A 288,358-nucleotide genomic window follows, 5' to 3' on the forward strand; every position below is an offset into this window, starting at 1 on the left:
CATTGAGTGATTAACCCGCACCTGTTCATTGAGTGATTAACCCACGTCTGTTCATTGAGTGATTAACCCACGCCTGTTCATTGAGTGATTAACTCACACCTGTTCATTGAGTGATTAACCCGCACCTGTTCATTGAGTGATTAACCCACGTCTGTTCATTGAGTGATTAACCCACACCTGTTCATTGAGTGATTAGCCCACGCCTGTTCATTGAGTGATTAACGCACACCTGTTCATGGAGTGATTAACCCACACCTGTTCATTTAGTGATTAACCCACGTCTGTTCAATGAGTAATTATCCCATGCCTGTTCATTGAGTGATTAAACCACGCCTGGCCATTGAGTGATTAACCCACACCTGTTCATTGAGTGATTATCCCACGCCTGTTCATTGAGTGATTAACCTACGTCTGGTCTTTGAGTGATTAACCCACACCTGTTCATTGAGTGATTAACCCAGGTCTGTTCATTGAGTGATTAACTCACATCTGTTTATTGAGTGATTAACCCACGTCTGTTCATTGAGTGATTAACCCACATCTGTTCATTGAGTGATTAACCCACGTCTGTTCAATGAGTGATTAACCCATACCTGTTCATTGAGTGATTAACCGACGCCTGTTCATTGAGTGATTAACCCACGTCTGTTCATTGAGTGATTATCCCACTCCTCTTCATTGAGTGATTAACCCATGCATGGTCATGGAGTGATTAACCCACACCTGTTCATTGAGTGATTAACCCATGTCTGTTCAATGAGTAATTATGCCATGCCTGTTCATTGAGTGATTAAACCACGCCTGGTCATTGAGTGATTAACTCACACCTGTTCATTGAGTGATTGACCCACACCTGTTCATTGAGTGATTAACCCACGTTTGTTCATTGATTGTTTAAACCACACCTGTTCATTGAGTGATTAACTCACACCTGTTCATTGAGTGATTAAGTCACAACTTTTCGTTGAGTGATTAACCCCACACCTGTTCATTGACTGATTAACCCACACCTGTTCATTCAGTGATTAACCCACATCTGTTCAATGAGTAATTATGCCATGCCTGTTCATTGAGTGATTAAACCACGCCTGGTCATTGAGTGATTAACTCACACCTGTTCATTGAGTGATTAAGTCACAACTTTTCGTTGAGTGATTAACCCCACACCTGTTCATTGACTGATTAACCCACACCTGTTCATTCAGTGATTAACCCACATCTGTTCAATGAGTAATTATGCCATGCCTGTTCATTGAGTGATTAAACCACGCCTGGTCATTGAGTGATTAACTCACACCTGTTCATTGAGTGATTGACCCACACCTGTTCATTGAGTGATTAACCCACGTTTGTTCATTGATTGTTTAAACCACACCTGTTCATTGAGTGATTAACCCACACATGTTATTTGAGTAATTAACCCACACCTGTTCATTGAGTGATTAACCCACATCCGTTCGTTGAGTGATTAACTCCACACCTGTTCATTGATTGATTAACCTACGTCTGTACATTGACTGATTAACCCACGTCTGTTCATTGATTGATTAACTCACACCTGTTCATTGAGTGATTAACCCACACCTGTTCATTGAGTGATTATCCCACTCCTGTTCATTGAGTGAGTAACCCACGCCTGATCATTCAGTGATTAACCCACACCTTTCATTGATTGACTAACCCAGATCTGTTCATTGAGTGATTAAGTCACACCTGTTCATTGAGTGATTAACTCACGCCTGTTCATTGACTGATTAAACCAGGCCTGTTCATTGAGTGATTAACGCACACCTGTTCATTGAGTGATTAACCCACATCTGTTCATTGAGTGATTAACCATCGCCTGGTCATTGAGTGATTAACCCACACCTGTTCATTGAGTGATTATCCCATGCCTGGTAATTGAGCGATTAACCCACACCTTTCATTTACTGATTAACCCAGGTCTGTTCATTGAGTGATTAAGTCACAATTATTCTTTGAGTGATTAACTCACACTTGTTCATTGACTGATTAGCCCACGCCTGTTCATTGAGTGATTAACGCACACCTGTTCATGGAGTGATTAACCCACACCTGTTCATTTAGTGATTAACCCACGTCTGTTCAACGAGTAATTATCCCATGCCTGTTCATTGAGTGATTAAACCACGCCTGTTCATTGAGTGATTATCCCACGCCTGTTCATTGAGGGATTAACCTAGGCCTATTCATTGAGTGATTAACCCACACCTGTTCATTGAGTGATTAACCCACGTCTGTTCATTGAGGGATTATCCCACGCCTGTTCATTGAGTGATTAACCTAGGCCTATTCATTGAAAGATTAACCCACGCCTGTTCATTGAGTGATTAACCCACGTCTGTTCATTGAGTGATTAACCCACATCTGTTCATTGAGTGATTAACCCACACCTGTTCATTGAGTGATTAACCTAGGCCTATTCATTGAGTGATTAACCCAGACCTGTTCATTGAGTGATTAACCCACGTCTGTTCATTGAGTGATTAACCCACACCTGTTCATTGAGTGATTAACCCACGTCTGTTCATTGAGTGATTAACCCACATCTGTTCATTTAGTGATTAACCCACGTCTGTTCATTGAGTGATTAACCCACATCTGTTCATTGATTGATTAATCCTTGCCTGTTCATTGAGTAATTAACCCACGTCTGTTCATTGAGTGATTAACCCACATCTGTTCATTTAGTGATTAACCCACGTCTGTTCATTGAGTGATTAACCCACATCTGTTCATTGATTGATTAATCCTTGCCTGTTCATTGAGTAATTAACCCACGTCTGTTCATTGAGTGATTAACCCACATCTGTTCATTGAGTGATTAACTCACATCTGTTCATTGAGTGATTAACCCACATCTGTTCATTGATTGATTAATCCTTGCCTGTTCATTGAGTAATTAACCCACGCCTAGTCATTGAGTGATTAACCCACACATGTTATTTGAGTAATTAACCCACACCTGTTCATTGAGTGATTAACCCACATCCGTTCGTTGAGTGATTAACTCCACACCTGTTCATTGATTGATTAACCTACGTCTGTACATTGACTGATTAACCCACGTCTGTTCATTGATTGATTAACTCACACCTGTTCATTGAGTGATTAACCCACACCTGTTCATTGAGTGATTATCCCACTCCTGTTCATTGAGTGAGTAACCCACGCCTGATCATTGAGTGATTAACCCACACCTTTCATTGATTGACTAACCCAGATCTGTTCATTGAGTGATTAAGTCACACCTGTTCATTGAGTGATTAACTCACGCCTGTTCATTGACTGATTAAACCAGGCCTGTTCATTGAGTGATTAACGCACACCTGTTCATTGAGTGATTAACCCACATCTGTTCATTGAGTGATTAACCATCGCCTGGTCATTGAGTGATTAACCCACACCTGTTCATTGAGTGATTATCCCATGCCTGGTAATTGAGCGATTAAGCCACACCTTTCATTTACTGATTAACCCAGGTCTGTTCATTGAGTGATTAAGTCACAATTATTCTTTGAGTGATTAACTCACACTTGTTCATTGACTGATTAGCCCACGCCTGTTCATTGAGTGATTAACGCACACCTGTTCATGGAGTGATTAACCCACACCTGTTCATTTAGTGATTAACCCACGTCTGTTCAACGAGTAACTATCCCATGCCTGTTCATTGAGTGATTAAACCACGCCTGTTCATTGAGTGATTATCCCACACCTGTTCATTGAGGGATTAACCTAGGCCTATTCATTGAGTGATTAACCCACACCTGTTCATTGAGTGATTAACCCACGTCTGTTCATTGAGTGATTATCCCACGCCTGTTCATTGAGTGATTAACCTAGGCCTATTCATTGAAAGATTAACCCACGCCTGTTCATTGAGTGATTAACCCACGTCTGTTCATTGAGTGATTAACCCACATCTGTTCATTGAGTGATTAACCCACACCTGTTCATTGAGTGATTAACCTAGGCCTATTCATTGAGTGATTAACCCAGACCTGTTCATTGAGTGATTAACCCACGTCTGTTCATTGAGTGATTAACCCACACCTGTTCATTGAGTGATTAACCCACGTCTGTTCATTGAGTGATTAACCCACATCTATTCATTTAGTGATTAACCCACGTCTGTTCATTGAGTGATTAACCCACATCTGTTCATTGAGTGATTAACCCACACCTGTTCATTGAGTGATTAACCCACGTCTGTTCATTGAGTGATTAACCCACATCTGTTCATTTAGTGATTAACCCACGTCTGTTCATTGAGTGATTAACCCACATCTGTTCATTGATTGATTAATCCTTGCCTGTTCATTGAGTAATTAACCCACGTCTGTTCATTGAGTGATTAACCCACACCTGTTCATTGAGTGATTAACCCACGTCTGTTCATTGAGTGATTAACCCACATCTGTTCATTTAGTGATTAACCCACGTCTGTTCATTGAGTGATTAACCCACATCTGTTCATTGATTGATTAATCCTTGCCTGTTCATTGAGTAATTAACCCACGTCTGTTCATTGAGTGATTAACCCACATCTGTTCATTGAGTGATTAACCCACATCTGTTCATTGAGTGATTAACCCACATCTGTTCATTGATTGATTAATCCTTGCCTGTTCATTGAGTAATTAACCCACGCCTGGTCATTGAGTGATTAACCCACATCTGTTCATTGAGTGATTAATCCACACCTGTTCATTGATTGATTAATCCTTGCCTGTTCATTGAGTAATTAACCCACGCCTGGTCATTGAGTGATTAACCCACATCTGTTCATTGAGTGATTAACCCATGTCTGTTCATTGAGTGATTAACCCACATCTGTTCATTGAGTGATTAACTCACGTCTGTTCATTGAGTGATTAATCCACACCTGTTCATTGATTGTTTAATCCTTGCCTGTTCATTGAGTAATTAACCCGTTCATTGAGTAATTAAGTCACGCCTGGTCATTGAGTGATAAATCCACACCTGTTCATTGAGTGATTATCCCACTCCTCTTCATTGAGTGATTAACCCATGCATGGTCATGGAATGATTAGCCCACACCTGTTCATTGAGTGATTAACCCACGTCTGTTCAATGAGTGATTAACCCACACCTGTTCATTGAGTGATTAGCCGACGTCTATTCATTGAATGATTAACCAACATCTGTTCATTGAGTGATTAACTCACACCTGTTCATTGAATGATTAACCCAGGTCTGTTCATTGAATGATTAACTCACCCCTGTTCATTGAGTGATTAACTCACACCTGTTCATTGACTGATTAACCCACGCCTGTTCATTGAGTGATTAACGCACAGTTGTTCATTGAGTGATTAACCCACACCTGTTCATTGAGTGACTAAATCACACCTGCTCATTGACTGATTAACGCAGGTCTGTTCATTGAGTGATTAACCCACGCCTGGTCATTGAGTGATTAAGCCACAATTTTCATTGACTGATTAACCCAAGTCTGTTCATTGAGTGATTAAGTGACACCTGTTCCTTGTGTGACTAACTCACACCTGTTCATTGACTGATTAAAGCACGTCTGTTCATTGAGTGATTACCCCACATCTGTTCATTGAGTGATTAACTCACACCTGTTCATTGAGTAATTAACCCACACCTGTTCATTGAGTGATTAACCCAGGTCTGTTCATTGAGTGATTAACTCACACATGTTCATTGAGTGATTAACCCACACCTGTTCATTGAATGATTAAACCACGCCTCTGCATTGAGTGATTAACCCGCACCTGTTCATTGAGTGATTAACCCACGTCTGTTCATTGAGTGATTAACCCACGCCTGTTCATTGAGTGATTAACTCATGCCTGTTCATTGAGTGATTAGCCACGCCTGTTCATTGAGTGATTAACGCACACCTGTTCATGGAGTGATTAACCCACACCTGTTCATTTAGTGATTAACCCACGTCTGTTCAATGAGTAATTATCCCATGCCTGTTCATTGAGTGATTAAACCACGCCTGGCCATTGAGTGATTAACCCACACCTGTTCATTGAGTGATTAACCCACGCCTGGTCATTGAGTGATTAACTCACACCTGTTCATTGAGTGATTAACCCACGTCTGTTCATTGAGTGATTAACCCACATCTGTTCATTGACTGATTAAACCACGCCTGTTCAATGAGTGATTAACCCACACCTGTTCATTGAGTGATTAACCGACGTCTGTTCATTGAGTGATTAACCAACATCTGTTCATTGAGTGATTAACCCATGTCTGTTCATTGAGTGATTAACTCACACCTGTTCATTGAGTGATTAACCCACACCTGTTCATTGAATGATTAAACCACACCTATGCATTGAGTGATTAAACCACGCCTGTTCATTGAGTGATTAAACCACACTTGTTCATTGAGTGATTAAACCACACCTGTTCATTGAGTGATTAACCCACGCCTGTTCATTGAGTGATTAACCCACATCTGTTCATTGAGTGATTAACTCACATCTGTTCATTGAGTTATTAACCCACAACTGTTCATTGAGTGATTAACCCACACTTGTTCATTGAGTGATTAATCCACGTCTGTTCATGAGTGATTAACCCACACCTGTTCATTGAGTAATTAACCCACGTCTGTTCATTAATTGTTTAAAACACACCTGTTCGTTGAGTGATTAACACACACATGTTCATTGAGTGACTAACCCACACCTGTTCATTGAGTGATTAGTCACAACTGTTCGTTGAATGATTAGCCCCACACCTGTTCATTGACTGATTAACCCACACCTGTTCATTCAGTGATTAACCCTCGTCTGTTCAATGAGTAATTATCCCATGCCTGTTCATTGAGTGATTAAACCACGCCCATTCATTGAGTGATTAACGCACACCTGTTCATTGAGTGATTAACCCACACCTGTTCATTGAGTGATTAACCAACGCCAGGGCATTGAGTTATTAATCCACTCCTCTTCATTGAATGATTAACCCACACCTGGTAATTGAGCGATTAACCCACACCTTTCATTTACTGATTAACCCAGGTCTGTTCAATGAGTGATTAAGTCACACCTGTTCATTGAGTGATTAACTCACTCCTGTTCATTGACTGATTATCCCACGCCTGTTCATTGAGTGATTAACGCACACCTGTTCATTGAGTGATTAACCCACACCTGTTCATTCAATGATTAAACCACGCCTATGCATTGAGTGATTAAACCACACCTGTTCATTGAGTGATTAAACCACACCTGTTCATTGAGTGATTAACCCACGCCTGTTCATTGAGTGATTAACCCACATCTGTTCATTGAGTGATTAACTCACATCTGTTCTTTGAGTTATTAACCCACAACTGTTCATTGAGTGATTAACCCACACCTGTTCAATGAGTGATTAATCCACGTCTGTTCATGAGTGATTAACCCATACCTGTTCATTGAGTAATTAACCCACGTCTGTTCATTGATTGTTTAAACCACACCTGTTCGTTGAGTGATTAAGCCACATATGTTCATTGAGTGACGAACCCACACCTGTTAATTGAGTGATTAAGTCACAACTGTTCGTTGAATGATTAACCCCACACCTGTTCATTGACTGATTAACCCACACCTGTTCATTCAGTGATTAACCCTCGTCTGTTCAATGAGTAATTATCCCATGCCTGTTCATTGAGTGATTAAACCACGCCTGGTCATTGAGTTATTAACCCACACCTGTTCATTGAGTGATTATCCCATGCCTGTTAAGTGAGTGATTAACCCACGCCTGGTCATTGACTGATTAACCCACATCTGTTCATTTAGTGACTAACTCACACCTGTTCATTGAGTGATTAACTCACACCTGTTCATTGAGTGATTAACCCACACCTGTTCATTGAGTGATTAACCCACGTCTGTTCATTGAGTGATTAACCCACACCTGTTCATTTATTGTTTAAACCACACCTGTTCATTGAGTGATTCACCCACACATGTTCATTGAGTGATTAACCCACACCTGTTCATTGAGTGATTAAATCACACCTGTTCATTGAGTGATTAACTCACACCTGTTCATTGAGTGATTAACCCACGTATGTTCATTGATTGTTTAAACCACACCTGTTCATTGAGTGATTAACCCACACATGTTCATTGAGTGATTAACCCACACCTGTTCATTGAGTGATTAACCCACGTCCGTTCGTTGAGTGATTAACTCCACACCTGTTCATTGAGTGATTAACCTACGTCTGTTCATTGACTGATTAACCCACGTCTGTTCATTGATTGATTAACTCACACCTGTTCATTGAGTGATTAACCCACACCTGTTCATTGAGTGATTATCCCACACCTGTTCATTGAGTGATTAACCCACGTCCGTTCGTTGAGTGATTAACTCCACACCTGTTCATTGAGTGATTAACCTACGTCTGTTCATTGACTGATTAACCCACGTCTGTTCATTGATTGATTAACTCACACCTGTTCATTGAGTGATTAACCCACACCTGTTCATTGAGTGATTATCCCACTCCTGTTCATTGAGTGAGTAACCCACGCCTGGTCATTCAGTGATTAACCCACACCTTTCATTGACTGATTAACCCAGATCTGTTCATTGAGTGATTAAGTCACACCTGTTCATTCAGTAATTAAACCACGCCTATTCATTGAGTGATTAACGCACACCTGTTCATTGAGTGATTAACCAATGCCAGGGCATTGAGTTATTAACCCACTCCTCTTCATTAAATGATTAACCCACGCCTGGTAATTGAGCGATTAACCCACACCTTACATTTACTGATTAACCCAGGTCTGTTCAATGAGTGATTAACTCACTCCTGTTCATTGACTGATTAGCCCACGCCTGTTCATTGAGTGATTAACCCCACACCTGTTCATTGACTGATTAATCCACACCTGTTCATTCAGTGATTAACCCTCGTCTGTTCAATGAGTAATTATCCCATGCCTGTTCATTGAGTGATTAAACCACGCCTGGTCATTGAGTTATTAACCCACACCTGTTCATTGAGTGATTATCCCATGCCTGTTAAGTGAGTGATTAACCCACGCCTGGTCATTGACTGATTAACCCACATCTGTTCATTTAGTGACTAACTCACACCTGTTCATTGAGTGATTAACCCACGTCTGTTCATTGAGTGATTAACTCCACACCTGTTCATTGACTGATTAACCTACGTCTGTTCATTGACTGATTAACCCACGTCTGTTCATTATTTGTTTAACCCACGTCTGTTAATTGAGTGATTAACCTACGCCTGTTCATTGAGTGACTAACACACGTCTGTTCATTGAGTGATGAAACCATACCTGTTCATTGAGTGATTAACCCACACCTGTTCATTGAGTGATTAATCCACATCCGTTCGTTGAGTGATTAACTCCACACCTGTTCATTGAGTGATTAACCTACGTCTGTTCATTGACTGATTAACCCACGTCTGTTCATTGATTGATTAACTCACGTCTATTCATTGAGTGATTAACCTACGCCTGTTCATTGAGTGACTAACACACGTCTGTTCATTGAGTGATGAAACCATACCTGTTCATTGAGTGATTAACTCGCACCTGTTCATTTAGTGATTAACCCACGTCTGTTCATTGAGTGATTAAGTCACACCTGTTCATTGAGTGATTAACTCACGCCTGTTGATTGACTGATTAAACGATGCCTGGTCATTGAGTGATTAACCCACACCTGTTCATTGAGTGATTATCCCCCTCCTCTTCATTGAGTGATTAACCCACGCCTGGTAATTGAGTGATTAACCCACACCTTTCATTTATTGATTAACCCAGGTCTGTTCATTGAGTGATTAAGTCACACCTCTTCATTGAGTGATTCACTCACACCTGTTCATTGACTGATTAGCCCACGCCTGTTCATTGAGTGATTAACGCACACCTGTTCATGGAGTGATTAACCCACACCTGTTCATTTAGTGATTAACCCACGTCTGTTCAATGAGTAATTATCCCACGCCTGTTCATTGAGTTATTAACCCACAACTGTTCATTGAGTGATTAACCCACACTTGTTCATTGAGTGATTAATCCACGTCTGTTCATGAGTGATTAACCCACACCTGTTCATTGAGTAATTAACCCACGTCTGTTCATTAATTGTTTAAACCACACCTGTTCATTGAGTGATTAACCCACACATGTTCATTGAGTGACTAACCCACACCTGTTCATTGAGTGATTGAGTCACAACTGTTCGTTGAGTGATTAACCACACGCCTGCTCATTGACTGATTAACCCACACCTGTTCATTCAGTGATTAACCCACGTCTGTTCAATGAGTAATTATCCCATGCCTGTTCATTGAGTGATTAAACCATGCCTGGTCATTGAGTGATTAACCCACACCTGTTCATTGAGTGATTATCCCATGCCTGTTAAGTGAGTGATTAATCCACGCCTGGTCATTGAGTGATTAACCCCACACCTGTTCATTGACTGATTAACCCACACCTGTTTATTCAGTGATTAACCCTCGTCTGTTCAATGAGTAATTATCCCATGCCTGTTCATTGAGTGATTAAACCACGCCTGGTCATTGAGTTATTAACCCACACCTGTTCATTGAGTGATTATCCCATGCCTGTTAAGTGAGTGATTAACCCACGCCTGGTCATTGACTGATTAACCCACATCTGTTCATTTAGTGACTAACTCACACCTGTTCATTGAGTGATTAACTCACACCTGTTCATTGAGTGATTAACCCACACCTGTTCATTGAGTGATTAACCCACATCTGTTCATTGAGTGATTAACCCACACCTGTTCATTTATTGTTTAAACCACACCTGTTCATTGAGTGATTAACCCACACATGTTCATTGAGTGATTAACCCACACCTGTTCATTGAGTGATTAAATCACACCTGTTCATTGAGTGATTGAGTCACAAATGTTCGTTGAGTGATTAACCCCACACCTGTTCATTGACTGATTAACCCACACCTGTTCATTCAATGATTAACCCACGTCTGTTCAATGAGTGATTAATCCACGCCTGGTCATTGAGTGATTAACCCACACCTGTTCATTGAGTCATTAACTCACACCTGTTCATTGAGTGATTAACTTACACCTGTTCATTGAGTGATTAACCCACACCTGTTCATTGAGTGATTAACCCACATCCGTTCATTGAGTGATTAGCTCCACACCTGTTCATTGAGTGATTAACCTACGTCTGTTCATTGACTGATTAACCCACGTCTGTTCATTGAGTGATTAACCCACACCTGTTCATTGAGTGATTATCCCACGCCTGTTCATTGAGTGATTAACCCACGCCTGGTCATTGAGTGATTAACCCACACCTGTTCATTGAGTGATTAACCCACGTCTGTTCATTGAGTGATTAACTCCACACCTGTTCATTGACTGATTAACCTACGTCTGTTCATTGACTGATTAACCCACGTCTGTTCATTATTTGTTTAACCCACGTCTGTTAATTGAGTGATTAACCTACGCCTGTTCATTGAGTGACTAACACACGTCTGTTAATTGAGTGATGAAACCATACCTGTTCATTGAGTGATTAACCCACACCTGTTCATTGAGTGATTAATCCACATCCGTTCGTTGAGTGATTAACTCCACACCTGTTCATTGACTGATTAACCTACGTCTGTTCATTGACTGATTAACCCACGTCTGTTCATTGATTGATTAACTCACGTCTATTCATTGAGTGATTAACCTACGCCTGTTCATTGAGTGACTAACACACGTCTGTTCATTGAGTGATGAAACCATACCTGTTCATTGAGTGATTAACTCGCACCTGTTCATTTAGTGATTAACCCACGTCTGTTCATTGAGTGATTAAGTCACACCTGTTCATTGAGTGATTAACTCACGCCTGTTGATTGACTGATTAAACGATGCCTGGTCATTGAGTGATTAACCCACACCTGTTCATTGAGTGATTATCCCCCTCCTCTTCATTGAGTGATTAACCCACGCCTGGTAATTGAGTGATTAACCCACACCTTTCATTTATTGATTAACCCAGGTCTGTTCATTGAGTGATTAAGTCACACCTCTTCATTGAGTGATTCACTCACACCTGTTCATTGACTGATTAGCCCACGCCTGTTCATTGAGTGATTAACGCACACCTGTTCATGGAGTGATTAACCCACACCTGTTCATTTAGTGATTAACCCACGTCTGTTCAATGAGTAATTATCCCACGCCTGTTCATTGAGTTATTAACCCACAACTGTTCATTGAGTGATTAACCCACACTTGTTCATTGAGTGATTAATCCACGTCTGTTCATGAGTGATTAACGCACACCTGTTCATTGAGTAATTAACCCACGTCTGTTCATTAATTGTTTAAACCACACCTGTTCATTGAGTGATTAACCCACACATGTTCATTGAGTGACTAACCCACACCTGTTCATTGAGTGATTGAGTCACAACTGTTCATTGAGTGATTAACCACACGCCTGCTCATTGACTGATTAACCCACACCTGTTCATTCAGTGATTAACCCACGTCTGTTCAATGAGTAATTATCCCATGCCTGTTCATTGAGTGATTAAACCACGCCTGGTCATTGAGTGATTAACCCACACCTGTTCATTGAGTGATTATCCCATGCCTGTTAAGTGAGTGATTAATCCACGCCTGGTCATTGAGTGATTAACACACACCTGTTCATTGAGTGATTAACTCACACCTGTTCATTGAGTGATTAACCCACACCTGTTCATTGAGTGATTATCCCACGCCTGTTCATTGAGTGATTAACCCACGCCTGGTCATTGAGTGATTAACCCACACCTGTTCATTGAGTGATTAACCCACGTCTGTTCATTGAGTGATTAACTCCACACCTGTTCATTGACTGATTAACCTACGTCTGTTCATTGACTGATTAACCCACGTCTGTTCATTGATTGATTAACCCACGTCTGTTCATTGAGTGATTAACCGATGCCTGTTCATTGAGTGACTAACACACGTCTGTTCATTGAGTGATGAAACCATACCTGTTCATTGACTGATTAACCCACACCTGTTCATTGAGTGATTAGCCCACTCCTCTTCATTGAGTGATTAACTCACACCTGTTCATTGACTGATTAAGGCACGTCTGTTCATTGAGTGATTAACCCACACCTGTTCATTGAGTGATTAACCCACATCTGTTCATTGAGTTATTAACCCAAAACTGTTCATTGAGTGATTAACCCACACTTGTTCATTGAGTGATTAATCCACGTCTGTTCATGAGTGATTAACCCACACCTGTTCATTGAGTAATTAACCCACGTCTGTTCATTGATTGTTTAAACCACACCTGTTCATTGAGTGATTAACCCACACATGTTCATTGAGTGACTAACCCACACCTGTTCATTGAATGATTGAGTCACAACTGTTCGTTGAGTGATTAACCCCACACCTGTTCATTGACTGATTAACCCACACCTGTTCATTGAGTGATTAACTCCACACCTTTTCATTGAGTGATTAACCTACGTCTGTTCATTGACTGATTAACCCCACACCTGTTCATTAACTGATTAACCCACACCTGTTCATTCAGTGATTAACCCACGTCTGTTCAATGAGTAATTATCCCATGCCTGTTCATTGAGTGATTAAACCACGCCTGGTCATTGAGTGATTAACCCACACCTGTTCATTGAGTGATTATCCCATGCCTGTTAAGTGAGTGATTAATCCACGCCTGGTCATTGAGTGATTAACCCACACCTGTTCATTGAGAGATTAACCCACGCCTGGTCATTGACTGATTAACCCACACCTGTTCATTGAGTGATTAACTCCACACCTTTTCATTGAGTGATTAACCTACGTCTGTTCATTGACTGATTAACCCCACACCTGTTCATTAACTGATTAACTCACACCTGTTCATTGAATGATTAACCCAGGTCTGTTCATTGAATGATTAACTCACCCCTGTTCATTGAGTGATTAACTCACACCTGTTCATTGACTGATTAACCCACGCCTGTTCATTGAGTGATTAACGCACAGTTGTTCATTGAGTGATTAACCCACACCTGTTCATTGAGTGACTAAATCACACCTGCTCATTGACTGATTAACGCAGGTCTGTTCATTGAGTGATTAACCCACGCCTGGTCATTGAGTGATTAAGCCACAATTTTCATTGACTGATTAACCCAAGTCTGTTCATTGAGTGATTAAGTGACACCTGTTCCTTGTGTGACTAACTCACACCTGTTCATTGACTGATTAAAGCACGTCTGTTCATTGAGTGATTACCCCACATCTGTTCATTGAGTGATTAACTCACACCTGTTCATTGAGTAATTAACCCACACCTGTTCATTGAGTGATTAACCCAGGTCTGTTCATTGAGTGATTAACTCACACATGTTCATTGAGTGATTAACCCACACCTGTTCATTGAATGATTAAACCACGCCTCTGCATTGAGTGATTAACCCGCACCTGTTCATTGAGTGATTAACCCACGTCTGTTCATTGAGTGATTAACCCACGCCTGTTCATTGAGTGATTAACTCATGCCTGTTCATTGAGTGATTAGCCACGCCTGTTCATTGAGTGATTAACGCACACCTGTTCATGGAGTGATTAACCCACACCTGTTCATTTAGTGATTAACCCACGTCTGTTCAATGAGTAATTATCCCATGCCTGTTCATTGAGTGATTAAACCACGCCTGGCCATTGAGTGATTAACCCACACCTGTTCATTGAGTGATTAACCCACGCCTGGTCATTGAGTGATTAACTCACACCTGTTCATTGAGTGATTAACCCACGTCTGTTCATTGAGTGATTAACCCACATCTGTTCATTGACTGATTAAACCACGCCTGTTCAATGAGTGATTAACCCACACCTGTTCATTGAGTGATTAACCGACGTCTGTTCATTGAGTGATTAACCAACATCTGTTCATTGAGTGATTAACCCATGTCTGTTCATTGAGTGATTAACTCACACCTGTTCATTGAGTGATTAACCCACACCTGTTCATTGAATGATTAAACCACACCTATGCATTGAGTGATTAAACCACGCCTGTTCATTGAGTGATTAAACCACACTTGTTCATTGAGTGATTAAACCACACCTGTTCATTGAGTGATTAACCCACGCCTGTTCATTGAGTGATTAACCCACATCTGTTCATTGAGTGATTAACTCACATCTGTTCATTGAGTTATTAACCCACAACTGTTCATTGAGTGATTAACCCACACTTGTTCATTGAGTGATTAATCCACATCTGTTCATGAGTGATTAACCCACACCTGTTCATTGAGTAATTAACCCACGTCTGTTCATTAATTGTTTAAAACACACCTGTTCGTTGAGTGATTAACACACACATGTTCATTGAGTGACTAACCCACACCTGTTCATTGAGTGATTAGTCACAACTGTTCGTTGAATGATTAGCCCCACACCTGTTCATTGACTGATTAACCCACACCTGTTCATTCAGTGATTAACCCTCGTCTGTTCAATGAGTAATTATCCCATGCCTGTTCATTGAGTGATTAAACCACGCCCATTCATTGAGTGATTAACGCACACCTGTTCATTGAGTGATTAACCCACACCTGTTCATTGAGTGATTAACCAACGCCAGGGCATTGAGTTATTAATCCACTCCTCTTCATTGAATGATTAACCCACACCTGGTAATTGAGCGATTAACCCACACCTTTCATTTACTGATTAACCCAGGTCTGTTCAATGAGTGATTAAGTCACACCTGTTCATTGAGTGATTAACTCACTCCTGTTCATTGACTGATTATCCCACGCCTGTTCATTGAGTGATTAACGCACACCTGTTCATTGAGTGATTAACCCACACCTGTTCATTCAATGATTAAACCACGCCTATGCATTGAGTGATTAAACCACACCTGTTCATTGAGTGATTAAACCACACCTGTTCATTGAGTGATTAACCCACGCCTGTTCATTGAGTGATTAACCCACATCTGTTCATTGAGTGATTAACTCACATCTGTTCTTTGAGTTATTAACCCACAACTGTTCATTGAGTGATTAACCCACACCTGTTCAATGAGTGATTAATCCACGTCTGTTCATGAGTGATTAACCCATACCTGTTCATTGAGTAATTAACCCACGTCTGTTCATTGATTGTTTAAACCACACCTGTTCGTTGAGTGATTAAGCCACATATGTTCATTGAGTGACGAACCCACACCTGTTAATTGAGTGATTAAGTCACAACTGTTCGTTGAATGATTAACCCCACACCTGTTCATTGACTGATTAACCCACACCTGTTCATTCAGTGATTAACCCTCGTCTGTTCAATGAGTAATTATCCCATGCCTGTTCATTGAGTGATTAAACCACGCCTGGTCATTGAGTTATTAACCCACACCTGTTCATTGAGTGATTATCCCATGCCTGTTAAGTGAGTGATTAACCCACGCCTGGTCATTGACTGATTAACCCACATCTGTTCATTTAGTGACTAACTCACACCTGTTCATTGAGTGATTAACTCACACCTGTTCATTGAGTGATTAACCCACACCTGTTCATTGAGTGATTAACACACGTCTGTTCATTGAGTGATTAACCCACACCTGTTCATTTATTGTTTAAACCACACCTGTTCATTGAGTGATTCACCCACACATGTTCATTGAGTGATTAACCCACACCTGTTCATTGAGTGATTAAATCACACCTGTTCATTGAGTGATTAACTCACACCTGTTCATTGAGTGATTAACCCACGTATGTTCATTGATTGTTTAAACCACACCTGTTCATTGAGTGATTAACCCACACATGTTCATAGAGTGATTAAACCACACCTGTTCATTGAGTGATTAACCCACGCCTGTTCATTGAGTGATTAACCCACATCTGTTCATTGAGTGATTAACTCACATCTGTTCATTGAGTTATTAACCCACAACTGTTCATTGAGTGATTAACCCACACTTGTTCATTGAGTGATTAATCCACATCTGTTCATGAGTGATTAACCCACACCTGTTCATTGAGTAATTAACCCACGTCTGTTCATTAATTGTTTAAAACACACCTGTTCGTTGAGTGATTAACACACACATGTTCATTGAGTGACTAACCCACACCTGTTCATTGAGTGATTAGTCACAACTGTTCGTTGAATGATTAGCCCCACACCTGTTCATTGACTGATTAACCCACACCTGTTCATTCAGTGATTAACCCTCGTCTGTTCAATGAGTAATTATCCCATGCCTGTTCATTGAGTGATTAAACCACGCCCATTCATTGAGTGATTAACGCACACCTGTTCATTGAGTGATTAACCCACACCTGTTCATTGAGTGATTAACCAACGCCAGGGCATTGAGTTATTAATCCACTCCTCTTCATTGAATGATTAACCCACACCTGGTAATTGAGCGATTAACCCACACCTTTCATTTACTGATTAACCCAGGTCTGTTCAATGAGTGATTAAGTCACACCTGTTCATTGAGTGATTAACTCACTCCTGTTCATTGACTGATTATCCCACGCCTGTTCATTGAGTGATTAACGCACACCTGTTCATTGAGTGATTAACCCACACCTGTTCATTCAATGATTAAACCACGCCTATGCATTGAGTGATTAAACCACACCTGTTCATTGAGTGATTAAACCACACCTGTTCATTGAGTGATTAACCCACGCCTGTTCATTGAGTGATTAACCCACATCTGTTCATTGAGTGATTAACTCACATCTGTTCTTTGAGTTATTAACCCACAACTGTTCATTGAGTGATTAACCCACACCTGTTCAATGAGTGATTAATCCACGTCTGTTCATGAGTGATTAACCCATACCTGTTCATTGAGTAATTAACCCACGTCTGTTCATTGATTGTTTAAACCACACCTGTTCGTTGAGTGATTAAGCCACATATGTTCATTGAGTGACGAACCCACACCTGTTAATTGAGTGATTAAGTCACAACTGTTCGTTGAATGATTAACCCCACACCTGTTCATTGACTGATTAACCCACACCTGTTCATTCAGTGATTAACCCTCGTCTGTTCAATGAGTAATTATCCCATGCCTGTTCATTGAGTGATTAAACCACGCCTGGTCATTGAGTTATTAACCCACACCTGTTCATTGAGTGATTATCCCATGCCTGTTAAGTGAGTGATTAACCCACGCCTGGTCATTGACTGATTAACCCACATCTGTTCATTTAGTGACTAACTCACACCTGTTCATTGAGTGATTAACTCACACCTGTTCATTGAGTGATTAACCCACACCTGTTCATTGAGTGATTAACACACGTCTGTTCATTGAGTGATTAACCCACACCTGTTCATTTATTGTTTAAACCACACCTGTTCATTGAGTGATTCACCCACACATGTTCATTGAGTGATTAACCCACACCTGTTCATTGAGTGATTAAATCACACCTGTTCATTGAGTGATTAACTCACACCTGTTCATTGAGTGATTAACCCACGTATGTTCATTGATTGTTTAAACCACACCTGTTCATTGAGTGATTAACCCACACATGTTCATAGAGTGATTAACCCACACCTGTTCATTGAGTGATTAACCCACGTCCGTTCGTTGAGTGATTAACTCCACACCTGTTCATTGAGTGATTAACCTACGTCTGTTCATTGACTGATTAACCCACGTCTGTTCATTGATTGATTAACTCACACCTGTTCATTGAGTGATTAACCCACACCTGTTCATTGAGTGATTATCCCACACCTGTTCATTGAGTGATTAACCCACGTCCGTTCGTTGAGTGATTAACTCCACACCTGTTCATTGAGTGATTAACCTACGTCTGTTCATTGACTGATTAACCCACGTCTGTTCATTGATTGATTAACTCACACCTGTTCATTGAGTGATTAACCCACACCTGTTCATTGAGTGATTATCCCACTCCTGTTCATTGAGTGAGTAACCCACGCCTGGTCATTCAGTGATTAACCCACACCTTTCATTGACTGATTAACCCAGATCTGTTCATTGAGTGATTAAGTCACACCTGTTCATTCAGTAATTAAACCACGCCTATTCATTGAGTGATTAACGCACACCTGTTCATTGAGTGATTAACCAATGCCAGGGCATTGAGTTATTAACCCACTCCTCTTCATTAAATGATTAACCCACGCCTGGTAATTGAGCGATTAACCCACACCTTACATTTACTGATTAACCCAGGTCTGTTCAATGAGTGATTAACTCACTCCTGTTCATTGACTGATTAGCCCACGCCTGTTCATTGAGTGATTAACCCCACACCTGTTCATTGACTGATTAATCCACACCTGTTCATTCAGTGATTAACCCTCGTCTGTTCAATGAGTAATTATCCCATGCCTGTTCATTGAGTGATTAAACCACGCCTGGTCATTGAGTTATTAACCCACACCTGTTCATTGAGTGATTATCCCATGCCTGTTAAGTGAGTGATTAACCCACGCCTGGTCATTGACTGATTAACCCACATCTGTTCATTTAGTGACTAACTCACACCTGTTCATTGAGTGATTAACCCACGTCTGTTCATTGAGTGATTAACTCCACACCTGTTCATTGACTGATTAACCTACGTCTGTTCATTGACTGATTAACCCACGTCTGTTCATTATTTGTTTAACCCACGTCTGTTAATTGAGTGATTAACCTACGCCTGTTCATTGAGTGACTAACACACGTCTGTTCATTGAGTGATGAAACCATACCTGTTCATTGAGTGATTAACCCACACCTGTTCATTGAGTGATTAATCCACATCCGTTCGTTGAGTGATTAACTCCACACCTGTTCATTGAGTGATTAACCTACGTCTGTTCATTGACTGATTAACCCACGTCTGTTCATTGATTGATTAACTCACGTCTATTCATTGAGTGATTAACCTACGCCTGTTCATTGAGTGACTAACACACGTCTGTTCATTGAGTGATGAAACCATACCTGTTCATTGAGTGATTAACTCGCACCTGTTCATTTAGTGATTAACCCACGTCTGTTCATTGAGTGATTAAGTCACACCTGTTCATTGAGTGATTAACTCACGCCTGTTGATTGACTGATTAAACGATGCCTGGTCATTGAGTGATTAACCCACACCTGTTCATTGAGTGATTATCCCCCTCCTCTTCATTGAGTGATTAACCCACGCCTGGTAATTGAGTGATTAACCCACACCTTTCATTTATTGATTAACCCAGGTCTGTTCATTGAGTGATTAAGTCACACCTCTTCATTGAGTGATTCACTCACACCTGTTCATTGACTGATTAGCCCACGCCTGTTCATTGAGTGATTAACGCACACCTGTTCATGGAGTGATTAACCCACACCTGTTCATTTAGTGATTAACCCACGTCTGTTCAATGAGTAATTATCCCACGCCTGTTCATTGAGTTATTAACCCACAACTGTTCATTGAGTGATTAACCCACACTTGTTCATTGAGTGATTAATCCACGTCTGTTCATGAGTGATTAACCCACACCTGTTCATTGAGTAATTAACCCACGTCTGTTCATTAATTGTTTAAACCACACCTGTTCATTGAGTGATTAACCCACACATGTTCATTGAGTGACTAACCCACACCTGTTCATTGAGTGATTGAGTCACAACTGTTCGTTGAGTGATTAACCACACGCCTGCTCATTGACTGATTAACCCACACCTGTTCATTCAGTGATTAACCCACGTCTGTTCAATGAGTAATTATCCCATGCCTGTTCATTGAGTGATTAAACCATGCCTGGTCATTGAGTGATTAACCCACACCTGTTCATTGAGTGATTATCCCATGCCTGTTAAGTGAGTGATTAATCCACGCCTGGTCATTGAGTGATTAACCCCACACCTGTTCATTGACTGATTAACCCACACCTGTTTATTCAGTGATTAACCCTCGTCTGTTCAATGAGTAATTATCCCATGCCTGTTCATTGAGTGATTAAACCACGCCTGGTCATTGAGTTATTAACCCACACCTGTTCATTGAGTGATTATCCCATGCCTGTTAAGTGAGTGATTAACCCACGCCTGGTCATTGACTGATTAACCCACATCTGTTCATTTAGTGACTAACTCACACCTGTTCATTGAGTGATTAACTCACACCTGTTCATTGAGTGATTAACCCACACCTGTTCATTGAGTGATTAACCCACATCTGTTCATTGAGTGATTAACCCACACCTGTTCATTTATTGTTTAAACCACACCTGTTCATTGAGTGATTAACCCACACATGTTCATTGAGTGATTAACCCACACCTGTTCATTGAGTGATTAAATCACACCTGTTCATTGAGTGATTGAGTCACAAATGTTCGTTGAGTGATTAACCCCACACCTGTTCATTGACTGATTAACCCACACCTGTTCATTCAATGATTAACCCACGTCTGTTCAATGAGTGATTAATCCACGCCTGGTCATTGAGTGATTAACCCACACCTGTTCATTGAGTCATTAACTCACACCTGTTCATTGAGTGATTAACTTACACCTGTTCATTGAGTGATTAACCCACACCTGTTCATTGAGTGATTAACCCACATCCGTTCATTGAGTGATTAGCTCCACACCTGTTCATTGAGTGATTAACCTACGTCTGTTCATTGACTGATTAACCCACGTCTGTTCATTGAGTGATTAACCCACACCTGTTCATTGAGTGATTATCCCACGCCTGTTCATTGAGTGATTAACCCACGCCTGGTCATTGAGTGATTAACCCACACCTGTTCATTGAGTGATTAACCCACGTCTGTTCATTGAGTGATTAACTCCACACCTGTTCATTGACTGATTAACCTACGTCTGTTCATTGACTGATTAACCCACGTCTGTTCATTATTTGTTTAACCCACGTCTGTTAATTGAGTGATTAACCTACGCCTGTTCATTGAGTGACTAACACACGTCTGTTAATTGAGTGATGAAACCATACCTGTTCATTGAGTGATTAACCCACACCTGTTCATTGAGTGATTAATCCACATCCGTTCGTTGAGTGATTAACTCCACACCTGTTCATTGACTGATTAACCTACGTCTGTTCATTGACTGATTAACCCACGTCTGTTCATTGATTGATTAACTCACGTCTATTCATTGAGTGATTAACCTACGCCTGTTCATTGAGTGACTAACACACGTCTGTTCATTGAGTGATGAAACCATACCTGTTCATTGAGTGATTAACTCGCACCTGTTCATTTAGTGATTAACCCACGTCTGTTCATTGAGTGATTAAGTCACACCTGTTCATTGAGTGATTAACTCACGCCTGTTGATTGACTGATTAAACGATGCCTGGTCATTGAGTGATTAACCCACACCTGTTCATTGAGTGATTATCCCCCTCCTCTTCATTGAGTGATTAACCCACGCCTGGTAATTGAGTGATTAACCCACACCTTTCATTTATTGATTAACCCAGGTCTGTTCATTGAGTGATTAAGTCACACCTCTTCATTGAGTGATTCACTCACACCTGTTCATTGACTGATTAGCCCACGCCTGTTCATTGAGTGATTAACGCACACCTGTTCATGGAGTGATTAACCCACACCTGTTCATTTAGTGATTAACCCACGTCTGTTCAATGAGTAATTATCCCACGCCTGTTCATTGAGTTATTAACCCACAACTGTTCATTGAGTGATTAACCCACACTTGTTCATTGAGTGATTAATCCACGTCTGTTCATGAGTGATTAACGCACACCTGTTCATTGAGTAATTAACCCACGTCTGTTCATTAATTGTTTAAACCACACCTGTTCATTGAGTGATTAACCCACACATGTTCATTGAGTGACTAACCCACACCTGTTCATTGAGTGATTGAGTCACAACTGTTCATTGAGTGATTAACCACACGCCTGCTCATTGACTGATTAACCCACACCTGTTCATTCAGTGATTAAACCAAGTCTGTTCAATGAGTAATTATCCCATGCCTGTTCATTGAGTGATTAAACCACGCCTGGTCATTGAGTGATTAACCCACACCTGTTCATTGAGTGATTATCCCATGCCTGTTAAGTGAGTGATTAATCCACGCCTGGTCATTGAGTGATTAACACACACCTGTTCATTGAGTGATTAACTCACACCTGTTCATTGAGTGATTAACCCACACCTGTTCATTGAGTGATTATCCCACGCCTGTTCATTGAGTGATTAACCCACGCCTGGTCATTGAGTGATTAACCCACACCTGTTCATTGAGTGATTAACCCACGTCTGTTCATTGAGTGATTAACTCCACACCTGTTCATTGACTGATTAACCTACGTCTGTTCATTGAATGATTAACCCACGTCTGTTCATTGATTGATTAACCCACGTCTGTTCATTGAGTGATTAACCGATGCCTGTTCATTGAGTGACTAACACACGTCTGTTCATTGAGTGATGAAACCATACCTGTTCATTGACTGATTAACCCACACCTGTTCATTGAGTGATTATCCCACTCCTCTTCATTGAGTGATTAACTCACACCTGTTCATTGACTGATTAAGGCACGTCTGTTCATTGAGTGATTAACCCACACCTGTTCATTGAGTGATTAACCCACATCTGTTCATTGAGTTATTAACCCAAAACTGTTCATTGAGTGATTAACCCACACTTGTTCATTGAGTGATTAATCCACGTCTGTTCATGAGTGATTAACCCACACCTGTTCATTGAGTAATTAACCCACGTCTGTTCATTGATTGTTTAAACCACACCTGTTCATTGAGTGATTAACCCACACATGTTCATTGAGTGACTAACCCACACCTGTTCATTGAATGATTGAGTAACAACTGTTCGTTGAGTGATTAACCCCACACCTGTTCATTGACTGATTAACCCACACCTGTTCATTGAGTGATTAACTCCACACCTTTTCATTGAGTGATTAACCTACGTCTGTTCATTGACTGATTAACCCCACACCTGTTCATTAACTGATTAACCCACACCTGTTCATTCAGTGATTAACCCACGTCTGTTCAATGAGTAATTATCCCATGCCTGTTCATTGAGTGATTAAACCACGCCTGGTCATTGAGTGATTAACCCACACCTGTTCATTGAGTGATTATCCCATGCCTGTTAAGTGAGTGATTAATCCACGCCTGGTCATTGAGTGATTAACCCACACCTGTTCATTGAGAGATTAACCCACGCCTGGTCATTGAGTGATTAACCCACGCCTGGTTATTGAGTGATTAACCCACACCTTTCATTTACTGATTAACCCAGGTCTGTTCATTGAGTGATTAAGTCACACCTGTTCATTGAGTGATTCACTCACACCTGTTCATTGACTGATTAGCCCACGCCTGTTTATTGAGTGATTAACCCACACCTGTTCATTGAGTGATTTACTCACATCTGTTCATTGAGTGATTAACTCACACCTGTTCATTGAGTGATTAACCCACACCTGTTCATTGAATGATTAACCCATGCCTGTGCATTGAGTGATTAACCCGCACCTGTTCATTGAGTGATTAACCCACACCTGTTCATTGAGTGATTAACTCACACCTGTTCATTGAGTGATTAACCCACACCTGTTCATTGAGTGATTAACCCACGCCTGTTCATTGAGTGAGTAACTCACACCTGTTCATTGAGTGATTAACCCACACCTGTTCATTGAGTGATTAACTCACACCTGTTCATTGACTGATTAACCCAGGTCTGTTCATTGAGTGATTAACTCACACCTGTTCATTGAGTGATTAACTCACACGTGTTCATTGACTGATTAACGCACGTCTGTTCATTGAGTGACTAACCCACACCTGTTCATTGAGTGATTAACTCACATCTGTTCATTGAGTTATTAACCCACACCTGTTCATTGAGTGATTAACCCACACCTGTTCATTGAGTGATTAACTCACACCTGTTCATTGACTGATTAACCCAGGTCTGTTCATTGAGTGATTAACTCACACCTGTTCATTGAGTGATTAACTCACACGTGTTCATTGACTGATTAACGCACGTCTGTTCATTGAGTGATTAACCCACACCTGTTCATTGAGTGATTAACTCACATCTGTTCATTGAGTTATTAACCCACAACTGTTCATTGAGTGATTAACCCGCACTTGTTCATTGAGTGATTAACCCACGTCTGTTCATTGAGTGATTAACTCCACACCTTTTCATTGAGTGATTAACCTATGTCTATTCATTGACTGATTAACCCACGTCTGTTCATTGAGTGCTTAAACCACGCCTGGCCATTGAGTGATTAACCCACACCTGTTCATTGAGTGATTATCCCACGCCTGTTCATTGAGTGATTAACCCACGCCTGGTCATTGAGTGATTAACCCACACCTGTTCATTGAGTGATTAACCCACGTCTGTTCATTGAGTGATTATATCCACACCTGTTCATTGACTGATTAACCCACGTCTGTTCATTGACTGATTAACCCACGTCTGTTCATTGATTGATTAACCCACGTCTGTTAATTGAGTGATTAACCTACGCCTGTTCATTGAGTGATTAACACACGTCTGTTCATTGAGTGATGAAACCACACCTGGTCATTGAGTGATTAATCCACATCCGTTCGTTGAGTGATTAACTCCACATCCGTTCGTTGAGTGATTAACTCCACACCTGTTCATTGAGTGATTAACCTACGTCTGTTCATTGACTGATTAACCCACACCTGTTCATTGAGTGATTATCCCAGTCCTCTTCATTGAGTGATTAACTCACACCTGTTCATTGACTGATTAACGCACGTCTGTTCATTGAGTGATTAACCCACACCTGTTCATTGAGTGATTAACCCACATCTGTTCATTGAGTTATTAACCCAAAACTGTTCATTGAGTGATTAACCCACACTTGTTCATTGAGTGATTAATCCACGTCTGTTCATGAGTGATTAACCCACACCTGTTCATTGAGTAATTAACCCACGTCTGTTCATTGATTGTTTAAACCACACCTGTTCATTGAGTGATTAACCCACACATGTTCATTGAGTGACTAACCCACACCTGTTCATTGACTGATTAACCCACACCTGTTCATTCAGTGATTAACCCACGTCTGTTCAATGAGTAATTATCCCATGCCTGTTCATTGAGTCATTAAACCACGACTGGTCATTGAGTGATTAACCCACACCTGTTCATTGAGTGATTATCCCATGCCTGTTAAGTGAGTGATTAAATCACGCCTAGTCATTGAGTAATTAACCCACACCTGTTCATTGAGAGATTAACCCATGCCTGGTCATTGAGTGATTAACCCACACCTGTTCATTGAGTGATTATCCCACTCCACTTCATTGAGTGATTAACCCACGCCTGGTAATTGAGTGATTAACCCACACCTTTCATTTACTGATTAACCCAGGTCTGTTCATTGAGTGATTAAGTCACACCTGTTCATTGAGTGATTCACTCACACCTGTTCATTGACTGATTAGCCCACGCCTGTTCATTGAGTGATTAACCCACACCTGTTCATTGAGTGATTAACTCACATCTGTTCCTTGAGTGATTAACTCACACCTGTTCATTGAGTGATTAACCCACACCTGTTCATTGAATGATTAACCCAAGCCTGTGCATTGAGTGATTAACCCGCACCTGTTCATTGAGTGATTAAGCCAAACCTGTTCATTGAGTGATTAACCCACACCTGTTCATTGAGTGATTAACCCACACCTGTTAATTGAGTGATTAACCCACGCCTGTTCATTGAGTGATTAACTCACACCTGTTCATTGACTGATTAACCCAGGTCTGTTCATTGAGTGATTAACTCACACCTGTTCGTTGAGTGATTAACTCACACCTGTTCATTGACTGATTAACGCACGTCTGTTCATTGAGTGATTAACCCACACCTGTTCATTGAGTGATTAACTCACATCTGTTCATTGAGTTATTAACCCACAACTGTTCTTTGAGTGATTAACCCACACTTGTTCATTGAGTGATTATTCCACGTCTGTTCATGAGTGATTAACCCACACCTGTTCATTGAGTAATTAACCCACGTCTGTTCATTAATTGTTTAAACCACACCTGTTCATTGAGTGATTAACCCACACATGTTCATTGAGTGATTAACCCACAGCTGTTCATTGAGTGATTGAGTCACAACTGTTCGCTGAGTGATTAACCCCACACCTGTTCATTGACTGATTAACCCACACCTGTTCATTCAGTGATTAACCCACGTCTGTTCAATGAGTAATTATCCCATGCCTGTTCATTGAGTGATTAAACCACGCCTGGTCATTGAGTGATTAACCCACACCTGTTCATTGAGTGATTATCCCATGCCTGTTAAGTGAGTGATTAATCCACGTCTGGTCATTGAGTGATTATCCCAGTCCTCTTCATTGAGTGATTAACTCACACCTGTTCATTGACTGATTAACGCACGTCTGTTCATTGAGTGATTAACCCACACCTGTTCATTGAGTGATTAACCCATATCTGTTCATTGAGTTATTAACCCAAAACTGTTCATTGAGTGATTAACCCACACTTGTTCATTGAGTGATTAACCCACACCTGTTCATTGAATGATTGAGTCACAACTGTTCGTTGAGTGATTAACCCCACACCTGTTCATTGACTGATTAACCCACACCTGTTCATTGAGTGATTAACTCACACCTCTTCATTGAGTGATTAACCCACATCCATTCGTTGAGTGATTAACCCACACCTGTTCATTGAGTGATTATCCCAGTCCTCTTCATTGAGTGATTAACTCACACCTGTTCATTGACTGATTAACGCACGTCTGTTCATTGAGTGATTAACCCACACCTGTTCATTGAATGATTAACCCACATCTGTTCATTGAGTTATTAACCCAAAACTGTTCATTGAGTGATTAACCCACACTTGTTCATTGAGTGATTAATCCACGTCTGTTCATGAGTGATTAACCCACACCTGTTCATTGAGTAATTAACCCACGTCTGTTCATTAATTGTTTAAACCACACCTGTTCATTGAGTGATTAATCCACACATGTTCATTGAGTGACTAACCCACACCTGTTCATTGAATGATTGAGTCACAACTGTTCGTTGAGTGATTAACCCCACACCTGTTCATTGACTGATTAACCCACACCTGTTCATTCAGTGATTAACCCACGTCTGTTCAATGAGTAATTATCCCATGCCTGTTCATTGAGTGATTAAACCACGCCTGGTCATTGAGTGATTAACCCACACCTGTTCATTGAGTGATTATCCCATGCCTGTTAAGTGAGTGATTAATCCACGCCTGGTCATTGAGTGATTAACCCACACCTGTTCATTGAGAGATTAACCCACGCCTGGTCATTGAGTGATTAACCCACACCTGTTCATTGAGTGATTATCCCACTCCTCTTCATTGAGTGATTAACCCACGCCTGGTAATTGAGTGATTAACCCACACCTTTCATTTACTGATTAACCCAGGTCAGTTCATTGAGTGATTAAGTCACACCTGTTCATTGAGTGATTCACTCACACCTGTTCATTGACTGATTAGCCCACGCCTGTTCATTGAGTGATTAACCCACACCTGTTCATTGAGTGATTAACTCACATCTGTTCATTGAGTGATTAACTCACACCTGTTCATTGAGTGATTAACCCACACCTGTTCATTGAATGATTAACCCAAGCCTGTGCATTGAGTGATTAACCCGCACCTGTTCATTGAGTGATTAAGCCACACCTGTTCATTGAGTGATTAACTCACACCTATGCATTGAGTGATTAACCCACACCTGTTCATTGAGTGATTAACTCACACCTGTTCATTGAGTGATTAACCCACGCCTGTTCATTGAGTGATGAACTCACACCTGTTCATTGACTGATTAACCCAGGTCTGTTCATTGACTGATTAACCCAGGTCTGTTCATTGAGTGATTAACTCACACCTGTTCATTGAGTGATTAACTCACACCTGTTCATTGACTGATTAACGCACGTCTGTTCATTGAGTGATTAACCCACACCTGTTCATTGAGTGATTAACTCACATCTGTTCATTGAGTTATTAACCCACAACTGTTCATTGAGTAATTAACCCACGTCTGTTCATTAATTGTTTAAACCACACCTGTTCATTGAGTGATTAACCCACACATGTTCATTGAGTGATTAACCCACAGCTGTTCATTGAGTGATGAGTCACAACTGTTCGCTGAGTGATTAACCCCACACCTGTTCATTGACTGATTAACCCACACCTGTTCATTCAGTGATTAACCCACGTCTGTTCAATGAGTAATTATCCCATGCCTGTTCATTGAGTGATTAAACCACGCCTGGTCATTGAGTGATTAACCCACACCTGTTCATTGAGTGATTATCCCATGCCTGTTAAGTGAGTGATTAATCCACGCCTGGTCATTGAGTGATTAACTCACACCTGTTCATTGAGTGATTAACTCACACCTCTTCATTGAGTGATTAACCCACATCCGTTCGTTGAGTGATTAACCCACACCTGTTCATTGAGTGATTATCCCACGGTTGTTCATTGAGTGATTAACCCACGCCTGGTCATTGTGTGATTAACCCACACCTGTTCATTGAGTGATTAACCCACGTCTGTTAATTGAGTGATTAACTCCACACCTGTTCATTGACTGATTAACCTACGTCTGTTCATTGACTGATTAACCCACGTCTGTTCATTGATTGATTAACTCACGTCTGTTCATTGAGTGATTAACATACGCCTGTTCATTGAGTGACTAACACACGTCTGTTCATTGAGTGATGAAACCATACCTGTTCATTGAGTGATTAACCCACACCTGTTCATTGAGTGATTAATCCACATCCGTTCGTTGATTGATTAACTCCACACCTGTTCATTGAGTGATTAACCTACGTCTGTTCATTGACTGATCAACCCACGTCTGTTCATTCATTGATTAACCCACGTCTATTCATTGAGTGATTAACCTACGCCTGTTCATTGAGTGACTAACACACGTCTGTTCATTGAGTGATGAAACCATACCTGTTCATTGAGTGATTAACTCGCACCTGTTCATTGAGTGATTAACCCACGTCTGTTCATTGAGTGATTAAGTCACACCTGTTCATTGAGTGATTAACTCACGCCTGTTGATTGACTGATTAAACCATGCCTGTTCATTGAGTGATTAAGTCACACCTGTTCATTGAGTGATTCACTCACACCTGTTCATTGACTGATTAGCCCACGCCTGTTCATTGAGTGATTAACGCACACCTGTTCATGGAGTGATTAACCCACACCTGTTCATTTAGTGATTAACCCACGTCTGTTCAATGAGTAATTATCCCACGCCTGTTCATTGAGTGATTAACCCACGCCTGGTCATTGAGTGATTAACCCACACCTGTTCATTGAGTGATTAACCCACATCTGTTCATTGAGTGATTAACCTACGCCTGTTCATTGCCTGATTAACCTACGTCTGTTCATTGACTGATTAACCCACGTCTGTTCATTGATTGATTAACTCACGTCTGTTCATTGAGTGATTAACCTACGCCTGTTCATTGAGTGACTAACACACGTCTGTTCATTGAGTGATGAAACCATACCTGTTCATTGAGTGATTAACCCACACCTGTTCATTGAGTGATTAATCCACATCCGTTCGTTGATTGATTAACTCCACACCTGTTCATTGAGTGATTAACCTACGTCTGTTCATTGACTGATCAACCCACGTCTGTTCATTCATTGATTAACCCAAGCCTGTGCATTGAGTGATTAATGCACACCTATTCATTGAGTGATTAACCCACACCTGTTCATTGAGAGATTAACCCACGCCTGGTCATTGAGTGATTAACCCACACCTGTTCATTGAGTGATTATCCCACTCCTCTTCATTGAGTGATTAACCCACGCCTGGTAATTGAGTGATTAACCCACACCTTTCATTTACTGATTAACCCAGGTCTGTTCATTGAGTGATTAAGTCACACCTGTTCATTGAGTGATTCACTCAAACCTGTTCATTGACTGATTAGCCCACGCCTGTTCATTGAGTGATTAACGCACACCTGTTCATGGAGTGATTAACCCACACCTGTTCATTTAGTGATTAACCCACGTCTGTTCAATGAGTAATTATCCCACGCCTGTTCATTGAGTGATTAACCCACGCCTGGTCATTGATGATTAACCCACATCTGTTCATTGAGTGATTAACCTACGCCTGTTCATTGAGTGACTAACACACATCTGTTCATTGAGTGATTAACCTACGCCTGTTCATTGAGTGACTAACACACATCTGTTCATTGAGTTATTAACCCACAACTGTTCATTGAGTGATTAACCCACACTTGTTCATTGAGTGATTAACTCACACCTGTTCATTGACTGATTAACCCAGGTCTGTTCATTGAGTGATTAACTCACACCTGTTCATTGAGTGATTAACTCACACCTGTTCATTGACTGATTAACGCACGTCTGTTCATTGAGTGATTAACCCACACCTGTTCATTGAGTGATTAACTCACATCTGTTCATTGAGTTATTAACCCACAACTGTTCATTGAGTGATTAACCCACACTTGTTCATTGAGTGATTATTCCACGTCTGTTCATGAGTGATTAACCCACACCTGTTCATTGAGTAATTAACCCACGTCTGTTCATTAATTGTTTAAACCACACCTGTTCATTGAGTGATTAACCCACACATGTTCATTGAGTGATTAACCCACAGCTGTTCATTGAGTGATTGAGTCACAACTGTTCGCTGAGTGATTAACCCCACACCTGTTCATTGACTGATTAACCCACACCTGTTCATTCAGTGATTAACCCACGTCTGTTCAATGAGTGATTATCCCATGCCTGTTCATTGAGTGATTAAACCACGCCTGGTCATTGAGTGATTAACCCACACCTGTTCATTGAGTGATTATCCCATGCCTGTTAAGTGAGTGATTAATCCACGCCTGGTCATTGAGTGATTAACCCACACCTGTTCATTGAGTGATTAACTCACACCTGTTCATTGAGTGATTAACTCACACCTCTTCATTGAGTGATTAACCCACATCCGTTCGTTGAGTGATTAACCCACACCTGTTCATTGAGTGATTATCCCAGTCCTCTTCATTGAGTGATTAACTCACACCTGTTCATTGACTGATTAACGCACGTCTGTTCATTGAGTGATTAACCCACACCTGTTCATTGAGTGATTAACCCACATCTGTTCATTGAGTTATTAACCCAAAACTGTTCATTGAGTGATTAACCCACACTTGTTCATTGAGTGATTAACCCACACCTGTTCATTGAATGATTGAGTCACAACTGTTCGTTGAGTGATTAACCCCACACCTGTTCATTGACTGATTAACCCACACCTGTTCATTGAGTGATTAACTCACACCTGTTCATTGAGTGATTATCCCAGTCCTCTTCATTGAGTGATTAACCCACGCCTGTTCATTGAGTGACTAACACACGTCTGTTCATTGAGTGATGAAACCATACCTGTTCATTGAGTGATTAACCCACACCTGTTCATTGAGTGATTAATCCACATCCGTTCGTTGAGTGATTAACTCCACACCTGTTCATTGAGTGATTATCCCAGTCCTCTTCATTGAGTGATTAACTCACACCTGTTCATTGACTGATTAACGCACGTCTGTTCATTGAGTGATTAACCCACACCTGTTCATTGAGTGATTAACCCACATCTGTTCATTGAGTTATTAACCCAAAACTGTTCATTGAGTGATTAACCCACACTTGTTCATTGAGTGATTAATCCACGTCTGTTCATGAGTGATTAACCCACACCTGTTCATTGAGTGATTAACCCACACATGTTCATTGAGTGACCAACCCACACCTGTTCATTGAATGATTGAGTCACAACTGTTCGTTGAGTGATTAACCCCACACCTGTTCATTGACTGATTAACCCACGCCTGTTCATTCAGTGATTAACCCACGTCTGTTCAATGAGTAATTATCCCATGCCTGTTCATTGAGTGATTAAACCACGCCTGGTCATTGAGTGATTAACCCACACCTGTTCATTGAGTGATTATCCCATGCCTGTTAAGTGAGTGATTAATCCACGCCTGGTCATTGAGTGATTAACCCACACCTGTTCATTGAGAGATTAACCCACGCCTGGTCATTGAGTGATTAACCCACACCTGTTCATTGAGTGATTATCCCACTCCTCTTCATTGAGTGATTAACCCACGCCTGGTAATTGAGTGATTAACCCACACCTTTCATTTACTGATTAACCCAGGTCAGTTCATTGAGTGATTAAGTCACACCTGTTCATTGAGTGATTCACTCCCACCTGTTCATTGACTGATTAGCCCACGCCTGTTCATTGAGTGATTAACCCACACCTCTTCATTGAGTGATTAACTCACATCTGTTCATTGAGTGATTAACTCACACCTGTTCATTGAGTGATTAACCCACACCTGTTCATTGAATGATTAACCCAAGCCTGTGCATTGAGTGATTAACCCGCACCTGTTCATTGAGTGATTAAGCCACACCTGTTCATTGAGTGATTAACCCACACCTGTTCATTGAGTGATTAACTCACACCTGTTCATTGAGTGATTAACCCACACCTGTTCATTGAGTGATTAACTCACACCTGTTCATTGATTGATTAACCCACGCCTGTTCATTGAGTGATTAACTCACACCTGTTCATTGACTGATTAACCCAGGTCTGTTCATTGAGTGATTAACTCACACCTGTTCATTGAGTGATTAACTCACACCTGTTCATTGACTGATTAACGCACGTCTGTTCATTGAGTGATTAACCCACACCTGTTCATTGAGTGATTAACTCACATCTGTTCATTGAGTTATTAACCCACAACTGTTCATTGAGTGATTAACCCACACTTGTTCATTGAGTGATTATTCCACGTCTGTTCATGAGTGATTAACCCACACCTGTTCATTGAGTGATTATCCCACTCCTCTTCATTGAGTGATTAACCCACGCCTGGTATTTGAGTGATTAACCCACACCTTTCATTTACTGATTAACCCAGGTCTGTTCATTGAGTGATTAAGTCACACCTGTTCATTGAGTGATTCACTCACACCTGTTCATTGACTGATTAGCCCACGCCTGTTCATTGAGTGATTAACCCACACCTGTTCATTGAGTGATTAACTCACATCTGTTCATTGAGTGATTAACTCACACCTGTTCATTGAGTGATTAACCCACACCTGTTCATTGAATGATTAACCCAAGCCTGTGCATTGAGTGATTAACCCGCACCTGTTCATTGAGTGATTAAGCCACACCTGTTCATTGAGTGATTAACCCACACCTGTTCATTGAGTGATTAACTCACACCTGTTCATTGAGTGATTAACCCACACCTGTTCATTGAGTGATTAACTCACACCTATGCATTGAGTGATTAACCCACGCCTGTTCATTGAGTGATTAACTCACACCTGTTCATTGACTGATTAACCCAGGTCTGTTCATTGAGTGATTAACTCACACCTGTTCATTGAGTGATTAACTCACACCTGTTCATTGACTGATTAACGCACGTCTGTTCATTGAGTGATTAACCCACACCTGTTCATTGAGTGATTAACTCACATCTGTTCATTGAGTTATTAACCCACAACTGTTCATTGAGTGATTAACCCACACTTGTTCATTGAGTGATTATTCCACGTCTGTTCATGAGTGATTAACCCACACCTATTCATTGAGTGATTAACCCACATCTGTTCATTAATTGTTTAAACCACACCTGTTCATTGAGTGATTAACCCACACATGTTCATTGAGTGATTAACCCACAGCTGTTCATTGAGTGATTGAGTCACAACTGTTCGCTGAGTGATTAACCCCACACCTGTTGATTGACTGATTAACCCACACCTGTTCATTCAGTGATTAACCCACGTCTGTTCAATGAGTAATTATCCCATGCCTGTTCATTGAGTGATTAAACCACGCCTGATCATGAGTGATTAACCCACACCTGTTCATTGAGTGATTATCCCATGCCTGTTAAGTGAGTGATTAATCCACGCCTGGTCATTGAGTGATTAACTCACACCTGTTCATTGAGTGATTAACTCACACCTCTTCATTGAGTGATTAACCCACATCCGTTCGTTGAGTGATTAACTCACACCTGTTCATTGAGTGATTAACCCACACCTGTTCATTGAGTGATTAACCTACGTCTGTTCATTGACTGATTAACCCACGTCTGTTCATTGAGTGATTAAACCATGCCTGGCCATTGAGTGATTAACCCACACCTGTTCATTGAGTGATTATCCCACGGTTGTTCATTGAGTGATTAACCCACGCCTGGTCATTGTGTGATTAACCCACACCTGTTCATGGAGTGATTAACCCACACCTGTTCATTTAGTGATTAACCCACGTCTGTTCAATGAGTAATTATCCCACGCCTGGTCATTGAGTGATTAACCCACACCTGTTCATTGATGAATAACCCACATCTGTTCATTGAGTGATTAATCCACATCCGTTCGTTGATTAACTCCACACCTGTTCATTGAGTGATTAACCTACGTCTGTTCATTGACTGATCAACCCACGTCTGTTCATTCATTGATTAACCCACGTCTATTCATTGAGTGATTAACCTATGCCTGTTCATTGAGTGACTAACACACGTCTGTTCATTGAGTGATGAAACCATACCTGTTCATTGAGTGATTAACTCGCACCTGTTCATTGAGTGATTAACCCACGTCTGTTCATTGAGTGATTAAGTCACACCTGTTCATTGAGTGATTAACTCATGCCTGTTGATTGACTGATTAAACCATGCCTGTTCATTGAGTGATTAAGTCACACCTGTTCATTGAGTGATTCACTCACACCTGTTCATTGACTGATTAGCCCACGCCTGTTCATTGAGTGATTAACGCACACCTGTTCATGGAGTGATTAACCCACACCTGTTCATTTAGTGATTAACCCACGTCTGTTCAATGAGTAATTATCCCACGCCTGTTCATTGAGTGATTAACCCACGCCTGGTCATTGAGTGATTAACCCACACCTGTTCATTGAGTGATTAACCCACATCTGTTCATTGAGTGATTAACCTACGCCTGTTCATTGACTGATTAACCTACGTCTGTTCATTGACTGATTAACCCACGTCTGTTCATTGATTGATTAACTCACGTCTGTTCATTGAGGGATTAACCTACGCCTGTTCATTGAGTGACTAACACACGTCTGTTCATTGAGTGATGAAACCATACCTGTTCATTGAGTGATTAACCCACACCTGTTCATTGAGTGATTAATCCACATCCGTTCATTGATTGATTAACTCCACACCTGTTCATTGAGTGATTAACCTACGTCTGTTCATTGACTGATCAACCCACGTCTGTTCATTCATTGATTAACCCAAGCCTGTGCATTGAGTGATTAACGCACACCTGTTCATTGAGTGATTAACCCACACCTGTACATTGAGAGATTAACCCACGCCTGGTCATTGAGTGATTAACCCACACCTGTTCATTGAGTGATTATCCCACTCCTCTTCATTGAGTGATTAACCCACGCCTGGTAATTGAGTGATTAACCCACACCTTTCATTTACTGATTAACCCAGGTCTGCTCATTGAGTGATTAAGTCACACCTGTTCATTGAGTGATTCACTCACACCTGTTCATTGACTGATTAGCCCACGCCTGTTCATTGAGTGATTAACGCACACCTGTTCATTGAGTGATTAACCCACACCTGTTCATTTAGTGATTAACCCACGTCTGTTCAATGAGTAATTATCCCACGCCTGTTCATTGAGTGATTAACCCACGCCTGGTCATTGAGTGATTAACCCACACCTGTTCATTGATGATTAACCCACATCTGTTCATTGAGTGATTAACCTACGCCTGTTCATTGAGTGACTAACACACGTCTGTTCATTGAGTGATGAAACCATACCTATTCATTGAGTGATTAACTCGCATCTGTTCATTGAGTGATTAACCCACGTCTGTTCATTGAGTGATTAACCCACACCTGTTCATTCAGTGATTAACCCACACCTGTTCATTCAGTGATTAACCCACGTCTGTTCAATGAGTAATTATCCCATGCCTGTTCATTGAGTGATTCAACCACGCCTGGTCATTGAGTGATTAACCCACACCTGTTCATTGAGTGATTATCCCATGCCTGTTAAGTGAGTGAGTAATCCACGCCTGGTCATTGAGTGATTAACCCATACCTGTTCATGGAATGATTAACCCACACCTGTTCATTTAGTGATTAATCCACGTCTGTTCAATGAGTAATTATCCCACGCCTGTTCATTGACTGATTAACCCACGCCTGGTCATTGAGTGATTAACCCACACCTGTTCATTGAGTGATTAACCCACATCTGTTCATTGAGTGATTAACCTATGCCTGTTCATTGAGTGACTAACACACGTCTGTTCATTGAGTGATGAAACCATACCTGTTCATTGAGTGATTAACTCGCATCTGTTCATTGAGTGATTAACCCACGTCTGTTCATTGAGTGATTAACCCACGTCTGTTCATTGAGTGATTAACCCACATCTGTTCATTGAGTGATTAACTCACGTCTGTTCATTGAGTGACTAACACACGTCTGTTCATTGAGTGATGAAACCATACCTGTTCATTGAGTGATTAACCCGCACCTGTTCATTGAGTGATTAACCCATGTCTGTTCATTGAGTGATTAACCCACGTCTGTTCTTTGAGTGATTAACCCACAGCTGTTCATTGAGTGATTAACCCACAGCTGTCCATTGAATGATTAACCCAGGTCTGTTCATTGACTCATTAATCCATGCCTATTCATTGAGTGATTAACCCCCGTCTGTTCATTGAGTGATTAACCCACGCCTGTTCATTGAGTGATTAACGCATGCCTGTTCATTGAGTGATTAACCCACACCTGTTCATTGAGTGATTAACCCACGTCTGTTCATTGATTGTTTAAACCCCACCTGTTCATTGAGTGATTAACCCACACCTGTTCATTGAGTGATTAATCCATTCCTGTTCATTGAGTGATTCAACCACGCCTGGTCATTGAGTGATTAACCCACACCTGTTCATTGAGTGATTATCCCATGCCTGTTAAGTGAGTGAGTAATCCACGCCTGGTCATTGAGTGATTAACCCATACCTGTTCATGGAATGATTAACCCACACCTGTTCATTTAGTGATTAACCCACGTCTGTTCAATGAGTAATTATCCCACGCCTGTTCATTGACTGATTAACCCACGCCTGGTCATTGAGTGATTAACCCACACCTGTTCATTGAGTGATTAACCCACATCTGTTCATTGAGTGATTAACCTATGCCTGTTCATTGAGTGACTAACACACGTCTGTTCATTGAGTGATGAAACCATACCTGTTCATTGAGTGATTAACTCGCATCTGTTCATTGAGTGATTAACCCACGTCTGTTCATTGAGTGATTAACCCACGTCTGTTCATTGAGTGATTAACCCACATCTGTTCATTGAGTGATTAACTCACGTCTGTTCATTGAGTGACTAACACACGTCTGTTCATTGAGTGATGAAACCATACCTGTTCATTGAGTGATTAACCCGCACCTGTTCATTGAGTGATTAACCCATGTCTGTTCATTGAGTGATTAACCCACGTCTGTTCTTTGAGTGATTAACCCACAGCTGTTCATTGAGTGATTAACCCACAGCTGTCCATTGAATGATTAACCCAGGTCTGTTCATTGACTCATTAATCCATGCCTATTCATTGAGTGATTAACCCCCGTCTGTTCATTGAGTGATTAACCCACGCCTGTTCATTGAGTGATTAACGCATGCCTGTTCATTGAGTGATTAACCCACACCTGTTCATTGAGTGATTAACCCACGTCTGTTCATTGATTGTTTAAACCCCACCTGTTCATTGAGTGATTAACCCACACCTGTTCATTGAGTGATTAATCCATTCCTGTTCATTGAGTGATTAACCCACACCTGTTCATTGAGTGACTAATCCATTCCTGTTCATTGACTGATTAACCCACACCTGTTTATTGCGTTACAGGCGGCCCGTTAAATTGGGGCTGCCTGCTGCTTTACATGATTGCTGTCCCCAGCCAGAACTGTTCAATGGCTCAATGCATCAGCAGGGGCCCAGTATCGTGGTTGGCTAGCGCTACTTAAAGGCAGCTTGCACCTCTTAAAGGGGTGGTGCATAATGGCTTCAAAAAGTGGTGGGAGTCCTTTGTGAACTGAATCTGTGCTGTAATATATTGAAAAATGGCTGAAGATGCGAGAGATGCAAGTATAGGAATCCTCAAAAAACACAGAGAGTTGCAACTAAGCTGCAAGTACTTCATGATCCTTTTAAATAGCACTGGTGGCGAGAGCGGTTCCTTCATTTAATGTGTTCAGCAATGCGAGTTTGGCTGGAGTGTGGAGTTGCAAAATGGCAGCGGGGGCTTCAAATTAGCGTTGCACATTGATTCGCATCATGATTTTGCAGCTCGTGGTCGTTTGGGGTGCAAGCAAACGCCTTTACCAAGATGGCTTCTTGCGCACTTCCTGTTGGATGTGTGTGGCACGTCAGACGCCATTTGAGAGGTTTAGTTGACTGCATAGCGCCTAAAAAACGGGTGCTACATGGCCCAACGTAGCTCCCAAGAGCTTTATCATTCATCTAAGCCATGCATTTATACCTTACTTTGGATTGCTCAATAAAAGGAAATTCAGGTCTCCAGTATACAACTCCCCACAGCAGGGAACCTATATATTCAAATTTCACATCACTTCAGAATTGCAAGGAAGAAACTAGGAGCGGCTGAGCTGGACTCAATTTTACTGAGTTTGCATAAGTCTCATTAAATTGCATGTTAAGCAAATGCTCTCAGTGGCTCCCAGCATAACAGCTTTCATCAGAGTTAACATTGTTTTCTTCATGTCAAACCTTCGCAGATGCATCTTAACCCTTTCCCTGATGCAGGAGTGTCTGCATACTGCAGACTCGAACGGCAATTTCCTATTTACTGCTTGGTCAGGCTATTTGCAGGCTCTATCCTGCCATACCACCACAATATTTTACTATTATATTTCATTTGTTGCAAAAGAAGGCAGCCCTGAAGTTCCTGGGTCACAGTGGCCTGAAAGTGGCATGAAATTCCAAGCCACACACCATCCTCACTTGGAAATATATTGCCGTTCCTTCATCGCCGGGTCAAAATCCTGGAACTCCCTCCCTAACAGCACTGTGGTGTACCTTCACCATACGGACTGCAGCGGTTCAAGAAGGCGGCTCACCACCAGCTTTTCAAGTGCAATTAGGGATGGGCAATAAATACTGGCCTTGCCAGTGATGCCCACATCCTATGAAATTTAAAAAAAAACACCATTATCTGGGCACAGGATGAGAAATCCACAAAACCAGGTACAACTTACATTGGAGGTGGAGCAAGGCGCAAGAAGCACTCGCCCCCTTCCAACTGCAGGTGATGACGGGTGACATCACCATTGCACAATGCCGTCATTTCTGTCTCCATTGCCCTGGTCACAATGTATGCCTGGGTGTGATTGGCAGGTTCAGCAGAAAAAGACAGAAATGCCTTTTAAAGGGTCAAGCACATTATAGGAAAGATGTGATTGAACTTGTGATGTCTGTAAGTGCTGTAAGCTTGTAATGCTTGTAGCTCCATACTGTGGATGTGGACGTATTGTGTACTGCAGCTGCAGGGTTATAATAAACAGACAGGCAGCTTCCGGTAGCTTCTGGACCTAGCAGCCTCCATGTTAGGAGCTGTGTGTGTGCTCTGTAAAGATATCACAGCACTAGAGAGGGTAGAGAGGAGATTTACAAGGATGTTGCCAGGATTGTAGAATTTTACTAAGAGGAAAGATTGGATAGGCTGGGATTGTTTTCTTTGGAACAGAGGAGGCTGAGGGGAGACTTAATTTCCTACATTATAACAGTGACTACACTCCAAAAGTACTTCATTGGCTGGTGGTCGTGAAAGGCACTATATAAATCCAAGACTTCTTTCTTAATTGAGGTGCGTAAGATTATGAGGGGCCTGAATAGTGGATAGGAAGGACCAATTTCCCTTAACAGAGAGGCCCATAACCAGGTGGCACAGATTTAAAGTCATTGGTAGAAGGATTAGAGGGGAGTTGAGGAGAACCTTCTTCACCCAGAGGGTGGTGGGGGTCTGGAACTCACTGCATGGAAGGGTGGTAGAGCCAGAAACCCTCATCGCATTTAAAAAATACTTGGATTGGCACTTAAAGTGCCGTAAGCTACAAGGCTACAGACTAAGAGCTGGAAAGTGGGATTAGTCTGGATAGCTCTTTGTTGGCTGGCATGGACATGATGGGCCGAAATGGCCTCCTTCCATGCTGTAAATTTATATCATTCTATAACCATTGGATTCAAACTTTTCCTTCTTCCGGCTTCACTTGAGAACTCGATTTGGGAACTTTTTGGGGCGTGGTGGGAAAAGACAGAGCTGGAAAGCTACTGACTGGGCCTTCACCCAACCTCTTTCATATAAATTTTCAGGCAAATCTGCTGGAAAGGCAACATTCCCTATGGAAATCCCTGCATATATTGTCTACATTGAGGAAGAACAAGTGGATTGCAGCGAGCTGAGGCTCGGCCGACACTACAGATCCTCTTGGCATAATACAGCAACCAGAGTATCCAGATCCACCACAGCCACCAACAATTCAGCCAGAGCAGCACATGAGAAGGCAGCACTTCAGCAAAGGAGCCCTCTGCTGCCTGCTGCAATTTGACCTCCACCATTTCTGGCAGAGCCCATCCAACTCAACTCAGCTCTGAAACAAATTGTAATTGGTTCTTTCCAAACCACTACAGGGCTCTTCAGCTACATTAAATAGTTGAGAGGATATACCTGCATACTGATGCCTTATTTGCAAAGGCAGGGCAGTTTATCTGTCGCAAAGTGGCACCCAGCAGCAGAATGGCTTTGGCCATAGACTTTGGTGTGGCTGGCTTCGCTGAGCTGCCAGTGTGTGTACCTCGTGATCCAGGCCCAATGTTTTCCAACCATTAAATGATCCAAACAATAAAATGTTCCTGTTCTCTGAACATGCAGCTGGTTTGTGACCAACACTACCACACGCTGCGAGTGCTCGGCAGCTCTTAAGGCAGTCCACAGTCTCTGCCCTCTTTCGCCCAGCTGGGTGCATCCTGGGGGACAAAGGTTACTTTGGCTTATCACACCTGCTTAGATGTCTGCCATACTTAAAGAAAGGCTTGCGTTTATATGATGCCGATCACGACCTCAGGTCGTATCAAAGCACTTTACAGCCAATGAAGTATTTTTTGAAGTGCAGTCATTGTTGAAATGTCAGAAACTTGGCAGCCAATATGACCACAACAAGGTCCCAAAACCAGGATGAGATCATCTGTTTTAGGTGATGGTTGAGGGATAAATATTGGCCAGGACACCGGGGTGAACTCCGTGCTCTTCGAATAATGGCATGGGATCTTTATGGCCACCTGAGGCCTCAGTTTAATGTCTCCTTCGAAAGACAGCACAGCAGTGCTGCACACTCCCTCAGTACTGTGCTGGAGTGCCAGCCTAGATTTCATGCTCAAGTCCCTAGAGTGGGACTTGCACCCACAACCTTTTGACTCAGAGGCAGTTGATAAATAGCAACCCACTCCCCTAATGTGTCTACGTCATCCTGCTGTCTCCTGCATCTGTCCTCAGTTTGCCATGCCCACTAGTTTGGTGCAGTCAGTAGATTCTGATCATGCACAATACACCCAAGCCCAAATCGAGAGAGAACATGAGATCCTAACACAGATCCCTGGAAATCCCACTAGCTGTATCTTGCCTACCTGAGGAACCTACTCTTTTGTCTTTCAGTTATCCCTCTATCCATCCAGTCACTTAACCTTTACGATATGTCACCAATGATGTCTCCGCAAGATCCTGCAAATCCCCTGGGAGGACAGGCTAACATCCCCAGCACTGAAGCACTGACCACACTCGATCAGCTTCGCTGGGCAGGCCACATAGTTCGCATGCCAGACACGAGATTCCCTAAGCAAATGCTCTATGCGGAGCTCCTTCACGGCAAATGAGCCAAAGGTGGGCAGCGTAAACATTACAAGGACACCCTCAAAGCCTCCCTGGTAAAGTGCGACATCACCACTGATACCTGGGCGTCCCTGGCCGAAGACCGCCCTAAGTGGAGAAAGTGCATCCGGGAGGGCGTTGAACACTTCGAATCTCAACGCCGAGAGCGTGAAGAGGTCAAGCGCAGGCAGCGGAAGGAGCGTGCGGCAAACCAGTCCCACCCACCCCCTCCCCCGACGAATGTCTGTCCCACCTGTGACAGGATCTGTGGCTCATATTGGACTGATCAGCCACCAATGAACTCACTTCAGGAGTGGAAGCAAGTCTTCCTCGATTCCGAGGGACTGCCTATGATGATGGACGAATATAATCTTTGCACTAAGTCTCTTCGGTCACACCTTATCAAATACATTTTGGAACTGAGAATTAAAAATGCTGCGGTCCAACGGATTTATAAGTAGTCTCTGTAGTGCCATTCAAGACGCAGAAACACTAAGGACAGAGGTTACAGGAAAAGCCACACTGGTTCAGTAAGGGATCTGAGCTTAGAGTTAAAGCCGTTTTTGGAGAATCTAAAACAATGCTACACATAAGCTGTGCTCTACCAGAATGGGGAATGTTACACATAAACTGCACTCTACCAAAATGCTGGGATTGCTCAATGCTGACATTGGGATAGAAAGAGACTTGTCAAACACGCATGTACACGTACACTACAATCACAAGAGTAGCTTATCTTTCAACTCACACTATTACAAATTAGATTTCACTATTCATGTAAAGGAGTCGATGTAATTCTACTGTAATTAGAAGTTGTCAACACTTTGTTGATGTCTCCGAGACAAGCTCATACGTGCCTTTCTTAAGTTGTAATTTAGTATCTGATGAGACATCACTGTGTATGTTTGACAGAAGACTTTAGACAACTTTTCACATCAAACATGTTCATTTAGGGAAAAGTGATTTAGCACATCACAAATTGCTGTACATTTGCTGGTTGCAGGGGATATGTTCCTTTCAGTCATGGCCAGTCTCCGCCAGTTTGTCCCCTCACCAGCACTGAAACTCTAAACACCAATGTGTTCTGAAGTTCTGAAGAATGGTGCACACTCCAAAACGCGAACCTGTCTTTTTGCTTCACAGATGTTGATGGATCTGGGTTTTTTTGCATTTACTGTGTGTGTGTGTGTGTGTGTATCTCAAAGTGTTCGATCCCTCCATCCGTCTAACTTTGAAAAAAGTTTCCAAGCTGGTCACTAGCAGTTGCTCTGGACAAGCGCTGATCTCCGTTCACTCAGTTTATAACTGGAATTGAAATGCAATAAGAGCGCTGGTGAGCAGAGAGGGTGGTGCTGAGTCTGTCAGACACCAGCTGGATGTCTGCACCTTTGACCGGTACTTTCATTTAGGCTCTAACTTTACAAAGAGCTAAGAATTGACGTCTGGAAGAGCGCAGTAATTAGCTGGAAACTTCCTTCGACATTTGGTAAGTGCAGACAGACGGAATACTGCACTCTTAACAAAATAAAGAACCTGGGGCGGGGGGGGGGGGGGGGGGGAAGACTGCTGGGAAAGCTGGAGTGTCAGGTAAAATTGCCCCAGCAAACCACTTGTCCTAGTAATTATCACGGCAGGAAAGTGAGGGATTCTCTGTAGCTTTTGTCACCGCTAATGGAGGGAAATACGCCTGCAGTTTCACATATGTTTATGTTTAATGGGGATATAAAACCCAGTAAAAGAGAGGCTTTTTGTAATTTATATTGGTGGGTTAATATTTGCTTTCATCAAATTGAAGGCTGCCCGTTCTGGGGAATGCAAATTTTGAGCTCAGTTTCAGCTTCTTGCATTATCAGGTCAGATATATCTTGGGCAAGATGCAGAGTAAATCCCCACACCCTCTTTCTGGGTAGAAGTAGAATAAAAAGCTATTCAAATACTGTTCACACATCCAGTTCCTTCAAATGTGGGGCTGGTACAAAAAAAATAAAGGGAAATAAATGATGACCAATTTATTGGTTCACTCTGTCACCTGGTGGCGGTTAGAGCTTTGCACAGGTTGAAGTTAGAAAAATGTATTTCTTAATTATACAGTATTTATCTGATCTTGATGAACTTTGATTACAGGCCACCACTACTTTTTTTTTTTAAATAACCATTTATCTCATATTCCAATTCTACTGTGATTGGATTTAAATTTAAATGTTTTTACAACATTGAATCATAGACATTTATGGCACAAGAGGCCTTTGAGGCCCATCGTGTCCGTGCCAGCTGGAAAAAGAGCTATCCAGCCTAACCCTACGTTCCAGATTTAGGTCCGTAGCCTTTTGGTTACAGAACTTTCAAATGCATATCAAAAAAGAGGCAGCTCGTGCAGAGCACAGAGTGCAGCAGCATAGGGTGGCATTTGTGAGTTTGGTAAGTGGGTGAGTTTTAAGGGTTATTCTCTTTAAACCATTTGGAGGCTGGAGTAAATTGTTAGTGGCAATTGCCAGTAGCTTCTAAGTAAGTAGCAGTTTAATTTAAAGGGGAAAAGTTAAATAGTTGGGAATCTTTCAGGTTTAGGCAGAGAAAAACAAGACAACTCTCCAGTAGGAGGCAATTAGCAGCTAGTTAAAACCAGTTCTGTAAACGACTGACCCCCGTAGTGGGTAAGGGAGAGAGAAAATAGGGAATTATAGACTGGTCAGCCTGACATCGGTCGTGGGTAAAATGATGGAATCAATTATTAAGGATGTCAAAGCAGCGCATTTGGAAAGAGGTGACATGACAGATCCAAGTCAGCATGGATTTGTGAAAGGGAAATCATGCTTGACAAATCTTCTGGAATTTTTTGAGGATCTTTCCAGTAGAGTGGACAAGGGAGAATCAGTTGATGTGATGTATTTGGACTTTCAGAAGGCTTTCGACAAGGTCCCACACAAGAGATTAATGTGCAAAGTTAAAGCACATGAGATTGGGGGTAGTGTGCTGACGTGGATTGAGAACTAGTTGCAGACAGGAAGCAAAGAGTAGGAGTAAATGGGTACTTTTCAGAATGGCAGGCAGTGACTAGTGGGGTACCGCAAGGTTCTGTGCTGGGGCCCCAGCTGTTTACATTGTACATTAATAATTTAGACGAGGGGATTGATTAAATGTAGTATCTCCAAATTTGCGGATGACACTACTGCAGAAGATAAAGGTATGCGGAGTCAATGGAAATGTATTAGCATGGATAGAGAATTGGCTGGCTAACAGAAAGCAGAGAGTCGGGATAAATTGGGTCCTTTTCGGGTTGGAAATCGATGGTTAGTGGTGTGCCACAGGGATCGGTGCTGGGACAACTGTTTACAATATACATAGATGACCTGGAAGAGAGGACAGACTGTAGTGTAACAAAATTTGCAGATGACACAAATATTAGTGGGAAAGCGGGTTGTGTAGAGGACACAGAGAGGTTGCAAAGAGATTTAGATAGGTTAAGCGAATGGGCTAACGTTTGGGAGATGGAATACAATGTCGGAAAGTGTGAGGTCATCCACCTTGGGGGAAAAAAAACAGTAAAAGGGAATATTATTTGAATGGGGAGAAATTACAACATGCTGCGGTGCAGAGGGATCTGGGGGTCCTTGTGCATGAAACTCTTTTGAGTGAGTTTGCAGGTGCAACAGGTAATTAGGAAGGCGAATGGAATGTTGGCCTTCATTGCGAGAGGGATGGAGTACAAAAGCAGGTCCTTCTGCAACTGTATAGGGTATTGGTGAGGCCGCACCTGGAGTACTGCATGCAGTTTTGGTCACCTTACTTAAGGAAGGATATACTAGCTTTGGAGGGGGTACAGAGACGATTCACTAGGCTGATTTTGGAGATGAGGGGGTTGCCTTATGATGATAGATTGAGTAGACTGGGTCTTTACTCGTTGGGAGTTCAGAAGGATGAGGGGTGATCTTATAGAAACATTTAAAATAATGAAAGGGATAGACAAGATAGAGGCAGAGGGGTTGTTTCCACAGGTCGGGGAGACTAGAACTAGGGGGCACAGCCTCAAAATACGGGGGAGCCAATTTAAAACCGAGTTGAGAAGGAATTTCTTCTCCCAAAGGGTTGTGAATCTGTGTAATTCTCTGCCCAAGGAAGCAGTTGAGGCTAGCTCATTGAATGTATTCAAGTCACAGATAGATAGATTTTTAACCAATAAGGGAATTAAGGGTTATGGGGAGCAGGCAGATAAGTGGAGCTGAGTCCACGGCCAGATCAGCCATGATCTTGTTAAATGGCGGAGCAGGCTCGAGGGGCTAGATGTTCCTAATTCTTATGTTCTAAGCTGGGTGGCAGTGTGAGCTGCGAGGAGGATGCTATGAGGCTGCAGAGTGACTTGGATAGGTTAGGTGAGTGGGCAAATGCATGGCAGATGAAGTATAATGTGGATAAATGTGAGGTTATCCACTTTGGTGGTAAAAACAGAGAGACAGATTATTATCTGAATGGTGACAGATTAGGAAAAGGGAAGGTGCAACGAGACCTGGGTGTCATGGTACATCAGTCATTGAAGGTTGGCATGCAGGTACAGCAGGCGGTTAAGAAAGCAAATGGCATGTTGGCCTTCATAGCGAGGGGATTTGAGTACAGGGGCAGGGAGGTGTTACTACAGTTGTACAGAGCCTTGGTGAGGCCACACCTGGAGTATTGTGTACAGTTTTGGTCTCCTAACTTGAGGAAGGACATTCATGCTATTGAGGGAGCACAGCGACGGTTCACCAGACTGATTCCCGGGATGACGGGACTGACATATCAAGAAAAACTGGATCAACTGGGCTTGTATTCACTGGAGTTCAGAAGAATGAGAGGGGATCTCATAGAAACGTTTAAAATTCTGACGGGTTTAAACAGGTTCGATGCAGGAAGAATTTTCCCAATGTTGGAGAAGTCCAGAACCAGGGGTCACAGTCTAAGGATAAGGGGTAAGCCACTTAGGACCGAGATGAGGAGAAACTTCTTCACCCAGAGTGGTGAACCTGTGGAATTCACTCCCAGAGTGTTGTTGAGGCCAATTCACTAAATATATTCAAAAATGAGTTAGATGTAGTCCTTACTACTAGGGGGATCAAGGGATATGGCGAGAAAGCAGGAATGGGGTACTGAAGTGGCATGTTCAGCCATGAACTCATTGAATGGCGGTGCAGGCTAGAAGGGCCGAATGGCCTACTCCTGCACCTATTTTCTATGTTTCTACTTTTTGAATGCGTTGTGAGTTTGTGTCGACCACCCTTTGAGACAGCGAGCTGGGTAAAGTCTTTCTCCTCAACTCTCTAATCCTTCTACCAACTACTTTAATCTATGCCCCCTAATTATTGACTTCTCTGCTGAGGGGAATCGGTCCTTCCTATCCACTCTATCCAGGCCCCTCATAATCGTATACACCTCAATTAAGTATCCCTTCAGCTTCCTCTGCACCAAAGAAAACAACCTCAGCCTGTCCAATCTATCCTCATAGCTAAGATTTTCCAGTCCAGGCAACATCCTTGTAAATCTCCATTGTACCCTCTCTAGTGCAATCACATCTTTCTTGTAATGTGGTGAGCAAACTATACACATTACTCTAGCTTGGCCTAATTAGTGTTTTATACAGTTCAAGCATAACCTCCCACATATATTATGTATGTTTTTAAGTTAAAAGATAAAGTGGCTTGTACAGCCAGAGAGTAAACCTATATTCTTTAACCACAGGCTTACTCAAACTGTACAGGAGAAAGTACAGCATTCTTGTATTCCATATGCAAAATATGGTTAGGATTATACCTCGGTGACTCATTTCTGTAAAATATTTTTCATTCAAAAAGATTTACATCCGGATTACTGGATTTTCCGTTGAAATTTATTTTGAAAGTATTGATAGTACAAAGGTTTTAAATCCACATCCCATAAGGAATTGTCCAATCAGCAAACTCACTATTTCCAGCTGCACTCCAAACTAGCTGTTTTCATTTTTCAACCATCATTTTTAAATGCACGAGGAAAGCCAAATACTTTCCAAAGAGCTGTGGGATATGCCTCATGATGGGACCCATAACTCAAATGTTTTTATTCATTCTGGGAGTGTGGGCATCGCTGGCAAGTCTAGCATTTATTGCCTGGTTGCCTTGAGAAGGTGCCGATACAACTGGAGTCACGTATAGGCCAGTCTGGGTAAGGTGGAAGGTTTCATTACATTAGAGAAGCAGTTGGGTTTTTGCAACAATCCGACAGCTTCATGGTCATCACTTTTACTGAGCCCCACTTTTTATTTCCAGATCACTTTTGTTTTTAAATGGAATTCAATTTCTCAAACTGCCATGGTAGGATTTTTGTTATGTTGATTGAGAGATAAATATTGGCCCCAGGGCACCGGGGATAACTCCCATGCTCTTCTTCAAAATAGTGCCGTGGAATCTTTCATGTCCACCTGAGAGAGCAAACGTGGCCTCGGTTTAACGTCTCATTTGGATGATGGCACCTCCAACAGTGCAGCACTCCCTCAGCACTGCACTGGAATGTCAGCCTAGATTTGTGTGATCAAGTCCCTGGAGTGGATCAGTGGCGCAGTGATATTGTCAGTGGCGCAGTGATATTGTTACTGGATGAGTAATCCAGAGGCCTGGATCAATAATCCAGAGATTACCCTATCCTGTGGGTCTCTGTCATGCCTCCATATTTTGTGTCCTTTTTTGGATGTGGGGCAATTTTCTTGTTAACGCTGGCTCAGCGGGTAGCACACTCGCCTCTGAGTCAGAAGATTGTGGGTTCAAGTCCCACTCTGAGGACTTGAGCACATAAATCTAGGCTGACACTCCAGTGCAGTGCTGAGGGAGTGCTGCACTGTTGGAGGTGCCATCTTTCGGATGAGACGTTAAACCGAGGCCACGTCTGTGTTCTCAGGTGGACATAAAAGATCTCATGGCACTATTTTGAAGAAGAGCATGGGAGTTATCCCCAGTGTCCTGAGGCCAATATTTATCCCTCAAACAACATAACAAAAACAGATTACCTGGTCATTATCACATTGCTGTTTGTGGGAGCTTGCTGTGCACAAATTTGCTGCTGCTTTTCCCACATTACAAGTGACTACACTTCAATAGCACTTCATTGGCTGTAAAGCACTTTGAGACATCCGATGGTCGTGAAAGGTGCTATATAAATGCAAGTCTTTCTTCTTTAGATTCCTGCAGGCCAATGGCTATTCTTTGTGAAGGTGGGAAGGCCAGCTATTCCCCATAAATGCCACTCTTGGTTAAGAGGCTTCACTCAGCAGCTCCGCTCAAGGGCAAATTCTACCCAAGGGTTTCTTATTGAAAACCATCAGTGTATAATCCATGTTAAGCATGTGCAGTGGCATCATGCAATTACAAACATATCTTTGCATTTTTCCCATCACACCAGAACCAAGGGAGAAAATTCCGCAGCCACTATGTTTGAAAGTGTAAAAGAGCTGTGGAAATCGACTCGCTTTCCAGTTTTTGTTTTAAAACTCCTGATGTATTGGGTGAATGTTTGGCCACTCCTCGCAATGTCCTCCAGATGGCAATGTACTGCTGCAGGAATTCCGAGAGAATTACAACTGATACCAAGGTTTAGAGGTCGGCCGTCGTATTATTTCTTCACAGCAGAAGAACTGTGCTGCACTCGAAAATACACGCAATTTTACAGGACCATTACCTAAATGTCTAACACGGGCCCAATGTGTAACTGCAACTGGCCTCTAGCCACTGGTATCGGTCACTTTGAACGACATTAGTTCTTCCAAGGTCCTTGAAGCACCACAGAACTCAACTTTCTGAAGATAAGGAGACAACAGGTTGTGCTTTTTCTAGAAATTTTTATTTCACATTGCAGAATACAGAATTAGATTTTGTTACATTGAGTTATCAAAAGCGTTTTTCTTTTTAAGTCCAGACTTCTTTTAAGCATATTGTAATTAAAATTAGAATGTTGACACCCCAGGTACAATCTCAGAATCGATAGGTAAATGGCAGAATAATGTCCAACATTTGGTGCACGTTACAGAGAGTAATGGAACATAGGAACAGGCCATTCAGCCCCTCGTGCCTGTTCCGTCGCTCAATGAAATCATGGCTGATCTGTATGTTAACTCCATCTACCCACCTTGTCTCCATAAGCCTTAATATCCTTGCCTAACCTAGCAACTTCGGTTTTGAGTGTTTATCCTGGTGCTTTGTGCCAGATATTGCTCTCTATCAATGGGGACCATGCGTCTTCTATTGTTGGCTCATCATGACATTCGGGAGAGCGGATTTACAACTGCACATATTACTGTGACTTTATAAAGAAACTATTTGCATTTAATTAGCCTTATTTAAAAAAAAAACACATTTACAATCTGCATATGTGCATGTTTCTATCCTCTGGGGTGCAGTATGCATAACATGGACTGTAACGTAGATCCTGTTAAATTGGATGAATGTTGCATGTTTGATCTCAATTAAGAAGTTGGCTCTTGTTGAGGACCAATAGCTACGCACAACAGTATATTAACCAATTAATCCCCTTCGGCATAGGGTCACTGAGATGCCTCTATTACTGCATGTCTGTGACAATGTGTGCCATTCCATACACTGCAGTACAAGGGCTGTGAACTTCCGTCTTGCATAGAATTTTAATACTTTGAACAAGAAAACCCTTTACAAACCCCATGTTATGCACTGTTGTGACCAAAAGATTAGGAAGCAACCTGCTCTCATCCTCGGCCAAACCTGCTGTGCTGTGAAGGTGGTCCTGGCTTCCATTTGGCACTTTTCCATAGACTGGTACAGGACAGGTGGAGGCCATTCGGCTCATCGTGCCTGTGCCGGCTCTTTGGTAGAGCTGTCCAATTAGTCCCACTCCTCCACTCTTTCCCTCAGAGCCCTATCATTTGTTCCCCTCCCAATATTTATTTAATTCTCTTTTGAATGTTCCTGATGAATCTGCTTACACCACCCTTTCAGATAGTGCATTCCAGAGCACAATAACTCACTGCGCAAACAAACAAAACAAAGCCTTCACCTTAAATCTGTGTCCTTTGGTTACCCACCCTTCTGCCACTCGAAACAGTTTCTCCTTATTTACTTGATCAAAACATAATTTTATACACCTCCTTCCTACATCACTGGACCCAAGATCAAGAACTCTGTGGTTGTGGGTGGGCCCTGGGGGGCATGGGTATTTCCCCACGTCATCATTCTCTGCCACTGGCCATCAGTGTTATAACCCATTTCACCACTACACTGAGGATATCTCATACTGCAATGAAGAGCATGCACCCTTTAACCCGCTCATGGTCTACCTCTGCGACTTGGAAGGCAGAGCAGACAGGAATGCTCTCGAACCACTGATGCCTTGTGCTGGATGACGAGAGGCACACAGCATCTTGGTGGGGTCAACTTCTCTGCTTTTCCTGTACCTCCCTGGATAGTGAGATTGGGAATTCAGGAGAGGGCTGGGGTTTGATCCAGTCTCTCTCTCTGCTGTTTGTAGCCTAACGGCAGTTTCTGCCAGAACAGAGAAATTTAAATGGCCCCCAGAAAACCATTTACTTTTTAAAATGAGATACAAAGTGTAAAATGGAGGAATTTACCTTGGCATTAATTTCATTAACACAAATGTGTGTGATGTTTAGTGGAATGCGTATGCCAATTTGGTTTAAGGTGCAGGTTGGACTATTTCCACTGAACAGGACCTGCACTGACCAAGTGTTTTCTTCACATGGTGACAGTGGACTCCAATACTAACATCATTATAAATTTCACTCCCGATTCGAAGGGGTAGGGTAGAGTAAAGCCACGTAATCATTTTCATTCGCAACCAACGTCCTGGGTCGCACTATCCTGGCGATAGATCTGGCTACACCACCTACCTCTTTTTCATCTTCCATCCCTCCTTGCTTCCTTTCATGATGCCTGCCCTCTGACTCCACATCACCTAAAATGACAGATTTTCAAATGTTGTGAGATTTTACATAATTTTTTTGTCACTATTCACTACATCTAGAAGCCAAAGTCCTGTGCGATTTAAAAAATGATTTTAAGCTATTATCTCCCTTTTCCTACATTCCCTGGGGCATTCAACATAGTGCAACAATGCCCAAAAGAACTTTTTCAATGACCCTCCGACTATTCAATAGAGTAAGTTTACAAAGCTGGTCTGGTTTCTGGCTGGGACGGCAGATGGGAGGAGCTTAAAAGAATCACTAAAGAAAAAGTACTCGGTAAAATAATGGGACTAAAGGTGGACAAGTCCCCATGATCTGATGGCTTGCATCGTAAGGTCTTAAAAGAAGTGGCCGCAGAGATAGTGGATGCTTTGGTTGTAATCTATCAAAGTCCCTGGATTCTGGAGAAGTCCCAGCAGATTGGAAAATCGCAAATGTAACGCCTCTATTTAAAAAAGGAGACAAACAGAAAGCAGAAAACTATAGACCAGTTAGCTTAACATCTGTCATTGGGAAAATGCTGGAGTCCATTATTAAGGAAGGAGTAGCAGGACATTTGGAAAAGCATACTACAGTCAACCTGCTTTTGTGAAAGGGAAATCATGTTTGACAAATTTGCTGGAGTTCTTTGAGGATGTAACGAGCAGGGTGGATAAGGGGGAACCCAGTGGATGTGGTATATTTGGATTTCCAGAAGGCATTCGATAAATTGTCACATAAAAAGGTTACTCTACAAGATAAAAGCTCACGGGGTTGGGGGTAATATATTAGCGTGATTGGCTAACTAACTGAGAACAGAGAGTCGGGATAAATGGGCCATTTTCCGGTTGGCAAACGATAACTAGTGGGGTGCCACAGGGATCGGTGCTGGGGCCTCAACTATTTACAATTTATAATAATGACTTGGATGAAGGGACTGAATGTAATGCAGCCAAGTTTGCTGATGATACAAAGATGGGTGAGAAAGCAAGTTGTGAGGAGGACACAAAAAATCTTCAAAGGGATATAGACAGGCTAATGAATGGGCAAACATTTGGCAGATAGAGTATAATGTGAGAAAGTGTGAGGTTATCCACTTTGGCAGGAAAAATAAAAGAAAAAATTATTACTTAAATTGAGAGAAATTACAGAGGGACCTGGGGATCCTTGTGCATGAAACACAAAAAGTTAGTATGCAGGTTCAGCAAGTAATCAGGAAGGCAAATGGAATATTGGCCTTTATTGCAAAGGGGATGGAGTATAAAAGAATAGAGGTCCTGCTACAACTGTACAGGGTACTGCTGAGGCCACACATAAGAGTATTGTTTTGGGCTCCTTATTTAAGGAAGGATATACTTACATTGGAGGCAGTTCAGAGAAGGTTCACTAGGTTGATTCCTGAGATGATGGGGTTGACTTATGAGGAAAGGTTGAGCCTATACTCATTGGAGTTTAGAAGAATGAGAGGTGATCTTATTGAAACATATAAGATACTGAGGGGGCTTGACAAGGTAGATGCAGAGAGGATGTTTCCCCTCGCAGGGGAGTCTAGAACTAGGGGGCATAGTTTCAAAATAAGGGGTCGCCCATTGAAAACTGAGATGAGGAGAAATTTCTTCTCTCAGAGAGTTGTAAATCTGTGGAAATCTCTGGCTCAGAGAGCTGTGGAGGCTGGGTTATTGAATCATTTAAGGTGGAGATAGACAGATTTTTGAGCGATAAGGGAGTCAAGGATTATGGGGAGTGGGCAGGGATGTGGAGCTGAGCCCAAGATCAGATCAGCCGTGATATTGAATGGCGTAACAGGCTCGAGGAGCCAAATGGCCTAATCCTGCTCCTATTTCTTATGTTTTTACAGGATGTAGGGACAGTATAACATTAAATAGTCTCCTGGACTAGTTTTGATCACCCAAGGGGGTCGGAGAAATTTTCCAATTTTTCCCCCCTAATTGGCCTGGGCTTTTATCTGTTTTTTTCACCTATCCCAGTAGATCACATGGCTTCTGACTGGGGTGGGGGAGTGTCTGTGCTGTGATGCACAAGATATCACAATAATATGCGAGAGGCTGGATGGAGCAGCAGATCTCTTCCTGCCCATCATATTTAGTATGTTTATGCAATGTTGCAGGATAGTTATCCTTCTCCCCTGCAGGGCACTACGTGACCTCCACTGAGCACCTCACCATAATACTAAGGCTAAAAAACAGAAACCGGTGATAAAAATCACACAATTTTACAGCATAGATTTAAATTTTTCCTTTTTAAATATTTATCCACTCCTTTTAAAAGCGATCATAGATTCTGGCTCCACTGTTCTTTTTAGTAGGACATCCCATGCACTAACAACCGTCTGTGTAATAAATTTTCTCCTAATGTCTCTATTCACTCTTTGCCGATTATCTTAAATTTCACTCTCTGGCTACTGAACAGTAGAATTGGTTTTTCCTAATTTACCAAATCACAAATCTTCTTAATTCTGAACATTCTAGTGAAAAGAGTGCCAGTTTCTCTAGCTGCTTCTAACGTCTCGTGCCAGTTATCATCTTAGTAAATCTTTTCTGTACCCTCCCACTTTTAAATATTTGTGTATCTGAACCGTTAAGTCTCTTTGATCTTCTACTCCATTTGAAGTTTTACCATTTAGTGTGTTTTTTGTTCCCTATTCTGCCTCCCAAAATGGATCACCTCATATTTCTGAGCAATATATTTTATCTAACATTTATTTTCACAAATCAACTAGCCCTCTTCAGTTAATCATGTTCCCCAATTTTATATCATCTGCAAAATTTGATATTGTGCCCTCTATGAGATTAGATCAGTAATATGTTGAGACAAGGTCTAATACTGGCGCTTGATGACACCACTTTTTACGTCCTTCCAGTCTCAAAAACATCTAGTAACCACAACTCTGTTGTCTGCCCTTTGGCCAGCTACCTGTCCACGCTGGCACATACCTTCGAATACCGTGCACCATAATTATCAACAAGCCTCTCTTGTGGTGCCATATCGAACACCTTTTCAAATCTACACCTTTCATCAATACACTTCAATATTTCCTCAAACTGAAAATTGTCAGACACGACTTTCCTTTTACATCCCCCCCACCCCCCCGTCTTTCCAAGTGAGTATAAATTTTATCCCGTATTATAACCAATTTAGGGCGACTGGTTTATAGATATCTAGTTTACTCCCTTTTCCCATCTTCAATACAGTTGCTGCATTGATAGTCCTCTGGTTTATCTAATGATGTTTGACAGATTGTGGTCCGAATCACTGCTAATTTCCTTGCTGACCTCCCGCAATATTCTAGGGTGCATGGCATCAGGGCCTCATGCCCCCTCTACTGTGAATGTCCCTTCCACCAACTTCTGATTTTTTACAATTGAAAAAAAACTTGACATTACAGCTTGAAAATCTTTATAAAGAAATATTTAGTTCAGCTCGAGCACCTTCCCCCTCCACAACATAAAAAACTGCTGTTCCCAGCTGCAATGCTCAATTTGTGAAGTGAACACTGATCAATTTCTATTTTTGATGAAATTATATTGTAATTCAGTTTTTTTCAAATGACTTTCACAGCACTGCCATTACTTGCCAGTCCCGTGATTTGCAGCCGCTCTTTTAATGCACGTACTTCACATGGAAAATTCAAGTGTAGAATTCTACATTTAGCTGTCCATTCGAATTGCAAGCATTGAGAAACTTCTGCAAATCGGGCAACGCCTGAATGTTGGCAACGCGGTGAGTTTTTACATAATCTTCTGTTTAAAATTTGAAACTTCAAAATTCACTTTTTGATTGCTCAACTTTTGCATCCACTTTCAAGGTTGCCAGGGTGAGGTACACCAATATAGTTTTGCAAAGGGTTTTTGGAAATTAACACAGCTGGTCTAAGTACTTTGAACAAAAAGCACAAAAAAAATTGCTGCAAATGCTGGAAATCTGAAAGAAAAACAGAAAATCCTGGGCACACTCAACACGTCAGTCAGCACCTGTGGAGAGAACAGACAAGTTACTTTCAGGTGTAGACCGTTGATCAAAATTGGAAAGCATTAGATGAACAGTACTTCAAAAGGAACAGAAAAAGGTGAGGAGGAAGAGAACACACACACTGACGAATTGTAAAGTCCATAAATAGAAAACAGGATATGGTTAAACGGCTGAAATGATACCAACATGAGATGATAGGAAAAAGAATGATAAAAGAAGTTAGAGACACATTTAAGAGACCATGAAGAAATTGTAAATAGCTCAGGCGACTGAGGATAAGGCAGATCTGAAATGGAAATGGGAAAAGATTGCAAAGTGGAACAGAATCCAGCAGCCTACAAGAAGAAAATAGTAGACTGACACCACGGGTTGTAGAGTGCCCCAACAGCGTGATGTCATAGCGCAAGGTCCTCATCCCAAACACCAAAGTACTTCTGTTTTTATTATTCATTTATATTGGATTAATATTACCTCCTTCTGCCAACTGACTCCGCTAAAAAGTTATACATAGACCTGGTGAAGAGTAGATCTAAAGGTTACCGACATACAAACTGAAGTAGAATGATGAACTGTATGAAACAATATGGTTCCAGTCACGTTGGCTCCATGTGAATCTTCATGCTGAATGAATAAGACAAACCTTAACATTACATCCAAGTGATGCTTTCCCACTGCTGCAGCAATGCTCCCACTGTTTTACCCGGGCACTGCCGAGACAAGAAACCGGAACTGCAGTCCAGACCAACTCGATGATAGTCTGCTTCCTCTGATGGCGATATCAATCCGAAGTAAAATAAGTTTGGACCATGTCAATGCAGTTCTGAGTGGACACAGGCGCAGAGTATTAACTGTCACCAATTGCGGCGGGTGTGAGAAATAGTAAAAATAGCACACTGGTCCAGCAGCGGGGTCTTCAGAGGTTGGGACGAAGGAACCGTGCATCTTATCCTTGCCATACCAGATCTTTGCTGACACAACTTGCTCAATATGGTTCGTGCCCTGTTCCCCAACACCTCCATCCCTCAACTTGAGCACCATAAATTACACACAAACAAAACCAAAAAATCAAAAGGGATATCAAAACTGATGTCCATTCTTGGTTGTTTTCCCCCCCCACCCCCCCAAGGGGCTTTGATTATTAGCGAGATCCCCATAACTCTTGTTTGATCTCTGATTTGTTTTAATATATTTTTATTACTTTTGAAATGTTTTAAGATTGTTAAAATTTAGTGCCACTGTGTATCAAAGACATTCATAAGTTCAGCCTATGACAATGGGCTCAATTTTCCCCAATTATCTGTGCCGTTTTCTTGGCCTAAATTAAAATATCCCTAAAGATTGTGCGCCAATGTAACTCAGTTATGATTTTTTTAGGTTTGTTTTTATTTGCGTCATTAGGGGCGTAACCTGCCATCTGCGCCAATTCTGGCTATTTAAACAAGTTTGGCCAGCTCCGGTTTACTCCAATCTTTCTTAGGACGGCGTATGTGACTTCTGTGGAAAAATCTTCTGGGCAGGTAAGAAAATCGGTGCAGGCAAGAAAATCAGCACAGCAGATGCAGTTCCATGGCCCAGACAGCAGCAGCAGCGGGGCCGGGGGGGTGGGAAAGAGGGGAAGCCTTTCGGCCAGGGTTAGGAGCGGCAACCGGCACCCGCGGGGGGGGGGGGGGGGGGGGGAAATGAGACCCTTTCGGCCAGAGTTAGGAGCGGTAACCGGCACTGAGAGGCCCTTCGGCCAGGGCTAGCAGCAGTAACCGGCATCCGGAGGGGCAGGCCTTTCAGCCAGGGCTAGCAGTGGTAACCGGCACCGGCAGGAGAGGGAAGTCTTTCAGCCAGGGTTAGGAGTGGCACTGGGTGGGGAGATAGACTTTCGGCATAAACACTAATAATTTAATGATGGAATGCTGCTGCAATGTGCAGGTTGCTGTGAGCTGGCCAGAATGTGTTGTATGTTTCACTTTCGAGCCTCAGCGCGCAGTGTGTCCCTGGTTACTCTGGCAACCCGATCTTATTGGCGCAGATCTTAGGCTCCACCCCCAAAGCTAAAGGACAGGCTAGGCGTCGCCAAAATCAATTCAAACGGGAAAAGTTGGAAGTACAGCTGTGGGGAAAACTGAGCCCAATGTCCTTGAAGATAGTTCTTTGACAAAAATAAACATGAAAAATCTTTCGCCACTTAATTCTTAGTCCAATGACCTGAAGTTACTGAACTTTATAAAAGTCAAACATAAAAGATACATGCTAACAAATGTACAAACTCCTATAGATGGGTGTGTGTCAAAGGCAGATTCCCGATGCAAGTAATATTGAAAAAATATAAAGGGAGCAAAGAGATTGCGGCTAATGTCATCAAATGAAGAACCGGTTGATTGTGGTGCAATGGCGGTGAGTTGCAGCTTTGTTCTTCAATCTTGTGAGTTCCAATTTCAGTCAAGCTAAGGTAGAAAAGCATCAAATGCTACCCCAAAGGAAGGGGCAGCCATTTCCAGACTATACTCTGGCAACTCTCAATGATTGACTTCACAGCACCACTGGTGGAGACTGGAGTCTAAGACCATTTGCCCAACCTTTCTACTCAAGTTGGTGTATTGGGAAAAATAAATCTTGTTATTTCTTTGTTCTGGAGCCTCCAAGTCTGTGTATCTTGGACCGTGGGGAAAGAGGGCAAATGGGAACATTCCACAACCTGATGCCACTCTGTGATTTAACCCTCCCCTCCCGCTCCATAATCAGACAGCTCCTGATCTGGGGAGGTATGGGTGTGAATGCCAGTGGAGGTGTTGGCAAGTGGCTTATCAGGGGAAATGGAACCCATATCCTCTGACACATTAACACATGACACCACAGTAAAACTCCTTTAACTAATGTGTGATGCAAAGAGCATTATAAAAAGATTGTCGCGTCACTTTCATAGATCACCTTTATCTAGATACAGCTCTCCCATTCCATTCCGGTTAAAGAACAGGGACCTGAGCGCTGTGTTGAAAGCAACCACTTCTATTAGACGAGAGTCTGTAATCGAAAAAAACAATTGCATTTTGGTGAAGCTAAGGTTTTGAATATGGAATTTCTTTTCAGTCCCAGCACTGAAATAAAAAGAAAACTGAAACATAACTTTGGGATACCCATACCAAGCAAGTTAACGTGTACTTACTTACCAGAAGTTTAATTGAAGCAGAAACCACAGGCAACACTTTCATTTTCTTCCTGAAATTATTTTAAGTTATTAAAAAGCTTCCTTCATTTTCACCTAGGATATCAGTCACATGAAATGAGAGTAATAATTTAGTTACAGGAATATTAAAATTTCACATTTAGTGCCAAGGTAGTTAACCTAGTAGATAACGTCAGTGTGCAATACAATGAATGGCTTAAGTCATTATGATTAACTATACAGACAAGTACTCGGGTGATTTCTGCATTAAGAATCAGGCATTTTATGAATTTAAACTTATACATGATACACAAATCTTGACCTACTTCTGACATGGAGCCCCATTGACAAGTCACGCTCAAAGCTTATTTTCTATTAATTAAATCAAAGTAGTTTTAAATGGATTATAAAGCTTAGTTTTATTACACTGGGTAAAACTTTTAATTGTGGTAACTTTTATCCCGATGTATTAAACTGCCTGCTCTTTTCTTTTCCACATCCCACTCTCAAAAATTACAAGACTTTTTTTGTCCTATAAGACTGGAACAAATGGATAATGTACATCCAAGCAGGTCATTTAACTTGGATAGTGAGTGTAGGGCCGAAGGGTGTACAAGCATCCAGTTAACAAGCCTCAAACAAGGTTTGAGATTAGAAGCAACTGCATGGAATAGATTTCTGGTTTATGTTGTGCCAGTCAATGCCAAGAACGGGAACGGGTCAAGTACAAATTAGGTAGGATACAAGGCCAGAGATATTCCGGTGGTTTCCCTGGATTTATTCACCGAAGGCTTTTCCTCAGGATGTCAATTGGATTTATTACAATCAATAACAAAGTGTGTGGAAGGAATGGGCTTGATGGGCCATATGAGGTTTTCCCATTCCATCTTGTCTGAGGGTACTACTGCGATTGAAGTTGCAATTTGAAGCTAGCTGGGTGCTGCATGATGTTGATGTGCCACTGAAGTAAGTAATTTTTATCTGTTCATCTATCTAGTGTCAGCAGTGGCTTAGTGGGTAGCACACTCACCTCTGAGTCAAAAGGTAGTGGAGAGTTGAGCACTCTAGGCTGACACTCCAGTGCAGTGCTGAGGGAATGCTGCACTGTCGGAGGTGCCATCTTTCGGACGAGACATTAAACCGAAGCCCTGTCTGCCCTCTCAGCTGGACGGCACTCTTCTGAAAAAGAGGAGAGTTATCCCCGGTGCCCTGGCCAATATTTATCCTTCAATCAACATAACAAAAACAACAGATTATCTGGCCATTATCACATTGCTGGGAGCTTGCTGTCTGCAAATTGGATGCCGCGTTTCCCACATTACAACAGTGACTACACATCAGAAAGTACTTCATTAGCTGTAAAGTGCTTTGAGACGTCCGGTGGTCGGTGAAAGTCGCTATATAAGTGCAAATCTTTCTTTCTTTAGATGACACCATGAAGTGGTAGGAAGCACGTCTATATTTATAAGCACCCACAAGATCTTAACTGTTTCCCTACAGGAATTGTGGTGGGGAGGGAGGGGTAGTGGAGTGGAAATCAGAATTGGAAGAGTTACCTCAAGGAGTTCTCGTGCATACCTTCTGCAAGTCTACTGAGAAAGTGGTGGCACACCAGGTTACTTGCTTGCTCTGTAGGCCACAATTATGGTGTGGCATAAGGAGAGAAGATAAATTAGGTAGAGCGGAGGAAGGAACAATGAGGAGCCTAGATAGTTTGTAACATAGAACGGGCTAGTTTTTCATAATTTTGTGTTGAGTACCTGTAAGACTTTATTTCTGACTGCAAAGGACATCTACAGAATGCGCACAAATGCACTTACATCTGCATGCAGTAACAACATTGGATGAGAAAAATAAAAGTGTCCCAATGTCTTTTTCCGAAGTAATTTTCTTAATCACAGAATCATGAAAATTTACAGCATGGAAGGAGGCCATTTCGATCCATCATGTCCGTGCCAGCCGACAAAGAGCTATCCAGCCTAATCCCACTATCCAGCTCTTGATCCCTACCCTGTAGGCTATGGCACTTCTATCCAGGTACTTTTAAAATGTGATTAGGGCTTCTGCCTCTATCACCCTTTCAGGCAGTGAGTTCCAGACCCCCAGCATCCTTTGGGTGAAGAAAATTCCCCTCAAATCCCCTCTAAACCTCCTCCAATTACTTTAAATGTCTGCCTCCTGGTAAGGGAAATAGGTCCATCCTATCCACCCTATCTAGGCCCCTCATAATTTTATACACCTCAATAAGGTCTCCCCTCAGCCTCCTCTGTTCCAAAGAAAACTACCCCAGTCTATCCAATCTTTCCTCATAGCTAAAATTAAGTGCGAGAAAACAGTGGAAATTGCCATTGAAACCACTGAAAAGTACATCCCAGCCACCTGATGAGCCTGATCAGAGGGCAGACAATAATGCCAATTGGTTAGGCACTGCTGAGATGATTTGTAACCCACAAAGAAACTTGTAGCACAGAAGGAGGCCATTTGGCCAGTCATGTCACAGAGAGGTTTATAAATTTATGGTGAACTGTGGATCATGTTGATGAGGTGTATGCGTTATTCTTATTTGTGCAGCAATTTACAACAGAGTATGTTTTAAAAAGGGTGGAACGGGGCTAAAGGCATCTTCAGTGGCATGTCGTCAATCTTGCTCTACCCACGCGCTTGAAACATATGAACGAGAACCTCACAGGATTGTCTGTATTAAGCGACATCGAAAACAGAGATAGTATTGCCACACTCAATAGTTTCAATTGGATTTGCAAAGCTTAGCTATTTCAAAAGGAGAATGATTTAGACAAGCAGTCCCTGCACAGAAACTGTGAGCTGTAAGTGATGACAATAACCAACAATTCTTAGCAAGTCAAACAGGAAGCAAATCTAAAAATAAAACAGAAAATGCTGGAATCTCTCAGCAGGTCAGACTACATCTTGTATCTTTTCCCACAGATGCTCAGATGTAAGATCTTCTGGTTCTGACTAAAGGTCACACCCGAGATGTTAACCTCACCATTTTCCTCTCGCCACTTGATTCTTAGCAGGTGATGTACTGACCAGTTGGATGTTAATAGTCAGCACAGATTTATGACCTAGGCAACTCTGTTTTTGTAAATCCTGAATCATATTATAGTACAACACTTCTGCTTTGATGCTGCTGGGAAGAAAGTTGGCATACAAGGTTTACCCTTTTTATATTCGATGAGCCTCACATTAATATAAAAGGTGCAATTTCAATATTACAATAAAATAAAGTCTTGATTCCAAAATTAACTACAGGTAATACGAACAATTAATGTGCATTATTTTTGTGTGAGGCGGGGGAGGGGGAGGGACTCCATACTCAACTGAATGAAACAAAAAATGTGCGGGATTGGAGAACAGAAAAGGAACTGGAGTTTTGTTTTGGTCAGATAGGTGGATGGCTGACTTTCAAAAACCCACCATCCACACAGGCAGATTTTGTTTGCCTGATATATAGGGAGACATCCTACTTACCCAGGTCCAACCAGCTTAAGTGCAGGTTAAGCAAGAACGACGGCACACGGATCCTGAAGTATCTACAGGTACTACTGGAGTTCAACCAGCTAAAACTGCACAACTCACCAGCATGGAACACTGCTTAGCTCGCCAGTGCTTGCCCAGTTAGGGCCACCATACGCATTAGAAGATTGGTTGGTAACTACTGAATCCAAGTGGGAAGAATCCAGTCCCCTCTGATTGGACTACACTTCCAGGTCCCATTACGGAGCCAGACTCGTTAGTTAATGGTCAACAATTCCATGGAGGACTTGTCAGCATCGGGCATCGGATTAGAGTCTGTCGTAAAAGACTGTCTTGGCTCCCGTCAAGCATTACTGGGCACATCATGTTGGATTCAACCGAACTTCACATCAGAGAGATCCTGCTTACCTTCCACCAAAGAGAGTTACTAGTTAAATAATAAATAATTAACGAGCGTGGGTTTCAAGCCTTGCTGTGCAGACTCAAGATACTAGGAATTTCTTACAAGCAGTATAGCGAGAAACTCACAATAAAATATGCCACCATCCTGCGGACCACATATCATACTCAACCAAATGGTAGTCCTATCAGTTTGAGGTGTGAAGCACCAGCAGCAACTGCACGACCCTCCGCAACACAATTATGCAGGTGTCTATCCCCCGGATGCGTGAACATGTGTTCTCAAACTCAGGTAATGCCTCAGGTAACTCAGCAGCTGTGTTCCAAGCCAGAGGTTTCTCATCATTTATATTGGCAGAAGAACTGACTGAGGACATCCTATAATGTGCCAGTCGCATTGATATTCTAGATCTCCAAGTCCAACACCATGTCCTAAGGTTTATTCATCACCAGCTGCTTATCATCGTGTGAAAGGCTTCAGTAGAAATGTGCCTGCTGCTTGCATTCTGGACAAGCCTCAGTACCAGGTTGGTGTAAGTACATCCTCGCAGCAACAGCTTGGACCTGGATCTTGCAGATGGACCAGGAGTGCTTTTGTTGCATGTCTAAGGTTTCCAAACCATGAGGGACAACTGTTTGGGCACTTTTTATATGGCACAAGCTTAACCTGCAACTTGAATATGTCTTCATTGAAGAAAATAGAGAAGCACCAAAGCATCATTTTGAACCTTCTCACATGGCCCCAAAGCTGTGTCCAAGCTAAAACTGGTATCCAGCAGACTTCCAAGGCATCAATATGATGACCCTATGACAGACAATTCTCATGTCCTCCAATTGAGGCCTTCATTGAGAGGCGCAATGCCATAATACGATAATTCGGGACACTCACAAATAGTGCACATTAGGTGCCAGGTGACTGCTACCAACAACGGGTGATCATCTGTGCAAAGGAGCATTGCAATTCCTTCAGAAATGCCTGGAACATACACTCCATTACAATGTCATCCAATACACTAGTGATGATGATGTTCTGAGTGGACACCACTGCCTCTATTCTTGAGAAAAACAGGATCAGCAAATGGTCCTGTCGACCGTTACACAGATCTTTAAGGAGCAGTATAGATCCTTGATAAATTCCAAGATTTAGCCACATAAGTCAGCTTTTTTATGAGGCCTGGGTGAGAGACTAGGCCAAAACGATACAAAAATGGATAAAAGCAATGTAACTGGGTTTTACCAAGTCTCATGTTGTTCTATAATCTTGCATAAAGCCACAATGTGCATGACATATTCCTCATGAGATCATAAAGAGATCGATGGCATATTTGATTAGCAGACTGTCCATCATCCCTATGCCCTTGGATTAAATTCAGCTTCAGACTGAAAATCTCCTCTGGCTATCAACGTATCCTACACAGAATCAGTATAAGGCAGTCTCAATGCAGCTATCAATGGTTGCAGCTTAGCAAATATACCTACCCATAAATGAAACAAATTTACTCTAAGAGGCCACATTCGTGGCTGGTATGCACAATTGAAATGTTGCACAAGTAAAGCAAAAGATGGTAGTCGAGGGTTCAGGGTTAAGCAGATTATTCAGGGAGAGTGAATCTTGCTATGGTAACCGTGGAGCGCTTGACACGGACACTGGAGCCAGAAAGTGTTCTCCATTCCTGAGCAGGTATTATTAACAAGCTTGCTAGATTTTTTTTTAAAAACAAGATATATAGAATTTTGCTAATGTGAAACTAAATTTACAATGTGGATGCTCGTCTTCAGTGCATCAGATTTTAGATTATGCGGATAACATGTTAATTTTGTGTCTACTTTTTGAAATATATTTAAAGGGCATAAGACACAATGTAGGATTAACATTTCAATCAGACACTCCACAATGGAATAAACAATTCCAAACTGACAATTGTATCAAAATAAACAATGATAACACTGCATTAATGTACCATATAACAAAATGTACAATATATCAATGCACTTCACACAATGAATCACTTTTACATACACAAATGCATGACTTATACCATGCCAGCCATGTTCCACAATTAATTAAATGAATGACTAATTATTGTGACTAACATTTTTTTTAGTTAGTGGTGGAGGATGAGGGAGACATTTTGGCAAGAACACAATTCTCTGCCTTTTTTTGAATGCTGCCATGGGATTGTTAGTATCCAAGTGAATCACTGAACCAGGCAGATACAACCTCAAGTTAACTTCTTACCTTAAGGAAGGCACCTCCAACAATGCAGCATCCTCTCAGTACTGCAGTGCAGTGTTAGGCGCAAATTTGCCTTTAATTTCTAGTACGGGACTCAACCCCGCACCTTCTGACCCAGAGACTTAGAGCCAGGAATTAAAATCATATTGATCAGTGGCAGTTCAGGTTACTACAAAGCACGCAGAATTTCTCTACTTCGATACCTTGAATCGAATAATGGATACGGGAGTTTTAATGGACACCTAGAATTCAACAATGTAATTCATGGCAAAATGCGATAAATTGTTAACTAGTGTCAGCATGTGTGTGTTAAGGTTGTGTATTAAATCTTCACATCATAACATGATACAAATCATTTTTAATCAATCAAATTATTAATTTTGTTCAATCATGTAAGAATATATTATAGGAAAAGGGAGAAATTATTGGACACTGTCATAACCTCAAGGAGTATTGAACAAGTTTTTTTTACATTTATTCATTCACGGGTTGTGGGCATTGCTGGCAAGGCCAGCATATATTGCCCATCCCTAATTGCCCTTGAGAAGGTAATCGTGAGCTGCCTTCTTGAACCGCTGCATTTCGTGTGGTGAAGGTACTCACTGTTAGGGAGGGAGTTCCAGGATTTTGACTCAGCAACGATGAAGGAATGGTGATATCTCTCCAAGTCAGGGTGTGAGAGACTTGGAGCGGAACTTGGAGGTGATGGTGTTCCCATGTGCCTGCTGCCCTTGTCCTTCTAGGTTGTAGAGGTCACGGGTTTGGGAGGCGCTGTTGAAGAAGCCTTGGCGAGATGCTGCAGTGCATCTTGTAGATGGTACACACTGCAGCCACGGTACGTCGGTGGTGGAGTGAATGTTTAACGTGGTGCAGGTGTCAATCAAGTTTGTCCTAGATGGTGTCGAGCTTCTTGAATGTTGTTGGAGTTGCACTCATCCAGGCAAATGAAGAGTATTCCATCACACTCCTGACTTGTAGGTGCTGAAAAGGCTTTGGGGAGTCAGGAGGCGAGTCACTCGCCACAGGATACCCAGCCTCTGACCTACTCTTGTAGCCACAGTATTTATGTGGCTGGTCCAGTTAAGTTTCTGGTCAATGGTGACCCCCAGGATATTGATAATGGAGATTCAATGATGGTAATACCACTGAATGTTGAGGGGAAGTGGTTCGACTCTCGCTTGTTGGAGACAGTCATTGCCTGGCACTTGTGTGGCTTGAATGTTACTTGCCACTTATCAGCCCAAGCCTGAATGCTGTCCAGGTCTTGCTCCATGTGGACACGGACTGCTTCCTTATCTGAGGAGTTGCGAATGGAACTGACCGCTGTGCGATCAGCCGAGTTGGGCCAAGGGCACTGCCCTGAGGATATCCGCAGCGATGTCCTGGGGCTGAGATGATAGTAGTTGTTGGAGGCCAACCTTCTTCCTTTGTGCTAGGTATGACTCCAGCCAGTAGAGAGTTTTTCCCCTGATTTCCATTGACTTCAATTTTACTAGGGCTCCTTGATGCCACATTTGATCAAATGCTGCCTTGATGTCAAGGGCAGTCATTCTCACCTCACCTCTGTAATTCAGTTCTTTTGTTCATGTTTGGACTAAGGCTGTAATGAGGTCTGGAGCCAAGTGGTCCTGATAGAACTCAAACTGAGCATCGGTGAGCAGTTTGTTGGTAAGTGCCGCTTGATAGCACTGTCCATTTCCTTTTCCATCACTTTGCTGATGATTGATAGTAGGCTGATGGGGCGGTAATTGGCTGGATTGGATTTGTCCTCCTTTTGTGGACAGGACATACCTTTGAAATTTTCCACTTTGACGGGTAGATGCTATGTTGTAGCTGTACTGGAACAGCTTGGCTGGAGGCACGGCTAGTTTTGGAGCATAAGTTTTCAGCATAACAGCCGGGTTGTCGTCGGGGCCCATATCCTTTGCTGTATCCAGTATGCTCATCCACTTGATATTACATGGATTGAAGACTGGCTTCTGAGATGGTGGGGGACTTCAGGAGGCCTAGATGAATCATGCACTTGGCACTTCTGGCTGATGACTGTTGCAAATGCTTCAGCCGTGTCTTTTGCACTCATGTGCTAGGCTCTGCCATCATTGAGGATGGGGATATTCATGGGAGTCTCCTCCTTCTTTAGTTATTTAATTGTCCACCACCATTCACAACTGGATGTGGTAGGACGGCAGAGCAGCGATCTGATCCATTGGTTGCAGGAGCGCTTAGCTCGGTGTAACAGTATGCTGCTCCCGCTGTTTAGCATGCATGTAAGTCCTGTGTTGTAGGTTCACCACATTGGCACCTCATTTTTAAATACACCTGCAGCTGATCTTGGAATGCTCTTCTATACTCCTCTTTGAACCAGAGTTAGAATCATAGAATGGTTACAGGACAGAGGCCATTCAGCCCGTTGAGCCTGTGGCAGTTTTCGGCAAGAGCACTTCAGCTAGTTCCACTCCCCGTGGTCCTGCAATTTTCTTTTCCTTCAGGTACTTATCCAATTCCATTTTGAAAGGGGAAGTCCGCTAGAAAGATGGTAACGGTAGAGTGAGGGATATGCTGGACCCTGAGGCTACATATTGTGGTGGAATATAATTCTGCTGCTGCTGATGGCCCACAGTGCCTCATGGATGTCTAGTCCTGAGCGGCTAGATCTATTCTGAATCTATCCCACTTAGTGCCACACAACACGACGGAGGGTGTCCTCAGTGTGAAGACATGACTTCGTCTCCACGAGGACTGTGTGGTGGTCATGGCTATCAATGCTGTCATGGACAGATGCATCTGCGACAGGTCGATTGGTGAGGATGAGGTCAAGTAGGATTTTCCTTCGTGTTGGTTCTCTTACTACTTGCCAAACGCCCAGTCTAGTAGCTATGTCCGGTGATGAACTACTCTTGGTGATGAACCAAGAATGATGGTGCTGTAACTCATCGTGAAATGCTACTGCATGCTTGTGTTGTCAGAAAGTAGACTAGGACAGTTTCTACAAGCTGCACGCAGGCCGGGGTAAATATGACCAGAGATGGAAGCCGTGTCATTCCAGATCATTCCCACATAACCAACTGATTCAAAAAGGTGTAAAATCTTTTTCATGTCATCATTTTTCTTTAATCATAGAATCTTATAGCACAGGCAATTCAGCCTATCGTGCCTGCATAGGCTTTTTCATAGAAACATAGAAAATAGGTGGAGTAGGCCATTCGAGCCTGCACCGCCATTCAATAAGATCATGGCTGATCATTCGCTCAATACCCTTTCCTGCTTTCTCTCCATACCCCTTGATCCCCTTAGCCGTAAGGGCCATATCTAACTCCCTCTTGAATATATCCAATGAACTGGCATCAACAACTCTCTGCTGCAGGGAATTCCATAGGTTAACAACTCTCTGCTCCTCATCTCAGTCCTAACTGGCCTATCCCTTATCCTAAGACTATGTCCCCTAGTTCTGGACTTCCCCAACATCAGGAACATTCTTCCTGCATCTAACCTGTCCAGTCCCATCAGAATCTTAGATGTTTTTATGAGATCCCCTCTCATCCTTCTAAACTCCAGTGAATAAAGGCCCAGTTGATCCAGTCTCTCCTCATATGACAGTCCAGCCATTCCTGGAATCAGTTTGGTGAACCTTCGCTGCACTCCCTCAATAGCAAGAACGTCCTTCCTCAGATTAGACCAAAGCTGTACACAATATTCCAAGTGAGGCCTCACTAAGGCCCTGTACAACTGCAGTAAGATCTCCCTGCTCCTATACTCAAATCCCCTAGCTATGAAGGCCATTTGCTTTCTTCACCGCCTGCTGTACCTGCATGCCCACTTTCAATGACTGATGAACCATAACACCCAGGACTCGTTGCACCTACCCTTTTCCTAATCTGCCGCCATCCAGATAATATTCTGCCTTTGTGTTTTTGCCCCCAAAATGGATAACCTCACATTTATCCACATTATACTGCATCTGCCATGCATTTGCCCACTCACCTAACCTGTCCAAGTCACCCTGCAGCCTCTTAGCGTCCTCCTCACAGCTCACACCGCCACCCAGTTTAGTGTCATCCGCAAATTTGGAGATATTACACTCAAATCCTTCATCTAAATCATTAATGTATATTGTAAAGAGCTGGGGTCCCAGCACTGAGCCCTGCGGCACGCCACTAGTCACTGCCTGCCATTCTGAAAAGGACTTGTTTATCCCGACTCTCTGCTTCCTGTCTGCCAACCAGTTCTCTATCCACGTCAGTACATTACCCCCAATACCATGCGCTTTGATTTTGCACACCAATCTCTTGTGCGGGACCTTGTCAAAAGCCTTCTGAAAGTCCAAATACACCACATCCACTGGTTCTCCCTTGTCCACTCTGCTAGTTACATCCTCAAAAAATTCCAGAAGATTCGTCAAGCATGATTTCCCTTTCATAAATCTATGCTGACTTGGTCCGATCCCGTCACTGCTTTCCAAATGAAAGCTACCCCTGCTCTTTTCCCACAGCCCTGCAATTTTTTTTCTTTTCAAGTATATATCCAGCCACATAAACATTGTGACAACAAGAGCAGGTCAGAGGCTGGGTATTCTGTGGTGAGTGTCTCACCTCCTGACTCCCCAAAGCCTTTCCACCATCTACAAGGCACAAGTCAGGAGTGTGATGGAATACTCTCCACGTGCCTGGATGAGTGCAGCTCCAAAACAACACTCAAGAAGCTCAACACCATCCAGGTCAAAGCAGCCCGCTTGACTGGCACCCCATCTACCACCTTAGACATACACTCCCTCCACCGCCAGTGCACTATGGCTGCAGTGTGTACCATCTACAAGATGCACTGCATCAACTCGCCATGGCTTCTTCGACAGCGCCTCCCAAACCCATAACCTCTGCAACCTAGGACAACGGCAGCAGGTGCACCATCTCCTCCAAGTTACGCACCATCCTGACTTGGAAATGTATCGCCATTCCTTCATAGTCGCTGGTTCAAATTCCCTAATAGCACTGTGGGAGTAGCTTCAACGCACAGACTGCAGTGGTTCAAGGCGGCTGCTCACCACCACCTTCTCAAGAGCAATTAGGGATGGGCAATAAATGCTTGCCTTGCCAGTGACGCCCACACCCCAGAAAGGAATAGAAAAAAAAAATCTCAAAGTTATTTCTGAATCTGCTTCCCCCACCCTTTCAGGAAGTGCATTCCATAGCCGCTATGTTAAAAAGATTCTCTGAAATCTGTGTCCTCTGGTTATCGATCCTCCTGCCAGTAGAACGTTTCTCTCTATCTACTTTGTCAAAACCCTTTAGAATTTTTAACACTTTGATTCAATCTCCCCTTAATTTTTTCTGCTCCAAGAACAATCCGAGCTGCTCTAGTCTCTCCACATAACTGAGGTCCCTCATCCTTGGTACCATTCTAGTAAATCTTCTCTGCCCCCTCTCCCAAGGCCTTGATATCCCTTCTTAAAGTGTGGAGGACAAAATTTGACCCAATACTCCAGTTGAGGCCGAACCTGAGATTTATATTAGAATAACTTGAAGAGTTAATAAAAGAGATTAATATTTAAAAGCAATAGAAGAACCATACTTACCCCTATAAAGGGATACACAACATTGTCAGCTTCCAGGGAGCCAAACTGTACCTAGTAGGCACTCTAGACATTGTTGTATAACCATCGTGTCCAGAACTTAAACATTTAGTCAGTTCAATTGCATAACATCCATTTAAAGAACATCTCGGATTTTGTTCTAGAGAAAGGGGGAAGACATTTAATAACTTTTTGTGTGAGAATCCCATGAACCATACAATTGAACACACACAATAGCAAAATTATTTTAAAATAAAAACACAGCAACTTAAAATACACCAGAAGCTTGGGTGTTGTATCAATTCTTTTTATTTTTTTCGAAAGCATATCTACAACATTCTCTTAAAATATTCTCCAGCACACTTTACACAAAACAAACTTATTACACCTGAACGAGTCTTCAAGTTCATTGTAGAAATGCAATAATAATCAAGATTTTACAAAAGTTGTTTTCTGAGTGAAGATACAATCCTAGTCGTAAGCATCTAATCTGTGCCCATCACTGGGTTTTATCCTTTTGAGCTGTTTTCCGCTCAGATGCTTCCACTTCACAGGTAGGCATCTAGCACCAGCTGCAAATTCATCTTTTGCTAGAACAGTTTGTTACGAGGTTGGTTAGAGCTCTTGACTCAACTCAATTTGTATATTGTCCATTTGTCCACTCAAAGTTTGTTCTGTATATGCTAGCAGTAACAGCATGCATTCAGCCAACCTTCTTAACATAGAAAAACATCCGAAGCCTCTTTACAGAGGGGGGAAGAGGAAACTGATGCTGGGTCAATTGGGTGCCGACCATAAATTTCGTCTAAGAAGTATATTAAGAAAGCTCTTAAAGGAGGAGAGGGTGGTGGAAAAGTCTAAGGAGAGAAGTCTATAAAGTGGGACCTCGGCAGCTTGAGGTTCAGCTGCCCCTTAAGATGAAGGGGAGGATACTCAAGCAGCTGGAGTCAGAGGGAGAGTTTGGGGCTGAAGGGATTGGTGCAATGAGGATAGAGAGATGGTAGGGGCGACACCATGGAGAGAGTTTTAAACAGATGAGAATTTTAAATTTGAGGCATGGGGCAACCAGGAACCAATGTAAGTCAGTGAAGATGGGCGTAATAGAATACAGGCAGCAAAATATTGGATGAGTGGAAGTTCATGGAGGCCGGAAGGCTGGCCAGGAGAGCACTGGAGTAATCAACTCTGAAGGTGACAGTCATACACGAGGCTTTAGCGCATAATTTAGGCTCATACTCCAGTGCCAGTACTGAGGGAATGCTACACTATTGGAGGTGCCATCTTTCGAATAAACTGAGGCCATGTCACAAGTGGGCGTAAAAAATCTCATGTCGCTATTTTGAAGAGCAACAGAATTCTCCCTGGTGACCTGGCCAATATTTATGCTTAAACAAACTCCTTAAAACAGATTATCTGGTCATTTATCACACTGCTGTCTGTGGGGCCTTTAAGTGTGCAAATTTGCTGCCACGTTTCCTCCAGTGAACTAGAACAATGTTAGCACTTCAAAAAAGCACATCATTTGCTGAAAAGCACTTTGGGACGCCCCGAGGTCATGAAAGGCACTATATGTCTCTCTTTCTTTCAGTAGCATATGAGATGTGGCTGAGGCAAGTGATGTTACAGAGGAAGAAGTAGGTAGTCTTTCCAATGGAGAAGATTTGGGGTAGAAAGATCAGCTTGTGGTTGAACAAAACACCGAGGCTGCAACAGTCTGGTTTAGCCTAACATTGGGAGTTTGTGGCAGGGGCAGAAGATGGCGATTTTGGTCTTCCCAATGCCAGCAGGAGGAAGTCATGACAATCCAAGACTGGATGTTGGACAAGCAGGATTAGAGCAGGGTGTCATTGGCATACACACAAAGATGCCCCCATGTCTGTAGAATATGTTGTCATGGGGCAATATATAGATGAGGAAGAGCAAAGACCATGGATGGATGGTTGTGGCCATGTGGGATAGGAAGAGAAGTGACTGCTAGATGTTCTGGCTATGATCAGATAATAGAAGCAAAAGTGGACAGTGCCAGATAGCTGAACATCAGAAAAGTGGGGTTGAAGGAGGAGTGTTGAATGCTGTAGAGGGGTAAAGGAAGGAAAATGCACTACTAGTCACAAAGAATATTGTTTGTGACTTTGGTTAGGGCCATTACAATGCTGGGGAAGAGCAACTGAAGGGAGTCTAACAGGGAGCTGTCGGAGTAGTGGTATGGATCTAGAAAAATACATCTTCAAAGACCAGAGAAGGAGATGGGGCTATAGTTAGCAAGGTCAGAGGCGCCAAGGGTGATTTTTTGGGGACTGGTAATAATTAGCAATCCCTTAGCTAATACAGGAGTTGGCAAACTGCAGCATAGTTCATCGATCTTCTCTTGTCCTGGCTCATCCACGCAAAGATGTAACTTCTGCGATTTTAGAAAATAGGTTGATTCCCTCTTTCACCAGACAGCACGACTGTAGTATATATATGCTTCATAAAGAGCATAATCTTGTTATTTTCAAACCTGAGCTATTTCACTATTATATAATTGGAAAAATAAGTCACTCTGCCCAACAGTAATTTGCTTCGGCTATATTTTCGTCTCACTGAACAGAAATAAATTCTTGATTAAAGCAAGCTCATAACAGATTTTATTTTTGCTTTCCACTTCAGTTCCAGCATATACTGCGATGAGGTTAGGATTACTCAGGGCAAAAGTCTTAAAATGATAATTATGTAACAGATGCGATCTGTAGCTTTCACTAGCTACTACACTGCACCTTGCTAGGATTTTTCAGATAACAGCATATAGCAAAACACAATTTACAGGCCACGTGCTTAAGAACCAATGAAAACAAAATTGTCATTTGGCACATTAGACCTGTCCCTTTTGCAGAGCATATATACATATGGAAGATTGTAAAATAACACTACAAGGGTGAAACCCGGATTCAGTGCATTACGCTAGTATAATATATTTCCAATGGTTGAATGGCCTTTTCAGTACTGTAGGATTCTAAGCAGAGGAGGGACACAAGCTCCCATGAAGAGGAGGACTTAAAATACACAGAAGAATCTTGCTGTGCCACTTTTGTGGACCTCAGGAGTTGAATACAGAGCATGATCACCCTGGGAGTTGCATCTGATGTGTCCACACAGAAAGGAAAATTCTCAGTTAATATTAACTCTTAAAGTTAACACAGCACTGGAAGATTTGGTGCCAGCAAATACAAATTTTAGCAGACAAAATGTTGACAAATCATAGAATATCAAGGGCTGAATCAAAAAGCCAAAAAATGTGATGCAAGCACTGTTTGACTTCCCAACTCTTCAGGTTCAGGTTGGTCATAATATAGGAAACTAGGAACTAAAAGGGGCATCAAGCAAGATTTTCCAATTACTTGCAGCAGGCCAATGCCATGAGAATCCACGTCATACAGACTAAGATGTACATCTATAAAGAGAACAAGTTTAGGCTTCTCTGACTGCAGCAGGTAGCTGTCATGAGATTTGAACAGGCCCCCAACACTGCTCAAATTGCTCCCGAACAGAAATAATTTTAAATGTGCATTTAAAATAAAAAACTAATTTTGGATACTAAGGATACCAAGGGGTACGGGGATGGTGCGGAAAGGTGAGGTCAAAGATCAGCAGGCTTGAAGGTCCGAATGGACTACTCCTGCTCCTATTTCTTATGTTCTTAAGGCGTGCTCCTTTAAGAAGCAAACAGAAAGCTAGTTTGACCTTTCCACAAATGTACAAGCACATATTCTAGTAACCAGTGATAGAATTATACTTTTTCTTTAACAGAAGCCTACATCCCCCACACTACCAGCTGCCAGACTCGCTCCTGCCAATGTAATGTGTGCTTATGACTGCCACAATCATTGCCAGGTTGTGTGTCACGTTTCTTCATTCTTGATGCCACGATATCTTTTGAGCCATCCCTGGGCCAGACATTTTTTTTTTATAAAGTGTTCAGCTCCGACTGCATGACTCCAAAAAGGGCCGCCTTATTCGTAGTCTGCCCTCTCCCACTCAAGATCTGTGTTTTCTCATCAAGTACATCTGTTAACGTCTCAACTCAGAGCTGAGCATCCGATCCCATAACCTCTCCATCACAAAACCGCCTACTTCCACCTCTGCAACATTGCCTAGCTCGATCCCTACCTCAGTCCAACTGCTACTGAAACTAGTATCTGTGCCTTTGTTACCTCTAGACTTGATTATCCAGCTCCCTTGGCTGGCCTCACATCCTCCACCCTTCAATGAACTTCAGCTCCAATCACGAGTGTATGCCCCAAACTCAAAACACAAATGACTGAGCGCCATTTCTACCTTATTGCTTATGTATCAACCTATTTGAAAGTGAGGCAACGGCAGCTTCTGAAGGAGGAATGTGTACCTACACCAATACAGGACGTTCAATCTAGACTTCACAGCCAAGTATTAACTGACCATATAAAACATAGCAGTCCTTTCCCATAACAGTGTCCAACGACAACAGAGGTTGTACCTCCAAATTTAGAAGGATTATCAAGTGAGGGAGCTGAATTAACTGATTTATGGAGCTTCCAACTCAAGCAGGTAATATGGATTATCATTTCCATACACCCAACACTTGAGAGGTTTGCATAACAAATTCATCTCTTTGGAAAGCATTAAAAATGGTTTTGATGATTTCAAAAGTCAACATCTTAAATAAACTACAGTAACAGAAATTGATGCCAGAGGCCTTCTTTTCCAAACGAAAAAAATGAGAAGGTAAAGAAAGTTTATGGATTTTAAGTTGAGCATACAAGGGAATAGTAGCATGTTACTGGACTAGTAATCCAGAGACCTGGATTAATGATGCAGAGAAACCGGTTCAAATCCCACCATGGCAGCTGGGGAATTTAAATTCAGTCAATAAAAAGCTAATATCGGTAATGGTGACCATTAAATTATCGGATTATCGTAAAATCCCACCTGGTTCACTAATGTCCTTCAGGTAAGGAAATCTGCCGTCCTTACCCGGTCTAGCTTATGTGTCACTCCAGACCCACAGCAATGTGATTGACTCTTAACTGCCCTCTGAAATGGCCTAGCAAGCCACTCAGTTGTAACAAACCACTATAGAAAACAATAAGGGCTGGAATTTCCAATGGCTTACCGCCCGGTATCGCCCATTGTGGGTGGTATTCAGGCGAGCAAAAATTTCTTTACCCGAGTTATGCCGGTAGTTGAGGTACTGCTGGGGAGCAGGCCGCCGGCGTGCACAATCCTCAGATCGCCCTGGCACGATATTTGGGTCAGCCGTAGGTAAGTTTTAAAAAAACACCCACGAAGATCAGCTGAGCTGAGCAGTAGGTGAGTAGCTCTTCAAGAAAAAGGTTAGTAATTGTTTTTTAACTAATTATTTTTAAAATGTGTTGTGTTGGGAATGTTTCTTTGATTTTTTAAGTTGATGTTTTATGAAAAATTATTTTTATTGCTTTTCTGGTGTTAGGCCCAATAAGGCACCAGGCCTCCGGATAAATTTTTATTGATTTAAAATTTTTTTCCCCCCATTTTGTTTACGAACTGCCCAATCGGTTTCACCCAGAATGGGGGTGCAAGGCCCATGTTTTTCGCTTGGCGGAATTTTTTATTTTTGGTGGGGGGGTTTGGGAGGGGGGGGGAGAATTTTCGCTGGCGATAATCTTCCCAGTCTTAGCGGTCTTTTGGGCAGCGATCGGACGCTGGCGGGCTGATAGGAAATTCTAGCCCAAAGAATAAAACCAGATTGATCACCCGGCATTGACCTCGGCACCAACTTCAGACGTGACAATGGCAGATCCAGACCAGTCAATCCTGCAAAGTTCTCCTCACTAACATCTGGGGACTCGCGTCAAAATTGGGATGCTGTCACACAGACCAGTCAAGCAACAGCCTGACATAATCGTACTCTCAGAATCATTTCAGCCAATGTCCCAGACTCCCCATCACCAGAGGTGGAATTACAATGGTATTCGGGAAGGAGGGAGTGGCCCTGGGAATACTCAACATTGACTCCGGAACCCATGATGTCTCATGGCTTCAGGTCAAGCATGGGCAAGGAAACCTCCTGTTGATTACCACCTACTGCCCTCCCTCAGCTGATGAATCAGTACTCCTGCATGTTGAACACCACTTGAATGAAGCACTGAGGGTAGCAAGGGCACAAAATATACTCTGGGTAGGGGACTTCAATGTCCACCAAGAGCAGCTCGGTAGCACCGCTACTGACCGAGCTGGCCATTGAAGGACAGAGAAGGATATAGCTGCCAGACTGGGCCTGCAGCAGATGGTGAGAAAAGCAACACGAGTAAAATCCTACTTCAACTCGTCCTCACCAATCTACCTGTTGCAGATGCATCTGTCCACGACAGCAATGGTAGCAGTGACCACCGCAGTCCTTGTGAAGATCACACTGAGGACACCATCCGTCGTGTTGTGTAGCACTACCACCATGCTAAATGGGATAGATTCAGAACAGATCTAGCAGCTCAAAGCTGGGCATCCATGAGGCGCTGTGGGCCATCAGCAGCAGAAAAATTGAATTCGAGCACAATCTGTAACCTCATGGCCCGGCATATCCCTCACTCTACCAAAACCATCAAGCCAAGGGACCAACCCTGGTTCAATGACGAGTGCAGAAGAGCATAGCAGGAGCAGCACCAGGCGTACCTAAAAATGAGGCGCCAACCTGGGGAAGCTGCAACACTACATGCGTGCTAAACAGCGAAAGCCACATGCTGTAGATAGATCTAAGAGATCCCACAATCAATGGATCAGATCAAAGCTCTGTAATCCTGCCACATCCAGTCGTGAATGGTGGTGGATAAGTAAGCAACTAAAGGGAGTAGGAGGCTCCATGAATATCCCCATCCTCAATGATGGCAGAGCCCAGCACACGAGTGCAAAAGACAAGGCTGAAGCGTTTGCAACCATCTTCAGCTAGAAGTGCCCAGTGGATAATCCATATCGGCCTCCTCCTGACATCCCCACTATCGCGGAAACCAGACTTCAGCCAATTCGATTCACTTCACATGACATCAAGAAACGGCTGAGTGCACTAAATCCAACAAAGGTCATGGGCCCCAACAACATCCCAGCTGTCGCGCTGAAGACTTGCGCTCCAGAACTAGCCGCACCTCTAGCCAAGCTGTTCCACAGCTACAACACTGGCATCTGCCTGACAATGTGGAAAACTGCCCAGGTATGGCCTGTCCACAAAAAGTAGGACAAATCCAACCCAGCGAATTACTGTCCCTTCAGTCTACTCTCAATCATCAGCAAAGTGATGGAAGATATAGTCGACAGTGCTATCAAGCGGCACTTACTCACCAATAACCTGCTCACTGATGCTTAGTTTGGGTTCCCCTAGGACCACTCGGCTCCAGACCTCATTATAGCCTTGGTCTAAAAATGGACAAAATAACTGAATTCTAGAGGTGGGGTGAGAGTGACCGCCCTTGACATCAAGGCAGCATTTGACCGAGTGTGGCATTAAGGAGCCCTAATACAATTGAAGTCAATGGTAATCAGGGGGGGAAACTCTCCACTGCCACAAAGGAAGATGGTCGTGGTTGTTGGAGATCCATCATCCCAGCCCCAGGACATCACTGCAGGAGTTCCTCAGGGCAGTGTCCTAGGCCCAACCATCTTCAGATGCTTCATCAATGACCTTCCCTCCATCATAAGGTCAGAAATGGGGATGTCCGCTGATGATTGCATAGTGTTCAGTTCCATTCACAACTCCTCAGATAATGAAGCAGTCCATGCCCGCATGCAGCAAGTCCTGGATGACATTAAAGCTTTGGCTGATAAGTGGCAAGTAACATTTGCTCTACACAAGTGCCAGGCAATGACAATCTCCAACGAGAGAGAATCGAACCACGGCGCCCCTTGACCTTCAATGGCATTACCAAATCCCCCATCAACATCCTGGGGGTCACCATTGACCAGAAACTTAACTGAACCAGCCACATAAATACTGTGGCAACAAGAGCAGGTCAGAGGCAGGGTATTCTGCAGTGCCTCACGTCCTGACTCCCTAAAGCTTTCCCACCATCTAAAAGGCACAAGTCAGGAGTGTGATGGAATACTCTCCACTTGCCTGGATGTGTGCAGGTCCAACAAGACTCGAGCTCGACACCATCCAGGACAAAGCAGCCTGCTTGATCGGCTCCCCATCCACCACTTTAAACATTCACTCCCTCCACCACCGGTGCACCAAGGCTGCAGTGTGTACCATCTACAAGATACACTGCAGTAACTGGCCAAGGCTTCAACACCTCCCAAACCCGTAACCTCTACCACCTAGGACAAAGGTAGCAGGTGCATGGAACACGATCACATGCAAGCTCCCCTACAAACCATCCTAACTTGGAAATATATCGCCGTTCCTTCATCGTCACTGCGTCAAAATCTTGGAACTCCCTTCTTAACAGTACCTTGATCACAAGGACTGCAACCTTCTCAAGGGAAATTAGGGATGGGCAATAAATGCTTGGCTTGCCAGTGACGCCCACATCCCATACAAATAAAAATCACAGGAAGTTTGTGGAAAATATTACAGCTGCAAGAGATCTGTGAGGTTTGCAACAAACTGCTTTTCAAACCAGATAACTTATGTATTTTTTTTATAAACGTTACCAATGGCTTTGTGTCCAACAGCCATACAAATCAAAGGGTTCTAGATTTGATCCAGAGTCTGTAGTTAGCTGACAATTGCCATTGTTACTCCAGGATTTTTGTGGTGTGGAAACCAGCCATGGTTTCAGCTCCCAATTGCTTGTGAGCAGGAAATTCAAGCAGGAAAATTCTGGAATCATTCAAGTAGTTAGATGCTGTGAGGAGGGAGATTGTAGATTTCTATTGATGTCTGAGCTAGATGAGCCGAAGAGCCACTCTCATCTGTACTTATTTTGAGAGATGACTCAAGATGCTCTTGGAATGTGGGTAACGCAGGCAAAATGCCACATTTATTGATTATCCCTAGTTGCTCTGAGAGGGTGAGATTGTGGGCCTTCTTGAAGCAAGTGTTACTTGCTAGTGGGCTTTAGGAGTCAATCATGTTGTGTAGGCCAGATGAGACGGGTAGCAAATCCCCTTCCCTAAAGGACCTATGTGAAACAGTTGGGTTTTTATGACAATATGGTCACTTTTTCTGGTGTTACCTCACAAATCACCAGATTCCCCACTAACTGACCATCCAGCTAAATCAAATGTGAAGTATTCAGAAAGAGTGGTGACGTGATTATGTACTTCCACTAGCTTCAGGTTTGATGGACAATGCAGATTTTCCTCTGATTAAATGGAGTAGGCAGAGACCATGATTGGTAGGCATTTATACGGAACTCACTGAATGGAATCAACATTGACATCGTCTTCTCATATGCAACTATGGCTCAATGCCACCTAATTTAGTTACACAATACTCTAATTTACCCAATTCCCCATTTATAAATGCACTCATACTTGCAAGCACTCAGTCCCTCTCTATCGAGTTACACTATCAAACCTCACTTAGGAATTAAGACTGGCTGGCCATCTGCAGAAGTTACTTTCATAAACCAATTACTTTGTTAACGAATATTTGTACCCATCATGGTAAAGAACGTCAGTGCTTGGAACGTTCATCGACCACTACAAGATCAGGTACAGCACAAATTAGATATAGAGTGCTATCACTCTAATCTCATGTGAACTGTCCATTGCATCAATATTACATCTTCAATTCCCCTACTAGCACAGCCATATCTTTAATCTGAATCAAATTGTCAATGTACAATTAAATTTAGAAACTCTTCCTGCTTTGCACCCATGCCTATTACAAAATGGTGGAAAATGTCAAACTTATTTTATATGGGACTCTACAGAAACAGAACAAACCTTCAACCCAATCATCGGGACTGAATTCACAGGCCTCTCCTTCTGCAATCACACCGCCCCCCCACCCACCGCTGCTAAAATAGCGTGCTCGGATTCAGCTCCCTTAAAGTAACATGCCAATGTTGTCTTTGTATATTCTCCAATGTTAATTTTGTAATTATTTCTACAAAGCTACTTTTTCCTGAGAGATTTTTGTGGGCTCATTTTTTTTTTTTAAATAGGGAGCAAGTCTTGTGCTCTCTTTTCAGACCCATTTCCTTTACTGAATATATAGTGAGAAATTAAATATTCAAAAATTCACAAACACGTGTACAGCACTAAGTCAGGGAACGGTGCACATCAGCAGCATGAACAAATACGATTATAGCCTTCACCACTGCTTTCTTCTTTTTGCGCTTGAATCAGAGAAATACATCTGGAGTATAGCTTGGAGAACAGCTGTAAGCAACTTACAATATAGACAGCAGTATCTGCATTAGTGCCATTGGGCAGACTAAGATTCTTCAAGAGTTCTTCTCAGCAGTTTAAAAAGGACTATGATCTTTAATCTTTTCACAAAGTGACCGATTTCTTGAATTTAACAGACTGAAATAACTGCTAATGGGGAGATTTTTCTCAAATTTAATAAATCATATTTCTAATTTTCTTCCATCATTCTTGAAAGCATCAAGAGCTCTACAAATGCTAGCAGCCTTCTGATGCGACAGGGCCATTCTTCAAGTGTGAACGTAGACAGTGAGTTTTGGCAGTCTATCTGTCAAGGGCATCACATGAGCTTGCTTGTGCCCACACTCGATGTTCACACGCGTGCACTTTCCTGCAGGGGCAGTGAAACGGAGTGGGAACTCTGCCAGAATATTCCCCTCTAACCTCAGCGATATTGAGGTCACCCCACTGACTTTCCTGCAAGATCTCAAACGACAAACTAAACCAAAGACCTTCCTGGTCCTTATGATTCAATATCACAGAAAGCAAGCAGCACATACATGATTGTTAAGCAGTGGAATAGCAAAAGAATACAGTAATATACTTTCACTTCATTGAGAAGCACTTGATCCCATTGATTAACATTGAGGGTGCACACATTTCACAATTAGGTGTGCTCTGAAGATGGCAGTAGCCAAAATGCCACATCCTGAGTGTTTAGATCGTGTCATCAATTTTCTATAGGAATTAATACAACACCATGAAGTGGTCATGTTCTCCCGAGTATAAGTTTTACTACTTTTCTACCTTGTACCAACCTTTGTTTGCTGCAAAGGTGCTGATTCAATCATTTAAAGTGTGTACAATTATTCCGGATACTTAGCAAAGTGAAACTGTTTGCTTTCCAATTCTAATCAACTGGGTGCAAATCTAATGTTAACTTCGAAGGACCAATAATTATTGTGGCTAGGATTTTTTTCAAAATCAAATTTTCATACTCTTGCCAAGTGAACACTCTAAACCTTTTAGAGCAAACTCCACAAGTGTTAGTGAAAATGGAAAGAATGTTGTCAAACGTTGGGAATAGGCACGACTGTAGCAGATTTGACACTTTCATCCAGTTCATTACCTCCAGTAAACCCATGACTTCCAAGCTGCCCCTTTCTGCTACAGCAAAATCCAAATGTATGAAAATCCAGCAAGTTTAAAAAAAAATACAGCTTAAATAGTTTTTGAAATCTTCTTGGTCCCTAATTTGTTTCTTCAGTTATTTAGCAATGGTATAAATGCAAATGTGATTCACAAAAATCATGAAAAGCTTACAAGTAACTTAATCCAAGTCCAAAGAGAGTTTGCGTAGAAGTAAAAAATGGCATGCAATACCAGTTTCGTTGTAATGAGCTGTGATCACTACAAAGAAACCAAGATAAATCTGTTGTGTTCTTCAGACAGGGGAGTTAGTTAGTACATTTGTTGTTTCATTCAAATTTTTTTTTTAAATAAATTAATTCATGCTTTATCTTTGCTTACATGTTCAAAGCTCTTATTTAAATTCATGACAAACTGCAACAAAGTTGAAGTACTTTAAAATATTAAGAGATCATGTGCTGTACCAATCTTTTGTATCTTGGGTGCAAACAGTTGATGTAGTTTGCAATTTATTTAATATGGTTAAATCCATTCAAATTATATGCTCTTTCGCTTCTGCTTTTCCAGTTGTAGCTCACAAAATTGGATTGTTACAATCGGTTTTGTACTTTAAAAAAAAAATATAGGAGGGTGACATGCCTTCCAGTGAAGACAGGTCAATGCCATGAAATAAGATACAAGCAAAAAACACTATGGCAGTTTAGTTTAAAGTTAATGATAAAAATGAATTGTAACTCAAGAATTAGCGCTGTTATAGCTGATTAATAAAGACTTGATATTGGCGCCTGTATATGGCAATGAGACAAGCTGGTACATCTCCAGCAAGCTCTATTTTGTTTTACATTCCATACAGGCCATATTCTGTGTAAACCTAATGATCTACCTGCAGCATTAAACCTAATTACTAAAATACCTACAAAAGATACCAGGAACATCACTATCTTTTAACTATCCTAATTCGGTTTTCAATATTCTCAATGTGTACCTCGGAAACCACAGGACAGGAAGAGGCTATTGAAGTCCAACTAGCTGATGTACATAGCATGAAGACATTGGCTATATATAACAAACCTAAGTTGCCAGTGCAGCATGCTTACCGATGTGCAGTCCGATGCACGGATGTTTTCTCAGATGTTTATTTATGAAGGAAGCTCAGAGGCCATGTGAAAATCACATTTCAAAACGAAGATACTCTTTATTTCTCAGCAGTAAAGTCACCAAGTAGAAGCAAGGAGTGTCGTTTTAGGCAATTTGGACAGATTTCCTAGTGGTTGGAATAGGACATTAACATAAGCATGGCAGAGATCTGCCCGCTCTTTAGGTCAGGCATGGTGTGTGGCAAAAGAAACCACAGAAAATAAAAGATCAAAAAAACCAAAAACAAAATGCCTATCGAGGCAATGAACCATTCCATTAGGAGTTGCAAACTGGACACACAGATAGCGTGTTCATTTTGAAAACAAGACTTCCTAAATTATAAAAGGGAACACTAAAAAATGGTATTTTAAAAGTTCTTGTCTGTTATTGCTTCTTACCGACATGTGACTGAAATTTAAACAGTTCCATGCACACTCATTTTAAAAAGAAATGCCAGTTTGTTGAAGGAAGGACACAAACTAAGTTGATTGAAAAGGTGATATATTTTCCAGTTATTGTGGGACAACAGCATAACATAAATGCTTGTCCCTTCTGCTCAGCAGTTTAGTCTGTATAGTATGAAATGAATGCCAACTATAATATTTACGACTACAAATTTCCAAAATGTAATCTTTTTATATTGAAATTTAAATTAATCACTTTGATGTGCTTAGTGCCCAATTAACGTTTAGAAATTTGCTTCTGTAATTTTGAAATCTTAAATATTTCATCAGTAACCAAAAAACTAAAGAACGTAACCAATTACCAAGCTCACAGAATGAGATTACTTGGAGGATTATACTCCCCCCACCACCATAAAGCACAATTTTCGCATCTACACTCCCACAAATAGATTTTAAAACCAGCTTCTTTTAGTAACATTTATCCCCTTCAAGTCAGGGAATTTTTTTTATCTAACATTGAAAAAAATATTGCAGAATTTCCAATATGCATTTGAATTGCAACGTTTCATTCTCACTCCTGCCCCATTTCACAGCTGCATTCAGGCAGTAAATGAGGTACATCTACAGCAGATACAAATGGCCAAAAGGGAACCCCCCAAATAAATACTGCGGCAGTAACATTTCTTAGGAGGAGAAACTCTTCTCATTTACTGAAGCTACATTTGTCTCAAATTATTTAGCAGCAAGAAAGCAGTTCATATAACTGGTGCAATCGCGGAAATGATGATCCAGTAGGTGCTGGAAGTGCACACACTCCAGCAACGTGGTACAGTTTGGAATAGTACACTCCTCTTTCAGCACAACTGTGGTGCACTTCTCCATCCCCCACAGAAATCCTCAACTGTGACTTCTTCCAAGTGTTAAAATAAGTTGGGATGGTCCATTGGCAAGAGAAGAATTCAATGGCCAAAATCAAGGCGGACATGATATTTCAAATGAAAAACAGAAATACTGAACACTTAATAAATACACATTTGTTGGAGCCCATGGCGTGCAGACACATGAACTGTTCCATGGTTTCAAGTTAACTTTATTGCTCCTTAAAATTACAGTTGGCATGGACAGAGCAAGGAACAATACAGCAATACAGTATAAAAAAAATACGAGCTGATGAAGCAAAGCCATGATAGCAGGCTCAGAACACACTGGATTACAATTAGTGTGGTTTCAACTTAGTTTTTAATAACACTATCGATTAACTTTTTAAAAAATATTCTCACAGGCTGCTAATAAGAGAAGTCAACCACCAATAGTCTAGTGCTCGTACATTCAGTGTAACAATAAAATAAAACAAAAAACTCAAAGTCTTGTGAAATTTCTTGTCTGCCCAACCTCTATGAAAGATCTCTTCCCAGCATTCTCCACCGTTATCACGGAGCCTAGAGGAAATGGAAAAAATTATTATAATTAATCCAATTAACACTTAAAACAGTAAAGTAGGCTGAAGAAAAGTTTCATTTTATTAGTTATATTATTAACTAGCTGATTTTACAAGTGTCAGCAGCTATTTGCAATTTAACAAAATCAAACAAGATAGTTTTTTTGTCAGTTGCCCCAATGCAGAAAGTGACAAGAGACGATTATATGGGAGCTTTGAAAAATCTCAGAAAAACTTGGGAGAGGATATTATGCAAGAGACACATCATTAGAGGAACCATACATCTCCCTCCCCGCATTAAATTGAGGTTGTATTTAACGGAGAACGTTGTACAAGTGAGTCAGTAACGTACAAAAAACTTCCCAAGTATGGTCCTGAAAATCCTGAGATTGTGGTGCTAGGACCACAGGAGCACATTGTATATACATCATCCCAAATGTTACTTCCTCTCGACAGCAACTACAGGTTAGGGTATGATGCAATACCAGCAGCTTTGATCACCAAGACCAGCGACTTTTAGGCTTACGTGCAAGTAAGACATGTCCTTAATCCTCACTCACGCGGACTAATTGAAAACAGGATCTCTCTGCGAGATGTCAACCTATCCAAGCAAAGTCTTCAGGGAGGGGTGAAAATTAGCCACAAAGGGTACATTCCAGGAACCATACCATAAAATATCTTGGCAGGAAAAGGTTGTTATCCAGTACATGGTATAAAGACGCTTTGCCAACTTCATATGCAGTGTTCGGCTTCCCCATATGCAAAGTAATTAGAAAATTGTTTGCCTTCTGGGAATTGGCTTACAACTCGAGCATCAGATCTGGACTGGGTTCTAAAATGATTTTAATTTTCAGAATTGATTTTTAAAATTGTCCCAATAGTGATAGTCTGGAGCTTTGATTTTCTGCGCCTATTAATCGCGAAGAAAATATTACGTACAAGTTGGGTATAGGTATAAACGGAGTATCAAAGTTTTCCGTTACCAAATTGAGGGGGAAGGGGGAGCGGCAGGAATAATGTATATGGCCATAGCTTAGAGGCAATGTTCCTGTTAATCTTTTTTTTGGTTCGTGGCCTCTAAGTGTACTAAGCTTAAATAAAGGAGACTACAAAGGTATGAGGACAGAGTTGGCTAAAGTCATTACGGTAGAGGACACTAAAAATATTCCAACAGTGGATAGTCAAGGGGCTATGGGGGGGGTGGGGGGTGAGGGGGAGGGAGAAGGAACAATCACTAAGGAGGTGGTACTCAGTAAGATAATGGGATTAAAGGCGGATAAATACCCTGGACTGGGAAAATAGATTAAAGTGTAGGACGGTTGATGAACAGTGCCGTACATTTAAGGAGCTATTTCATAATTCGCAAGAAAAATATATTCCAGTGAGGAGGAAAGGGTGTAAAAGAAGATAGTCATCCGTGGCTAACTAAAGAAATAAAGGATGGTATCCAATTAAAAACAAGGACAAAGTGGTCAAAACTAATGGTAGAACAGAAGATTGGGAAGCTTTTAAAAGGCAGCAAAGAATGACTAAAAAATGATTAAGAAAGAGAAGATAGACTATATAAAAGTAAACTAGCACAAAATATAAAAATAGATAGCAAGAGTTTCTAAAGGTATATAAAAAGGAAAAAGAGTGGTTAAAGTAAATGTTGGTCCCTTAGAGGACGAGACTGGCGAATTAGTGATGGGAAACTTGAAGATGGCAGAAACTCTGAACAAATATTTTGTATCAGTCCTTACGGTAGAGAACACTAAAAATATCCCAACAGTGGATAGTCAAGTGGCTATGGGGGGTGGGGAAAGAACAATCACTAAGGAGGTGGTACTCAGTAAGATAAAGGGACTAAAGGCGTATAAATCCCCTGGACCTGATGAATTGTGTCCTAGGGTCTTAAGAGAATTAGCGGCAGGGATAGTAGAGACATTGGTTGTAATTTACCAAAATTCCCTGGATTCTGGGGAGGTCCCAGCAGCGTGGAAAACTGCAAATGTAATGCCCCTATTTAAAAAAGGAGGCAGACAAAAAGCAGGAAACAATAGACCAGTTAGCCTAACATCTGCGGTTGGGAAAATTTTGGAGTCCATTATTAAAGAAGCAGTAGCAGGACATTTGGGAAAGCGTAATTCACTCAGGCAGAGTCAACATGGATTTATGATGGGCAAGTTATGTTTGACAAATTTGCTGAAATTCTTTGAGGATGTAACGAACAGGGTAAATAAAGAGGAACCAGTGGGTGTGGTGTATTTGGACTTCCAGAAGGCATTTGACAAGGTGCCACATAAAAGGTTACTGCACAAGATAAAAGTTCATGGGGTGGGGGTAATATATTAGCATGGATAGAGGGTTGGCTAACTAACAGAAAACAGAGAGTCGGGATAAATGGTTCATTCTCAAGTTGGCAATCAGTAACAAGTGGGGTGCCGCAGGGATCAGCACTGGGACCCCAACTATTTACAATCTATATTAACGACTTGGATGAAGGGACTGAGTGTAACATAGCCAAGTTTGCTGATGATACAAAGATGGGAGGAAAAGCAATGTGTGAGGACACAAAAAACCTGCAAAGGGATATAGACAGGCTAAGTGAGTGAGCAGAAATTTGGCAGATGGGGTATAATGTTGGAAAGTGTGAGGTTATGCACTTTGGCAGAAAAAAAATCAAAGAGCAAGCTATTATTTAAAGGGAGAAAGATTGCAAAGTACTGCAGTACAGCGGGACCTGGTGCATGAAACACAAAAGGTTAGTATGCAGGTACAGCAAGTGGATCAGGAAGGCCAATTGAATCTTGGCCATTATTGCAAAGGGGATGGAGTATAAAAGCAGGGAAGTCTTGCTACAGTTATACAGGGTTTTGGTGAGTCCACACCTGGAATACTGCATACAATTTTGGTTTCCATATTTAAGAAAGGATACATTTGCTTTGGAGGCAGTTCAGAAAAGGTTCACTAGGTTGATTCCAGAGATGAGGGGGTTGACTTATAAGGAAAGGTTGAGTAGGTTGGGCCTCTACTCATTGGAATTCAGAAGAATGAGAGGTGATCTTATCGAAACGTATAAGATTATGAGGGGGCTTGACAAGGTGGATAGAGAGAGGATGTTTCCACTGATAAGGGAGACTAGAACTAGGGGGCATAATCTTAGAATAAAGGCTGCCCATTTAAAACTGAGATGAGGAGGAATTTCTTCTCTCAGAGGGCTGCAAATCTGTGGAATTCACTGCCTCAGAGAGCTGTGGAAGCTGGGTCATTGAATAAATTGAAGACAGAGATAGACAGTTTCTTAACCGATAAGAGGATAAGGAGTTATAGGGAGCGGGCAGGGAAGTGGACCTGAATCCAGGATCGGATCAGCCATGATCGTAATAAATGGCGGAGCAGGCTTGAGGGGCCAAATGGCCTACTCCTGCTCCTATTTCTTATGTTCTTAAGGAGCTGCGCAGCCCATTCAAAATACAGTTTTCACCATTGGAAAGCTGGCTGCGCAAAAAGTCCAGAGAGCTGTGTGGCCGTGCAACTTAAAGGGAACACTGGTTAGTGGTGTGAGCAGGTGAGTCAAATTCAGTTTAATGTTAATAAATGTGAAATGTTACATTTTGGAAACAAACAGAATTGGAAATGTATACCAAATGGTAAAATTCTCAATGGAGAGGGGAACCGAGATCTAGGGGTATAGATACGCACACTTAAAAGCAGACTTTCAAGTGAAAAGCCCATAAAAGGGGTAAACTAGATTATGAATATCACAAGGGAGTGATGATGATCCTATAGAAAATATTGGTTAGGCCATTATTGGGGAAGTACTGCATGCAGTCCTAGCAGTCCATTATAAAATGGATTGGAGCCATGAAAAAGGAAATGTATAGATTCAGTAAGTTGATAGCAGGGATGTAATTTGATGAAAGACGTGAAAATGTAGAGCTGTATTCACAGTGTAGCAAGGGATCTAAAGAAACGCTAAAATTCATGAAGTGTTTCAAATAGTAGATTTCCACAGGTTGACAACAAGGGGGTGCAAACTCAGAATTAGTACTCGACGCATAAAGGGGGAAATTCCTACTCCACAAAGGGCCATTATGAAATGTGTACCAAAACTACTGACGCTGAGTAAATAACACGAGCGAATTAAACACTTAAAAAAATATATTAAAAGCTATGGGGAAAGAGCATGAAAATATGATTCGAGTAGAGAGCTCATTTGTGGAGCTAGCATAAGTATGATAGGTCAAAGGAAAATTGCCCGGGTATGTCCTGTTCACAAAATGCAGGGCAAATCCAATCCGGCCAATTACCGACCCATCAGTCTAATCTCAATCATCAGCAGTGATGGAAGGTGTCGATGACAGTGTTATTAAGCAGCACTTACGCACCAATAACCTGCTCATCAGCACCGAATCCCCCGCCATCCTGGGGTTCACCATTGACCGGAAACTTAAAATTGTGGCCAGAGGCTGGGTATTTTGCAGTGAGTATCTCACTTCCTGACTTCCCAAAGCCTCCTCCCACCACCTACAAGGCACAAGTCAGGAGTGTGATGGAATACTCTCCACTTGCCTGAATGAGTGTCGCTACAATAACACTCAAAAAGCTCGACACCATCCAGGACAAAGCAATCTGCTTGATTAGCACCCCATCCAGGTCGATGCCTGGTGGTCCGCCGATTTTATTCCTATTGTTTTTTTGTAGCAGTTTGTTACAACTGTGTGGCTTGGTGGGCCATTTCAGAGGGCAGTTAAGAGTCAACCACATTGCTGTGGGTCTGGAGTCACATATAAGCCAGACCGGGTAAGGACGGAAGATATCCTTCCCTCGAGGACATGAGTGAACCAATCCTGTCGTATCTGAGCCTAGCATTGTAATTCCACATTTATTTAATTAACTGATTAAATAAACTGGATACGGGGCCCAGAAGAGCCGAGGGCCCAGGGGCAACACGGGCCTGCCCACACTGCGATGTGTGCGCGCACTTGGTCCGTGCAGCATAGCAGGTCTCCAGTCGTCCTGGTTAATCCTGGCCACTGGATAAAGGCCTAGCTCTGTCAAACCTGTGTGGTAGCTGATGTGCAACGGTCACCACACGTTAAAAAAATCCACGCACAGGCATCTTCCACCCCTTCAATTGGAGTTCAGGACTGGAATATCATTGAAACATCTGTGAACTCATGTGGAAGCAAGTCATCCTCGTTCAAGGGACCGCCTATGATGATAATGATGATGAGGACAGGTCAAAGGGCTTCCTTCTTCCTGTGTTGAAATTTCTATGCTTCTATACCTAATCCCTACTTCTGGTGCCTTTGTCTCTAGACAGTACAGGTTCGACTTCCGAAATCTGGAAACCACAGGACTAAGGCCGTTCCGGATTTCAGGTATCTCCCGATTTTGGAATGTATTTCCAACATCCTGAATTCGGAAACACCCGGGCTAAGGTTTGGGTATTTCCGGATTTCAGAACACTTCGGTCGGCCGTACTCTGGGTGAAAAACACAGCCCGAGAAAAACCAGCATTGCAGCCCCAAGGACGGTGATTAGATTGTTAAGTGTCTTGTGAATGTTTTGTGATTTTTTTACAGTTTATTTTGGTGTGTGTGTCTGTGCGTGTGGGGATTATTTACTGTTGCAAAAAAAAACTATTTGGCTCAGCTGTGACCTGTAGTTGAAGATCACGCCCTCAAATCTGCCACCATGTTCATGATCTACAGGGCTATTGTGATACCCGCCCTCCTATATGGCTCAGAGACGTGGACCATATACAGTAGACACCTCAAATTGCTGGAGAAATACCACCAACGATGTCTCTGCAAGATCCTGCAAATCCCGAGAGGACAGACGCACCAACGTTAGCGCACCATGTTAGGCCAACATCCCCAGCATCGAAGCACTGACCACACTCGACCAGCTCCGCTGGATGGGCCACATTGTTCGCATGCCTGACACGAGACTCCCAAAGCAAGCACTCTACTCAGAACTCCTACAAGGCAAACGAGCCAAAGGTGGGCAGAGGAAACGTTTCAAAGACAGCCTCAAAGCCTCCTTGATAAAGTGCAACATCCCCACCGGCACCTGGGAATCCCTGGCAAAAGACCGCCATAAGTGGAGAAAGAGCATCTGGGAGGGCGTTGAGCACCTCGAGTCTCATTGCCGAGAGCATGCAGAAAACAAGCGCAGGCAGCGGAAGGAGCGTGCGGCAAACCAGACCCCCCTACCCACCCTTTCCTTCAACCACTGTCTATCTCACCTGTGATAGAGACTGTAATTCCCATATTTGACTATACAGTCACCTGAGAACTCACTTTTAGAGTGGAAGTCTTCCTCGATTTCGAGGGACTGCCTATGATGATGATATGAAGTTATTGAATTCAGAATATCAAAACTGATTTTATTCCTTATTCCAACAAATGCAATGATAAAGGCATGTGTTTTTAAAAGGTGGCTGTTCATTTCAACCAGATGCTGATTAGAACTAAAATTACAAACTTGTCCTGGATGCTTACAACTGGATTCCTGTTCCTACAGTCGACCTACTTGATACCATACACGCAGAAAAGAAATACATTTCACAAAACTTTCAGACACAATTTTTAAAACGAATTTGATTTTGATTATTGCTTACCTCATTGTAAAAAACAATTCAAACTTTTTTTCTTAGAAATATTTAGTGCGGTTCAATGCACGCTGGGCTAATTCGCCCTTTTCATCTGTTATTTTCTCCCAATCTGTTTGTCCAACCACAAATCCTATGGCTCGTTTGCGCTCAGCATCCTTCTCTTCTTCCAAGTCTGCCCATCTCACCTAAAGCATATTGGGGGCAGTTCAGATACATATATTATATTCCTCCCCGCCCACCTGTCTTTCAAAGCAATCTGAAATTATGTGCAGAAGCATTCACATATTGGAATTTATTTTACAAGTTAATTTTCCTAATAGTATATTTTTCATTGGTAGATTTATGATCAAGCAGCATTTTGTCATGGTTTGAGGGAAAGGGCTACAGAAAAGAAAGAGCAGAAATAACTCCCTGGCTAAAAATAACATTAAAAATGATATATCCCATCGCTTAAGAGTTGGCATATTACAAAATGAATACAACACAACAATGGTATTTTAACCAAAGCTGTCAACTTTCACACTTGACCCTAAATAGTACAGAACTCTGGAATTAAGAATATAAGAACATAAGAAATAGGAGCAGGAGTAGGCCATATGGCCCCTTGAGCCTGCTCTGCCATTTAATACGATCATGGCTGATCCGATCATGCCGGTCCACTTCCCTGCCCACTCCCCATAACCCCTTAATCCCTTATCGGTTAATTGCTGATGAGACAAAAAAACTACACATGGAACAAGAATAGTTCAGTCTCAAATTTGCTTACTCCATTCACTCTCTAAATGCTGCAATTTCAACTGTATGTGAATTAGTACTTCAATTGTTGGCAAGCTGCACACAACATTTATGGATGAATTCTCCCTCTTTGAAAATTATTTAATTAAGTGTATAAAGGTAACTTTAGTTTTTGCGCAGATCGCAAATGCAATGTCATTTATCAGCAAATAATGGTTTACTTCGTTGAAGGTGCAAATTTTCCCTATTCACAAAAATTATTGTTTTTTTATTTTTATGGCCGGTAGGACCCTTCTTTTGATTTCATTCACTCCCCTTCACATATACATGAACTGTTTCCTGCTGTTCTGACGTGACTTTATTGCACCTTGGGAACATCACCAGTCAACATAAAAGTTATACTTTAAACTCTAAAGTATTAAGCAATACAAATATCATCTTTTTGGAGTCAGTGTGGCAGCACAACACGTTAGGACACCGATGCATAACGCAATCAGTGAAGAGATACTAGTTTGAACTCTTGCTCTAGTAGTTCCCAGCCCAGTTTTGCTGCAAGCAAGGCCAGACATTTCGCCCTGTTGGAGGGGTGAAGGGAAGACAAGAGCAAGAGCTGGTTGCTGCTGGCTTGCTCTTGCATATGTTTCAGGTTGCTGGTAAGAGGCAACCTGCCTACTATTTGACAATGTGCAACCAAATGAGATCTGGACAGAGGGAAAAGAGGAGAAACAGAGGTACTTCATACCCCCCAAAACATTAATCTATTTTGATATGTTTTGTACTGGAGCATGCTTGATACTCAAGATAAACATATGCAACATTTTATGAAATTTGTTTCATATGATAAATCACTCATCTCTTTTGCCAAACCATAATGCTCAAAGGAAGCATTGGCGATATGTATTTCATATATTAAGTAAAGCAAGCACAGCAAGTACACACATGAGCAATTAAGAATTTAAGTTATTTTCTTTACCCGTTTCTTTCCAGGTTCTGAAGAACGAGAGTTATAGTCATCAGGAAGCTGAAGGTAATCCTCCAATCTGTGCGCAACGCTGTCATGCCAGCCTCGCTTCCGTTTATTGCCGCTCCTCAAACCATCCAGCTTGTCTGAACAACAAAAACATAGGCTCTGCCGTCAGGTTTAGGGTGAATGCACGAGAGGGAAAAATATATATATATGCATACATATATACATACATGTATACGGTGTTACAGTTGGGCTCACAGGTGAACACCCTTGCTGTATCTAATGTACAGCATAGGTTGGTTGGCTGTGAAAGTGGTAAGGAATGGATCACTGATGTAGTCCGTTAACTTATAAGGCAGACTCTTCCTGAAACCCATTAGTGTTTTTATTTTGTGCGCCAACACAATTCTCACTGGTTACAAATTCCACATACAAAATTTAACAAGTGAAGAAAATAGCTTTTTACAGTACAGTCTGTACTGAAACATCACAATTTCAAAAAAATAGATTTAAACTGCATTGGATTTAAAATTGCCCCCTCCCCTGTCGTTTTACAAATAGATGCACTGAGAGGACAGGAAATGAATTCACCGTGCTTCAATGGTTAATGTTTTTATTCTTTCACTGAGGTTCAAGCTGAATGTGTCTTATTTTGAGACTGACAGGCGTGTGAAACAGAAACGTCACGTGTGTCTCACAAATGTGAATTAAATATAGTTTGTGCATGCTACTAATTTTTTAAAGCCATATTTGTAGGGAATCAGATAGACTGCAATGAAAGTTACTGGAATTTCAGAGTGCCTTTTAAAAAAATAATAAATACAATGGCAACATCTACTGGCAAGAAACAGTGTGATCTGAAATGTTGCCACGATCCTGTTTCTGTGGCAAACACTTTTCAATGTGACAACCATTAGCATGTAGTTTGTGAGTACAGGTTGAACCTCCCTTATCCAGAACTCCCTTATCTGGAAGCATCCCCGGCCACCTGGTAGCGCATGCGCAGAACTCCGACATGAACAAATTGAAGTCCTTCCTCGCTGCCGACTCCCGCAATCGCTGACCTGACCCCGCGATCCACCGCTCCCCCCATGATCTCTCTGCCGCACTCCCAGCCCTAAGCCAGCCCGCCCGTTGCTCAGTCCCTGTACCATCCAATTTAACGTGACCACCCCTAGTCCAGAAAAATTCTCTTATCCAGAACAGGCCAGGTCCCGAGGGTTCCGGATAAGGGAGGTTCAACCTGTACCTCATCATCAGCAACACTGCACAGCCACTGCTTCACATTCTTTCCAAAATAACACTGAGTAAATCATGAATTAAAACCCACGTGACAATCACCTTGTGAAAGTCTGTACCAAAGGCATTATATATGCCAAACCTAATCCTGTTGGATTAACACTAAATGTGACAAAGTTAAATTCATACTGTAATTGATATTCAAGATGGTTTATAAATCCTATGTTGTTTTACACAAGGAACACTTGCACATCAATGGCATGGTTTCTCAGGCTCAATTAAAGTAGAAGTTGCTGCTTTTTGAAACAAGATGCCATTGCTGCACTGGATGAATGTTTTTATATTCACAGCTCAACTTAGTTATTTCCAATATTCAACAAAATATTACCGTTACATTACAAAGGATATTTGGGGATCTGTTTTAAGTAAGTACATTTGGGAACTCGGGGACAAACCAATTTTTTTTAAATGCTAGAAACAAGGATGAACTGAAAGTATGGTTGAAGGCCGTAAATCTCAAAGGCCTGATAAATGTATGAATTACTTGAATTTCAATCTCAGAGTTTGCAATGTCATTACTTTTCAGTGCAATTACTAACACACACTGCTCAATATGTCATCCTTTTCTACACATAATACAGAAAATTGTGTTTTTCATTTTTGTTTAAATTAAGTGCACTGAAACTACAAACCAAACAGGAATAAAAATGAATAGTCCAAGGTTGCTGGTATCACATTTGATTTACACAACCTTAAAACTGCTGAAAATATTATCAGTGGAGTTTGAGGTGGTTGACTTATTGAATCTGAATATATGCTGCACTGCATATATTCGATGTAAATGAAGATTGCGTCCATCAAAATTCTCAATCACAAGTTTGCTACCACAAGACAATTACCAAGTCTTACCAGTGACTAAACAAGTTCTGTGATTTTAAGATTTACTGAAATAATTCCATTTTAATTATACACAGGTATAAAGTATAAATAATGAAACAAGTTATCTGTTGTGTAAGTTAATCATTTTTATCTGAGCAATTCTTCTTTTTAGAACTATTATCCACAATTTATTTGTGTTGTATGCAAACCTGATTTTAAAAAAAGTACTTCATTTGTACTACTTAATTTTACTTTTTTTTTGTTAATTTCTTGTTCAGCAGGTATAAGGAAATGAGTTTATCCCAATGTTTTCTATTTTTTTCTCCCCCACCTCCTAATCTTCAAATTGCTCCCAGGCTCAAGGCAGCCAGGTATTCTGCTCCAGTGTTTCCGCGTACACTGCTTGAACTTGTGATTAAGAGGTGGATGACCCTCTTTGTCTCAGTTTCTGGGCAAGTGTAATAGCACATGGCTCAATGGCCAGCTTTGGAACTCATCCATGAGAATTTCAGGCAAAGATCTGTATCGTTCATTGCACTTGGTTAGTCACTTTATAAAATAAAATACAAAAACGAATTGGGACATTTCTGAATCAATGCAGAATTACCCAGTCAATCTGAGGAAATAAGATGAAAGTTTTTTTTCCTGTTTAGAATCATATAGTACAGCATAGAAGGCCGCCATTCAGCCCATCAAGTTTGCGCCAGCTCTTTCGAACAGCAATCCACTCCCCTGCTATTTCCCCATATGCCTGGAATTTTTTCCTCCTTCATGTATGTATCCAATTCCCCTTTGAAGGTTACGATTGAATTTGCATCGACCACCCGATCAGGTAGTGCAACCCAAATCCTAACTACCTGATGTGAAAAAAAGTTTTTATTCATGTCATCTCTGGTTCTTTTACTAATTACCTTAAATCTGTGCCCTCTGGTTAGCGACCCTTCAGCCACTGGAAAGTTTATCTTTATTTACTTTATATAAATTCTTCATGATTTTAAATACCTCTATCAAATCCCCTATTAGCCTTCTCTGCTGTAAGGAGAACAACCCCAGCTTTTCTAGCCTATTCGCGTTATTGTATTCCCTCAACTCTGGAACCAATCTAATAAAACTCTTTTGTACCCTCTCCAAAGCCTTCACATTCTTACTAAAGAATTGGACACAATACTCCACAGCTGGGGCCAAACTAGTGCTTTATATAGGGTTAGCATAACTTACTTTTTACTCTATGCCTGTATTTATAAAGCTCAGCGCTTTATTAACTGCTTATATTTGCTTTAAATATAGCTCAAAATTAAGTTTGATTTGATACAGATCTGGTATTGACCCAAATTAACGGGGAAAAACAGTATTTCACATTTTTTCTTGCATTTAATACTTCCAAAGTAAAATTAATGATAGACTCAAATACATATTCTCCCTAACAAACACCTGGGTTTCATTTGGGATTAACTGTAGCACAAAATCCACAAATACTGGAATAGTAACAGGGTAGCGATTATATTTCTAATACATCACACAAATATATATAATCACAGGACATTTAATTGGATGCAAGGGCACTCATTCTATTGGCTTCAATGGGAGAACAGGTACTCCTGAGAGGGCTGAAAAAAGGATTCTACACCGTCGCCAAAAATACAAAATTAGTAACTACACTAAAATTCATGCATCACTTACCTGCACAAAACATTCAATAGTGTTTGAGAACATAACTAGCAAAAATGTTAATGCCTTCTACAGAAAGGAACAATTTCACTGTATTATAATCCTCCCACTATCTCTCATTTTCCAAGCAGTCAAAAATCTTAAATGCAAAAAAAAAGAGAAAGGGATAATTGGGCCTTCAAATCCATCACCATAGGCAGTCCCTCGAAATCGAGGAAGACTTGCTTCCACTCTAAAAATGAAATCTCAGGTGACTGTACAGTCCAATATGGGAATTAGTCGCTGTTACAGGCAGTCGTCGAAGGAAATAGTGGGTAGGGAGTCTGGTTTGCCGCACGCTCCTTCTGCTTGTTTTCTGCTCTCGGCGACGAGACTCAAGGTGCTCAGTACCCTTGCGAATGCTCTTCCTCCACTTAGGGTGGTCTTTGGCCAGGGATTCCCAGGTGTCAGTGGGGATGTTGCATTTTATCAAGGAGGCTTTGAGGGTGTCCTTGAAATGTTTCCTCTGCCCACCTGAGGCTCGCTTGCCGTGTAGGAGTTCAGAGTAGAGTGCTTGCTTTGGGAGTCGTGTCAGGCATGCGAACCATGTGGCCTGCCCAAAGGAGCTGGTTGACTGTGGTCAGTGCTTCGATGCTGGGGATGTTGGCTTGATTGAGGACACAATGTTGGTGTGTCTGTCCTCCCAGGGGATTTGCAGGATCTTGCGAAGACATCGTTGGTGGTATTTCTCCAGCGATTTGAGGTATCTACTGTATATTGGTCCATGTCTCTGAGCCATACAGGAGGGCGAGTATCACTACAGCCCTGTAGACCATAAGCTTGGTGCCAGATCCAAATCCAATCCTTCCATAGAGCACGTCTTACTCATCCCACTCAATCTCCCGAGGACAGGTTTGAAAAAGTTTCTCCACGCCTCCTAAAGGTAACTAAGCAAAACCTTCAGAATATACATCTGACATTTGTATGGACCCAACATCTCATATTCCACACAGCATTCACTGACTCTAGCTTTACATCCTCTTAATCCAGAGTCCCATTCTTTACCGAAAGTTCATGAAATGGATATTCAACACTCCTAGTTCAAGTTAAATAACCTGCTTGCATCCAGTTACTCTAAGGATAAATAAGTAGCAAGTAGATCTGGATTCAAATTATCATGCCTAAAAAGTTTATACCCAATGCAATAAAGCAATTACTTCACTTTAGTAAATAATATTGCCAGTGTTATGAGATCATGATGAATACAAGATTAGGGCTTCCATTTTTGAATTTACATCAACAAAGTCCAATAAACCACATAAACTTTGGTGTTGTTATTTATTTTGACAATACCAATAAAAGACCCAAAAGGGAAAATAAGCTCTCACCTTTGGCTGAAGATTCACAGTGCATTAGCAGAAATAATTCTCCATAAGCTCATCAATCTCATATAAAGTTTAAACCAACTCCACTCACATAACTGCGTAAATAATCTCCCAACCAATATTTTCATTTTAAATCACTTAAATGTGCATTGCTGCACAAATCTTATGTGCATAACATGAGATTTGTTATTGCTCTGTGATGTTCCAGTTCCTCTACAGAGAAACCATAGAAATCCCAAATTCCAGAAAATTACACGCAGGAACATCCAGATTTCGTTGTTGATTATGAAGAGGTGAGAGTTTTAAGTTCACTGGTTTTGCTGAACAGCACTACCCATCAGTGGAAAGAATGCAACCTGTATATCTGAATACTTGTACTTGGGCACACATCAGACTTAAGAAAATAGGAATGTCCAGGACCAGAAAAATCATTGCACTACATGTGGCTGGCCCTAGTGCCTAGAAAATATAATATCCTACGATATCTGTCATACCACTATCAAATTTCTTATGTTCTTATGTAAATTCTTCACCGTGTATTTATCGAACTCCCTCTTGAATTTACTGATAATCAGCCCTCATTTCCATCCAGGCAAGTCCACTCCATACATTCACCATCTTCTGAGTTGTTATATCTAAATCATCTTTTCACCATCCTTCATCTAAGTTTGAGGCTCTGCCCAGCTAATAGAATCTGTGTATGTTAAACATAGTGATGTTTAGCTTGTCTGTACATTTTTAGAATCTTGAATATTTCCTTACGATCTCTGCGATTTCTTTTCTCCAGTGTAAACATTCCCAGCTTCTGCAGCCTCTCCATAACTCAGATGCTTAATCCCAGCTATCAATTCCATGTCTTCCAACCTGGTGAACAAATTTTCTTGTGCCTCCCGTCCGCAAGGTTTGTTACCTATGAAAGAACTCCCAAGAGATCAATAATGTTTGATCTCCCTCCCATTGAGCCACGCCTGTTTCTTCTTATTACAGTTATGTATTTCTCCAGGTAGTTCATCAATTGTTCCTTCAGAACACGTGCCAATATTTTCCTTAAAGTGTATGTTAGATTGGCTGCAAGGTACTTTCCTGGGTTATTTCTTTGCCCCTCTATATATATATATATATATATATATATATATGAGTTATATCCTTTTTGTTCTCCATTGCTCCAACAGTCACCATTTCCAAGAATTTCATAAAGATGCAAACTAGAACATAGCCAATGTCATTAGCTAAGTTGAGTATCTTGAAAACCCTAAAGTGAAATCTGTGTGGACCGAGGGCATTGGCTTTCTGCAATGTCTTCAGTCTGTCCATTATCTCCAGTTACATATTTTTCTTGGAATCATCATCAGAACTAAAGATGGTCCAAGCCAAAGGCGCCTTGCTGAGAATGTCTACATGTCTACATTCAAATGGAAATGAGAGGATGAAAATGATGCTACACATGCCATGATAATCTCTAATTATTCTGAATCAGAATGATGGTGCTATTCCACCAACAGTACTTCTCCGGCTAAGACTTTGCTGCATGATAAAAATCTGCCTGCAGCATTTTGGATTGATGTCAAATTGATGACAGATCAAGATGCCTAGGTTTCCTTGACAACCAATGCAATCCCAGAGAGGTATGGAAATCCAATAACTGTACTCTTAACATTTAGACAAAAGTAACGAAGGAACCAAATATACCATAATGAAAATAGACAAGATGTTGAATATGTAACATTCTGCAATTCTGCTCTGATCAAATCCAGAAGGTCTGGGTAATTTTGAAGAGCAGTGGAAAGATGATGTGTGTCTTCACAGATACACAGTTATATACTGAAACTGTGTGATGATTTCTTTAAAATAAACGATACAGGTCACTTACTTGATGTTTATAAATCATTTTAAAGTTCTCCAGTGAACAAAATTGTACATTTTATTACTGAGGCACCTTGTGTAAGAATGCAAATGAACTTAAAGAAAAATAGCAATTTACTTGTACTTCTTGAATTTAGTATACTGTATTCGCTGCTCACGATGCGATCTCCTCTACTCCGGGGAGGCCAAACGCAGATTGGGCGACCGCTTTGCGGAACACCTCTGTTCAATCCGTAAGCGCGATCCCGAGCTTCTGGTCACCCGTCCCTTCAAATCTCCGCTCTACTCCCACTTTGACCTCTCTATCCTCTGCCTCTTCAAGTTACAACGAAGCTCAATGTAAGCTCGAGGAACAGCACCCCATCTTTCGATTAAGCACTTTACAGCCTTCTAGACTCAACATCCAAGTTCCACAATTTCAGACTATAACATCTGCCCCTATCTTTTCATATGGCAGCTGTTGATGTTTCTGCCAGTCCCACTTACACCTCTTCTAGGTTCATCTTCTGTTTCTTTTCTTGTCCCATTATCATCTCCTTTTGCTTTCCACCAACGTCCCTTTTTGTCATTCAATCACTGCTGCCTTCCACCTTATCACAGAACTTCTTTCCTCTCCTCCCCCCTTTCCCTCCCTCAGCACCTGCTTAAAATCTGTTACATCTCCAACTTTTTGCAGTTCTGACAAAAGTTCATTGACCTGAAACATTAACTGTTTCTCTCTCCATGCTGTCTGACTTGTTGAGTATTTCCAGCATCCGCAATATTTTGCTTGTATTCCGATAAAGAAAAAGATTTCAATTTGCTGTTAAATGAATGAAAGAGTGATCCGAATGTGATACAGCGCTACTACGGGTTGACATCTCTATTACATAGAAATTTTATTCAGTGCGGAAACAAATTGGAAAATAATGGAAAAGAAAAAGATTGCCATTTATATAGTGCTTCATCGCATTACTCTCAAACAACCCAAAGCACTTCGCATACAATGAATTACTATGAAGTGCAATGATTATGTAGGCAACCCAAAAGCCTTTTTGTGCAAAGCAAGATTACACAACCAGTAATGATAAAAATGACCAATGAATCCAGTTTTACTTAGGTGGTGTTGGTTCAAGATAGAATATGACTTCTTTGGAAGTAATGAAAAGCTTGATACCTGGAAAGACCTATATGCACAAGATATTGAGTATCATTTTGGTTAATGCCAGAATTCTATAAGGGTAAGCTAGGGAAAGAATTCACAAAGTTGGGACACACTACCTGTACACTTGTGCCTGCCAGCAATGAAACTTTGAAGACAACTTAAGCATTGTTTTGGCTCCATGAGGTCACAAAATCTGCCACTTTCAAAGCTTTATCATTCTAGTATGCAGCGTATGTCATACACATGATCCCTATAGACAAGAATTCTCTTTAAACTTGAAATAAAGTTTTCAACGTTTTACTGCCTCCAACATTATGTATGCTGAGTCTTCTGAGTACTTTGCTAAGCCTATCCCTGCAAACAAGAATCTTTTAAGTTCATCAGCTTTGGAAGTGGAACAATCAACTCACCTAACTATTTTAAGCATTGTGACCTTGCCAAAGTCAAATGTCAATGCTTAAATGTGCAATGTGTCAAATGGCAATATATTTCCAAGTCAGGATTGTGTGTGCCTTGGGAGGGGAACTTGGAGGTGATGGTGCTCCCATGTGCCTGCTGCCCTTGTCCTTCTAGGTGGTAGAGGTCGTGGGTTTGAGAGGTGCTGTCGAAGATGCCTTCGCGAGTGGCAGCAGTGCAACTTGTAGATGGTACATACTGCAGCCACAGTGCGCCGGTGGTGGATGGAGTGTTGATCAAGCTGGCTGCTTTGGCCTGGATGGTGTCGAGCTTCTTGAGTGTTGTTGTTGCTGCATTCATCCAGGCTAGTGGAGAGTATTCCATCACACTCTTGACTTACTGCCTTGTAAGTGGTGGAATGGCTTTGGGGAGTGAGGAAATGAGTCACTCAGTGAAAAATACCCAGCCTCTGACCTGCTGATGTAGCCACAGTATTTATGTGGCTGTTCCAGTTAAGTTGCTGGTCAATGGTGAACCCAGGATGTTGATGGTCGGGGATTAGATGATGGTAATGCCATTCACTGTCAAGGGGAGGTGGTTAGATTCTCTCTTGTGGTAATTTCCTGGCACCTAAGTGGCAAGTAATATTCGCGCCATACATCAGCCCAAGACTGAATGTCCTCCAGGTCTTGCTGCATGCAGGCAAAGATTGATTCATTATCTGAGGAATTGTGAATGGAACTAAACATTGTGCAATCATCAGTAAACATTCTGACTTCTGACCTTATGATGAAGGGAAAGTCATTGATGAAGCAGCTGAAGATAGTTGGGCCTAGGGCACTGCCTTGAGGAATTCCTGCTGTAATGTCCTGGGGCTGAGATGATTGGCATCCAATAACCATATTTTGGAGCCAGATGATAGTTTTGGAACATTCGACAATGAGTTGATGAAAACATAAACTGATATCGATGAACAATTGACTTTGATTGATCAATGTTTGTTTTTGCCCAATTCTACTCTCATTAAAGTACTGCAAAACACCGCATTTAATGCACTTGAAAATTTGCTAAAATTACTGCCAAACAAAAATAAGTTGAGTACCGAAAGTCAGAAACCCAGTAAAATGTTCATACACTGCATAACTTTATATTCATAAAAGTTATTTTGATATTGCAGATTCCTCGTAACTTGATAAAAGGCTCCAGCATAAAATCCTGAACAATAAGCATTCAAGTTCGTTTTTATTTTGCCTCAGACACACCCATAAATTAAGTGGCTTTTTTTAAACAACCAAATAGTATCGAGGTGGAGGAATGAATTGACAGTATAAATGAAAAGAAACAGCACACAAGACAACCAAACAACTATGCATGCTTGCTCAATAATGAAAAAGGCCTCAAGGCTGATACAGAAAAAAGGTAAGAAAAATGCAATGGCAGCCTTTCCAACACAACAAAGAACCTTCATCATGTAATCTGAATTCTTTTTTTCAAAAATGAACTGGTGAGGAATGGGTAGAAGCAAATAATATGCCATGCAGCATCTTCCACAGTAGTACTCGAACAAAGGCCGCAGCAGTTCCTATCCTAGTTTTTCCCTGCGAAAATTCAGGATCCTTTAGACACCAAGATGAAAGGATAACATAAAAGAAAACTTCCTCAGAATATTTTTCTATTGTCAGACCTATAAGATCGCAGTTCTTTTTATGATCTGATTTTTTGTTTTCAAAACATAGTTTTAACAGATGACAATAGCCACTTGCCACAACTACATACTCACCGCACCCTATGCTAACAACAATCCATTAAGACACAATTATGACGGATATCTTTAGCCTGATTTACACTGAAGTTATTGACTGGAGATCAATGGTATGTCTGTGTTATTCATATAATTATGGAAATTAATACTCCATTTCAGAAATGAATAAAAATATTTGCACAACAGTTCATTCACACTATTGTCATTACTTAATATACTTTATTGTACTGATTTCTACGTTGGCACACATTTACGCCATTGTCGCAGATTTCACAAGTTCTTTTTGAATTGCATTAAGTCTAATGTTAAACTGAAAGAAATATGATTCTAAGCAGAAAAAAAATATCCCAATAGGATGAATCACACAATCATGATTAAAATAAGTAAAATATATATTCAATTCATTTATGCCATGCAGTTTTTAAACAAGTATCAAACCACTAAACTAGGAAAATACAAAGAGCCCCATCATTATGCATAATTGCCACTGCATACACTCCTATACATCATAGCAACTTCTGTATTAAATGACTACTCACAGAAGCGTATGACTGAACTGAACCACAGAAAAATATACAGGATAACATTTTCCAAAAAAAAGAACGGAAAAATGGTTTTGCCCAAACAATCTGGTAATGATCATTAACTAATATTCTACCTTGAGACACTGGATTAAGAATGCAAAAACGTAGTAGTTCCTTTGGAATGAATGGTGGATTATGCATACACGTTTTACATACTTTTGGGATGCAGACTTTGTTTTGCTCTCCACTGGTAAGGTCAGGGGATGCCCAAGCTTTTGGCTTCAAGCATAGATGTGTAACATGGAGCCTCGAGTACCATTAAGAGAGTTTTAATCAATATTCCCATTAATTTGTAATTATCATAAGTTGCTGATAATAATAGATCTTGGTGTTTTGATTTAGGATTTATTCATTGATGAGACACTAGAAACTGCAACGCTCTAGTTAGTAACAAATATAACTACAAACAGAATTGAGATATCTGCCTTCAGGGACTGAATTCCCATGGTTGTAGGGCAACAGGTTGAACACCTCTGGGTTTGATAGTTAGGATACAGAGGTGACATCAGGATTCTTTGATGATAGATGAATAATGCTGGAGTATACAGATGGGGAGGGTCAATACAGCAAGGGGACAATGTACTATGTGGAAAGTTGATACTTGTCATAATGGGTTTATTCGTACTTAATGTATTCATACAACGGAAACTGTGAAGGTAATCAGCAGGATATTTTCTAGGCATCATTTCCTGGAAGGTTAATTATGTTTGGAGGACATACTGTAAGTGGGAGAGCCTTTGTTTGCAAGTTGATTCTACTATCTTCTGTGATATTTGCTTTATTTTGACATGCAATTACACAAACTGAAAAGAACCATTTGACATCAGAATACAAAAATATATGTCGGACCCTTCACTGACAAGTCAATTTTTTTAATTATTGGACAAAACCCTACCCACTTTCAACCAAACATATTGCCAATAAATGGTCTCTAATTATACCAAGTGTAAATGTTCTCAAATATAAAAATTTGCAGCACAAAAAAAAATCTATTTGGCTGAATTTAGTCACACGTTAAAATCTCAACAGATGGCAATTCATCAGTGTGACAAGCTAGCAAAATACTGTTCCATAGTAAGTTGCTAGGTGAACTCGCATCACTGTACCAACATACAAAATGACAAGTCTGTTATGAATCCACTTCCAAGGTACTGAAGCAATACAAATATAGAAATCTGATCGCCAGCTAAACTGGACTCTTACCCATTTAAATCAAGTTAGACGAATTTGAATATCTTTGGCAGTTTTAAACTTTCACGGTAATGGCAGAATCAACTCAGTTTCTGCTAGAATTTCAAGCCCATCGAGCATTAAGAAAGCTGCCTGTACTGCGCATTCATTATCAATATGAACACTAGGCTCATTACAGGCACGGTTCACACAGTTAAGGAGCAATGTACCCTGTAAGCTGCGCTTTGTTCTGCGCAGCCCGTTTCTTTTAGTGCACAGTCCCTTTAAATTTCCGAACATTCGCACTATTTACAATGGAGAAGCTGGTTAGCGGCCTGCATGGGACCTTTCCCATTAGGGGGAACATTGGTAAGGAGTCTACTGTATCGTAAAAACCATTAAAAGTAACAAGAAGTGTAACATGTCATTACTACAGTGATGTTTAACACTACACAAGTTAAGTACTGCATGTGCACCCACGTGGTTTTGATTGATGTTTTATTGTGCAAAAAGATCTTTTCTAAATGCACATTACGTGTTGTGAAAATTCTGCTAACAGAAAGTTAATATATACGTTTTTTATACTTAAAACAGAAAAAAAATACAATTCTACAATGGATTTTTTTTGCACACAGCAAATTGATTATGTACAAATGTTTACATTTGACCTGAAGTGTGCAACACAAATGACATCTTTACACACTTTAATGCAGACTGATACAGCATCAGTTTGCAAGTTTAACTACGCATTGCATCTGTACATATTGTTCAGTGGTTTATAATGCTGCAGTAAAATTGTTGGAGTTCTCAGCACAGAATCACAGCAAATGGATGAAATACTATACAGCAAAGAATTAGCAGCCATCTAAGTCACATCTGATGGCTTTCATCCAAGATCAATAGTTTATTGCACTGTATAAGTCAGTATCTATTGATTCTAGAGTCTCATAAAAGTACTGTTAAGCATGCCCAGGTCAGTTGACAACTCAAAGGCAGCAATTGCTATGTATTTAGTTAAATGTTCTCATCAAAATTATTAATTTATGTCATGCCATTAGAAAGCACCGTAAGAAAGTTTAAATGGAAACCGAGCGCCTTCAACAACACTGAGGTTTATTTTTAAAACCATGACCTTTCAAGTCAATAAACAAAAAATTTGTACCTACCTAGGCTCTCTTCCGATGTGTCCATTTCCCATTTGCTTTTTGTCACGAAACCCTAAATCATACACACACACATAGAGAGAAGCTCATCTGGTTAGAGTGAAAAGTTTAACAGTAAATAGTATCGAAGATAACGACTCTCGCTTCAGCAGGAAAACGAATGGAACACATGCTTAGAGAAAAACACAATCAAGACACCACAGCACAAAGGAGGTAATGGTGTTTCACTTAAAAAGTCTGTCTTTTTCTCTCCAAAAAAGAACACTGCATGTACAAGAACATATGCGGGTGCTTATTGATAAAGCAATTATGCCAACTTCTTTTCTTATAAACTACGTTTCTAATTTTAAATTTTTCTCAAATTGTATTCATACAATTCAGTAGTTAGAAAATAAATGTACACGTCATCTATGCCACATCAACAGAAAATAATATATATCAAATTAATTTACTATGTACTGTGTAACTCCAAACTCCAGAGATGCTTAAAAGTCATTAAACAGTGGTAAGGTATCAGTGAAGAATTTTATTTTTATGTGGCTAAATGATTTTGGAATTGTATCAGGGGAAAAAACATTTCCTCATATCCAAGAATAGACGTCAATTGGAAAATGAAAGTGATGGCTTTATGTGGCTAGAAATTGGAATTTACCGTGTTGTCGTGTATTATAAGGAATACGTGTAAAAACAAATTTTGAAACTGCATTGTAAAACTTCTCATGCTGAATGGAAAGATTGCCCTTTGGCTAGCAGAATTTAAAGGCTTCAGATTTACTCTGGACTCCCAATAATTCAAAATCTCAAGTCAATTATCTGTAAATGTAAACATACAGCATCAAATGGCTACAACTGCCATTTTAAGGCAGAAAAAATTGCAAATACTTCACTATCTTAAATAGCACTGGAATTATGGATGCCACATGTCTACTGTAAATCTTCCAAGGTAGCATGTAACAATGGGGATTAAACTTCATTTTACTGAAACAGAAAATACACATTCATATTGTTTGATATCTTTCAAAGTAAGCTTCTAGTAAGGTATTCGTGTCAGTAAGAAATATAGGGACATGTTGCATTGGCCATTAAGCATCAACAATTTGTAGAAGCATAATCAAACCAACAAGATTGTGACTACATTGTGTATCTACATAGAAATACAAGTTACAACACAGAAACAGGCCAGTTGGCCCAATTACACTGTGTTGTTATTTACTCTCCACGCAATCAAATAGTTCTAATCATATTTACCCAATGTATTACCATATCCCTTCAACCCCTTTTTCTTCATTCACCTATCCAATCTAATCTTGAATGTTGGCATCGTTTCTGCTTCATCCACTATCCCTGGAAGTGAATTCCACAGCCTCCAAATTACAAATAAGGGTGGAAGCTGCTTTTTCTGAAAAATAAAACCTTGGCTCACTGGTAACACTAATGCCTCTGAGTCAGAAGGTTGTGACTTCAAGTCCCACTCCAGAGACATGAGCAGATAATCAAGGCTGGTACTACAGGAGTGCTGCACTGTCAGAGGTGCTGTCTTTCAGATGAGACATTAAACTGAGATCCTGTCTGCCCTGACACCACATGTGGACATAAAAGATCCTACGTCTCTATTTGAAAAAGAGCTGGGGTGTTCTCCTGGTGTCCTGACCAACATTTATCTCTCAACTAAAACCTAAAACAGAAGATCTGGTCATTTATTTTCTTGCTGTTTGTGGGACTTGGCTGTGCACAATTTTGGCTGCTGTGTTTCCCACATTACAACAGCGACTACACTTCAAAAGTACTTTATTGCATAAAAAGTACTTTGGGACACCGAGATTGTGAAATGCACAAATTTGTTCTAAAGAATTTGATGCTTTATATTTTGAAAGAGTTTGCCAACAACATTCTGCCCATGTACCATAAACCACTGGCACGAGTCAATAATCTTGGATCATTCTCCACTGACTGCTATTTTATAGCTGAGTGGAAGGTCTTTGCTACATAGTTGATCATTTTAAATTTGGATAACTTCAAAAAATACAGCAATAAAGCAGAACTCACATAAAGATCCAACATTGTTAACATTGTGTCCAGCCCGCAAACAATTATCAAATGCCACAATGCAATTATGATCCTGAGCTAACTAATTTAATGAGGGCCAGTTTGCATAGACCTACTGCTGCTGCATATATTGATAATGTATATTTAACTATGATATTGTTAATTGTGATGAGATTTATAATTTTACATAGCAGCAACAGACAGTTTTGCTCAAGACTGATCACATTCATGCCTAACAATTGTGTTCTATTAACTAAACCTACAAGATGAACTGCTGGGTCTAGCCAAAAGGCCAAGGATCTCACAAGTCACGACTAAGATCCCGTAGCTGATAAGTAGGGAAGGCCCCAACAGTTTGCACTGCACCACTGGTCTCATGTGTTGGACAGTGAAACTTAGGTTGCATTTCTTACTGACAGGTACACCAAGTATAAAAGTGTACTAGGAAGCAGTTTCACTTGAAGAAGATGAAGAATTTAGTTTGGCGACGTCATCTCCTACCGTTTCATATTCCTCTTCATCAGTGACTTCCTTCTTAGATTCGTCTTGTTGCTGCTCTTCTTGTTGCTGTGGCTGCTGCTCGGTATTTGGATCAAAATCCTCCATTTCAACCTACAGAACAAGTCACCAATGAAGTTTAAAAAAGGTATTTTGCATTTATTTTACTCCCTTCCCTTTAATGGTTCATTGCACAGAGGTGTGGTGTTGCAAATAATAGCTCCCAAACAGTTGATAATCTTAGATGACCAATAAGAGGTGCTAAAATCCATTTCGGATGGCTTGCCAGCTAATTTCCCTCCATTTTCACGAAGCATTTGCTTTCTATACTGTAGTTCCCAGCACACGATCAAGAACTTATGTTGGAAACAGATATAAACATGCATCATACCACTGTGTGTTTTAAGTGTATTGGCACACGAACATAATACTCAATAGTTTTCAAAGGAGATTATACAGTATTCAGTTTTCTACAAAAGGAGGAGGAAATCCAATTGTCCTAATTGAAAGGTGTCACAGGATGACTGAACATAATAGGAACAGGAGTAGGCCATAAGGCCCCTCGAGCCTGCTCCACCATTCAATAAGATCGTGGCTGATCTGATCATGGACTCAGCTCCATTTCCCTGCCTGCTCACCATAACCCCTTATCGTTTAAGGAACTGTCTATTTCTGTCTTAAATGTATTCAATGTCCCAGCTTCCACAGCTCTCTGAGGCAGTGAATTCCACAGATTTACACCCTCAGAGAAGAAATTTCTCCTCATCTCTGTTTTAGATGGGCGGCCCCTTATTCTAAGATCATGCCGGCTAGTTCTAGTCTCCCCCATCAGTGGAAACATCCTCTCTGCATCCACCTTGTCAAGCCCCCTCATAATCTTACACGTTTTGATAAGATCAGCTCTCATCCTTCTGAATTCCAATGAGTAGAGGCCCAAACTACTCAACCTTTCCTCATAAGTCAACCCCCTCATCTCTGAACTGCCTCCAAAGCAAGTATATCCTTTCGTAAATATGGAAACCAAAACTGCACGCAGTATTCCAGGTGTGGCCTCACCAATACCTTGTACAACTGTAGCAAGACTACCCTGCTTTTATACTCCATCCCCTTTGCAATAAAGGCCAAGATACCATTGGCTTTCCTGATCACCTGCTGCACCTGCATACTATCCATTTGTGTTTCATGCACAAGTACCCCCAGGTCCCGCTGTACTGCGGCACTTTGCAATCTTTGTCCATTTAAATAATAACTTGCTCTTCGATTTTTTTCTGTCAAAGTGCATGACCTCACACTTTCCAACATTATACTCCATCTGCCAAATTTTTACCCACGCACTTAGCCTGTCTGTGTCCTTTTGCAGATTGTTGTGCTCTCCTCACACATTGCTTTTCCTCCCATCTTTGTACGTCAGCAAACTTGGTTACGTTACACTCAGTCCCTTCTTCCAAGTCGTAAATATAGATTGTAAATAGTTGGGGTCCCAGCACTGATCCCTGCAGCACCCCACTAGTTACTGGTTGCCAACCAGAGAATTAACCATTATGTAGCTAAGATTAAAATAAAGGTGGAGGAGAACTCTGGGAGTAGGCTGAAGTAATAACTTCAGTAGCCAGCATAAATCTAGAAGGCAACGATTCTGCTTGTCCAACCTGACTTATTTTGAAAACATTATGATTCTGTTTCTCTCTCTCCAATAATGACTGACAGCTGAGATACAAACGACAACAACCAAGCTGGCAATCTAATGGTATAACTACAAGGCTACATAATGCTACTACAGTCCTAAAATAATAGATAATGGTGAGCTTGAAGGTATTCTGGGACACTTACTTCTTCAATAGCAGCATCTTGGAGCAGTGATCTGATATCTAAACGTAACATGTGGCGTGGAGTTGAATCCCAATGATCAGCCATCTATAAAAGATCATAAAATACATGTTAAGCAACCAGTTAATTAACGATCAGTAACTTTTAATTAGTGTCCAAACTGATGATGGCAGTTGATCAAACCCTTTGCTGCCAGTTAAGCACTGGAGCAATTTTTGGGATCGTGCTTGAGTTGACAAAATGGATTCCAACCTGGATAAGTCTTTAAAGTGAATGATGAAACAGAGATGCCCGTCTTTCTGCATAGCACCACCAAATTACTGAATTAAAAATAATGGGGAAGTGAAATTTTCATGTGACGCATAACTTATGTAGTCTCTTGGAGTTGAGCTGCAAAAAGATCCAATACTTCAGGTCAACTCAGCGCTAATGCAGCAATGACTAGTGTATAGAATGACATAGAATCTACACCACAGAAACAGGTCCTTCGGCCCAATTGGTCTATGCCGGTGTTTATACTTCACAAGAGCCTCCTCCCACTCTAATTACCACTTTCCACTCTAACCATGTAGTCCCCTATTCCTGACTCCCTCGGGTATGCACCAAACCTCCCCTTAAATTCATCAAAGCTATCGACTTCAATCACTCCATGTGGCAGAGAGTTCCACATTCTCACCACACTCTGTGCAAAGAAATTCCTCCGAAATTAGATTTGATCTGTAAGTGGCTATCGCATATTTATATCCCCTTGTTTTAGACTTGCCCACAAGTGGAAGCAGGTTTTGAACATCCAGACTACCAAACCCGTTCATCACTTTGAAGACTCTATCAGGTCTTCTTAGTCTTCTCTTTTCCAGAGAAAAGAGCCCCAATGCTGTTCAATCGTTCCCAATAGTTGCATCCTCTCAATTCTGGCAACATCCTTATAATTCTTTTCTGCATTTTTTTCAGTGCTTCAATATGCTTTTTGTGGTATGGAGACCAGAACTGCACATAGTACTCAAAAGTGTGGTCTAACTAAGGTACGATATAAATTTAACATTACCCCCTGCTTTGTACTTCATTCCTCTAGAAATGAACCCCAATATTTTGTTTGCACTCTGTGACTTTTGTATCTATATTGCAAGATCTCTTTACCTCTCTACCTTCTAAGGATGAACGATCCTCATTATTCCTCCTACCAAAATGAACAAACTTACATTTTGCCATGTTTAATTTAATTTACAATTTATCTGCCCACTCTGTTAGCCTGGTTATGTCTTCCTGTATTTGCGTGCAGTACTCCATTTTACGAGCAATATCATCCCACAGCCCCCCACCCCCCGAGACACAATTAGGCATCATCTGTGAATTTCACCATACTGCCAATTATTGAGTCCGTATCATTTATGCATATGGAGACCAGTGGTTCCAGCACAGATCACTGCAGGACACCAGTTCCCGCTTTCTGCCAGAGCGAGAAACGTCCCTAAACTCTTAACCTGTTTTCTGTTTTCTACCCATCTTTTAATCCATTCTGCTACCTGGGCCCTAATTCCACATGCCAGGACCTTGGTCACAAGTCTCTTATGTGACACCTTACTGAAGGCATTCTGAAAGTCAATGGATACCACATTCACTGCATTGTTCCTTACTCTTTCTGTTACTTCTTAAATAATTCAACAAGGGTGGTTAAACATGATTTTTCTTTTGGAAATCTATGCTGACTATTTTTTATTATACTCTGTCATGTATAGATTATTTTGGGTGGACAAAAGTGTAACTAAAAAGGAGAGTTCAAAAAAATAAACAGGACATCAAAATACAACTATTTTTTATTTACATAAATGATCTAGACTCAAAAACTAATTCTAAAGTGGCCACATTTGTAGTTACCTAACTGGGAGGAGCAGTGAAATTGGAGGAATCTCAAACATTAGAGTGAGCTGGACAAAATATAGTATGTAGGGAGATAAAAGGCAGATGGAATTTAATACAAACAAATGCAAAACACTGCACAGAGAATGGAAAAATAAGCAACTCGTGGAATAGCATTGACAGAGTTGAATATGAAGTGGGACGAGATCTCGGAATCTTAGTTGGCCCCAAGTTAAACATGTCTAAAGTCAATATAATGTTGAACTACTTAGCCAAAACAGTTGAATCCAAGTCGAAGGAAGAGATTATTAAACTGTACAGTGCTCTGGTCAGACTGCACCTTGATTAATGCGCCCAGTTCTGGTCGCCAAGGTACAAGAGATACATTCAAGCGCTGGAAGCAGTGCAGCAAAGAACCATGAGGCTGATTCCTGGTGTCAGGGGTCTACGATGAGGAAGGATTAGAAAGACTCGGGCTTTTCAGCCTGGAAAGAAGGCATCTGTGAGAGGTGAAATTGTAGGTATACAAGATAGTAAATGCTATGGAATAGATAAATCCGGAGTATATAAATTAAATAGGATAAGGGGATGTAGCTTAGGATGTTTGAACCCAAGGACTAGTATCAGAAAGATATTTTACAGGCAGCGAGTGATCAATTCTTGGAATAGACTTCAGAGAAGAGAGATGGAGGTGCATGGGGTAAATTGTAACCTGCAGGAAACCCATGATATCGGGTGGAACGCTCGTTTTATTCCCCCCGCCACCCCCCCACCCTCGAATATTACTCTCCACTGACTTCAAAGTAGAGTAAAATTGAGTGGACTGTAAAACCAGGATTGCACCTGATCCCATCAGTTTCCCAACAGGTGGGTTAGGTTAAAATTGCCCCTGTAATGTCTGGAATTAAGAAACAACTCGATGCAATAATAAGGGGACGACGCTGTAGGGTGCTTCTGGTTGGATGATCTAATATAGGTGAATGGTCTTCCTCATTTATAATATGATCTTGTGAAAACATGCAAACCTGATCAATAAAATTGTATTCATTTCAGGCATTGCATTTTATTTGAACAAAAGTGAATTTCTTGTTCCTGTCGCAGTCTACGGCAAAACATTAGGTCAAAAATTACTGCGTTCAATGCCACAGCATACTCCCCAGAATACAGATTGGTAACTGATACACCACACTCTGTTTGCATACAGAAATTAGCCGGGACTGGATGCAATTTAGTCTCCGCCTAAGTTTCTGGTTCAAGCTGTATTGCAGTTAGGATAAACCAAACAGTAGATAAGAGCTTCCCCACAGGGAGGAAAATAAAAACTCAAATACCATCCTCAGACTGTGCTCATGCACCTCTTCGCAAGCGATTGCAGAGGCACAGGAGCAAACTGGATGCAAGTCCACAGAGAGAAATTCTTAGTATCCAATTTAACGACTGAGGGAAACCCGAGCTGAAATCAGTTCATCAAGTCCCATTCTCCAGCACTGTAAACTGTGAACAAAGATCACTTTCAAGGACTTAAAGAAATGGAAACCCAGATTATTCACCTTATTGATTTCCTTCACTTTGCGCCCATGAATGTTCCTCTTGGCACAGGTCTGATTATCTGCACTCATTTCTGCGATATAAACCTGGAGAGAGAGAGAAAGAAAGAAGGTAGGAATCCTGTTTAGTGCATCCAACTCCATATCACAACAACTTAAAAAGCAGGAATAGTCGCCAGAATAGCAAAATACTGAACTATGCTGAGATTCAAATTATATCCTTTCTGGAAAAGTGCTCAAGTCATTCAATTAATTGCCAATTTAATTCATTCCCTACCTTTTAGAAAACATATAAACACCGTAATCTAAACCATAAATTTAGCAGGTCTTTATAACTTTTTCCCCCCCATCATCTTCCCACTTCCACCAATGCTGCCATGACTATTTGGAATCTATGTGACATAGCTTAAAATTAGGTGACTGTCAAAGTGTAAGAGATTTTTTATCATCTACGAACCAAGAAAAGCAGCTTACGCATCTTACTGCTTGGCAGCTGTGCATTCAGACACCTAGGCTCCATGTTTGAAATTTCCACCCTAAACCCCGCCACCACCTTCCCCTCCTTTGAGAGTCTCCTTAAAGCCCACTGCTTGACCAAGAATGTTGTCACCCCTCCTAAAACCATCTCCTTTGGCTCTGCATCCATTGTTTTCCTGATGGCAGCTCCTTGAAGTACCTTGGGATGTTTATCTATGTTAAGGGTGCTTTATAAATGTAGTTGTTATCTCACCTCAAAGCCTTTAGTTTTGGCTGCACTCCATAACTGCTCAAAGTGTTTGACTCTGTTGTTGATAGCATCTACAATGATGAATGGGAAAAAGCCATCGTCTAGTGTTTTCCGGAATGTTTTGAACATGCTGCTTCTGTATGTGTCCTCCATTTCTGGCTCATATTCATACTCCAAGATCTGAGGGGCAGAGAGGGAGAGATAACAAGAAAAGCAAACAGACATTTGATTATGCATGGGAGACATGATTAGCTTTTTTCTTTCCAAATAATTGGGATTTAGGCAATTCACCGCACTTGATGAGTATATTTTGCAAATCTGAAATTCCAGGGGTCCAACTCCACTGGCACCAGTATAGTAGAACCTCTGCCCATTCATGCACAAGGCATTAAATCTTGTCTCAAATCAGAGATTGGAGTCAGTCCCATGGACACCGGCACCTGCAAGGCCACTTCAGCAGTGTTCACCCCAAGGTGCCTTTGTAAGGCGAGCAGTTCACAGCCACACTGCCATAGGTGCTCCCAAGGGCTAACAATACCATTAACAATCTTCAGCTCAAAGGGACTATTTGCAGGCACAGCTATGGTGATCAATTAACTTTGCCTGTTAAAGGTTTGGGGCCTTTGCCAGGACTTTAGCAGAACTGACACCAGGTCTCAGCTGTTGATATGTTCAGTTGTGGCCTAAGAACAGACTTTACAGCATTCCCACCGCAGTCCAAGAATTTCTCCAGATATTGGGTTGGGGGAGGTGATAGAGGGGTAGGTGGAGAAATTGACCCCACCTTTACTGGAAAATGACTGCTTGCAAAAGACGAGGCAGAATCCCAGCATAACGAGGCTCCACCCCAAATTCCAGCCACACGCAGACTCTTTCTCCTTGGCCTGGGGCTAAATTTCCGTTTCTATATACTTATTACTCTGTGGTTGAGATATTTCTTCTAACCTCTGAGCTGCCTTTGAGGGTAATCACTGCACATTTCAGCTCTTTCCTATGATGAGAAGCAATACTCTAGGGATCATTGCCAAGAAAATTGCTGTCAATGTTTATTAGAACCTAGGCTGAGCAATTTAAGATTATCATGCTCATGCAAGTCATAATCTGTGCATTGTGATATTAGTAGGCCATGATTACAACACAATACAGCTCTTCAACCAATTACATGTACCAAAAGTGTTCCAGTATTCTAGCTGTGGAAATAACCATTTTGATAAACAACTTTTACTTCAATTACACAACGGCCCAGTATTTCCTGCAGTATCGAGATCAGCGTAGTACACAGTAAGTTTAGCCATCTAGCAGGCCAATCTCGCCTTCGATAAGTTCTTCCATATTTTTGTGCATTTCGAATTAGAATATGACACAACGAGGATGGGGCTGAATCAAACAGAGCAGCCATTGTTCCCCCAGCAACTTTTACACATATATCAACAGGGTGACACCGTAAAGTCTTAAATTCGGCTTTTTTGCAAAGCAGAAAGTATGTCACTCATCAAAAGTTGTACAACTCCCACCAGGCTGGTCTCTTCAGTAGAATCGATAGGCCTGCTTTAGCCCATGTTGTTAAAGTGGCACGAATTTGAGTATGAAGATTTCATATGGGTGTGCGGAACCTGTTCTCTAGCTTTTAATCATGCGAGCAATTTTTTAAGTCTATGTGGCAACGATATGAAAATTGATGAGAATCCAGCAAAATTGTAAATGCCATTAATTTCTGTGGCAGGCGAAGCTGTGAAAATGCAAATTAGGTTCCAACTGTCATCAGCAAGGGGTGACTGCGGAACAGCACAAAAGGCCGAAGAAAAATTTGGAGCACCATAAATGATGGCATAATTCACTTATTCCATCATTTTCTTTTTCTGTTGTGCTGTTCAAGGGTCCCGAAGGCATGTTAACAATGGGGCGAGATCCAGAAAAAAAATTTGGGCCCACACCTTAAATGATACCCACTGGAATTGGCAAGATTCATAGCAGGTAAAATTATGCAAATAATAGTTAACTAAAGCATTGGGTTCTGGAATTTCACGAGTGATAGAAATGTTGTGTGCAATGAAAGATTATTTGCTTTGAGTAACTTTTCTTGGGATGCCGAGGTTCTCTTGTGATTCATAGATGTGACTGAGCAAGTACAAGGAAATTCCTAACCAGGAGGATTTCAATCTGCTCAGCTAAGTAAAATAATAGTGAGTGTTACTGAATGGTTCAGTGGTTGTAGTTTCTATGGCCCAAATTTCCCCAACCCCTTTTGTCGGCGCACTCTCCTGAGCTGCGCCGACTTTGTGCGCTGGAAATGGTGCCGAAAAACGTACTCACGATTCTGGCTGCTCTGCTGTGTGATCTGGCGCAGCGCGGAGCTACAGCCCTGCGCCGAAAACAGTGCCGGCAGCTGCACGCATGTGCAGTAGAGCGGTCGCACATGCGTAGTGGCTTCTTCCCATGATTGTAATGATGATGCCTGCAGAATGCATCCCACCCCTACCCCAGACCGAATGGCCTGCCGCACAGGCTGGCCGCTGAGGGCTGCAAGAAACAGGTTGGTGCGACTGAGTTTTGATCGGGGCAAGAGAGAGGGGGAGAGGTTGGTCGTCTTTGGCTGCAGTCTAGTGCTTTGGGCCGAGGATAGATTGTCGTGTAGCGACGTCGCTTGCCATGCTGGGCTGGCTTTGCGTTCGTTTGGTTGGGTGGCGGTTTGCCAAAGAGTCTCTGCAGTGCCGTGTGTTGCGCTGGACCTCTGTGTCCTTCCACATGTGGCCCGTCTGGCTCTAGCACACTTGCCGACTGCTGAGCGTGCGCCCAAGTCAGTCCCCGTACGTCTCGCCTGCTTTTATCTTCCGACACTCCGCACTGCCCAAACACTGCTTCTGGCCTTTCTATTTCTCTCTCCAATGTCGTTTGTCCGTCTGGCGTTCTCTCTCTGAATCGGGATTCCAGAACGGTGAGAGCCGAGCCCGAGCTCCAGCGCACTCGTGCATCCACCCCCGTCCTTCTGCCTGTATTAGCCTGCCTGGGTTGGTCTTGAGGACAGCGATGTGCGTGTCGTGCTAGAGATGCCGGGCGGCGCCGACAAAATACCTTTCTGCCTACGACCCCAGGGCTGAACTTGGGCATGTCGGCCGATCTCCGAACTCTTTTCGGGGCTAAATGGAGTCGTCTGCGGTCCCTCAAGCGAGGGAGCCAAAGCCCCATGCCTCTGCCAGGTTTCAGGCTGCCGTTTTTAAAGCCCGACCAAAAACCCGAAAAATGGGCAAAAAGGGAAAAAATTCCCGCCGAAAAGGGTTGAAAGTCGGTGGGGCGGCAGCCGCGTTCTTCCGCACCTATCCCAGGCCGAAGGGACTCCTGCAAGGCCAGCCGCTGCTGAGTTTAGTTGAAGATAGGATTTACTTCAGTTCTTTATTTGTTAATTTAATTATTTACTTCAGTTCTTTATTTTTTATTGAAGCTTATTACTTTTTGTGCTTTGTTTGATGCTTGGTGGTGCTTTAAATGTAGTTACTTATGCCGATTCCTTAACTCTAGGGAAGGTTTTTCTGTGCGGACAAAAGTGGCAACATACGCTGGCCTAAGTTAGTTTGGAGCAACTATGTGCTGGCCAAACTTGCTTAAATGGCCAAAACAGGCATAAGTGGTTGGGAACGTCCCCTATTGGAAAAAAAAAACAAAACTAAAAAGGACCTAACTAACTCACTTACACTGGCGCAAATTAAATGGCCAGAATTATAACTAAAAAGATACTCCAGAAAAATCAAGTTGCTCCAAAAAAAACGGAGCAACTCCTGGGGAAATTTATGCCCAGTATCTCAAATGAAAATTTACAAGCTACTGTTTTCTAAGTCCTCGAGTAAAAGTCCAGTTCATCTTCCTCAATCTAATCCATCAGTAAATTGTCAGTTTTGTGTGATGGATCCACATCCACTGAAAAACCTGTTTCACTTTTGGCATCATAATGGCCATCTGATTTTTTATCAGATGACCACTATATATTAATATATATATATTTTTAAAAAGAGATTTGAATCTCAAGCCCCAGAAAGGAATGAGACACATCTTGGTGTCAAACATCAATCCTTGTATGGTCATTTCTTTCTGACCTAAACTAACTAGCAATATGATTAATGAGCTTGCAGATGGCAAGAAAATAGGCTGTGTGGTTGATATTGAAGAAGAAAGCTGCATATTTCAGGAAGATATCAATGTACTGGTCAGGTGGGAAAAACAGTGGAATTTAATCCGGATAGGTGTGAGGTAATGCATTTGGGGGAGGTCTAACAAGGCAAGGGAATACACATTAAATGGTAAGTCATTGAAAAGTGTAGAGGAATAAAGGGACCTTGGAGTGCAGGTCCACAGATCCCTAAAGGTAGCAGGCCAGGTGGATAAGGTGGTTAAGGCGGCATATGGAATACTTGCCTTTATTAGTCGAGGCATGGAATACAAGAGCAAAGAAGTTATGCTTGGACTGTATAAAACATTGGTTAGGCCACAGCTGGAGTACTGTGCAGTTCTGGTCACCACATTACAGGAAAGATGTGATTGCACTGGAAAGGGTGCAGAAAAGATTTACAAGAATGTTGCCTGGACTGGAGAATTTTGGATATGAGGAAAGATTGGAGATGCTGGGTCTGTTTTCTTTAGCACAGAGGAGGCTGAGGGAAGACCTGATTGAGGTGTATAAAATTATGAGGGTCCTGGATAGAGTGGATAGGAAGGACGTGTTTCCCTTGGCAGAGGGGTCAACAACCAGAGGACGTAGATTTAAAGTAATTGGGGAAAGGTTTAGTGGAGATAGGAGGGGAAATTTCTTCACCTAGAAGGTAGTGGTGGTCTGGAACTTACTACCTGAAAGGGTGGTAGAGGCAGAAACCCTCACCACATTTAAAAGATATTTGATGTGCACTTAAAGTGCCGTAACCTATAGGGCTATGGATCAAGAGTTGGAAAGTGGGATTAGGCTGGATAGCTCTTGGTCGGCCGGCCGGCGCGGACATGATGGGCCGAAAAGGTCTCCTTCCGTGCTGTAAATTTCTATGATTCGAATATAACCAGTTTTCTCAGCACTTACCTTCTTTTTGACTCGTTTGCCGCTGTCTGGGTCCTTCACCACTTTTTCTACCTCAGTCATGAAGTAATCATCCAAGCTGAGGACCCGTGGTGCAGCTCCTCCGTACTCTACCTCCTTATCCTAAAATAGAAGCACAGAGAAGCAAATACTTCAGCTCATGAGATAAGGAAGAGTCTCTACAGAGAGGTTCCAATTTATTACCTTTGTATCATTAAGCACAAACACAATTTAATCCTATGTTTTTGTATGACAAAATGTTAACACAAGTCAACAAAATAAAAACTCTTCACAGTTTGAAATTATTTTAAATAATTATTGACAACATTTGTATTCTGATGACGTTTCACTCGGGCGATAGCCAGAGCCAAGATTTTGCTCAAATTGACGCATTAATTGGTACATTGTCATTAGTGGGTAAATCCTACATATTCTAAGATATTTTTTAAAAACCCAATTAAGTATACAATCATATTAACGTGAAGTCATTTAGCAACTGTGCAATTAAACAATATGCATATGCAAGCTTCCACTGTGACGCTCATAATTCAGCAGACATCACGCCTTGAAAAATCAAAGCATCAAGACAAACTTCTCGCCACTTTTTCCTCACACCTATCACTCAGGCACTGACTCTTTGCTGAAGTACAGTTCCAAGGGTACTGGTTGCCTTCCAGTAAACCTCAATCAGGAGCCCATACTTTATGCATGCCAAGACAACTTACATTCATAGACTTGGTAAAAGAGGATGCATGCACACATCCTCCAAGCAGGAGCTGGAAAGGAAACAGGAGCAGATACATTGCCCAACATTTCCTTCCCTAACTAGAAGCGCCAAGGTAAATTGTACATTCCCACCTGACATCAGCTAACTAGGCCCTTTCTGGTCTGTATGGCACAGTTATTCACTCTCCTCCTCAGTAGCTGAGTCATCAAGAGGGCTCTGGCCCAATGCTTTCATACTGGACAAAATTCCAACATTTGTGCAGTTTTCCCCAAAAATTTGCAATTCTGAAAATGGTCTGTCAAAAGATTGTACTCACACGAATGAGTTTAGCAACATGTGTCTTCCCACTACCGGGGAGTCCTCGCATAATAACTACAATCTGTAAGAAATCATGGACAAAGAAAGCAATGCTGTAAGTTACTGCAAAATACAAACCATCAGATCCACATACTATATATACACACTAATCAAATGTAAGCAAATTTGTACCAAAGCTCAACTGGCTCCTGGTACAGATAGTCATTACCATTATACCCAAGTCAGACAAATGTTCTACCTGTCCTAACCTATTGCATACAATGGGATTCAACCATGCATTGTAAATAATTCTGTTTTAAAACCAAAAATAGAATACTAATATTACATACAGAAACAGAGATACACTGAATATAAAGCACTAGTTAACAGCTGATGGTCTGTACAAGTAGTTATTTCTTAATGTGAGGAGACTGCATTTAAGGCAAGTGAACGTGTGCAAGAACCAAATTCACCCTTAATAGAAGTTGAATTAAAATTTATTAACTGCAACTAAAATTTTTGGGACAGATTTTGCTGTGAAGGTGATGGTGGGGCTAACAATGCTCACCGTTATTTATGCACAAATTGGACAGTCACTTCTGGCAAGTGCGCATGCGCAGCGAAACACAAAAATCCAGAGGCTGACTGGCAAAATGCGCTGCTCATCCGTACGCTGTGTGAAAATGACATTTCACCGCCTGGCTTCTCATTTAAATGTATTAAACGGCACGAAGTTCATGTACTGACAGCTTAGGTACGGACTAAACTGTTAATTCAATCCTTTCAGTCTGAGTACCCTTTGAATGGCATGGTAGGTCCCAATTACTGCCAAACAACCCCTCTGGCACTGAAACTCTACTTCAAAAAGTGTAGAGTCTCATTTCTTCAGATTTTAATTTTTTTTTAAATGAAATAATTGTTTTTTACTTTTTCTTTGTCTATTTTCTCTCTCTTCGTCCAATCTTTCCTCCTTCTCTCTATTTCGCTTTCTGTACTTGATTTGATATTGAATTCACTACTCTAGCTTGCACTTCCTGGTTCAGATGCTGCGGTGCTCATTAATTATTCTTCAATCTGATTGGTTAAGTAGATACACAGTTGCTTGCTCTGATCACAGGTCCCAGAAACCCTGTAGAGAGCGCCGCAGCATCTGGATGTCCCACTGACAGCAACTTGCCTTGGAAAATCTAAGGGAAAGGGAACGGTGCCAGCAAGATCCAGCCCAATGTGTGTTGTGAAATTTCTACTAAACTTGAACCTGAATACTTAGCCATTCAGTAGACCCCTGGGTCCCAGGATTAAAAAAAATGTAAAGTGCTTATAATTAGTAGGTACTGGGGCTCATGGAACATAAAGCATGAAACAAAAATAATTAATTGGCTCATAAAGCCTGTCTTTTGAACACAGCGTATAATCTTATTAGTTGGGCTGCCTGACATGCACAGAAATCCATCACTGTGCTTCAATTGACAAACCAAGTTACCGAGAAATCCTCAAAGGTAGAGTTTCTGTTTGCCCAAACTTACACCTCACGCTCTTTCCCCTTACTTACACCCCACTTACCTAAATTAACAAGAGTTTAGGCACACATTGGCAATAGTTATCGATTGGGAAACCCCAAGTCCCAGATTGCAACCAGCTAATCCATGCAGTTTACCAACACTAAATACTGATATGCTTCCCACTGCCTCTCTAACCAGGATCACATTATTCAGCTTGCAAGATAATCTGGAGCAAAATGGGAAGAATCCTAGCTCTCAGCAACAGATCTATTCTCAGGTACCAATAATGAGCCAAGCTGGGTGGTCATCCCAGTAGAGAGCTCAAGGGAAGGTGGAAAGTTGTAGGGCTGAAAAAGATAAGAGAAGGATGGGATAATTGGAAAGAATTTTAAATCTGAGGCATTTGGAGACCTCAAGCCAATGCAGATCAGTGAGGGCAAGAAAACCATGCGCAGCATAGGATACAGTCAGCAGTGCTAGGAGATCAGCCAAGAAAATAATGAAGTAAATAAGAATGGAGGGAATAAAGGCATGAATGAGGATTTCAGTGGCAGATGGGCTGAGGTAGGGTAGATGACGTTACGGTGGTGAAAATAGGCGACCTGTGAGAGAATTCAGGGTCAGAATCTCAACTTGGGGCTGAACAGAACACCGAGGCTGCAAACGGTCCGGTTCCTCCTGACACAGTGGTCGGGGGGTGGGGGAGGGGTTGATGTGAGTTGCGAGGGTATGGAGTTTGTGGCTGGTGCTTATGTTGGCATCAATCTTCCCAAAGTTTAGCTGGAGGAAATTGCAGCTTATGCAAGACGATATCAGACAAGCATTCGACAGAAACAGTCGAGAGAGGTGGTGGAGAGGTAAAACTGGGTGTCATCACCATACACGTGGAAGCGGACCCCATGTCTACAGATGATATTGCAAATGGGCAACATGAAAATGGGGGAGGGGTGAAAGGATAGATCCTTCGGAAACCTCTGAAATGATATTGCTGGGTGAGAAGAGAAGCCATTGCTAGATATGCACTTGCTGTGAAGGCATTTGATAAGGTGCCACATAAAAGGTTACTACACAAGATAAAAGTTCACGGGGTTGGGGGTAATATATTAGCATGGATAGAGGATTGGCTAGCTAACAGAGAGTCGGGATAAATGGTTCATTCTCAGGTTGGCAATTCGTAACTAGTGGGATGCCGCAGGGATCAGTGCTGGGACCCCAACTATTTACAATCTATATTAATGGCTTGGAAGAAGGGACCGAGTATAATGAGCCAAGTTTGTTGACGAAACAAAGGTGGGAGGAAAAGCAATGTGTGAGGACACAAAAAATCTGTAAAAGGACAGACAGACTAAGTACTCATTGGAATTCAGAAGAATGAGAGGTGATCTTATAGAAACATATAAGATTATGAGGGGACTTGACAAAGTGGATGCAGAGAGGATGTTTCCACTGATAGGCGAGACTAGAAATAGAGGACATCATCGTAGAATAAGGGGTCGCCCATTTAAAACTGAGATGAGGAGAAATTTCTTCTCTGAGGGTTGTAAATCTGCAGAATTCGCTGTCTCAAGAGAGCTGTGGAAGCTGGGACATTGAATAAATTTAAGACAGAAATAGACAGTTTCTTAAACGATAAGGGAATAAGGGGTTATGGGGAGCAGGCAGGGACGTGGACCTGAGTCCATGATCGGGTCAGCCATGATCATATTAAATGGCGGAGCAGGATCGAGGGGCAGTATGGCCTACTCCTACTTCTTATGTTCTTATGATTCTGCAAAGGAATTATAGATAGGCTAAATGAGTGGGCAAAAATTTGGCAGATGGAATATAATGTGGGAAAATGTGAGGTTATCCATATTGGTAGGAAAAATAAAAAAGCAAATTATTTTTTAAATGGGGAGAGATTACAAAATGCTGCGGTACAGAGGGATCTGGGGGGTCCTTGTGCATGAAACACAAAAAGTTAGCATACAGATACAGCAAGTAATTAGGAAAGCAAATGTAATGTTGGTCTTCATTGCAAAGGTGGTGGAGTATAAAAGTCGGGAAGTCCTGCTATAATTGCACAGTGCGTTGGTGAGACCACACCTGGAGTACTGCGTATAGTCTTGGTCTCCTTATTTAAGGATGGATATACTTGCATTGGAGGCAGTTCAGAGAAGTTCACGGTTGATTCTTGAGATGAAGGAGTTGTCATATGAAGAAAGGTTGAGCAGGTTGGACCTATACTCATTGGAGTTTAAAAGAACGGTAAGTGATCTTATTGAAATGTATAGGATTCTGAGGGGGCTAGACAGGGTAGATGCAGAGAGGATGTTTCCCCCTGTGGGGGAATCTAGAACTAGGGGGCATAGTTTCAGAATAAGGGATCGCCCATTTAAAATGGAAATGAGGAGGAATTTCTTCTCTCAGAGGGTCGTGAATCTTTGGAATTTTCTACCCCAGAGAACTGTGGAGGCTGGGTCATTAAATATATTTAAGTTGGCGATAAGACAGATTTTTGAAAGTTAAGGGAGTCAAAGGTTTATGGGGTGCGGCAGGAAAGTGGAGTTGAGGCCAAGATTAGATCAGCCATGATCTTATTGAATGGTGGAGCAGGCTCGAGGGGCCAGGTGGTCTGCTCCTGCTTCTTATGTTCTTATGATATGTAAAAGTGGAACCAAGCAAGGACAGTGCCACAGAGCTGGACGCAGAGGAGAGATGTTGGAGGAGGATAGTGTGATCAGCTGTAGGGAAGGCTGAAGATGGGTTGTGAAGGATATGACATGAGTCAGCAGGAGACAGAGAACAGGGATAATGGGTTCGTTCTTTGATTGGTAGGATGTGACAAGTGGTGTTCCTCAGGGATCAGTACTGGGGCCTCAGCTTTTCATTATATATCAATGACTAGGATGAAGAAATAGTATTATTTATCCAAGTTTGTAGATGTCAGTAAGTTAGGAGGCACAGTAAGTTGTGTAGATGGGAGCAGGAAGTTACAAAGAGACGTAGACAGACTAAGCGAGTGGGAAAAACTGTGGCAAATGGAGTTAAATGTGCAGAAATTGCAAAAGACAAAGGAATATTTTCCTAATGGTGAAAGACTAAGAGCTATGGAGGAGCAAAGGGATTTACGTGTCCATGTACACAAATCCCTAAAAGGTAATGCTATATTTGGGCTTTATCAAGGGGATTCAAAAGTGAGGAAGTTATGCTTCAGTTGTACAGGTCCTTGGTCAGAGCCCATTTGGAGTACATATTTCAGTTTTGGCCACCGAATCTCAGGAAGATATATTGGCCTTGGAAGTGGTACAGATTCACCAGAAGGTTAAATTAGAAGGACATGTTGCCTAAATTCAGGAAGTCTTGCTCCACAGAATTCATTTCTTCCGATCTCAACTCTTATTTTTTCTCGTCCACTCTCATCCCATCCGTGACCCTTCCGACGCCCTCCACCACTACAGTTTCCAGTTACCTGGCTCCAACCATCTCCTTTTCACCATGGACGTTCAATCCCTCTACACTTCCATCCCCACCAGGATGGCCTGAGGGCGCTCCGCTTCTTCCTCGAGCAGAGGCCCAACCAGACCCCATCCCCCACCACCCTCCTCTGCATGGCTGAACTTGTTCTCACATTAATCAACTACTCCTTTTAACTCCGCTCACTTCCTCCAAATTAAAGGTGTTGCTATGGGAACCCACATGGGTCCTAGCTATGCCTGCCTTTTCATGGGATATGTGGAAAATTCTTTATTCCAGTCGTACTCGGGTCCCCTCCCTCACCTCTTTTTCCGATACATTGATGACTGTATCGGTGCCGTTTCCTGCTCTTGCCCTGAACTTGAAAATTTTATTCACTTTGCATCCAATTTCCAACCTTCCCTCACCTTCACATGCTCCATCTCTTCCCTTCCCTTCCTCAACTTCTCCGTCTCCATCGCTGCGGATAGGCTTTCGACCAGTATCCACTCTTCTTCTTAGACGGTCCCTCGTATCGAGGATGACTTGCTTCCACGCCAAAACAGGATGAGTTCTCAGGTGTTTCAATGACGGACCTGACATTCCAGGTCCCAAACTACATGTTGAAGGGTGGAAGATGTCTGTGCATAGATTTTTTTAACGTGTGGTGGCCATTGCACACCAACCACCACATTGGCTTGACAGAGCTAGGTCTTGTTCCAGTGGCAAGGATTAACCAAGACGACTGGAGATCAGCTCTGCTGCTCGGACCTAGTGCACACACATATCGCAATGTGGGCTGGCCCATGCTGCCCCTGGGCCCACGCCACTTCTGGGCCCCGAACTCACGCCTCTCCTGGACCCCGACCTCACGCTCCTGCTGTACCTGCCCACGCTCCAATCAGCTACCTTGATTTTGGTGACGTCCAATCCAGTCGCCCTTCTCCAAGTCGTCACCCTCCTGCACCAGCTTGCGCTGCTCCCTGAAGTGGCCTCCACGCTGCCCCCGGGCCGCCGCACTTCCGCTCCTTTTATGGCCCCGTCCTGCCAGAAACCAACAGCGGCAGGTCGGGGCCTCCACGCTGCCGAGATTAACAGCAGCAATAACAGCAGAATCCAACCATTGCAGTTAGTTGTGAACTTGCTGGTGTCTGAGCAGCATGCATGACTGAGTGAATCCCTTCCCACACAGAGCAGGTGAACGGCCTCTCCCCAGCGTGAGGACATGGTGCTTCAGCAGATCCTTTGTGCTTTTAAAGCTCGTCGCACAGTCAGAACATTTAAACGATCTCTTGTGAACAAGTCAGTGTGTCAGAAGATATCCACACTCAATGCAGGTGAAGTGTCTCTCTCCAGTGTGAACTCGCTTGTGTGTCAGGAGCTTGGATAACTGAGTGAAACCCTTCCCACACACGGAACAAGTGAACGGCCTCTCCCCGGTGTGAATGCATCAATGAATATCCAGCTTGGATGGGTAATTGAATCCCTTCCCACAGTCCCCATATTTCCACAGTTTCTCCGTGGTACAGGTGTTCTTGTGTCTCTCCAGGTTGGAAGATCAGTTGAAGCCTCGTTTTTTTCAGACTGTGTAACTGGTTAAAGCTCTTTCCACAGTCAGTGCACTGGAACACTCTTGAGTGTGTGTGTCTCGCTACTTTTTCAGTCACACTGATGTTGGAAATCTTTTCCCACAGACAGAACAGGCAAACATTTCTCCTTCCACATTCAAAAGCCGATGATATTCAGGTCCTGAGGAATCGAATGACTATCAGATCTTGATGTAATGTTTGGTTTGATTCGAGCTAATACTATGTCTAATTAATTAGTAGGTTTGAGAGTCTAGTGTCAGCAACTTTAATACCTTAAGAAATGTAAGATGAGCAGATTCTCTGTCCTCCACCATACCTTATACTGGTCCATCAATCAGAGTAAATATGCAAGGGATTGGAGACACCGGAGATCAAGCTCAGGGCGCCCGAGGTTCCATCTAGTGGGCTGACCTCATGTCAGTTACTGTGGACACGCGGGACTTGTACATTAACTCTTATTGAGTATCCACTATAAGCCCATTGACTCCCACAGCTACCTGGACTGCACTTCCTCCCACCCCACATCCTGTAAGGACTCCATTCCATTCTCCCAGTTTCTCCGCCTCCATCGCATCTGCTCTGACACCACCTTTCACACTCGTGCCCCTGACATGTCTTTCTTTTTCCTCAGAGGATCCGCCGTGGTTAATATGGCCCTCAACAGTGTCGGTTCTAATTCCCGCACCTCTGCTCTCATTCTTTCCCCTCTCAGAACCATGACAGGATTTCCCCTTGTCCTCACCTTTCATCCCACCAGCCTCCACATTAAAACGGGTCATCCTCCTCCATTTCTGCCACCTCCAGCGTAATCCCACCACCAATCACATCTTCCCTTCCCCTCCCAGCATTCTGAAGGGACCATCATCATCATCATAGGCAGTAACTCGGAATCGAGGAATACTTGCTTCCACTCCTGAAGCGAGTCCTTAGGTGGCTGAACAGTCCAATACGAGAGCCACAGTCCTCGTCACAGGTGGGACAGATAGTCGTTGAGGGTAAGGGAGGGTGGGAGAGATTTTCCGCACGCTCTTTCCACTGCCTGCGCTGGGTTTCTGCATGCTCTCGGCGATGAGACTAGAGGTGCTCAGCGCCCTCCTGGATGCACTTCCTCCACTTAAGGCGGTCTTTGGCCAGGGACTCCCAGGTGTCAGTGGGGATGTTGCACTTTATCAGGGAGGCTTTGAGGGTGTCCTTGTAATGTTTCCTCTGCCCACCTTTGGCTCGTTTGCTGTGAAGGAGTCTTGCTTTGGGAGTCTTGTGTCTGGCATGCGGACAATGTGACCTGCCCAGCGGAGCTGATCAAGTGTGGTCAGTGCTTCAATACTGGGGATGTTGGGCTGGTCGAGGACGCCAATATTGGTGCGTCTGTCCTCCAGGGGATTTGTCGGATCTTGCGGAGACATCGTTGGTGGTATTTCTCCAGCGACTTGAGGTGTCTATTGTACATGGTCCATGTCTCTGAGCCATACAGGAGGGCGGGTATTATTACAGCCTTGTAGACCATGAGCTTGCTGGCAGATTTGAGGGTCTGGTCTTCGAACACACTTTTCCTCAGGCGGCTGAAGGCTGCACTGGTGCACTGGAGGCGGTGTTGATCCTCGTCATCAATGTCTGCGCTTGTTGATCAGAGGCTCCCGAGGTATGGGAAACGGTCCACGTTGTCCAGGGCTACTCTGTGGATCTTGATAACTGGGGGGCAGTGCTGTGCGGCGAGGACAGGCTGGTGGAGGAACTTTGTCTTACGGATGTTTAGTGTAAGGCCTATGCTTTCGTATGCCTCAGTAAATACGTTGACTATGTCCTGGAGTTCAGACTCTGTATGTGCGCAGACGCAGGCATCGTCCGCGTACTGTAGCTCGACGACAGAGGTTGGGGAGGTCTTGGACCTGGCCTGGAGACGGCAAAGGTTGAACAGGTTCCCACTGGTTCTGTAGTTTAGCTCCACTCCAGTGGGGAGCTTGTTGACTGTGAGGTGGAGCATGGCAGTGAGGAAGATTGAGAAGAGGGTTGGGACAAAGACGCAGCCCTATTTGACCCCGGTCCGGATGTGGATTAGGTCTGTAATGGATCCGTTGGTAAGGATCACGGCCTGCATGTCGTGGAGCAGGCGGAGAATGTTGATGAATTTTCGGAGGCATCCAAAACGGAGGAGGACGCTCCATAGACCCTGTCAAAGGCCCTTGTAAGGTCGAAGAAGACCATGTGTAAGTGCTGCCACTGTTCCCTGCAGCTGTCGCGCCGCAAAAATTAAGAGACCACTCCCTTCACAACACCCTGGTCCATTCCGCAGCCACCCCCAGCACCCGCTCCCCACAGCACCTTTCCATGCAAGCACAGGAGATGCAACACCTGCCCTTTTACCTCCTCCCTTCCCAATATTCAGGGCTCCAAATTCTCCTTCCAGGTGAAACAGCAATTTACTTGTACTTCTTTCAATTTAGTATACAGTATTCGCTGCTCATGATATGGTCTCCTCTACATTAGGGAGACCAAACGTAGATTGGGTAACCGTTTCTGGTCGCCTGTCACTTTAATTCTTCACTCCATTCTCACTCTGATCTCTCCGTCCTCGGTCTCCTACACTGTTCCAACGAAGCTCAACGCAAGCTCGAGGAACAGCACCTCATCTTTCGTTTCAGCACTATGCAGCCTTCTGGACTCAACACTGAGTTCAACAATTTCAGAGTGTAACCACTGCCAATCTTTGCCCCCCCACCCCGCCGCACACACCCCCAAGACTTTCAGCATTTTCTGTTTTTATTCCAAATTCCAGCACTTGCAGTATTTTGCTTTTGCCTAAATTCAGCTAGTATTCCCTTGAGTTTAGAAGGCCGTGGGGTGATCAAATTGAGGTATTTAAAATGATTAAGGGATTCGATCAGATCATTGCAGAGAAACTACTTCCTCTGGTGGGGGAACCCAGAACAAGAGGGCATAATCTTAAAATTAGAGCTACACCATTTAGGAGTGAAATCAGGAAGCACTTTATCCACACACAGGGCAGTGGAAATCTGGAACTCGCTGCCCCAGTAGTTGCTGAGACAATTGAAATTATTAAGATAGATCAACAGATTTTTGTCAGCTAAGGGTATCAAGGGATATGGAACAAAGGCTGGAGTTGAGGTACAGATAAGCTATGATCTAACCGAATGGTAGAACTGGCTCGAGGGGCTGAATCGCTTACACCTGCTCCTGTGCTAAGAAGGAGTAAGTCACAGAAAAAGGCTGTTCGTGACCTTGGTAAGGGCCATTTCAGTGCTGTGGCCAATAACCTGAATGGAGGGATTCATGGAAGGAGTTAAACTTTACTCCAGAATACCTATCTAATCTTGCAGCCTATGTACTAGGTCAGTTGATCTATTTTGCTGTTGTCAATTCCATGATCTAATCAAAATCCTGGATGTATGTTAAGTTTTGGCCCAAACTGAAGCATGTAATTATACCAAGTATTAAGTGAGAAACTACCATTTGGCCCATTGAACCTGCTTCTTACAAATGACCGTGCAAAATTGTTAGTCATCTTTTTCAACTTGATCTTATGATGGAGGTGACTACATGGAATGGCCTTGCAGGTAGAATACCAGAGACAAAATAAACTCAAATTTCACCTAAATTGAGTTTAAAAAAAAAATAATTTGCATTTATATAATGCCTTTGTGACCTTAAGATCTCCAAAGTGATTCACAACCAATGAATTACTTTTTGAAGTATAGGTCACTGCTGTAATGTAGGTAAACACAACAGCCAATTTATGCATAGCAGTCTGTTTTTGTGACGTTGGTTGAGGAATAAATACTAACCAGGACCAATGTTCCCTACTTCAGTATTAAATGTCAGCCTCGATCGTGCGTTTAAAGCTTTGGAGTGAGGCATGAATCATGACCATTTATCTCAGAAGCAAGAATGCTATCACTTAGCCAAGGCCAACACCTAGCTCCAGAATATGTGTTGAACATTACAACTCTGAATGAACCCCACACAAGACACATGCAATCACTTGAATTTTAAAATCAAACTCGATCAATAGAAAAACCCAACAGAGCGCAGAAAACGAGACACAAACAAACATAACTCACCCGGTCAGGCCGGCTTTCCCTGCCAGGCATTTTCAGAATATCGTCAACATTTTTACTCTCTGGTTTCTTTTCAACACGTGGAGGAGCAGGAGGCGGAGGAGGAGGAGGAGGAGGAGGAGGAGGATGTGATGTATGAGAGGCCGAGGCAGGTATCCTCTCATCAGAGTATCCACGTCTCTCACCTGAAATTATTGATAAGTGGAGGGATTTGACCAATGCTGGTATTTGATTATTAATAAATATAAAAAGTTACAAAGATGTGTGTGCAGTTAAGATAAACAATGCAATTTTTCAAAAAGCAAAATAATTTTTATTACAACACTCAAGACTTGACATGAAGAAAACAGTAATGTTCAGCTATCGACTCAAGTACTCAAAATGAACAAAAATTACTGGTTTACAGAATGGCAAAACCATATCTAGAATGTGTGCAAATCGGGTTACCATCTTTGCAAACTGATACTGATATATTGGTAAGAGGTTAGAGAAAACAGAGAAAAGTGAGGATCCTGGAACTTGAAAGTTAAGTTGCAAAAGCAGCTAAATGGAACCAGGCTTGTTCTCATGGCAGAAAAGTTAATGATAGTAAACATAAAAATTTAAAGCAAGAGGAGGCCACACGGCCCCTTGAACCTGCTCCACCATTCAATATCATGGCTGATCTTCAACTTCTTCTCCATTTTCCTGCCCGATCTCCGGATCCCTTAATTCTCGCAGAGGCCAAAAATCTATCTCTCTCAGCCTTGAATATACTTAGCATCTACAGCCTTTTGGGGTAGAGAATTCCAAATATTCACAATCGTCAATGAAGAAATTCCTCCTCATCTCAGTCTTAAATGGCCGACCCCTTATCCTGAGACTATGCCCCCTAGTTCTAGACTCTCCAGCCAGAGGAAACCATCTCCCAGCATCTATCCTGTCAATCCCTCTCAGAATCTTATATGTTTCAATTAGATTACCTCTCATTCCTTGAAACTCCAGAGAAAATAGGCCCAATCTACTCAATCTCGCCTCATAAGACAACCCTCTCACCCCAGTGATCAATATAGTGAATCTTCGTTGCATCATAGGCATATCCTCGGGTAAGGAGATCAAAACTGTATCACCAAAGTCCTGTACAATGGAGTAAGATTTCCTTATTCTTCTACTCCAACCCCCTTGAAATAAAGGCTAATAAAGACACCTAAATCTCTGAACACCAACATTTAATTGTTTCTCACCATTAAAAAAAGATTCTGTTTTTCTATTCTTCCTACCAAAGTGAATAATCTCACATTTCCCCACATTATACTCCATCTGCCATCTTAATGCCCACTCACTTAACTTGTCTATATCCCTTTGCAGGCTTTGATTCCACCTCATAGCTTACTTTCCAACCTAGCTTTTTATCAGCAGCAAACTTGGCTACATTGCACTCGGTCCCCTCATCCAAGTTATTAATAGAGATTGCAAATAACTGAGGCCCAAGCACTGATCCTTGCGGCACCCCACTAGTTACAGCTTGCCAACTGGAAAATGGCCTGTTTATCCCTGTTTCTGTCTTGGTTTCTCTCTGATAACCAATCCTCTATCCATGCTAATATATTACCACCAACCCCATGAGCCCTTACCTTTCATAGCAACCTTTTATGTGGCACCTTATTGAATGCCTTTTAGAAATCTGCTAATTACATCCTCAAAAAACTCTAATAAATTTGTTAAACATGATTTCGCTTTCATAAAGCCATGTTGATTCTGCCTAATCATACTATGATTTTTTTTTTTTTGAAGTGCCATGTTACCACTTCTTTAATAATGGATTTCAGCATTTGGCCTATAGTTCTCTATTTTCTCTCTCCCTCCTTTCTTGAATAGCGGGGTTACATTTGCTATCTTCTAAGCCGCTGGGACCATTCTAGAATCTAGTGAATTTGGAAGAACAATGCAGCCACTATCTCTGCAGTCACCTCTTTTCGAACCCTAGGATATAGGCCATCAGGTCTGGGGGATATGTTTGCTTTTAGTGCAATTAGTTTCTCAAGTACTTTTCTCTATTGATATTAATTACTTTAAGTTACTCACACTTATTAGCCCCTTGGTTCCCCACTATTGGCTTTTGGGGACTGAGTCTATTGTTGGTATACTTGTGTGTCTTCTACTGTGAAGACAGATATAAAATATTTGTTTAAAGTCGCTGCCATTTTCTTATTCCCCATTATAATTTCACCTTGCTCAGCCTCAAAGGGACCAATGCTTATTTTTGCTACTCGCTTCCTTTTTCATTCTTGTAGAAGTTCTTTCAATCTGGTTTTATATTTCTTGCTAGTTTACACTCATTCTATTTTCTCCCTCATCAATCTTTTGGTCATCTTTTGCTGGTTTCTAAAGGTCTCCCAATCCTCAGGCTTAATACTATTCTTCGCAACATTATAAGCCTCTTCTTTTAATCTAATACGATTAACTTCTTTAGTTTGCCACGGATGGATCACTTTTCCCGTGGAGTTACTTCTCAATGGAATGTATATTCATTGAGAATTTTGGAATATTTCTTTAAATGTTTACCACTGCTTCTCTACCATCATAACTTTTAATTTAATTCACCAATATCCCTTAGCCAATTCGCCCTTCATACCTATGCAATTGGTTTTATTTAAGTTTAAGACTTTCATATCAGACTTAAGTATTTCACACTGAAACTCAACATAAAATTCCATCATATTCAGATCACTCTTCCCCAGAGGATCCTGTACTATGAGATTACTAATTACCCTGTCTCATTAGACAATACAAGATCGAAAATAGCCTGTTCCCTAGTTGGTTCCGTGGGGTACTGTTCTCGGAAACTGTCTTGAATGCATTCCATGAATTCGTCCTCAAGACTACCTTTGCGAATTTGATTTGCCCAGTCTATATGAAGTCTCTCCTGATTATTGTATTACTTTTGTTACAAGCTCCTATTATTTGTTGACTAAAAATCATAAACAATACCCCAACAGATTCTATAAAAGCCAGCACATTGATACATGTTGTTAAAAAGCAGTTGGGTAAATACCTGATGGTGAAAAGGACTTATTATTTGAATTGGGATAGATACAGATAATCTCTTCTGAGATTTTATTCCCATACATAGATGTCCCCAACAAAACTAAGTCCACTCACAATACTTAAATTGTCAATCATGCTACTCAGCTCAATTTACCATCAACTGGAAACCTAAGCCACTAAAGTATCTGATGCTAACAGGACTGCCAGTAATGGACATATTATGCAACAGTTTGATGTAGCTTGGATATAGCCATCATCTCAACCATTGGCCAGCAGTCATTTTAATGTTGCAAGGCTTAAATTGGCAATTTCATGAATATGCAATATAACTGACACATACATCATTGTATGCACTATATATATAATTAAGTACCTCCAAAACTACTAGGTGGGTGATCAAATGGTGGTCGATCAGATAAGCGATCAAACTGTGGTCTGTCAAAACCCCCTCGGCTGAAAGGGTCTTTATTGTCTTGATAGTTGTGATATCCACTTGACCGGCCAGATGGGGCGTGAGATATTCTGTAAGTGAACATACAAAAAAGAGTTTGCCTTTTGTAATTACTGGGGAAACAATTTTGTTTACTTACAAAGGACAGAAGAGAACCAGGCTCCTCCATGGCAAGGCAACCGAAAAGTATCTCCCCTCTGAACAGTTCGTTCGGTACAGAAACGTGTAGCTGCTTCACCGTCAGGCTTCAAGTCCAGAGATTGATTTGTCAGAGGCCAATGGGTGTAACACTTAAAACACATCTATAATGTAGGTTTCATTATTTGCATTCAAACAAGATGAACATATACTGCCGATACAGCTTCTCACCGCATAAGCGATGTGGCAAGATGTTGTGTCATTACTATATCGTTTAGATATAGTTTGTATACTTACTTGGTACAAAGTAGAAATGCTTTCTCAGCATGTTAATTCTTCATCTTGAGTAATGACATTTTAAAACAGGTCCAGTGCTTACCTTTCCTCACGCCCAAATCGCTCACGCTCAAATCCTTCCCTCTCGTAATCGCCCATTGGCCTGTCCCTGTAGTGGTCACGCTCTCTATCATAGTCTCTCCGGTCCAAATATGGATCTCCTCTTCGTTCCAAAAATGGATCTCGATCTCCATAACGATCTCGAGGGCCTAGAGAATCTGAATAGGAGAGAAACACTTATACGTGAGGTCTGAAGACTATTTGACTTATTTATTCTCGAGTGAATTTTTCAAATGCTTTTTATTTAAACTTGTGACTGCTGATGACATCATTGGGACAAATGGCAACAATTATTAAGCTTGACTGCATGAAAGAGTTGACCATAAATTGATTGCTTTTTATAGCAATTGCAAGTTTGGTTTATGTTAACAAGCGTCAATGATAGAGTATTCAAACAGGCTCATTTAGACAGGCTTTGAAAATTCACAGACCCCCCAAGTCAAAGCTACTACGTGCTGCTCAGCATGTTGCATTAACTCATCAATCAACTTGACATTTTCGGACCTTGGGTAGCGAGCCAATAAAACGTTAAAAGACTTTCAATTGAGCCAATAAGGTCAAAGGCGGCGAGTTCTTTTCTGTAAATTGATCCAGGTATAAAGTACAGCCATTTTGACCATGTGTCTCAGTAAGACAAAGAAACTGGCAATCAGCCAGCAGTTTGTTACTCTCTGCCGAGATTAAAAAGTTAAAACTACCATCGGAGTTCGTATTTCATTGGAAATTAAGAGATCTAACAATTTTGGCGCTGCAAACAGGATCGCTGAGGAAAGAAACTGAATTTTGGACATCAGAACTACATTTGAGGTAAGGACTCCTCTTTTTAAAAAAAGTCCTCGGTCCAAAGTCTAAATTCGCCTCTCCTTCTACGCGATTCCGAAAGCCTCCGGTTTGCGAACCCTCCGGTTGGTAGTCGGCTCGAGGTCCCATAGACGTCTAAACTTCGGCGGTGTGTTAGTTAATTAATCACTGACCTATTGATCGGCTAGCAGGCCTACGACTCGAGACCCCAGTAAAGAACTCAGTAAAGAAATGGCAGCAGGAGAATAGCGCAAAGAATCGCCTACAACTGTTAAAGGTGGACAGGCACCACCTCAAGTTTCGGTAGATTTAATTCTCGAACAGTTGAAAGAATACATAGAGCAACAATTCAACTTATCTAAAATCTGTATTAAGATTGAACAAAAGTACGGAACCTCCAAAGGACAATGGTCCTTGGACGAAATTAAAAGGGTCTGCAGAAAAACGAGACCCGTATGAAAAATAAAGAGCGAACTAAATGGTCCCTAGCGGTTATGGGCCAGATCCGAAACTGGAATGAAATTATAATGCGTTCCCAACATGATCGAGAACTGACCAGTACAAAGGATCAATAGCAAGCTGTTTGTGCACAACTGCGACAGAAAAAGCTTGAACTTGAAAAGCTGGAAGCGGAAGTTAAAGATCTTAAAGGTGAAATTAAAGAATGGAAAAAATCATTATGTCAAGAGACAGTAATAGGAAAAGGAAAATGTATTGATCAATTCCCAGGGTACCCATGTTTGGATAAATTAAAAGCGCAAACCCGAAGACACGACCGAGGAATAGATACGGTTTCTGAATCCTCCGACAATACAGAATTAGGGGTGCGCTTTGCCCCGTTTAAAAAAAGACGAGCTGTAGTCAAATCAGAAGAGACTGCGGATGAGGGCGGAACCAAAAAAACAAAGAGAAGGGTGTATGGAGAATACTTAGTTCATGATCCGGCAGACCCAGAGAAAATTGATAAATGGTCCAAGGAATTGCCCAATCCAAAGAAAGGGGGAGTAAAAACGTGGGACCAATTGGACCGCTAAAGAAATATATATCAACTTCATCCCTGGGACGGAGTGCAAATTTTGACCATAATGGTGCCAAAAACACAGGGAAGAAAATTGCACGACAAGGTAGATGAAGCTTTGGGGCAGAATGAGCAAGAATTAGACGCAGGATGTGAGGCGATTAAACACTGGCTGCAAGCCTTCAGTCCAGTTAAGACAGACCGGGGAAAAATTGCAGCCTGCCAACAGAAAGGAACAGAGGAGGTCCTGGAGTATGACGAGCGGTTTAGATGCACGTGGCTCGAACATTCGGGTATGAATAATCCGGATGAGGAAATGGATGAACAAGTGTTTGGACCCCTGAAAGCAGCTTTCGTGGCAGGTCTAAAGCCAGAACTGTCCAAAATGCTTAAGGTAGTGTTACCGGACTGGGAAGGTAGAGGAACTACATTTGCAGCATTGGTGGATCGATGTAACCAATTAGATCGGGATATGGGAGCTAAAGTCCGAGCTGTACAGGCTATGGGATGGAAATCCCAGGATTCTGATAAACAGTCATTCGGAAAATTACCCGGAAAATGTCATTATTGTGGGAAAGGTCACTGGGCCAAGACGTGCAGGGCAAAACAGAAAGGTCGTGGCTGGGGAAGAGGACGCAGCCAGGGATACAATTCAGCCAACAAGCCAGGCTTGTAACAAGATAACGACCTCATAGAAGCATTTAAGCCACTGACAATACAACAACAGAAGGAGTTACTTGGGATAGCAAAAAATGATTAGAGCCCACCCTGGCCCCCCTCCTCGCACTAATACAACAGAGAGGAGATGGGCTATATATAACTGTGAGGGTGGGCGATAAGGATGTGGACTGTCTTTTAGACACAGGGGCGGAATTAACATGCTTACCCCTACAATATGGAGACTTTTTGCCGTTGGATGGTAGGCACGTACAGCCTATGGAGTTGGGGGCCATAAAATGGAAATTAAAAGGACAACACCGGTACTTATAGGGCTGGGTCCACATGAACTAATCACGCCGGTCTGGATAGGCCCAGTAGATCAACCCCTTTTGGGAATGGACGTTCTAATCCAAATAGATTCATCGTTGCATTTCGAGAATGGTCGGGTGACATGGTCAATTAGAACTTTGAAGAAAGAAGAATTGAAGGAACACCCGATATGGGCTAAAGATAAGAACGATTGTGGCCTACTCCAGATGGAGCCTGCGTCATTTACAGGGACCAAGCCTCCATGCACTAAACAGTATCCCATCAGTCCAACTGCCATCGCGGGAATCTTACCGATTATTCAGCAACTGGAGAAACAAGGGGTGCTTATTAAAACGCATAGCTCCTCCAATAGCCCCGTGTGGCCGGTACAGAAATCTAATGAGACTTGGCGTTTGACTGTCGATTATAGGAAAGCTAACCAGTGTATTGATCAAAAAGCTCCTTTGGTCGCAGATCCCTCCACCATTTTTAATGCCCTCAAACCGGAACATAACTATTTCTCGGTTATAGATATGGCCAACGGATTTTGGTCGGTGCTTCTGGCACCGGAGGTTCGACAGTGGTTTGCTTTCACTGTCCAAGGACAACAGTATACTTGGACCCGGTTACCGCAGGGTTTCCACAACAGCCCTACGGTATTTCACATGGCTTTACAAAGCCATTTGCGAGAATTACCTCCCCTGTCATCCACAGTCATCCAATATGTAGACGATATCCTGCAAGCTTCAAACATGGAAGAACAGCATGAACAAGATTTACGAGCTTTGCTGGATCACCTTCGGCTGAAAGGACATAAAGCCAGCATCGACAAAGCACAAGTATCCCAAGAAGAGGTTGTATACCTGGGACAAAAGATTTCACAAGGAAAGAGAGAACTTACCCAGGATAGAACTGCAGCCATTCGGGCTGCTAAAAAACCCACCACTATTCAGGAACTAAGGTCTTTTTTGGGATTGTGTAACTTTAACAGAAATTGGATTGACTCCTTCACACAGCTTGCTCAGCCACTGAATGATATTTTAAAGGGGAAACGTGCCTCTAAAGAAGCCATCTAAAGAACAGCAAGAGGCCTTCTCGAGTTTGAAAAAGGTTTTGTGTTCAGCACCGGCTCTGGGAATCCCCGACAGTGGTAAGCCATTTACCCTGTTTGTCCATGAGAAAGAAGGATATATGACAGCTATACTGACACAAGAACATGGGGATCGACAAAGACCTATTGGCTATTATTCGGCAAAACTGGATGCGGTAGCCCTCGGATGGGGAAGTTGCCTAAGGGCCATGGAAGCTACATGTCGAGCGGTAATGATCACTGCGGGTCTAGTCCTCGACCAAAAGCTGATTGTCAAGTGTCCCCACACCGTACACGCTTTGCTGTCTATAAATAGAATGTCTCAGGTGACAGCAGCAAGATGGACCCGCTGGACAGCAGTTTTGGAAGCTCCTAATCTCCATATCGTCCGGGCCAGCCCGGTTAATCCCACAACTATGCTCCCGATGTCAGAATCGAGGGAGCAAGAGGGGGAGAATGTGAAGAGCATGACTGCGTGGAGATTTTAAAAGAAACAGAAGAAGCAGCCTTAGCAGCAGAGGAGCCTCTGCACAACCCAGACCTCATCCTGTTTACAGATGGTTCCTCCTTTGTTGACAATGGTACCAGAAAAGCAGGATGGGCAGTTACAACCTTATGAGGTAGTGGCAAAAGGACTGTTACCCTCAGGAACGTCAGCACAACAGGCCGAGTTACGGGCCCTGTCAGAAGAATGTCGAATAGCAGAAGGACAGACAGCTAATGTCTACACAGATTCGCGTTATACTTTTGGAGTCGCTCACGACTTTGGTATGTTATGGCGGAAAAGAGGATTCCTCACTGCTGCTGGTACACCTATCCGAAATGGAAAAGAAGTCCGAGACTTACTGGAGGCCATACAATTACCTCAGGAAGTGTCCATCCTGAAGTGTAAGGCCCATACCAAGGAAAATACCACAGAAGCACAGGGAAATGCCCTAGCCGACCAGGCAGCTAAAGATGCCGCCTCACAGAGCGTTCCTCCAGAAGAACCAACACAGATGTGCAGATTGAAAGCACTCAGGACTCTGACACGAGACCTTCAAACAATGCAAGGCGAGTGCTCCAGAGAGGAAAAATGGACATGGATTGAGGCAGGAATTAAGCTATGCGAAGATGGTGTCTGGAGACAAAGAGTTACCGACAAGCCAGTCGCGCCACAAGCGCTTATGCCTTTTTTTAGCCCAACAGATCCACTCGTGGGGACACTTGGCCTCACAACAGATGACGGCACGGTTCCAGAAAAGCTGGTGGGATCGGGGATTTAAAAAACATGCCCAGCTGGTAACAGACCGCTGTGTGGTTTGCCAGAAAAATAATTCTGGATCCATCACGGTAATGCCCCAACTGAGGCCCCCTGCCCCTGTCGGACCATTCCAGCATCTGCAGGTTGATTATATATCTCTTCCTTCATGTCAAGGATACACTAACATTCTTGTCATGGTCGACAGATTCTCTAGATGGGTAGAAGCTGTCCCAACTAAAAGAGCCACAGCCAATCACACTGCAAAGGTCTTGTGTAAGGATTACATTCCCCGATGGGGAGTCCAGAGTAGCATTGACTCAGATCAGGGAACACACTTCACAGGTGCTGTCTGCCAAGAAGTCTGTAGGTTACTGAACATTACGTGGGATTTACACTGTCCTTATCATCCACAATCATCAGGACAAGTAGAGCGAATGAATTGAACTCTGAAACAACGGCTTGCCAAATATCACCAAGAAGGAACACCATGGCCCCAGGCACTACCAATAGTGCTATGTAGCATTAGGGCAACCCCAAACAGAACTACAGGTCTAAGCCCATTTGAAATTATAACAGGAAGACCCATGTCGCTGCCAGGAACTATCGATTTACGGAAAGCTGATGTTCACTTAATGAGTGACACTTTGTTATCATACTGTCAGAACTTAACCAATGCTATTAGTTCTGTTTCCCGACAGGTATCGGCAGCTTGGGTAATCCACCCGAAGGAGGACACGACATCATCCCGGGAGTCTGGGTGTATGTGAAAAAATTGCATAAAGAACCTTTGGGTGCCAAGTGGGAGGGACCTTATCAAGTGTTATTGACCACCCAGGCAGCTGTTAAAAGTCCAAGGAAAGAAAGCCTGGATCCACGCTTCACACGTTAAACGAGCACCCGTAACTGAAGCTGAAATCTAATAAAGACAATTACTTTTTGCGAAAATGTATAAATTTACTGTAATATTGATTGTAGGTATTCTAGGCATAGGCCTACTTCTTACTAGCCGACCCTCTGCACCAAAGGGAAATAGTAGGGTAGCAAGGGAATTACATGTAAATACCTTTTACTTTTACATTGCTTGTTTATGATATGCTTAAGGAAAGGTGGTTTACTGGTTGAATTAAGATATTGATTTGGATTAAATTGGAGTAAGGTTAATTAACCTACTAAAACCAGACTTCCATTGTGGCCACGATGGAACTCGGGTTGGTGTAAATTTGTGTGGAAGCTACTAGTCCGGACATGTGGCGAAACACATCAACAAATTTTAGAAGGAAACTCTATTAACATATATGGAATTATTTTGTAGAATGTTTAACCAGTGATACCTGAAGTTTTATGATTCAGTTTGTGAAAGAATCAAAGGGGGGATTGATAGAGTATTCAAACAGGCTCATTTAGACAGGCTTTGAAAATTCACAGACCCCCCAAGTCAAAGCTACTACGTGCTGCTCAGCATGTTGCATTAACTCATCAATCAACTTGACATTTTCGGACCTTGGGTAGCGAGCCAATAAAACGTTAAAAGACTTTCAATTGAGCCAATAAGGTCAAAGGCGGCGAGTTCTTTTCTGTAAATTGATCCAGGTATAAAGTACAGCCATTTTGACCATGTGTCTCAGTAAAACAAAGAAACTGGCAATCAGCCAGCAGTTTGTTACTCTCTGCCGAGATTAAAAAGTTAAAACTACCATCGGTGTTTGTATTTCATTGGAAATTAAGAGATCTAACAGTCAACAAATGTCTTCATGATACTGGCCATTTAAAGCAGAAGACACTTGATTGGGTAACTATTGCCAGTGACGAGGACTTGGGTTACCTTCATATAGTTAGCAATGAAGTTTTTTTTTAAATGGCCTGGGTTTTGCAGTCAGCGGCATAACTACGGATTACGTCACTGGCATCTGAACGGAATGCACACTTGCCTGATGGGGCCCTCCTTCGAGAACTTGCTGTGTAGTAGAGGGCAGCTTAGTGGCCCTTGGATCCCAGTGTTTGACAGTGCACCTGGGATCACGTGGGCCAGTGCTCCAAACAGCAAACAAAAGGTCTCTCGTTATTTATAACACAAATGTTTATGCACATTAAATCCCGGAAGGCTCGAGCAATGAGGGTTTGTTTTTTTTCTCTTTTCTCCACTTTCTGTATGGATTTTTTTTTAAACCTACGCTCCATAAAGATGAAAAAAAAAACAAGTCTCAATGTAGCAGCCGCTTCCTCCGAACTTGTCATGAACAAGAAATACTTTTCATGGCCAAAATCCTAAAATGCTTCTATTTCCGACCTCATAGAGCTTAAAATTACTCGGATTTATCAGGAGATGCACCAACCATAAAATTTTCAGGCATAATTGCTGGGCAGTTAGTGGCCAATTAGCCCAATTCTATAGGGGGTGCATGAACAGAGAGATTGGAAGTATATATGTGCACACATTATTGAAGGTGGCAGGGTAAGTTGAGAAAGCAGTTTAAAAAGCATCCGGGATCCTGGGCTTCATAAATAGAGGCATAAAGAACAAAAGCAAGGAAGTTATAATGAACCATTATAAAACACTGGTTCGGCCCCAACTGGAGTATTGTATCCAATTCTGGCCACTACACTTTAGGAAGGAGTTGAAGGGCTCAGAAAGGGTGCAGAAAAGATTTATGAGAATGGTTCCAGGGATGGCGGACTTCAGTTACCTGCACAGAGAAGCTGGGGTTGTTCTCCTTGGAGCAAAGAAGATTGACAGGAGATTTGAAAGAGATGCTCAAAATCATGAGCGGTCTAGACAGAGTAGATAGAGAGAAACTGTTCCCATTGGCAGAAGGGTCAAGAACCAGAGGACACAGATTTAAGTTGATTGTCAGAAAAACCAAAGGCGACATGAGGAAAAACTTTTTTTTTACGCAGCGAGTGGTTAGGATCTGGAATTCACTGCCTAAAAGGGTGGTAAAGGCAGATTAAATTGTGGCTTGCAAAAGGGAATTGTATAAGTGCCTGAAGGAAAAAAAATTGTAGGGCTACGGGGAAAGGCTGGCGGAGTGGGATTAGCTGAAGTCATCTTGCAGAGAGCCGGCACAGGCTCGACAGGCCGAATGGCCTCCTATGCTGTAGCATTCTATGGGAAAAATTTGGGAGCGTCACATTTGCTAACTTAAAAGTTGAAAAAATTAGCGCCAGGTGCTAATGCTTTTCAATGTAAAAAAAATGTTGGGGTTTGCGCTGCAGGAAGGAGGTAAAGCGCTAAATCAAGCCCTCCAATTCCTTCCTGGTGCACAGCAGGTGGGGCGGTAGGTGTGCAGCGGGAAGGGCCATTATTGCAGGCTCTGCAAGGCAAAAGTTGGGTTGATCGATTGGGAGCGAAGACAAAGGAGGAAAAAAGAGCGCATTTTTGAATTCGTTTCACCTACCTCGCCTTTAAACATCACCACAAAGTGACCGGACGACCGATGAACATCTCCTGCAGCTGCCGGTGTTTTCACACGCCGATGCTGCAGGGGGTAGAACATACGTTCCGGTCCGGGCGATGTGCTCAGGGGATGACATCACAATTTCCGGGCGAAGGAGATCATGGCGCAACGATGTACCACCACCGCAAACCACCCGCCGAATATCGCGGGAGTTGATCTTCTCACCGCATCTGTTCAGCAAGTATGTAGCGCCTTGTTCTCGCCCCCCTGGAGGTAATAACTGGAGGTGTTAAGGAGGCCAAATTTCTAGGCCTATGATTCTTATCTGGTCCTCCCCCTGATCAGTGTCCAGTGGTTCCTGTTGCCAATGTACAGGTATGAAAGCCCGCTGAGTATCAAATCAGTATTGCCTGTGATGGCTGTTGTAGTTAAATAGCCTGCTGGTACTTACTTTCTGTGCTTACACATGAAGAGGGCACTCTCCCTCTCCTCTCCCCTCCCCCCACTCCCTCTCACTGCCCCCCACTCCCTCTCCAACTTCTCCCTTCCCCCCACCCTCTCCCTCTAACACTTTCCCCTCTCCCTCTCACTCTTTGAGGGTAAATTTCTTCACCCAGAGGGTGGTGTGGATCTGGAACTCACTGCCTGAAAGGGTGGTAGAGGCAGAAACTCTCACCACATTTAAAGAGTACTTGGATGCGCACTTGAAGTGCAGCAACTTACAGGGCTACGGATTAACAGCTGGAAAGTGGGATTAGGCTAGGACAGCTCTTTGTTGGCCGGCGCAGGCATGATGGGCTGAAATGGCCTTGTCAGTGCTGTAAATTTCTATGATGCTCTCTTCCCCACACACACACTCGCACGCTCCCTCCCTCCCACCCCCTCGCTCACTCACTCTTCCCCCGCCATCCCCCAGTTTCTCTCTCCCCCTAGACTCTCACTCTGTCTCAGTATCTCTTTCTCTGCCCTAGTCTCTCTCCCACATCCGATTTCCCCTCTCTCTCAGAAGGCCACGAAAATGTTTGCATAGATAATCACGGCGATATTCTAGACACAAATCTTGAAGATAACCCAAAAGCCCCAGTAGCAGGCTCAGGCTTGAGCAGCAATTCCACGCGGTTCTGCCCCACTTCTGGCTTCCTCATGTTAACATACTGCGCATGCACGACCGGATCAAACTCCCATGCGCAAAAATGGTCAGATTCCATAGCCCGCATGCGCAGAAGGATACAAAAGGCGCACGTTCTTTCCTGCCGGAGGGGGGTGGGGGGGGCGCCCGTTCTGCCCGCGGGAGGGGGAGAGGGGAGGGGAGAGGAGGCGTCCGTTCTTCCCGCGGGGGGGAGGGGGGAGTGTAGGAGGCGCCTGTTCTTCCCGCGGGGGGGGGGGGGGGGGGGGGGGGGTGGAGGGGAGGAGGAGGGGAGAGGAGGCGCCCGAACTTTCCCGCGGGGGGGGGGGGGGGGGGGGTAAGAGGAGGCGCCCGTTCTTCCCGCGGGGGGGGGGGGGGGGGGGGGGTGGGTGGGAGGAGACAGTGAGAAGGCTGCAAGTGCTGATGTGCTGACGGCAATGTGCTTTTATTAAAAAAAATGTTCAAAAATTAAACAGCTACAAAGAACTACAAAAATGGCCGAGTGCCAATGTTTTTTTCACACTGAGCATGCGCGAACGCTCCAACGCACAGCGTTGCCGGCAGGAAAAAAACTAATTTAAATAGTACCCGCCCCCTCCCACTCACAAAATCGGCGTGAGTGTAGGCTCCGCCCCCCTGGGCGCCGCGCCAGGCAGACAAGGAGCTGCAGAACGCTCCAGAATCGCGATTTTTTTTTAGGCGCCGTTTTAGGCGCGAAAAACGGGCGCCCAGTTCGGAGGGGCGCCCGAATTTTATCGTGTGGAAACTTGGGCCCATAGAAACTAGGTGCAGGAGTAGGCCATTCGGCCCTTCGAGCCTGCACCACCATTCAATATGATCATGGCTGATCATTCACCTCAGTACCCCTTTCCCGCTTTCTCTCCATATCCCTTGATCCCTTTAGCCGTAAGGGCCATATCTAATTCCCTCTTGAATATATCCAATGAACTGGCATCAACGACTCTCTGCGGTAGGGAATTCCACAGGTTAACAACTCTCTGAGTGAAGAAGTTCCTCCTCATCTCAGTCCTAAATGGCCTACCCTTTATCCTAAGACTGTGTCCCCTGGTTCTGGACTTCCCCAACAACGGGAATATTCTTCCCGCATCTAACCTGTCCCGTCTCGTCAGAATCTTATACGTTTCTATGAGATCCCCTCTCATCCTTCTAAACTCCAGTGTATAAAGGCCCAGTTGATCCAGTCTTTCCTCATATGTCAGTCCAGCCATCCCTGGAATCAGTCTGGCGAACCTTCGCTGTATTCCCTCAATAGCAAGAACATCCTTCCTCAGATTAGGAGACCAAAACTGAACACAATATTCCAGGTGAGGCCTCATCAAAGCCCTGTACAATTGCAGTAAGACCTCCCTGCTCCTATACTCAAATCCCCTAGCTATGAAGGCCAACATGCCATTTGCCTTCTTCACCGCCTGCTGTACCTGCATGCCAACTTTCAATGACTGATCTACCATGACACCCAGGTCTCGTTGCACCTCCCCTTTTCCTAATCTGCCACCATTCAGATAATATTCTGCCTTCGTGTTTTTGCCACCAAAGTGGATAACCGCACATTTATCCACATTATACTGCATCTGCCATGCATTTGCCCACTCACCTCACCTGTCCAAATCACCCTGCAGCCTCTTAGCATCCTCCTCACAGCTCACACCACCACCCAGTTTAGTATCTTCTGCAAACTTGGAGATATTACACTCAATTCCTTCATCCAAATCATTAATGTATAATGTAAAGAGCTGGGGTCCCAGCACTGAGCTCTGCGGCACTCCACTAGTCACTGCCTCCCATTCCGAAAAGGACCCGTTTATCCCGACTCTCTGCTTCTTGTCTGCCAACCAATTCTCTATCCACGCCAGTACATTACCCCCAATACCATGTGCTTTGATTTTGCACACCAATCTCTTATGTGGGACCTTGTCAAAGGCCTTTTGAAAGTCCAAATACACCACATGTACTGGTTCTCCCTTGTCCACTCTACAAGTTACATCCTCAAAAAATTCCCGAAGATTTGTCAAGCATGATTTCCCTTTCACAAATCCACGCTGACTTGGACCGATCCTGTCACTGCTTTCCAAATGCGCTGCTATTTCATCCTTAATAATTGATTCCAACATTTTCCCCACTACTGATGTCAGACTAACCGATCTATAATTATCCGTTTTCTCTCTCCCTCCTTTTTTAAAAAGTGGCGTTACATTAGCTACCCTCCAGTCCATAGGAACTGATCCAGTCGATAAGACTGTTGGAAAATGATCACCAATGCATCCACTATTTCTCGGGCCACCTCCTTAAGTACTCTGAGATGCAGACAATCAGGCCCCGGGGATTTATCGGCCTTCAATCCCATCAATTTCCCCAATACAATTTCCCGCTTAATAGGATATCCTTCAATTCCTCCTTCTCACCAGACCCTTGGTCCCCTAGTACCATCCGTAAGGTCATTTGTGTCTTCCGTCGTGAAGACAGAACCAAAGTATTTGTTCAATTGGTCTACCATTTCTTTGTTCCCCATTATTAATTCACCTGAGTCCGACTGCAAGGGACCTACGTTTGTTTTCACTAATCTTTTTCTCTTCACATATCTATAGAAGCTTTTGCAGTCAGTTTTTATGTTCCCGGCAAGCTTCCTCTCGTACTCTATTTTCCCCCTCCTAATTAAACCCTTTGTCCTCCTCTGCTGAATTCTAAATTTCTCCCAGTCCTCAGGTTTGCTGTTTTTTCTGGCCAATTTATATGCCTCTTCCTTGGATCTAACACTATCCTTAATTTCCCTTATTAGCCACGATTGAGCCATCTTCCGTGTTTTATTTTTACTCCAGACAGGGATGTACAACTGTTGAAGTTCATCCATGTGATCTATAAATGTTTGCCATTGCCTATCCACCATCAACCTTTTAAGTATCATTTGCCAATTCGCGCCTCATGCCGTCGAAGTTAGCTTTCCTTAAGTTTCTGAATTAACTGTGTCACTCTCCATCTTAATAAAGAATTCTACCATATTATGGTCACTCTTCCCCAAGGGGCCTCGCACAACAAGATTGCTAATTAGTCCCTTCTCATTACACATCACCCAGTCTCGGATGGCCCGCTCTCTAGTTGGTTCCTCGACATATTGGTCAAGAAAACTATCCCTAACACACTCCAGGAAATCCTCCTCCACTACATTGCTACCAGTTTGGTTAGTCCAATCTATATGTAAATTAAAGTCGCCCATGATAACTGCTGTACCTTTATTGCACACATCCCTTATTTCTTGTTTGATGCTGTCCCCAACCTCACTACTACTGTTTGGTACCCTGTACACAACTCCCACCAGCGTTTTCTGCCCTTTGGTATTCCGCAGCTCCACCCATACCGATTCCACATATCCAAGCCAATGTCTTTCCTTGCTATTACATTAATTTCCTCTTTAACCAGCAACGCCACCCAGCCTCCTTTTCCTCTGTCTATCCTTCCTAAATGTTGAATACCCCTGGATGTTGAGTTCCCAGCCTTGGTCACCCTGGAGCCATGTCTCTGCGATGCCAATTACATCATATCCATTAACTGCTACCTGCGCAGTTAATTCGTCCACCTTATTCCGAATACTCCTCGCATTGAGGCAGAGTGCCTTCAGGCTTGTCTTTTTAACACACCTTGCCCCTTTAGAATTTTGCTGTAATGTGGCCCTTTTTGTTTTTGCCATGGGATTCTCTGCCCTCCACTTTTAATATTCTCCTTTCTATTTTTTGCCTCTGTCTCCCTCTTGTTTCCCTCTGTCCTCTGTCTCCCTGCATAGGTTCCCATCCCCCTGCCATATTAGTTTAACTCCTCCCCAACAGAACTAGCAAACACTCCCCCAAGGACATTGGTTCCGGTCCTGCCCAGGTGCAGACCGTCCAGTTTGTACTGGTCCCACCTCCCCCAGAACCGGTTCCAATGCCCCAGGAATTTGAATCCCTCCCTTCTGCACCACTCCTCAAGCCACTTATTCATCTGAGCTAGTCTGCGATTCCTACTCTGACTAGCACGTGGCACTGGTAGCAATCCTGAGATTACTACTTTTGAAGTTCTACTTTTTAATTGAGCTCCTAGCTCCCTAAATTCGTCTCGTAGGACCTCATCCCATTTTTTACCGATATCGTTGGTATCTTTGTGCAGCACAACTGGCTGTTCACCCTCCCTTTTCAGAATGTCCTGCACCCGCTCGGAGACATCCTTGACCCTTGCACCAGGGAGGCAACATACCATCCTGGAGTCTCGGTCGTGGCCGCAGAAACGCCTATCTATCCCCCTTACAATTGAATCCCCTATCACTATAGCTCTCCCACTCTTTTTCCTGCCCTCCTGTGCAGCAGAGCCACCCACGGTGCCATGAACTTGGCTGCTGCTGCCCTCCCCTGATGAGTCATCCTCCTCAATAGTACCCAAAGCGGTGTATCTGTTTTGCAGGGGGATGACCGCAGGGGACCCCTGCACTACCTTCCTTGCACTGCTCTTCCTGTTGGTCACCCATTTACTATCTGGCTGTGTACCCTTTACCTGTGCTGAGACCAACTCACTAAACGTGCTATTCACATCATTCTCAGCATCATGCATGTTCCAGAGTGAATCCACCTGCAGCTCCAGTGCCGCAATGCGGTCCGTCAGGAGCTGGAGGCGGATACACTTCCCGCACATGTCGTCGTCAGGGACACCGGAAGTGTCCCTGACTTCCCACATGGTACAGGAGGAGCATAACACGTGTCCGAGCTGCCATGACTTAACCTTTAGATTAACTTAAATTGGCAACAATGCTAAATGTTACTTACTGATAAAGAAGGAAAAAGAAAAGCTACTTACCAATCACCAGCCAATCACTTACCCTCTTGGCTGTGACGTCACCTTTCGATTTCTTTCTTCTACTTTATTGCCTTCTCCCTGCAGCTGCACAAGCTGGCCTTTATAGGCCTCTCCGATCTCCGGACTCTCGTCTCAGCGATGCACCTCCTGACTCCTGATCTCGCGCCCTTTATAGGCCTCTCCGATCCCCGGACTCTCGCCTCAGCAACGCACCTCCCGACTCCCGATCTCGCGGCCTTTATAGGCGTCTCCGATCCCCGGATTCTCGCCTCAGCGACGCACCTCCCGACTCCTGATCTCGCGGCCTTTATAGGCCTCTCCGATCCCCGGACTCTCGCCTCAGTAGAAGTGAAGTGAAGTAGAAAAATGTACAAGTACCTCTAAACACACCCAAATGAGGTTTGCTCATGTAAAGTATAGATATACAAACTAGATGAACAGATTCATCCTGAAAAATTAGTTTTGAAAAATGAAGTCACTAAAATAGAAAGGGCAAGCAATAATTAACCTTGCACATCATTGGCTTTGGGGTGTCCTGAGATCAAGAAAGGCACAATATAATAAATGCAATTTGTACTACCTTTATCATACATCCGTTCTCGTATTGGTTCAGGACCGAGTGAAACTCGTTCTCCATATGGGATCTGTTCAACCCTTCCTGCTCCTCCATCTGAAAATGAGAAAAAAAAACACCAATTTTTAAAAAGAATTAACTTAAAAGTAAACGCCTTGAAAATGAAATCTACTACCATATTTTGTCAGAAAATGTTGCAGGTTTTCATTTCATTAGATCCCCACACAATCTCAACAGAGTAGCTAGTAAATCTGAACTTTTTTTTTTTAAAAAGGGCTTGGTTATAAAATCAACTGGAAAAAAATAGCCTTCAAAGGAAAATATTCAGTCTGAACTATTGGCTCACTCTAAATGGACCAGAAGGTAATCTTTGGTCTTTATCGGCATGTTTTATTAAAGCAATGCTGCCAGCAAGAGATGCCTCCCTCCTGTCATCTACATTCAATGTAGGTGTTCCCCAAAAAACTGGGTCCATGAAGATGCCATTCAGTTAAGGGGAACTGGTCAACACATTTACACTCTAGAAATTTCTGTTCTTTTTTGCCTAGGTTACATTGCTAAATCACTTAAATTAAAATCCCAGGGATCACATTAAAATTGCAGTGCTGTGATCTGGACACAGTATCTAAAATACAGCATTTAGTCCTGATTGCTGTAAATCCAAGACATACAGACAATTCAAAAGACAACAATAAGGCTGATGATCGCTGCTATCGGGGGGAAAGGCTACAAGAAACTACTTGATGAGCCAAGGCCCTTCGGTGCTGAAGAGATTTCTCGTAGGGAACTTCCCAGAGGTACATATGATATTTAACACGAAAGAGAAAGTTGACTTGAAACAATTACTGTGCATGTACCAGAGCAGTAGGACAAGAGGGCATGGGTTCAAGGTATGCAGTGGAAATTTAAGATAGAGATGCAGAAGGTGAACAATAACTTCAATAGGTTGCGAGAGCATTGCACACATTGAAGAAACAAGGGAAATCTGTGATGGGAAGAGTAGTAGGGTTAGTATTGTAGAAGGATGACAACAAATAGTCGAAAGTGTCAACTTCATCCAAATCGGTCGTGTGAAACATCTCCTTGATTCTTTTTATGCTATACTGAACTAGGTGAAAAGTTCAGTGTCTGGCCCCTGTTCTGCTGTATTTGGTGCAAGATCCCCTCATGTTTCTGGCCTTCTCACCCGAGTCAGTGCTGAGCCTTAAAAATATTCCTCACTCATAAAAAGGGCAACAATATTGCACAGAAAATAGCTACCTAATTTGTACAGCATTCCAAATCTGACGATTTGGTTCGTTGCATTTTAATTCTGCATCACATGTATCTTACATTCTTGACCTCAACTTCACATGTTAAACATACTTATGCATACAGCTTAAATTACTGTCAACTAAATATAGCTGAAACCAAAAATGTAATTAATGGAATCCTCATTCCATAAATGAGCTCAATAATCACGAATGTTGCACCTCAAACACTGTAGGAAGATTATTTATGCAACTTTTGGATATAAATAATTCACAATTTCCAAACCATTTTCTGCTGTGCTTCTCTTCATATTAATTTAGCAATTTGGTTCCCAAACTACTAGTTATCTTTCAATTTGCCACCTTATTAATTTTCAAAGGGGAGCTACAGATTATAGATTTAATGGAGGCAGCAAGAAAACTAAATAAAATGATAGAACAGACCAAATAAATCACTTGGATCAACTCAAGACAACAGCAAATAAGAGTTTATACAATGGAAAATTGTTCAAGAACAAATCGACTCCTACCTGTTAGAACCTATGCATTCACATAATGGTATATTCTGTAATCTGTATTTTGCAATATATATATATTTTTTTTACAGTCCTATCGTGGATTCTTAGTTGCATCTATATTGAGTTTCAGTTACAGCATCAAGATTCCTTAACCAGCAGTCTGCGTTTAAATACTCTCCAAAAGAAATGCTTATGACTTCCGCCTTTCGTTTTACAGTACCATCCAAAATTTGTTACAAGTATTTGGTGCTAGGGTGCATAAAAGATGTGCTGGCAGCTCAGTAATCATGCCAGATTTATAAAATTCTACGCAGAATTAGAATAAGTAAGGTTCCCTGAAATAAAGGCACCATTCGGAAGATCACTAAGCTGCCACGAGCTGCTTTACTTATTTGAGAACAGATACCCAAAAATAACGGTCAACTCAAGATCTATTAATCTGACATTTACAACTCCAACGTCGTGTACCCAAAGTGGTAGCATATGAGCTAACTCATGCAACTGCGACATGGCAGGTTTCAATCTCATTATACTATTGAAAAATGCGCAAGAGACACCAGATGGTTCAAAAATCAGAAACTCAGTCCAAACAACAGTCACTCTCCCAGCACTGTAAAAGCAGCTATCTGCTGTCTTGCCATGGATTGGTGCCCGACAAACGCTTTAGAAAAACAGAACATACTTCTCATCCTGAAGCAAACCACGGGTAAAAACCTGATGTAACAGATAGATCAATCCGTTACCTTGTGCATCCAAGCTCTCAAGAAGTATTTGGTATTTGTTACTTCTAGCCTTGACTATTCCAATGCGCTCCTGGCTAGTCTTCCATCTTCCACCTACATAAATGTGAGCTCAGCCAAAGCTCTGCTGTCTGTATCCCAACTTGCACCAAGCTCTATTCACTGATCACACATGTGCTTGTTGACCTACATTGGCTCCCAGTCTGGCAATTTTAAAATTCTAATCCTGGTTTTCAAATCCCTCCATGGCCTCACCCCTCCCTATCTCCAGTCCTACAACCCTCTAAAATATCTGTGCTCCTCCAATTCTGGCCTCTTGTGCATCCCCTATTTTAATCACTATACCATTGGCTGCCACGCTTTCAGCTGCCTAGACTCTAAACTCTGAAATTCCCTCCCTGAACCTCTCTGCCTCTCTCTTTCAAGATACTCCTTAAAACCTACCTCTTTGACCAAGTCTGTCCTAGTATCTCCTTAGGTCAGCCTTATGTTAGGTGTTATGTTAGCACCCTCGCCTCTGAGTCAGAAGCTTGGGGGTTTGAGACCCACTCCAGAGACTTGAGCACAAAAAATCTAGGCTGGCACTCAAGTGCAGTACTGAGGGAGTGCTGCACTGTCAAGGTGCCATCTTTCGGATGAGATGTTAAACTGAGTTTAAATTACATCTGCTCTCTCAGAAGATCCAGTGTCACTATTTTGAAGAGCAGGGAGTTATCCCCAGTGTTCTGGCCAATATTCATCCCTCAATCAAAATAACAAAAACATATTATCTGATCGTTATCACATTGCGTTTGTGGGAGCTTGTTGTGCGCAAACTGGCTGCTGCGTTTCCTACATTACAACAGCGACTAGACTTTAAAAGTAAGTAATTGACTAAAGCGCTTTGGGATGTACTGAGGTCGTGAAAGGCGCTATATAATTGCAAGTTCTTTATGTGGCTCAGTGTCAAATGTTGTTTGAAATGCTCCTATGAAGCACCATGGGATGCTTTACTACATTGAAGGCACTATACAAATGCTAGAAGTTGCTTTTGTTGATTTCATACTTACCACGCCCGTGTCCATAATCGACAGTTTTCTGAATAGGTGGTGGTTTATTCAATGCAGTGGTAGAGACTGGCGAAGGCTCACTGTAACCATAATTCGAATCAGGATTTTTGGGTTCAGTCCCGGAATCCCACAAACCATGGAATGTATCTGTATCCCAACGCTCTGACTGGATGGGAGCTTCTGGCGGGACAGGGCCGAGTATAGAGCTTTCAGTGCTTGCTATATCCTACAATGACGAGTAGGAAAAAGTAACAGATTAATTAAATATTTGGATAGAGTACAATCGCCACAATTTTCAAAATATCAAATACATAAGGAAGCATTTTGTTTATAGTACAGTACCTTGACTAAAAACTGTCTCGCAATAATACAAAGGAGAAAAATATTGGAGGGCTCATCATTCAAGACTGATACTGAATTAGCAACCCAGAGATCACAAGCCAAGCTCAAATTCCACTGCAAAATTGAACTGTAAATTTTGTTCATTTGCTGGCCTGGCACCAGAGAAAAAGGTTACCACAAAAGCTGCCAGATAGTTGGAAAAAGCCAATTGGTTCACTGATATCCTTCAGGGAAGGGAACCTGCCATCCCTACCAAGTCTGGTCACACATGACTAATTCACATTATGTGATTGACACTTCATCCTTCAGCAGCTGAATGAATATAAAGCAGCATGGGAGGAGGTCATCAAGTCTTTCTTCTTCAACACCAAAGATGATACAGGAGAGCAGAGTATTCACAACAACAAGTTGTGCAATATTATTTACATTTCACAGCTGGCCTGATCTGACTGTGAGCAGTATCTTGTGTCGACATTAAAGATGACAGAATGACATGCAACCCAATTTCATGGTAAGTCGGATAACTTCTTTATGCAATTTTTGTAGCGAACTTGAATCTGGTGTTATCCAGTTCTTGACCTGGAATGCTGATTGGCTATTTTCTTACCTTGTAATAGTCTTGACCAGCTTTAGTATTCTGATAATCTTGAATTACAGGAGGAATTTCCGTTGAATCCGTTTCACTAGGCAGAAGAGGTACTCTCTCAATCTCCTGTAGCTCACTGAAATATCACAAAAAGAAAAGGTAAATCACTGAGCATAATCCTGGTGAAGGAGACAATGTTATTAGCAACAAAATCATAAATCCACATGTTTATGATCCAGTATGGCAGATTCACTCTTGATTCTAGTGACCTGGGATGCTAATGCAACATTTCCTGGGTAAACATGCCTGCCCTGTTTCATGCAAGGAGTATTCGGAATAAGGTGGACGAATTAACTGTGCGGATAGCAGTTAACGGATACGATGTGGTTGGCATCACGGAGACATGGCTCCAGAGTGACCAAGGCTGGGAACTCGTCCAAGGGTATTCAACATTTAGGAAGGATAGACAGAAAGGAAAAGGAGGCAGGGTGGCGTTGCTAGTTAAAGAGGAAATTAATGCAATTGTAAGGAAAGACATTAGCTTGGATGATGTGGAATCGGTATGGGTGAAGCTACGGAATACCAAAGGGCAGAAAACGCTAGTGGGAGTTGTGCACAGAACTCCAAACAGTAGTAGTGATGTTGGGGAGGGCATCAAACAGGAAATTAGGGGTGCATGCAATAAATCTGCAGCAGTTATCATGGGTGACTTTAATATGCATATAGATTGGGCTAACCAAACTGGAAACAATACGGTGGAGGAGGATTTCCTGGAGTGCATAAGGGATTGTTTTCTAGACCAATATGTCAAGGAACCAACTAGGGGGGAGGCCATCTTAGACTGGGTGTTGTGTAATGAGAGAGGATTAATTAGCAATCTCGTTGTGCAGGCCCCTTGGGGAAGAGTGACCATAATATGGTGGAATTCTACATTAGGATGGAGAATGAAACAGTTAATTCAGAGGCCATGGTCCAGAACTTAAAGAAGGGTAACTTTGAAGGTATGAGGCGTGAATTGGCTAGGATAGATTGGCGAATGATACTTAAGGGGTTGACTGTGGATGGGCAACGGCAGACATTTAGAGATCGCATGGATGAACTACAAGAATTGTACGTCTGGTGTAAAAATAAAAAAGGGAAGGTGGCTCAACTGTGGCTATCAAGGGAAATCAGGGATAGTATTAAAGCCACGGAAGTGGCATACAAATTGGCTAGAAATAGCAGCAAACCCGGGGACTGGGAGAAATTTAGAACTCAGCAGAGGACAAAGGGTTTGATTAGGGCAGGGAAAATAGAGTTTTGAGAGGAAGCTTGCAGGGAACATTAAAATGGACTGCAAAAGCTTCTATAGATATGTAAAGAGAAAAAGGTTAGTAAAGACAAACGTAGGTCCCCTGCAGTCAGAATCAGGGGAAGTCATAACTGGGAACAAAGAAATGGCAGACCAATTGAACAAGTACTTTGGCTCGGTATTCACTTAGGAGGATACAAACAACCTTCCAGATATAAAAGGGGTCAGAGGGTCTAGTAAGGAGGAGGAACTGAGGGAAATCCTCATTAGTCGGGAAATTGTGTTGGGGAAATTGATGGGATTGAAGGCCGATAAATCCCCAGGGCCTATGGTCTGCATCCCAGAGTACTTAAGGAGGTGGCCTTGGAAATAGCAGATGCATTGACAGTCATTTTCCAACATTCCATAGACTCTGGATCAGTTCCTATGGAGTGGAGGGTAGCCAATGTAACCCCACTTTTTAAAAAAGGAGGGAGAGAAAACAGGGAATTATAGACTGGTCAGCCTGACATTGGCAGTGGGTAAAATGATGGAATCAATTATTAAGGATGTCATAGCAGCACATTTGGAAAGAGGTGACATGATAGGTCCAAGTCAGCATGGATTTGTGAAAGGGAAATCATGCTTGACAAATTTTCTGGAATTTTTGGAGGATGATTCCAGTAGAGTGGACAAGGGGGAACCAGTTGATGTGGTGTATTTGGACTTTCAGAAGGCTTTCGACAAGGTCCCACACAAGAGATTAATGTGCAAAGTTAAAGCACATGGGATTGGGGGTAGTGTGCTGATGTGGATTGAGAACTGGTCGGCAGACAGGAAGCAAAGAGTAGGAGTAAATGGGGACTTTTCAGAATGGCAGGCTGTGACTAGTGGGGTACCGCAAGGTTCTGTGCTGGGGCCCCAGCTGTTTACATTGTACATTAATGATTTAGACGAGGGCATTAAATGTAGTATCTCCAAATTTGCGGATGACACTAAGTTGGGTGGCAGTGTGAGCTGCGAGGAGGATGCTATGAGGCTGCAGAGTGACTTGGATAGGTTAGGTGAGTGGGCAAATGCATGGCAGATGAAATATAATGTGGATAAATGTGAGGTTATCCACTTTGGTGGTAAAAACAGAGAGACAGACTATTATCTGAATGGTGACAGATTAGGAAAAGGGGAGGTGCAAAGAGACCTGGGTGCCATGGTACATCAGTCATTGAAGGGTGGCATGCAGGTACAGCAGGCGGTTAAGAAAGCAAATGGCATGTTGGCCTTCATAGCGAGGGAATTTGAGTACAGGGGCAGGGAGGTGTTACTACAGTTGTACAGGCACTTGGTGAGGCCACACCTGGAGTATTGTGTACAGTTTTGATCTCCTAACTTGAGGAAGGACATTCTTGTTATTGAGGGAGTGCAGCGAAGGTTCACCAGACTGATTCCCGGGATGGCGGGACTGACATATCAAGAAAGGCTGGATCAACTGGGCTTGTAGTCACTGGAGTTCAGCAGAATGAGAGGGGATTTCATAGAAACATTTAAAATTCTGACGGGTTTAAGACAGGTTAGATGCAGGAAGAATGTTCCCAATGTTGGGGAAGTCCAGAACCAGGGGTCACAGTCTGAGGATAAGGGGTAAGCCATTTAGGACCGAGATGAGGAGAAACTTTTTCACCCAGAGAGTGGTGAACCTGTGGAATTCTCTACCACAGAGTGTTGTTGAGGCCAATTCACTAAATATATTCAAAAAGGAGTTAGATGTAGTCCTTACTACTAGGGGGATCAAGGGGTATGGCGAGAAAGCAGGAATGGGGTACTGAAGTTGCATGTTCAGCCATGAATTCATTGAATGACGGTGCAGGCTCAAAGGGCCGAATGGCCTACTCCTGCACCTATTTTCTATGTTTCTATGCACATTAAGAACAAGAGCAGATTTGACACATTTTTCTTGGATTTTTGAACACATTCCATGGAAAATTATCCCAAGAGAGATAATGCGAAAATTCCAATTCTCTTCCCAGAAATACATAAAATGTGTTAAGAAATTTTAAGTACCTTTTGCTAAATGTTATTACTGTGTGATATTTTGATGATGCAGCTTTGATTAAAAGTGTGTAACTCACATTAATTGACACAACTGATCCTAAAGTACCTTGCTTTTAATGTTCATGAGGAAAGCCTCTTCTAAAAGTTCCCTTCAATTAACAGTTCAAAAAGATCAGAGGCAATTAAAGTGGTATGAGAGCAAAGCAAATACTTTCTCCAGATATTTTTCAATTAGTATTTAAAGATACAGGTACATCAAATCACTAGTATACCACTCCACTGTGCCACAGATTGGAAAATAGAAGTTACCTTCAGTTTACCCTCCATTCAGGTTCCCAACCGTTACCAGGTAGGTACGAAGATAAACCACAAACTCCAACATATCCAAAAACATATAGACTGCTATACACTAAGCCCGTGCCTGCCTTTCACCTTCATGGGCCGACACTGGGTAGCTGTTCCAACATCTAAACTCTCCATCCTAGTTTTCAAATCTCCCCATTGCTCTCTTGTCCTACACTGCAACCTCCTGCAGACTTACTTCCGTTCTTTCCTCTTTGGATTCTGGCCTTCTGTGTATTGCCCATCTCTACACCCCACCATTGGTGGGGGAACCTGCAGCCGCCTCTCTTCATCTCCCTTCCTAGATCTCCTTGCCTTTCCAGTTCTCTCTCCCTTGAAAAACTCTCACAAACCATCTTTACACCTGAACCTTTGGTCACCCATTCCTAAATGCTGAGTGTTCTGTTTCTTGTACTCTCTGTAAAGTTCTTAAGAGACATTGGACTAGAAATTGCATAGCGCCCTGTTTGGGGCACTAACATTTGCAGGAGTGCAAAAGTATCACTACCACTTCCCTTAGAGAGCTAAAGGGAGTGAGAAAGATGGTAGCGGCAGAGCGCTGCATAATGTTCCATGCAGCACTACCAGTTTTACAGGCTCTTTCCCTCCCTTAAAAGTGAAGGGCCAATGCTGCATTCATTGAAGCCAAAGGCTGTGTATGTTCGTCGACGGCACCTGCGATACGCGCATAGCAGCCCGAAACACTCAAGTGCAGGGCTCAAGCAATCGCGGGTTCCAAATAAATTAAAATACAACACACTGGGGACATAATGGCCCAGAAATTCCGGCCTCGCAGCTTCGTACGGAATGTACACGGACCTGGGAAGGCATCGCAAAAGCCGGTTTTCAGCGCACAATACACATGCGCTGAAAACCGGCTTTTCCAATCTATCAAGCTGGAGCTTGACAGATCCTCCGTATCTCCACATCCAAGACATTCGCAAGGGAAAGATAGCCGTATTTCCCCATATCTTGTCCAGCGAATGTCCTGAAAACTCTTGCGCCTGATAAAAGCAGATGCATAGCCTACTTTTACAGACATGAGAGTTTTAAAATACACAAAAACATAATAAAATTAAATTTAAAAAACACATTTTATTGTTAAAAATCCTCCCCACTACGGTAAGTTTATTTTAAACGATAATTTAAAAAATGTTTTAAAAATCGGGGAAATTTTTTTTTATATAATAGATAAATAACTAATTTAAATTAATAAAATTATGTGGTATATTTTTTCAATTTTTTGTATTAGTGTTTTGTGTTTTTGGTGGGGGGGAGGCGGGGGTGTTCTCAATCATAATAATAGGAACTCCAACTTACGGAGTTCCCATTATCATGAATGAATATATACTTTACCGGGATTGGCTGCCAAAGTCATGTGACTGCAGCTCCAGTTCTACAGACGTCCAGACATGCATGTGCTGCGACGCGCAGTCAGTGGAGGCCTCAGGACCAGGATCTCTTCTGGGCGCAGCAGGTTCAGGTAAGTTCACATTTTTTTTAAACTTTTTTTTTTACCTGATCGCTCCGTGGGAAGCAGCCGACCGGGGTTTATATTGTAATCTTTGGCCTAGCTGACCACCACTGCCTTTAATTCACATTTCCCAAGCGGCCAGCCGAGGTGACAACGCCTTTGCAGCTGTTGTTGAAGCCCGGTGATGCTGCAGGTGGCAGAAGCGAATTAGATCCGAGGCTATAGCGGGCGATGTGTCCTGATAACATCAAGTTCTCCGGGGCGCAAGAGATCAAGGCAGTAAGTTTTCCCGCGCACCACAAATCCGCTAGGGAAGTTCATGATTTTGCCACGTCCAGTCAGTAATCCCTTAGCACCCAGTTACCTTCTCCTGGAGGCACAAAGGAGGTAAATTTCTCCCCCAAAGAAGGTTTTATATAAATACAAGCAAGTACAGGTTCGACTTTCCAAATCCAAAGTTCCAAAAATCCAGAACGTTCCAAAATCCAAACATCGTGCTTATCTGTGGAGGGGTCGTCCGAAATCCGGAAATTCCGAAATACTGACATTTTTTTTAATATAAACGCTGCACATACTGTAGAAGCAGGCAAACGGTTTGACTCTATGCCATTGCGCAATACAAAATAGTCACCCGAAAACCATTTTTTTCAGTGATCATAGCTGCTCAATACTCACCAATAAACGGTGCATTAGAAAATACAGGTAAAGCGTTGTCGTCCAGAATCGGTTCCCAAATCCGGCCTTTGTTTTCAAACCGTGCAAATACGGAGCTGCAATAGCAATGCCCCATGACCCCAAACCATCTCATATTTGAAGATGGTTGCAAACTAGGAGGGTCAGTGGTATGAGAAGAGGCAGCTCAGAATTTACAGACCGCGTTGGATAAAATATACATCTCGGCAGATAATTGAAAGCTAAAATTTAACGCAGTAACGACAAATCTAAAGTGCTGCACATAAGAAGAAAAAGTAAGTGACATCTACATTCCATGTATGGTGTAAAAATAGTGAAGGATAAAACCGAAAGACATCCATGAATCTTACTCAATGCTCAGCATGTTCATCCAATGCAGAAAACCTACAGTCATTAAGCCGGACTATACTGCAAGAGATCGAAAATAAGTCAAAGTGAAATTGTATTACCTGTACAGGGTATCTCTTTAATTACAAGTATGTCCAACGGTAGTATAGGGTTTAAGACATTAGACATTTGTATGTCTCGGCTTCTCAGAAGCATCTCCATTAAGGTGTCAGTACACAGTGATAAATCGGAAAATACAGGCCCTGTACAACGTATACGGATTTAGGAGATCGAACCTGTATATCACGTGTAAAGACTCCCCCTGTGGGGTTAACGAACGCCTCATGACTCTTCGTATTATCCTATCCCGGAACCAATGCGTCACAGTCATTAGTGCATACGCCCCTACGCTCGATGCAACGGATGAGGCTAAAGAGCGTTTTTATTCCAATCTCAAGACATCCTTGTCCCGCGTCCCCACAGGTGACAAATTGATCCTCCTGGGTGATTTTAATGCCAGGGTCGGCAAAGATACAGCCCTCTAGGGAGGCGTGATTGGCAGAGAGGGGGTAGGGAAAGCCTACTCCTGACAAAATGTCTCGAACATGAACTCCTCATCATCAACACCCTGTTCCGCCAGAGGGACAAATACAAGGCATCGTGTCAACATCCTCGCTCCAAACACTGGCACCTGCTTGACTATGTCATCGTCCGAGCCAGGGATCGCAAGGATGTGCGCATCACCCGCGCCATGACGGGAGCTGATGACTGCTGGGCGGACCACCGCCTCATCCGATCCATCATCAACATTGCCCCAAAGCAGAGAGGACAGCAGAAGCAGTTCCGCAAAAAAGTTAATACCGGGGCACTTAGAGATCCAGCTAAGAGAGCCCTATACAGCACAGCGCCTCACAGCCAATCTGGCGTGCCTTAATGACCGAGATGCTGAATGCCCACAGCACTTGGTCTGCCCTCCAGGCCTCTATAACCAGTGCCTGTGAAGAGACGCTTGGTCACTCAACCAGAAAAACATCAGGACTGGTTTGATGAAAATGATCAGGAGATCGAAGATAATAATAGATCGCAAGCGCAAAGCATTTCTAAGCCTCAAGCAACAACTCAATTTGGGAGCTGCGAAACAACATTACAGATGGCTCAAGGCTCAGGTCCAACAAAAAACCTAGAACCTAAAGAAAAGGTGGTGGATGGAAAAAGCACAGGAGATACAACAACTGGCCGACAGCCACGATATGCGAGGATTCTTCACTGCAGTCAAGGCCACCTATGGTCCAAACTCCCAAGGCTCCACCTCCCTCCTGGCCAAGAACGGGGAAACACTCATCAAGGACACCGAGGCTGTCAGGGCCCGATGGAAGGAGCACTTTGAAGATCTCCTCAATCGAGACTCTGCCTTTGACTCGAGTGTTCTCGATTCAATCCCGCAGCATGCGACCCGCCACCAACTCAGTGAAACTCCAACGTTGCACGAGGTAGGCAAAGCCATTAAACAGCTGAAGATTAACAAGGCTACGGGTGCCGATGGAATCCCTGCTGAGGCGCTAAAATATGGCGGAGAGGCGCTGTTGGCGCGGATACATGACCTCATCTCGCTCATCAGAAGGGAGGAGAGCATGCTGGGAGATCTTAGAGTGAGAATGTCGATAGAAGGTTTGAGAATGTGTTAGTAAGGGATCATGGGAAAATGGCCAAGAGAAATTGTCCAGCTGCGATATTTGCCCTGTCGACACAAACAAAGGATTACTCAGAGTTGTGGTCAAACACGAGTTACGCGAAAAAGCAAAAGTCAGACATGAGTCAGACGAGGGGCTGCTATATCCAGCCATGAAATAGGGAAATGCTATGAAAATCGAAACAATAAACACATCCCTGGAGCCCGCCCTATGTCAAAGAATTGTTAGCCTGCAATTGGGTATGCTATGGGGGAAATCGACCAATGATTGTATAAACTGAGTGTCACTCAAATGTGTTCTGCTGTAACAATGTATAAGTGTTGAGCTTTTGTACTGTTACGGGACTTGTCAGGAGAAAGGTGGACAGGCTCGAATCGAGAGTGTTCCCTTTATCTTAACAGGTCCCGGCCGGAGAATCTACAGAATAAAGGTCTTATGTTGCTAAGACTAAAAGTGTTCGTGTGTCAATGAATTCGCTGAAACAGATTGAAGGGAAAAGAATCCAGTATCAACAAGAGATGCAGTGATCGTGACTATTTTTTAAAAAGGGGACAAGTCCGACTGCGGCAACTACAGAGGAATCTCCCTGCTATCAGCCACTAGGAAAGTTGTCGCTAGAGTTCTCCTCAATTGACTTCTCCCTGTGGCCGAGGAGTTTCTCCCGGAATCACAATGCAGATTTCGTCCCCTATGGAGCACAACAGACATGATCTTTGCAGCGCGACAGCTGCAGGAAAAATGCAGGGAGCAGCGCCAGCCCTTATACATGGTCTTTTTCGATCTTACAAAGGCCTTTGACACTGTCAACCCTGAGAGTCTATGGAGCATCCTCCTCCGTTTCGGATGCCCCCAAAATTTTGTCAACATCCTTCGCCTGCTTCACGATGACATGCAGGCCGTGATCCTTACCAACGAATCCATTACAGGCCCAATTCACGTCCGGACCGGGGTCAAACAGAGCTGCGTCATCACTCCAACCCTCTTCTCAATCTTCCTCGCTGCCAAGCTCCACCTCACAATCAACAAGCTCCCCGTTGAAGTGGAACTAAACTACAGAACCAGTGGGAAGCTGTTTAACCTACGTCGCCTCAAGGCTAGGTCCAAGATCACCCCAACCTCTGTCATTGAGCTGCAGTATGCGGACGACGCTAGAGTCTGCGCACATTCAGAGGCTGAACTCCAGGATATAGTCAATGTATTCACTGAGGCATATGAAAGAATGGGCCTTATGCTTAACATCCATAAGACAAAGGTCCTCCACCAGCCTGTCACCGCCGCACAGCACTGCCTCCAATCATCAAGATTCATGGCGCGGCCCTCGACAATGTGGACCATTTCCCATACCTCGGGAGCCTCTTATCAACAACGGCAGACATTCATGCGGAGATTCAACATCACCTCCAGTGTGCCAGTGCAGCCTTCGGCCATCTGAGGAAAAGTGTTTGAAGCTCAGGCCCTCAAATCTACCACCAAGCTCATGGTCTACAGGGCTGTAGTAAATCCCGCCCTCCTATATGGATCCGAGGCATGGACGATGTACAGAAGGCACCTCAAGTCACTGCAGATGTCTCCGCAAGATCCTGCAAATCCCCTGGGAGGACAGGCCAACATCAGTGTCCTCGACCAGGCTAACATCCCCAGTACTGAAGCACTGACCACACTCGATCAGCTTCGCTGGGCAGGCCACATAGTTCACATGCCAAATACGAGACTCCCTAAAGCAAATGCTTTATGCAGAGCTCCTTTGTGGTAAACGAGCCAAAGGAGGACAGCGGAAACTTTATAAGGACACCCTCAAAGCCTCCCCGGTAAAATGCGACATCACCACTGACACCTGGGAGACCCTGGCCGAAGACCACCCGAGGTGGAGAAAGTGCATCCGGGAGGGCGTTGAGCTATTCGAGTCTCAACGCAAAGAACGTGAAGAGGCCAAGCGCAGGCAGCGGAAGGAGCGTGCGGCAACCCAGCCCCACCAACCCCTTCCCTCGACGAATGTCTGTCCCACCTGTGACAGAGTCTGTGGCTCTCGTATTGGACTGTTCAGCCATCACAGAACTCACTTTGGGATTGGAAGCAAGTCTTCCTCGATTCTGAGGGACTGCCTATGAGACTCCAGCTCTGACACCTTCATCAAGTGCCCTCTTCGTGTGTAAGCATAAAAAGTAACTGTCAGCAGGATATTTAACTACAATAGCCATCACAGCCAACACTGACTCTATCCTCATCAGGCCTTCATATCTGCACATTGGCCAACAGGAGCTACTGGACACTGATTAGGGGAGGACCAGATAAGAATCATCGGCCTAGAAATTGGTCTCCTTAGCGCCTCCCGTTATTGCCTCCGGGGGGGCTACGCACTTACTGATCAGGCACGGCGATAAGATCAACTCCCGCGATATTCAGTGGGAAGTTTATGGTGGCAGTACAGCGTTGCGCCATGATCTCCTTCGTCCGGAAATCGTGACATTAGCCCCATGCGCATCACCCTGGATCTGAACTTATGTTCCGCTCCCTGCAGCATCGGCGTGCGAAAACACCGGCAGCTGCAGCAGGCGTTCATCGGGATGCCAGGCGCTTCGTGGGAATGCTTAAAGACAAGGTGGGCGAGGTAATCACTCCCAATCGATCAGCCCGGCACTCTGCTACACTGCATTGGGCTGATCGGGCGGATCGCGGCTGCCGTCGGGGACCAGCTACGCTTTTGCTTTGCAGAGCCTGCAGGAATGGTCCTTCCCTTTAAGTGAGGGAAAGGGCCGTCCAATAGAGCAGCATTGCACATGCCCATTATGCAGCGCTGCACACCTACCGCCCCACCTACTGCGCTCCAGGAAGGAATTGGAGCGCTTGATTTAGCACTCCACTTCCATCCAGCAGCGCAAACCCCAAATTTTTTCAAAGGTGAAAAGCATTAGCACCTGGCGCTAATTTTTTTCAACTTTTAGAAGTTAGCGCCCAAATGAGGCGCTCCCAAATTTCTCCCCCATAGAATCATAGAATGGGTACAGTGCAGGAGGCCATTTGGCCCGTCGACCCTGTGCAAGAGCACTTCAGCTTCTCCGGCCTTTCCGCACAGCCTGCAAATCTTTTTCCTTTAGGTACTTATCCAATTCCCTTTTGAAAGCCACAATTGAGTCTGCCTCCACCACTCTTTCATACAGTGAATTCCAGATCCTAACCACTCGCTGCGTAACAAAGATTTTCCTCATGTTGCCTTTGGTTCTTCTGCCAATCACCTTAAATCTGTGTCCTCTGGTTCTCGACCCTTCCGCCAATGGAACAGTTTCTCTCTGCCTACTCTGTTCAGACAGATCATGATTTTGAACACCTCTATCAAATCTCCTCTCAATCTTCTCTGCTGCAAGGAAAACAACCCCAGCTTCTGGTATGGCGAGAAAGCAGGAATGGGGTACTGAAGTTGCATGTCCAGCCATGAACTCATTGAATGGCGGTGCAGGCTCGAAGAGCCGAATGGCCTACTCCTGCACCTATTTTCTATGGTTCTATGTTTCTCCAGTATATCCAAGTATCTGAAGTTCCTCATCCCTAGAACCATTCCTGTAAATCTTTTCTGCACCCTCAAGATCTACACATCCTTCCTAAAATGCGGTGCCCAGAAATGGACACAATACTCCAGTTGAGGCCAAACCAGTGTTTTATAAAGGTTCATCATAATTTCCTTGCTTTTGTACTCTATGCCTGTTTACGAAGCCCAGGATCCCATATGCTTTTTTAACTACTTTCTCAACCTTCCCTGCCATCTTCAACAATTTGTGTCTCTCCGTTCCTGCACCCACTTTATAATTGTATCCTTTAGTTTATATTGCCTTATTGTCTCTCCTCGTTCTTCCTACCAAAATGTATCACCGCACTTTTCTGCATTAAATTTCATGTCACATGTCCGCACATTCCACCAGCCTGTCACTGTCTTCTTGCATTCTATCACTATCCTCCTCATTGTTCACGATACTTTCAAGTTTTGTCTCATCTGCAAATTTTGAAATTGTGCCCTATACATGCAAGTCTAAGTAATTTATATATAGTTATATATTAAAAAAAGCAGTGGTCCTAGTACCGACCCCTGGGGATCACTACTGTATACCTTCCTCCAGTCCAAAAAACAACTGTTCACCACAACTCTCCGTTTCCTGTCACTTACCCAATGTCGTATCCATGCTGCCACTGTCCCTTTTATTCCATGGGCTTCAACTTCGCTGGCATGCCTATTATGTGGCACTTTATCAAATGTCTTTTGGAAGTGCATATACACCACATCAACCTCATTGCCCTCATTAAACCTCTGTTACCTCATCAAAAATCTCAATCAAGTTAGTTAAACAAGATTTGCCTTTAACAAATCCGTGCTGGCTTTCCTTAATTAATCCAAACTAAGAGAGGATAGAGGATTGGCTAACTGACAGAAAACAGAGAGTCGGGATAAATGGGTCATTTTCATGTTGCCAACTGTAACTAGTGGGGCGCCACAGGAATCTGTGCTCGGGCCTCAATTATTTACAATCTATATTAATGACCTGAATGAAGGGACAGAGTGTAGCGTAGCCAAATTTGCTGATGATACAAAGATAGAGGAGTAAAATGTGGGAAAATATGAGGTTATTAACTTTGGTAGGAAAAATAAAAAAGCAAATTATTTAAATGGGGAGAGATTACAAAATGCTGAGGTACAGCAGGATCTGGAGCTCCTTATACATGAAACTTGCTGTGAAGTGCAAAAATTACAGAACTGCAATAGTGTGGGATTTCAACTACCCTAATATTAACTGGGAAAAAGGTAATGTGAATGGTTCAGAGGGTACGGAATTCCTAAAATGCATTCAGGAGAACTTCCTTTAGCCAGTATGTAACAAGGCCAACAAGGGAGGGGGCGGTTCTGGACTTGGTTTTGGGGAATGAAGAGGGGCAGGTGGAAAGGGTATCAGTGAGAGAGCAATTTGGTGCTATTGATAATAATTCAGTAAGATTTAGGATAATTATGAAAAAGGACAACGGTGGACCAGGACTAAAAATTCTCATTAGAATAAAGCCAATTTTGCTGAGCTGAGATAGGATTTGTCCAAAGTGGAATGGAAACGGCTACTTGATTGTAAATCAGTGTCAGAGCAGTGGGAGGCATTGAAGGAGGAGACCCTGAGGGTATAGAGCAAGTATGTTCCCTTAAAAAAGGGTGTGGCTATCATATCTAGAGCCCCCACGATGTCAAGGGACATACAGGGTAAGATAAAGAAAAAAGGGGAAGCTTATGACAGGTAGCGAGAACTCAATACTGCAGAAATGTGAGAAGAGTATAAAAAGTGCAGGGGTGCAATTAAAAAAAGATATCAGGAAAGCAGAGAGAGCATGAAAGAATGTTGGCAAGTAAAATCAGGGAAAACCCAAAGATGTTTTATAAATACATTAAGAGTATGTAGTGTGCAAAATTAAAGCACATGGTATTGGGGGTAATGTACTGACGTGGATAGAGAACTGGTTGGCAGACAGGAAGCAGAGAGTCGGGATAAACGGGTCCTTTTCAGAATGGCAGGCAGTGACTAGTGGAGTGCCGCAGGGCTCAGTGCTGGGACCCCAGCTCTTTACAATATACATTAATGATTTAGATGAGGGAATGGAGTGTAATATCTCCAAGTTTGCAGATGACATTAAGCTGGATGGCGGTGTGAGCTGTGAGGACAACACTAAGAGGCTGCAAGGTGACTTGGACAGATTAGGTGAGTGGGCAAATGCATGGCAGATGCAGTATAATATGGATAAATGTGAGGTTATCCACTTTGGTGGAAAAAACGTGAAGACAGAATATGTGAATGGCGGCAAATTAGGAAAAGGGGAGGTGCAACGAGACCTGGGTGTCATGGTACATCAGTCATTGAAAGTTGGCATGCAGGTACAACAGGCGGTGAAGGCGACAAGTGTATGTTGGCCTTCATAGCTAGGGGATCTGAGTAAAGGAGCAGGAGGTCTTACTGCAGTTGTACAGGGCCTTGGTGAGGCCTCGCCTGGAATATTGTGTTCAGTTTTGGTCTCCTAATCTGAATCTGAGGAAGGACGTTCTTGCTATTGAGGGAGTGCAGCGAAGGTTCACCAGACTGATTCCCGGGATGGCAGGACTGACATATGAGGAGAGACAGGATCGAATGGGCCTGTATTCACTGGAGTTTAGAAAGATGAGAGGGGATCTCATAGAAACATATAAAATTCTGACGGGACTGGACAGGTTAAATGCAGGAAGAATGTTCCCAATGTTGGGGGAGCCCAGAACCGGGGACACAGTCTAAGGATAAGGGGTAACCAATTTAGGACTGAGATGAGGAGAAACTTCTTCACTCAGAGTTGTTAACCTGTGGAATTCCCTACCGCAGAGAGTTGTTGATGCCAGTTCATTGGATATATTCAAGAAGGAGTTAGATATGGCTCTTACGGCTAAAGGGATCAAGGGGTATGGAGAGAAAGCAGGAAAGGGGTACTGAGGTGAATGATCAGCCATGATCTTACTGAATGGTAATGCAGGCTCGAAGGGCCGAATGGCCTACTCCTGCACCTATTTTTTATGTTTATATGTAAGAGGATAACTGGAGAAAGAGTGGGGCCTATTAGAGACCATAAAGGAAATGTGTGTGTGGAGGCAGAAGACATGGGTATGAGTCTTACAAAAGAGAGGGGCGATGCGGACTTTGCAATGAGGGAGGAGGAGTGTGAAATATTAGACAAGATAAACATAGTAAGAGAGGAAGTATTAAGGGGCTTAGCAGCTTTGAAAGTGGATCAATCTCCAGGCCCAGATGAAATTTGCCTGGTTGTAATTTACCAAAATTCCCTGGAATCTGAGGATGTCCCAGCAAATTGGAAAACTGCAAATGTAACACCCCTATTTAAAAAAGGAGGCAGACAAAAAGCAGGAAACTATAGACCAGTTACCCAACATCTATGGTTGGGAAAATGTTGGGAGTCCATTATTAAAGTAGTAGTAGCAGGACATTTGGAAAAGCATAATTTGGTCAGGCAGAGTCAGCATGGATTTATGAAGGGGAAGTCATGTTTGATAAATCTGCTGGAATTCTTTGAGGATGTAACGAACAGGGTGGATAAAGGGGAACCAGTGGTTGTGGTGAATTTGGACTTCCAGAAGGCATTTGACAAGGTGCCACATGAAAGGTTACTGCACAAGATAAAAGTTTACAGGGTTGGGGGTAATATATCAGCATGAATAGAGGATTGGCTAACGAACAGAAAAGAGAGAGTCGGGATAAATGGTTCATTCTCGGGTTGGCAATCAGTAACTAGTGGGGTGCTGCAGGGATCAGATGTAGGACCTCAACTATTTACAATCTATATTAACGACTTGGAAGAAGGGACCAAGTGTAACGTAGCCAAGTTTGCTGACGATACAAAGATGGGAGGAAAAACAATGTGTGAAGAGGACACAAAAAAATCTGCAAAAGGACATAGACAGGCTAAGTAAGTGGGCAAAAATTTGGCAGATGGAGTATAATGTTGGAAAGTGTGAGGTCATGCACTTTGGCAGAAAAAAACGATCAAAGAACAAGTTATTATTTAAATGGAGAAAGATTGCAAAGTGCTGCAATACAGCGGGAGCTGGGGGTACTTGAACATGAAACACAAAAGGATAGTATGCAGGTACAGCAAGTGATCAGGAAGGCCAATGGAATCTTGGCCTTTATTGCAAAAGGGATGGAGTATAAAAGCAGGAAAGTCTTGCTACAGTTATACAGGGTATTGGTGAGGCCAGACCTGGAATACTGCGTGCAGTTTTGGTTTCCATATTTACGAAAGGATGTACATGCTTTGGAGGCAGTTCAGAGAAGGTTCACTAGGTTGATTCCGGAGATGAGGAGGTTGACCTATGAGGAAAGGTTGAGTAGGTTGGGCCTCTACTCATTGGAATTCAGAAGATTGAGAGGTGATCTTATCGAAACGTATCAGATTAAGAGCAGGCTTGACAAGGTGGATGGAGTGAGAATGTTTCCACTGATAGGGGAGATTAGAACTAGGGGGCATAATCTTTGAATAAGGGGTTGCCCATTTAAAACTGAGGTGAGGAGAAATTTCTTTTCTCAGAGGATTATAAACCTGTGGAATTTGCTGCCTCAGAGAGCTGTGGAAGCTGGGACATTGAATAAATGTAAGACAGAGATAGATAATTTCTTAACCGAGAAGGGAATAAGAGGTTATGGGGAGCGGGCAGGGAAGTGGACCCGAGTCTATGATCGGATCAGCCAAGATCGTATAATATGACGGAGCAGACACGAGGGGCCATATGGCCTACTCCTGCTCCTATTTCTTATGTTCTTCTCTTAACAGCATCCTAGCCTGTTAAGAGAAGTAAGAGAAGAAATAGCAGAGTCTCTGGCCATCACTTTCTAATCCTCTCTGGCTACAGGTGTGGTGCCAGAAAACTGGAGGACTGCTAATGTTGTACTGTTGTTTAAAAATGGAGAAAGGGATAGACCGAGTAATTATGGGCCAGCCAGCCTAACCTCGGCGGTGGGAAAATTACTGGAAAAAATCCTGAAGGACACGATAAATCTTCATTTGGAAAGACATGGATTAATCAAGGACAGTCAGCATGGATTTTGTTAAGGTACGGTCGTGTTTGACGAACTTGATTGAATTTTTCGAGGAGGTAACCAGGAGGGTCGATGAGGGCAGTATGTATGATGTAGTGCATATGGATTTTAGCAAAGCTTTAGATAAGGTCCCACATGGCAGACTGGTTGCAAAGGTAATAGCACATGGGATCCAGGGCAAAGTGGCAAGTTGGATCAAAATTGGCTCAGAGGCAAGAAGCAAAGAGTAATGTTTGATGGGTGTTGTTGTGACTGGAAGGCTGCATCCAGTGGGGTTCCACAGGACTCAGTACTTTTCGTGGTACAGGAAGAACATCCCAAACCCGAAATTCCGAAAACTGGAAAAAGATTTTTAAAGAAAAGCGCATAGCAGATGGAGTCGTCCGCCATGCGATCGGTCCGAGCCTTGCCGAATGACCTTCGACCCCGGCCACGTGTGACCCGGCCCACGTGCTTCCCTCGACTCGACCCAACTCATGCGCTGTTTTAATGTCCGACCCAGCACCCGGAAAAATATGAAAACCGGCACAGCCTTGGCCCCGAGGTTGCTGGATTCGGGACGTCAGATTTTCTTCTCCGAAATCTGGAATAATACGAAATTCAGCCCCGAGGTTGCCAGATTTGGGGCATCGGATTTTCTTCTCCGAAATCCGGAATAATACGAAAATCGGCCCTGAGGTTGCCGAATTCGGAACGTCGGATTATCTTCTCCGAAATCCACAAAAATACGTAAACCGGCATGGCCTCGGCCCCGAGTTTGCCGGATTCAGGACCTTCGATTTTCTTCTCCCAAGTCCGGAAAAACCCAAAAACTGGCATTACCTTGGTCCCGAGTTTGCTGGATTCAGGACTTTGTACCTGTATATATCAATGTCTTGGACTTGAATGTTGAGGGTATGATTAAGAAGTGTGCAGTTCTGGTCACCGCATTACAGGAAAGATGTGATTACACTGGAAAGGGTGCAGAAAAGATTTACAAGAATGTTTCCTGGTGTGAAGAATTTTGGCTATGAGGAAAGATTGGCGATGCTGTGTCTATTTTTTTTGGAACAGATGAGGCTGAGGGGGAGACCTGATTGAGATTTATAAAATTATAAAGGCCTGGATACAGTGGATAGGAAGGACCTGTTTCCCTATGCAGAGGGGTCAACAACCAGGGGGCATAGATTTAAAGTAATTGGGGGGAGGTTTAGAGGAGATACGAGGGAAAATTTCCTCACCCAGAGGGTGGTGCGGGTCTGGAACTCTACCTGAAAGGGTGGTAGAGGCAGAAACCCTCACCACATTTAAAAATACTTGGATGTGCACTTGGTCTTGGTCGGCCGGCCGGCACGGACACGATGGGCTGAAATGGCCTCCTTCCATACTGTAAATTTCTATGATTCTATGACTTTATGAAACACAAAATGTTAGCATGCATGTAGAGCAAGTAATTAGGAAGGCAAATAGAATATTGGCCTTTATTGCAAGGGGGATGGAGTATAAAAGTAGGGAAGTCCGGCTACAACTGTACAGGGTGTTGGTGATGCCACACCTGGAGTACTGCGATCAGTTTTGGTCTCCGTATTTAAGGAGGGATATAATTGCATTGGAGGCAGCTCAGAGAAAGTTCACGAGGTTGATTCCTGAGATGAAGGGGTTGTCTTATGAAGAAGGGTTGAGCAGGTTGGGCCTATACTCATTGGAGTTTAGAAGACAGAGAGGATCTTATTGAAACATATAAGGGAATGAGGGGGCTTGACAGGGTAGTGCAGAGAGGATGTTTCCCCTCGTGGGGAATCTAGAACTCGGGACATAATTTCAAAGTACGGGGTCGCCCATTTAAAATGGAAATGGAGGAATTTCTTCTCTCAGAAGGCCGTGAATCTTTGGAATTCTCTTCCCCAGAGAGCTGTGGAGGCTGGGTCATTGAATATATTTAAGTTGGAGATAGACAGATTTTTCAATGATAAGGGAGTGGGCAGGGAAGTCGAGTTGAGGCCAAGATCAGATCAGCCATGATCTTATTAAATGGCGAGCAGGCTCAAGGGGCCAAATGGTTTACTCCTGCTCCTACTTATGTTCTTATCTTCTTCCTTGGTAAAGACAGCTGCAAAGTACTCATTTAATACTCAGCCAAGCCCTCTGCCTCCATGCGTAGGTCTCCATTTTTTCAGAATCGGCCCCAACCCTTCTTACTACCCGTTTACTATATATATGCCAAAAGAGGACTTTTGGATTCCCATGTTAGCATCCCAATCTATTCTCATGAAGTGCCAGCTGTAGCTCAGTGGGTAGCACTCCACCTCTGAGTCAGAAGGTTGTGGGTTGTAGTCCCACTCCAGAGACTTGAGCATATAAAGCCAGGCTGACACTCCAGTGCAGTGCTGAGGGAGTGCTGCACTTTTGGAGGTGCCATCTTTCGGATGAGACGTTAAACCGAGGCCCCATCTGCTCTCTCAGGTGGATGTGAAAAGATCCCTTGGCACTATTTTAAAGAAGGGAGTTATCCCCGGTGTCCTTGGCCAATATTTATCCCTCAATCAACAAACAAAACACAGATTATTTGGCCATTATCACATTGCTGTTTGTGGGAGTTTGCTGTGCGCAAGTTGACTGCCACATTTCCTATATTACAAGTGATTACACTCCAAATGTATTTAATTGGCTGTAAAGCACTTTGAGACGTCCACTAGTTCTGAAAGGCGCTATATAAATGCAAGTCTTTCTTCTTTACTCTCTCTTTGCCCCTCTTATTTCCTTTTTCACTTCCCCTTTGAACTTTTTATATTCAGCCTGGATCTCACTTGTATTCTCAACCTGACATTTGCTTTTTCTGCTTCACCTTGTTCTCTATCTCTTTCGTCATCCAGGGAGCTCTGGCTTTGATTATCCTACCTTTCCATTGCAGGAATGTACCTCAACTGTACCCGAACCATCTCCTCTTTAAAGGCAACCCATTTTCAATTACAATTTTGCCTGCCAATCTTTGATTCCAATTTACCCGGCGAGATCCATTCTCAACCCACTGAAATTGGCTTTCCTCCACTTAAGTATTTTTACTCTGGAATGGAATGTATTATTCCCTAGTCTAAACCTTATGATACAGTGACCCACCTCATTCCCCAGAACCAGATCCAGCAAAGCTTCCTTTCTCGTTGGGTCGGAAACGTACCGATCAAGAATGTTCTCCTGAACACACTTCAGAAATTCTTCCTCCTCTCTGCCCTTTACACTATTACTATTCCAGTCCATATTAGGATAGTTGAAGTCCCCCATTATCACTACTCTTATTCTTCCCACTATAGAATACATCGAGTAGTGGAATGGCACCTCTATTGTTTCTCAATTCTAACCAAATAGATTCTCACCCCACCTCCTTTCTTTCCTTCTCTACCTTTCCTGAACACCTTATATCTAGGAATATTTAGTATCCAATCCGACCCTTTTTTGAGCCAGGTCTCTGTTATCGCCACATCATATTCCCATGTAGCTATTTGTGCCTGCAGCTCCCCAACCTTATCTACCACACTTTGTGCATTCACACACATGCACTGTAAACCTATCTTAGACCTTCTTGTGTTGTCCCTTCTGACCCCACCTAATACTGTACCATTTCTTACTCTTGTGCGATCTGTCTCTCCCAAACCTTCGTGCACCTTGTTTCTCCTTTCTAATGCTACATCCCCCTGCCAAATTAGTTTAAACCCTCCCCAACAGCACTAGCAAACCTCCCCGCAAGGACATTGGTGCCAGCTCTGTTAAGGTGCAACCCATACGACCTCTACAGGTCCCACCTCTCCCAATGTCCCAGGAATCTAAAGCCCTCCCTCCTGCACCATCTCTCCATCCACACATTCATCTGCTCTACCCTCCCTATTTCTATAAGGTGGTTAAAAAGGCATACAGAATGCTTTCCTTTATTAGCTGAGGCATAAAATATAAGATCAGGGAGGTTATGTTTGAACTGTATAAAACACGAGTTAGACCACAGATAAGAGTACTGTGTACTGTTCTGGTCACATTATAGGAAAGATACGATTGCACTAGAGAGGGTTCAGAGGAGATTTACAAAGATGTTGCCAGGACTGGAGAATTTTAGCTCAGAGGAAAGATTGGATAGGCGAAGGTTGTTTTCTTTGGAACAGAGGAGGCTGAGGGGAGACTTAAATGAGGTGTATAAATTACGCGTGGACAGGAAGGACTTATTTTTCTTATAAAGGCCAATAACCAGGGGGCATGGATTTAATCTAATTGGTAGACGAATTAGAGGAGAGATGAGAATTTTTTTCACCCAGAGGGTGGTGGGGGTCTGAAAGCTCTGCCTGAAAGGGTGGTAGAGGCAGAAGGCCTCATCAGTTTAAAAAGTACTTGGATATGCACTTGAAGTGCTGTAACCTACAGGGCTACGGATCAAGAGCTGGAAGTGGGATTAAGCTGGATAGCTCTTTTTCGGGCAGCACAGATCGATGGGCCGAATGGCCACCTTCTGTGCCATGATGAATGGCAGATTTTTCCCTCATTAACTCAGGAGCATTAAAGCAAATTCGAATTAATAGAATGGGAATCAAACCTGGGACATTCTTATTTGTATTACTTAAACTTCACACACCAAAACATTTTATTCTAACCTTGTACAGATTTTATTGGTCACAAAAGGATGTCAATGCATTGGGAGAGATATTGGTAAAGTGATGAGGATGACTGGGAATCAAAGCTTTTTTTAACCTTTGGTGTCAGATAGATATTATACTGAACATTAAACCTTATGCCAGGATACAAAGCAGAACTATGATTTGATATATTATACATGGTCTGCGATGGGAAGCTAGCTTAAGAGGCTGTATGGCCTTTTTCAATTATCTGACCATGTTTTCCTACATTACATATCTATATTCTCCCATCCCTTGTAACATATCCACAGTATAAACAAAAGTCACTTACCGTAATAACTTCAGTTCCTGTGCTGCCTTCAAGATGATTTCATGTTCTCGTTCAGACAATGCTACTATATTTTGTCCACCAGGTTGTTGGTCTCCCATAGGTTTTTCAGAGAAAGGCAGCGGTGGCTCTTCAGATAGAATGGGCGTATGAACAAGACCAGTCTGTGGTGGCATCTCACGCAAATTGTCAAATGGTAACCGCCTGTCGTCTGCATCCAAATACCTTCTTTCATCTATCCGTTCTCTCTGCCAGCCATGTCTCTCTGGAGGATAATCTCGCTCATCTCTCCTCCAGTCTGGCCTTTCTGGATAGTCCCGCCCCCACAGCTCCCGCTCTTGGTCATGATGATAGCCCCGTTCAGGTTCATCCCTCCATGGCTCTTCCCTCCATCTATCTGGTCGTGGACGTAAAAGAGAAAAGTCTCTTCCATGACCATGAAGCTCCCATTCTTCTCGTTGTCTGTGGAAGTGTTCTCTATCACGTTCATTGTCTCTGTTAAGACCATGTTCATGTGATCTTCCACTCCTGTCAAATGCTCGGTCAAAAACCTCAACTGGAAGTGGAGCTCGGATGTCCCTTCTGTCTAAAACGTCATGAGGCAGAGGTGGCCGACGAAGAAGCGACCGTTCCTCTCTCCTAAATGGATCTCTCTCATCCCAAAAGTCTGGGCCAGTGTCCGTCCAATTTCCCCTTTCCCAGGACAGGGCTCTCTCTCTTTCATAAGCTGGATCTCCTCTAGGTCCAGAGAAATGATCATCGATAGGTCTCCCTTCCTCCTGATGCCAATGTCCCTGCATTTCCATCCTGTGATGCAGCAGTGGCCTTATCTCTGGACCATCTATATTACTGTCAATGTCACTCTTGCGCATGGAGGGGTAATCCTTGCCAACATGTTGCCTATGGTCTGGGCCTTTCTCTCGGTCATTATTCGGACGCAATGGCGTAGATTCAAACCTTTTGCCTGCTTCTACAGTTTTTGGCTCAGATTTCTCAGATATAGCCTTTGTGGTAGCTGATGAATTGGACGGAAGTATTTTACCTAGACTTTGTACAACTGGGGCATTTTGGTCCTGAGCGACAGTTACAGAAGGAGTTGCTGCCTCAGAACTGTCCATTTTCTTCTGAATTTCATGTGATTTAGCTAAATCTTCATTTTTTTTCAACAAATCTTTATTGGTAGATGAATCCGAACTTTTATGACTTGTAGCAGCCACGGTTACGTGGTCTGTTTTTTTCCCATCTATTTGTTGCACTGAAGCCTGTGGTACTGTGTTTTGTTTTACATCTTTATCTACAGCTGGAGTCTTTAGGTTCTTTTCTCCGACAGGTTTTATTTGCTCCTTAACTTGTTCTAAAGGTGGCTGAGAAGATTGGGGTCCTTTCAAACCTTGTCCAGTTTGACCAGCTGTAACTTGAGGACCTTTGGGTCTTGGACTGGGTACACAAGGTCCACTAGGACAAAGCCCACGAGGCCCACTGAATCGTGGTCCCTTTGGTCCATCAAATCGTGAACCAGGCCCTTGAAATCTTCCACCATGACCTTCAAATCGTGGCCCAAGAAGCTGCCTCTCGAATCGCTGCCCGGGAGCCTGGCCCTCAAAGCGTTGCCCTGTACCCGGACTCTCAAAGGGATCGCCATGACCTTGGCCACGACTGTCAAAGGGCAGCCCATGACTATCAGAATGCTGGCCCGGACCTTGGCTCTCAAAGCGATTACCAAGACCCTGCTTCTCAAAGCGATTACTTGGACCCTGACCGTCAAAGCGATTCCCCAGATCCTGTCCCTCGAAGCGATTCCCCAACCCCTGTCCCTCGAAGCGATTCCCCAACCCCTGTCCCTCGAAACGATTCCCCAGACCCTGTCCTTCAAAGCGATTACCCAAATCCTGGCCATCGAAGCGACTGCCTCCTGGGACCTCAAAGCGACTATCCCCTGGGCCGTCAAGCCGAACGCCCCCGGGGCCGTCAAGCCGAACGCCCCCGGGGCCGTCAAGCCGAACGCCCCCGGGGCCGTCAAGCCGAACACCTCCTGGGCCGTCAAAGCGACTGCCCCCGGGGCCGTCAAGCCGAATGCCCCCGGGGCCGTCAAAGCGACTGCCCCCGGGGCCGTCAAGCCGAATGCCCTCTGGACCGTCAAGCCGAATGCCCCCATGGCTTTCAAGCCGACTGCCCCCATGGCTTTCAAGCCGACTGCCCCCTGGGCGGTCAAGCCGAGTACCCCCTGGACGGTCAAGCCGAGTACCCCCTGGGCCGTCAAGCCGAATACCCCCTGGGCCGTCAAAGCGACCACCCCCTGGGCCGTCAAAGCGACCACCCCCTGGGCCGTCAAGCCGAATACCCCCTGAGCCGTCAAAGCGTCCACCCCCTGGGCCGTCAAAGCGATTACCCCCTGGGCCGTCAAAGCGATTACCCCCCGGGCCGTCAAAGCGATTACCCCCTGGGCCGCCAAAACGATTACCCCCCGGGCCGTCAAAGCGATTACCTCCTGGGCCGTCAAAGCGATTACCACCTGGCCGGTCAAAATGACTACCTCCTAGGCTGTCAAAGCCACTACTAACTGGGCCATCAAAACGACCGACTCCTGGACCATCAAAGTGACTACCCCCTGGACCATCAAAGCGACTACCCCCTGGGCCATCAAAGCGACTACCCCCTGGGCCATCAAAGCGACTACCCCCTGGGCCATCAAAGCGACTACCCCCTGGGCCATCAAAGCGACTACCCCCTGGGCCATCAAAGCGACTACCCACTGGACCATCAAAGCGACTACCCCCTGGGCCATCAAAGCGACTACCCCCTGGGCCATCAAGACGACTACCCCCTGGGCCATCAAAGCGACTACCCCCTGGGCCATCAAAGCGACTACCCCCTGGGCCATCAAAGCGACTACCCCCTGGGCCATCAAAGCGACTACCCACTGGGCCATCAAAGCGACTACCCCCTGGGCCATCAAAGCGACTACCCCCTGGGCCATCAAAGCGGCTACCCCCTGGGCCATCAAAGCGACTACCCCCTGGGCCATCAAAGCGACTACCCCCTGGGCCATCAAAGCGACTACCCCCTGGGCCATCAAAGCGACTACCCCCTGGGCCATCAAAGCGACTACCCCCTGGGCCATCAAAGTGACTACCCCCTGGGCCATCAAAGCGACTACCCCCTGGGCCATCAAAGCGACTACCCCCTGGGTCATCAAACAGATTAACCCCTGGGCTGTCAAAGTGACTACCCCCTGGGCCATCAAAGCGATTAACTCCCGGACCCTGATTCTCAAAGCGATTAGCAGGGCCTTGGATCTCAAAGCGATTACCCAGACCCTGCTTCTCAGAGCGGTTACCAGGAGTCTGGTCCTCAATGCGATTACCAAGAACTTGGTCCTCAATGCGATTCACCGGACCCTGCATCTCAAGGCGATTACCGGGGCCCTGCTTCTCAAAGCGATTACCGGGACCCTGCTTCTCAAGGCGATTTTCGGGAACCTGCTTCTCAAGGCGATTACCGGGAACCTGCTTCTCAAGGCGATTACCGGGATCCTGCTTCTCAAGGCGATTACCGGGACCCTGCTTCTCAAGGATACCGGGACCCTGCTTCTCAAGGAGATTACCGGGACCCTGCTTCTCAAGGAGATTACCGGGACCCTGCTTCTCAAGGAGATTACCGGGACCCTGCTTCTCAAGGAGATTACCGGGACCCTGCTTCTCAAGGCGATTTTCGGGAACCTGCTTCTCAAGGCGATTACCGGGAACCTGCTTCTCAAGGCGATTACCGGGATCCTGCTTCTCAAGGCGATTACCGGGACCCTGCTTCTCAAGGATACCGGGACCCTGCTTCTCAAGGAGATTACCGGGACCCTGCTTCTCAAGGAGATTACCGGGACCCTGCTTCTCAAGGAGATTACCGGGACCCTGCTTCTCAAGGAGATTACCGGGACCCTGCTTCTCAAGGAGATTACCGGGACACTGCTTCTCAAGGAGATTACCGGGACCCTGCTTCTCAAGGAGATTACCGGGACCCTGCTTCTCAAGGAGATTACCGGGAACCTGCTTCTCAAGGATACCGGGACCCTGCTTCTCAAGGAGATTACCGGGACCCTGCTTCTCAAGATGATTATTGGGTCCTTGCTTCTCAAGGAGATTACCGGGACCCTGCTTCTCAAGGAGATTACCGGGACCCTGCTTCTCAAGGAGATTACCGGGAACCTGCTTCTCAAGGAGATTACCGGGAACCTGCTTCTCAAGGAGATTACCGGGACCCTGCTTCTCAAGGAGATTACCGGGACCCTGCTTCTCAAGGAGATTACCGGGACCCCGCTTCTCAAGGAGATTACCGGGACCCTGTTTCTCAAGGCGATTACTGGGACCCTGCTTCTCAAAGCGATTAGCCTGTTTCTCAAAGCGATTACTGGGACCCTGCTTCTCAAAGCGATTAACCTGTTTCTCAATGCGATCATCAGGACCTTGCTTCTCAATGCGATCACCAGAACCTTGCTTCTCAAGGTGTTTACCAGGAACCTGCTCAAGATCAGCCTGCTTCTCAAGGCATTTGTCGGGACCCTGCTCCTCGAGGCGATTACCCTGCTTCTCAATGCATTTTCTGGGACCCTGCTCTTCGAGACGATTACCCTGCTTCTCAAGGCGATTAACAGGACCCTGCTCCTCAAGTTGATTAATCTGCTTCTCAAGACGATTAACGGGACCCTGCTCCTCGAGACGATTACCCTGCTTCTCAGGGCGATTAACGGGACCCTGCTCCTCAAAGCGATTGCCGGGACCCTTAGTCACAAGACGATTACCGGGACCCTGACCCTCAAAGCGATTACCGGGACCCTGACCCTCAAAGCGATTACCGGGACCCTGACCCTCAAAGCGATTACCGGGACCCTGCTTCTCAAAGCGATTACCGGGACCCTGCTTCTCAAAGCGATTACCGGGACCCTGGCCCTCAAAGCGATTACCGGGACTCTGGCCCTCAAAGCGATTACCGGGACCCTGGCCCTCAAAGCGATTACCGATACCCTGCTTCTCAAAACGATTACCGGGACCCTGCTTCTCAAAGCGATTACCGGGACCCTGGCCCTCAAGGCGATTACCGGGACCCTGGCCCTCAAGGCGATTACCGGGACCCTGGCCCTCAAGGCGATTACCGGGACCCTGGCCCTCAAGGCGATTACCGGGACCCTGGCCCTCAAGGCGATTACCGGGACCCTGGCCCTCAAGGCGATTACCGGGACCATGGCCCTCAAGGCGATTACCGGGACCATGGCCCTCAAGGCGATTACCGGGACCCTGACCCTCAAGGCGATTACCGGGACCCTGACCCTCAAAGCGATTACCGGGACCCTGACCCTCAAAGCGATTACCGGGACCCTGACCCTCAAAGCGATTACCGGGACCCTGACCCTCAAAGCGATTACCGGGACCCTGACCCTCAAAGCGATTACCGGGACCCTGACCCTCAAAGCGATTACCGGGACCCTGACCCTCAAAGCGATTACCGGGACCCTGACCCTCAAAGCGATTGCCGGAACCCTGACCCTCAAAGCGATTACCGGGACCCTGACCCTCAAAGCGATTACCTGGACCCTGACCCTCAAAGCGATTACCGGGACCCTGACCCTCAAAGCGATTACCGGGACCCTGACCCTCAAAGCGATTACCGGGACCCTGACCCTCAAAGCGATTACCGGGACCCTGACCCTCAAAGCGATTACCGGGACCCTGTCCCTCAAAGCGATTACCGGGACCCTGACCCTCAAAGCGATTACCGGGACCCTGACCCTCAAAGCGATTACCGGGACCCTGACCCTCAAAGCGATTACTGGGACCCTGCTCCTCAAAGCGATTACCCGGACCCTTTGTCTCAAAGCGATTTCCAGGATCCTGCTTCTCAACTCGATTACCCGGAGCCTGACTCAATGCCTCATTTTCACGGAGATGACCAGGAGTTTTAGCCTCAACTTTCTGGCCCATAGCCGAATCTTCAACATGATGAGCTACAACTTCAACTTCAACATGCTGACCGGCAGCCTCATTGTCAGGGTATTGGCCCGCAGCCTGTCCTTCAAATTTTGCTTCTGGTCCTTCAAATTGATGACCTTGAAATCTAGAAACTCTAGAATCAAAACGTGAACGAGAATCTTCTCTTGGTCCTGGTCCATCAAATCTGTGCATTCCTCTCCCACGGGGTCCAGCAAACCTATGAAACAAAAATAAATACTTTATCAAAAGGACTAAAACTCACTTGCATTTAATAATCTCCTGGCAGATTCTATGAAATCCGTTTCTCTTTCGATGAAAAAAACTCCAAATTCCTCTCATTAAAAAGTTTCACATATTATACGGAATTAATCCAAGAAGGCACAGAATTCCTCAATTGCATTTTGGAGATTTTTTTTAACCAATACGTCGCAAGCATAACATGAGGGGGCATTTCTGGATTTAGTGTTAGGGAACGAAGCTGGGCAGGTGGAAGGAGTATCAGTGGGTGAGCATTTTCATGGTTTTGATCATAATTTAGTTAGTTTTTGCATAGTTATGGATAAGGACAAAGAAAAAAACAGGTGTAAAGGTTCTAAATTAGAGGATGGCCATTTTTAGAAGGCGGATAAGTGATCTATCAAAAGTGGACTGGAAACAGTCACTTGCAGGTAAATCCGTGCCATAGCAGCGGGAGGCATTCAAGAGGGAGATACATGGAGTTCAGGGTAAACATGCTCCCACAAAGAAAAAGGGTAGAACTGCCAAATTTAGATCCCCCTGGATGACAAGGTGAGTACAGGGTAAGATAAAGCAAAAAAGGGAAGCCTATATCAGATATCGTGAGCTCAATACTGCAGAAAGCCTAGAAGAATATAGAAAGTGCACGGGTGAAATTAAGAAATTAGAAAAGCAAAAAGAGGGCATGAAAAAATACTGGCAAGTAGAATCAAAGAAAACACAAAGACGTTTTACAATTACATAAAGAGCAAGAGGATAACTAAGGGAAGAGTCGGGCCTATTAGGGACCAAAATGGTGATCTACGTGTGGAGCGGAGGATGTGGGTAAGGTAATAAATGAATACATTGCGGCTGGCTTCACAAAAGAGGGGAACGATGCCGAAGTTGAAGTTCAGAAGGAAGATAGTGAAATATTGGACAGGATAAACATAGTAAGAGAGAAAGTATTAAGGGGTTTAGCATCCATGAAAGTAGATAAATTGCCAGGACCAGATTAAATATATTCAAGGCTATTAAAAGGGTGGAAATTGCAGAGACTCTGACCATCATTTTCCAATCCTCCCTGGCTACAGGAGTGGTGCCAGAGGATTGGAGACTGTTAACGTTGTACCATTGTTCAAAAAGGGAGGAAGGGATAAACTGAGCAATTACAGGCCAGTTCGCTTAACCTCGGTGGTGAGCAAATTACTGGAATCAATTCTGAGGGACAGTATAAATCTTCATTTAGAAAGGCACAGATTAATCAAGGACAGTCAGCATGGATTTCTTAAGGGAAGGTTGTGTCTGACTAACTTGATTGAACTCTTTTGAGGAGGTAACAAGGGTTGGGTGAGGGCAGTGCATTTGATAGTTTACATGGATTGCAGCAAGGCTTTTGACAAGGTTCCAAATGGTAGGCTGATCAAAAATGTAAATGCCCAAGGGAGAGTGCTAAATTGGATCCAAAATTGGCCCAGTGGCAGAAAGCAAAGGGCAATGGTTGAAGGGAGTTTTTGTGACTGGAAGGCTGTTTCCAGTGGGGGTCCATAGGGCTCAGTACTTGGTCCCTTACTTTTTGAAGTATATGTAGAAAGGACCTATTTCCCTTAGCAGGGGGACATAGATTTAAAGTAGTTGGTAGAAGGATTAGAGGGGAGATGAGGAAACATTTCTTCACACAGAGGGTGGTGGGAGTCTGGAACTCACTGCCTGAAAGGGTGGTAAAGGCAGAAACCGTCATCACATTTAAAAAGTACTTGGATGTGCACTTAAAGAGCCGTAACCTGCAATACAGAGGGACCTGGGGGTCCTTATGCACGAAACACAAAAGGTTAGCATGCAGGTACAGCAAGTAATCAGGAAGACAAATGGAATGTTAGCCTTTATTACAAGGGGAATGGAGTAAAAAAAAGCAGGGAGTCTTACTACAACAGTACAGGGTATTGGTGAGGCCACATCTAGAGTACTGCTTATAAGGAGGGATATATTTGCATTGGAGGCAATTCAGAGAAGGTTCACTCCGGAGGTTGATTCCGGAGATGAAGGGGTTGACTTATGAAGAAAGGTTGAGCAGGTTGGGCCTCTACTCACTGGAGTTTAGAAGAATAAGGGGGGATCTTATTGAAACATACAAGGTACTGAAGGGGCTCGACAAGGTAGATGCACAGAGGATGTTTCCACTTGTGAGAGAATCTAGAACTCGGGGGAAATGTTTATGAATATGGGGTCGACCATTTAGAACCGAGATGAGGAGGAATTTCTGCACTTAGAGGGTCGTAAATCTGTGGAATTCTCTACCCCAGAGAGCTGTGGAGGCTGGGTCATTGAATATATTTAAGGTGGAACGGAACAGATTTTTGAGCGATAAGGGAATGAAGGGTTATGGGGAGTGGGGAGGGAAGTAGAGCTAAGCCCAACATCAGATAAGCCATGATATTGAATGGCGGAGCAGGCTCGAGGGGCCAAATGGTTTACTCCTGCTCCTATTTCTTATGTTCTTCTGTTCTTAGGGCTACAGAGTTTCAAAAGAACTTGCTTCAGTTTTGATACTTTGACCCTACTGCAGAAACCGTAGGAGTATAGAAAGTGCAGGAGTAAAATTGAAAAAGAAATTAGGAAAGCAAAGCGCATGAAAAAAGTTTGGCAAGTAAAATCAAGGAAAACCCAAAGATGTTTTAAAAATACATTAAGAGCAAGAGGAAAACTAAAGAAAGACTAGGGCCTATTAGCGAGCAGAAAGGTAATGTTTGTGTGGAGGTGGAAGACGTGGGTATGGTTCTTAATGAATAATTTGCGTCTGTTTTCACAAAACAGAGGGATGATGCAGACATTGCAATCATCGAGGAGTAGTATGAAATATTAGATGAAATAAACATAGCGAGGGGAAGTATTAAGGGGTTTAGCAGCTTTGAAAGTGGATAAATTCCCAGGCCCATATGAAATATATCCCAGGCTGTTAAGAGAAGCAAGAGGAAATAGCAGAGGCTCTGACCATCATTTGCCAATCCTCTCTGGTTACAGGTATGGTACTGAAGGACTGCTAATGTTGTACCATTGTTTAAAAAGGGAGAAAGGGATAGAATGAGTAATTACAGGCCAGTCAGCCTAACCTCTGTGGTGGGAAAATTGCAAACATTTTTGAGGGAGACAATAAATCTTCATTCTCAAAGACACGGATTAATCAAGGACAGTCAGCATGGATTTGTTAAGGGAAGGTCATGTCTGACTAACTTGATTGAATTTTTTGAGCAGGTAACAAGGAGGGTCAATGAGGGTGGTGCTTTTGATGCAGAGTACATGGATTTTAGCAAGGCTTTGGATAAGGTCCCACATGGCGCATTGGTCACGAAAGTAAAAGTCCATGGGATCCAAGGCAAATTGGCAAGTTGGATCCAAAATTAGCTTAGGAGGCAGGAAGCAATGGGTTGATGGGTGTTTTTGTGACCGAAAGACTGTTTCCAGTGGGGTTCTGCAGGGCTCAATACTAGGTCCCTTGCTTTTTGTTATATATATTAATGATTTAGACTTGAGTGCAGGGGGTATGATTAAGAAGTTTGCAGACGATACAAAAATTGGCCGTGTGGTTGATAATGAAGAAGAAAGCTGTAGACTGCAGGAAGATATCAATGATTGGTCAGGTGGACAGAACAGTGGCAACGGAATTCAATCCAGAGAAGTGTGAGGTAATGCATTTGGGAAGGACTAACAAGGCAAGAGAATATACATTAAAAGGTAGGTCACTGAGAAGTGTAGAGGAACAAAGGGACCTTGGAGTGCCTGTTCACAAATCGCTGAAAGTAGGCCAGGTAGATAAGGTGGTTAAGAAGGCATACGGAATACTTCCCTTTATTTGCCGAGGCATAGAATACAAGAGCAGGGAGGTTATGCTTGAACTGTACAAAACACTAGTTAGGCCACAGCTAGAGTACTGTGTACAGTTCTGATAGCCACAACACATAAGAACATAAGAAATAGGAGCAGGAGCAGGCTATTTGGCCCCTCGAGCCTGCTCTGCCATTCAGTAAGATGGCTGATCTGATCTTGGCCTCAACTCCACTTTCCTGCCCGCTCCTCATAACCCTTCACTCCCCTATTGTTCAAAAATCTGTCTATCTCCACCTTAAATGTATTCAATGACCCAGCCTCAACAGCTCCCTGGGTTAGAGAATTCCAAAGATTCACGACCCTCAGAGAAGAAATTCCTTCTCATTTCCATTTTAAATGTGCGACCTCTTATTCTGAAACTATGTCCCCAAGTTCTAGATTCCCCACTAGGGGAAACATCCTCTCTGCATCTACCCGGTCAAGCCCCCTCAGAATCTTGTAATCTTTTCTGTACCCTCTCCAAAGCCTTCACGCCCTTCCTAAAGTGCAGTGCTCGGAATTGGACACAATACTCCAGTTGGGTCCGAACTAGTGTTTTATATAATAAAACAGACATTTATATAAACACACACACATCCGATTTAAAATTTAAAGTGCTCTTCTTTCAGATAAAGAGCAATCAGCTCTTTTGTATATAGTGACTAATTTTAATTACCTCGGAACTCTGTTGTCTTCAAACCGTAGTCCACCTTGCGATGGTTCTGATGGCTTTATCCCACATAGCCCAAGTCGACTATCGTGTGGTGTTAAACCTGAAGGAGACCCCTTTACTTCAGCATGCGGTGTTGGAACCAGGGGCCTCTTCTGCTCTGTGACAGATGGAGCATTCTGAGAAATTGGTGTAGGAACAGAGTATGCTGTCGGAGGACCCTGAGAAACTGGCGGAGGGGCCCGAGTCACTGGCGGAGGGGCCCGAGCCACCGGCGGTGGGGCCTGAGTCACCGGCGGAGGGGCCTGAGTCAACGGCGGAGGGGCCTGAGTCAACGGCGGAGGGGCCTGAGTCAACGGCGGAGGGCCTAGAGTCATCAGTGGAGGGGGCCGAGATACCGACGGAGGCGGCACATTCATCGACGGAGGTGGCACATTCATTGGTGGAGGTGGCACATTCATCGGCGGTGGCACCATAGTCATCGGTGGAGGGGCCTGAGTCACTAGCGGAGAAGCTTGAGACAATGATGGAGGGGCCTGAGACACAAGCGGAGGCGCCTGGGAGACAGGTGGACTTTTCTGTTCTGAAGATGCTGGGACTGTAGGTGAGCTTGCCGCTCCTTGTGTTGAGGCTACAGAAGAACCAGTTATTGGTGGTGTAGGAGGTAATCCCATGGGCGGCTTTGGAAGCATCGGCGGAGCTTGAGACATCAGTCCTCTTGATGTATTTCCTAAGTAACTCTGGGATTGGCTGTTTATGTATTGCTGTTGAACATTTCGGAGAGCATCCATCCTTTCTTGGAAGTGATGATTCGTTGACACCATTTGTTCTTGCCACTGGTTCCACTGGGTTTCATACTGTTGGAGCTGATCCTTGTTGGGATAGGCTTGGAGCTGTGCCTTCCAAATCTGAAATTGTCGCTGCCATTCTTGATACAGAGGGATGAACTGCTGCTGCTGCATCTCTAAGTGTCTCAGCTGCATCTCCAGAGGCATAGACTAAAGAAAAAGAAACCCATTACAGCCCATCCTATTTTACAAACAGTTTACTGATTCTCTGCATTACCAACTTATTCAACGTGAGACTCTGGGTGATTCTGCTTGCCCATTTAAAAATATTTAGCCATTTGAAAGGTAGTTTAGATTCTGAACATTGATGACCATAAGGACAACCCTATTGACCAAGAAACCCACAAGCTGACCTGCAAAAGCAAGGATTTCTGCAGAACAAAATCGCAAGAGTTCACGGATACATAAATAATTTTCTACAAGTACCTGTACTTAGTTTTACTCCATTTATAACACGGACTCTTACATGTGAATGACTGAAAGCATGTTGCATAGGAAGATAAACCTCTCTCCTGTGGTTTATTTGCCCGCCAATTTCCATCCAGGAAATATAATGCACACTTTACAAATTCTTATCCAAAAACAGTAGAAATATGCAAACAGGAAAAAAAGTCACTCAAGTTCCATTGCAGGAGCTACAGCTGTAAGAGGCAATATACTCTCTGTGCTGCAGCCCAGTGAATCTCCACACCTATACTGTTTTAATATACATGCCCCTACCCCCAAAATGAACAAACTAAAAAAAGCATTCAAATAAAATTTAAACTGAAAAATGGCTAAAATAGAGCAGTATATTAGACAGCGAGGTTAAATTGCTGCTCCTTTTTTTAAAAAAAAGAGAAAAACAAGATCAGAGGAAAGCACAATTGAAATGCTGGTGCTTTTATTTTTATGTGAAATGGTGTTTTAATGTGTTTAATAGTTTTAAGCTATTACAATAATGTTACCTGTGTTGGCAAGGGCAGACTGGAGCTGGAATCTTTGGGACTCTCACGGAAAAAGGGGGCGTTGATAATACAGCACAATGAAGCTATTCACATACACCCGTTTCCCATTTGGACAGTCTGGCCCTGCTTGTTGTCTGATTCACTTCATGGCTACATACTAGTCCAAATTCCTCAGCATCAAAATGAGCATGGCAAAAAATTACAACGCATCTTAGAAAGGATATATTTGTCTTGGGAGGGAGTGCAGCGTAGATTCACCAGAATGATAACTGGAATCCAAGGGTTAAATTACGAGGAGGGATTACACTAAGCAGGCTTGTAGTCCCTGGAATTTAGACGGTTAAAGGGTGATTTGATCAAAGTTTTTAAGGTAATAAGGGGAACTGATAGTGTAAAGAGAGCAAATATTTCCACTGGTTGGGGAGTCTCGGACTAGGGGACATAGCCTAAAAGTTAGTGCCAGGCCTTTCAGAAGTGAAGTTAGGAAATACTTCTACACGCAAAGGCTGGCAGAAGTTTGGAACTCTCTTCCGTAAACAGCAGTTGATGCTAGGCCACTTGTTAGTTTTAACTCTGAGATTGAAAGCTTTTTCTTAACAAAGGGTATTATGGGATATGGGGAAAAGGGTGAGCATATGGAGTTAGGTCACTGATCAGCCATAATCTCATTAAATGGCAGAACAGGTTTGAGAGGTTAAATGACCTACTCCTGTTCCTATGTTCCTAAAACTCATCAACCAGAGACAGGAATTTCCCCGAAATAGCCAGTAATCTAAGGATTAAGAAAGTCACTACAGATAAAGGGATAAAGATACTCAAACAATGCATCTTTTATTTCAGTAAAATTAGTCATTTTGCAGATAAATGACAGTCACTTGAAGAGAACAATCGATAGTTAAGTAATTAGTAATCTGATCTGCAACACTATACTCAATTGAATGAATCCAAATCCTTGTTCCTGCTATTTTATGAAAGAAGTTTGTTTATATCACAGGCAGTCTTGCATGCTCACCACCAAGAGAAATGTGTCTATTACTGCTCTTCACAGTAGCTTCTCTACCGATCTCAACTGCTGTAGAGGAACTAGTTCGAGAAATCAGAGGCAACTAAGCAGTAGTAAACACTTCCTTCTTAGTTATGTAGGATTCTGGTGGCAGTTTTCTGTTTCAAGTCTCAAACTAAGGGCCATGACAAGCCAACGTGTCAGTTTTACTGGAGTCACAGCAGTGCCATACTTACACTCCATTTGATAACACTGTATGCCGTTTCTGTAGACCGGTTAATAAATGACGCATTTCTCACAGGCAATCTCAGTTTCACTAAGTTTTAATGCCAAAATACAAAACAGCAGGTTTAATTTCCTGATACCTTACAAATAGATTTCAATAATTAGATTTTCTACTCTGAATGCATGCAAAACTAACAATGAAAAGTCTGATCGTATTTGGAATAAAGTTGTCGACCCTTCCAAATTGGCCTAGTCTCTGGGACGGAGCATCGACATCCTGAACACTGCTAGCAGTTGGGAGAAAAGTACTTTGTGTATACGGTTCGTGCCTGCGTGCCTCGAAAGTCCGGAGTTGCACGCTGCACTAAATCCACCATTAGCTACTCAACATTCACTGCTGCTGTATGATTGCACTGTTCCAGCATGAACTGACTCTAGAGAACTTGATGCTTGCGAGTCCAAAAAAAAAAGGTTTGCAAAACCTCATTCTAATTTATTAGTTTCAGGTGAAACGATTTATGTATGTCATGCGGCTGCTGCCTGGGACATGTCCTTCCAGTGTGACAGATTTCTCATAAATAATAAGCTGTGATAAACTGTGAACACTATCTGTCACACAATCAAACCTCCAGGAATATGTCCAATCAAAGTTGGCAACCCTAGCATGGTAATGGGTGAGCACAATTTGGAATGAAAACTGCACTGCGCATACGCTGCAACTGTTTTCAATATAAATTAGATTAAAAAATCTAAATATTCTGTTTGCCAGAGCTTGCAGTGGGTGATCTGCACTGAGACCTGAATTTCAAAGCAGCTCAAACACTGATCTTTAATTTGCTCTTTTTGTTAGGACTTCCATTGGTCTCTTTTGTCCCTTTTCCTTCTTCATTGTAAGTGTATTCAATCTTTTGCTTAACTGGAAGTTCTTCCTTTGATAAACAGAACTCCTAACATATTTGTGTGGAGCATAGACCAAAGTTATCCCTTCTTGCAAATCAATTAGCAATTCACAATTAGAAATTTTAAAAACAAATTTTTACAACCCATTGACTTTTTTTTTTAGAAAAAGTTCTTCCAACTAAAAAGTTTAATTTCCCAATGGCTCACAAGGTTTACAGTGAACAACTGAACCTTGCACTAATCTTACATATTCTATCGGTGCTGAGTTAGCTGATCGCTGCTAGGCACAGAACCCTGGAGTAGTTAAAGGATAACCATTCAGCGTCCTTACAGCTGCCTGCTAGCCAGTGGGTATGTGTGCATCTTGGATGAGGACAAGATCGTGCACACCTCTGCAATTGATTAGCTGGGAAAAATGCTTCGCCGAAGCTGACACATGAATAATGACACTGGATGGGGTTCCGCAAGTCATGTGGAGCCTGTGGAATTGTATGTTGGCAAGGACTCAATGTCTTCAGGAAAGGGTGGTGGGGAAGAGAGAAAAGGAAAACATTTTTCTTCTCTCTCCTTACCTCCACGCCCCACTACGAAAACCATTACAAGCTATTCCCAGTCAAAAGGAGCTAGAAGACAATCTTATTAGGTCTCTACCAGTTTTGTTTTATAACCACGGGCTAAAAGTTAGAGCGCTGTTGAAGATAACTTATTAGATTTTTTTTTCTTCCTTCCTACTGTTGGCACAGGAATGAAAGGGCTCTTCTTCCCTTATTAGACACTTAACCTGCTCCATTAAACACTTGCTCTACAGCAAGACAAGGCTCAGAACTCGCTGTGTACAGAGTTGTGGGTGTGAACAAATACTGATCTTTAATTTGCTCTTTTTGTTAGGACTTCCATTGGTCTCTTTTGTCCCTTTTCCTTCTTCATTGTAACTGTATTCAATCTTTTGCTTAACTGGAAGCTCTTCCCTTGATAAACAGAACTCCTAATATACTTGTGTGGAGCAGACCAAAGTTATCCCTTCATGCAAGATCTCTGTCCTTCTCAACATGGATTAGGCTATACACCTCTGGAAATCACATTCAATGAGGTAATAATGAAATGACTGGAAAGAATTAATGGCAAAAATGTATAGCTTGCTTCCCTCAATGGCCGGGTTAGTAAATTGAGTGAAACTTTGTTCTACAAAACCAGTCGAGTTTTGTTCTCCACTCTTCTGAATTAGATTATTAGAGGCAGCAAGACAATGTGGCCATTACATTCAGCCCAAGGATATCTGGGTTTGGCAAATAACAATGTTCCCCTGCTCTGCTTGTGCAGCTATCATAACCAAATTGATTAACCACATCAAAACTACAGAAAGCATGTGAAGATAAAAATACTGGATGAGAAATTATCAATTTTCAGAAGGATGTAAGATCAAACTCAGATTTATTGGTTGGAATAAATATGGCAAATCGAACAGCAGTGGAGAAATTAAAATACAAAATGGATATGGCATAGATCAAATAATGGCCCGGATTTTTGAGAAGTTTGCGACTGGGTTTTCGCCGCGATTTGATACTCCGCGGCGAAATCCCGGGCGGGATCCTCGGCTCGCTGTTTGTGGCAGCAATGGGACGTACCGCCAGGGAAAGGAGCGCCGACGTGCAACGCCGTGGATTGCGTTAGTCGGACTTTTGGCTCTCTCCCGACCCGTGTGCCATGCCCTTAATACAGACAGGTCAAACCTGTCGGTGCAGCCCTGCCAGCAGCGGTAAGTATGAAAGCCTGCAGAAAAGCTAAGTTAAAGTTTTTATTTAAAAATTTATTTTTTCAGCGATTCAATAGATAAGTGTCTTGCAAATGTTTTTTGAATGCTTTTTCGAATTTCCTCCCCTCCCCCCGCCGCAACGTTCCCGGACCAAATTTGGCGAAACTCGCATTTTTGGGCCGTGAATCCTCATGCATCACCCCCCAAACGTAAGAGAGGAGGAGGCGGGAGTTCGGGAGGCGAGCGGCCTACAAAAGGCCTGTCAGTGAGTAATCCGGGGAGCGTCAAGAGGCGTGAGTTCGGGAGGCGAGCGGCCTACAAAAGGCCCGTCAGTTCGAGGAAGCGGGAGTTCGAGAGGCCAGCTGGTGCAACTGCAGCAGGGAGGCAAAAAAGTAGAAAGAAATCGAAAGGTGACGTCACAGCCAAGGGGGTAAGTGATTGGTAAGTAGTTTTTCTTTTCTTTATCACTAAGTAACATTTAGCATTGTTGTTGCCAAATTAAGTTTATCTAGGGGTTAAGTCATGGCAGGAGAGCTCAGACACGTGTTATGCTCCTCCTGTACTATGTGGGAAGTCAGGGACGCTTCCGGTGCCCCTGAAGACTACATGTGCGGGAAGTGCATCCGCCTACAGCTCCTGACGGACCACATTGCGGCACTGGAGCTGAGGGTTGATTCACTCTGGAGCATCCACGATGCTGAGAATGGCGTGAATAGCACGTTTAGTGAGTTGGTCTTACCACAGGTAAAGGGTACACAGCCAGATAGGGAATGGGTGACCAACAGGAAGAGCAGTGCAAGGAAGGGAGTGCAGGGGTCCCCTGCGGTCATCCCCCTACAAAACAGATACACCGCTTTGGGTACGGTTGGGGGGGGGGTGTGACTCATCAGGGGAGCGCAGCAGCAGCCAAGTTCATGGCACCGTGGGTGGCTCTGCTGCACAGGAGGGCAGGAAAAAGAGTGGGAGAACTATAGTGATAGGGGATTCAATTGTAAGGGGAATAGACAGACGTTTCTGCGGCCGCAACCGAGACTCCAGGATGGTATGTTGCCTCCCTTTTGCAAGGGTCAAGGATATCTCAGAGCAGGTGTAGGGCATTCTGAAAAGGAAGGGTGAACAGCCAGTTGTTGTGGTGCATATAGGTACCAACGATATAGGTAAAAAAACGGGATAAGATCCGACAAGACGAATTTAGGGAGAGCTAAATTACAAAGTAGGACCTCAAAAGTAGTAATCTCAAGATTGCTACCTGTGCCACGTGCTAGTCAGAGTAGGAATCGCAGGATAGCTCAGATGAATACGTGGCTTGAGGAGTGGTGCAGAAGGGAGGGATTCAAATTCCTGGGACATTGGAACCGGTTCTGGGGGAGGTGGGACCAGTACAAACCGGACAGTCTGCACCTGGGCAGGACCGGAACCAATGTCCCAGGAATTTGCTGGTGCTGTTGGGGAGGAGTTAAACATGGGAACCTATGCAGGGAGACAGAGGGCAGTAGAATGGGGGCAGAAGCAAAAGATAGAAAGAAGAAAAGTAAAAGTGGAGAGCAGAGAAACCTAAGGCAAAAAGCAAAAAGGGCCACATTAAAGCAAAATTCTAAAGGGACAAAGTGTGTTAGAAGGACAAGCCTGAAGGCTCTGTGCCTCAATGCAAGGAGTATTCAGAATAAGGTGGACGAATTAACAGCGCAGATAGCAGTTAATGGATATGATGTAATTGGCATCACGGAGACATGGCTCCAGGGTGACCAAGGCTGGGAACTCAACATCCAGGGGTATTCAACATTTAGGAAGGATAGACAGAAAGGAAAAGGAGGCGGGGTGGCATTTCTGGTTAAAGAGGAAATTAATGCAATAGTAAGAAAGGACATTAGCTTGGATGATGTGGAATCGGTGTGGGTGGAGCTACGGAATACCAAAGGGCAGAAAACGCTAGTGGGAGTTGTGTACAGACCACCAAACAGTAGTAGAGAGGTTGGGGACAGCATCAAACAAGAAATTAGGGTGCATGCAATAAAGGTACAGCAGTTATTATGGGTGACTTTAATCTACATATTGATTGGGCTAACCAAACTGGTAGCAATGCGGTGGAGGAGGATTTCCTGGAGTGTATTAGGGATGGTTTTCTAGACCAATATGTCGAGGAACCAACTAGGGAGCTGGCCATCCTAGACTGGGTGATGTGTAATGAGAAAAGACTAATTAGCAATCTTGTTATGCGAGGCCCCTTGGGGAAGAGTGACCATAACATGGTAGAATTCTTTATTAAGATGGAGAGTGACACAGTTAATTGAGAAACTAGGGTCCTGAACTTAAGGAAAGGTAACTTTGATGGTCTGAGGCATGAATTGACTAGAATAGACTGGCAAATGACGGTGGATAGGCAATGGCAAACATTTAAAGATCACCTGGATGAACTTCAGCAATTGTACATCCCTGTCTGGAGTAAAAATAAAACGGGAAAATGGCTTAACCTTGGCTAACAAGGTAAATTAAGGATAGTGTTAAATCCAAGGAACAGGCACATAAATTGGCCAGAAAAAGCAACAAACCCGAGGACTGGGAGAAATTTAGAATTCAGGAGAGGAGGACAAAGGGTTTAATTAAGAGGGGGAAAATAGAGTACAAGAAGAAGCTTGCTGGGAACATAAAAACTGACTGCAAAAGCTTCTATAGATATGTGAAGAGAAAAAGATTAGTGAAGACAAACGTAGGTCCCTTGCAGTCGGATTCAGGTGAATTTATAATGGGGAACAAAGAAATGGCAGACCAATTGAACAAATACTTTGGTTCTGTCTTCACGAAGGAAGACACAAATAACCTTCCGGAAGCACTAGGCAACCGAGGGTCTAGTGAGGAGGAGGAACTGAAGGATATCCTTATTAGGCGGGAAATTGAGTTCGGGAAATTGATGGGATTGAAGGCCGATAAATCCCCGGGGCCTGATTGTCTGCATCCCAGAGTACTTAAGGAAGTGGCCCTAGAAATAGTGGATGCATTGGTGATCATTTTCCAACAGTCTATCAACTCTGGATCAGTTCCTATGGACTGGAAGGTAGCTAATGTAACACCACTTTTTAAACAGGGAGGGAGAGAGAAAGCGGGTAATTATAGACCGGTTAGCCTGACATCAATAGTGGGGAAAATGTTGGAATCAATTATTAAGGATGAAATTGCAGCGCATTTGGAAAGCAGTGACAGGATCGGTCCAAGGCAGCTTGGATTTATGAAGGGGAAATCATGCTTGACAAATCTTCTGGAGTTTTTTGAGGATGTAACTAGTCGAGTGGACAAGGGAGAACCAGTGGATGTGGTGTATTTGGACTTTCAAAAGGCTTTTGACAAGGTCCCACACAAGAGATTGGTGTGAAAAATCAAAGCACATGGTATTGGGGGTAATATACTGACGTCGATAGAGAACTGGTTGGCAGACAGGAAGCAGAGAGTCGGGATAAACGGGTCTTTTTCAGAATGGCAGGCAGCAACTAGTGGCGTGCCGCAGGGTTCAGTGATGAGACCCCAGCTCTTTACAATATACATCAATGCTTTAGATGAAGGAATTGAGTGTAATATCTTCAAGTTTGTAGATGACACTAAACTGGGTGGCGGTGTGAGCTGTGAGGGGGCTGCTAAGAGGCTGCAGGGTGTCTTAAACAGGTTAGGTAAGTGGGCAAATGCATGGCAGATGCAGTATAATGTGGATAAATGTGCGGTTATCCACTTTGGGGGCAAAAACGCGAAGACAGATTATCTGAATGGCGGCAGATTGGGAAAAGGGGAGGTGCAACGAGACCTGGGTATCATGGTTCATCAGTCACTGAAAGTTGGCATACAGGTACAGCAGGCGGTGAAGAAGGCAAATGGTATGTTGGCCTTCATAGCTAGGGGATTTGAGTATAGGGAGCAGGGAGGTCGTACTGCAGTTGTACAGGGCCTTGGTGAGGTCTCACCTGGAATATTGTGTTCAGTTTTGGTCTCCTAATCTGAGGTAGGACGTTCTTGCTCTTGAGGGAGTGCAGCGAAGGTTCACCAGACTGATTCCCGGGATGGCGGGACTGACATATGAGGAGAGACTGGATCAACTGGGCCTTTTTTCATTGGAGTTTAGAAGGATGAGAGGGGATCTCATAGAAACATATAAGATTCTGACGGGACGGAATAGGTTAGATGCGGGTAGAATGTTTCCGATGTTGGGGAAGTCCAGAATCAGGGGACACAGTCTTAGGATAAGAGGTAGGCCATTTAGGACTAAGATGAGGAGAAACTTTTTCAATCAGAGTTGTTAACCTGTGGAGTTCTCTGCCGCAGAGAGTTGTTGATGCTAGTTCATTGGATATATTCAAGAGGGAGTTAGATATGGCCCTTACGGCTAAGGGGATCAAGGGGTATGGAGAGAAAGCAGGAAAGAGGTATTGAGGGAATGATGAACCATGATCTTATTGAATGGCGGTGCTGGCTCGAAGGGCCGAATGGCCTACTTCTGCACCAATTTTCTATATTTCTATGTTTCTATGTAACCCGAAAGTTCGACCGAAACGGTAACACAGTGGAACGGTAACTTTCATGTATTGCTTTGCTACCGTTTGCGCCGAAAAATCCCGAAAGCTGAAAATCCAGCGCAATGTTTTTAAGGCCGGGGGTTCCATGGACACAAACAAAAATTTGGCCGTCCGTACGAAGGAATCCTCAGACTGCAATTTTCAGCCCAACATTATCTTTTCCTCACAATCTGTGTTCTGAAAATATTTAATTTGCCATTTTTGCCACAGAAACTAAAATTTCTGATGTCCAAAATTAGGGTTTATATAAAATGTTATTTAAAAATTCACATTAACATTATTAAAGTTATCAATTCATTGTCTTTTGTGTATTTTAATATCTTCAACTTTAAGATCTCAGTCCGGCTTTGAATTTCATATTTTTACTTAAACCTGTAACTGAGATAAATGTAGACATTGCAGTCTCATCATGTGCAGTGTGCCTAATTTCCCAGTATCGATCAGTACAATTCAACTGCTGCAATACTTGTCTTCATCTTCTTGAAGTTCCTGCTCAGTTGTCTTGACTGAACAGCCTTGAATTTGAAAGAGCTATTCAATTAGTCCCATTCCCCTGCTCTTTCCCCACAGCCCTGCAAATTTCCTCCCTTCAAATATTTATCCAATTCCCTTTTGAAAGTTTCTAATGAATCTGCTTCCACCACCCTTTCACGCAGTGCACTCCAGATCATAATAAATCGTTGCGTAAAAAAAATGTTCATCTCATCTCTGGTTCTTATGGCAAATATCCTAAATCTGTGTCCTCTAGCGACTGAGCCTTCTGCCCCATGAAACAATTTCTTCTTATTTACTCTATCAAAACCTATATGAACATCTCTATTAAATTTCCCTTTTAACCTTTTCCGTTCTAAGAAGAACCCCATTTTCACCATTTCATTCCACATCCTTGGTACCATGTCAGTAAATCGACTCTGCACCCTCTCTAAGGCCTCGACACCCTTCCCAAAGTGTAGTGCCCAGAATTGGACACAATACTACAGCTGGGGCTTAACCAGTGATTTATAAAGGTTTAGCATAACTTCCTTGCTTTTGTAACTAATACTTCTGTTTATAAAGCCAAGGATCCTGCATGCATTTTAATAGCCTTCTCAAACAAGTCCTGCCACCTTCAAAGATTTGTGTAGCCCTAGGTCTCGCTGTTCCTGCACCCCCTTTAAAATTGTACCATTTTGTTTATATTGCGTCTCCATCATTCTTTTTAGGAAAATGCATCACTTCACATTTCTCTGTGTGCGTGTGTGCTTGTGCGTGTGCATAAGAGAGGAGAGAGAAAATATGAACTAAATATTCCCAGACACCACTGCATATCTATCATGGAACTAACCTGTATATGTTGTATTTGCTGCATCAGCTGCTGGTACTGTTGCAGGAGTTGTTGAAGTTGATTATGTTGTTGCATCATGCTCTGCTGCTGATACTCTATGCGCTGTTGCTGCCACTGAGCCGCTGCTGCCTGTAATAGTACCAGCCTCTCTGCTTCCTCTGGATTCTCTGGAGGCTGGATAGTAGGCTAAAATAAAATTCACAATATGACTATAAAGGTTATGAAATAACTGTTTTGGCAATGAACATTTCATTGAAGATGTAAATTCTGGCACGATAGCAGTTACATACAAGTTCTTACATACTTAGAATCACAGAAAATGTAGGATAAAGATCTGGACACATCCCCAAACAGTACGACTCAAATACCAAGTTAATTGGTTCCTTGCACCTTAATGTGAGAGAACTTGCATAATATCACTATATGGGTATGGCAGAACGGGAGCTCCAACGTGCTGCATATATTCTCACTTTAAAAACTGTCTTCCCCTTGATTTCAAGCTCACAGCAAAATCTTAGGATGAAACATATCTAACATACTTTTTGCGAAAGTGAAAGGTTTCTCATTCTTTTTTTAAACTCTTAAAGTTCAAAACATTTGGACAATTTTGAATACCTGCATTACAATGGATCTGGCAACGGACTGGTTCTTTAAAAGCAAAGATATGCAGCCTGCTTCACATGGCAGCCATACAGCTACTTTGAATACTAATATTTAAGGTTAGTCCTAGGAACAGCAATAGAATGGGTAGAATGGTTGTTCCCTTATGGTTCAGTGAGCATAAACAGTGTGTAACTGAGCTGTACAGATCAGTAATTTTACAGGCTTGACCTCAGCCAACGTGGCAGTGGAGGCACTGAAGCAGCACTGGAACTGGTCTCGGGGCATTTGGGACAGGTCGGGAAAATAAAAGCCAGCACTCTCATGGCCCTGATCACTATCCAGTGACCTCTGCTGAAGATCGGAGTTATGAGAGACTGGAGAACTTTTCAGCTGTGAAAGGTGAGCCTGATGTTATAAATGTGTAGAAGATAGCATTATGCAAAAATTGGACAATGATTAAACTAAATTGCAAGATTGGGTACACAGGTTCAATCTAGTAAAATGTAAATTTAGGGTAGTATCAGGAGGTTCTTCTTCACGTGAGGAATGATCAACACATGAAATGGACTCCTGGATACAGTAGAGGTGAAAATCTGGACTCAACATAAGAACCAATTAATTGTTGAATGGGGAAGTGGGGGGGAGAAGAGAAGAGATTTTACAGTGTTTCTGGATGGCTGAACTAAGGTGGGCCAAATGATCTTCCTAATTAGAAATTATCTTGATCACTGATCACAGGACTGGGCATGACTGTGATACATCAATAAGCAGCTAGATCAGATATGGAAGACCCGTGTGATGCCTTTGGAACCTTATCCCACCAAGGAGACAATCTTTCAAAGCAGGAGAAAATTAGCGAGAACAAAAATAACTCAATCTTTTCATAATAGGAACACAAGAACATAGTAGGAGCAGGAGTAGGCCATTTGGCCCCTCGAGCCAGCTCCGCCATTCAATAAGATCATGGCTGATCTGATCTTGGCCTCAACTCCACTTCCCCGACGGCTCCCCATCACCTTGACTCTCTTAGTTGTCAAAAATCTGTCTATCACCACCTTAAACTCCAGAGATTCACGACCCTCAGAGAAGAACTTCCTCCTCATTTTCGTTTTAAATGGGCAACCCCTTATTCTGAAACTATGCCCCCTAGTTCTAGATTCCTCCACGAGGGGAACCATCCTCTGCATTCCTGTCAATCTCCCTCAGAACCTTATACGTTTCAATAAGATCCCCTCTCATTCTTCTAATCTCCAATAAGTATAGACCCAACTTGCTCAATCTTTCTTCATAAGACAACCCCTTCATCTTAGGAATCAACTTCGTGAACCTTCTCTGAATTGCCTCCAATGCAAGTATATATCCCTCCTTAAATAAGGAGACCAAAACTGTATGCAGTACTCCAGGGTGTTGTCTCACCAGTGCCCTGTACAGTTGTAGCAAGACTTCCCTACTTTTATACTCCACCCCCTTGCAATAAAGGCCAACATTTAATTTGCCTTCCAAATTACTTGCAGTATATGCATGCTAACTTTTTGCGTATCATGTACAAGGACCCCCAGATCCCTCTGTACCACAGAATTTTGTAATCTCTCCCCATTTAAATAATAATGTTTTTTTATTTTTCCTACCAAAGTGGATACCATCTGCCAATTTTTTGCCACTCACTTAGCCTATCTATATCCCTCACAACTTGCTTTCCCATTTATCTTTGTATAATCAGCAAATTTGTCCTTTCATCCAAGTCATTAATATAGATTGCAAATATTTGAGGCCCTACCACTGATCCCTGTGGCACCCCACTAGTTACAGTTTTCCAACCTGAAAATGACCCATTTATCACGACTCTGTTTTCTGTTAGTTAGCCAATCCTCAATCCATGCTAATATATTACCCCCAACCCCGTGAGCTCTTATCACCTTTTGTGTGGTACCTTATCAAATGCCTTCTGGAAATCCAAATACACGACATCTACTGTTTCCCCTTTATCCACCCAGCTCATTACATCCTCAAAGAACTCCAGCAAATTTGTCAAACATGATTTTCCTTTCATAAAACCATGCTGACTCTGCTTGACTATTATGATTCTCTAAATGTCCTGCTACTACTTCCTTAATAATTGACTCCAGCAATTTCCCAATGACAGATGTTAGGCTAACTGGTCTATAGTTTCCTGTTTTCTGTCTCCCTCCTTTCTTAAATAGGGGCGTTACATTTGCGGTTTTCCAATCCGCTGGGACCTCTCCGGAATCCAGGGAATTTTGGTAGATTACACCAATGCATCCACTATCTCTGCAGCTATTTCTTTTTTGAACCTAGGATGCAGGCCATCAGGTTCAGGGGACTTGTCCACCTTTAGTCCTATTAGTTTGCCTAGTACTTTTTCTCCAGTGATCGTGATTGTTTTAAGTTCCCCCCTCCCAACAGCCCCTTGATTATCAATTATTGGGATGCTTTTAGTGTCTTCTACTGTGAAGAGCAATACAAAATATTTGTTCAAAGTTTCTGCCATTTCCGTTTCCGTAATATTTCTTCCTGTCAATTGATATTAAGGCATGGACTCCTCAAGTCATTTTGCAAAGCTCCATTTAGAAATAAGCAAATCTAGTTTAAGTCCAGAATTCCAATACCAAATGCTACAACCCACCTAAAACCAATGTAAAGAAAAGGCTGCTATGCCTCCAAATGACAACATGGAGACAAAACAAAACAACTTTCCAGATGGCTGGAATTCATAAAGACAGCACAGGAGGAGATCATTCGGCCCATTGTCCTTGTGCCAGCTCTTTGAAAGAGCTAACTAATTAGTCCCACTCCCTTTCTCTTTACCCCTAGCGCTGCAAGTTTTTCCTTTTCAAGTATATATGCAATTCCCTTTCAAACTCCTAACATCATTTGAGGAACAGTTTAAACCACGCCCTCTTTGCCTAGGAGGGATTTTCATAGCAAAGATGCTGAAAAGATCTTAACGGGAGACTGTTTCTGCAATCTCTCCCCTTTAGCCTCTCAAGCCCTTCCTTACTTACTCTTATCAAAATCCTTCATAATTTAACATTCCTGATTAAATCTCTCACACACTACCTTAACGACCTCAAGACATCCCAAAAAGTACTTTTTGAATTGTAATGTAGACAAACGTAGCAGCCAATTTGAGCTCTGCAATGTCTCACTAATAGCAATGAGATAACCAGATGATTTATTTTAATGATGTTGGTTGAGGGATGATATTGGTCAGCACACCTGGAGAACTCCATGTACTTCGTCGAAGATTCAGCACACAAATCTCTATACTGGGAATTGAATCCACAACTTTCTGACTCAAAGGCAAGATTGCTATCTGTGAGCCAAGGCAGACGTCTTAGGGCCACAGCTAAAGCACTGTATGCAGTTTTAGGCACCCCATTCTAAGAAGGATATTAAAAACATAGGCATCTTAGATTCACTTGGATGATGCCAGAGATAAGAAACTATAGTTATGTGCAGAGCCTTAAGGTACTGGGACTATTTCCAGTAAAGCAGAGAAGAGGCGAGGAGATTCAATATGTTTTTAAAATTATGAAAGGCTCTGATAAGAGTGAATAGGGATAAACTATTTCCTTTGAATGGCAAGTCAGTGAAAGAAGGCCAATGTTTAGGGAAAAACTGGATAAATATTTGAAACAGAGGGAAATGTAAAGCAGTGGGATTAGTTTTGGATTGCTCTTGTAAAATTAATTAAAGAAAGACCATGGCTTCTCTGAGGAAAACAAAACATTGGGGCTGGCCTGAAGGACTTGTAGGGGAGGTGGAAAGGGGCACTGGCACACAGCGCGCATTAGCTGAAAACTGAGCAGAGCACAAAAGGATCCAGGGCAAAGTGGTAAGTTGAATCCAAAATTGGCTCCGAGGCAGGAAGCAGAGGGTAATGGTTGGTGAGTGTTTTTGTGACTGGCAAGCTGCTCCCAGTGGGGTTCCGCAAGGCTCAGTACTGGGGGCTCAACTTTCCCCAGTGATTTATGCCGTTTTTATGGCGCGCATCGTTTTTTTTGGCCTAAGTTTAAAAAAAACAAGTTTCCCCAATCAATGCGTGCCGGCGTAACCCAGTTAGTTATGTTTTTTTTAAGGTTGTTTTTTTTTGTGTCATAGTGGGCATAACTTGCCACCTGCGCCAATTCTGGCCAGTGAAGCAAGTTTGGCCAGCTCCGATTTACTCCAATTCTTAAGGCGGCGTATGTGGCCTCTGTGGAAAAACATTCTGGCGAGTTAAGAATATCGGCGCAGGTAAGTAACTCAGCGCAGCAGATGCTCGGACAGCAGCAGCAGAGAAATGAGGGAGAGTGGGAGGCCGGTTGGCCTGGGATAGGTGCGGGGACAGGGAGACCCTTCGACCAGGGATAGGTGTGGGGACTGGGAGGCCGGTCGGCCTGGGATAGGTGCGGGGATCGGGAGGCCGGTCGGCCTGGGATAGGTGTGGGGACCAGGATTGGAAGTTTAATGGGTGCAAGTTGCTGCAATGTTTAATGTGCTTGTTAAGTTGCTGCAATGTTTAATGTGCTTGTTAAGTTGCTGCAATGTTTAATGTGCTTGTTAAGTTGCTGCAATGTTTAATGTGCTTGTTAAGTTGCTGCAATGTTTAATGTGCTTGTTAAGTTGCTGCAATGTTTAATGTGCTTGTTAAGTTGCTGCAATGTTTAATGTGCTTGTTAAGTTGCTGCAATGTTTAATGTGCTTGTTAAGTTGCTGCAATGTTTAATGTGCTTGTTAAGTTGCTGCAATGTTTAATGTGCTTAAGTTGCTGTGAGCTGGCTCAGTCCGCATTGTGTCCCTGGTTACCATAGCAACCCGATGTTTTTGGTGCAGATCTTGGGCTCCACCCCTAGGTGGCACCAAAATGAAGAATTCAAACGGGGTTGGATGATTTTTTTTTTGGCATACTCGAGCCTAAAAAAAACAGGCGTAACTCTTCACGTACGCCAAAAAACAGGTCCCTTGCTTTTTGTGGTATACATCAATGATTTAGACTTGAATGTAGGGGGTATGATTAAGATGTTTACAGATGATACTAAAATCAGCTGTGTGGTAGATAAAGAAAAAGAAAGCTGTAGACAGCAGGAAGATATCAATGAACTGGTCAGTTGGGCAGAACAGTGGCAAATGGAATTCAATCCGGAGAAGTGCGAGGTGATGTATTTGGGGAGGGCTAACAAGGCAAGGGAATACACAATAAATGGTAGGACACTGAGAAGTATAGAGGAACAAAGGAACCTTGACGTGCATGTCCACAGATCTCTGAAGGTAGCAGGCCAGGTAGATAAGATGGTTCAGAAGGCATACGGAATACTTGCCTTTATTAGCCGAGGCATAGAATACAAGAGCATGGAGGTTATGCATCAACTGTATAAAACACTAATTAGGCCACAGCTGGAGTACTGCGTGCAGTTCTGGCCACCACATTATTACTTCTTAAGCAGTCCCCCGGAGTCGAGAATGACTTGCTTCCACACTAAAAATGAGTTCTCAGATGACTGAAGGATCCAATGCGGGACCCAGAGTCTCGGTCACAGGTGGGGCAGATAGTGGTTGAAGGAAAGGGTGGGTAGGGTGCCTGGGTTGCCGTATGCTCCTTCCGCTGTCTATGCTTGGCTTCAGCTTGCTCTCGGCGATGAGACTCGAGGTGCTCAACGCCTTCTCGGATGCTCTTCCTCCACTTTGGGCAGTCTTAGGCCAGGGATTCTCAGGTGTCGCACTTTTTCAAGGAGGCTTGGAGGGTGTCCTTGAAGCGTTTCCTCTGTCCCCTGGGGCTTGCTTGCCGTATTGAAGCTCCGAGTAGAGCGCTTGCTTTGGGAGTCGCGTATCATGCATGCGGACGATGTGGCCCACCCAACGGAGCTGATCGAGCATGGTCACCTGAGCAAGAACACTGACGTTGATGCGTCTATCCTCGCAGTGAATTTGCAGGATCTTGCGGCGATAGCGTTGGTGGTACTTCTCCAGCATTTTGAGGTGGCTGCTGTATATAGTTCATGCCTCTGAGCCATATAGGAGGGCGGTTATCACTACTGCCCTGTAGACCATAAGCTTTATGCCGAATTTGAGGTCCTGATCTTCAAACACTCTCTTCCTCAGGCGACCGAAGGAGCACTGAAGGCAGTGTTGGACCTAGTCATCAATTTCTGCTCTTGCTGACAGTAGGCTGCCGAAGTATGGAAAATGGTCCATGTTGCCAAGATTTTGATAATCAGGGGGCAGTGTTGTGTGGCGGAGTTAGGTTGGTAGAGGACCTTTGTCTTACGGATGTTTAGTGTAAGGCCCATGCTCGCGTACGCCTCGGTGAAGGTGTTGACGATGGTTTGGAGTACTGCCTCCGAGTGTGCGCAGACGCAAGCGTCGTCTGCGTACTGTAGTTCAATGACGAATGAGGATGGGACGCCCTTGAATCTGGCCTGGAGGCGGCAGAGGTTGAACAGATTCCCATTTGCTCTATAATTTAGTTCTACTCCAGTGGGGAGCTTGCTGAGGGTGAGGTGGAGCATTGCAGCAAGGAAGATAGAGAAGAGCATTTGTGCGATGAGACATCCTTGCTTGACCCCGGTCCGAACGTGAATTGGGTGTGTGGTGGATCCATTGGTCAGGATCACGGCTTGCATGTCATCGTGGAGCAGGCGAAGGATGGTGACAAACTTTTGAGGGCAGCCGAAACGGAGGAGGACGGTCCATAATCCCTGAAGGCCTTTGTGAAGTCAAAGAAGGTCATGTACAAAGGTTGGTGCTGTTCCCTGCATTTTTCTTGTACTTGCCGCACGGTGAAGATCATGTCTGTTATGCCCCTTAGTGGTCGGAATCCGCATTGTGACTCTGGGAGGAGCTCTTCAACCACAAGATGACGATTGAGGAGGATTCTTGCAATGACTTCCCCTGTGGCCGACAGCTCTGTAGTTACCGCAGTAGGACTTGTCACCTTTCATGAAGATGGTCATGATTACGGCATCTCTGAGATCGCCTGGCATGCTCTCCTCCTTCCAGATAAGAGAAATTAGGTCATGTATTCGTGCCAATAGTGCTTCTCCGGCTTGTTTTGTGCTTCGGCGGGTATTCCAACTGCTCCTGATGCCTTGTTCTTCAGCTGACGGATGGCCTTTTCTACCTTGTGCTGGACTGCGGTTGTGCTGAGATGGTGGCGGGTAGCATGCTGCGGGATGGAGTCACCGACACTCGTGTCGAAGATAAAGTCTCGGTTAAGGAAAAATGTGATTGCACTAGAGAGGGTACAGAAGAGATTTATGAGGATGTTGCCTGGACTGGAAAATTTTAGCTATGAGGAAAGATTGGATAGGCTGGGTTTGTTTTCTTTGGAACAGAGGAGGCTGAGGAGAGACATTATTGAGGTGTGTAAAATTATGAGGGCCCCAGATAGAGTGGATATGACAGACCTATTTCCCTTAGCAGATGGGTCAAGAACTAGGGGGCATAGATTTAAAGTAATTGATAGGAAGGAAATTTCTTCACTCAGAGGGTGGTGGAGGTCTGGAACTCACTGCCTGAAAGGGTGGTAGAGGCAGAAATCCTCACCCACATTTAAAAAATACTTGGATGTACACTTGAAGTGCCATAACCTACAGGGCTACGGACCAAGAACTGGAAAGTGGGATTAGGCTGGATAGCTCTTTGTTGGTCGGTGTGGACACGATGGGCCGAAATGGCCTCCTTCCGTGCTTTAAATTTCTATGATTGTAAAACTAACTGCTGGATAAATCTCACATCACCCGCTGGTACTTTTTTTAATACTTTATTAATGCTTTGAGCATTACAGCACACGCAATGACCAGTGATTAAGGTAGTAAACAGCAATATCACATAACTGATTCAATCAAATTGCCACCATTAACCCCAGATCACATTTGGTTGCCAAACATTCACTAAAATAAATCAAAGTGGCAGAACCAAATTTTCCTTCATTAAAACTGGTTATGTGTTGGCAAAGATAATATGTCTAAATTATTAACTTTATATTACACAACAGATCCATTTGGGAGTGTCACATTTTGGATTTTCACCCAAGAAGAAACTCAAGATTCACAGCTTCACATCACCAAAAGGGCTCAAATGGACTGCAGTCTCTTAATCCAAAGTTACATGGTCATGTAAAAAAAGACTCCTGTGCTTTCCTCCTTCATACCATTCCATTCTTCTCTCCCCCACCCCGCCTCCCCCCGGCCCACCAATATTTAATCACTTCCCTTTTAAAAGCTTTTATGGATCTGCTTCCACCCATGTTTCTGTTCGGGCATTCCATACCCTAACAATCCTCAAACAAAAATGTAATATCCTTCTTTTGATGATCTTAAATTGATGTTCTCTAGTTACCGACTCACGGACCACCAAAAATAGTTTTACCCGTTTACCTCAACTTAACCGTTCCTAACTATGGACATTTTGATCAGTTTTTCTCTTAAGCTTTCTGCTCTAATGAAAAAAATCAGTTTATCTGGTGCCTCACTGTACATACAAGTGAACATATCTTCAAACAAAAAAAACATTTATATAGCACCTTTACATCTTCAGGATTACCTGAAGTGTTTCATAATCACCTTAAGTGTATTGACTGATGTTTTGTAAGCGAGCGTGACAGCCAACTTGTGCACAGTAATGTCATAGAAACAGCAATGAAATTAATGACCAGTGAATCTTTTTTGGTGGTGTTGGCCAGGACACCAGGTGAATCCTACTCCTCTTCGAAAAAGTGCCATGGCAACTCTGGTATCCATCTGAACAGACAGGATTAACACTTCATCTTCTGGCATTGCAACAACATTCCCTCTGAACTGCACTGACTGTCAGCCTAGATTATATATTCAAGCCCTGAAGTAAACCTTCTGACTGAGATGCGAGGGTTCTACCATTGAGTTAAGTTGACATAAATTAAAATAAAAGTTTTATTTTTATAAAGCGAGCGAAGTAGGGATACAAAATAACAAATATTTCTTGTGTTTCACTGCTGTAGTCACAGAGTGCTGATATCAGTGCTTGCAGTCCTGTGGTATCACAAGATAGATATTCCTCTTATTGCAGTTGGATGCAAAGGATAGCCTGTGTACAGCTCAGGAAAATCAGGAAAGGAGGATGGCATGCACGTAACGAAGTCTCCCCAATTTTCTATCCATTCAAATGAACATGAAATAAAATCAGCAGGCTTCATTCCAGGCGTGCAATCCTCCCCACTCAATTTGTCTCTCAGGAAATTCTTTACACTAAAACGTAAGAGGTTCAGCCCATCATGTCTGTGCCGGCGCTTTGAAAGAGTTATTCAATTAGTCCCAACACCTCTGCTCTTTCTCCACAGCCCTACAACTTTTTCTCCTTCAAATATTTTATCCAATTACCCTTTTGAAATTATTATTGAATCTTCTTCCACCACCCTATCCGGCAGTGCACTCCAGAACTTGCTGCATATATTTTTTTTTCACGTCACCTCTGGTACTTTTGCCAATCACCTTAAATTTGTGTACTCTAGTTATCAACCTTCCTGCCAGTGGATACAACTTCTCCCTATCTATCAAAACCCTTCAAGATTTTGAACACCTCTTTCAAATCTCCCCTTAACCTCTGCTCTAAGGAGAACAACCACCGTTTCACTAGTCTTTCTACATAAACAGAGTCTCTTATCCCCGGTACCATTCTGGTAAATCTCCTCCTCTCGAAGGCCTCGACATCCTTCCTGAAGTGTGGTGCCCAGAATTGGACACAATATTCTACCTGAGGCCTAACCAATATTTTATAAAGGTTGCGCATAACTTCCTTACTTTTGCACTCTATGCCTCTGTTTATAAAGCCAAGAATGCCGTTTTAACAGACTTCTCAACATGTCCTGCCACCTTGAAAGATTTGTGTACGTGCACCCAAGGTCTCTGTTCATGCACCCCTTTTAGGATTGTATCCTTTAGTTTATATTGCCTCTCCACATTCTTCTGACCAAAATGAATCACTTTACACTTCTCTATGTTAAATTTCATCTGCCACGTGTCCGCCCATTTCACCAGTCTGTTTATGTCCTCCTGAAGCCTGTTACTATCTCCACACTGTTTACTTCATTTCCGAGTTTTGAGTTATCTGCAAACTTTGAAATTATGCCTTGTATACCAAGTCCAGGTCATTGATATATATCAAGAGCAGCAGTGGCCCTAACAGTGACCCATGGGGCCATCACTGCACACTTCCCTCCAGTCTGAAAAACAGAAGTTCACCACTACTTTCTATCCCTCAGCCAATTTTGTATCCACACAGCCACTGCCCCTTTAATCCCTTATCAAAAGCCTTTTGAAAGTCCGTGTACACAACATCAACTGCACTACCCTCATCAACCCTGTTCGTTACTTCATCAAAGCAAGAGTAAAATGTTTAGAAACCATTCATGCTGCAAGAGATCAACTAAACCCACTGAGTGAATGACACCTCTGTAAATGCAGCAAGAATTCAAGACAATCCTCAGTCATTTAAGTTCTGAACATCCTTTGTTTTGCTCCCTTAAATATACACGGTGTCAAAGATATCAAAAAACTTGAGCTTATCAACTGGAATTGGAGGAATTTATCGAATGTCATTGACAAATACCAACCTTCAGCCAAGATGTCCTACAAATAAACTTGTATGTCAAGTTCAGTAATATTGGTGTCAAAATTACCCTTGCATATGAAACAGAGGGAAAGCCATAAATTTACACCGACACATTTACAAAGACACAAAAAGGTCTTGCCTACCTTTGCTTCTTCAGGCGGTGGGGGTGGGGGTATGTCCTCTTTGGGTGGCGGTGGTGGTGGTTGTGTTTTGGGGGCCTCATAAGGTGGAGCTGGTGGCAAAGGTGGCTGAGTAGCATAAGAAGCCTTGGCCTCTCCCGGTTTCTGCTGCACAGAGTCACTGATCGGAATAATTTCTTCAGTTTGGCTCTGTTCCTGCTGGCTTCCATACGGTTTGCTTGCATGCTTCTGTAGGTTCTGCAGGTGTTGCTGGTACCAATACTGTTGTTGCTGTTGCTGCCAAGGGAATGCAGAGAATTCACATTAATTTATCGGACTAACTATTTGTACCAAGTCTCCCTTCTGCACATGCGTCTCCTGACATATGCGCAGGAGTGTGTTCGGACAAATATCAGACTCCGCCCCCAACCCCAGCGCAATTCCCACTAACCCTTTTGTGCATCCGTCCTCCCTCCAATCCAAAAACGGCCCCACATGTTGCCCCACTGCCTCCGATCCATCAGCAGCCCTGAGGTCCCAGCAGCGCCGAGCCTCCGATCAGGCAGCGGGACGGTCAGGAACCAGTTCAACTGGCAGTTTGAGTGAAGAGTGTGGCCGCCAGGGAGAGTGAGAAGCAGGCCGGAGGTGAGAGCGAGAAGCATGCCTGCCAGGAGCAGTTTGATTCTCCTTCAATGCCAGTTTGAGTGAAGAGTCAAGCGGCACCGTAAAGTGCTCCGTGAGGAGGGAGACGGGGGGGGGGGGGAAAGAGTGAGAGCTTGGAGTGGGGGGAGAAAGAGTGAGAGCTTGGAGTGGGGGGAGAAAGAGAGCGAGCTTGGGGGGGGGGGGTTTTGGAAGGGAGAGAGCGCGAGCTTAGGGCGTGTGGGAGGGGAAAGAGAAGAGCAAACATGCTTGGGGAGTGGGGATAGGGATTGCATTTTGGGTGGGGGGGGGGTGGGGGTTTGAGAGCATGAGGAGGGGGGACGGGCAAGCAGGAGGCGAACCGCGGTCAGGCGTGCGAGTGTGCTGGGGGGGGGGGAAAGGGGGTTGGAGAGCATGGGCTGGGGGGGGGGTGAGAGCATAGTAGGGAGCTGAGGACGAGCGCGCTGGGGAGTGGTTAGGCAGGCGAACGAGCACGGTTGGGGGTGGATAAGTGCACTTTTGGGGGGGCGGGCGAGAGGGGGCGAGAGGGCGCGCGGGGCGGGCGAGAGGGCGCGCGGGGCGGGCGAGAGGGCGCGCGGGGCGGGCGAGAGGGCGCGCGGGGCGGGCGAGAGGGCGCGCGGGGCGGGCGAGAGGGCCGCGCGAGAGGGCGGGCCGGGCCAGCGAGGCGAGAGGGGGCGGGCGAGAGGGCGCACGGGGCGGGCGGGCACGCGGGCGGCGAGAGGGCCGGTCGGGGAGCGGGCGAGAGGGCCGGAGGAGCGGGCGAGAGGGCGCGCGGGTTGGGTGGGGACGCGAGAGCGTGCGCAGGTTGGGTGGGGGGGGGACGGGGGCGTGAGAGCGTGCGCGGGTTGTTAGGGGGGGGGGGGGAAAAGGAGCGAGAGCGCGCCTGGGCTGGGCGGGATGGAGTGAGCGCGCTTGGCAGGGGAGGCTCGAGAGCATGAGGTGCGGGGCACGCGAGCACGCTTGCAGGGGGTGGGCAATTGAGAACATGAGGAGAGGCGGGCGCACTTGGGAGGGCGGGGGTGGGCGAGCGCGCGGGAGGAGCGTGGCAGAGAACACTGGGTCGGAGGAGGGGGGGCATATGAGAGCATGAGGAGGGGGCAAATGCGCTTGGGGAGCGGGGGAGCATGCTTGGCGGGGGGGGGGGGGGGGGTGGGTAGGTGCTATGGTCTTGCGCTTGGATAAGGGACTCCGGCTCGGTGAGGGATGCACTTGCTCTGGGGTAAGGGACATCGGATGGAACTTGGTGGCTTTTGGGCAGATCAATCTCTGGCTTCTGAACAAATTGGAAAGTCAGTCTCAACTTGGGCTGGGTGGTTCCAGTGGCTTGACAACTTCCTGGAAACCTACTCATCTCTCCCAAGGACCAGAAGGTAATAATCAACCCTTGCATATCAATCCCTGCAGTATGCAGTTATACAGGGCCTTAGTGAGGCATCACCTGGAATAGTGTGTTCAGTTTTGGTCTCCTAGTCTGAGGAAGGACGTTCTTGCTATTGAGGGAGTGCAGCGAAGGTTCACTAGACTGATTCCAGAGATGGCTGGGCTGTCAGATGAGGAGAGACTGGATCAACTGGGCCTGTATTCACTGGGGTTTAGAAGGATGAGAGAGTATCTCATAGAAACATACAAGATCCTGACGGGACTGGACAGGTTAGATGCGAGAAGAATGTTCTCGATGTTGGAGAAGTCCAGAACCAGGGGACATAGAGTCTTAGGATAAGGGGTAGGCCATTTAGGACTGAGATGAGGAGAAACTTCTTCACTCAGAGGAATTCCCTGCCACAGAGAGTTGTTGATGCCAGTCCATTGGATATATTCAAGAGGGAGTTCGATATGGCCCTTACGGCTAAGGGGATCAAGGGGTATGGAGAGAAAGTAGGAAATGATCAGCCATGATCTTATTGAATGGCAGTGCAGGTTCGAATGGGCTGAATGGCCTACTCCTACACCTATTTTCTATGTTTCTATGTAATACATATTCCTTGCAATTTTCAGAAACAGCCAGCAGCGTGCAAAAAATCCTTTGTGTGCTGTGACCAGCAAGAGAGAACCTAATAAGCAATCAAACAAGTATGCTTAATGTTGTCATATTTCTGTTCCAGTGAGAGCCTTCAGTTACCAAACCCATGCATTCAAGTAAAAACTGAAAATGCTGGCAACATTCAACATGCCAGATAGCATCTATGGAGAAAGAAAGGGTTAACATTTCAGGTCTATGACCCTTAGCCATAGCCAGCATTTAGAGAGAAAAGGAGGTTGGGTTTCAGTAAAGCTTAATGAGCTGGGTCTCTATACTCGAGAGAACCATAGCAGTCCGTGTGGTGAAGGCACGCCCACAGTGCTGTTAGATAGGAAGTGCCAGGACTTTGACCCACCAACCATAAAGGAACAGCAATATATGTCCAAATCAGGATGGTGTGCAACTTAGGAGTTGATGGCATTCTCATGCACCTTCTCCCCTTGTCCTTCTAGAAACATAGAAACATAGAAAAATAGGTGCAGGAGCAGGCCATTCAGCCCTTCTAGCCTGCACCGCCATTCAATGAGTTCATGGCTGAACATGAAACTTCAGTACCCACTTCCTGCTTTCACGCCATACCCCTTGATCCCCCGAGTAGTAAGGACTTCATCTAACTCCCTTTTGAATATATTTAGTGAATTGGCCTCAACTACTTTCTGTGGTAGAGAATTCCACAGGTTCACCACTCTCTGGGTGAAGAAGTTTCTCCTTATCTCGGTCCTAAATGGCTTACCCCTTATCCTTAGACTGTGACCCCTGGTTCTGGACTTCCCCAACATTGGGAACATTCTTCCTGCATCCAACCTGTCCAAACCCGTCAGAATTTTAAACGTTTCTATGAGGTCCCCTCTCACTCTTCTGAACTCCAGTGAATACAAGCCCAGTTGATCCAGTCTTTCTTGATAGGTCAGTCCCACCATCCCGGGAATCAGTCTGGTGAATCTTCGCTGCACTCCCTCAATAGCAAGAATGTCCTTCCTCAAGTTAGGAGACCAAAACTGTACACAATACTCCAGGTGTGGCCTCACCAAGGCCCTGTACAACTGTAATAACATCTCCCTGCCCCTGTACTCAAATCCCCTTGCTATGAAGGCCAACATACCATTTGCTTTCTTAACCGCCTGCTGTACCTGCATGCCAACCTTCAATGACTGATGTACCATGACACCCAGGTCTCGTTGCACCTTCCCTTTTCCTAATCTGTCACCATTCAGATAATAGTCTGTCTCTCTGTTTTTACCACCAAAGTGGATAACCTCACATTTATCCACATTATACTTCATCTGCCACGCATTTGCCCACTCACCTAACCTATCCAAGTCACTCTGTAGCCTCATAGCATTCTAGGTGCTAGAGGTCACAAGGTTGGAAAGTGCCGTCAACGAAGACTTTGTGAGTTGCTGTAGTGCATCCTGCAGATAGTATAAGCCGCAACCACGGTGTGCTGGGAGCGAATAATTAAAGTGGTGGATGGGGTGCTAATCACGCGGGCTGCTTTGTCTTTATATTGTCGGGCTTCTTGAGTGCTGTTGGAGCTGCGTCCTTTCAGGCAAGTGGAGAGTAATCCATCACATTCCTGTCTTGGGCCTCTTGGTTTTGAGAGGCTTTGGGGAGTTAGGCGAGCCGCTCATCGCGGAATACCCAGCCTCTGACCTGTTCCGGTAGCCATGGCATTTCCGTGACTGGACCAGTTAAGTTTCTTGTCATTGGTAATACCCAGGGTGTTGATTCGGCAATGGTAATGCCATTGCATTTCATGGGGAGGTGGTTGGACTCTCTTTTTGGAGATGGTCATTTCCTGGCACCTGTGTGGTATGTTACTCGTCACTTATCAGCCCACACCTGGATGTTGTCCAGGGCTTGTTGCATGCAGGCGTAGATTACATTATCTGAACAATTGCAAATGTACTGAACACAATGCAATCATCAGCGAACATCCCCACTTCTGACATGATGCAGGGAAGGTTTTTGATTAAGCAAGGTACTTCCTTGGGCCTAGGATGATGACCTGAGAAACACCTGCAGCGATGTCCTGGAACTGAGATGATTGGCCTCCACAACCACAACCATCCTCCTTTGTGCTCGGTATGAATCCCGCCACTGGAAAGTTCACCAATAATCCCCATTGACTTCAGTCTAATAAACATAGAAAATAAGTGGAGTAGAACATTCGGCCCTTCAAGCCTGCACCACCATTCAAGATCATGGCTGATCATTCCCTCAGTATCTCTTTCCTGCTTTCTCTCATACCCCTTGATCCCCTTAGCCGTAAGGGCCATATCTAAGTCCCTCTTGAATATATCCAATGAACTGGCATCAACAACTCTCTGCGGCAGGGAATTCCACAGGTTAACAACTCTGAGTGAAGAAGTTTCCCCTCATCTCAGTCCTAAATGGCATACCCCTTATCCTAAGAATGCGTCTCCTGGTTCTGGACTTCCCAACATCGGGAACATTCTACCCGCATCTAACCTGTCCCATCTCGTCAGAATCTTGTGTGTTTCTATGAGATCCCCTCTCATCCTTCTAAACTCCAATGTATAAAGGCCCAGTTGATCCAGTCTCTCCTCATATGTCAGTCCTGCCATCCCGGGAATCAGAATGGTGAACCTTTGCTGCGCTCCCTCAATAGCAAGAATGTCCTTCCTCAGATTAGGAGACCAAAACTGAACACAATATTCCAGGTGAGGCCTCACCAAGGCCCTGTACAACTGCAGGTAAGACCTCCCTGCTCCTATACTCAAATCCCCTAGCTATGAAGGCCAACATACCATTTGCCTTCTTCATCGCCTGCTGTACCTGCATGCCAACTTTCAATGACTGATGAACCATGAAGCCCAGGTCTCGTTGCACCTCCCCTTTTCCTAAACTGCCGCCATTCAGATAATATTCTGTCTTCGCATTTTTGCCACCAAAGTGGATAACCTCACATTTATCCACATTATACTGCATCTGCCATGCAATTGCCCACTCACCTAACCTGTCCAATTCATCCTGCAGCCTCCTAGCGTCCCCCTCAACAGCTCACACCACCACCCAGTTTAGTGTCATCTGCAAACTTGGAGATATTACACTCAATTCCTTCATCCAAATCATTGATGTATATTGTAAAGAGCTGGGGTCCCAAAAGTCACTGCCTGCCATTCTGAAAAGACCCATTTATCCCGACTCTCTGCTTCCTGTCTGCCAACCAGTTCTCTATCCACTTCACTCACTATATTACCCCCAATACCATGTGCTTTGATTTTGCACACCAATCTCTTGTGTGGGGCCTTGTCAAAAGCCTTTTGAAAGTCCAAATACACATCCACTGGTTCTCCCTTATCCACCCTGCTAGTTACATCCTCAAAAAATTCCAGAAGATTTGTCAAGCATGATTTCCCCTTCATAAATCCATGCTGACTTGGACCGATCCTGTCATTGCTTTCCAAATGCACTGCTATTTCATTCTTAATAATTGATTCCAACATTTTCCCCACTACTGATGTCAGGCTAACCTGTCTATAATTACCCGCTTTCTCTCTCCCTCCCTGTTTAAAAAGTGGTGTTACATTAGCTACCCTCCAGTCCATAGGAAGTGATCCAGAGTTGATGGTCATTTTCCAACAGTCTACCAATGCATCCACTGTTTCTAGGGCCACTTCCTTAAGTACTCTGGGATGCAGACTATCAGGCCCCGGGGATTTATCGGCCTTCAATCCCATCAATTTCCCTAACTTAATTTCCCGCCTAATAAGGATATCCTTCAGTTCCTCCTTCTCACTAGACCCTCGGTCCCCTCGTACTCTCGGAAGGTTATTTGTGTCTTCCTTCGTGAAGACAGAACCAAAGTATTTGTTCAATTGGTCTGCCATTTCTTTGTTCACCATTATAAATTCACCTGAATCCGTCTGCAAGGGACCTACGTTTGTCTTCACTAATCTTTTTCTCTTCACATATCTACAGAAGCTTTTGCAGTCAGTTTTTATGTTCCCGGCAAGCTTCTTCTCGTACTCTATTTTCCCCCCTCTTAATTAAACCCTTTGTCCTCCTCTGCTGAATTCTAAATTTCTCCCAGTCCTCGGGTTTGTTGCTTTTTCTGGCCAATTTATATGCCTGTTCCTTGGATTTAACACTATCTTTAATTTCCCTTGTTAGCCACGGTTGAGCCACCTTCCCCGTTTTATTTTTACTCCAGACAGGGATGTACAATTGCTGAAGTTCATCCATGTGATCTTTAAATGTTTGCCATTGCCTATCCACTGTCAACCCTTTAAGTATCATTTGCCAGTCTATTCTAACCAATTCACGCCTCAAACCATTAAAGTTACCTTTCCTTAAGTTCAGGACCCTAGTTTCTCAATTAACTGTGTCACTCTCCATCTTAATAAAGAATTCTACCATGTTATGGTCACTCTTCCTCAAGGGGCCTCGCACAAGATTGATAATTATTCCTTTCTCATTACACATCACCCAGTCTTGGATGGCCAGCTCCCTAGTTGGTTCCTCGACATTTTGGTCTCGAAAACCATCCCTAATACACTCCAGGAAATCCTCCTCCACCGCATTGCTACCAGTTTGGTTAGCCCAATCAATATGTAGATTAAAGTCACCCATGATAACTGCTTCTTGGTGCCACACTAAGTATAATGTTGTCTTGATGTCTCGGGTAGTCACTCTCACCTTGCCGCTGGAATTCAGCTCTTTTGGCCATATTTGGACCACAGCTGTAAAGAGGTCCATAATCAAGTAGTCCTGACGGAACCCAAATTGAGCATGTGAGCAGGTTATTGTTGAGTAACTGCTGCCCGATAGCAATTATTGATGACACCTTCCGTCATGTTGCTTATGATTGAGGGTAGGTTGATAGGATGTTAATTTTCCACTTTGTTGGCTGGATGACAGTGTTGTAGCTGTACTGGAACAGCTTGGTTTGTGGTGCAGCTAATTCTGGAGCACAGGTCTTCAGCACTGCAGTCAGACTGCTGTAGTCTTTGCTGTATCCAGTGCGCTGTCATTTTTTTGTTATTGTGTGCAGTGAACTGAATTGGCTGAAGACTAGTATCTGTAATGCCATCTGGGTACCTCCAGAGGAGGCAGAGAAGAATCACCTACTCGACACTTCTGGTTGAAGATGGCTGCGATTGCTTCAGCCTCATCTTTCGCACTCACGTGCTAGGCTCCATCATCATTGTGGGTGGGGATGCTCATGGAACTTCCTCCTCCAGTTAGCTGCTTAATTGCCCACCTCCATCCGCAACTGGATGTGGAAGGATTGCAGGGCTTTTATCTGATCCATTCATTGTGGGATCACGTAGCTGTCTATAGCATGCCACTTCCGCTGTTAAACATGCATGCTATCCTCTGCTGTAGCTTCAGCATGTTGACACCTCATTTACAGGTACGGCTGGTGCTGCTCCTGGCATGCTCTTCTACGTTCCTTTTTGAACCAGGCATGGTCATCTAGCTCGATGGTGTTGGAGAAGTGAGAGGCCATGAGGTTACAGATTGTGGTGCAATAGATTTCAGCTGCTGCTGATGTCGCACAGCGCCTCATGGCTGCCCAGTTTTGAGCTATCATTTATCCTACTTAGCAGTGTTAGTGCCAAACGACATGACGGAAGGTGTCCTCAGTGTGAAGATGGAACTTTGTCTCCTCAAAGACTCGGCTGTGACCACTCCAACCAATACCATCATAGACAGATGACTCTGTGACAGGTAGATTTGTGATTACCAGGTCAAGTAGGTTATTGCCTCGCATTGGTTCTCACCACCTGCTGCAAACACAAACTCGGCCAGTTCAGTCAGTGCTGGTACTACCGAGCCACTCTGTTGGTGATGCACATTGAACTCGCCCACCCAAAGTACATGTGGTCACTTTCTACTCGGTGTTTCCCCCAAGTGGTGTTCAACATGGAGGAGTACTGATTCATCAGCTGAGGGAGGCCAGTAGGTGGTAATCAGTAAAAGGTTTCTTTGCCCATGTATGTGACCGTATTCCATGAGACTTGATGGGATCTGGAGTCAATGTTGAGGACTGCCAGGGCCACATCCACCTAATTGTATACCACCGTGTACCCACATCTGGTTGGTCTGTCCTGCCAGTGGGACGGGACATAACCGGGGATGATGCTGGAGGAGTTTGGACGTTGGCTGAAAAGAATGATTCTCTTGAGTATGACCATGTCAGGCTGGTTTTCAACTAGTCTGTGGGACAGCTCTCCCAACTTTGGCATCAGTCCCCAGATGTTAGTGAGGAGGCATTGCAGGGTCTACTGAGCTGGATCTACCTTTGTCGTGTCCAAATCCGATGCTTCGTTAGCAGAGCGGTCTGTCTTCTTTTTCTTTTTTGCAGCAGTTTAATGCATTTAGGGTTACTAGTGAATCACTAGGCCATTTCAGAGAGCAGTTAGGAACCACACTGATGTGGGACAGGAGTCACATATTGACCAGATCACGTAAGGACGAAAAGTTTCCTTCCCTAAAAGACATTAGTGATCCAGTTGAGTTTTTACAACAATCTGACAGCTTTATGATTACTTTTTATTGACACCAGTTTTTTTTTTAAAAACTGAATTCAAATTCATAAACTGCCATAGTGGGATTTGAACTCGCCCCTCTGGATTAGTCCAATAATGCAAACACTATGCTGCCGTACCCGGTAGCATTAAGTGTTGAAGTCATGAACACATGGCTGCAAGATACTACTATTGGCCCAACTCTCCTAGTAACTTGATACTCTTATTTTCAACGGTTACTGAATATTCACAATATCATGTTCATGACATAAGAAAAATATGATTTTATATAATAGGAAGGGGAGGAGAAAAGCTGTAATGACTAAAAAAAATTAAAATATATATTTGCGCACAAATATATATGTTAATGTGCTATTACTCAGTGCCAATAATGATCTATTTCCACTCATATGTTAATATATTGCTCCTCCCAGTTGTTGCAACAGAGTAAACTGCTTCCACTGACAAAGGAACTTCAGTACAATAGGTCATATATATATATATTAAAAAAAACAGGGTGGTGCAGACAATATGGACCCTGTACAGAACCAAACTATTCACAAGGCAGTTCCCAGTAGCTATTCCTATTCATGCAACACCCTATTTAGCTTGTGGCGTTTGAAGAAAAATATATCAAGAATGACCTTATTTACGAGTATTTATGAAACAAAAACTGAGTCTTTGAAAAAAGTTAGCTTGTAGTATCAGGAAGCTAAATTTTCACCATCAACATTTTGTTATTTCTGAGATTGTGACAATGAAAATAATATTTTCATGTGCAACTTTAGAAGTACATTGGTTTCAATGGAAAGGCGGAGAGTTTAAGCCAACCACGCAACAAGATTTTGTTTCTAAATAAACAAACAAAAAATCAGACAGTATTGTGATAAAATAGGATTCCTGTCAGATTCAGGAGCCAGCATTCCACAAAGAAAGTACTTGTTCTTGTATAGTGCCTTTTAGAATGTTCCAAAGCGTTTTCCAGCCAATGAAATACCAAGTGCAGTCACTGTTGTAATGTAGAGAAATACTGCAGCTAATTTGTACACAGCATGGTCCCACAAACTACAATGAGCTAAATGACCAAATAATCTGTTTTAGTAATGTTGATTAAGAGATAAATGTTGGCCAGGACACAGAGAGAACTTCCCTACTCTTCTTTGAAAAGTGCCATGGAATTTTTTTTATGTCCACCTGAGAAGGCAGACCATGCCTCGATTGAACATCTCACTGGAAAGACAGCACTTCCAACAGTGCAGCACTCAGTCAGTACTGAAGCATCAGCTTAGAATATGTGCTCAAGTTTCTGGATTGGGACCTATGCCTCATTAGCCCCACTCCCTGACTTACAAAAAATGCTGTGCTGCCTGCTGCACCTATGCAAAAATAAATTGAAGAACCAGCCTCAGAGATTTGCTACGTGTTCTTCCTGGTTTTAGCTAGAAATAATATTTTAAATGTAGTTTGCTGATCACTAGCTCGCTCCTTAATTTATTAAACCTCGGGCATACAGTACCAAACCCCACTGCATTAAAAAATAAAAGCTTCAATCTCTGCCAAGCTATCCTCCAAAAACATAATATGCAGTCCTGCTCCCCCAGCTCATGCACCTAGTTCCAACTGTCTTTATTTCAATTCAGCACTATCCAGTCCCACCCCTCACCTTTCCTAGTTCTGAAATATCACACCTGAAATTAAAAACTACAACCTCACTCCTAGATATACTGCTATCTGTAAATAAAATTCTTGAAATGCCAACTCCATTTTCTCGCTTTTCCCGACTTTGCAATGTGATGCTGTTAATTTTTAATATATTTTCAAAATAAAACTATGGCCCAGCTCCTACCTGTGCGCTTGCTGAAAGTAATTCTAAATAACTCCACTGTTATCAAAAAGTGGATCATCTGACCAACCATAAACTGTGGTACAGGATATTCACTAGTACTTGAATAGAGTACTGTAAGGTCATCAAGTGCAGGAGCTTCTCCAACATCTAGTTTCAAGTACTAACTTTGCAAACACTTCATCTACACAGTGAACACACATTTCTAACAGGATGTCTTACACCTACCTGATAGGAGCTATTTATTGCTTTGGAGAAATCATTAGCCTTTTTGTCGCCAGATGCCGTCACAGTGCTCGCTGCTGCTGACTGAAATACACGGGAAACTAGAAATGTTAATACAGTAGGCCTTATTAGGACAGCTTAAATATGTATTCTGTCCGTAATTAAATATTAGGAGCAAGGATTTTCTCAGCATACATTCAATTACTAAATTTCCAAGTACAGTAAAACCATTACTCTATTGTTTTAGGAAGACAAAGGACGTCTTAAATTAAGACTGGAAAGGGCATTTAATTTATAGTCTCCATTTGTGGGAACTGTAAATAATTCACGTTATATCAGAGGAATATCATAGAATGACTGGGGCTCATCTATACTTGTCAGTGCCTAGAAAAATAAATACATTTGAATGCAGATACCCTTTTAATCCAGTGGGTGCTCATCACTGCGTGTGTACGGTAGTCTAGTGGTCGTGGCACTGCAACCCAGAGGACAAGTTAAAATCCCACCATGTCAACTTGTGAAATCTGGTTATTTGTGGGCTAGAAAAAGGTGACTGAGTCTTATAAAAACCCAACAGGAACCTGCCTTCTCCACCCGGCCTAACCAATATGAGATCCAAGTTCCATACTATGTGGTTGACCCTTAATGTCATCAGGAATGGGTAATAAATATTGAATTACCAGTATCACTCACATCCCATGAAAAAAGTTTCTTAATTGCCTGTTTCAAGTGTATACAATTACAATTCTTGGAGCTATAATACATATTGTAATTTTGTTGTAAACCACCAAAAACATTTATGGTGAGACTACCTTTTAGGGCTCCCTCCCCTATTTTTCTTCGAGTCCCCAAAACACAAACCATTTGGTAAGTGTACAGATAACTTGCACTCAAATCTATCAGTCACTCTAAGCAAATGGCAACAAGTTGAGGAATTCAATGTGTGGGGAGAAACACAGGTGAAAATCCACAATCCACTGAAACACTGGTAGATGCTCAAACATCTGGCCGTGAGGAATCTTAGTAACAAGCATATGTGGGGATATTAAAGTTCTTTAAGCACCACTTCCCTCTGTGGGAAGCAAGTACCCAGAGGAAATTGTAACTTTATTCCAAAATTCTCCTTATAAAATCTTGCCTCAACGCTTGTGCAAAGTTATATAACTCCGACTCCTCTAAACACAATATATCCAACTTCATCACCTTTGCATCCTATAGTTGATTCTGCTGATACAAGTAGCAAGTCATAGCATCTGTTTTGGAATTCATTGTTGCTCACGAGATAGCAATGACCACAGGCTGCCCTCCCTTTTAAAATATTTTCAGTTACATTGAAAATAATCTGTATTTTGAAACACATGGGATATAGAATAGAATACGTGCAAATTCAAAGAGCTTTACAAAAATAGCGAATGTATTTAACACCCACATGAATGCTACTTGATGTCAGTTTCAGGCGCCTGCATTCCACAAAAAAGACTTGCATTTATACAGCAACCTCAAAACATCCTAAAGCACTTTATAGCCAATTAAGTACTTCTGAAGGGTAGTCACTGTTGTAATGTAGAAATACGGTAGCCAATTTGCACACAGCAAGGTCATACAAACAACGATGAGATACGTAACGAGATCATTTGTTTTTAGTAATGTTAGTTGAGGGATAAATATTGGCCAGGACACCGGTATCCCATTTTTCTACAAGCATCAGCTGGAGCAAGTTACTGAGCTAAAACAGCATTGTTCACTGACCTACATTGACTCCCGGTCTAGCTACCCATTGTTTGTAAAATTCTCATCCTTGCTTTCAAATCCCTTCATGACCTCATCCCTCCCCATCTCTGTAACCTTCTCCAGCTCTCCGAGACATCTGCACTCCTCCAATTCTGGCCTCTTGCGCATCCTTGATTTTCATCGCTCCACCATTGGCAGCCGTGCCTTAGGCTGCCTCGGCCCTAAGCTCTAGAATTCCCTCTCTAAACCGCTCCTTTAAACCTACCTCTTTGACCATCTGCCCCAATATCTCCTTATGTGGCTTGGTGTCAAATTTAGTTTGATAATGCTCCCATTAAGTGCCTTGGAACGTTTACCATGTTAAACGCGCTGTATAAATGCAAGTTGTAGCTGTAATGGAGAAGCTGAGTAGCAAAAGTCACACCAACATAACAGGTTTAGTTAACAAAGGTATTACTATCAACTGGAATTTAAGATCTGAAGACATACATAGTCACGACATTATGTATTACAGGGCTTTTTTCTCCCCAATGCTTTACCAATTTATAAACTAAGCTGTGTATGCTATGTGGAGAATGGATAACTGTTGGTGAACTTTCATCTTTCTCTAATTTCTCTCTTACCTTCCCTCATGCAATCTCTTTAGCTCACCTTGTCCATGAGACCCAGCTCCTGCTTCCTCGACCCAATTCCCAACATGTTAGCTGACATTGTTAATGGTTCTCTCTCCTAAGGTACTTTGCCCCTCTCCTACAAATCTGCCATCATCACCCCTCTCCTCATAAAACTAACCCTTAGCCCCTCCATTCTTGCAAACTACTGCCCCATCTCTAACCTCCCTTTCCTCTCTAAAGTCCTTGAACATGTCGTCGCCTCCCAAATCCATGCCCATCTTTCCCAGAACACTATGTTTGAAACCTCCCAATCAGGTTTCCGCCCATGCCACAGAATTGGAACTGCTCTTATCAAAGTCACATATGACATCTTATGTGACTGTGACTGTGGTTAAACTATCGCTCCTCGTTCTTCTCGACCTGTCTGCAGCCTTTGGCACAGTTGACCACACCATTCCTCTGTCTTCCAGCTGGGCGGGACTGCACTCATCTAGTTCCATTCCCGGTCCAATCTTGACAGAAAATCACCTGCAATGGTTTCTCTTCCCACCCCCCCCCCCACACCGTTACCTTTGGTGTACCAATATCCTGTGAGGCTGAATCAGACTGTTCACAACCCTAGTGTCTTATTTGACCCCAAGATAAGCTTCCAACCACATATCTGCGCCATCACTAAGACCGCCTGTTTCACCTCCGTAACATCACCCGACTGCCCCAGCCCACCTGCTGCTGAAACCCTCATCCATGCCTTTGTTTCCTCTAAACTATTCCAACGCACTCCTGGCTGACCTCCGATCTTTCACCCTCCATAAACTTGAGCTCATCCAAAACTCTTGCCCGTGTCCGAACTCACACAAGTCCCATTCACCCATCACCTCATGTTCGTTAACCTACATTGGCTCCCAGTTAAGCAAGGCCTCAATTTTGAAATTCTCATCCTTGTTTTCAAATCCCTTCATGGCCTCGCCCCTCCCCATCTCTGTATCCTCCTCCAGTCTTACAACCCTCCAAGATATCTGCACTCCTCTAATTCTGGCCTTTTGCACATGATCGATTTTAATCGCTTTACCATTGGCAGCCAAACCTTCAGCTGCCTAGGTCTTAACCTCTGGGATTCCCTCCCTAAACCCCTCCGTCTCTCTACCGCTCCTTTAAGACGCAACTTGAAACCTATCTGCCCAATATCAGTGTTGGCTCGGTATTTGATAACGCTCCTGTGAAGCGCCTCGAGATACATTGCTACATTAAAGGTGCTGTATAAATTCATGCTGTTGTTGTGATTACAAGGCAGTAATATAAATCAGTAAGCTCCAGATGGCACCATAAACTACTTGGAAAAAACAAGCAGTTTAGAACCAACATAATCCAAGATGTGATTATTTATAATACCAAATTGATTATAAAAGAGGCAGAGAGTACAAAAGCAAGGAAGTTATGCTAAACCTTTATTTAACACTGGTTAGGCCCCAGCTGCAGTAGTGTGTCCAATTCTGGGCACCACACTTTAGAAAGGATGTGATGCCATAGAGCAAGTGCAGAGGAGATTTACTAGAATGGTACCAGGGATGAAAGATGGCAGCTAAGTGGAGAGACTAGAAAATATGGGCTTGTGTCCCTTAGAATTGAGAAGGTTAAGGGGAGATTTGATAGAGGTGTTCAAAATCATGAAGGGTTGTGATAGAGTAATTAAGGAGAAGCTGTTTCCGTGGCAGAATGACCGACCGGTAAGCAGAGGACACAGATTTAAGGTAATTAGCAAAAGAACTAGAGGTGACATGAAAACTTACACAGCGATTTATGATGATCTGGAATGCAATGCAGGATGGTGGTAGCAGATTCAATGGTAACTTTGAAAAGGGAATTGGATAAATACTTAAAGTTGCTAAAATACTAAAAATTGCCAGGCTAGGGGGAAAAGAGCAGGGGTAGTGGGACTAATTGGATAGCTCTTTCAAAGAGCCGGCACAGGCACAATGGGCTGAATGGCCTCCTTCGGTGTTGTACCATTCTATGCTTTTATGAATTCCAGGTATCTTTATACTGTGGAATTTGAGGCGGCAGATTCCTGTGTTTCTTAAACTAATGCAAGTGCCCTGGTTGACGTCAACTGTAGTCACTAGAAATGTAAGTAATCTGCACTAGATTATCAGAAATAGAAAAGAACAGCCTCCAACTAACCCAGACTGAAGCTTCCTCCATATTGCCACACTTACACCTCCCACAGAACGAAGAGATACAAGTGTAGAAGTCTATCACAAAGATTAGCAATCATTTTACTTCATCAATCATTTTCCAAGCGATAGTTTACATTTAGCGGAGATGTGAAGAATCATCATCAGCAATTCCAAGTTACTAGTGACTTTTTTTGCAGTTCAAAAAAATGGTGCAGACTTCACAGGACAAGCCAACCCCTCACCTCAATGTAATCCCCTAGATCCAATTGGCATCCAGTGCTTCCTGTCCAGTTGACCTCCAGGTCGCCTTCAAATACCCAATCCATATTCTCCAAATTCTGCTCTCCAGCTCCACTGGGGAACAATTCTGATATCATGGCATTGCTCCCACTTCACAAGACAGACAGCAAAGCTCCACAAGAGCAGGTTTTCCCAATCACAAGAAATCCCAGTACAGGCATCTCTCGATTATCCAGGTCCCTCAGGGATTGGACTATGCCAGGTAACCGATTTCTCTGTTAGAGCAAGTTGACATTACAGTTAATGCTTACAGTACTGTAGGTGTGCTCTAACCAATAGCTGTAGCGTATCTTCTAATCCTTGAATTCTAGTCCTCTAGATCTAAAGACCATTAGGCTTGTTGATTACTTCTTGTAACTGTTCATGGCATTTTAATTAATTATGAGAGGCAGTGGACCTGTGTGCAAGCAGCAGCGGGAGCTGAGGCAAGGCAGAGTGCTTAAAAGCAGCGCGGCAAGTACAGGCTCGACAGAGGCAGTGGACCTGTGTGCGAGCAGCAGCGGGAGCTGAGGCAAGGCAGAGTGCTTAAAAGCAGCGCGGCAAGTACAGGCTCGACAGAGGCAGTGGACCTGTGTGCGAACAGCAGCGGGAGCTGAGGCAAGGCTCAACAGGCAACATTCGAAAGGAACATCAGAGTTTCAAAGTGACGTCACACACATGGAATTTTAAATGCCGTTACAACGGTTTCCCGTTGCATCCATATGCGGATAAGTCGAGAGTTGCCTGTACATACTAATTAAGGGAACAAGCAGGACTTGGTTGACCATTTCACTATAGTCTGTGCATTAACAACACAAGATGGTGCCAGACACATTTTACGGAAATCTACAAAGCACAGAAGAGATTTTTTGATGTGGAGAATCACACACTCGGCATATGTACAGAAAGGTGAGTAATGAAGTCTGACCAGCTTATAAAACACCAAACAATTGTCAACTTATCTTTACAAACAGTTAATTATTATTGGTATATACATGTTAAAAGATGAGATTTCAGGGAGCAAATTACCAGGCACAGATTAAGGTAGCTGTGTCTACCTTAGCTGTCCAAACTAAAACTTTCAAGCTAATGAATGCATCCAAAGACAATAATGGATATTTGGGAGTTCAGAGTTGACAAGGGATGCAACTTCATCCCACTTGTCCTTAGTTACCATACCAACAGCCCTCGCCAGATCATCTACACCTACATGATTCTTTCCCCACCACAAACATCTATTCCCTCCGCAACACTGCAGTTCACTCTTCCACTACCATCACCAGCAAACTCCCCAGCATCTTCCCATGCAAGTGCAGGGAATGCAACATCTGTTTATTTACTTCCTCCAACTCAAGTCTCTGCAGCGGGACAGGAACCCACAACCTTCTGACTCAGATGAGTGTGCTACCCACCGAGCCATGGCTGACAGCTCTGTCTAATTTCTCAGTATTTGGCCTTTTATACTATTCCAATGAAGCTCAACACAAACTCCAGGAACAGCATCTTATCTTTCTCCTAGGTACTCTGCAAATTTCTGGCTGACCAATGATTTTATGGCCTGAAAATCCCGGCCTTCCCGGGTCCATACCGCAAAAGCCAGTTTTCAGCGCACAATGCACATGCACTGAAAAACGGCTTTTCCGAGACAGATGCTCCGTATCTCTAGCCAGGACATTCGCATGGGCAAGACAGCGGTATTTACACATTGCTTGCCCAATAAATGTCCTGAAAACTCTTGCACTTGATAATGGCCTACTTTTACACGCATAAGAGTTTTAAAACACACAAAAACATTGTAAAATAAAATTTAAACACATTTATTGTTAAAAGCCCTGCCCACTAAGGTAAGTTTATTTTAAACCATAATTAAAAAAAACTTTTTAAAATCGGAAATATATTTCCCCCCCCCAAAGACATTTAATAACTTTAATTTCAATTAATTTTAATTGTGTGAGATGTTTAGTATTTGTTATGGTATTTAGTGTTTGTTTCTCATCAATAGCAATGAGAACTCGTAGATACGGAGTTTTCATCGCTATTAATGAGAATGCTGTGGAATACTATACCCGATTGATTGGGCAGTCTGCGTCCGAACCTCGACGACCGGAGCACGCTTCGCAGCGTGGGAAGGGAAGGCCTCCCACCACCTCAGAGACCACCAGGTAAATTTAGAAAAATTCTCGTTGGAGGCATTCATTCGAAAGAAGCCTCCGACCGGAATTTCAGGGCCAATAACTTTACACCGTAACTATAGTCTCCTCTCGCTCTACAGCAAGAAATGCTAACAATGCAGGATGAATCTATCGGTGTCCAGGGGAGAGACGTTGACACAAATACCACATCTAAGTACTGGTGGTAAAATGCCTCTCTTTTTTAAATATTCAATCCTGGGATGTGAGCTTCGCTGGCAAGGCCAGCATTTATTGCCCATCCCTAACTGCCCTTGAGAAAGTGCTGGTGATCCGCCTTCTTGAACCGCTGCAGTCCTCGTGGTGAATGTACTGTTAGGGAGAGTGTTCCAGGATTTTGACCCAGCGATGATAAAGGAACAGCGATATATTTCCTAGTCAAGATGGTGTGGGACTTGGAGGAGAACTTGAAGGTGCTGCGTGTTCCCATGCGCCTGCCTCTCGTCAGTCTAGGTGGCAGAGGTTGCGGGTTTAGGAGGTGTTGTCGAAGAAGCCTTGGCGAGTTCCACACTGCAGCCACAGTACGCCAGTGGTGGAGGGGGTGAATGTTTAAGGTAGTGGGTGATGTGCTAATCAAGTGGGCTGCTTTATCCTGGATGGTGTCAAGCTTCGAGTGCTGTTGGAGCTGCACTCATCCAGGCAAGTGGAGTGTATTCCATCACTGTGCCTTGTAGGTAGTGGATAGGCTTTGGGGAGTCAGGAGAGGAGACACTCGTCACAGGATACCCAGCCTCTGACCTGCTCTTGAGCCACAGTATTTATGTGGCTAGTTCAATTACATTTCTGGTCAATGGTAACCCCAAGATGTTGATGTTGGGGAACTCGCTTTCTTGTTGGAGATAGTTATTGCCTGGCACTTGTGTGGTGCAAATGTTACTTGCCACTTATCAGCCAAGTCTGAATGTCCAGGTCTTGCTGCATGTGGGCATAAACTGCTTCATTGTCTGAGGAGTTGTGAATGGAACTGAACACTGGAATCATCAGCGAAAATCCCCACTTCCAACCTGATGATAGAGGGAAGGTCATTGATGAAGCAGTTGAAGATGGTTGGGCCCAGGATACTGCCCTGAGGAACTCCTGCAGCGATGTCCTGGGGCCGAGATGATTGGCCTTCAACAACCACAACTGTCTTCCTTTGTACTAGGTATGACTCCAGCCAGTGGAGAGTCTTTCCCAGATTCCCATTGACTTCAATTTTACTAGGGCTCCTTAATGCCACACTTGGTCAAATGCTGCCTTGATGTCAAGGGGCAGTCACTGTCAACTCACCTCTGAAATTCAGCACTTTTGTCCATGTTTGGGCCAAGCCTGTAATGAGGTCCGGAACTGAATGGTCATGGCGGAACCCAAACTGAGCATCGGTGAGCTGGTTATTGGCGAGCACTGTCGACATCATCTTCCATCACTTTGCTGATGATTGAGAGTAGACTGTTGGGGTGGTAATTGGCCATATTGGATTTGTTCTGTTTTTCGTGGACATGGCATATCTTGTCTGTTTTCCACATTGTCGGATAGATGCCAGTGTTGTAGCTGTACTGGAGCAGCTTGACTAGAGGCGCGGCTAGTTCTGGAGTACAAGTCTTCAGCACGACAGCCGGGAAATTGTCGGGCCCCATAGCCTTTGCTGTATCCAGTGCACTCAGTCGGAACTCAGGAGATGGATAATCCACTCGGCACTTCTAGCTGAAAATGGTTGCAAACGCCTCAGCCTTGCTTTTGCTCTCGCGTGCTGGGCTCTTCCATCATTGAGGATGGGGATGCTCATGGAGCTACCTCCTCCTCCCGTCAGTTGTTTAATAGTCCACCACCATTCACGACTGGATGTGGCAGGACGGCAGAGCTTTGATCTGATCCATTGATTGTGGGATTGCTTAGCTCTGTCTATAGCATGCTACTTCCATTGTTTAGCGTGCACGTGTTGCAGCTACCCCAGATTGGCACCTCATTTTTAGGTACGCCTGGTGCTGCTCCTGGCATGCACTTCTGCTCTCCTCATTGAGCCAGGGTTGGTCGCCTGGCTTGATGTAATGGTAGTGTGAGGGATAAGCCAGGCCAGGAGGTTGCAGCTTGTGGTGAAATACAATTCTGCTGCTGCGGATGGCCCAGTGCCGCATGGATGTCCAGTTTTGAGCTGCTAGATCTGTTCTGAATGTATCCCATTTAGCACGGTGGTAGTGCCACACAACAGGATGGAGGATGTCCTCAGTGTGAAGACGGGACTCGGTCTCTACAAGGACTGTGCAGTGGTCACTGCAACCAATACTGTCATGGACAGATGTGTCTGTGACAGGTAGATTGGTGAGGACGAGGTCAATAGGTTTGTCCCTTTTGTTGGTTCTCTCACCACCTGCTGCAGGCCCAGTCTGGCAGCGATGTCCTTCAGGACTTGGCCAGCTCGGTCAGTAGTGGTGCTACAAAACCACTCTTGGTTATGGACATTGATTCCCCCACCCAAGTACATTGTGTTCCCTTGCTACCCTCAGTGCTTCTTCCAAGTGATGTTCAACATGGAGGAGTAGCTGAAGGAGGGCAATAGATGGTAATCAGCAGGCAGTTTCCTTGCCCATGTTTGGTCTGATGCCATGAGACTTCATGGGGTCTGGTCAATGTTGATGACTCCCAGGGCCACTCCCATCCGACTGTGTATCACTTTGCCGCCAACTCTGGTGGTCTGTCCTGCCCATGGGACAGGACATACCCAGGGGTAGTGATGGAGGAGTCAGGAACATTGGCTGAAAGGTGTGATTCCGAGTATGACTATTTCAGGCTGTTGCTTGACTAGTCTGTGGGACAGCTCTCCCAATTTTGTCACAAGTCCCCAGATGTTAGTGAGGAGGACTTTGCAAGGTCGACTGGGCTGGATGTGCTATTGTCGTGTCTGAAGCTGGTGCCAAGGACTGTCTGGTTTTATTATTACTGTTTCTTGCAGCGATTTGTTACAACTGAGTAGTTTGCTAGGCCATTTCAGAGGGCAGTTAAGTCAACCACATTGCTGTGGGTCTGGAGTGACATATAACAACTTTTATTTATATAGCACCTTTAACATAGTAAAACATCCCAAGGTGCTTCACAGCAGTGTTGATAAGACAAAACAAATAAATTTGACACCGAGCCACAAAAAAAGAAATTACAGCAGATGACCAAAAGCTTGGTCAAAGAGGTATGTTTTAATGAGCATCTTAAAAGTAGGAAAGAGAGGTAGAGAGGCAGAGAGATTTAGGGAGGGAGTTCCAGAGCTTAGGGCCCAGACAGCTGAAGGCACAGCCACCGATGGTTGAGCAGTTATAACCAGGGATGCTCAAAGGGGCAGAATTTGAGGAACGCAGACATCTCGTGGGGTTGTGAAGCTGAAAGAAATTACAGAGATAGGGAGGGGTGAGGCCATGGAGGGATTTGTAAACAAGGATGAGAATTTTGAAATCGAGACGTTGCTTAAGCATTTCTGGTAAGCTTTTCACATGCAGTTATCACCTTGGAGACAGTTTTTGGGACTTGCAGCCATTACCCATGACATCCTGTTGATCTCTGTTCTCACAATCTGATGCATAGAGAAGAGATGCGTGTGTGTTTTTTTTGTTCACTAGTTGAATTTCAAGAGAAAGTATCTCTCAAACAAGCTTGCCTCAATTCAGCAGTCCTTTTATTTTTATTCGTTCATGGGATGTGGGAGTCACTGGCAAGGCCGGCATTTATTGCCCATCCCTAATTGCCCTCAAGAAGATGGTGGCCAGCCGCCGCCTTGAACCTCTGCAGTCCGTGCGGTGAAGGTACTCCCTCTGAAGCCGTCAGAGCGGCAGGCAACTCTGCGCAGGAAATCCTATTGTGACGTTATACTCAGGGATTCAGTGTCAGGTCTAGTTTTACATTGGGTTTTACCGCAGGAGATGCTGCTATTTGTTATTTTACATGTTCCAAGAGGGAGGGAAAACAGCTATGTTCTGTACATTACTGCAAATCTGTTTGTCTTCGCCACTATATTCTTATCTAATTAATAATAAATTTGTTTCAGCCTGCTAAAATGTTCATTCTTCTGCTTTTCAAAAACAGTAAGATCGTGAGTGGAAATATGATATATCCAGTTAGCCGAAAACAGTGACAAGGGATTCTGTTCAGCTCACCACAATTACCCGGATACACTCCAGTTCCGAGGGAGCTCACTTACATGAGTGATTCTTGGCAGTAACATAAAAAGAATCTTGATGTAAACGCCTAAATACCCAAAACATGCTTCAGCTTAAAAGCTGTGTGCAGCATTCTTAAAGGGCAATATATTTAAAGGGAAGGAAAGTACTTCTCCATTTTAACAGTGTTTGAATAAAATGTTGCCCTTTTTAACAAAAAAAAACAATTTTCTAATCTCACCTGCATCAAGGTTTACCAGGTCACTACCAGTGTGCCACACATCATCCTTCATCATCTCATTCATTATTTACATGCAATAACTCAGCAATATTATTGACAATCACAGGGTCAATTTCCAAATGTAAGCCAGCAACATTGACTCCAACATTGTTGCCATATGGTCCGACGTTAAGTTCTCCATTAATCGAATCTCTCCAGCAGCAAAACCAAAGCCATTTTTTCTGGCTCCAAACACACTCTGCCTCTGATTATACCAGCCAGATTGGCTGCTCTCTCGGGGCAAATCTAGCCTAATTAGCCCCAAACGGTACTTTTTAAACTACACATCACCAAGAACTCCAAACATTGCCCACATGGATCGCCATCTCCCCTCACTGCCTGAACCCTACTCCATGCCTTCATCACATCAAGGATTGACTTGTCCAGCACTCTCCTTGCTGGCCTTCCTATTTCCAGCCTTCAAAAACTGCAACTAATCCAGAACTCTCCAAGACACACATCAACCCTATCTTTTCCAAGCACCATTGGCTCCCTGTGACCAGCAAATTGATTTCAAATCCCTGCATGATTTTAATGCACCCTCTGAGCAACCTTCCACAGCCATATGATCCTTTCGACACTCTCCGCCACTCTAATATTGGATTACTGCTCATTCCGTGATCTCTTCATTCCATCTCGTAGGTCAGCCTTTGAGTCACTATGTCCCTCCCTTTTGGAATACTTTCGCAAAACTATTTCATCTCGCTACCTTCCTTTAAAGGGCCTCCTAAAATCTCTTGACATCTACATTTTTGCCCCTTCCATTATTCTGCATTTTTCAGTGTCGAGACAGATATTCTCTTGTTTTAGTTCAATAAAAATGTGCATGGTTTTTGTTGTCTTCCATTCCTCTTGGGCCACTCTGTGGTGTCAAAACAGTGAGAAAACATATTACTAGTTGATCACAGAGCACATTTTGTTTCTTAGATTTGTATGGCTCCACACTCTCAAGCAAGCCTTTCCACCAAGCAAGCAAGGCATAAGTCAGGAGTGTGATGGAATACTCTCCAGTTGCCTGGATGAGTGCTGCTCCAACTGCATTCAAGCTCAAAACCATCCAGAACAAAGCAGTCACTTGATTGCCACCCCATCCATTCACTCCCTCCACCACCGGTGCACCATGGCTGCAGTGTGTACCATCTACAAGATGCACTGCAGTAACTTGCCAAGGCTTCTTCAACAGCACCTCCCATTCCTATAACCTCTACCACCTAAAAAGGACAAGGGCAGCAGTAGTATGGGCTCACCACCACCTTCCCAATGGCAATTAGAGATGGGCAATAAATGCTAGCCTTGCCAGCAATTCCTAGATCCCATGAATGCAATAGGAAAAGTGGTCACCACTGTTTTCAATAAGCCCACTTTGGCATGTGGGGCTGCTCCTAGTGACATCGGAACAACCCAGCAAGCTAAGAAAACTGACCTGGCGGACTTCTTCACAGGCAAGAAACTCAACCTTAGTGTTTTTTCCTCTTGCACCAATTACCTCTCATCTCCTGAAGGCATCAACTCCTAATTAGGTTAGGATTCACAGGCAGCCTTAACTTTCTGGTGTGACTTATCCAAGTAACAAACATTTATGCACAAGATTCAATGGTTAAATCAAAAATGTCCTCATTAGCTGTCCACAGATGTGCGTCCCCAGCTGCAGTCGCTAGATAGGTATCGGGGGTGGAAGGCCTTAACCCAGGTGCAAAAGTCAATTGTACTGCCCTGCCAATGTTCTGACTTGAAACAGACATCTCAGCACGGACTAAATTTGAATCCGAGACATTCTACATCTGCATAGCTCAACTGTTCAACAAATAAGGCAGCATAAGTGGAGAAAGGAGGGATGAGTTAACGTTTCAGGTTATGACCCTCTCTCAGAACCAAAGGTCAGAAACCTGAAATATTAACCCGACTTTCCTTTCTCCACAGATGCTGAATTGCTGAGTGTTTCCAACATTTTCTGTCTTTTTATTTCAGATTTCCAGCATCTGTTCACTGTATACATTTTCTCTGCCATCAGTACAATATTTTTGTGAGTATATCTATTATTTCTAGACAGAATACAGAAGAACTTTAAACATGCTGCAGTAAGTGATGCATGCAAAATCTTTGTTGAAGCTAATGACATTACTTTATAAAGCAGGAAAGATTACTGAAACAATGTGGGGAAAGATGAGAAAACTTCAAGACAAAGCAGGATAGCAGACAGAGGGTGTTGAAGGAGTGATATGCCACTCTGAACCTTCAGTATACCAGTGTCCTTGTTAGGGTATATAGAGATTTAGAGTTTTGCGAGTGATACTTTAAGAGTTTATCAGCCCAATTTGTTCTCCACAGAATACTAATTCAACAACTGTGACAGAAGAATTTCCCCCAACCTGTAAATTTGCATATACATTACAGACAGGGACGATAAACAGCCTTCTGAGCAAACACTAAAATGGCACATTGTATTCAGATAGTCTTTCCCTTCCCATGTCATCACTACTTTTTACCCATCCAGATGTTGTGTCTGCCTCATTTAGTACACTGTAATTTTAAATGCAGAAGCGATCAGCTTCAACGGCTTTCAGCGATTCCACCTTGCCCAACAGACAACTTTGCATGCAACTAATCAGTTTTACCTGCTTATTGTTTAAAAAAAATTCAATTGGACAATCTCCTAATCCACAGTCCTACCTCCCTCCAAGTCAGCTGCTGCGACAGACAGGATGAGATCTAATTATGCCAATTACTCTACTGTACATCTCAAAGGTTATATAGGTCAGAAATGTACGACAGCACTCTAACTCCGTCCCAACAAACCAGGTGCTTTGTTTCTAACAGAAGTAGCAAAATAAATAATAAAGCTCTTTAGAGCAGCATTATAGTTCAATATGTATTCCTGTCCAAAATTATGCACACACTTTACAATTTCAGTCATTCCAATATTGGGTGACATTAACTGCAAGTGCCTTTCCTCAGCAAGGGAAGAGCAAAAGATGGGTTCATTGCACAATTTCACCCAAACATATGCAACTTTGCCAGTACATTCAATGTATCTTTGGAGAATATCGATGTATGAATTACTTTCTGGACACAATGTAAACTAACTAAAAGGTTTTACACTGATGAGTATCAGGCTTAGTGATTTTTCCTATAGTTGGAAAAAATAGGAATATATATCCTACCTGCCTAACTTTTAAAACTGAGAGAAATCACAATTAACAACACAAGACCCAACACAAAAAAAAGGATTTATGTTCCAACCATCAGCCACAGGATCAATCAGCAATCATCTGCACTGACAATGGGTAACTGCCATCCTTTTCATTCCTGTACACCAATCAGAACATTTGTTACATAATCCTGCAATTTATTAGGGATTGCAAAAATGTCCCTGATCAGTGTCCAGAAACAAAAAGGATGCAGATTCCTTGCCCTGTCAATGCTCATACTTAATATCTGAATTACATTACCTGACACACATTGGTACAAGAATTTTTTTAATGTTTTTTTGACAAATTCTCAAGAGTAAGCATGCAGGGACAAAATTTTCCATTCCACGACAACACTTCGGGGGAGAAGTTTGGGGCATAAATGACTTTTCGCCCAGGCCCGGCGCTGCTATCGATTCCTGCAAAGTTCCACAGGGGTTTAGCAGCGACGGTAACCAGTAGCGCCCCGCACCACCGGTGATGCCTATGACACCTTCACAAGGCGCTGTAGACCTTTCATGGGCCGATAATTAAAGGGAAGATGTACAATCGGGAAAAAATGGCCTACTTACCAGTTGCGGCCCTCTGGATAGTCGATGACAGGGTCTGTGCCACGATCTTGCAGCCTTGCACTCCACTTGTGTGCCAGGCTGCTGCCATGGCACCTCGCTCCCTAGTGGTCCAGGGATGGCCGCAATTCCCATTCGCAGAATCGGCAGCTTAGCCCTCCCCAGCGAACGTCGTGGAGGCATTGCGCCCCGCTCCCGAGCGCAATATTTTGCGCTGCATTTCCTCTCAGAGGCGCTAACCCGAATAGGACTGGCGCAGGCATTCTCGACTGTTACCGCCCCACCGAATTCTGTGCCTTTTTCTCGAGTAGCACAGCATCTCACTCATCTTCCTAAATTCAAATTCTGACAATAAACTCAATCAATCTGGAATGATCAAATGAAAGACTAGATCAGGTTATGCTTTGACATAAGAATTCCCAATCTCAACAATGCCATCATTGAGCAACACCAAGCAGAGGTCAGACTCTCGCCCAAAATAGGGAAAGGCTCGTTATCTGAAGCCACTCTTGTATACCTCCAAATAAATGGTCTTAAAAGCAGGACTGGCAGAAATATGACAACAGGTCTCCAACATATTGTCCATCAGGAAAACTGCTGGAAAGCAAACAGGAGGGAAAAGTAAAAATCAATCTGAACATTGGTTCAATATATACATTTTCTGTCATCACGACTTCTCAGGACAAAGAACCTTGCACTTCAACCACTGAGTAGATATCTGTATGATTTCCAGCAATACTACTTAGTGTCGAGCATGTAAGAATGTAGTAAAGTGCACCTCAAAGTTTATATGATTGCCCCTCTCACTGATCAGGTAATTTCCCCTCTGTTTAGCACTAAGAACATTAGGATCAGGAATGAGTAGGCCATACGGCTCCTCGAGCTTGGTCCGTCATTCAGTAAGATCATGGCTGATTTTCAACCTCAACTCCACTTTCCCGCCGATCTCCATATCCTTTTATTTCCCTAGAGACCCCCAAATCTATCGATCTGTCTGTGTCAATTCCTCAAGCTTTTTTTGAAAGTTTCAAACAGATCACCTGTTATTAACCACTTGTTAAAATAAAACAGAAAAACAAATTAAAGTTATATGGTGCAAACTAGATTCTAAATTTCAGATCGTAGGTAATCTAGCTAGATGTGTTTTTCTTTCGTCTGTTAGTGTATGCATTTAAGTGCCTTTAAAAGCAGCAACACATCTGTGATCGTTTTGTTTTTGTTTCTTTCCCATCGCCTCACCTGTAAAACCCCGGAGGAGAAATCTGAATGTTGCTGAGTGGGTTGGTTGGTCTGGACGAGTTGGCTCTGGCCGCTGCTGGTGTCCCAGAGGCCCTGAGACGGCGGAGGCTGCTGGAGATGAGGCGGCAATGGTGGCGGCGGGATTGACGGCGGCGGCTGGTGTTGGTGGGAAGGATGCTGTAGCACCGATTGCAACTGCTGCTGGTGCATCTGCTGCAGCTGCTGCATCTGCTGGAGGTGCTGCTGCCTCAGCGTCTGGAAGTTGGACCCCAGGCCTCCACTCGAGGCCGACGACGACGGAAGGGGCGGCGGCGGCACGGTGGTGGGGCTGAGGGTGGAGCCGACGCCGAACACCGTCCCTGGGGCGGCCACCACGCGGGCCCCGGGAGGCGGCAGCGGCGGCGGCTGAGAGGCCCCGCCATAGTATGGCAGGTGCGCCCCTCCCCCACCGTACCGACCCCACGACGGATACATTCGGGCCTTCAATCTGCCCTCGGGGCCCAAAAAAATAACTCGACGGGCGCGAAACGTGAGGTGGTTGTTATTACAATTCTGACAGGCGGCCCTACCGGGTCGCAGCCGAAATATCCACCGCGAGCAGTCGGTATTTCAGACTCGCCTGCGTTCTTCGCTCACCGACGCCATTACACGAAGAATCAAAAAAAACAGACGCCCGTGCGTCAACGCGTCACCTCACGCTCGCACGAAGCGCGCAGCGCGCTCGACCGGCTATCGCGAGAGCGAGGCACGCAACACCACCAACAGCAATAGGAGCAACCACCAACACACCAACAGGAGCAAGCAACACAACACCATCAATAGCAACAGGAGCACCACACCTCCACCAACACAACACCACCAACACAAATGGCAACAGGAGCACCACACCACCCAACAGGAGCAACACCACCGGCAACAGGAGCACCACACCAACAATACAGCAACACCACACCAACAGGAGCACCACCAACAAAAGGAGCACCACACTACCAGCAACAGAAGAACCACACCACCAGCAACAGGAGCACCAACACCTCCACCAACAGCACCACCACCAACAACAACAGGAGCACCACCAGCAACAGGTGCACCACCACCACCACCACCACCAATAGCAACAACCACCAACAACAGCACCAACAGCACTACCACCAACAGGAGCACCACACCAGCAACAGCACTACCACCAACATCATCATCATCATCATAGGCAGTCCCTCGGAATCGAGGAGGACTTGCTTCCACTCCCGAAGTGAGTTCTTTGATGGCTGAACAGTCCGATACGACAACCACAGATCCTGTTACAGGTGGGACAGACATTCGTCGGGGAAAGGGGTTGATAAGACTGGCCTGCCACGCGCTCCTTCCGCTGCCTGTGCCTGGCCTCTTCATGCTCCTTGCGTCGAGACTCAAACAGCTCAACGTCCTCCCGGATGCACTTTCTCCACCTCGGGCGGTCTGCGGCCAGGGTCTCCCAGGTGTCAGTGGTGATGTCGCACTTTACCAGGGAGGCTTTGAGGGTGTCCCGATAACGTTTCCGCTGCCCACCTTTGGCTCATTTACCATGAAGGAGCTCCGCATAAAGCATTTCCTTAGGGAGTCTCGTATCTGGCATGCGTACTATGTGGCCTGCCCAGCGAAACTGATCGAGTGTGGTTAGTGCTTCAATACTGGGGATTTTAACCTGGTCGAGGACACCGATGTTGGTGCGCCTGTCCTCCCAGGGGATTTGCAGGATCTTGGGGGGACATCGTTGGTGATATATCTCCAGTGCCTTGAGATGCCTTCTGTACATCGTCCATGCCTCAGACCCATACAGGAGAGCGGGTATTACTACAGCCCTGTAGATCATGAGTTTAGTGGTAGATTTGAGGGCCTGGTCTTCAAACACTCTTTTCCGCAGGCGGCCGAAGGCTGCGCTGGCGCACTGGAGGCGATGCTGAATCTCCGCATCAATGTCTGCCTTTGTTGATAAGATGCTCCCGAGGTATGGGAAATGGTCCACGTTATCCAGGACCACGCCGTGGATCTTGATTGGAGGGCAGTGCTGTGCGGCGATGACAGGCTGGTGAAGGACCTTAGTCCTACGGATGTTAAGCGTAAGGCCCATACTTTCATATGCCTCAGTGAATACATTGACTATATCCTGGAGGTCAGCCTCTGAATGTGCACAGACGCAGGCATCATCCACATACTTAAGCTCAATGACAGAGGTTGGGGTGAAATTTAGAATTCAGCAGAGGAGGACAAAGGGTTTAATTAAGAGGGGGAAAATAGAGTACGAGAAGAAGCTTGCCGGGAACATAAAAACTGACTGCAAAAGCATCTATAGATATGTGAAGAGAAAAAGATTAGTGAAGACAAACGTAGGTCCCTTGCAGCTGGATTCGGGTGAATTAATAATGGGGGACAAAGAAATGGCAGACCAATTGAACAAATACTTTGGTTCTGTCTTCACGAAGGAAGACACAAATAACCTTCCGGAAGTACTAGGGGACCGAGGGTCTAGTGAGAAGGATGAACTGAAGGATATGCTTATTAGGCGGGAAATTGATGGGATTGAAGGCTGATAAATCCCCGGGGCCTGATAGTCTGCATCCCAGAGTACTTAAGGAAGTGGCCCTAGAAATAGTGGATGCATTGGTGATCATTTTCCAACAGTCTATCAACTCTGGGTCAGTTCCTATGGACTGGAAGGTAGCTAATGTAACACCACTTTTTGAAAAGGGAGGGAGAGAGAAAACGGGTAATTATAGACCAGTTAGCCTGACATCAGTAGTGGGGAAAATGTTGGACTCAATTATTAAGGATGAAATAGCAGCGCATTTAGAAAGCAGTGACAGGATCGGTCCAAGTCAGCATGGATTTATGAAGGGGAAATCATGCTTGACAAATCTTCTGGAATTTTTTGAGCATGTAACTAGCAGAGTGGACAAGGGAGAAACAGTGGATGCGGTGTATTTGGACTTTCAAAAGGCTTTTGACAAGGTCCCACACAAGAGATTGGTGTGCAAAATCAAAGCACATGGTATTGGGGGTAATATACTGACTTGGATAGAGAACTGGTTGGCAGACAGGAAGCAGAGAGTTGGAATAAATGAGTCCTTTTCAGAATGGCAGGCAGTGACTAGTGGGATGCCACAGCACTCATTGCTGGGACCCCAGCTCTTTACAATATACGTCAATGATTTAGATGAAAGAATTGAGTGTCATATCTCCAAGTTTGCAGACGACACTAAACTGAGTGGTGGTGTGAGCTGTGAGGGGGACGCAAAGAGGCTGCAGGGTGACTTGGACAGGTTAGGTGAGTGGGCAAATGCATGGCAGATGCAGTATAATATGGATAAATGTGAGGTTATCCACTTTGGGGGCAAAAACGCAAAGACAGAATATTATCTGAATGGTGGCAGATTAGGAAAAGGGGAGGTGCAACGAGACCTGGGTGTCATGGTTCATCAGTCATTGAAAGTTGGCATACAGGTACAGCAGATGGTGAAGAAAGCAAATGGTAAGTTGGCCTTCATAGCTAGGGGATTTGCATATAGGAACAGGAAGGTCTTACTGCAGTTGTACAGGGCCTTGGTGAGGCCTCACCTGGAATATTGTGTTCAGTTTTGGTCTCCTAATCTGAGGAAGGACATTCTTGCTATTGAGGGAGTGCAGCGAAAGTCCACCAGACTGATTCCCGGGATGGCTGGACTGACATATGAGGAGAGACTGGATCAACTGGGCCTTTTTTCATTGGAGTTTAGAAGGATGAGAGGGGATCTCATAGAAACATATAAGATTCTGATGGTACGGGACATGTTAGATGCTGGTAGAATGTTCCCGATGTTGGGGAAGTCCAGAACCAGGGGCTACAGTCTTAGGATAAGGGGTAGGCCATTTAGGACTGAGATGAGGAGAAACTTCTTCACTCAGAGAGTTGTTAACCTGTGGAATTCCCTACCGCAGAGAGTTGTTGATGCCAGTTCATTGAATATATTCAAGAGGGAGTTAGAAATGGCCCTTACGGCTAAGGGGATTAAGGGGTATGGAGTGAAAGCAGGAAAGGGGTACTGAGGGAATGATCAGCCATGATCTTATTGAATGGTGGTGCAGGCTCGAACGACCAAATGGCTACTCCTGCACCTATTTTCTATGTGATCTTGGACCTGGCCTAGAGATGGCGTAGGTTAAACAGCTTCTCACTGGTTCTGTAACTTAATTCTACTCCAGCGGGGAACTTGTTGATTGTGAGGTGGAGCATGGCAGCGTGAAAGATTGAGAAGAGAGTTGGAGCGATAACGCAGCCCTGTTTGATCCCGGTCCGTCTGTAATGGATCCGTTGGTAAGGATCACGGCCTGCATGTCATCGTGAAGCAGGCAAAGGATGTTGATAAACTTTTGGGAGCATCCGAAATGGAGGACGACGCCTCCATAGACCCTCATGGTTGACAGTGTCAAAAGCCTTTGTAAGATCGGAAAAAGGCCATGTATAAGGGCTGGCGCTGCTCTCTGCATTTTGCCTGCAACTGGCGCACTGCAAAGATCATGTCTGTTGTGCCCCGTAGGGGACGAAATCCGCATTGTGATTCCGGGAGGAGCTCCTCGGCCACAGGGAGAAGACGATTGAGGAGAACTTGAGTGACAACTTTCCCAGTGGCTGAAAGCAGAGAGATTCCCCTGTAGTTACCGCAGTTGGACTTGTCCCCCTTTTTAAAAATGGTCACAATCACTGAGATCTCCCGGCATGCCCTCCTCCCTCCAGATGAGGTCATGTATCCACGCCAACAGCGCCTCTTCGCCATATTTTAGCGCCTCAGCAGGGATTCCATCCACACTCACAGTCTTGTTATTCTTCCGCTGTTTTATGGCTTTGCCTACCTCATGCAACGTTGGAGTTTCACTGATTTGGTGGCGGGTCGCATGCAGCGGGATGGAATCGAGAATACTCGAGTCAAAGGCAGAGTCACGATTGAGGAAATCTTCAAAGTGCTCCTTCCATCGGGCCCTGACAGCCTTGGTGTCCTTGATGAATGTTTCCCCGTTCTTGGCCAGGAGTGGGGTGGAGCCTTGGGAGTTTGGACCGTAGGTGGCCTTGACTGCAGTGAAGAATCCTCACATATCGTGGCTATCGGCCAGTTGTTGTATCTCCTGTGCTTTCTACATCCACCACCTGTTCTTTAGGTCCCGTGTTTTTTGTTGGACCTGAGCCTTGAGCCCCCTGTAATGTTTTGCAGCTCCTGAATTGGGCTGTTGCGTGAGGCTCAGAAATGCTTTGCGCTTGCGATCTATCAATTCTTCGATCTCCTGATCATTTTCATCAAACTAGTCCTGATGTTTTCTGGTTGAGTGACCAAGTGTCTCTTCACAGGCACTGGTTATAGAGGCCTGAGGGCAGACCAGGGGCTCTGGGGATTCAGCATCTCGGGGTCATCAAGGCATGCCAGATTGGCTGTGAGCCGCTGTGCTGTATAGGGCTCTCTTAACTGGGTCTCTAAGTGCCCCGGCATTAACTTTTTGCGGAACTGCTTCTGCTGTCCCCTCTGCTTTGGGATAATGTTAATGTTGATGATGGATCGGATTAGGCGGTGGTCCGTCCAGCAGTCATCAGCTCCTGTCATGGCGCGGGTGATGCGCACATCCTTGCGATCCCTGGCTCGGGCGATAACATAGTCAAGCAGGTGCCAGTGTTTGAAGCGAGGGTGTTGCCACGATGCCTTGTATTTGTCCTTCTGGCGGAACAGGGTGTTGGTAATGAGGAATTCATGGTCTAGATATTTTGTCAGGAGTAGAGTACCGCTGGAATTGGCTTTCCCTACCCCTTCTCTGCCAATCATGCCTCCCCAGAGAGCTGTGTCTTTGCCAACCCTGGCATTAAAATCAGCCAGGTGGATCAATTTGTCACCCGTGGGGACACAGGACAAGGATGTCTCGAGGTTGGAATAAAAACACTCTTTAGCCTCATCCGTTGCATCGAGTGTGGGGGCATATGCACTGATGACTGTGGCACATTGGTTCCGAGATAGGGTGATATGGAGAGTCATGAGGCATTCGTCGATCCCACAGGGAGAATCTTTGACCAGCTCATTCTTGACAGCAAAGCCGACTCCATGAAGGCGCCGTTCTGCCTCTGGTTTCCCTTTCAAGAAGAAGGTGTAACCTCTGCCATGTTCCTTCAACTGGCCTTCCCCTGCCTGCTGGGTCTCGCTTAGGGCGGTGATGTCAATGTCAAAACATCTGAGTTCTCGGGCAACTATGGCAGTGCGGCGTTCCGGCCTGTTGCTGTTGGGATTGTCCATGAGGGTCCTGACGCTCCAGGTCTCGAACTTCATACTGACGGAATGGAAGATGCCTGTGCGTGAGTTCTTTTAACGTGGGGTGGCCGCTGCACATCGGCAACCACACAGGCTTAGCTAAGCAAGGTCTTGGTCCAGTGGCAAGGGGGTCCAAGACAACTGGAGACCATGCACAGCTCGATAAGCCTAATTACCTGCGGCGAAGTGTTGGCCGCAAGCTCGGCGCCGGGTAGTGCCATTGATGGTAGATGGCCCGAGGCTAGGTTGGGGAGCAGGCATTAGGAAGATGATTTCCAAAGTTATTTTAAAAGATTCAAAGTTGATAAAGATTCCCAATTTATTTCAAAAGTTTCTAAGAGATGTTAAAACGTTTTAAGAAGTTTCTAAGAATTGTTAAAAATCTAAGATGTAAATCAATAATAGATTATAAAAGTTTCCCCAATTTAAAAAGTTTCTAAAAGTTGTTAAAAGTCAAAGATGTAAGTTAATAATAGATATTTAAAAGTATTTTGATTGAGAGTCTAAAACAGGAACACCAACAGCAACACCACCAACAGCAACACACCAACAACAGCACTACCACTAACAACACCACCAACAGCAGCACCTCCAACAACAGGAGCACCACCACCAGCAACAGGAGGACCAGCAGCAGCACTATAGTATATATAGTATAGTATTCAGCAGTCCCTCATAATGAGGATGACACTCTTCCACACCAAAAATAGATGAGTTCACAGGTGTTTCAATGAGGGACCTGACAATCTCGGTCCCAAACTACATACTAAAGGGCAGAAGATGCCTGTGTATCGATTCTTTTAATGTGGGATAGCCATTGCACACCAGCCACTGCACAGGCTTGACAGAGCTAGGTCTTGATCCAGTGGCAAGGGTTAACCAAGACGATTGGAGACCAAGCTCTGCTGCACGGACCTAGTGCGCACACATATCGCAGTGTGGGCTGGCCCGTGCTGCCCCTGGGCTCTCGCCTCTCCTGGACCCTGAACCCTCGCCTCTCCTGGGCCCCGATCAGGGCGCTCCTGGGCCCCAATCTCTCACTGCTCCTCCCCCCGATCAAAAATGGAGCAGTCTGAAACAGGACATCAATTCATCTCTTATCTTGGAGACATCAAATATCAACACTGTTATTTAAAATATCAAAATATTAAACTCCTGCCTAGTTGAAGGGTTATTAACATCAGCAGAAACAAACACCAATTAACAGAATTAACATGATTCCATAAGATGTGAATAACAGCAGAATCCAAACCCTGCAGTCACTTGTGAACTCGCTGGTGTCTCAGCAGGCTGGAACAGTGAGTGAATCCTTTCCCACGCACACAGCAGGTGAACGGTCTCTCCTCGATGTGAACTCGCTGGTGTTTCAGCAGGATGGATGACCAAGTGAATCTCTCCTCACACACACACCACCACCAACAGGAGCACCAACAACACCAAAAACAACAGCACTACCACCAACAGGAGCCCATCACCAACAAAGGAACAACACCACCAACAACAGCAGCAACACCAACAACACCACCACCAACTGCAGGAACAATACCACCACCACCAACAGCAGCAACAACACCACCGCCACCAACAACACCAAAAACAACAGCACTACCACCAACAGCAACAACAGGAGCACCAACAACAGCAACACCAAAAACAACAGCACCACCACCAACAGCAACAACAGGAGCAGCAACACCAAAATCAACAGCACCACCAACAGCAACAACAGGAGGCAACACCAACACCACCACCAAACAACAGCACCACCACCATCATTATCTTCTTAGGCAGTCCCTCGAAATCGAGGAAGACTTGCTTCCACGCTAAAAGTGAATTCTCAGGTGACTGAACAGTCCAATACAGGAATTACAGTCTCTGTCACAGGTGGGACAGACAGTGTTGAAGGAAAGGGTGGGTGGGACTGGTTTGCCGCACGCTCCTTCTGCTGCCTGCGCTTGCTTTCTGCATGCTCTCGGCGACGAGACTCGAGGTGCTCAGCACCCTCCCGGATGCACATCCTCCACTTAGGGTGGTCTTTTGACAGGGATTCCCAGGTGTCGGTGGAGATGTTACATTTTATCAAAGAGGCTTTGAGGGTGTCCTTGAAACGTTTCCTCTGCCCACCTGAGGCTCGCTTGCCATGTAGCAGTTCCGAGTAGAGCGCTTGCCTTGGGAGTGTCAGGCATGCCCAACGGAGCTGGTCGAGTGTGGTCAGTGCTTCGCTGCTGGGGAAGTTGGCCTGATCGAGGACTCTAATGTTGGTGCGTCTGCCCTCCCAGGGGATTTGCAGGATCTTGCGGAGACATCGTTGGTGGTATTTCTCCAGCGATTTGAGGTGTCTACTGTATATGGTCCACATCTCTGAGCCGTACAGGAGAGCAGGTATCACAACAGCTACCACCAACAACACCAAAAACAACAGAACCACCACCAACAACACCACCAAAAACAACAGCACCACCACCAACAACAATACCAAAAACAACAGCACCACCAACACCAACAGCAGCAACAACACAAAACAACACTACCACCACCAACACCAAAAACAACAGCACTACCACCACCAACAACACCAAAGACAACAGCACTACCACCACCAAAAGCAGCAACAACAGAGCATCAACAGCAAAAACGATTGTTCTTTGAGCATTTGTTCTGACAAAGGGCCATCGACCCGAAACGTTAACTCTGTTTCTGTACAGATTCTGCCTGATCCGCTGAGATTTCCAGCATTTTCTGTTTTTATTTCAGATTCCAGCATCCGCAATATTTTGCTTTTGAATTGTTCTTTGAGAATGTAACGAGCAGGGAACCAGTAGATGTCATGTATTAGGATTTCCAGAAGGAATTCGATAAGGTGCCACATAAAAGGTTACTGCACAAGATAAGAGCTCATGGGGTTGAGGGTAATATATTAGCATGCATAGAGGATTGGCTAACTAACAGAATACAGAGAGTCAGGTTAAATCGGTAATTTTCAGGTTGGCAAACTGTAACTAATAGGGTGCCGCAGGGATCAGTGCTGGGGCTTCAACTATTTACAATCTATATTAATGACTTGGATGAAGGGACCAAGTGTAGTGTAGCCAAGTTTGCTGATGATGCAAAGATGGGCGGGAAAGTTGTGAGGAGGACGCAAAGAATCTGCAAATGGATATAGATAGGCTAAGTGAATGGGCAAAAAATTGGCAGATGGTGTATAAAGGTTATCCACTTTGGTAGGAAAAATAAAAAAACAAATTACAGGTGCAGTGTCCAAAATCCGGTGTTCGGAATCCGGACACCCTGCCAAACCATTACTGCCGCCAGGTGGGTCCAGTGAAAAGTCAAAAATGATATACAACTACTGTACAGTGACAAAAATTGCAAGAATAAAACGCTAATCCTACCTGTTCCAGACTAGGTCTTTACAGTCACTGCATTGTTGCTCCTGGGTACGCAGCAACTCTGCACAGCACCCAAGTCCATGGCCAGAACCAACTCTGCACAGCACGCAAGTTCCTTTGGCCAGAATCAAACTCTGCACAGCACACAAGTCCCTTTGGCCAGAATCAACTCTGCACAGCACACAAGTCCCTTTGGCCAGAATCAACTCTGCACAGCACACAAGTCCCTTTGGCCAGAATCAACTCTGCACAGCACACAAATAACCCCGCCCCCCGTGAATTTAATGAAAATTGAAAGGTCGTGGCCTTTCCGAAGCAAATATCCGGGCTAACAATGTCACTCACTCTGGAAATCCTTCAAATATTCAGTCATTTGTAACCTTTGATATAATATCTGCACCACCGGTTCGATCTCAACATCTCCACTAACCAGGTCAACAACCCCAAACAAATGATGAGTGTTGTTCTTCTTAGGCAGTACCTCGGAGTCGAGGGTGTCTTGCTTCCACACTAATATGAGTTCTCAGCTGACTGATGAGTCCAATGCGGGACCTACAGTCTCTGTCACACGTGTGGCAGACAGTGGTTGAAGGGACGAGTGGGTGGAGTGCTTGGGTTGCTGCATGCTCCTTCTGTTGTTTACACTTGGCTTCCGCGTTCTCCCGGTTGAAGAGGAAAATGGGAAGGCTTCTCTTCCCATGAGTGGGCCCTTTGATATAAAGGGTCGACATTCGTCCCAACCCGCATAGCAGCCCTCGAAGTATTAGACGGAGAAGGATGGCAAGGTATAACTATCTTTATTTATGGACGTCCGGGAGCACTTCTCATCACAGCCGCCTGTGAGTGGAGATGTTCCCTGAATAGCAAAATTATACATTTATACATTTCATAGATCCCATCGCCCCCACCCCGGTACGACCTCCCTCGATCCCTAATTGGATTACCTTATTCATAATATTTTGGATTGACAGACCGAGATCTCAAGGCAACTTTTAGATCTTAACTGGGATGACCTCATTGGGTTAGAAATTGCTGATCGTACGTAGCACCTAAAGGTCTGTTTAGAGTCTTTTCACAGAGTCCTATCTTGCCGGACTGGACGTACCTTAATGTTATCTAGTGTTCAAGTACATCAATGTTGAATCAAAGGCGTCTGGGTCCTTGGTGCTGGAATATGTTAGAATGTGAGGTCAGCCACAGACCTTCTGCCCCTTTTGCTGAGCCAATGTAGAAGCCGGCACTTTAAACCTTATTTCGCTTATACCTCTAATGCCAATTTTCTCTTACAATTCCCCCCCTTTGGCCCTTAGCTATACGCCAAGTAGGCCAAATTCCCCGAAAACTACTTCCCTGTGGGCAAGTTCCAGATATGTCCGATCGCCTGGGTGGCCATCTCCCACAGGACCTCCTGTGCCTTCTCCCGCAGGGCTATATAAGGTAAGTCCTTCCCGCAGGACTGTTTAAATTTCCGTCCCTTATTGTCTTAATCATAGTGCGTGCCCTAGCTTGTCGTTTGGCCTGTTTAATTCGTGCACAAGTACATGTGATATAATCCTTATCCATGGATGGATCTGAATATTAAGTCCAATGTACCACAGTTTTGAGTACCAAGGCTGATCAGCCAGCATCGCGTTAGTGTCTCTTTGTAGGTTGTCTATTTTTTCCATCAGCTGGATATACTGTCATCTTTGGTTTTGGATTCCTTGCACCAATTGTAATTGTTCCTCACTTAATATCTGTTTTCCTTGCGGTTCCCATTCCGCCTCCTTGTACCCTTCTCAGAGGGTATCCATGACCGTTCCGTGGATAATTTCTGTTGTCTTGGGACGTATGTGGTATCCATTTATGTCTATTTTTCCCATGGGCCTGAAACAGAAGTTATGGTTGGTGATGACACTGGGGGTGACTCCTTCCCTGGTCTTAATCGTCAGGTTGGCTGCTCCATTCCCTTGTGATGCAGCAATTGTTTTGGAATCGTGTTCGAGAAGAGTGATACTAAGCATGCATCTGTTTGTTTGGTGGAATCCACAATCATCATCCGTCATTCTTAGCGTACCTCGACATAAAACCACTTGGCTATTTTTATAGCAGTCGGTTATGCCTTTGGTACTATTGTTAATTTGAATCACCTGTCTGGAGGGTTGATGGTAACGTAACCGTGTTCGGTTTCTAACTTCACCGATATTGTCGGTTTGGTATAAGGGGTCTCCCTTTGTTACGTTATACTGTGGTATTGATAACACGAATCCGATCATATTCACATGTCCAGTAATAAATCTAAATTTTGGCATCCATGCGGGACTATTTTTCCGTTCCTCGCATGTGTTGTTCATGTTTTTGTCTAGAGTCCAATTATTAAATATGCTGTTCGGGATCCAATCTGGTATGTACCCATTCTGGAGTTGCTCCAGGTTATGTTGTACCTCACTCAGTATCCAGGCCCCATACCCGGAGCAAACTATCTCAGCTTGTAATCATTTACTTAAGTCGTTCCCTATTGCGTGGATCAAATTTATGGTCTTGGCATGTTCCTGTAATGTGTGGGCCACTTGTAACAGTTCCCCTTCTGCGGCATCTCCCAACTGCGCTTGTAGGACTTGGCTATCTATTTTCCTCCCCAATAAACCCCTTAAGATTTGAGTTAAGGTGTTAACCCGGTCGTCTATTGCATACAGATCACCGCAACCCCCGCCGCGTATCCCGTGCCTAGTGTTTCCAGTGTTCCCCTTTTCGTTCGACTTTGTTCTGTTCCCTTTCTGACATTAAATCTCAGGGTAGTGGATTCCAGGCCTTTGAGGATTCATTGTGTCAGGTTCTGGTATAGACTTATAGTTTCATTCCCACAGAAGCTAGGAAGGATGATATCCATTAGGTTTAGGACTACCGTAAGTAGTCGCTGACGCACCCCAAAATATATCCTTTCCTTAGATTCCTTTATTACTCGCCCCCCCTTTGGCTCCAGTCTTTATGGACTGGCATATGTGGGGGGCTTGCGTGGTTGTTCTGGGAAGAGTTGTCCCCAGGGTGGTTGTCGGGGCAGCGGTAGGGGGTCTATCTCGGACAAGGTTGTCCCAACACCACTGGACCGTACCCACGCACGGGGAGGCCGGACATATCTTCCACCTGGTATCCCCTTGTCGTGACCTTCCCGAGAATTGAGTGAAGACGGGCGTGCACCGTACCTGTATCCCCTCCCTACGAGTGCAACTTCCTCGTTCTTCTTCTAACATGAAGCATACTGCGATCTCATTTACTGCTAATGTTATGCCCTTGTTATTGTTCCAGCCCCACTGTCGGTTAGAATCTCTGTTAAGTTGTGTTATGCCCGTTAGTCCAATGCTACAATTTAAATTTACCATTGTGCCAACTATCACCATTAGGGTTTTTGAACCGGGATCACAGCTAACGTTTTCCGACTTATAATATAGGCCTTGAGGTCCGTTACTTTCTTTATCAGTGGATGCTCCGGCTCAAGGAGAGATAGGATCCTATAAAACACAACGTTTTCCGGTGGCCACCGGTTGGTTAGGATCCAAATCCTTTCAACTGGGTCCAGTGTTTCCATTTGCCAACACCTCCTATGTTTATTCAAGTGCATGTGTCACTAACCATAATCACTGGTGGGGTCCGGTCCATTTTGGTGAGAATCCGGGTCTTTCAGGATTTATCTTTACCATGACCTTGCTCCCTATTTGAGGTACCTGAACCCTTTGTTCCTTCGTGTCCCTTTCTAGATCCCTAATAATTTGTTGGTCTCTGGCTTGTGCTCGTAATTCATGTGATTGTTTACAGAGTTCCATCACGAACCTCCGTATCTTATCCTTGTACATCTTCACTTCCAGTAACCAGCACTTCTGGCAGGCTCGTGGCTCTTCCTGTCATTAGTTCAAAGGGGGTCAGTCCAGTAGTTCGGTTAGGGGTAGCTCTTAATTTCATTAGGATTCATGATAGTAACTCAACCCACCTCTGTCCGGTCTCCTCGATTGCCTTAGCCAGTGCTGTTTTTAAGGTCCTATTCATTCGCTCTACCAATATAGAAGACTCAGGGTGGTATGGGATGTGGAATTTTTGTTTAATCCCTAACAGGGCGCAAGCTTGCTTCATGATTTTTCCCGTAAAATGTGTACCCTGGTCTGAGTCCAACTATAGTGGCATTCCCCACCTGAGTATTATTTCCCCGACCAGGATCTTAGCTACTGTATCAGCAGTGCAGTTTCTAGTGGCGAAGGCTTCTACCCATTTTGTAAATTGGTTTATTATTAACAGACAGTACATTTTTCCCCTTTGGCTAGGCAGTGGTCCAGTAAAGTCTATTTGTAAGGCTTCCCAGGATCCCTTTGGGCGAGTTTGGTGTCCCAGCCGGACCTTTATCTCTTTCCCGGGATGTGTTTAGCGCATGTTATACATTTCCTACAATGGTTTTCTATGTTTCTACCCATTCCTTTCCACCACCAACATCGTGACATGGAGTTCATCATGCCGGTCCTACTGGTATGGGTGTATCCGTGGTAGAGACTCAATAGGTTCTGTTGGATACATTCCAGGGCCACTACATTGTCATTTTCCTCCAAACTCCATCTACCCCCTTTTAGCTCCGTTCTGTTCCCACCCTTCTGTTTCTTGCGGGGTGGATTCTCTCTGTATCTTGAGTATGTTTACTTCCTCCGTTTGGGTAATACATGAGCCAATCGGGGCGTTACTAGTCAAATCTAATTTGGCTGCCTGATTGGCAGCTTCGTCTGCCCAGGCATTTCCCTGCTGGTGCCTGTCCATGATCTTTAGATGCGCTTTAATTTTTATCACTGCACATTCCTGAGGGAGGAGGGATGCTTCTACCAATTCCTTAACTATCTCTTCGTGCCTAATGGGTCCCCCTCCCGATGTCACACACCCCCACCTCTTCCAAGCAGTCATATAATCATGTACCACCCCGAAGGCGTAACGGCTATCGGCATATATGTTGACCCTTTTCCCTGCTGATAGTTTTAATGCTTCGGTGAGGGCTACCAATTCCGCTACCTGAGCCAATAGGTTTCCCTCTAAGGGTCCCCTTTTCCTGACTTGTCCATTGTTGTCCACCAATGCCCATCCTGTTTGTGGGGTTCCGTCTACATATCAACGGGATCCATCCACATAGAAGTCCATATCTGCCTTTCCAACAGGGTTTCGCTAATGTGACTCCCTTCCCCCTCTTTACCTTCGGTGACTATCCATCCTGCAGGATTATTCCCATTGTCCTTTATTATAGTCACGGTACCGTTTGGGGGTAAGAGCATCGCTTCCCAATTGGCACCCCGTGCGTCGGATACGGTTCTTAACCTTCCCGTGTTAAGTAATTCTATGAGGGTATGTGCGTATGTAAGATGACCTGCCCGATCATCACTATAGGCTCGCTGGCCCTCACAGCCCACGCCGCACAATCGAGAGCTGCAACACATTGGGACAGAACCTGTGGCCACCGGTCCTTGTTTCGTGGAATAGTATGCCATGGGCCTTTGCCTATCCCCATGTTCCTGGGTTACCACCGCATTGTAATGGGTCTCACTATGGTACATATATAGGTGGAAGGGTCCATTCTGATCTGGCAATCCCAAGGCGGGTGCACACATAAGGGCTTGCTTCAGTTGTATAAACGCCGCCTCCTGAGGACTACCCCAGTCGACGGGCTCCTGGGAGGGCCTCCTCCTTTTACTAGTTCCTGTATCGGTTGGGCCATCTCCGCATACTCTGGAATAACGTTCCGGCAATAGTTAAATAGTCCCAATACCTGTCAGACCTCTTTTACCGTTCCTGGTCTAGGCATTGATCTAATAGCCTACTTCCGATCTGCTGGCATCCGTCTATTCCTTTGGGCTACTACATATCCCAAGTATGTAACCTCCTCCTTTCCCACCTAGGCTTTCCTAGGATTTGCCTTCAACCCCGAGCCATGTAAGGCCCCTAATGCTGTAGTTAGGGCCAACATGTGTTGTTGCTCAGTACCTGAAGTGATAAGAATATCGTCCAAATACTGTAGTATAGTGCTTCCTTCTCCTACGTCCAGGGGTTCCAGGATTCCTGACAATGCCCAGTGGAATATGCCCGGGCTATTGTGAAACCCTTGCGGCACCCTGGTCCAGGTATACTGTTTCCTCTTTACAGTGAAGGCAAACTTCCTCTGTGACTTCTCATCCAAAGGTATAGCCCAGAATCCGTTCGCTATGTCGAGTACAGTAAAGATTTTATGTTCTGGGTTCAGACCATTGAAAATAGTGGATGGGCTCGCCACAATCGGATGTTCCCTTGGGGTGACCTTGTTCAGGGCTCTATAGTCGACAGTGAACCTGTAGGTTCCGTCGGATTTCTTTACCAGCCACACCGATGAATTAGTGGTGGCAGTTACTAGCTTTACCACCCCTTGTGCTTCTAATTCTTGCACTATTTGGTGGACGGCTGCTTCAGCCTCGGGTTTGAAAGGATATTGTGTGTGGGCCTTATGTTCCGGCACGGGAATTTTGACCGGGTCAACTCGGGCCAGCCCGCAATCCTGTTTGTGCTGTGCCCACAGTCGGCATACGCTGCCCCACACACCCTTCGTTTCCACTCGGGCTGTATTGGGACAATCCTTGCTACTTGCTGCTGCTGATGTCCCGGACAATCGAACTTCTGTTGGGTCTGATGTTTCTCTCCCCATATTATCTGATTACGCTGCGGGTCTATAAGTGCCCCTATTTCCCTCAGGGTGTCTATCCCTAGTATGGTGCCTTCCGGGTTAGGGCAGCACCAAAATTGGGTGGGTATCATTATTCCCTGTATCTCTAATAGTACTACTTCACTTAATGTCGCTTTTTTGGATCCTCCTTCTATCCCTTGAATATTAACCGTGGTTCTTGTAAGAGGGAGGTCTAGATTAGTTATGGATACCGCGCTCCCATGCACACTTGTATGTTGCACTGTCGGCCCCCTAACACTGCACTAATAAACATACGGGGATCCAGCGTCGGCCGTCCCAGCCTTCCCTCAGGGGCCAGTAACCCCTAGCGGGTACTGGCCAATTCAAGTAAGTTGATGAGCTCCTCATTAGAGGGCGGCTCCGGAGCGGGTGGGACTGGCAGTGTTGTTTGTTGAAAAATTTCCAACAGTTCCTCACACGTAATGGGCATCCCTGTCTGTTTTCTGGTTTGCTGGGGGGCCCTTACCTGCTGCCCCGCCTCCCGCTGCCCAGCATCTTTTTGCTGTGTGTCCCAGTTTGTTGCAATTACTGCACCTGGGTCTATCCGTCCCTTTTTCAGCCTCCCTTTGCGGGCAATCTCTGCTAAAATGCCCGTCCTGATGATGTGTAACACGTCAAGGGGGCTGCGCAGAGGTCCCCCCATCTTCCTTTTCTCCCGTCACTAATGCTGCCGCCACTATCTTGGCTACCTTTTCCTTTTGCTCGGCCTTTAATTCCTCCACATTTTGTGCCCATTCTAAGATTTCATCATAATCATCTCCTATCTTGAATCCCAGCTTAATTATTTTTTGATGCGCCTCACTCAGCCCATCCTTAAACATTTCTAAAAATGCTGTGTCCTCTTTATCGGGGTTGTTAGCACTGGAGTGGTCATTGTACTCGAGCCATTTCCGCTCTCCATATTCCCCTTCAGTTTCATTCGGTTTTTGGATTACTTTTAATATCCTGCTCCAATTAGTTCTTATTGGTCCCCAACATTCATCCATCCCGTGCTTGAGGTCTAGTATCCGCTGTGCCTTAGTTTGCATCAGGTTATTGTCGTCATCCAGTTGCCACTTTGCACGGCTTGGGTAGCCCTTTGCCAGTTTACATTACCAGTTTTGGCCTTTACCAGACCGTGTACATCTCCTAGGGTTAGATTATGTGCATCGAACATTTCCTCAATCTTTTGCCAGAATTCTCTATTTCTGCTATTTGGTTTGGGGGTGGGTAAATCTTTTAGCAGTGTCTGTCTCTCATGCGGGGTGAGGGGAACTTCTTGTATGGTAACGTGATCGGGTTCTTGCCCGTTTGCCGGGACGGTGGTAGTACGTACGGGAGCTGTCTGTACGTATCTGTCATATGCTGGGGGCCCTTCCTGGGTCCCGTTATTATCTTGGGGTTTCCCTGCCTGAACTTCTTTCAGGGAGGGGTATATTTGGGGTACTGGGGGGGTTATTTTTGGGTCGGGTGTTGCTGATGTGCACTGTAGGGTTTGTCTGTTCTCCTTTACAGCCTTTTCTAATTCTGTTATTTTAGTTTTTAATTCCTGAATCAATTCGGTGTGGGTATCTTTTTTTTTACCTGTTCCTGGTAACAGGTAAGGATAATTACTTGGGCCATTTCAACCTTGTGTTTGGTCTGACTATCCCACTATTTTTTCTGTCTATCGGGGGTATCCATGGGCTGCCACTCTTTCCGTTTCATTTCTTCCATTAATGTTGCGTATTTTTTGCCCAACAAATTTTGCAGAGACCCTTTTGGTCCCCAGTTACGTTCCTCCTTTTTTTTGCTGGCCTGGGTTCCTGTTCCCTCATTGGTTTCATTTGCCTTTTTACTAGCCGGGTTACCCGTCTTACTTTGGGGAAGGTGTAGGGGTCTTGGGCATTCCCTTTAATTCGTGTTTGGAATGCAGGATGTTGTCTATATGTCTCCCCTTGGCGCCGTACACTCGTACTGCCACGCTTCTGGGTCAATATGTCTCGTCTCTGCGGGGACGTCGCCTATATGTCTTCCTTTTGCGCCGTACACCCGTACTGCCACGCTTCCAGGTCAATATGTCTCGTACCGGTTGGGTCAATAGGTCTCATCCATATGTCTTTCCTTGAATCGTACCCTCACATTGCCGTGCTTCCTACATACGCGCGTCTCAGAGTATGTCTTTTAACCCTCTCCCACCCCGAGATCGGCCCTGTCCTCTGTTTCTGTCCCTCTGGGACCTGCTACAGATGGTTCTTTGTACAGATGTCCTTCCCTCCCAGTTTACAATGCCTCAGCTCTAACTTAAAGATGGTAAATTAAACATACTCACCCCAACAGCTGGATCATTGTTCCGTTCGGGAAGTTCTTGTACTCTGCTCGCAGTGCCAAATTGAAGGGGAAAATGGGAAGGCTTCTCTTCCCACGAATTCTTGTCCCAACCCGCATAGCAGTCCTCGAAGTATTAGACGGAGACGGATGGCAAGGTATAACCATCTTTAATTACGGATGTCCGGGAACACTTGTTATCACAGCTGCCTGGAGATGTTCCCTGAATAGCAAAATTGTGCATCATTTATACATTTCATAGATCCCATCGCCCACCCCGCCCCCCCGGTACGACCTCCCTCGATCTCATATTTGGATTACCTTATTAGTAATATTTTGGATTGACAGACCAAGATCTCAAGGCAACTTTTAGACCTTAACTGGGAAGATCTCGTTGGGTTAGAATTTGCTGATCGTACTTAGGGCCTAAAAATCTGTTTAGAGTCTTTTCACAGAGTCTTATCTTGTCGGACTGGACGTACCTTAATGTTATCTGGTGTTTTGGTACATCAATGTTGAATCCGAGACCTCTGGGTCCTTGGTGCTGGAATATGTTAGAATGTGAGGTCAGCCACAGACCTTCTGCCCCTTTTGCTGAGCCAATGTAGAAGCCGGCACTTTAAACCTTATTTCGCTTATACTCCGAATGCCAATTTTCTCTTACACAGTGAAGAGACTCAAGGTATTCGGCTCCTTCCCGGGTGCTTCTCCACTTTGAGCGGTCTTGGGCTAAAGATTCCCAGGTGGCTATGGGGATGTTGCACTTTTTCTATGGAGGCTTTGAAGGTGTCCTTGAAGCATTTCCTCTGCCCACCTGGGAGTTGCTTGCCGTGTTGGAGCTCTGTGTAGAGCACTTGTTCTGGGAGTCTAGTATCGGGCATGCGGACTGTCATTTAACCAGACATGTTTTACTGCTTGTACTATTATACATGATGTGCCACCAGAGGGCACTACTGTGGGAAACTTGTACACCAGCTGTATGGTCATTAAGGTGTGCCACCAGAGGGCACTGCAGTGGAAGACTTGTAGGTTACCTATACAGGTGTGCCAGGCCGAGTATAAAAGGCAGGCCACCATGTGTGATCATCACTCTGGAGTTATATTAAATGCACTAAGGTCACTACAGTTCAAGTGCAATACATTGCCTCGTGGAGTCATTATCAGAACATCTAAAGACATAACAATTGGCGATGAGATTACAGACTTTCATGCGAAAATGGCTAACCTTGGTACGTTGCAGCAGTTTTCCGACGGGGATGATTGGGACACCTTTGTGGAGAGGCTCGACCATTTCTTCACAGCAAACGACCTGGCAGGCGACACTGGTTGATAAGCGCAGAGCTATCCTGCTAACCAGTTGTGGGCGCACCATCTATGGCCTCGTCAGGGACATGCTGGCACCAGCGAAGACAAAAATATCCTGCAGCGCTTCAGTGAGGTGTTTGCCGAAATCACACAGTGCCACCAGCCTCCTGAGGTCTGCAGCATATTTCGCGATTTACTGGCCTTCGGGCAGTCGGTGGGTACGAGACGAGGAGCTTGTAATACTGATGCAAGAACAACTCACAGCCAGACACCGGTTTTATACCCACCGACTGCCCGAAGGCCAGTAAATCGCGAAATATGCTGCAGACCTCAGGAGGCTGGTGGCACCGTGTGATTTCGGCAAACACCTCACTGAAGCGCTGCAGGATATTTTTGTCATCGGAGTCGGTCACGAGGGCCTTCTTCACAGGCTACTATCTGCGGGTACCACAGTCACACTGCAGAAGGCCATCACCATGAGCCAGGCATTCGTGACCTCAACCTGCGGCTCTCGGTGGATGACTCATCCTCAGGACTCAAACCCGGCAAGTACTGTACACAGATTGCCGCCTTTTAGAGGCTGGACTGTAGAACGTGAATCTCCTCAGGGGAGAGAGCACAGGCCCACAAGTCCCTTAACTCAGAGTCCGCCGAGGGGGGCTAATTGAGTAGCACCATGCTGGTGTTGCGGAGGGAATCACAGAGCTCACCGTGCCGTTTTAAGGACTGTGTGTAAAGGCTGCAGCACAAAGGGCCACCTCCAGCGAATGTGTAAAATAAATATGACTCACTGTGTTGATGAAGCATCTGCAGATGGCCATGAATCCAGCGCGGATTATGAAGCGATAGTCAGAGAGGCAGCTCAGCCCAATGATGAGGTGTATGGTATGTTCCCCGTTGAGGATGGAAGTCGAGATAAACGGCGTTCCAGTCTTCATGGAAGTGGACATGGGGGCGAGCCAGTCAGTAATGAATCAAGAAGCCTTTGAGAGGCTATGGGACAATCAAGCTGAATGACCCAAGTTGGTCCCGGTTCAGGCAAAGCTGCACACCTACACCAATGAACTTATCCCAATCATTGCTAGTGTGGATGTAAAGGTACTCCATGATGGCACAGTGCACAAGTTACCACTGTGGATTTTTGCAGGTGATGGACCAACGCTACTTGGAAAAAGGTGGATGGAGAAGGTCCATTGGAGCTGGGAAGATTCCATCCCTCCAGCGATCAATGTCCACCGCACTCACAGGCAAAGCAAACCCCCACTTGAGGTTGGATCCGGCACCAGAGAGCAGACCAGCACAGAACTCGAGGCACAGACCACTCAGCACGACTGCGTGGAGATGATCCAGCTGGGACGACCCAAACACACCTTCTAGGCTCCAGTGGCAGGACTCCAGAGGAAGAAAGCCAAATCCAAAGGCGACTTCCCGGATTCTGCCACCGAAGCTGGTGAGAAGAGGATCACAGCAGTCGACATCGTGGATGGAAGAAAAATGGCGCCCAAACCACAAGGTGAAGCGCTGAAGAAAAAGATGGCAGCGGCCAGACCACGAGGTGCAGCGCTGATGGAGCAACACGTGGCACTAAGCGAAGAAGGTGGTTCGGGTAAAGATAGCAAGGCTCTCTTAAAGGAGGCCAGCAACCCACCACACTTAAAGGGACAGTTCCACATTCTCAATCAATGTAATAGCAACTGTGAGTTAAATGTAAAACTTGTAATTGATGATCAGAGTTTTATACATGTAATAATCAAAGAAAGGTCATGCGATTGCGATCGGAACGACAGTTTATCTACAATGAGTAATGAAACGTTGTGCGATGTAGGATTTCAACTGTATTCAGATAATGTAGCGGGCAAACACCCATCGGGAGCACACAGGTCCAGCGGGCTACCCGATGCTGTATCCTGCATCCCTGGGACCAGAGTGATGCACCACGGAATGTAGCCACAAGCAGCTAATATAGACAAGCTGCAGATCAAGCGATCTCAGGAGGGCAACGGCACCGATATCGATACCCTGCCCCCGATCAGCTCCACCTCTCAGACACCCGATGGCACCAACCTGAAGGAGCAAATTGCACTAAGGCACAGCCCCCAGACCCTATCCCCACCAAGGCTACACCTGGGAATGAAGGGTCACCCGCAACGGTTCTCTCAAATGCAACCGGGACCAGCCAGGATCCCAAACCAAATAACGCCAGGCAAGCGAGTCAGCAGTTCCCTGTGCACTGCTAGACGACTGCTCCTCAGGGAGCAGCAGCGACCAGGGACGCAAGGAAAGGACAGGGAGGTCACAGGCATCTGTGAACCTACCCGACACTCGGAGCAACGGCAAAGGCCCCGAGAGCAGGCAACTTGAGCCAACCGGGTTCCCACTGCCAGTACTGGGCACCGCGCCACCACCAGACAACCTGGACACTATCCAGCAGTTCTGGAACTAGCTTGTCCTCATGCACCGGTGCTGACCCCAGTACTGACTCCAAGAATGTATCTCACCAGTGAAATGTACTTGCCTCACAACTGTACCACAAATTTAATGAAGTGAATGCAAATTTTTTTTTCTGGACTTGAATGTATATGAATGTAATGAGCCATAGACATAATCTATATGTGGGGGGAGAGAATGGAGTGGTCATGGACTCACAAACAGAAACTACCAGCAACTCTACTGCCAACGAAACATCACCCACTCACCAAAGATGGAAACGACCCTCCAAGGGTCAACCAGATAGAGCTAAGCCCAGAGCACAGTCAATGTATGAAGACGATTTGCAATAAGGACTTGGGGGAGAGTTATGTCATGTATCCAGACTGCTTGTACTACTGTAGGGCACTACTGTGGGAAATTTGTACACCAGCTGTATGGTTACTAAGGTGTGCCACCAGAGGGCACTGCAGTGGGAGACTTGTAGGTTACCTGTACAGTTGTGCCAGGCCCAGTATAAAAGGCAGGCCACCATGTGTGATCATCACTCTGGAGTTATATTAAATGGATTAAGGTCACTACAGTTCAAGTGCAATACATTGCCTCATGGAGTCATTATCAGAGCACCTAAAGACATAACACGGATGATGTGGCTCATCCATCAGAGCTGATTGAGAGTGGTTAATGCTTCAATGCTGGAAATGTTGGCCTCAGCGAGAACACTGACATTGGTGCGTGGCAATGGATATGCAGGATCTTGCGGAGGCAGCGTTGATGGTACTTCTCCAGTGCTTTGAGGTGCCTGCTGTACATAGTCCATGTCTTTGACGCATATAGGAGTGTGGGTATCACTACTGCTCTGTAGACTATGGTCTTGGTGCTGGGTTTCAGGTCCTGGTCTTCAAACATTCCCTTCCTCAGGTGACCGAAGGCTGACTGGCACACTGAAGGCAATGTTGGACTTCATCATCGATGTCTGCCCTTGTTGATAATCGGCTCCCAAGGTATGGGAAGTGGACCACATTGTCCAAGGTCTTGTCATGGATCTTGGTAATTGGGGGGCAGTACTGTGTGGCGGAGGCAGGTTGGTAGAGGATCTTTGTCTTACGGATGTTTAGTGTAAGGCCCAGACTCTTGTACGCTTCAGTGAAGGTGTTGACGATAGTTTGGAGTTCGACCTCTGAGTGTGCACAAACGCAAGCATCGTCTGCGTATTGTAATTCAATAACAGAGGATGGGACCACCTTGGATCTGGACAGGAGGTAAAGGAGGTTGAACAGTTTCCTGTTTGTTCTGTAGATTAGCTCCACTCCAGCGGGGAGCTTATTGAGGGTGAGATGCAGCAAGGAAGATCGAGAAGAGCGTTGGAGTGATGACACAGTCATGCTTAACACTGGTCCATACGTGAATTGTGTCTGTGGTGGATCCATTGGTCAGTATCACGACTTGCGTATCATTATGGAGCAGGCGGAGGATGGTGACAAACTTTTGAGGGCAGCCGAATTTGAAGAGGACACTCCATAATCCCTCATGATTGACAGTGTCGAAGGTCTTTGTGAGATCAAAGAAGGCCATGTACAGAGGTTGGTGCTGCTCCCTGCATTTCTCTTGAAGTTAGTGAATGCGGTGAAGATCATGTCCATTGTGCTCCTGAGTGGGCAGAATTCACATTGCGACTCTGGGAGGAGCTCTTCAGCCACTGGGAGAAGGCAATTGAGGAGGATTCTTGCGATGACTTTCCCTGTGGCAGATAGCAGGGAACTTCTTCCGTAATTACCGCAATCGGACTTCTCACTTTTCTTGAAGATGGTCATGATTACGGCATCTCTGAAATCCCCTGGCATGCTCTCCTCCCTAATAAGAGAACTGAGTTCATGGATTTGCACCATGCTTTAGTGCCTCAGCGGGGATTCCATCTGCTCCTGAGGCCTTGTTGTTCTTTAGTTGTCGGATGGCCTTGCTGGGCTGGGGTTGTGCTGAGATGGTGGCGGATAGCATGCTGCGGGATGGAGTCAAGGACACTCACGTCGAAGACAGAGTCTCAGTTAAGGAGATCTTCGAAGTTCTCCTTCCAGCGGGCACTGACTCCCTCTCTGTCTTTGAGTACTTCTCCATTCTTGGACCGCAGTGGGGTAGAACCTTGGGTACTTGGGTCATAGGTGGCCTTGATTGCACTAAAGAATCCATGCACATTGTGGTTATCCGCTAGTTGCTGGATCTCCTGCGCTTTCTCCACCCACCATCTGTTCTTTAGGTCACGAGTTTTATGTTGTAACTCGGCCTTCTGGTGTCTATAGAGATGTTTTCTTGCTCTCAAGCTGTTTCTAGTCCAAGAATGCCTTGCGCTTGCAGCTTATTAGCTCCTGGATCTCCTGGTCGTTCTCGTCGAACCAGTCTTGATGTTTTCTGGTCGAGTGACCAAGCGTCTGTCGCAGGTGCTAATTATGGAGGCCTTGAGGGCAGACCAGGCTCTGTGGACACTTTGTGTCTCGGGATCACTGGGAGTAGTCAGGTTGGATGTGAGGTGCTGGCTGTATAGGGTTTTCTTAGCAGGGTCGTTGAGTGCTCCAACATTGATTTTCCTGCGGCATCGTTTCTGTTGCGGCCGTTGCTTTGGGGCTACATTGATGGAAAAGACAGAGCGGATTTGGCAGTGGTCCGTCCAGCAGTGGTGAGCTCCTGTCATGGCGCAGGTGATGCGGACATCCTTGGGATCCCTTGCTCGGCTGATGACGTACTCTAGCAGATGTCAGTGCTTGGAGGGAGGGTATTGCCACGAGCCTTGTACTTGTCTCTCTGATGGAACAAGGAGTTGGTTATGACAAGGCCATGTTCTAAGCATTTCGTCAGAAGGAGGGTACCATTGGAGTTAGTTAGAGGGTATGAACGGCTAATTTGAACAATGGTTGCCCAGCTCGATCTCTCAAAGGGTAGGAACCAAAGCCTAGTGACAAACAATGGCTTTCTGACACCCTTGATGGCATACGAGGCCCCTTGACACCGCCCCCCCCCCCCCCCCCCCACTGCGAGCAGCGGGCCCATGCCATCCTATTCCCCTGCCAATGCCCCCAACCTGTCCTGTGGTGCAGCTGGACTTACAATGTGGATGAACCACATAAAGACTCAAAATATGCACCCGCTTAATGGTTCCAGAGTGTTTGTAAATAGTCACAAATACATCCAACAGGGAATTCAGGGGTAACTTATTTACCCAGAGAGTGGTGAAACTTGCTAACACAGGGAGTAGTGGAGGAGAATAGCATTGATGCATTTAAGGGGAAGCTAGATAAGCACATGAGGGAGAAAGGAATAGCAGAATATGTTGATGGGGTTAGATGAAGAGGGATGGGGAGGAGGCTCGTGTGGAACATAAACACCAGCATGGACCAGTTTGGCCAAATGGTCTGTTTCTGTGATGTAAATACTTTATAATACTTGTAATCTGAATTACCTCTGCAACCCATCCATTCCCTCGTGGTGTACAATTAACTGGGATGGTATTAAGTGCAAATATTGAGTCTTGACAGCCATCACAGTTCAGCCTGCCATAGGAACCCGGACATTCTGCATTGAGTTCAGACATGATTTTTTTCAAATACACTGTGTGCGGTGTCGGACTACCTCAGGTTGACATTGATGATCTTAGGAAGCTCATATCCATCTTTAACATGCTGCTTTGCACTCTCGATTCCTGATGATGGTTTTGGCAATTGTCCAATCCGTTACAGTTCGATTTTTACTTTTTCCTGTTTTTACTTCAATTCTTTGCTTACAACATATTGGCATACATTCATAGTGCATACAAGTGTGCATGCATAGCATACATGGTATATTGTGGCAGCGAGGGAGATTCACTAAGCGGTTTGGGTTGTGGACAACCTTGGGAACAATACAGCATAGTGGTTATGTTGCTGGTCTAGTATCTAGAGGCCTCGACTAATGATCCATGAGACGTGAGATCAAATCCCACCACAGCAGCTGGGGAATTTAAATTCAGTTCATTAAATAAATCTGGAATAAAAAGCTAATATCAATAATGGTGACCATGAAACTACCGGATTGTCATAAAAATCCATCTGGTTCACTAATGACCTTTCGGGAAGGAAATCTGCAGTCCTAATCTGGTCTGGCCTATATGTGACACCAGACCCACAACAATGTGGTTAACTCTTAACTGCCCTTTGAAATTGCGTAGCAAGCCATTCAATTGTAACAAACCGCTACGAGAAACAATAATAAGAATAAAACCGGACAGACCACCCGGTATCGACCTCAGCATTGCCTTCCGTCCCAACAACAGCATACCCAGCCCCATCAACCCTGCAATTTCTCTGGGAACTTGTGCCAACATTGGGAGAGTTGTCCCACAGACTAGTCAAGCAACAGCCTGACATAGTCAAACTCACAGAGTCATACCTTTCAGCCAATGTCCCAGACTCCTCCATCACCATCCCTGGATATGTCCCATCCCACCATCAGGACAGACCCACCAGAGGTGGCGGCGCAGTGGTATACAGTTGGGAGGGAGTGACCCTGGGAGTCCTCAACATTGACTCTCATATCTTTAGGTCAAGTACAGGCTGTAACACCGCTGATTACCATCTACCCTCCCTCAGCTGATGAATCAGTACTCCTCCATGTTGAACGCCACTTGGAAGAACCACTGAGGGTAGCAAGGGCACAAAATGTACTCTGGGTGGGGAACTTCAATGTCCATCACCAAGAGTGGCTCAGTAGCACCACTACTGACCAAGCTGGCCAAGTCCTGAAGAACGTGGCTGCCAGACTGGGCCTACAGCAGGTTGTGAAATAACCAACATGAGGGAAAAACTACTTGACCTCGTCCTCACCAATCTACCTGTCGCAGATGCATCTGTCCAGGACAGCAATGGTAGCAGTGACCACCACACAATCCTTGTGCAGCTTAAATCTGATCTTCACACTGAGGACAACCTCCATCATGTGTGGCACTACCACCATGCTAAATGGAATAGATTCAGAACAGATTTAGCAGCTCAAAACTAGGCATCCATGAGACGCTGTGGGCCATCAGCAGCAGCAGAATTATATTCCACCACAATCTGCAACCTCCTGGCCCGGCATATCTCTCCATCTATTATCATCAAGCCAGGCGACCAACCCTGGTTCATGAGGAGTGCAGAAGAGCATGCCAGGAGCAGCACCAGGTGTACCTAAAAATGAGATGCCAACCTGGGTCAGCTACAACACAGGACTACATACATGCTAAACAGCTGAAGCAGCTTCTATAAACAGAGCTAAGCGATCCCACAATCAAAGCTCTGCCATCCTGCCACATCCAGTTGTGAATGGTGGTGGACAATTAAACAACTGACGGGAGGAGGAGGCTCCATGAATGTCCCCATCCTCAATGATGGCGGAGCCTAGCATGCGAGTACAAAAAACAAGGCGGAAGCGTTTGCGACCATCCTAAGCAATAAGTGCCCAGTGGAGGATCCATATTGACTACCTCCTGAGGTCCCCACCATTGCAGAAGCCAGTCTTCAGCTAATTCGATTCACTCCCCGTGATATCAAGAAATGGCTGAGCGCACTGAATACAGCAAAGGCAATAGGCCCCGACAACATCCCGGTTGTTGTGCTGAAAACTTGTGCTCCAGAACTAGCCGCGCCTCTAGCCAAGCTGTTCCACTCCAGCCACGACACTGACATCTACCCGACAATGTGCAAAGCTGCCTATGTATGTCCTGTCTACAAAAAGCAGGACAAATCTAATCTGGTCAGTTACCACCCTATAAATCTCTCAATCATCAGCAAAGTAATGGAAAGTGTCGTCAGCAGTTTTATCAAGCAGTACTTATTCACCAATAGGTGTCACATAAAAGGTTACTACACAAGATAGCATGGCTCATGGGATTGGAGGTAATGTATTAGCATGGATAGAGGATTGGTTACCGGACAGAAAACAGAGAGTCGGGATAAACGGATCATTTTCAGGTTGGCAGGCTGTAACTAGTGAGGTGCTGCAAGGATCAGTGCTGGGGCCAAAGCTATTTACAATCTATATTAATGACCTTGATGAAGGGACCGAGTGTAATGTATCCAAGTTTGCTGATGATACAAAGCTAGGTGGGACAGTAAGCTGTGAGGAGAGCACAAGAGTCTGCAAAGGGAAATAGACAGACTAAGTGAGTGGGCTATAAGGTGTCAGATGGAGTATAATGTAGGGAAATGTGAGGTTATTCACTTTGGTAGGAAGAATAGAAATTCAGAATATTTTTTAAATGGTGAGAAACTTTTAAATGTTGGTGTTCAGAGAGATTTGGGTGTCCTCGTGCAAGAAACACAGAAAGCGAGCATGTAGGTACAGCAAGCAATAAAGAAGGCAAATGGCATGTTGGCCTTTAATGCAAGGGGGTTGGAGCATAAGCATAAAGAAGTCTTGCTACAATTGTACAGGGCCTTGGTGAAACCACACCTGGAGTACTGTGCACAGTTTTAGTCTTCTTATCTAAGGAAGGATATACTCGCCTTGGAAGCGGTGCAACAAAGGTTCAATAGTTTGATTCCTGGGATGAGAGGGTTGTCCAATAATGAGAGATTGCGTAGAATGGGCCTATATTCTCTGGAGTTTAGAAGAATGAGAAGTGATCTCATTGAAACATGCAATATTCTGAAGAGGATTGACAGGGTAGATGCTGAGAGGTTGTTTCCCTTGGCTGGAGTGTCTAGAATTAGGGGGCCACAGTCTCAGGATAAGGAGTAATTCATTTAAGACCGAGAAGAGGAGGAATTTCTTCACTCAGCGGGTTGTGAATTATTGGATGGGTTTTGATGCTGAGTCTCTGAATATATTCAAGGCTGAGATCAATAGATTTTTGGACTCTAGGGGAATCATGGGATATGGAGATCGGCGGGAAAGTGGAGTTGAGGACGATGATCAGCCATGATCTTGTTGAATGGCGGAGCAAGCTCGAGGGGCGGCATGGTCCACTCCTGCTCCTAATTCTTATGTTCTTATAATCTGCTCACTTATGCTCAGTTTGGATTCCGTCAGGACCCCTCAGCTCCAAACCTCATTACAGCCTTGGTGAATTTCAGAAGTGTGGTGAGAGTGACTGCCCTTGACATCAAGGCAGCATTTGACCGAGTGTGACATCAAGGAGCCCTAGTAAAATTGAAGTCAATGGGAATCAGGGAGAACACTCTGCACTGGCTGGAGTCATACCGAGCACAAAGGAAGATGGTTGTAGTTGTTGGAGGTCAATCATCTCAGCCCCAGAACATCGCTACAGGAATTCCTCAGGGCATCGTCCTAGGCCCAACCATTTTCAACTGCTTCATCAATGATCTTCCCTCCATCATAAGGTCAGAAATGGGGATGTTCGCTGATGATTGTAGTGTTCAGTTCCATTCGCAACTCCTCAGAAAATGAAGCAGTCCATGCCCGCATGCAGCAAGACCTGGACGACATTTAGGCTTGGGCTGATAAGCGGCAAGTAACATTCGTACCACACAAGTTCCAGACAATGACTATCTCCAACAAGTGAGAGTCTAACCACCTCCCCTTGACATTCAACAACATTACCATCGTCGAATCCCCACCATCAATATCTGGGGGTCACCATTGACCAGAAACTTAACTGGACCAGCCACATAAATACTGTGGCTACAAGAGGCTGGGTATTCTGCAGCGAGTGTCTCATCTCCTAACTCCCCAAACCTTTCCACCATCTGCAAGGCACAAGTCAGGAGTGTGATGGAATACTCTCCACTTGCCTGGAGGAGTGCAGCTCAACACTCAAGAAGCTCAACACCATCCAGGACAAATCAGCCCACTTGATTGGCACCCCATACATCACCTTAAACCTTCAATCCCTCCACCACCGGCACAACATGTCTGAAGAGTGTACCATCTACAAGATGCACTGTAGCAACTCGCCAAGGCTTCTTGAACAGCACCTCCCAACCCGCGACCTCTATCACCTAGAAGGACAAGGGCAGCAGCTGCATGGAACACCATCATCTACAAGTTCCCCTCCAAGTTACACACCATCCTGACTTGGAAATATATCGCCATTCCTTCATTGTTGCTGGTACAAAATCCTGGAACTCCCTCCCTAACAGCACTGTGGGAGCACCTTCACCACATGGACTGCAGCGGTTCAAGAAGGCAACTCACCACCACCTTCGCAAGGGCAATTAGGGACAGGCAATAAATACTGGCCTTGCCAGCAATGCCCACATCCCAGGAATGAAGCTTTTAAAAAGTGTATCTCTGTTGCTCATAGTTTCAAAGTCTAATGGATTGTTGTATCGCCAAGGCTTTGGCAATTTCCTTATCCGTATGGAATGGCGTGTGCTTCAAGTGCAATTTATATGCAGGCTGCTGTTCACATAGTAATCACAGGAAGAAGGACCGCAGCCTCAGAAAGACCATGATTTTCTCTGACTGCACAAGACCTAAATCCACATTGGACGATTCCTACTGTTGTGTGCACAAAGGCTGCAGTCAGGAGAGAACTCATAGCTTGTCCATGTTGGGATTCAGAGGCTCACAATTGAAAGACCCAAGAGGTAATGTGTTCTGGTACAGGTATCCTCACACTAGAGTCACATAGATTCATTATACTGTATCCTGATTAATACGACTATCTAGCTTCTCGTTCTTTCCTAAGGACCAAGGCTGCTGGACCCAAGAAGTTCTCTGTTTGGCTGATATCATCTGCTTTTTGATTTACTAAATCGCCATGTTGTCTGAATATGGAAATCATATCAGGGAGTTAACCACTTGGGTTGGACTGCAACTCTCTTACAAACCTGTAATACAGCTTTACAAAAAGGTTATATTAATTCATTGTGGACAGGTCCGTGTTCTCTCATTCATGCATTGCGCTGATTAATACTTTGTATGTGTTTTTTTCTGTGAATCGTTTTAGTTGTAAATAAATATGGACAGCAGGTTAACCTGCACAATGTCTAGCGATGCCAATATTCCCCCCTCTTGAGTTGACATGAGATATAGTGGGCATCCTATCCTCTAGTGAGTAATTTACTACAATTGGGATTAATTGGTAGACCTGAACTACGCTAACTCAATGCAACAGAGAATGAAAGATATGGGTTTCAGCTGAAGAAGATACAGAATCAAACCATTCTTCCTCAAGTTCCCACAGACCGGTAGTTGAAACTTTCTAAAATAGGTCTGTATACATTAGTGTTACCATGGAAAGAGGTCCAATTTGGGCTCGAATTGGGTAAGTCACCTGAAGTGGGATCTTTATGGTAAATGATTTAAGATTAGACTCTAATTCATTAACTGGCCTTAATATGAGGAAGCTTAAGTAAAGGTTCATGAATTTGAGAGAGAGTTTGTGAAGTGTTAATAATTTAAATTTCTAAGCACTAAGAAAAGTACAATGGAACAGGCCACCGCGTAAGATACAGTACATGCTAAATTCACTAAACGAGACAGAAAGATCATTATTCGCCCCAGATGCCCATGAAGTGACTCTGGAGCATCATCTTGGAAAGTGAACATAATTCTGTTATATTGTTACTAAGTTAAACCCAGCTGACCAATTGGGAATCTTGCAGTTAAGCTACTTTTGTACTTATGATTTACATTTTTCAGTTCATTATTAGTTAGTTAATTAACTTTACTGTAATCACTAATACTTATTTCATAGTGGCTTTGCCCATATCCTTACAATTGTAGTTAAATAAAGAAATGTAAATAATATATCTCTGTGTCTGTCTCAGTCTTGTATGTCTCTGGCAAGTTGTACTGTGATCCTGCAGTTGACTGATTTGGTTCGGTCAATAACATTTTACGCACTGGATTATGCAGGACAGTCCAGAGAGAGCCAATATGTGAAATCCTAAAAATAAAATGGTGGCGATCAAGCCATTCCACAGGCACAAAGACGAAATGTCGCTGCAGGCAGACTGTCTGTTGTGGGGCAATCACATGGTCATGCCCAAGAAAGGCAGAGATACGTTCATTTGTGAACTGCACAGCACACACCCGGACACTGTAATTAAGAAAGCCATAGTCAGATCCCATGTGTGGTGGCCCGACATCGACTCAGATTTAGAGTCATGTGTGCGCCAATGCAACACTTGCTCTCAGCTGAGCAATGCACCCAAAGAGGCACCGCTAAGTTTGTGGTCATGGCCCTCCAAACCGTGGTCAAGGGTCCACGTGGACTATGTGGGCCCATTTCTAGGCAAAATGTTTTTGTTTGTCGTGGACGCTTACTCAAAATGGATTGAATGTGCGATAAAAACATAGATATATAGAAAATAGGTGCAGAAGTAGGCCATTCAGCCCTTCGAGCCTGCACCACCATTCAATAAGATCATGGCTGATCATTCAGTACCCCTTTCCTGCTTTCTCTCCATATCCCTTGATCCCTTTAGCTATAAGGGCCATATCTAACTCCCTCTTGAATATATCTAACGAACTGGCATCAACAACTCTCTGCGGTAGAGAATTCCACAGGTTAACAACTCTCTGAGTGAAGAAGTTTCTCCTCATCTCGGTCCTAAATGGCATACCCCTTATCCTTAGACTGTGACCCCTGGTTCTGGACTTCCCCAACATCGGGAACATTCTTCCTGCATCTAACCTGTCCAGTCCCGTCAGAATTTTATAGGTTTCTATGAGATCCCCTCTCATTCTTCTAAACTCCAGTGAATAAAGGCCCAGTCGATCCAGTCTCTCCTCATATGTCAGTCCTGCCATCCCGGGAATCAGTCTAGTGAACCTTTGCTGCACTCCCTCAATAGCAAGAACGTCCTTCCTCAGATTAGGAGACCAAAACTGAACACAATATTCCAGGTGAGGCCTCACTAAGGCCCTGTATAACTGCAGTAAGACCTCCCTGCTCCTATACTCAAATCCCCTAGCTATGAAGGTCAACATGCCATTTGCCTTCTTCACCACCTGCTGTACCTGCATGCCAACTTTCAATGACTGATGTACCATGACACCCAGGTCTCGTTGCACCTCCCCTTTTCCTAATCTGCTGCCATTCAGATAATATTCTGCCTTTATGTTTTTGCCACCAAAGTGGATAACCTCGCATTTATCCACATTATACTGCATCTGCCATGCATTTGCCCACTCACCTAACCTGTCCAAGTCGCCCTGCAGCCTCTTGGCATCCTCCTCACAGCTCACACCGCCACCCAGCTTAGTGTCATCTGCAAACTTGGAGATATTACACTCAATTCCTTCATCTAAATCATTAATGTATATTGTAAATAGCTAGGGTCCCAGCACTGAGCCCTGCGGCACCCCACGAGTCACTGCCTGCCATTCTGAAAAGGACCCGTTTATCCCGACTCTCTGCTTCCTGTCTGCAAATCAGTTCTCTATCCCTGTCAGTACATTACCCCCAATACCATGTGCTTTAATTTTGCACAACAATCTCTTGCGTGGGACCTTGTCAAAAGCTTTTTGAAAGTCCAAATATACCACATCGACTGGTTCTCCCTCGTCCACTCTACTAGTTACATCCTCAAAAAATTCTAGAAGATTTGTCAAGCATGATTTCCCTTTCATAAATCCATGCTGAATTGGATCGATCCTGTCACTGCTTTCCAAATGCGCTGCTATTTCATCCTTAATTGATTCCAACATTTTCCCCACTACCAATGTCAGGCTAACCGGTCTGTGTCTGTAAGCACGTTCACGGCCACTATTGAAAGCCTACATAGAAACACAGAAACATAGAAAATAGGTGCAGGAGTAGGCCATTCGGCCCTTCGAGCCTGCACCGCCATTCAACAAGATCATGGCTGATCATTCCCTCAGTACCCCTTTCCTGCTTTCTCTCCATTTAGCCGCAAGAGCCATATCTAAGTCCCTCTTGAATATATCCAATGAACTGGCATCAACAACTCTCTGCGGTAGGGAATTCCACAGGTTAACAACTCTCTGAGTGAAGAAGTTTCTCCTCATCTCAGTCCTAAATGGCTTACCCCTTTTCCTTAGACGATGTCCCCTGGTTCTGGACTTCCCCAACATCGGGAACATTCTTCCCGCATCTAACCTGTCCAGTCCCGTTAGAATCTTATATGTTTCTATGAGATCCCCTCTCATCCTTCTAAACTCCAGTGTATAAAGGCCCAGTTGATCCAGTCTCTCCTCATATGTCAGTCCTGCCATCCCGGGAATCAGTCTGGTGAACCTTCGCTGCACTCCCTCAATAGCAAGAACGTCCTTCCTCAGATTACGAGACCAAAACTGAACACAATATTCCAGGTGAGGCCTCATCAAGGCCCTGTACAACTGCAGTAAGACCTCCCTATTCCTATACTCAAATCCCCTAGCTATGAAGGCCAACATACCATTTGCCTTCTTCACTGCCTGCTGTACCTACATGTCAGCTTTCAATGACTGATGAACCATGACACCCACGTCTCGTTGCAATTCCCCTTTTCCTAATCTGCCGCCATTCAGATAATATTCTGCCTTCGTGTTTTTGCCCCCAAAATGGATAACCTCACATTTATCCACATTATACTGCATCTGCCATGCACTTGCCCACTCACCTAACCTGTCCAAGTCACCCTGCAGCCTTTTAGCGTCCTCCTCACAGCTCACACCGCCACCCAGCTTAGTGTCGTCTGCAAACTTGGAGATATTACATTCAATTCCTTCATCTAAATCATTAACGAATATTGTAAAGAGCTGGGGTCACTATGAGTCATGTTTGCCACGCATGGCTTGCCTGATGTCCTGGTCACCAGTGCTGAATTCAAAGAATTCATGACCCACAATGGGATCAAACACATCACATCTGCCCCATTCAAGCCCGCATCCAATGGCCAGGCAGAACGGGCAGTTCAGACCTTCAAGCAAAGCTTGAAACGCGTGTCGGTAGGCTCCCTGCAGACCCGGCTGTCCCGAGTGCTGCTCAGTTACCATGCCAGACCCCACTCATTCACCGGGGATCCCCCAGCCGAGCTGCTCATGAAAAGGGCGCTAAAAACAAGGCTCTCGCTTGTCCACCCTGATCTCTATGATCACATGGAGGACAAGCGGCATCAACAAAGTGTGTACCATGACCGTGCAAATTTGTCACGCAATATTGAGATCAATGATCCTGTGTTTGTGCTCAATTATGGACATGGTCCCAAATGGCTCACTGGCACGGTCACAGCCAAAGAGGGGAATAGGGTGTTTCAGGTCAAATTGGCCAATGGACAAATGCACAGTAACCATTTGGACCAAATCAAATTGTGGTTCACCAACAGCTATGAACAACCTGAAGAAGACACCACCAACTTTAACCCTTCAACACACACACAAGTGGCAACTGACATCATGTTTGACCACGAAGCCGCACTCACCATCCGTAGCAGCTGGCAAGGCCGGCTGTCCAACAGCCCAGCGAAGAACTAACCAACTCACCCACACCCGCATTTGTACCGAGACGATCGACAAGGGAGCGAAAAGCCCCAGATCGTCTCACCTTGTAAATAAGTGTACTATTAACTTCACGGGGGAGTGATGTTATGTATTTAACCCCTTGTAACCTGTATTACACTACCTGTTGGAGTCCCAAGGGATCCCAGCATCCCTTGGGAGCACGGTATATAAGCAGGCCACCCACGAGATACCGGCGCTCTGGAGTCTTATTAAAGGAGCTAAGGTCACACTTGCTCATTGTACACAGTACTCAGTTCCATCCTTTATTATGAGCATAACACGGGCAACATCCTCGTAAATCTCCTCTGTACCCTCTCTAGTACAATCACATCTTTCCTGGTGACCAGAACTGCACTCAGTACTCTAGCTGTGGCCTAACTTGTGTTTTATACAGTTCAAGCATAGAAACATAGAAACATAGAAAATAGGTGCAGGAGTAGGCCATTCGGCCCTTCGAGCCTGCACCGCCATTCAATGAGTTCATGGCTGACCATGCAACTTCAGTACCCCATTCCTGCTTTCTTGCTATATCCCTTGATCCGCCTAGTAGTAAGGACTACATCTAACTCCTTTTTGAATATATTTAGTGAATTGGCCTCAACAACTTCCTGTGGTAGAGAATTCCACAATTTCACCACTCTCTGGGTGAAGAAGTTTCTCCTCATCTTGGTCGTAAATGGCTTACCCCTTAGTCTTAGACTGTGACCCCTGGTTCTGGACTTCCCCAACATTGGGAACATTCTTCCTGCATCTAACCTGTCTAAACCCATCAGAATTTTAAACGTTTCTATGAGATCCCCTCTCATTCTTCTGAACTCCAGTGAATACAAGCCCAGTTGATCCAATCTTTCTTGATATGTCAGTCCCGCCATCCCGGGAATCAGTCTGGTGAACGTTCGCTGCACTCCCTCAATAGCAAGAATGTCCTTCCTCAAGTTAGGAGACCAAAACTGTACACAATACTCCAGGTGTGGCCTCACCAAGGCCCTGTACAACTGTAATAACACCTCCCTGCCCCTGTACTCAAATCCCCTTGCTATGAAGGCCAACATACCATTTGCTTTCTTAACCGCCTGCTGTACCTGCATGCCAACCTTCACTGACTGATGTACCATGACACCCAGGTCTTGTTGCATCTCCCCTTTTCCTAATCTGTCACCATTCAGATAATAATCTGTCTCACTGTTTTTACCACCAAAGTGGATAACCTCACATTTATCCACATTATACTTCATCTGCCATGCATTTTCCCACTCACCTAACCTATCTAAACCACTCTGCAGCCTCATAGCATCCTCCTCGCAGCTCACACTGCCACCGAACTTAGTGTCATCCGCAAATTTTGAGATACTACATTTAATCTCCTCGTCTAAATCATTAATGTACAATGTAAACAGCTGGGGCCCCAGCATAGAAGCATAACCTCCCTGCTCTTGTATTCTATGCCTCGGCTAATAAAGGCAAGTATTCCGTATGCCTTCTTAACCCCCTTATCTACCTGGCCTGCTACCTTCAGGAATCTGTGGACATGCACTCCAAGATCCCTTTGGCCCTCTACACTTCTCAGTGTCCTACCATTTAATGTGCATTCCCTTGCCTTGTTAGCCCTCCCCAAATGTATTATCTCACATTGCTCCAGATTGAATTCCATTTGCTACTGTTCTGCGCACCTGATGTCTTCCTGCAGTCTACAGCTTTCTTCTTCATTATCAACCACACAGCCAATTTTTGTACCATCTGCAAACTTCTTCATCATACCCTCTACATTCAAGTGTAAATCATTGATATATACCACAAAAAGCTAGGGGCTAGACTTTCCACTTCACATCGCCCATCTAAGGCCCATCTATCGCCCAAAACGGACCTCTATCGCCCATTTTGAGCAAAAAGTGGAAACTAGGCCCAAAATATCGCCGGAGAAACAGGCCCCTAAGTTTCCACTTTGATCACCAAGATGATCGCCCAAATGATCGCCCATGCAAGGCCCATCCCAAGTTTCGCCACCTAGCATGCACATCGCCGATGCAAGGCCCAAAAGAGTGCTCAAAAATAGTTGCTTTTTCAGGGCCTTACAGAGGGAAATGGGCACTACGGACTTCGGAGGAAAGGTGGAGAATTAGTTCTGAGTTATTTGGAGAGGAAAATTGACGACAATTGTACTCAGAAATTTTGGACAGGGACTATAAATAGGTTTTATCAACTTATTTATGCTAAATAGATCTCATATATTGGAATAATTTAGTAAATAGCTTTTACATAGTGAAGTTATTTAATGATATTGTTGGGGCCTATCAAACTGACTGGTACAGAGAGGGCAGACTACAGTGATTAGAGAGTATAGAGAGTATAGAGATTATTAAAATTAGTGAAAGTAATTATTGATAATGATTATGGGGCCTATGCTTTCCCTGCCTTTAATTGCAACTGCTCACACACTGGTTAATGAAAGGATCAATCGAAGAGGTGGCACAGAAATGCGTAGACGGAGACGAAGACAGAGGAGAGACCGTACAGCCAATGAAGGTACTTGGAGAAGCAATCCTATCTGAACTTGTCTGAAAATGCTTGTCTGAGGAGGCTGCGATTCCGGAAAGAGGTCATCGGTGAGATATGTCAACTCGTCAAGGATGATCTGCAGCCTTCCAGCATCATCAGAACCGCACTGTCTGTTGAGGTGAAGGTTACTGCTGCCCTAGCCTTTTACGCATCGGGATCTCTTCAGGCTTCAGCTGGCGACATCTGCCATATCTCTCAGCACGCTACACACTGCTGCATTCGACAGGTGACTGAAGCCATTTACGCTCGCAGGATGGACTTCATAAGCTTCCCAATGACCAGGGAGGCACAGACCGAGAGGGCATTGGGTTTCTCGAGAATAGCAGACTTCCCCAAGGTGCAGGGAGCAATAGACCGCACGCACATTGCCCTGAAAGCACCCTTAAAGAACGCAGAGGTGTTTCGTAACAGAAAGGGGTTCCACTCCCTAAATGTGCAGCTTGTGGTCAACCACAATCAAACAATTATGACAGTAAATGCTACATTTCCTGGCAGCATCCATGATGCACACATCTTACGTGAAAGTGCTATCCCTGACCTGTTTGCCAATCAGCCAGAAGGTCACGGTTGGATGCTGGGGGATAAAGGATATGGCCTTGCCAGTTGGCTCATGACCCCTCTGCGTAATCCTGTCATTGAAGCACAGAGACGGTATAATGAAAGTCACATAGCGACTCGCAACATTGTTGAAAAGACAATTGGAGTCCTAAAGCAGCGCTTCAGATGCCTGGATCATTCGGGAGGCAGCCTCCAGTACCACCCTGATCAGATAGCAGAGTTTATTGTTGTGTGTTGCATGCTGCATAATCTAGCTATAAAGAGAGGACAAATAATGCCAGATCATGCTGTAGGTCCACCTCCAGAAGGAGATGAGACAGATGAGGCAGCCGGCGAAGATGAAGAGAGGAACAGGCTGGAGAGGATGCAGGCGAGGACATAAGGGAGCTTAATCAGTCCGGCGATCTAGCACCGGTACCACCTCACCTTTCACGAAGACCAGTAGCCAGTGCCAGTTACACGGCTGCTAAGCTTTTGTGTCAGCAGCTCATTAATGAATGCTTTGCATGACCTATTGTTGTTGATATTCAAACGTTCAATTACAGTTACGGTTAATCAAAAGTTTCATTTGCGTGGTTAAACTGAATAAACAAACAGTTAAGCATGAGAAACTGTACATTGTAAAATTTATGTAAATAAGAGAGAAGGTACAAAAGTTTTAGAAACATTTTTTTTTTATTAACAGACAAAAATGTTTTTAAACAACTAATGAACATCACCCTCCCTCCAACCCCCCACCCCCGCACCAACCCACCCTTACCTCAAAATCCCCAAAACGTTACAAGAAGAAGAAATTTACAGAACAAGTGGCCATTTAAGTAATGATAATGAGTGAACATTTCAGACATGCTAATAAGTGACCATTTCAGACATGCTAACAAGTGAGCAATTAAGTGATGATAACAAGTGACCATTTCAGTCATGACAACAAGTGACCATTTCAGTCATGTTAATAAGTGGCCATTTCATTCATGACAACAAATGAACATTTCAGTCATGCTAACTAATAAGTGACCATTTAAGAAAGAATAGAAAGTGAACAGTTAAGTAATTATAGCAAGTGAACAAGTGAACATTTAACTATTGAATAATATTGGCTAATTTAGTGGCAATAACAATAACAATTACAGTAACAATAATAAGAGTATAACAGCAAGTGAACATTTTAAAACAAGTGAACTACATAGAAAACAACTCCCCCCCACCTACCTGCGGCCATGTTTCCCTCCAGATCCTGTCCCACCCTGTGTTCACACCCCACCCGCCCATTTTGGTCTATGCAGACCGTCACCAAGACGTCGTGCAGAGTGGGATGTCAAGACTTCCTGCGGTGGTGGAGGTGATGGAGAGGAAGCGGAAGCCTGAGGCTCTACTTCCGAGTCCAGAGGAACTGTGCCCTCCGTACTCGCTTGCGTGCTCGGGGTGTCGCTGCGAGCAGACACGACACCTTGGGATGTAGTGCCATGTCCAGCCATCAACACATGCCATGAGGCATTGGTTGCGGCTGTCTGCTGCCGAATAGCCTCCAAGGTCTCCCTTGCAATCAGTGACTGCTCAGAAGACCAGTTGGAGAAATTCTGCGAGAACTCGCTCCAGGATGCTGGAAACTGGCTCCAGATTGTGGAGAACTGGCTCCAGTTCGCAGAGGACTGGCTCCAGCTCGCTGAGAATCCCTCGAACCCCTGGATAAAATCGCGACCAATCCTGCACAGGGAAATCAAGCTCTCTGTCTGGCCCTCCAAGGCAGGCGATTGCTCGCCACGCTGACCAGACCTCCATGGGGTCGGCGTTTGCAATGTGACGCGCCTTGGCGCCACCACCTGCACACCGCTTGGTCCCGGTGCATCTTCCATCTCAACTGAAATGGCCGCAGGTTGTTCCCAACCCACAAAAAAAAACTCCTCTTCTTCCTCCGGTTCATCCTCCTCCTCCTTCTCCTCCTGGTGAAGCATTATTGCAGGAGTTTGCAGTGACTCCTCTTCTTCAGCCTCCTGCGATGTAGGAGACGGTTCAGTGGCAGTCGACTCCAACGACTCGACGACCACTTGACCTTTAATTTGATAAGCAACGATTAATTATTCAATTCATTGCATTACAATTTTTCTCTAAGTAAAAACATTGCAATGCTTTCATTCACCACATATGCACAGGTGATCACAAGCTTTAACATGACCTAACATGACCTCATTCGAATATCTATAGTACATCACCAGTATATATCAGATTATGTTATATTAGCATAACATTAGATTGTAATTGCATAACATTGCATAACATCAAATTACATTTTAATTGCATAACATTACATGAGTAACTACGATATTTTCTGTATCTACTAATGATTCACACATTGAACAATGCACATTTCTCATTACTCACAGGTCTCAAGGGTGGGTTCGGCCACACCATGGGATGTGACTGAACGGCTTTCTGGCCCCACCAAGGCCACCGCGAGCTCCTCATAGGCAGTTGGAGTGTGCAACATGGCAGAGCCCCCGCCCGTCCTGCTCTGCTCCCGATTATTGATTTAAACTTTTTTCGGTAAATGACATGATAACATTGCACAGCATAAGCAAATGGAGCAGGCGATTTAAGACAGTGAAGACATTTAAGACTGCCAGATTAAAATGTTCTATTACAAATTAGCATTACGTTGCAGATTTCACATTACAACATTTAACTTTAAGCTGGGTTGCATAAATTTATTCATAATTTAGTTATGTTTAAATGTAACCAAATAACATTGCAGATTCTTGTTACTATTTAGATCATTATAAATTTCAACTTACTCTGGCAGCTGAAAGTAGACTGTTCCAACGTTTGCGGCATTGGTCCGGTGTCCGGGCTTCATTAAATCCTCCAATATGCACAGGGTGGAGGTTTCCCATGCCCACCTCGTGTCAAATCCTCCCACCTCTTGCTGACAATGTTCACAAGGGCCTCATTGGCCTCCTCACTGAAGGGCTTGGCCCTTCACCTTTCAAAAGATCCCTCCATTAAATTGATATCAGTTACCAGCTCTCAAAATGCTTCCTTTATCCTCTCTCTCTCTCTCTCTCTCCCAGACCCACCCAGAGCTTCTGAGCATGTGTGAAGACCCTTGTAAGGGGTGGTTTTCAGGGGGTCAGCTTTCCCTTCTGACCTTATATGAGCAGTTCCGAATCGCTCCCACACCCTTGGTTCTAGACACTGGAATTATGAAGGGACTGTGACAGACTTGGACAGACAATCTGTTTCAAGTTAGGAAGCAGGTATGGCTTTATTGTGTTTAAAAATAAGTAAAAGGCACACCTTTAATAACACACACAGACCAATACACACTGAAGGGTACAACACATTGAATAAAAATGTCAAATTACAGCCTGTGGGGAAAAGAATACAGCTTAAACTCTAAATGGGGTAAAGAGGAGAATGCAGATACATTTACATAAGTTATCCCAGCCTCCCCCCTCCCAATTCCCCTGACTAACTAAGTTATAGCTCTGGGGGTTCAGGGGCTATGCTCACCAATCCCTTTAGACAGTTGCCGATGAATCGCGGTTTCGGGGTTCACTGCACTTGGCCTTCTAGGCGAGCTGCACCCCGGACGGAGGAGAGGACTTTGGACTGCGTAGTCTTCGGTTGGGGTGCGTCCGTTGATGCGCTAAGTTGTGTTTTGGATATATGGGGTAAGTACCCACTTTCTTTGGTTAGGAATAGTTTTAGTTAGTCCCTTTTGGTAATTTCTCACCCGTTGGTCGTTCAGAAGTAGATTGTAGAGTGGTTGTCAATTTGGTTGCTGACAACCTTCCGTTTTGTGGGCCTCGTGCTCGGTCAGTTCTTGATGAGTTCTGGTCGTTTCCTTCACTATTCCATTTCTTCACTGTAGAGGAAGCAGGCTGCTTGTGTCTGTGTCTGTGTTCCTGTCTGTATCCTTGTTCAAGTCTGTGTTCTGCGTCTTTCCTTGTAAAACTGGGGGATAGATATATCCCAAAAAAAGGCTCCGTTATCTCCCATCAAATCGCTTGGGCTCTGTTTAAACTGTTCTGTCCATTGATTTTCAAATGTCTCCTTTGTCAGCAGTAACTCGATTAGGGTGTGAGAATGTGCTATCACTGGTTTTACATTGTTTTAGGATTGTCCAGTTTCTTGACCATGATTTCCATTGTGCTTGATTGGGTAATTCGATTATCTCTTAGGGGGTGAATAGCCTGGGATCCTTAATACACGAATTTGCTTCAGAGGTTGGCCCCACCTCCTGTATTTGGTAACTCTTTTTCGCAGCCAAAATGTTGTAGAATCTTAAAATTGATATGCTCCTTCCCATAGATGTTGAGGGGATCTCAAGCTTCTGTAATTTAGGTCCATTTTGAATTCCCTTTCCTACGAGTCCAAACACTGGGGGGGGGGGTCTCCATGAATGCATCCTCTTTTATCCCCCGCAGGCTTCGTCTACCCCTTTAAACTCATTTTAAAAGCCCAGAAAGGGATTCTTCTCCTCTGCAGGGGAAAGGTACCTGGAATTTTTGTGAGATATTGGTAAATTCTATACCCTTGACCTCCACAAACACGGGAAGGAACAGCAACCTAAAAAAAAACAATCTGCACATGAGCAGTAATGCGTTGCTAGGGAAGCTTTTTTTTTCATTCACTTCCATTTTCTTTGGGCGATCGTGAGATTTCTGAGAAATCACATCGCCCATTCGACATCGCTGGGGTAAGGCCGAGTGGAAAATCGCAACAAAAAAGAATGGGTCTTGAGCCGGCGATCAGCACGGGCGATAGGTCCCGCATCGCTGGAACAAGGCCCATTTTTTTCGGCCTTAGCCTGAAAGTGAAAAATCTAGCCCAAGGTACCTAGTACTCAGTCTTGCGGAATCCCACTGGAAACAACCTTCCAGTCACAAAAACATCCATTACCCGTTGCTTCCTGGCTCTGAACCAATTTTGGATCCAACTTGCCACTTTGCCTTGGATCCCCTGGGCTTTTACTTTCGTGACCAGTCTGCCATGTGGGACCTTATCAACAGCCTTGCTAAAAACCTCATACACTACATCATATGCACGACCCTCATCAGCCCTCTTTGTTACCTCCTCAAAAAATTCAATCAAGTTAGTCAGACACGACCTTCCCTTAACAAATCCATGCTGACTGTTCTTGATTAATCCATGTCTTTCTAAATGATTTATCCTGTCCCTCAGAATTTTTTGCAATAATTTTCCCATCCATGGCCATTGGCCCTACTCTTTCTTGAGTTATCCTCTTGCTCTTCATGTATTTATAAAACATGTGATATATTATCAGAATAGTGGCAGATTAGGAAAAGGGGAGGTGCAATGAAGCCTGGGTGTCATGGTTCATCAGTCATTGAAAGTTGGCATGCAGGTACAGCAGCTGGTGAAGAAGGCAAATGGTATGTTGGCCTTCATAGCTAGGGGATTTGAGTATAGGAGCAGGGAGGTCTTACTGTAGTTGTACAGGGCCTTAGTGAGGCCTCACCTGGAATATTGTGTTCAATTTTGGTCTCCTAATCTGAGGAAGGACGTTCTTGCTATTGAGGAAGTGATTCCAGGGATGGCTGAACTGACATATAAGGAGAGACTGGATCAACTGGGCCTTTATTCACTGGAGTTTAGAAGAATGAGAGGGGATCTCATAGAAACGTATAAGATTCTCACGGGAATGGACAGGTTAAATGCAGGAAGAATGTTCCCGATGATGAGGAAGTGCAGAACCAGGGAACATAGTCTAAGGATAAGGGGTAAGCCATTTAGGACTGAGATGAGGAGAAACTCCTTCACTCAGAGTTGTTAACCTGTGGAATTCCCTGCCGCAGAGAGTTGTTAATGCCAGTTCATTGGATATATTCAAGAGGGAGTTAGATATGGCCCTTACGGCTAAAGAGCTCAAGGGGTATGGAGAGAAAGCAGGAAAGGGGTACTGAGGGAATGATTATTGAATGGCGGTGCAGGCTCGAAGGGCCGAATGCCTACTCCTGCACCTATTTTCTATGTTTCTATCTTTGGGTTTTTCTTGATTTTACTTGCCAACATTTTTTCATGCTCTCTGTTTGTTTTCCTAATTTCCTTTTTAATTTCACCTCTGCACTTTCTATACTTCTCTAGGGTTTTTGCAGTATTGAGCCCTCGGTATCCGTCATAAGCCTCCATTTTTTCTTTATCCTACCCTGTATGCCCCTTGAAATCCAGGGGGCTCTAGATTTGTTAGTCCTACTCTTTTTTTAAGGAAACATACTTGCTCTGAACCCTCAAGATCTCCTCCTTGAATGCCTCCCACTGCTCTGACACTGATTTACCATCAAGTAGCTGTTTCCAGTGCATTTTGGCAAAATCACATCTCAGCTTAGTAAAATTGGCTTTTCCCCAATTGAGAGCTTTTATTCCTGGTCTATCTTTGTCCTTTTCCATAACTACCCTAAATCTAACTGAATTATGATCACTAGCACCAAAATCATCATCATCGGCAATCCCTCGTATCGAGGATGACTTGCTTCCACGCCAAAAAAGGATGAGTTCACAGGTGTTTCAATGAAGAACCTAATATTCAGGTCCCGAACTAAATTTTGAAGGGTGGAAGATGTTTGTGCGTGGATTTTTTTAACGTGGGGTGGCTGTTGCACACCAGCCACCATAGAGGCTTGACAGAGCTAGGTCTTGGTCCAGTGGCAAGGATTAACCAAGACAACTGGAGACTTGCTCTGCTGCACAGAACTAGTGCGCGCACATATCGTAGTGTGTGCAGGCCCTTGCTGCCCCTGGGCCCCTGGCCCCAAAATCATGCCTCTCCTGGGCCCCCATCACATCCCTCCACAGTCTCTCGCCGCTCCTGCTGTATCTGCCCACGCTCCAATCACCGATCTGGACCTTGATGACGTCACTCCTGCAAGAGCTCGCGCTTCTCCCTGAAGTGGCATGCCTCCACACTGCTCCCTGGCCGCCGCCTATCTTGGTACATGTAACTACAAGCACACTTGCATGCATGCATGACATACATGCACACACACACACACAAACGTACATACACAACATAAACACATTCACCAATACTATTATAATCGGTCAAAACAAGCAATATTGAGCAAGCAAAATGCTCTCCCACTGATACCCCTTCCACCTGCCCAGCTTCATTCCCTAAAACTAAATCCAGAACTGCCCCTTCTCTTGTTGGGCTTGATACATACTGGCTAAAAAAGTTCTTCTAAATGCATTTTAGCAATTCTGCACCCTCTATACCTTTCACACTAATTCTATTCCAGTTAATATTAGGGTAATTGAAATCCCCTACTATTATTGCCCTATGGTTTTTTCACTTCTCAGAAATTTGCCTACATATTTGCTCTTCAATCTTCCTCTCATTGTGGGTGTATAGTACACTCTCAGCAGTGTGATCGCCCCTTTTTTGTTCAATTCAACCCATATGGCCTCATTTGATGATCCTTCTAACATATCATCCCTCCTCACAGCTATATTGTTTAATCAATACTGTGACTATTGTGTTCCGAACACAGATGAGGCTGCACACAGGGAGGTTAAAGTAACAGTGATCTCAGTCTTTAATAAGACACTGCAGAGTGAGGAACAGGCCTTAGGGGCCGGCTTATATACAGTGCTCCCAAGGGATGCTGGGATCCCTTGGGATGTCAGGGGATGAGCTCCCTAGTGGCAGAACATGGGAGTGCATGCTTTACAGATACACAACATCACTCCCCCTCAAAGTCAAAGTGAAAACTATTTACAAGATAAGGCGGTTGGGAGCCTTTCTTTCCCTGGTGGACCGCCTCGGTGCAAATGTCTGTTCTGGTGTGTTGGCTGTGCCCTCGCTGGGCTGGTGTGTTGTTGGCCCTGCAGCGCTGCTCGGTGAGCCTGGCCTTTCTGGGCTGTTGGACGTAATGGGTTTGATTTCCTGGTCCGGCGTGGTGTCGTTGATCCTTTGGGTGTGTATTGTGGGCTCGAAAAAGGTGGTGTCTGCTGTGGGTTGTTCAGGACAGTCTGTGAACCGCAGCCTCGTTTGGTCCAGGTGCTTTCTGCAAATTTGTCCATTGTCTAGTTTGACTACAAACACCCTATTCCATTCTTTAGCTAACACCGTGCCCGCGATCCACTTGGGATCATGTCCATAGTTTAGCACATACACAGGGTCATTCAGATCAATTTCCCGTGACACAGTGGCGCGACCATTTTTTACATTTTGTTGCTGCCGCCTGCTCTCTACCTGATCATGCAGGTTGGGGTAAACCAGCGAGAGTCTGGTTTTAAGTGTCCCTTTCATGAGTAGCTCAGCCGGGGGCACCCCTGTGAGCGAGTGGGGTCTCGTGTGGTAGTTGAGCAGTACTCGGGACAGGCGGGTTTGGAGTGAGCCTTCTGTGACTCGTCTAAGGCTCTGTTTAATGGTTTGTACTGCCCCTCTGCCTGCCCATTGGAGGCTGGTTTAAACGGGGCCGAGGTGACATGTTTGATCCCATTGCGGGCCATGAATTATTTAAATTCGGCACTGGTGAAACATGGCCTGTTGTCACTGACCAGTATGTCAGGCTTTCAATGATGGCAGTGGCGGTGCTTCCCGACATTATTTCACATTCAATCCATTTTGAAAAAGCATCCACCACCACCAGGAACATTTTACTGAGAAACAGGCCCGCATAGTCGACATGGATCCTCAACCATGGTCTGGAGGGCCAGGACCACAAATTTAGTGGTGCCTCTCTGGGCGCGTTGCTCAACTGAGCACATACGCTGCATTGCTGTACACAGGACTCTAGGTCAGAGTCGATACCGGGCCACCACACGTGGGATCTGGCTATCGCTTTCATCATTACTATACCCGGGTGTGTGCTGTGGAGATCCGAGATGAATGTCTCCCTCCCCCTTTTTGGTAGCACTATGCGGTTACCCCACAAGGAGGCAGTCTGCCTGAATGGACAGCTCGTCCTTTCGCCGCTGGAACGGCTTGATTGGCTCTTGCATTTCAATGGGGATGCTGGCCCAGCTCCCATGCAGTACACAGTTTTTTACTAGGGACAGCAGAGGATCTTGGCTGGTCCAAGTCCTAATCTGGAGGGCCGTGACAGGTGATTTATCATTTTCAAATGCTTCCAAGACCATCAACAAGTCTGCGGACTGCGCCACCATCAACAAGTTTGCGGGCTGCGCCATTTCCATCTCTGTGGTGGGCAATGGTAGCCGACTGAGAGCATCCGCACAGTTCTCGGTTCCTGGCCTGTGGCGGATGGTATAGTTATATGCTGATAGTGCGAGTGCCCACCTTTGTATGCGGGCTAAGGCAGTAGTATTTATCCCCTTGTTTTCAGCGAACAGGGATGTGAGGGGCTTGTGGTCGATTTCCAGCTCAAATTTGAGGCCAAACAGGTACTGATGCATTTTATTTACCCCGAACACACACGCTAATGCCTCTTTCTCAATCATGCTATAGGCCCTCTCGGACTTAGACAAGCTCCTGGAAGCATAGGCGACAGGTTGCAACTTTCCCACGACGTCAGCTTGTTGTAATACACACCCGACTCCGTACAACGATGCGTCATATGCTAGCACGAGTCTTTTACACGGGTTATACAATACAAGCAGCTTGTTGGAGCATAAAATGTTTCTGGCTTTCTCAAAAGCAATTACTTGTTTTTTTTCCCCATACCCAGTTTTCACCTTTGCGCAGTAACACATTTAGGGGCTCTAAAAGGGTGCTTAACCCCGGTAGGAAGTTACCAAAATAGTTGAGGAGTCCCAGGAACGACCGCAACTCCATGACGTTCTGTGGCCTGGGCGCGTTCCTGATAGCCTCTGTCTTGGCGTCTGTGGGCCGAATGCCATCCGCCGCGATCTTTTTCCCCCAAAATTCCACTTCTGTTGCCATGAAGACGCATTTCGACCTCTTCAGCCGCAGCCCTACGCGATCCAGTCACTGGAGGACCTCCTCCAGGTTTTGTAGGTGCTCGGCAGTGTCCCGACCCGTGACCAATATGTTGTCCTGAAAGACCACCGTGTGTGGTACCGCCTTGAGTAGGCTCTCTATGTTTCTCTGGAAGATCGCTGCAGCCGA

General features: G+C 44.0%; 1 protein-coding gene across 2 annotated transcripts; it reads right to left on the minus strand.

Moving 5' to 3' along the window:
* Nucleotides 1-86,111: 86,111 nt before the first annotated feature.
* ylpm1 (YLP motif containing 1) lies at nucleotides 86,112-239,995 on the minus strand. 2 transcript variants are annotated; one of them, XM_070879576.1, is made up of 22 exons: nucleotides 239,357-239,995; nucleotides 222,976-223,056; nucleotides 211,752-212,024; nucleotides 200,419-200,604; nucleotides 188,869-189,860; nucleotides 178,138-184,329; nucleotides 156,793-156,907; nucleotides 155,844-156,069; nucleotides 152,293-152,382; nucleotides 137,215-137,389; nucleotides 136,620-136,768; nucleotides 133,223-133,404; nucleotides 122,640-122,702; nucleotides 121,600-121,719; nucleotides 116,544-116,720; nucleotides 115,817-115,900; nucleotides 112,413-112,496; nucleotides 110,586-110,696; nucleotides 108,042-108,093; nucleotides 94,813-94,946; nucleotides 93,111-93,289; nucleotides 86,112-86,501 (listed from the first exon to the last, which is right to left on the minus strand). In XM_070879576.1, exons 1-21 carry the CDS (start codon nucleotides 239,828-239,830, stop codon nucleotides 93,143-93,145), a joined length of 10,107 nt encoding a protein of 3,368 aa, XP_070735677.1. In that variant the 5' UTR covers nucleotides 239,831-239,995; the 3' UTR covers nucleotides 86,112-86,501; nucleotides 93,111-93,142. The 2 variants fall into 2 exon arrangements, with proteins under 2 accessions (XP_070735677.1, XP_070735678.1); XM_070879577.1 differs by lacking the exon at nucleotides 222,976-223,056.
* Nucleotides 239,996-288,358: the final 48,363 nt, after the last annotated feature.

This window comes from Pristiophorus japonicus, chromosome 4 (assembly GCF_044704955.1).
Source record: "Pristiophorus japonicus isolate sPriJap1 chromosome 4, sPriJap1.hap1, whole genome shotgun sequence".
Classification (NCBI taxonomy): Eukaryota; Metazoa; Chordata; class Chondrichthyes; family Pristiophoridae; genus Pristiophorus; species Pristiophorus japonicus.

What these genes read in the sequence shown, in the direction of transcription:
- ylpm1 (XM_070879576.1), bottom strand. Translation starts at nt 239,830, where the DNA reads ATGTATCCGTCGTGGGGTCGGTACGGTGGGGGAGGGGCGCACCTGCCA. An exon ending in CAATAAATAGCTCCTATCAG is followed by an intron (nt 212,025 to 222,975) that starts GTAGGTGTAAGA and finishes TTCCCTTGGCAG; the next exon opens with CAACAGCAACAACAGTATTG. An exon ending in ATGAAGAGGAATATGAAACG is followed by an intron (nt 108,094 to 110,585) that starts GTAGGAGATGAC and finishes TGTATGATTTAG; the next exon opens with GGTTTCGTGACAAAAAGCAA.